The sequence below is a fragment of the Lepidochelys kempii genome, chromosome 24 (genome assembly GCF_965140265.1).
Source record: "Lepidochelys kempii isolate rLepKem1 chromosome 24, rLepKem1.hap2, whole genome shotgun sequence".
Lineage (NCBI taxonomy): Eukaryota > Metazoa > Chordata > Testudines > Cheloniidae > Lepidochelys > Lepidochelys kempii.
In genome coordinates, this window is record NC_133279.1 from 7,639,377 (window position 1) to 7,900,708 (window position 261,332).

General features: G+C 52.3%; 10 protein-coding genes and 2 long non-coding RNA genes across 16 annotated transcripts; 8 read left to right on the forward strand and 4 right to left on the reverse strand.

The window, feature by feature from the left end:
• Positions 1-2,061: 2,061 nt before the first annotated feature.
• On the forward strand, positions 2,062-24,631 carry PRUNE1 (prune exopolyphosphatase 1). 2 transcript variants are annotated; one of them, XM_073322481.1, is made up of 8 exons: positions 2,062-2,260; positions 12,538-12,642; positions 12,894-13,099; positions 14,947-15,125; positions 15,501-15,659; positions 15,942-16,036; positions 16,738-16,896; positions 19,909-24,631. In XM_073322481.1, exons 1-8 carry the CDS (start codon positions 2,222-2,224, stop codon positions 20,428-20,430), a joined length of 1,464 nt encoding a protein of 487 aa, XP_073178582.1. In that variant the 5' UTR covers positions 2,062-2,221; the 3' UTR covers positions 20,431-24,631. The 2 variants fall into 2 exon arrangements, with proteins under 2 accessions (XP_073178582.1, XP_073178581.1); XM_073322480.1 differs by lacking the exon at positions 16,738-16,896 and having other exon boundaries at positions 2,077-2,260.
• A 4,900-nt stretch (positions 24,632-29,531) lies between these two features.
• Positions 29,532-55,620, forward strand: BNIPL (BCL2 interacting protein like). Its single transcript, XM_073323115.1, has 10 exons — positions 29,532-29,578; positions 40,998-41,105; positions 42,845-42,906; positions 43,218-43,445; positions 45,524-45,706; positions 46,221-46,323; positions 47,672-47,803; positions 49,069-49,155; positions 51,705-51,803; positions 52,589-55,620. The coding sequence occupies exons 1-10, from the start codon at positions 29,538-29,540 to the stop codon at positions 52,629-52,631; spliced, it is 1,086 nt and encodes a 361-aa protein (XP_073179216.1). The 5' UTR covers positions 29,532-29,537; the 3' UTR covers positions 52,632-55,620.
• A 7,264-nt stretch (positions 55,621-62,884) lies between these two features.
• On the forward strand, positions 62,885-66,097 carry C24H1orf56 (chromosome 24 C1orf56 homolog). Its single transcript, XM_073323499.1, has 2 exons — positions 62,885-63,631; positions 65,974-66,097. The coding sequence occupies exons 1-2, from the start codon at positions 62,885-62,887 to the stop codon at positions 65,983-65,985; spliced, it is 759 nt and encodes a 252-aa protein (XP_073179600.1). The 3' UTR covers positions 65,986-66,097.
• Positions 66,098-68,554: 2,457 nt separating this feature from the next.
• Positions 68,555-123,472, reverse strand: CDC42SE1 (CDC42 small effector 1). The gene is made up of 5 exons (XM_073323415.1): positions 123,305-123,472; positions 93,688-94,025; positions 85,044-85,154; positions 76,106-76,205; positions 68,555-74,482 (listed from the first exon to the last, which is right to left on the reverse strand). The coding sequence occupies exons 2-4, from the start codon at positions 93,739-93,741 to the stop codon at positions 76,134-76,136; spliced, it is 237 nt and encodes a 78-aa protein (XP_073179516.1). The 5' UTR covers positions 93,742-94,025; positions 123,305-123,472; the 3' UTR covers positions 68,555-74,482; positions 76,106-76,133.
• A 13,439-nt stretch (positions 123,473-136,911) lies between these two features.
• MLLT11 (MLLT11 transcription factor 7 cofactor) lies at positions 136,912-145,914 on the forward strand. The gene is made up of 2 exons (XM_073323019.1): positions 136,912-137,148; positions 140,114-145,914. Exon 2 carries the CDS (start codon positions 140,120-140,122, stop codon positions 140,387-140,389), a length of 270 nt encoding a protein of 89 aa, XP_073179120.1. The 5' UTR covers positions 136,912-137,148; positions 140,114-140,119; the 3' UTR covers positions 140,390-145,914.
• Positions 145,915-153,303: 7,389 nt separating this feature from the next.
• Positions 153,304-160,830, forward strand: LOC140902761 (uncharacterized). The gene is made up of 3 exons (XR_012156111.1): positions 153,304-153,814; positions 155,997-156,254; positions 157,534-160,830. It is a non-coding gene; the product is annotated as an uncharacterized lncRNA (long non-coding RNA).
• On the reverse strand, positions 155,274-158,953 carry LOC140902760 (SLAM family member 9-like). Its single transcript, XM_073323201.1, has 4 exons — positions 158,869-158,953; positions 157,372-157,737; positions 155,932-156,198; positions 155,274-155,589 (listed from the first exon to the last, which is right to left on the reverse strand). Exons 1-4 carry the CDS (start codon positions 158,924-158,926, stop codon positions 155,453-155,455), a joined length of 828 nt encoding a protein of 275 aa, XP_073179302.1. The 5' UTR covers positions 158,927-158,953; the 3' UTR covers positions 155,274-155,452.
• Positions 160,831-178,819: 17,989 nt separating the features above from the next.
• Positions 178,820-196,000, forward strand: S100A10 (S100 calcium binding protein A10). Its single transcript, XM_073323453.1, has 3 exons — positions 178,820-178,968; positions 190,179-190,331; positions 195,535-196,000. The coding sequence occupies exons 2-3, from the start codon at positions 190,200-190,202 to the stop codon at positions 195,694-195,696; spliced, it is 294 nt and encodes a 97-aa protein (XP_073179554.1). The 5' UTR covers positions 178,820-178,968; positions 190,179-190,199; the 3' UTR covers positions 195,697-196,000.
• A 98-nt stretch (positions 196,001-196,098) lies between these two features.
• LOC140902867 (SLAM family member 9-like) lies at positions 196,099-213,167 on the forward strand. The gene is made up of 3 exons (XM_073323452.1): positions 196,099-200,676; positions 210,114-210,380; positions 210,724-213,167. Exons 1-3 carry the CDS (start codon positions 200,592-200,594, stop codon positions 210,858-210,860), a joined length of 489 nt encoding a protein of 162 aa, XP_073179553.1. The 5' UTR covers positions 196,099-200,591; the 3' UTR covers positions 210,861-213,167.
• On the reverse strand, positions 201,415-206,670 carry LOC140902865 (uncharacterized). 2 transcript variants are annotated; one of them, XM_073323448.1, is made up of 3 exons: positions 204,152-206,670; positions 203,569-203,685; positions 201,415-202,796 (listed from the first exon to the last, which is right to left on the reverse strand). In XM_073323448.1, the coding sequence occupies exons 1-3, from the start codon at positions 205,229-205,231 to the stop codon at positions 202,260-202,262; spliced, it is 1,734 nt and encodes a 577-aa protein (XP_073179549.1). In that variant the 5' UTR covers positions 205,232-206,670; the 3' UTR covers positions 201,415-202,259. The 2 variants fall into 2 exon arrangements, with proteins under 2 accessions (XP_073179549.1, XP_073179550.1); XM_073323449.1 differs by lacking the exon at positions 203,569-203,685 and having other exon boundaries at positions 204,152-206,667.
• Positions 213,168-221,307: 8,140 nt separating the features above from the next.
• Positions 221,308-241,770, reverse strand: LOC140902869 (uncharacterized). Of its 2 annotated transcripts, none has more exons than XR_012156133.1 (3): positions 241,511-241,770; positions 233,212-233,308; positions 221,308-221,532 (listed from the first exon to the last, which is right to left on the reverse strand). It is a non-coding gene; the product is annotated as an uncharacterized lncRNA (long non-coding RNA). The 2 variants fall into 2 exon arrangements; XR_012156134.1 differs by lacking the exon at positions 221,308-221,532 and adding an exon at positions 224,104-225,701.
• On the forward strand, positions 241,186-251,403 carry LOC140902866 (acyl-coenzyme A thioesterase THEM4-like). 2 transcript variants are annotated; one of them, XM_073323450.1, is made up of 7 exons: positions 241,186-241,272; positions 241,919-242,079; positions 244,546-244,705; positions 246,064-246,229; positions 246,366-246,476; positions 247,360-247,484; positions 248,382-251,403. In XM_073323450.1, the coding sequence occupies exons 2-7, from the start codon at positions 241,924-241,926 to the stop codon at positions 248,438-248,440; spliced, it is 777 nt and encodes a 258-aa protein (XP_073179551.1). In that variant the 5' UTR covers positions 241,186-241,272; positions 241,919-241,923; the 3' UTR covers positions 248,441-251,403. The 2 variants fall into 2 exon arrangements, with proteins under 2 accessions (XP_073179551.1, XP_073179552.1); XM_073323451.1 differs by having other exon boundaries at positions 241,205-241,272; positions 241,922-242,079.
• The last annotated feature ends 9,929 nt before the right edge of the window (positions 251,404-261,332 follow it).

Here is a 261,332-nt window from a genome sequence, read left to right on the forward strand (position 1 = left end):
TGATTCCCAGCATTCTGGTCACTTTTTTGGCTGCCGCTGCACACTGAGTAGATGTTTTCAGAGATCGATCCACAAGGACCCCAAGAGCTCTTTCTGGAGTGGTAATAGTGAATTTAGACCCCATCATTGTATATGTCGAGTTGGGATTAAGCTTTCCAAACCCCTCGGCACACAACCACCGCCTCACACGGCTCCCTGCAAACACGCTTATTCCTACATACAAACACATAACTACACACACACTCCCCCTCACAACCTCTAGACTACCATCCCTCTACTCATTACACACAAATACTCCCCATCACAATCCCTTACACTCACACCGCCCCATCACAATCCCTTACACTCACACCAAATTACACACTAACTACACACACGGTCTCCCGACTCAATTCCCTGTGTTCAGAACCCTCCTACACACACTCCACCATCAGAACCCATACACACTCACTCCCAACTACACATACACATCACAACCCCCTAAACTCACAACCCTCCTATGCACAAACTCACAACTACAGACCCTATCCTGCACACACAACCCTCCCACACATACACCATCGCAACCCTTACAAGCACACTCCTGATCAGAACCCCATGCACACTCATTTACAGCTACACACACACTCTCCATTACAACCCCCACAATCACAGAAAACTCCCAACATTCACAACCATACACACTGCCCAACCACACTCCCTCCTACACACTCCACCATCGCAACCCTTATACACTCACTATACACATACACTCCCCCATCACAATCCGCTACAATCACACCAACCCCATACACACTCACCACACAAACATACTCTCCCATTGGAACCCCTATCCACTACTCACAGCTACACACACACATCATAATCTCTGACATGCACAATCTTCCAACACATTTACAACCACATTCCCTCCCCATCACAACCCCCTACACTCAGACCAGATTCCTATACACTCTCCACACCCCCCCCCACACAACCCCCCACACTCCCTTCTAAATTCATAACCCTCCTATATACTCACAAGTTACCACACACACTCCTGATTACACACACACTCATAATTACTGTACAAACACATCCATCACAACCCCGCACAGTTTCTCCCATTAGACCCTCTCCTACACACAAAATCCTCCGACACACACAAACTCCCCCATCACAGCCCCCCGCAGTCATACCTTTCCCTACACAAACCCCACAGTCACACCCTCTGCTACAAACACAGACAACCCCACAGTCACACTCTCCCCTACACGCATAACCCCCGCAGTCACCCCTCCACTACACACACACAACCCTGCAGTCACACCTTCCCTTACACACCCACACACAACCTCAGCAGTCACACCCTTTCCTACACACCCACATACAACCCTGCAGTCACACCCTCCCCTACACATGCACTACCCTGCAGTCACACCCACACCAACACACACAACCCCGCAGTCACACCCTCCCCTACACACACACAACCCCGCAGTCACACCCTCCCCTACACACACACAACCCCGCAGTCACACCCTCCCCTTCACACACAACCCCGCAGTCACACCCTCCCCTACACACGCACTACCCTGCAGTCACACCCACACCAACACACACAACCCCGCAGTCACACCCTCCCCTACACACACACAACCCTGCAGTCACACCCTCCCCTACACACGCACTACCCTGCAGTCACACCCACACCAACACACACAACCCCGCAGTCACACCCTCCCCTACACACACACAACCCTGCAGTCACACCCTCCCCTACACACGCACTACCCTGCAGTCACACCCTCCCCTACACACACACAACCCTGCAGTCACACCCTCCCCTACACACGCACTACCCTGCAGTCACACCCACACCAACACACACAACCCCGAGGCCACACCCTCCCCTACACACACGCACTACCCCGCAGTCACACCCACACCAACACACACAACCCCGCAGTCACACCCTCCCCTACACACACACAACCCTGCAGTCACACCCTCCCCTACACACACACACACACACAACCCCGCGGTCACACCCACCCAGTGACACTCCCGCTCTCTCGCTCCCCGGGGCCGCCTCCATTTCCCGGCAGCCCCGCGTGTGGCTCGTACGGAGGGGCCGGGCCGGGCCGGGCCGGGCTCCCCAGCCCGGCGGGAGGAGCCGCCCGCTCGCTCCGGAGCCAGGGCCCGCTGCGGCCGCCGCCCCCTGCCCCGCTGCCCGCCCGCCATGGAGAGCTTCGTGCGGAGCCGCCGGGCCGCCCTGCAGGTAGCGGGCCGGGCGCTGGGGGGCAGGGGCCGGGGGGAGCCCTGGGGGTGAGGGGCTGGGGGAGCTATGGGGGGCAGAGTCTGGAGGGGGCACTGGGGGGTGAGGGGCTGTGGAAGGAGCGGGAGCTATGGGGGGCAGGGGGGAGCAGGAGGGGGCACTGGGGGGTGAGGGGCTGTGGAAGGAGCAGCAGCTATGGGGGGCAGGGGCAGGGGGGAGCAGGAGGGGGGCACTGGGGGGGTGAAGGGCTGTGGAAGGAGCGGGAGCTATGGGGGGCAGGGGCAGCAGGAGGGGGGGCATGGGGGGTTGAGGGCTTGTGGAAAGAGCGGGAACTATGGGGAGCAGGGGCTGGGCGGAGCAGGAGGGGACATGGGGGGTGAGGGGCTCTGGAGCTATGGGGGGCAGTGGAAGCAGGAGGGGGGCATGGGGGGATGAGGGGCTGTGGAAGCAGTGGGAGCTATGGGGGGCAGAGGCTGGAGGGGAGCAGGAGGCGGGCACTGGGGGGATGAGGGACTGTGGAAGGAACGGGCGCTATGGAGGGGCTGGAGGGAGGGCATGGGGGGCCCATGGGCTGGGGAGAGCACAGGGAGACCATAGAAGGAGCTTCATCTCTGGCTCCCACAAAGCTTCCCCTCCATCGCCCTCCTCACAAACCCCAGCTGTCCCTGCTGCTCCCCCAGCCTTGGTGCCCCCTGAACTTCCCCTTGCTGCTCCTCCCAGAACCACACAGCCTGGTCCTGTCTCTCCCGCGCCCCAACCCACCTCCCGCACTTGCTGCTCCCCAGCCTGACCTCCACTCCACAGCTCACCCCACTCTCACCCTGTCCATCGCTGCCCCCTGCTGCTCCCTGCTCCTTTAGTCCATGGTCCCCTTTGCCTCCCAGCACCCACCAACCGCTGCCCCCGATTCCTCCCCCATCCTTCCATGCCCGGTCCTCCAGCTTTCTCCATGCCCCTCCAAACCTCCCCATCCCCCCTTCAATCTCTGCTTCCCCTAACCCCATGGTCCCCCTCCATGCTGCCCCCATGACCTTCTATCTCCCCTCATCCTGGCTCTGGGACTGGCCTGGGATCTAGGCTAAGGTGCCAAGATGCTGCAGGGATGGGCACCAATGTAAGAGCCTAGTTTGATGTAGCCCATTTACACCTGCAGAACTAGGACAAAGTGTACCCGGGGACTGAATTATTCTCTCTTTGGTGGCGGGACTGAACCCAGCACTTAGCCAAACATATTGATCCTGGAACTGACCTTATACCTCGACCTAGAAAATCACGGTGCTCTGATTACTATCGTGCTTTCCCCCTGCCCCTGTAGCTTTTCGAAAATGACATTAGCAGCTGATCTCTCCTGATCCAGGAGAGTTAGAGACAGTTAGAGACTGAGGCTGGCATCTTCAAAGGATCCTTACAGGGAAGTTAGACTCCCATATCCCACTGACTTTCAGTGAAAGGTGGGTACCAAACTCCTTTCAAGTTCCGAGGAGAATCCCAGCCTAAGACTTTCTACTACTGGGGTGCTGGACTCTGAAGCACTGTCTGCTGTCTTAAGAACCCCTAGAACCAGTGACAGCTAAAATCATGGGTGAATTTATGTAGAGAACGAAATTTAAACAAGATACACCTTTAAAGTGACTTACCAGAGATTATAAGAAATATATATACCCCACTTCAAATCACAGGAGGGTCAATTTTCCAGGGGTGTCTAGTTCTGATGTTTCATGTGATGCTGGACTTAAATTCTACGATCAGGCTAGCGTTTTGTTTTGGTGCTAGTTCAAATTGGCTTTTGCATATCCTGGACCCATATAATTTCCTTTACCTGTGGGACCCGTTGACTGACAAATATTATGAAAACAGGCTGAAGTTGTGGAAACAAAGGGGCTGGTGTTTAATGTTAGTGTGTATGGGCAGGGAGAGGGAGTGTCAGAAGTGGATGCACAAAATGACTCAGTTTTTGCCCTTAGGGAGAAGCTGTTGTTTTCATGTCTTTAGCATTTTCAGTTCTGCTGTGATGGGCAGCTGTGCACAGTGCTAAAGTGAACAGGTTACAGTGTCAAAATAAGAAGCGCAGGAAATAGAGGTGGTAAAGACCTGTTAGAATTTAGTGTCGCCTTGTTTGTATTGGAGACGTCTCTCCAGGAATGAAGTAGACCTTGGCTGTAACACTGAACAGATACGTTTTAGAAATTAAGGTGCTCCACTAATTTGAAAATCAGCAAAGGTCTCGCTTGCTAGTATATATGTGATCTCTGCCCAGGCTATAAACTCATGGTAAGGGCGAAGTTGTGTGTCAGATCCGAGACTTTACTGCACTGTGAATCTGGAGAGAATTCTCTTTGCACTGGGCTAGGGCACCCTCACCAATGTGTAACTCTCCAACAGCAGTCACAGGCTGACAGCTCTGTATGATGTGGGGCATTCTGACATGTGAGCAAAGTGGCAAAAGAATGGACTTGTGGTTAAGACACGTGACTGCGAGTCAGGAAACATGGGTTCTGTTCCTGCCGCAGACGTCCAATGTCACATGAGACAAGTCTCTGGGCCTCAGTTTCCCCATCTGTACAACACCTCCCTATTGCACAGGGCTGTGGGAGCGGAACATCTGACATCATATATCTTTGGAGCAACCTTTTCATAGATTAGCATAGAGTGCTGTAAGCATGTTCAAAAGGACCCTATAGATGAAGACCTGTCAGTCAAATGAAATATGAGTAGGCCCTCCTTTAGGGATTCATTCTGGCCTCCGGGCCCTGCTTGTCTTTTCAAGGCCTAGTACTTTTTTGCTTTGCTTATGTGAAATAAATTAGTAAGGCTGGGATATGCAATTAAACAGTCATCGCTGGCCTCTGAAGTATTTGAGATGGTGATATACTTGAGAAGCTTGGGGATGTCGTGATTAGCATGAACCTATCAGAAACAGCGTAATCCATGTGGGGAAATGAAAATGGAAGATTCCCTGCCTCTTACAATAGAGTGTGTTTCTTCCCATCTCCCCAAGTGTGCCAAAATTCAAGTGAAGGCAACAGTTCTATGCAAGCAGGTTTGTGTGGGGTAAACAGCTGAGAATTGCTGAGTGTTTTTTTACAATGAGTTTTGACATCCCAATGCTGTTTGTGGCCATTCCACGAGTTTGCGTTTGGGCAGAAATTCTCATGCCACGAGCTCCTCTGTCTCTCTGCATCTGGAAAATGTCATTCATCTTATTTGATCAAGGGATACAAAAATATTAAAACCCCCAAAACCTTGATAACGTGATACAATGCTTTTTGCAGAGACATTCTAATGGATGCAATGGAGAATTAGGTCACTCAGCTAGCTACAGGCCGTGACAATATCAGTGTGCTTGAGGAGCAATGGAAGATATGAAAGAAGAGTCTTGTCTATTTTGATCCTGGTTACTTTGCAATTTAAATTACATTTCTAATAGCTTTAGATTTCCTAACCAGAGTGTAGCGCTGTCATGCTTCTCTACACTGATACCTTGTTATGATAAGGTAATTATAGATGAGTATTTTAATGCAGTTCTTTGAGGAGAGACATGAGCTAGTCAGCAGCAGGTAATATGTTTAATCTCTCTCTGCACAGAGGTGTAAAAATATCAGCTGAGATTTAAAAGGAATCTATTTGACATTTCAGTATACAGTAGAAACTCCCTATTTCTCGGCTAATCCCCGGCTTTGATCGTTCTTTCTGAAAACCCTCCCCAGTTCTCGGGGGGTGGGGGGAGGGAATAAATAGCAAAGCTAATGCAGTGATGTCTCCTGTTACTAATACTTACTGTTGTTATTCGTAGTAGGGTAACACTCAGAGGCTCCAGCTGAGATCAGGGCCCCATTGAGCCTTGTGCTGCACAGACACTGAATAACTGAGATGAGGGGCCCCGTCATACTGGCTGCTGCACGCACACAGAGAGACCGAGATCTGGGGCCCATTGTGCCAGCCGCTGCGCACGCACACAGAGTAAGAAACGGTCCCTGTCCTGAAGAGTTTACGATCTAAATAGACAAAAGGTGGAAGGAGAGGAAGAAGATTATCCCCTCTTTGCAGATGGGAAAACTGAGGTGCAGAGCAATTTCATTGACTTTCCTAGAACCCAGATCTCCTGGGTCCCAGTCTAGTGCCTTAGCTGCAAGACCAACCTTCCTCCCCACAGTTACAAAGTGCTATGAAGAATTATCCCCACTTTCCCTAGTGTTTCTTCCACGGTGAAATGGATAGGTTAGCAACATGGTGTCTTACCCATTCCGGGAGCGGCTCATCTTCCCCAGTGTTGAGTGTGTGTTTTGAATGCTAGGCCATGGACTGCATGCGTTTCACATGTCTGTCTCCAAGGGTGAGGCCATCAGCAGATGCCCAAAGGACTCTTGAATTAGTGCTAAAATTGCCTCATCGCGATCTGTTTGGGCCCCCTGCGTCTGTTCCTGGAGATGCTGCTTGCGGTGACCCTGGAGCTGCTGCTTTTTGGCTGGTGACACTTGTGGGAGAAGCACAGGGCCTCCATAAAGTGAGGCAGGCATTCCTGTCCTCCCATCCCATGGAGGTTATGCTGAAGGACAGTCCCCCACCTTTCCATGTTGCTAGAGTCTTGAAGGCAGGTGACACCCAATAAACCTACCTTCCAGTGCTGCAGTGAGGAGGGGAGGGCTGGGACACTGACTCCCAAAGAGTAGGACTTAGAATCATAGAATCATAGAATATCAGGGTTGGAAGGGACCCCAGAAGGTCATCTAGTCCAACCCCCTGCTCAAAGCAGGACCAATTCCCAGTTAAATCATCCCAGCCAGGGCTTTGTCAAGACTTCACTTCTCCTTTCTCCTTCCCCCCGTGCTGCCTGGTATCATTGCCCGTCTTGCTCACCGACCGGCCCGCTTCTCTGCGCTGGGTAGCAGAGAGGACCTAGCGGTGGGACTAAGGCCTTATTTAACACAAGGGTTTTTAGCCAGTGGTGTATCGCATTGTGTTCACTGCCTCGGGCCTGATTCTTCCTTGCTCTGCACCATGTGCAATCGCTGACACAGTGCAGGTTTCAAGATCGGGTATTTATTTTTCGGGGCTGTAAAAATGCAAGGGGTGGTTAAAAAGGAACAGTCTTCCCCAGTGCACAATTGACTTCCTGTATGCTGGGGTTATTTTTGCCTTCCTCTGAAGCATCAGCGATGGGCTCCAGCTGGAGACGGGAGACTGGACAGGGTGGGGCAGTGCTCTGAGCTGATACCGAGAATCCTTTTTTCTTAGATGCCTGGCTGGTGGGTCTTGCTCACATATTCAGGGTCTCGAAGGAATTTCCTCCCCTGGGCACGTTCCACCTAATCAGTTCCCTGCCGTTGGTGTAACCTTGGTCTCTCCTGTTCTCTGCCTGTGGCACACAGTTTAGTCTCCTGAGAGCTGAAATGTTTTGGTTTAGTCGATGGGCTTAATATTGGGGTGTCTGGGTGAAATGTGTGATACAGGAGGCCAGACTGGATGATCTAATCCAGGGGTCAGCAATTTTCGGCAGGTGGCCCATCAGGGTAATCCACTGGCAGACCGCGAGACATTTTGTTTACGTTGACCATCCGCAGGCACGGCCCCCCGCATCTCCCAGTGACCGCGGTTCGCCATTCCCGGCACCTGATCCAATCGGTCTCTTCCAACCTTAAACTTGCATGAAACTATAAAAAAGCAGCATATGTCTTTGATTCTAAGTGCTCCATGGTGCATGGTTTGCTCTAGGAAGCCCCCTTCGCCCCATTGTTAACGTAAATCATCACCCAGCTCTTAGAACCGTATTTCCCATCTTTATGGTCTCCACTGGAGTTGTCTGCAAATGGACCTGGCAGCGTGCCTCGGCAGGACTGTTTCAGACCAGGGCGGAAGGAACTAATTCAAAGCTAAAGGGCCCTCACAGAGAGAGCTCCAGCAGCTGCGCCATCTCTCTGATGGGAGCGGGGAGTGCCCTGCTCTGACTGCATCTGTGGCAGTAGGACCTGGGGAGAAGAACAGTTGTTGGTAAATAGGTCCCTGGCCATGTACTCAAATCTGCCTCGCTGCTGAATCAGTGTTGGGTTTATACAGACTTTGCACCGGGGTGAATGAGGCCCGTACGATACACACGCTGCATTGGTGTAAGGCTTCGTTTATATCTGCACTAGGGATCGGCCTCAGCATAACTACTCCGGTGGCTAAAAGCCAGGCCATAGACAAAGCCTGAGTGGTGGGGTGTAACCTAAATGCTGACCTGGTGAAGGGGTCCCCTTGTTCTGGAGATCAAACAGGACACAGAGAGGGGTGGAAGTGTGGAGAGCTGGGACAAAAAGCTGCTTTCTCCTGGCCTGACGGACTCTGCTGGCTGCTGAGAGGAGCTGGGAGGATGAATGCAGGGTGGGTGTTCTTCCATAATAACTGTTTGTTTGGGGCTGCACATAAACAAGCCTCTGTGTGCGGCTCACTGAGTGTGGCCTGTTTGCGCCAAGCGCATCAGTGACGTCGTCTGGCTGCTATTCGTGTGTGTCTTTGCCTGCCGCAAAAATAAGTCTGCTGCATTTGCTTGAGACTCGCGTGAAGTCATGCTTATGCTGGGCCTGCAAATTAATGCTGCCTGCCTGTGAGACAATGCGCGTTACCTTTGCAAGGCTAAAAAGAGAAAGAAAAGTTGGGCAGGAGAAAAGGTGATGTTAAAACCCTGAGTGGCAGTGTGGCTCAGTGGGACAGCACGTTGAACTGGGCCTCCTGGGTTCTAGACCTAGCTCTGCCAGTGACCGCAGGCAAATCATTTTCCCATTCTCTGCCTCAGTTTCCCCTCCCTTTGTTTTGTTTACTTAGGCTGTAAGCTCTTGGCAGCAGGAACTGTCCTGGGTACAGTGCCTGACATAGTGGGGTTCCACTCTCAGTGCAGACCTCTCTAGGCACTGCGGTAAATTGCTCTGAATACTGCCCTGGCCCAAGCAGAGTGGTGACCCAGGCACCCAAGTGATTTATTCAGAGTCGACGAGGTTTGGACTCTTCACCGTCTAGATTTTTTTTTGAAAATGGGAGTTAGGCTCCATTTTGAAAATGTTCCACTAAGTGAATTGTGTAAGGAAGTCTGAGGCAAAACAGGGACTTGAACCCACATCTCCTGAGCCCCAGGCTGGTATTTTAACCACTGCACCATCCCTCATCTCTAGATCCAGCTCACTATCCTGTCTCTCATAGAGGCCAGAACCAGCTGCTTCAGAGGAAGGTGCAAACCACCCTTACAGTGGGCCGCTACGGAATAACCTTCTTGTAAAGGAATTTTCTTCCTGTCACCTTCACTTAGAGTCAGTGTATGCCCTGAAGCAGGAAGATTTATTTCCCTTCTGATCTTTTCTTTAATTCCACCTAAAGTATCTTTGGAGGCCCTCATTACCAGTATAAAAGACCAATCCTTGTGAATCTGACTGAGCTGTTCGCCTTGCTGAAATCTTGTGATTTGTGAAATCAGTGAGTCCCACAGGCCAGGTGCATGCTGTATAGAAATAAAACCATTTCCTTTCCACAGTCTGTTACTGACTGCCTTCTGCTGAATAATATCCCCTTGTTCTAACCAGGCCCCTGGACTGAGCACGAGAGCATACTCCCTCCCGGAGCTGAGTCTTGTGTTCTGGGAAGATAACTCGAACTGTCCCAAGTTCTCTTCTCTCCATTGTCAGCTATTTTCATACTCAATCATATTCCCTCTCACACGTCGCTTCTGAAAACTAAACCGTCTCCGCCTTTTCAATCTGGATGTTTTCCCATAAGGTCCTCTCTGTTCTGGCAATCTCGTTCTGGAATAGCGGGGCCAGAATTGAATCCAGTATCCCAGGAAGAGAGCTACCATTGCTAGAGGTATTATTATTTTTTATTTGGATTGCAGTCCCAGGATCAAAAATCGAGATATGCCTGGTGTTATAGAAGTGAGTCAGTGCTGACTAGGATAAAGTAACTCTCCTATATGGTGGTGCAGTCATTGAGTCAAGGCGGGATGGCTTTGTACAATATACATGCCTGCCCACCCAGAAGGTATGGGCTCGATGCAGAAGTTACTGGGTGAGGTTCTGTGGCTGGTGGTATGTAGTAGATCAGACTACATGCTCAGAATGGTCCCATAAAAATCTAGGTCTCTATGAATATGCTGCTTGTATTATTTAGATGGAAAGACAATTTTAATTGCCTTTGCTCCCCTGAAAAAAATCCATTCTGATTCCAAAAGGTGCCAGGGTGTCTCTTACAATCCTAATGGATCAGACCTGTCATGTTGATTTAATGTGTTTGCAGGAATGGCTGGGACATCGCTGCCATTCCCAGATAGCGCAAAGGTAAATTAGCTTTGAAAAGGCTGCACACATCCCTCTCCGAGACCTTTGAGTGCCTTTTAGTGCAAATTGCTTGTGCATTTCTCGGTGAGGTTGTTTTCTTTCCTCCCCGGGGGCCATATGCTGCTGTTTTGCATGTTCGCTCGGTAACATGCAGCTCTTAACTCTGCTCCATAAATGCATTATCCCAGCCTTGCTTATCTAAAGTGCTTGGCCAGCCAGCGCCCAGCGCTTCGAACCCGGCACCGAGTGTGTCCGCCTGTTCTCTTGACAGTAACTGGGAAACGGATGCTGCCTCTTTGCACCTGGGAGGAATGGCAAATCGCTTTTAGGGAGCTGGTGCAAATCTGCCTTGTTTGCTGTCTGACAAGGAGGGCTTCTTTGCTGCTGCATCCGTTTGCTTTTGCAGGTACCAAAAGCTTCATTCATAAGTGGTCACCGAGACCTTGCTACCCATGTGTAGTTTCCAGGCTCACTTTTCATTGGCAAGTTTCAGCACCGGAGCAAAAGGGCCAGTGTAGAGATTGGAGCGTCGGAACCAGCTCAGAGGCTGTAAGAGTCTCAGTCAACCCTTCACCCCACATTCACATTGAACCTCAAATGTCTTGGGGCTGATTCTCCTTTTGCCCTGCACTTCGTGCAGTCACGTACGCTGTTGTAAACTGCTGGCAGGTCAGCATAGTTGTGCGGTTGTAAATGACTTCATGGCAAACAGAGAATCATGCCCCTCCATTTTAAACTCCCTCCTTCATCCCTTTCCGTTTTCCTTGCATCTGAATTTCTGGCTGCAGCCAGAGGAGTCTGCTTATCTTCCCACGTGCACTGACCTAATACTGGTCTAAACTGGAGTTACAGGAGTAAAATGGTGTGAAAGGAGAATCTGGCCCACAGCTTGTTCTTGCAGCTCTCTTTGCACATGCCTTCCCTTCCCCCCCCCCCCAGATGTTTTAGAACCAAAGAGAATCGATAGCAGCTGGCGTTTCGATTGCGTCTCTGACGAGCCGGTTATGGGCCTGCTGTGTTAGGAGCACAGCGTCCTGAGATCTGGCTGCCTGTGTTTTGTTATAGGCTGCCAGAAACCTTCTCTTTTGCTCCGTGAACCCCAGATGTTTATCTCCCCTTCAAAACACAGAGCAGCCTACTGACCCCCTGTGAGCACAGAGCAAAGCAATCGCCAGTGGTACTGACATTGCCTTCCTCCAAGGGCCGTTTGTACGCAGCAGGTCTCACACCCTCTCTGTGCTGTTGGACAATATTGGATTATTAACCTTATTTTACAGGCACAAAGTTTCAGAGCTAGGAATGGGCCCCAGGAGTCCTGATACCCAGGGCCCTGGTCTGAGTACGAGAGCGTGCTCCCTCCCAGAGCTGAGTCCTGGCTCCCAGTCCCCTGGTTTAGCCACTGAACGACGCTGGCGAGTGGAAAACATTGGTGCAGCTCCTTCTTGCTGTGTTCCCGAAGGGATTCCATTCCTTTGTCAGTTTCATGCTGGGTCAAGGTGGTCACTGCGGGGCTGACAGCCCGGTGTGCGTCTCTGAACACTGCCAGTCTGTGAACCTGGGGGAGTGGGAGGCGAATCTGGCACTACAGAGAGTGCTTGCGGGTGCGTCTCTAATCAGCTGAACGTCTCCCCCTATATTGGCTCCTCTAACCCAGAGGTGGCCGGTGACTGTTACCTTTGGAGCATCTTGGTGGCTGGGTCGGGCATATGCTCTGGGGGCCCGGGGATTGCTCAGCAGATGAACTTGGGAGCCTCAGGTCCTTAAGCCAGCAAAGGGTCTAGAATGACCAAGGCTTCCTGGGCCAGACAGAGAGGAGCCGGGCGGGAAGACCCTGTCATGTCAGCTCCCCAGCTCAGCCTGCCCACAGGGGAGACGGTGCGTGTTTTCCTTCTGCATCAGCTCATAGGAGTGAGTCTTTTTCCCGTGCAAGCGACATTGGGCCTGCTCTGCCTGGATTCAAAGCCTGCTGTCTCTTGGCAGGAGCATGTCCAGCACAGGCAGGAAGTCCACGTGGTGCTGGGGAATGAAGCCTGCGATCTGGACTCCATGGTGTCGGCGCTTGCCCTGGCTTATTACTTGGCAAAGGTGAGTGCTGCCCTGAGGCTTGGCTCCGCTTTGGAGCTCTGCTTCGGCTGGGGTGGAATTAACGGGGATGGGGAGGGAAGGGGCTCTCTCTGTGCAAGGGGGCACATGGGGCAATTGGGTTGGTGACCACATAGCACTGAGACCAATGCACACTAGGGCTGCTGTGTGATGCCTGGACCCCCCTGGGCTGGGCTTTCCATAGCCAAGGCCTGCTGCTAATTGTCCCTGAGGTTCACTGTGTTCTCCTGCAGACCTCTCTGGAGTCCAGGGCGGCATTCGTCCCTGTGCTGAACATCCCCCGCTCGGAGTTCCCCTTGCGCACAGAGAGCGCCTTCCTCCTGCAGGAGCAGCAGATCCCCGACAGCTGCCTGATCTTCCGGGATGAGATCGACCTGCATGCGCTGCACCGGGCTGGCCTCCTCTCCTTGACGCTGGTTGACCACCACATCCTGCCGAGGCAAGTGGAGAGGCGGTGCGGGGGACTTAGGAGATCTGGGGGGGCTAATCCTGGCTCTGCCACCGACCTACTGGGTGACCTTGGGCAAGTCACTTCCCCTCTTTGTGCCTCAGTTTCCCCATCTGTAAAATGAGGCCAAGGACACTGAGCCACCTTTATAAAGTTTTGAGATGTACGGATGGAACACGCGATACGGCAGCTCGGTGTTATCATTAAATCACTGGTGGGGGCTCCAGGCAGGACGGAGTGGGGAGTAAATGATGGGCAAATGAAGACATTATTACTTGTATTGTGGTACAATCCTGGCCCAGGACCCTGTTGTGCTAGGCACCATACGGATGCAGAACAGAAGGAGGGCCTCTGCCCCTACGAGCTTGCAATCGAAGTAGATGATATTGCTTAGCCTTATAAACAGAGGGACTGTCTTGTCCACGGCGTGGATGGCATCCTTGCTGGATTATGAAAGATGGGTGCACAAGGGCAGGTGGAAACCCCTAAAGCAGAGGTGGGCAAACTATGGCCCACGGGCACATCTGGCCCGCGGGCCCATCCTGCCCGGTCCCTGAGCTCCTGGCTGGAGAGGCTAACCCCCAGCCCCTCCCCCCACTGTCCCTCCTCCCCCGCAGCCTCAGCTCACAGCATCACTAGTGCTCTGCCCCGCTGCTCCTCCCGGGCAGCGTGGCTGGCTCTGGCCATGCGGCGGGGCTCCAAGCCCCTGCCACTCTGAGTGGCATGGTAAGGGGGCGGGGTGCCGGGGGGTTGGATAAGGGGCAGGGGGTCCCCAGTGGGCAGTCAGGGGACAGAGAGCAGAGGGCAGCTGGGGGGGGGTGGAGGTTCTGGGGGGGTGGTCAGGGGACAGCTCATGACTCATGGGCACTGGGGAAGAGACGGGTCTTTCCCAGGGACAGCTCCCTGCACACGGGGTCAGCATGGGACAAGGCACAGAGGGCTTGGGTCGGGTGGGTTGCTACCCACCACAGCAGATCTGATGTCCAGACAAGTTCATGAACCCTTCAGCTGCCTTGGGAGGAGCCGGGAGACCTCTTGTGGCTGGAAGGGACCTACAGACAGGAGCCACGGCGTCCCCACAGCTGCTCTGCATCCCTGGGTGCTCTGGGAGGGTTTTGCTAAAGGGGATGAGGTGTAAAATCTCTGATATGAGCAGGCAGGTGTGCGCAGCATCCCCCTGTGTCTCTGGGAACCCGAACACGATGGCATTCTCCCTTCGTCTTCTACATGCGTGTCTGCCGTCCTTTCCTGTGCCCGCCTTGCCGCCACCCCACCCCATTCCTACACCACCCTCACCCCTGCCCACGCTCCATGTATTGTCTCCCCCTCTACATGGCTACCCCAACCTCACCGCCCCTCCCCCCCTCCCCCGCAGTTGCCATATCATCCTTTCCCTGTTTAGGGGCTGAAAACCCCCTCCCCTCACTGCAGCACCGCCCTCAGCCCAGCACCTTTGCATGTGCATGTCAGTATATTTTCAGTGTAGAGGAAATAAGCCCCCATCGGTCTTTATTGGTGGGGGGCGGGGTAAGAAAAGAGCCCGAGAGGAGGAATTTTCAGTCCGTCCCCAGGGTGATGCTATAAATACACAATAACGCCCACCAGGGTGCACCATAACGCCCTTGGATGCTCTCGGGTGGATGGTGTAGCCAAAAGGACAGATTCCATCGCTGGGGTGACTCCATTGACCCTAAGTCCCTCATTTTGGCGTGGGGGTAGAAATTGCAGAGAGAAACGCCTGGGGACAAAACTGGGGTCTTTCTCGGCCTGCGCCCACCTCTCCAGAGGGGGGTGCTCTCACGGGCACCGCCGCTCACGTCCCCGTCTTGCCCGCCCAGCGGAGACGCAGCCCTGGAGGAGGCCGTGATCGAGGTGATCGACCATCGGCCCCTGGAGAGGGAGCCTCGGTGCAGAGTCACCGCGGAGCTGGTGGGCTCCTGCGCCACGCTGGTGACGGAGAGGATTGTGCAGGGCCCAGCGGAGCTGTTGGACAGACAGACGGCCGCCCTGCTACTCGGTGAGAGCGGTGCTAGCCTGTTTTGACGTTCAGGGAGGGGTGTAGAGTTCTGGGGCGGAGACCCACAGCTGCAAGTATCAGGCCCGTCTCCCAGGCTGTATCCTGCTGGCTGTAAAACCGACCCCTAAGCAGCAGCATGCTCAGCAGGGCTGCATCTGCACCAACCCAGGAAGCAGCAAATCCTGGACTCCTGCAAGGCCAGTCTATTGCAGCAGGGCTTTGCTTAGGGGAGATATAACAAGCACCTGTCTAGACCCCAAGGCTCTAACTCCCCAGCTCATGTCTAAGATCACAAAAACCGTGTATGGGTCTCTGTTTGCTCCTGGCTTGGCTCACACTATGTTTGTGTCAACTGCTGCTCCCTTTGCTTTAAAGGTACAATACTTCTGGATTGTGTTAATATGACTCCAGAAGCTGGGAAAGTGACTCCCAAAGACAGTCAGTACGTGGCCCTGTTGGAATCCAAGTTCCCAGACCTCCCAGCGAGGAGCATCCTGTTTGAGGCTCTGCAGACAGCCAAGTTCGATGTGTCAGGTACCAGCTTTTCGCGGATTGATCGGGGATCAAGTGGGACAGATGGGGAAGGCAGGGGCTGCGTGGAGCTTATATAGTTGGAGGCATTAAATCAGACGAGTATCCGAATTCATCTGAAAACAGTCCAAGAATTCACCTAGCAGAGTGGTCAGAGGGTTGTGTGTGCGAATGATGTCTGAGTCTTTTGGAGCGTCAAAACGCAAAGCTCCCTGGAAGTGATCCAAGCTCCCGCTGGGAATGAACATCCCTCTTCGCTCACGTTTGCCCCTCTCATTTTTCCAGGGCTCACTACGGACCAGATGCTGCGAAAGGACCTTAAGGCGCTGTCGAGCGACGGGCTCGTTCTGGCCATCAGTGCTGTGTACGTGACGCTGGAGGTAAGAATCAATAAAACATGGGGATACTGAGGCGCAGGGAAGTGAAGTGACTTGCCCCGGACCACAGAGGGAGTCAGTGGCGGAGCTGGGAATAGAGCCCAGGAGTGAAAGCACCTTTTGCCTGCTGGGTATCTGTGCATTTTGCTATTTAAATGTTATCCTGTGCAAGTGGAAAGAAGCCGATCCTACGGTTGGGAGCTAGGTTTTCTCCCTAGCCCTGCCAATGAAGTGGGGAATAATGCTGCCCATCTACCTCGCAGGGCAATGGAGGGTTTTCTATCTCTCCATGGTACTTATCAGTGTAGTATCTGAGCACCTTCCCTCACAACCCACCTCTGAGGCAGAGCAATGCTGTTATCTCCATCATACAGGTGGGGAACTGAGTCACAGAGAGGGAACTTGCCCAAGGTCACCCAGCAGGCCAGTGGCTGAGCTGGGAATAGAACCCAGGTCTCCTACATCCCAGTCTGTTGCTCTATCCATTAGATCACACTGCTGCCAAATAGGCATTCCTTCTCCAAGGAGCCTATAGTCTTAACTGTTCAGACATAACAGGTGCATGAGACAAGCGGGTGGTGCTGGGGGTGGGGGAGGACGACAGGGTAGTAAGACGGGCGGGAGCTGGAAGCGTTGCCTGCCGTCCTGTCCCGTCGCGTGCCTGTGCGTTCTGGACTCTGACGCTGCTCGCTGGTCTTGCCTAGGCCTTCCTGCAGCGGCCTGGCTTGCAGCAGGACCTGTGCGCCTTCTGCCAGCGGTATGGCTACGGCGGGTTGGTAGCCATGACAATATCCTTCAATGAGCGGAACGAGCCATTCCGGCAGCTCGCGGTGTACAGCCAGCACGCGGCGGTGCGCACAGCGGTGAGCATAGTTGGGGCATGCTGCCTACCTGCCCGGGGTCTGCCCTCAGATTCTCAAGGGATATTCCAGAGCCGCCCGCCCTTCCTCAGTGACCAGTCCCAGAAGCCCATGCATATAACAAACTGAGGGCAAGCACTAGATCCCCTGCTTGCGCCCTGATCCTGTACAGCATTTAAACAGGTGCTTTACTGCAGTCACATAGAATCATAGAACTGGAGGGGACCTCAAGAGGTCATCTAGTCCAGTCCCCTGCACTCATGGCAGGACTAAGTATTATCTAGACCATCCCTGACAGAGGTTTGTCCAACCTGCTCTTAAAAGTCTCCAATGATGGAGATTCCACAACCTCCCCGGGCAATTTATTCCAGTGCTTAACCACCCTGACAGTAAGGAAGTTTTTCCTAATGTCCAGCCTAAACCTCACTTGCTGCAATTTAAGCCCATTACTTCTTGTCCTGTCCTCAGAGGTTACGAGAACAATATTTCTCCCTCCTCCTTGTAACAACCGTTTATGTACATGGAAACTGCTATCCTGGCCCCCTTCAGTCTTCTCCAGACTAGACAAACTCATTTTTTTCAGCCTTCCCTCATAGGTCATGTTTTCTAGACATGTATGACTTAGATTCTGACCCAGCAAAGCACTTATCTGACTTGCTCTCATAGTGGCCCATTGCTCTAGTCTGGCCGTTGCTTGACCCCTGATAATCCCTGCCCCCAAAGCTGCCCCTCCCTGCCGCCCCCATCTTGGGAACCTCTAGAAATGGAGCAAGGGGAGGAACTGGACCTTGGTTGTTGCTTCTGCAAAGAGCCCAGAGCAGAAACGGATTTGCTCCTGCTGCAGATGGGGCAGAATGTGAAGGGGTTTGGGAGCCAAAGCTTGGGATCTGGGGGTTTTGTTTGTACAACGTAAAACACAAGGGAGCTGCCTGCAGGAAGAGCCCCCGCTGGGTATCTGACTCTCTGGGTGCCCCTGGACTTGTGAATTCCCAGATCAGCGTGCTGGGCTATAACCAGCACCTTCCTCTTTGCTGCAGTGGCGGGTGGCTGGCTGGGAGAGGATTTACAGGGTGGTGGCGCGTCCCCGGTGGGTTACCTCCTCCGGCCCCCGCCCTCCTGCGGACCTGGCCCCCAGCTCAGCAGAGCGCTGAAGTCCTGTGGGAATCAGTCCCTTATGAAACACCCACCCAAGTGCTTTGCTGAATTGGGGCCCAGGTGCACAAACTGTGCAGCACCTTCCACGGCTGTCTGGTTCCAATCACCGTCCACCCTGGAAACCGGCTCACCTGCCTGTTGTGCCGAGCTCCCAGCCGAGCCGCTCTCCACCCAAGTGGAAGCAAAACCGCTTGAGAGCCCTGTTCCCCTCCCCCCGCCACCTCGGTGGGTGTTTCTAGGTCCCCGCGAATCCCCCCTCCCTCAACCCCTCAAGGCTCAGCACTGCAGCCCCCCCATCCTCTGCCCATCAGAGCTTGTTCATGCCACGGTCGCTCCCGTAGCCGGTGGGGTAGCTGCTGAGCTGTGTAGGCTTCGGCGTTCACCCTTCGGCTCCAAGGCCACCCCCAGCGCAGCAGCCCACGTGCCTGCAGAGTTTGCTGCGGTGCTTTCCAGAGCCTGGCGAGAACCTACCACAAGAGTGGGGGCAGAGGGGGGAGGCCATGTTTACTCCCCCCATCCCCAGCCATGCAGCAACGGCTCCCCCCACCACCACCCCCTCCGATCCCTCGCCACCACTCGTCACTCATTAACCGTGGTCAAAGGTTTAGAGCCGTGGGAGGGATCCCGGGCTAATCGCCCGGGTGGGTCAGAGATCACAGCAGCCGAGGGGACCGAGCGGGAGACAGCAGCCTTAGAGATGAGAGGTAAGAGGCTCCTTTTTCCATCCCTGCAACCGGCTCTGCTCCAACGGGAAATGCCCTCCGTGTGATCCTGCCCCGACGTGCACCCTCGGCACCTCCCGCACCCAGTACTTTGCCTCTGGAGGCTGAATCCAGAGGCTGGACTGGGCAGATACAAGCTGAATGACGATCGTTAGAAACCAACCTGTCTCCCCCGGCTGCCGACACACACACATCTGCCCTGTCAGCCGCTGTCCACTCATTTTACTTGTTCCTTAACGCTCAGCTCTGAGCTCGCGGTCCCCTGGGGTTGTCTGTGGGGGGCGTGAAACCCTTCCCTGGGCTGTGGGGGACACGTACGTTTTCTCTCAGTTGACTGGCTGCCCAGGCACGGGAGACTTGGAGTCTGACACTCAGCTACCCTAATAAGGGTAGCTCCTTTGGAGTATGTGGGCCAGATCTCCGGCTGGTGTAAATCCGCCTTAGCTCCATTGGAGTCTGTGGGCCAGAGCCACAGCTGGTGTAAATCCATCGTAGCTCCATTGGAGTCTGTGGGCCAAATCCCTGATTGGAGCTCCAGCAGATTTACCCCATTGGAATCCATGGGCCAGATCCCCGGCTGGTGTAAATCAGTGTCGCTCTCTTGGGATGTGCCGACTGACACCAACTGAGGATCTGGCCCGCTCTCTGGCAGACTGAGCAACCTGGGAGCTGTATCCAAGCTTGTGGGGAGAGCGACCCTGGGATCAGAAGGGCCTGGCTGGGAGCACCGAGAGCAGAGACCCCAGCTCTGGGCTCTGCTCGCACCCTGGCATTGCAGACCTGCTACAGCAGCAATGGTGGGGTGCAGCAGAATGGGGCTCCCGCCCAGGATCCAATCAGTGTGAGGCAAGCTATGTATAATTCCCTCTCCCCTCAAATGGTGTAAATCCATGGAGCTGCACCAGTTTACAACCAGGGGGGGATCTGGCCCTGAGCATATCCGAATAACCTGGCTAGTGCCCCAAACAGCAGAAATGTAGGAGGGGAGTTGGGGGGTCAGCCCAGTACAGCTCCGGCTTTGCTGTACTATGCGTGTCATGATCCCATCCCTGCTGCATTGTGACAGCAGGTTCAGTCTTCGGGAGGGTCCTTGGCTCTCAGCTGGCTCCTCACCCCCTCATGTTTCTGTCCCCAATAGGTATGTGGCGTTCTGGAGCGTGCTAATAACCCGCCCCTGGACCTCTCCCCTCTGGGGAGCCTCTACCCCAACCTCTGTGCCTACCACCAAGGCAACACAGTTGCATCACGTAAGAAAGTCCTCCCGATCCTTAAAGACTTCCTAAGGGAGTGGGGCACAGCGGCTGGCACCATGCATCCTGCGGACAAAGATTCCTGTGGCATGACGAGACCAGAGCCAAAAGACTCCTCTGCCGGTTGCGATGAAAGCGACGAGAACCCGGAGGACTCGGATGTGGCTGGCGAAGCGGGTGCCCTGGAGTACGAGCCAAGGGGCAGGAGAGATCCAGGCAGGTGCCCGAGGCATGGGGATGCCTTGCTGGAGGACGATGCCCCGTTGCCTCCCACCCCCATGAACAGCCTGGTGGATGAGTGCCCTCTGGACAGGGGGCTGCCCAAGCTGTCGGTGGAGGCGATCTTCGAGAAGTTCAGCCACATCACGGTGGTGCGCCCCTCTGCCAGCAGCAGCCCCGAGAAGAAATGACACCGGGGCTGGTGCCCGCTCGGGTTTCAGGGAAGCGATTGCAATCCTGGTGCTCTGGGATTAGATGCGTGGCCTCTTTCTGTGTGTGGATGAAACACGTCCGTCTGTCTCACGGGGACGTGGACCCTGGCCTCTGCAATAAAAGCCAGACACAGGCACTTTTGTCAGCGATGCTCCAGAACCGACTTCCAGCCAGCTCCTCCTCCAGCGGGGAATTTCATGGGAAAGCCAAACCAAAACACCAGCAGCGTGGCACCCCCTCCCCCCCCCAGTGCAAAGTGCAGCTGCAGTTTAAAGGCACCGAGGGGTTTGATCCTGACTGGACTGTGCCCACAAGTACCACCTCCTTCTTCTCTGTTACAGTGATTTCTTTAAACCCTGCCCTGGCGCAGCCCCAGCTGCCTCTTGCGTCACCGTGCCCTAGGTCGTGAGCGGTTGTGCTGTGTTATGCGGAAGAATGCCCAGGTCCAGCAGCCCCTGAGACCCATTCCACGTTGTGTCCCCTTCCTGTGTGCACCGGCTTACCCCTCGCATCGTGGGAGGGGAGATCTCGGCCCCACTCTTGTTGAACCCTGTGTGGATTTGGCAGCGTCGTTTCCACCCAGAATCCCCCGTCGGGGAACAGCAATAAAGGAGAGGAACTTCTCTCCCGTCTCCTCTCCTCCTGGTCCATGTGACACAGTCGGCCGTCGTGCCTCCTGTGAGCCATTGGGTCTGCCATGTACCTGCCTGCCTGCGCAGCACCGTGCGTAAAGGAAAACTCTTCCTTCCCACCGTCCCCATTATCTGTGGTCATCATTGTCCAGTCCCTTTGAAACCCTGGCTGGGCAGCTTTGGAAAGTGACCCCCAGGGCAGTGAATTCTAGCCAGCTGTCCGGGGGTTGTGTGAAGGGGTTTCTAGTGATTGGTTCCTAAAGCTCTGCCCTGGAAAGCGACCGTGAGAGGGAGCTGAGCCCAGGGCCAGGACAAACTGCTTTGAGGTCCTGTTAGCAAACCAGGGCCAGCCCGGCTCTGTGGGGAGGGGGCTGGGGTCTCTCCTTGTTAACCCCATGGGAACAGCCCGGCTCTACAAGGAGGAGGCTGGGGTTTGTTCCTCCTTGTGCATCATGTATGGAATCATTACTAATTTCCAGTTACAGGTTTTATAGGGCATTTTTGTTGTCGTCCCCCTCCCGCCTGCCCGGTGCACAAGAAGGAAGGAGCCCGGCTTGACTTTTGGAGCCCTGGCTGAGTTTGCAGGGCTCGCAATGAGGAAAACCCTCCTCAGTGCTCGTGAACTGGGCGTGTTTGCTTCTGAGTCACTGAGGGAATAACCCCAAAATCCCAGCCTGCTGTCTTTACTGGCCTACTGGAGAGCTGAGCTACCTGTCCCATGGCACGGTCCAACCTGCGGGTGGGGAAATGGATGGTACAGAATGCCCCAATGCGTCCGTCCCTTCTCCCGAGGGGACTGGCAGGGTGTCCCTGTGACCCACAGCATAGTTCCCCTTTGAAAGTAGCCATTAATGAGGCACTTTTCAGGTGGCGACCATTCATTAAACTATCAAAGGGGCCACACTATCAGCTTGCCCTTAACTCAGCCTCTTTTGGTGTGGGCTCACTTGATTTCAGGCCCGGTTTCGTGTCTACAATTCTGTGGGCTGGCAATTCAGAGTGCTTGAGGCCTTGTCTACATGGGAAATTTGCACCAGTTCAAGTTAAATTGGCTTTTTAACCAATATTGTTAAATCAGGGCAAACCCCTGCGTGGGCTCTGAGGGGGGGGAAGGGGCTTATTTCAGTTTAATTTTAAGCCAGTTCCCAATTGGCTTCAGTTAAACAAAATCAGCCACTCGTAACGGAAATCAGTTTCCACACGGGTTATAGCCGTATATTGATTTAAATTCACACCATGGATTTATGCCAGTGCAAATGTCCCATGTAGCCACGACCTTAAATGATTTATGCTTGCCACCTAGAAGCTTCTGTTGTTCAGAGGAATGGGTGTGAGATTCCCCTTGTCCTCAGAGGGTAGGGGGTGGGAGATGAGCTCTTTAGATAATCTGGCCCCAAAGGAACATGTGATCCCATTTTATTTAGGTAGCTACATAGGAACGGAGCCCTCCGGCAAACTTGGCCCCATGGTCCTGACTCTTGTCTGCAAATCAGGAGTTCAAGCAGCAAATTGACCGAAATTGCAGGTTGGTACAATTGGGCCTGCAAAAACCGGAAACTCTGGCCTCGAAATCTTTTCCAGGCTCCGTTCCTTGGAAATGGCCCTAGTCCACCGCCCTGCTGGTGCTTTCGTTGTTAAGGACGGGCTTCCACCCTGTGGCAGTCGTTCTAATGCACCTGGCACCCAGGAACTGGCCTTCTCCAAAATTGTCATTCTGGGCTCTCACATGATAATTGTAATGGACCTGTGCCTCCTAGAGAGGCCTCAGGTACTGACACTGCAGGTTAGCAAGTAACCGCGTGTGCCCCCAAGCCGGGTCCACTCTGTGGGGCACTTGCATGAAGGGGAAAAACTCCCTGACCCCATAGTCCGACCCCCGTGTAACCCCATTGTCTGCGGTGGCTGTGAATAAGCCTCGGGTGCTAGAACCCCCAGGCGTGTTCCTCAGTGCGTCATGAATTCCCCTCCTCCCTTTGATCTTGTGAATCATCTAACCCTGGTACGTCTCTATGGTACGTACACCCTAGAGAGACCCCCTTGTGGCGGAGCCCTGAGCCTCCTACGCTACTGTCTGTGTCTGTCCATACGTCCCACAACCAAAGGCTCTAACAGGTGGGTCTGGGAGCTGCACTGATGGACGACGTCGATACCGGGAAATGAATGCTGTGTCTGAATCCCTCTCGATTTAGTAGCTATAATGCGGTCTGTCTACGAAAGCAACGTGCATCCTTATTCATGGAGGACACCTCGAGAGGTTCAGGCTCCGAGGCTGTCAGTCCTACACCGTGCACCAGAAGTAAGACAGAACCAGGTATGCAGGGTGTGATCTCCCTCTTTGTGTGTATTGTAGTGGTACGCAGGAGCCCCAGTCACAGACCAAGACCCCATGGTGCTAGGTGCCGTACAAACACAGAACAGACAATCTGTGTCCTAAAGAGCAGGGAAGCAGAAAGGCCCTGGAGGGTTTAATGAAAGCTTTAGTATCTGCCTGGTAGAGTTGGGGGTGACATTACATAGCCCTTTTCCAAGTTGTCTTTGCAACACCCCTCTGGGTGAGTGTGGTCATTATACCTGCTGTGCAGCTGGGGGAAACTGAGGCACAGCGGGGGATGTGTCCTACCATCAGCGAGTTGGTGTCCACTGGGGTATGATTTCAGGAGCTCCCAGCTCAGGCTGCCCCACATGGTAATCAAAGGAGCCAGGATGCGTTTGCGATCTGTGGGGCAAAGAAAATCTGCTTTGGGGTGAGGGGTGGGGGAAGGGAGATATTGAACTTGTGGGGAGTGGGGTAGGAAAACTCTCAGTTCTATCAGAGCTGGGGTTTAATTCACCCTTGTGCAGGGATAGGGGAGCAGCACAAAGCTTAATGCATCACATAAGCCAGCAAAATTGGCCTCCATGCCCTGATTTAGGAAAGCATCCCTATTCGGGAGAGGTGCTTAAAGTTAAACACGTGCTTAAGTGATTTCCTGAGTCTGGGTTGGATAGATCTTTGGAGGGGGGGTGTCAATTTCACTCTGGATGCAGGCTGCTGTTAAACTGGGTATCAGCTGAAGTAACATACAGTATGTAATAAAGGCAAAACAAGATGAGAAGCAGCTTTATTTCAATGGAAGGGACCGAGGCACAGTGAAGAGAATGCGGTTTGCTTTTTCATCCAGTGTAGCATTGTGTAAATCACATTTTAGCAAGAGAACCAATGAGCACCTCAGTTGTCACTGTGGGTCTGTAAGCCTTTCTGTTCCATTCCCAGCAAGCCCCTCCGCAGCGGAGTGAGCGGCTGTTCTCAGCTGGCAGGGTTTCCGATGGTAACGTTTTGTTAGTCTTTTTTTTTTTTTTTTAAATGATTTGATACGGTAATTTCCCTTCCAACACTTTTGGGGTGTTGTATTTTTATGTAGGCCGCAGGTCTACTAAAATGTGCTACGTTTCAAAATTTATTTCAAAATTGTTGTATGAAAAAAGAGAAATATTACGTAACCAAAGTTTTTTTTGTTTTTGTAATTCTGATGATCTTGCATTTTAAGGATTAAATTTGTGTGCTTTCCTGGCTGTGTTGTTGTTTGTGTGTGTGTGTACTTTAACACACACACGCTCTCCCCCTGCTCATGGTGGTGTATATTTTAGAACCACCACCCCTCATCCACCCCCCCATTCATGGTTAAGGATTCTGTGACTTTCCGTGACTTCTGCAGCGGCCAGTGTGGCTGGTTCCGGGGTTGCCCAAGCGGGGTTGCCGCTGCTGGGGCAGTTTGGGTGTGGGAGGGGGCTCAGGGTTGGGGTGAGGGGGGGCGCTTATTGGGGGGGGGCTTCCCGAAAGTGGCCAGCACGTCCCTCTAGCTCCTAGGCGGAGGGGCTGGGGGGCTCTGCATGCTGCCACTGCCTGGAGGCACCACCCCCACAGCTCCTATTGGCTGTGGTTCCCGGCCAATGGGAGCTGCCTGCCCCACCAGCACCAGCAGGGGTCCCGGGCTACCCCCCCCCCCCCGGCGCCCTCAGACCGCCTCCTCAGAGCACCCCTGGCCCAAGTTTTACTCATGGGTATAGTGCAAGTCATGGACAGGTCACAGGCCGTGAATTTTTGTTTACTGCCCGCGACCTGTCCATGACTTTTACTAAAAATACCCGTGACTAAAACGTAGCCTTATTCATGGTATTTGTTGTGTGGATCATAATCAAACACAAAAGACCGAACAACCCTTTTTGTGACAAATTCTGCTCTTGCTTAGATGCAGGTGGATTGACGACCTCTTCTGGATCTAAAAGCACCAGCCTCTCCATTTTGCGCTAAAAGAGCACGTGACTCATTGTTAGCTCTTAGGCAGTAGCAGACTTATCAGGCTCTGTGCTCTGTAGTCACTAGAGAGGGCTAAAGAACCACACTGGTATCCTCACACCCATTTCACAAATTTGAGGGGTGTGTCTGGAGGCCAGGGCTGCCTCCGTGATAAGACTGAAGAGTGGGGAGGACAGAGGGTGAAATTCACCCATGTGCAGAGGGAACGTGAGTGGTGCACAGAGCAGCCCCCCTCCTCAAAGCGGAGCAAGTTTCTCCAGGAGGCTTGATTTGCCATCTCCTTACACCAGTGCAGAGTGGGGCGTGAAACTCCGCTGCATCACAATGGTAGCATTGTTGCGCTTACTTTGCACTGGTGTAAAAGACAGCCCTGTGACAATCACGACATGAACACAAGAGACGTTAGATAAAAACATAAATTCTCTTGCTGGAAGGTCATAACAACACAACTGTATTTCTTAGCATTCAGAATGATAATACGTAAGAACCCCAAAACAGAAAGAGGCAAAACGGGCTGCTCCCTAAAACAGAGGCACAGCTCGATACACCTTCCTCTAGGCTGGCTCTCTGTAGAGACTGAACATTACTGCTAGATTCAGTCTTACGCTTCCCTACAGAGCTCTTGCAAGCAGAACCAGAAAAAAGCCCTGAAATTTAAAGTGACAGTTTACACTTTTAAACTGTTTTAAGACACTCCAAGCACAAAGGTGCAGTGCAATGCCAAAGGGGGCCTGTGATGACCACCATAAAAGCGCAAATGTCTAGGCGCCTATGCCAGTTAAGCACCCACATCTCTTTGAAATTTCAAAGGCTGCTTTGGAAATTTCGGTCTAAACACTCCTTTCCTTCTGCCAGAGCTGGATTAAAGGTCCCTTGTAAAGAGAAAAGTAAACTGGGGTCACACCCATATTTTTACTGCCTTGTTTTGTTTAAAGGCCTGAAAGCCTTTTAAAATTGGCCCTGCTTGGTTTTATACTTTTAGAAATATCAGGCATATCAATTCACTTTTCTGCTGCGTGGGCTCAGAGAACTAAATGGGGAGCAGCCTCCCGGGAGCTGGGAGGATCTTTAATGAAGAGAGCATTCTTCCCAACTGTTTGCCGAGCATTTGAGTTAAATGGGTGTTTGTTTTTTTAAAGGATGCCTAAAGTTAAGCATATGCTCAAGTGCTTAACTAAGACTAAAAAAAGATAGATAGTTTTTTGTTTTGTTTTTTTTTGGTCAGATCACTGTTTAAACACATTTATGAGTCACACTTTGCCCCGACTTGCTTTTTTCAGTCAAATGTGTAACCGAAGCTCCGGTATTTACCTAATAGTTCCTGGCAGTGGCAGCATCCCATTGTAATGAGGAAAATAAATGTTTGATTTTGCAGCTTGAAAGACAAAACACAATAGCTGAGGTGCTAAGCAGGGTTCTCTCTCCCCTACCTTTACCAGACACACACTTTGATTGCTTAGCTTTGAAAGGGAAGGGAGGGTTGGGGGGAACAGAAAAAGCTTTACAGGCCTGTTCCTGAACTAGTGGAGAATTGGCAAGATTGTGCCACAAGAAATAATTAAACCGGATTGAGATGGGGAGAGCCTTTTATCCAGGCTCAGTCAAACTTTTAGTTATTGTTAACGCCAATTTAAAACTCAAAGGCCTGACCGGGGAGAGGGGAGGGAGAAAAACTTTCTTTGTTAAAGATACAACAGTCTGACCCTATCCTTAAAGGCTGAAAAACACTCTCAGTCCATATCACTGGGCCCTGCAAAAGCAGGGATGGCTGGCTTTGAAAGCCTTATGGCTGTTCTTTTTTTTAAAAAACAAAACAAAACAACAACCCTGCTTTGATGACTCAATTCAACTACATGAGCAAGAGGTTTGGAGGCTCATCTAAGCGGAAAGACCAGTCTTCCCACAATTCCGCAGTGAGCATCAGTTCGTTCCACCCTGGAAACATGACATCATCAGAGCACGCTCTCATTGGCCGAGCAGTACCTCTGAGGGCAGATGCAGACACAGCTGACGGATCCCTGGTGCCAATGATCAGATCACGCCTGGGTTGGAAAAGTCACCCTTGTATGTAGACTGAAGAAGGCCTGTGCACACAAGCGTCTGTGCACAAGCGTACGCACAGGTCTATGTTCGATTGTAAGGCCAGAGGGGCCTATTAGCTCATCTAGTCTGACTTGTATAACAGGGGCTGGAGAATTGCACCCTATTACCTTGTATGAGTTTTGTTTATTTTAAAGGGCTGCTGGAAGATACGAACTGCGGACCATTTGTGATGAAGCTGGGGAAAATCCCCCCCTGAATTCTGAAACTCTGCTGCATGACGGAAACAGCATTTGTTGGACTTCTCTATATTACCAGAGCAATTTAAGGCCCAAACTGAGATCAGGGTCGCATTGTGCTGGCTGTTGCACAGACACAACCTGAGAGACTCTCTGCCCCAGAGAACTCCCAGTCTAGATAGGCAAAGACAGGCTGATAGTTGTCATTTTACAGATAGGAAAACTGAGGTCCAGAGCGATGGTGCGATGTGTCAAAGGTCACACAGGGAGTTAGTGGCAGAGCTGGGAACTGCATGCAGGGGTCTTAGTCCCCTCACTCATCCCCAAGAAAGTTCTACCACTTAATTAGAGCTTTTTTTTGAGCTGAGTTGCTCAAAGCCCTCCCGTCCGACAGCCTGGTGAGCGGCACGGACGGACAAGGGGGTTCCGTGACGAGCCCAAGGGTGAGTTCGTTCTGCACACCGTTCCTTTTCCTTTTCAGTACAGCATGTGTCCCCTTACGTACAGGGCAGGGACGCTGGGGAATCCCGAAAGCCAGGGCCAAGGCGTGACTGTGTTTCTGAGTGAAGTGTGTGGCAGAGAAAACAGGAAGCCGGTGAGGCAGTGGCTGGTCCTTGAAGCAGGGGAAGTGGCGGCGGGGGGGGGCATGTTGCTGTGGCAACCCACATGCCAAGTGTGGTTCCTGGCAGCTGCCCGTCGGCGTTTCGCAGCAACCCAGGCTGCTCTGAGTCAATGGAAAAGCTGAGCTGGGCCTGGAGGCCAGGGGAGGGTTTGTCGGTGTCGTTAACGGCCCTGGTCGCTTCCCCTGGATGCTGGCCCAGCACACTAGAGAGCAGGTCGGGGCTCAAATTCTTGCTGGGGCCTCATATTCCCCCATCCTGGGGTTCCTGCCCATGAGAGAGGCTGGGAGCCAGAGACTGCAAGCTCCTTCACGGTGGGGACCGTCTTTTTGCTCTCTTTTTCTGCAGCACCTAGCACATCTAGGTACAATTGTGATACAGAGGATGCCTTTGGATCCCTCAGTGCTGCCTCCCTAGTTGGCGAGGGGAGGTGGGAATTTTGACTATTGCCTGGCACTCCTTGTCCTTTTGCCCTTTTCCTGCTTCCCCTCCCCAACAAAAGGCTGAAGGAGCTGCTGCTGCAGCGTGCTCAGAATGAGCCAGTCAGGGGAATGAGGCCCCCAGGAATCTTGCCGGGAACAGAGGGGGGCATTGTTCCGTACTGGAGTGGGGAATCTGAGGCACAGAGACTCGCCGAAGGTCATCGAGTGAGTCAGCAGCAGAGCCAGGAATAGGACGCAGGAATCCCTCTGTCTCAGATAACTAGCCCCTGCGACCGGCGGGGGGGACCTTTTTCTCAGGTCCCTAGGACATGGCTGCTTGTCTCCTCCCACTGTGCCTAGGATCTAATACCAGGACGGGTAACCTTGCTGTAGAGTTACCTACAGCTGCAGCCCCCAGTTTTGCCCTGAGCTTGGGGGGCCAGTTGGGATCCAGGGGTTTTGCCGGAAGCTGATGCTGTCCTTGGAGGACGTTTCATTATGATGGAGCCCTGTGCCTGGGCCCACCTGCCTCAGCCCAGACACAGCAGCCGGCAAACTGGGGGTAACAGAGAGCAATCACCCCCATACACACACGGCCCCTTCTGCCACTCCAGAGCACTGTTTGCAGGGGTGGAACAATGGGCACTAGGACCCAGCGAATTCTCACCAGGTGGAGTCAGGAGGTGCGAATGCAGACAAACCAGTTTGGGATGAGCAGTACAGGGGCCATAACTGGTGTCCTAGAGCCACAGGAGGGAAAATCCATTGGGGATTTGGCTCCCCAAGAAGGGGGGAAAAACCCGGCTAACTTCAGTGTTTTCTGAGGGCTGGAACAATGGGTTCCTACGTCTATGATGAGAAACTCCAGCCTCAAAGGTGAGTAGCCCAGCTGGGTGTCTTTGACCCCACTCAGGCCGGATTCTGATCTCCGTTAATCCAGATCAGTCATTCTCGCGTATCCCTGCTGGGGGTACACACAGGTCGTCCAGGGGGTACATCAACTCATCTCAATATTTGCCTAGTCTTGCAACAGGCTGCACAAAAAGCAACTAGCAAAATCCGTACAAACTAAAATTTCATACAGTGACTTGTTTATCTTGCTCTGTATACTATACACTGACATGTAAGTGTGATATTTCTATTCCAATTGATTTATTTCATAAGTACATGGTAAAAACGAGAGTCAGTCGGCAATTTTGCAGTAACAGTGAGCTGTCACACTTCTGTGTTTCTATGTCCGCTGTTGCAAGCAAGTAGTTTTAAGTGAGGTGAAACTTATGGGTACGCAAGACAAATCAGACTCCTGAAAGGGGTACAATAGTCAGGAAAGGTTGAGAGCCACTGATCCAGAGCGACTCCACTCCAGTTTAAATGAGATCCGGAGTGTCCGACGCTGTTTGAATCTAGCTTGGGAGATTCAGGTTCCCAGTTCACTGCATTGGCTGGGCCAATGAGATAGGCAGCTTCAGGATTCTCTCCTGAGTGTACCTGGTGGTGCCCATCGGTGTGGTGTCTAAACACGGTGGAACCAGCAAACACTGTTTAGGATTGTTGCGGGAGGCATCTGGAGAATCAGGCATGTGTTGTCCTTGCGATTTTATTGACTGAATCATACTGTGCTGGGCCTTTCAGACAGGCTGATAAATCCAGCTCAGAAAGTGGACGGTTTCTGAAAGTGGGGCCCGATCCTGTAGTGATTCTGCCAAGCAGAGGGCCAGGTTTTTCAGTACTTAGCACCCACAATTGGGACAAGACTTTCTGAAGATCTCATGGGAGTTGAGCTGAAATTCCAGCCCATAATACAGTGGAATGTGTGCTGCAGTAAGCTACTACTCCCCTAGTGTTTTCAGAATCAGGCTCAGAGACTGTCATGTAAACCTTACAAGACAGGGTCGGCCTCAGTCTGTTCTTACAGTAGTGAGCAGGGATTCCAATCCGGATTGGGACCCCGTTGTACTGGATGCTGTCACTGGAAGACACAGTCCCTGCCCCAAGGTGCTTACAATCCAGCAGCATACAACCAGGCACGGGAGAAAGATACACAGCCTGGATTTTCAAAAGTGACTAGTGATTTTTGGCTGCCACAACTTTGGGCAAAATTTGTCAGTCAAAACTTTTTTTGTCCTGCTGTAAAATGCAGATTTGGCAGCCCCAAAATTTCAAAAAACAAATACTCCCTGAAAGTCAAAATGCAACTTTTTGATTTTCCAATTCAAAAAGACTTGTTGTTTTGACATTTTCTTTCAATTTACTTTAAAAAAAATGTAAAACGTTTTAAAAAATGCTCAAAATCCAAACAAAATGTTCCACTTGAGGTCGAATGAAACGTTTCATATGACCTGAAACTAGGTTTTTGTTTTTGTTTTTTTTACTTTTTGATTTGCCAAAAATTTTGGATTTGGGTTGAATGAAATTTTTTTTTGCTGCTTTTTTGGAATTGCCAGTTATATGAGATGCTTGTAAGGGATGTGGGTGAAATCACAGGCCCCACTGAAATCACAGGCAAAATTCCACTGACTTCCAGGGGCCCAGGATTTTGCCCGTGGTGTTCAGACCGAATAGGGGTTCAGCAATTTCTGGAAATTAGGGCTCCTTAGTGTCTGTGGTTTGCAGTGTTGCCAATCCAAAGAGTTTTTTTTGTTTTGTTTTTTTTAAACTGAGTCATGCCTCAAAAAAATCAGTAATAATGAATTTTGGGTTCTTTGTCTTCTGGAGTTTGAACCACAATCACAAGGGCTGCATACTTCCTTGTTTTCTTTAAATGAAAGTTGAGATTCTGACACGACTCCAGGAGCTGGGACTTTTAGGAGTGACCCCCCCCACCTCTCCAAATAGCATGAGAATCCTAATTTTATTGGCAGCCCAAAATCACTAGTTACTGTTGAAAATTGAGGCCCCATATATCCCTGGTTTCAATTCTACCCTTACTTAGATTGGGAACTCAGAGGGATTGGGAACTCAGAGGGATGACTGTCTCTTTGTTCTTTCAGAGAGGCGGCCGTGTTAGTCTGTATCAGCAAAAACAACAAGGAGTCCTTGTGGCACCTTAGAGACTAACACATTTATTTGGGCAAAAGCTTTCGTGGACTAGAACCCACTTCATCAGATGCATGGAGTGGAAAATACTTGATAAGGCAACTCCTATCTTTTCATGTGCTGTGTATTTATACCTGCTGCTGTATTTTCATTCCATGCATCTGATGAAATGGGTTCTAACCCGCGAAAGTTTATGCCCAGAAAAATTTGTTAGTCTCTAAGGTGCCACAAGGACTCCTTGTTGTTTGTTCTTTGTTTGTACAGTGCCTAGCACAATGACATTTTGGCTCATGACATTACCACTATATAAATAATAACAATAATACCCTGACTTTTATTAGCTGGCTAATTATTTTACACCTCTCAGAAGAAGTGGGTCTTGAGGAGGGATTTGAGGGGAGGGGGAGGCAGGCTGGTGGGTAAGATGGGGCTAGAGCTCTATGATGGGGAAAAGCTGCATGAAAGATGATTCCTAAGGAGAGAAATGATGTTTTGAAACACTGTCAGTTTCCAGCAGCCAGGGGTCAGATCTTGAGCTGATGTCACAGGGGTTGGCACCAATGGAATGATCAGGATTTAGACAGCTGTAAATTCTATTATTATTTGTGTTGCGGTCGCCCTGATCTTGACCAGGAGCCCAGTGCGCTAGGCGCTGTACAAACAGAACAGCAAGACAGTCCCTTCCCCAATATGCTTTATAACAACATGTGGATTTTGCTGAACGCTGCTTATACATCCCACTCAATGGTCACAAACGCTAAATGATCGTTGCCACTTAAAGATTTTGAATCCAATTAAATATTTCCCTTTGCCCTCCCTCTGGCTGGCTTGTCAGTTTAGACCGGACACTCTTCAGGGTGGGGATGGTGTGTCTCATTATTTAGAGGAAGGTCTCTGGCCTGTGCTATGCAGGATGATCATGGCGTCCCTTCTGGGCGTAGAATCGATGGATTCGGGTTAGCAGGGCATTCTGGAGCTGGAAAGGGCTCCGTTACTGCTCCTGGTGGGGCGAAACCAGTTGAGAGCCCGTGTTAAGGTTCAGAAGGCAGGTGAGGCATAATCACTGGAGAATTACACAGGGAGTCACTCCAGCTTGCCAGCCTGCTTCATGACTTGTTTGTTTTCTTTGGAGGAGGGTGGAGCAGAAAAAACACCCAAACTCTTGCTGTTGAACAGAGAGGGTGGATGTTTCATTGTCTCTGTGCCTCTGTCCGCTGAAGACAGGGCGAGGAGAAAGTGGTGGGACTTGATGCTCTGCCCACAACCCTGTGCTCCGCCCAAAATCCCCCTTTAAAATGAGCAGGAACGAAATAGCAAATGTTAACGACCACCATTAGGCTTCAGAGTCAGCATGTCACTCGGCAGTAAAGCGCTTTACTGAGGATTTCATAACTCGCCCTGCTGGAACTGCAGGTGCAGCTTTGCCAAGCGGGAGGTGATTTTGTGGGAGCTGGATTTTAAACCAGAATGCCGGAAATCACACCCGCCGGGGGATTTTATAGCCCATGTGAAAGATAGCGCCTCCATCAGGACCTAGCGCCAGCAGCTCACAAGGGGAGAGTACACCCTGTTGCATTGCGGACACCACTTCCTGTAACAGCCTGAGCAGGGAGGCAGTGTGGCCTAGTGGACAGAACAGCGGACTGGCACTCAGGAGACCAGCATTGCTTTGAGAACTACTGAGAAAAAAGGTAGGTAGGCATTACTATTAGGCTGCTTCTTAGGTCTCCCCTCCAAATATTGACCAGGTCTGACCCTGCATAGTTGCTCAGACACAACTTACAGGATGGGGGACTCTATCCTGGGAAGCAGCAAATCTGCAGGAGATTTGAGAGTCATGGTGGATAATCAGCTGCACATGAACTCCTAGTGCAACATCGTGGCCAAGAGGGCTTATGCGATCCTGCGATGCAGAAAGAGGGGAATCTTGAGGAGGAGCAGAGAGGTGATTTTGTATTTGGCACTGGTGAGATCCAGTTCTGGTGCCCACAATTCAAGGATGTTGATAAATTGGAGAGGGGTCAGTGAAGAGCCACGAGACTGATTAAAGGTTAGAAAACCTGCCTTACCGTGAGAGACGCAAGGAGCTCGATCTGTTTAGCTTAACAAAGAGAAGGTTAAGGGGTGCCTTATAGGTATAAGTAACTACATGAGGAACAAATATTTACTAGTGGTCTCTTCCATCTAGTAGAGAAAGGGGTAACAGGATCCAACGGCTGGAAGTTGACACTAGACAAATTCAGCCAGGAAATAAGGGGTGAGTTTTTAACAGTGAGCGCAATTAACCATTAGAACAACTTACTAAGGATCATGGTGGATTCTCCACTGACAAGTTTTTAAATCCAGTTTGGACGTTGTTCTCCAAGATCTGCTCCAGAAATGATTTGGCAGAGGTCTCTGGCCTGTGCGATCCAGGAGGTCAGACCAGATGGTCACAACGGTCCCTTGTGGCTTTGGAATCTCTGATGAGTGCACGTTTGATGGCAACACAATAGCAAAGAAGCCAGGAGAAACCGTGGGCAGCACCCCCTCCCCGCAGCCCCAGCCGTGTTTGAGACCATCCCGCTGCCTCACCCCATCTGTATGCACCACACACTTCTGGCCCCACGGGGTCCCGCTAACCGAGTCGTGTGCCAGCCTGTCTGGGAGCTCCCGGTCCAGGGCAGGTTGGAGCAGCAGGGCGTGTGCCTGGAAGCCACAGATCACCGGGAAGGAATGTGTTGGCAGCACGGAAGGTGTTGTTATGCTCATTAAGATGCTAATCACGTTGTCCTGATGAGAGAGGCCAGCTGGGCAGGGGAAAAAGAACAGGAGGACTTGTGGCCCCTTAGAGACTAACTAATTTATTAGAGCATAAGCTTTCGTGGGCTACAGCCCACCTCATCGGATGCATAGAATGGAACATATATATATATATATATATATATATATATACACATACAGATAAGTTGGAAGTTACCATACAAACTGTGAGAGGCTAATTAGTTAAGATGAGCTATTATCAGCAGGAGAAAAATACTTTTGTAGTGATGATGAAGATGGCCCATTTAGACAGTTGACAAGAAGGTGCGAGGACACTTAACATGGGGAAATAGATTCAATATGTGAATGACCCAGCCACTCCCAGGCTCTATTCAAACCCAAGTTAATGATATCTAGTTTGCATAAAGAAAAGGAGTACTTGTGGCACCTTAGAGACTAACCAATTTATTTGAGCATGAGCTTTCGTGAGCTACAGCTCACTTCATCAGATGCATGCCGTGGAAACTGCAGCAGACTTTATATATACACAGAGAATATGAAAAAATACCTCCTCCCACCCCATTGTCCAGCTGGTAATAGCTTATCTAAAGTGATCATCAGGTGGGCCATTTCCAGCACAAATCCAGGTTTTCTCACCCTCCACCCCCCCCACAAATTCACTCTCCTGCTGGTGATAGCCCATCCAAAGTGACAACTCTTTACACAATGTGCATGATAATAAAGTTGGGCCATTTCCTGCACAAATCCAGGTTCTCTCACCCCCTCACCCCCCTCCCAAAAACCACACACACAAACTCACTATCCTGCTGGTAATAGCTCATCCAAAGTGACCATTCTCCCTACAATGTGCATAATTAAGGTGGGCCATTTCCAGCACAAATCCAGGTTTTCTCACATCCCCCCCACCCCCATACACACACAAACTCACTTTATTATCCAATAAACCAACTTTATTATCATGCACATTGTGTAAAGAGTTGTCACTTTGGATGTGCCCATTTATTCTTTTACGTAGAGACTGTCTGGTTTGACCAATGTACATGGCAGAGGGGCATTGCTGGCACCGGATGGCATATATCACATTGGTAGATGTGCAGGTGACTAATGTGATTAGATCCTATGATGGTGTCACTTGAATAAATATGTGGACAGAGTTGGCATCGGGCTTTGTTGCAAGGATAGGTTCCTGGGTTAGTGTTTTTAGTGTGTGGTTTGTAGTTGCTGGTGAGTGTTTGCTTCGGGTTCGGGGGCTGTGTGTAAGCGACAGTGTGTGTGTGTGTGTATATATATACAATAGATATAGATCGATATATCTATCTTCTTACTATATGTTCCATTCTATGCATCCGATGAAGTGAGCTGTAGCTCACGAAAGCTTACGCTCTAATAAATTGGTTAGTCTCTAAGGTGCCACAAGTACTCCTGTTCTTTTTGCGGGTACAGACTAACTTGGCTGCTGCTCTGAAACCTGTCATTGGGCAGGGGAAGACACCCCAATCCCTGCACGAGGGTACCCCTGGTTCTTAGTGTCACGTCACTGCGTCCTCCTCTCCCTTCTGCTGACACCGATGTTTTTTTACCCATGCCCCTACACTGCTTATGTCCCCACAGGCCTGGTCTGCTGGCTTCATCCAGCCCAGCTGTTCTGTGCTTCAGGGCACAGGCACCAGGGTCCGGAGGGAACTGAATCCCTTTCCCGCTGCAACACGGCAGAAGTTATTGGAGACAGACTAGAGGGAGCAGGGTCTTAGCTGGTGCAGCCAGAGCTAAGGCCCTGTCTACGCTGTGGGTGTTAAAGCTTCACAGCTAGGGCCCTGTAGTGCGGCCACTTCCTACAGCAACAGAAGTGAGCATTTCATTCCTGTTGGATCTCCCCAAGCAGTCTGCCGTCAGACTAACCGCATCTACCGCAGGGGTTAGACTGGCACAGCAACAGCGCTTGGGGGTGTGGATGTGTCACCCCCCTCCGCCCTGTAGCTATGTAGAGCCGAATGTTAAGGGTAGTCCAGGGAGTCACCTGTGGGATGATCTGGGCGCCCGCAGGACCGGGATAGAACCCAGGAAGCTGGGGGGGGGGGCCCAACGAAATGAATAGGTGGCAGGTTTCCAACAAACGTAAGGAAGTTCTTCACACAACGCACGGTCAGCCTGTGACCCAGGCAGAGTGTGGATGAAAATCTGGTAAACTTTCAATTTCCGTTCTGCAGGAAATTCCTTTCAAAATTTTCTTCCATCGCAAATTGACAGGAAGAGTTGAAATTCCGAATGCTGCATTTTGACTTTTGTATTAATGGTGGAATTAATTTGCATCGCAGCCAATCACCGTACAATCTTGAGCTTTGGAAGAAGGCTATAAAAGTCGCCGGCCCGGAATAGAGAAGTGGCAAGACAGAAGAAGATATAATATCATCAATAGGATATAAAATAACATAAACGTCAGAATGATCGAGTGAAAACAAAGTGCTTTGACCTTATTGAAAGGAGACATTTGGATCATTATCCACGGATACATTCTCAGGAGCCATTTTGATTTTGTTCAGTCAGGATTTTCCGATCGGAAACGGTCAGAAAATTTTCAACCAGCGCTTGAGCGACGTATTAGCTCTACCGACCTCAACAAAGCTGCTCCCACTGATGCTCAAAGAGAATCCCCCTCCCTTTCCTCCTTCTGCCTGCAAAGAAGTTGTACGGCAGGCCCCTCTGAGGGTGATTGGAGCATCACCAGCCCCAGCTGTTCAAACATACGGAGTCAGGCCCTAAAAAAACCCATGAGATTCTATTAAAAAATGAATCTTGAGTTCTTTTTTCTTTGCTGTTTGGCTTCTGAGCCTTTAGGGTTGCGCTCGGGTCCTGTTCTCAAGTTTTTTTTTCTGCAACCACGAGGCTAGAAATGTACTTTTAGCTTGAAGAAGAATCGCAAGAGTTGTCGATGCTTGATTGTTTTCTATATGACCGTAATGCCTCGGCCAGGGCCCCGTTGTGCTGGGCGCTGCCCAGACACAGCCCCTGCACCAAAGAGCTTACAGCCTGAATACACAGGAGGGACAAAAGAGGAGCGGGAAGTGGTTTGCCCAAAGTCACACAACAGATCAGAGCTGGGATTAGAACCCAGACCTCCTGCCTCACTGCATCTGAACATACTGCATTGGACAGAAAATCAATCCCATGCTCTGTCTCAGAGGTGGGCAAACCACGGCCTGCCGGCCACATCCGGCCCGCAGGACCCTCCTGCCCAGCCCCTGAGCTCCTGGCCCGGGAGGCTCGCCCCCAGCCCCTCCCCTGCTGTTCCCCCTCCCCTGCAGCCTCAGCTCTCTGTGCTGCTGGCACAATGCTCTGGGCGGCGAGCTCTGGCCGGGCAGCGCAGCTGCAGAGCCGCGCCCTGAGCCGGTGCTCTGTGCTGTGCTGTCCTAGTCCCCGCTCCCAAAGTGGGCCCAAAGTGACACCTGTTTTCTAACCTCCCCTGCTTGCTGGATTTAAGTTTCCTTAGAGACGCAGAGTGGCTGGGTGCTGCGTTGGCTCTCCGGGCTTGTGTAAACAGGACCAGCCCTGCGCTGGACTACAGGGCTTGCTAGGGTGGCGCTGGGTTGATTTTCTTGGGCGTGCCAGCGAGTGCCGCCAGGTACAGGGCTGATATCCGCTGGCTCAAGAAAGGGAAAGCTGCCGGCTCTAAGCAGCTGCTCCGATGTTTTCCTTCTTTGCGACGGGCCCAAGTGGCAGTGGGGCCCGCTGGACGCGTTTGTAACTGAGCAGTGTTGAGAGGTAATTGCCAACTGCCTCAAGAGGCCGGGGGGGCAGTTACGGGATCCCCTACACGCCAGCGGAGGTGATTCTAGCCTGGCGCTAGCTGGAGATGGACGCTCAAACAGGTGGAGCTGTGATCACCCTGTATGTTTCAACACAGGGCTTCCGCCTTGGGGCAGGCTCGGGGCAAGGGGACGTGGGCCAGGCACAGCATGGACTCTGCCAGCCAGGCTGTCAGGGAAAGGGTGGGTGGGTGGCTGCCTCCTGCTGGCGTCTTGGTTCCTCCCCAGCTGCAGCGGGGGTGTAAGTCGGGCTTTGGGGGACAGCATGGGTGGGGGAGGGGGATGGTGGCCATGCCGCAGGCTCAGCGCTCTTGCATCCAGGAGAACTCAGCACCCTCTGGGGTTCAGGGGGGTGGGATCTGAATGTGAACCCGGGTTCCAGTCTCAGGGCTTGAGTCCATCTCCTGGGCGCCGTAGGCTGGGGAAGAGCAGAGCTGAGCTCTCTGCGCGGGCACTCTGCCATCCCGTTCCCACCTTGCCATGGTAGCAACGGGGTGGCGGGGATCTTAGATGATGGAGAATAGGAGGGGAATCATAGAATCATAGAATCATAGAATATCAGGGTTGGAAGGGACCCCAGAAGGTCATCTAGTCCAACCCCCTGCTCGAAGCAGGACCAATTCCCAGTTAAATCATCCCAGCCAGGGCTTTGTCAAGCCTGACCTTAAAAACCTCTAAGGAAGGAGATTCTACCACCTCCCTAGGTAACGCATTCCAGTGTTTCACCACCCTCTTAGTGAAAAAGTTTTTCCTAATATCCAATCTAAACCTCCCCCACTGCAACTTGAGACCATTACTCCTGGTTCTGTCATCTGCTACCATTGAGAACAGTCTAGAGCCATCCTCTTTGGAACCCCCTTTCAGGTAGTTGAAAGCAGCTATCAAATCCCCCCTCATTCTTCTCTTCTGCAGGCTAAACAATCCCAGCTCCCTCAGTCTCTCCTCATAACTCGTGTTCCAGACCCCTAATCATTTTTGTTGCCCTTCGCTGGACTCTCTCCAATTTATCCACATCCTTCTTGAAGTGTGGGGCCCAAAACTGGACACAGTACTCCAGATGAGGCCTCACCAATGTCGAATAGAGGGGAACGATCACGTCCCTCGATCTGCTCGCTATGCCCCTACTTATACATCCCAAAATGCCATTGGCCTTCTTGGCAACAAGGGCACACTGCTGACTCATATCCAGCTTCTCGTCCACTGTCACCCCTAGGTCCTTTTCCGCAGAACTGCTGCCTAGCCATTCGGTCCCTAGTCTGTAGCTGTGCATTGGGTTCTTCCGTCCTAAGTGCAGGACCCTGCACTTATCCTTATTGAACCTCATCAGATTTCTTTTGGCCCAATCCTCCAATTTGTCTAGGTCCTTCTGTATCCTATCCCTCCCCTCCAGCGTATCTACCACTCCTCCCAGTTTAGTATCATCCGCAAATTTGCTGAGAGTGCAATCCACACCATCCTCCAGATCATTTATGAAGATATTGAACAAAACCGGCCCCAGGACCGACCCTTGGGGCACTCCACTTGATACCGGCTGCCAACTAGACATGGAGCCATTGATCACTACCCGTTGAGCCCGACAATCTAGCCAGCTTTCTACCCACCTTATAGTGCAGGAGTCAGGAGGGGCTGGGTCATGGACGATGGATGTGGAGGCAGGACCTGAGTGACAGAAGGTGGGGGGGGCCGGCAATGGGGTTGGGTGGGGGGTGGGTGTTAGAGGGAAAAAGAGGAGGAGATGGAGACATGGGTGACGAGGGGAAGGGGGTATGGGAAGGGGGAAGGAGGTATGGGAAGGGTGGAGGTGAGGTGTGAGTCCGGTGGGGAGGCAGGGCCCAGGTGGCAGGAGGTGGGGGTCAGGTGACAGGCTTGGGGCAGGGAGGTGGGGCCTGGGTGCCCAGGTGGGGGGATGGGGCCTGGGTGCCCAGGCTGGGGGAGGTGGCCGCGGGACAATCTTCTCTCTTGCAGTGAGGTCCCTGCTCCAGAGGAGCTGGAAGAACGGGGGACCCCCCCTTGGTCTGGCACCAAGAATGCCCTCTGGGGTCCATATTGGGCCATGCCAGACCAAGCCTGGAGGGGAGCCGAGCGGTGGCAGAGGGTGCCCTCGCTGAGGGATGGGCATGCCCTGCCCACCTGCAGCAGGGTCAAAGCAGGGAGCAGCTGCCCTGTGGTCCTGGCGGTGCTGGGTTTGGTACTGGTCCCTCTGGGCAGGAGGCTGTGTGGGGGCATCCAGGGGCTCTGGGGAAAGACCCACAGCCCAGGGAAGGCCTCCCAGCAGCAGGGCCAGATACCTCAGCCCTGCCCTGTGGGGACCCGCCTCGAGGCGTAAGACAGGAGCCCCTTCCCTCCTGGGGCTCTGTGCCCAGGCTGCCAGTGAGGGACCCCTGATGTTAGTGCCAGCTGGGGCAGGGACATCTGGGACACAAGGCTGAGCCCCAGCAAACTCATTCCATGTGGGAGGTGGTAACAGCTCCTGGTTTCTAGGAGCCCGGCTGGGTCTGAGCCGTGGATGGGCTCCATTCACAGCCTGGGGGGCCTGGCCCTGGGAAGGCTGCAATCTGGGTTCAGGCCAAACCTCCTGCTGAGGACGGAACTGCCCTTGGGGTCGTCCCTGTTTAGATGCGTTCTCCTGGCCAATCATAGACTGGCCCGAACCCAGTTCCTCCAGCCCACGCTCTCCTCTGTTGGCATTGTAGCGACCAGAAGGATCCGGAGAAGCAGGCCGTGGCCAAGCAGCGGGAGGGAGCCGTATCCATCCAGGACATGGAGCTGAAGGAGGAGTGGCAAGACGAGGAGTTCCCGGGGTGAGAGATGCAGCGGGGAGGGGGGGGTTCTGGCTGGGATCCTCACCGCATCTCCTGTCGCCCCATCCCGGGGGCAATGGGAGGTGACACACATGGCCCCGGCCCCGCTCACATCACTGCCCCTGGGGGACCCCAAAGGGCTGGCGCCAGCATGGTGAATTTGAGCTGCACTGTCAGGAGGATGGGGGCGTCCTTGGTGATCAGTGGTTCAGTCTGCGGTGTGGGGAGGGACTAGAAAATCCAGAACGGGTGTCGGTCTGATGAGGCAGCTGGCGCCAGGGAGCTCAGGGCTCAGCCAAGGGGTTCGACGTATGGAAAGCCTGCTGCAGTTTCCACGATATGCATCTGAAGAAGTGAGCTGTAGCTCACGAAAGCTTATGCTCTAATAAATTGGTTAGTCTCTAAGGTGCCACAAGTCCTCCTTTTCTTCCAGCCAGTGTCTTTCAAGAAGCCACATGACTGGTAGAGGCAGCGTGGACCAGCAGATAGCCCCCTCGCCTGGCGGTCTCAGGACTTCTGGGTTCTGTGGCTGACTCAGGGCAAGGAATGCACTAATTTAGTGGATAGAATGGGGGACGGGCAACCAAGACTCCGGGCTTCTGTGCCCAGCTCTGCTAGTGACCCGGGGAGAGTTGCTTCCTGGCTCTGTGCCTCAGTTTCTCCTCCTGTAGAATAGGGATTGATGGACAAAATGACTAGCAAACAGTTGGCCATAAAGAGGAAGCAAAGTCTATATTTAACCCCCGCAGTGGAAAGCACCCGGCACAGACACTCTGAGCACACGCAAAGCACAATTGGTGTCTGTGACTGGATCCATCAGGCGGCAGGGGTTGTATTCCCATCTCCTTCCAACAGGCAGCTGTTGCTAGCGGTCACGTGCAGAACAGTGCACAGCTCTGCTGTTTACCCAGCGGGGAGTGTCGTGGGGGAGGAGGGAGGGAAGGGGAGAGGGCAGAAAAGGAACCGCGTTGTAAATGACAGGAGGTGGGGTTTGAGAGCCAGGACGAAGCCTTCTGGGGGACCTGGGTTCAAATCCTCAGGTGAAATGAGTTGGGTGGTCTCAGTTGGCCCACTACATTGTGCGGCTGTCTGGTCCGGCTCGTCCTAGAGGTGAGAGGTCAGAGGGCCATCGGCAGAGCTGTGTGTGTGAGGAGCCAAGGCCTGGACTAGCAAGTGGGGGGGCTGTGGGTTGGCCCTGAGGGGCACGGGCAGCCCAGGACTGGAATAGCGGGGACAGCAGGGCAGGGTTTCAGCAGCAGAGCCTCCTGTATGTGAAACTTGCTCCACAGCTGACTCTCCTGTAGGTAGCTCTGGCGCTAGGCCAGTGTCATTATTTCCATTTAACAGATGGGGAAACTGAGGCACAATGTGATGCCATAACATTCACTCGAGGGCACAATCCCCACCCTGGCTCTAGCCACTCGCCTCCCCTCCCAGAGCCAGGAATGGAACCCGTGAGCCCTGACTCCCCACCCCCCTCTTCTAACCATTAGATCACACTCCCTGCCCAGAGATGGGGATAGAACCCAGGACTCCTAGCCCCCTCCCTCACCGGAACATAGCAGTTCAGAGCTGGGAGAGATGCTCTAGCCCAGCGTTTCTCAACCTTTTTGATACCAGGGACCGGCTTGCGTCAGGGAGATCTCAGGGACTGGCGCCAGTCCACGGACCGGTCATTGAGAAACACTAGCCGTCCCTGCCCCGACCCCGTGAGTGTCTCATCCTCCCCTGTCTTGCAGGCCTCTCCCGGAGGAGGTCTCTGAGGAGGACCTTGAAGACTCCGGCGGGGAGCCCAGCCCAGGTAAGGCCATGCCCAGAGGGGGGCGGGTGAAGGTAGGAGGGCAAGACCCCAAGAACACCAGCCGGGAAGGCTCTGGGTGTGAGCACGCTGGGGGTGCGTCCCCCCGGATCTCCAGTCCCACAAACACCCCCGGGGCACAGCTGACCTAGGTGGGAAGGTTTTGTCCACTTGGCCCCAATCCAGCTATCGGTGCATAAGCAGCGGTGTTTTCTGGACCATACATTTTCCTTCCCTCCCCTCCCTATTTTCTGTTTCACATCCTTTCTCTCTTGCTCTTGTTTGCCTTGATCCTTCCACCCCCCCACCCCCAGTCGCCCCCAACACCCTGGAGCTTTGTGGGAAGCGGCATATGAAGAAGCGGCTGCCGGCGCCGGATCTCAGCCTGTCTTTGGACCGGGCCGAGGGCTCGGTGCTGTCGGGCGACTACCCGGACCGCACGCCGGACGGCAGCCTGGACATCAACGTGGACGAGCTGGAGACGCCGTCCGAGAGCGAGCTGCTGGATGGGCCTGAGGGCGGCCATGACTTCGACTGGGAAGGTGGGGCCGGAGAGAGGATGCGCCCGTGGCTGGGTTGGGCTGGGCTGAGCATCAGGGCAGGGGAGGGTTGAGTGGGGGGCAGGTCTGGTTGAGATGTGGGGGTGGGTGGGAAGCAGGCCTGGCTGGGGCTCGTAATGGCGGGGAGCATAGACAAAGCTGAGGTGGTGGGTTGGGATCGGCAGGGGGAGTTGAAGTGGTGGGTCAGGAAGGGCGAGTGAAAATGGGGGGCAGGCTTGGTGTGGGGCTGGGACTGGCTGGAGATTTGGAAGGGCGGTTCCAGGGAAGTTGAGTGTGATGGGTTCAGTCACAGGGACCCCCTTGGGACTATCACCTGATGTGCTGAACCTACCTCTGAGTCCATTTTCCCTGCCAGCTTGGGACTCCAGAACCCTGCCTTGTTGAGCCAGACACACTAGCCTGCTGCAACCCAGACCGAGGGTCTGGACCACGCCCCCAAGAACTGCAGGCTTTAAGTGAAAACAGATTAGCAGGTTACCTGCCTCCAGCACCCAGACACCCAGCTCCCCGTGGGATCCAAACCCCAAATAAATACGTTTTACTCTGTATAAAGCTTATCCAGGGTAAATTCATAAACTGTCTGCCCTCTATAACACTGATAGAGAGAGATGCACAACTGTTTTCTCCCCCATGTATTAATCACTTCCTCTGGGTTTATTAATAAACAAAAATGATTTTATTAAGTATAAAAAGTAGGATTTAAGTGGTTTCAAGTAATAACAGACAGAACAAAGAAAAGTTACCAAGCAATATAAAGCAAAAACATGCAAGTCTAAGCCTAATACATTAAGAAACTGAGTACAGGTAAATCCCACCCTCAGAGATGTTCCAATAAGCTTCTTTCACAGACTAGGCTCCTTCCTGGTCTGGGCCCAATCCTTTCCCCTGGTACAGTCCTTGTTAATTCCAGCAAACATCTTAGGTGGAAACTAGGGGTTTTCTCATGACTTGCCTCCCCCTTTTATAGCTTTGGCACAAGGCGGGAATCGTTTGCCTCTCTGGGTCCCCACCCCTCGTTCTAACTGGAAAAGTACCAGTTTTAAGATGGATTCCAATATCATGTGACCTGGTCACATGTCCTGTGAGACCTCATTCTTCATTACCCACACAGGTACACAGGAAGGTTTGCAACTAAACAGAGCCATTTACAACCAATTGTCCTAGTTAATGGGAGCCATCAAGATTCTAAACCACCATTAATGGCCCACACTTTGCATAATTACAGTAGGACCTCAGAGTTATACTTCATATTTCTAGCTTCAGATACAAGAATGACACATGCATACAAATAGGAGGAATATATTCAGTAGGTTATAACCTTTGTTATGATACCTTACAAGAGACCTTTTGCATAAAGCATATTCCAGTTACATCATATTCACTGTCATAAGCATATTTCCATATGGAGTGCAATGTCACTTTGAATTTGGTTAGAGGTTGGGGTGAAGGGAGGGGGGCCTGAGGGGTGGGGTTAAAGGAAGGTGTGGGGTTTGATTGGAGCTTTGATGGGGAGTATTGGGTAGGGGGTTGGGGTGGAGTGGTGAGGGATTGGTTGGTGAGTGAGGGGGTTGGGGGGGTCGAGAGGTTGGTTGGTTGTTGGAGTTGGGGGATGGTGGGGGGGTGAGGGGTTGGTAGTGGTGGGGGGTTGAAGGGTTGGGAGGTCGAGGGTTGGTTGTGGCAAGGGGTTGGTTGGTTGGGATGAGGGGTCGAGGGGTTGGTTGGGGTGAGGGGTTGGGGGGTCAGGGGTGGTTGGTTGTGGTGAGGGCTTGGGGGGTCAAGGATGGATGTTTGGCTGGAAGGTTCCAAGGGAGCTGGGTTTGGGGGGAAGGTTTGGGAGGGGACTGGGGTCACTTTCGGGGGGGTGATTCTCCTTTCCTTGGCCTCATTTCCTCACACCCACTGATACCCATCTCATGGGCACCCTAGTGCCCCAAGGGGGCCGTACATTGCAGAACACAAGGCAGGGCCCAGGTGCTTTCTGGTTATTGGTAAAAGTTCAGAAAAGAGCCCAGGAGCCTTTCCTAATACACCCGCCCCGCCCTTGTCCCTTCTCTCCACAGATGAACTGCCCAGGGCCCGGCGCCTGGACAGCAGCCTGCTTGAGGAGAAACTCAGTGAGGGGCGCATGGTGGACGTTGAGGACAAGGACGGACGGAAGTGGAGGATTTTCCTGACGGACGAGCAGGAGCAGAAAGTGGATCTGAGCATCGTCGAGCCCTACAAGAGGGTCATCTCCCATGGAGGTAACGGGAGAGCTCATAGCCCTGGGGTCTGGTGCTTAGAATGGGAGGCAGCAGGACTCCTGGGTTCTATTCCCGGCTCTGGGAGGGAAACTTGGTGCAAGGGGGCTGGGATTCAGGACTCCTGCGTTCTCCTGGGAGTGGGGTCCCAGAGTTATGATTTACATGGTGCCCGTCAGTACCCCAGGCACTTTACGGGGCATAGCAAGCACAGCCAATCGGAGGAAGCTCCTGCCCCAAGAAATCCACGACCCCAGCCCTACGGGACTCCGGCGTCTAAGCCTGCTGTAGTAAACCCAGTTCCACACAGCCTGCGTGCCCAGAGGACCATGGGACGCTGTTCACAATGGCAGCCCCGTCTGTGTGGGTCAGGGGCCAAGCAAAGCTGCCAAACTGACCTGGTCTGGGCCAGTCCCAGAGCTTCCCTGTGGGGGGAGGACAGGTGTGCCGAGGTGTAAGGTGGCGGGGCTAGGCGCCTGTTCCAGCTGGACCCACACGCTCTGCTCTGCCGCTCCAGGGTACTACGGGGAAGGCCTCAATGCCATCATCCTCTTTGCCTCCTGCTACCTGCCCCACAGCAGCATCCCTGACTATCCGTACGTGATGGAGCACCTGTTCAGGTGAGCATGCTGCCCCCTGCTGGCTAGTGAACGAGCTGCAGGGGTAACAGCCTGGGACGGGGAATGGGCAGTGGGCTGGGGATGGCTCTGGCCCCCCTTCTGGAAAGTGACTCCGACGTAAAGCTGTGGTCACTGGAGGGGCAGAAGGGATGTTGCCTCTTTAAGCCATCTGCATGGGGTACGTTCCCAGGCTGGGCTCGGCTTCCCCCCACCTCAGACTCAATTCCTCTGGGACGCAGCGCAGCACAGAGGGGCAGGGGAGCCAGCATCAGATGCTCATTATATTCGGTCTGCCCTGGCAGCATAAAGGAGCCTTAAAGTGGGTGCAAACAGCCCCCTGAAACAGCCCCCTTCTGTGGACCTGGTGTAGGGGCCCTGTACCCTGCCCTGGCATAGCGGGCAGATTGGGCCTGTGGCCGCATTGCAGTGTGCTCTGGCTATTCCCTGCTGCAGGTAGGATTCCCGCGGCTCCTGTAATTTACTCCATGGCACCAGAATATGGGGGAGCCCAAAGGTGGCATAAAACCACCCTAACCCTGAGGTCAGGGACCGAATACCTGGAAATCGGGACCCTACTGATGAGAGCAGCAGGAATGGATAAACCCCTGAATAGCCTTGAAGTCCATTGGGGAGGTAGGGGGCAGCCCTCCTTTGCCCTGGGATTCTTGGAATCTCCCCATAAACATCAGGAGGTATTGGGATGCCATCGCAGCTGTTTCTCTGGCCCTTTACTGTCCTGGTAAATTGACCCTTAAAGTGCCAAAACCCTCTTTTAAAATAAGCCTCTCTCTTATAACAGTCTCCTCCCCAGCCCTGCCTGGCTGCCTGCAGCGCTGCCAACGGGAACACGGGCTGTTCCCCTTCTGAACTCACTCAGTCTCTTCCGTTTCCAGACCATACATGAGGACCGTCAGTGCACTAGTCAGGACTGGGAAGCTGCTGGCACAGGAAGGGTTAAATGCTACAGCAATGGGCATGTTGTGAATGCCTAATATAGAATATGGGCCAGTAGTTAGTGCTGGTGACTGGGCATCAGGACTCCTAGGTTCTCTGCCCAGCTCTGGGTGGGGAATGTGGCCTATTGGTTAGTGCAAGCAACAGGAGGTCAGGACTCCTGTGTTCTATTCCCGACTCATTGTGTGACCTTGGGCTAGTCACAGCTCTGCTCTGTGCCTCTGTTTCCCCATCTGTGAAATAGGGGTGAGGGATAAGAAAATTTACCTCACTGTTGGGGGGCGTGGGTGTGATGTGAAGCTCAATCCACGACTGTAGCATGGAAGTGCTTTGTGCCTAGAGGAGGGCTGGTTCCAGGCTGCAACGCTGGACCTCCTTTCTGCTCTCCTGGCAGGTACATCATCGGGACCCTGGAGGTGATGGTGGCAGAAAGCTACATACTGGTGTGTCTGAATGGTGCCACGCTCCGCAGCCAGATCCCGTCCTTCGGCTGGATAAAGCAATGCTACCGGACCATTGACCGGCGGTAAGACGCAGCAGGGGACCGAACACCAGGGGGAACGCTGCTTCCCCAGCCCACAAAAGGGAAGGCACCCCTTCACTGTTAGCCCCATCCCTCTTCCGTTCCCCCCTTACTCTAGCTGCTGGTGAGCCAGGACTACATCAGGAACTTGCTGAAGAGCTGGGAACAGAACACACGAGTCCTAATTCCCAACCACCCTGCTCTCATCACTAGATGCCCCCCCTCCCTCCCCGGGTGGGGAATAGAACTCAGGAGTCCAGACCCCAGGAGTCCTAAATACCTTCGCTCCCGGAGCCGGGAATAGAACCCAGGAGTTTTCACACTGAGTCATCTGCATTAACTCACAGACTCCACTCCCCATCCAGAGCTGCTTTGTTGCCCATATGGAAGACTCAAGACTGGGTGGGTTCCCTGTTCAGTTCAGCGGTGGCTCTGGCTGGCTGCAATTTCAACTCCTTTCCCCCACACACACCCCCGATCCCAGCCAGAATCTGTACCCCTGAGTCACTGGCAACAGGGAAACAGCTGCTTCCTACCTGGCTTGCACGGCGCGAAGGCCAGTGAGGCTGACACTGTGATACAGACTGGGCCATAAAAAAAATCCCAGCCTGGGTGAGGATGGAAACTGCAGCCTCCCTCGGAGGGGCTGGGAGAAGGGACTGCGCTGGGCTGTGGTGAGTATAAAGGGAGGGTTCTCTCACGAGGCTGCTGGACAGAAGCAGACCCTATGGCTGTCTCTGGCACCCCAGCTCCCAGCCTCTGGGCTTTGTAAGCAGAGGATTTAATCTGGAATAAAGTGATTTTTTTATTCCAGAATGGAGTGTCCATATGCGGAGTTACCCTGGTCAGTTTCCCCACGTAGACAAGCCCTTCGCTACCTCTAAAAGAAAGAGCTCCTGGACTTCAGAGGCCCTGCCTTGGACCTGGGGCCCATCCAGAAACCTCCTACTGGCTCCTGATGGTTAGATGTTGGCTCATGCCTCGAATCAGGATGGTTTATAGCCCTTTCAAGCCCCGCTTTTTTTAAAGCTAGGATTTTCAAAGGCATGCAGCTCTGGTTGAACCCTAGCGGGATTCCTTGACTCCCATTAGCCTCCTTCAATGCCGGCCTCAGCACTGATGACTGTAACAAGGGAGTCTTGTTGGCCAGATCAACGTCGGGCCCTATTTTCAATCCTGCTGAACTCCTGGCTTCAGGGATATCTTGTGTCAGTGAGTTCCACCGGCTAATCGATACCTCGTGTCCTGTGTTCTTTGCATTGTTTCAGGCTCCGTAAGAACCTGAAGGCCATGATTATTGTCCATCCCACCTGGTACGTCAAGGCGCTGATGACCGTTATCCGCCCCTTCCTCAGGTAGTGTGGGCTGGACTCTTTACTTGGCCTGTGGGAGGCTACCAACAGAGGGGTGTGTGTGCGTCTACATGTGTGCGAGCAGGTTGGCGGCCACCCAGCCTGCAGTATCAGAACACCCCTGGAGATGGTGCCCAGACTGCTCATGGGCCCGGTGGGCTGCATGTTGTTAGCGTCAGACCATCCATGAGCCTCACCAGGCTCCAGCGTCTGCAAGGCCAACTGCTACCCTAAGGGGGCACCAGGAATAGCCAGTGTCTGGTGCGTCCCCTTGCTCTGCAGTACCTGAGCGCGTTAACCCCTCGCTGGCTGGAGAGGCTCGAGCCCGCCTCCCCCACAGACTGTTCCATGCGAAGAGCTTTTTACGCCTTCAGCAATATTTCCTCCCCGAGCCTCCTCGTGGCGGCTAGCAATGCAGGCCAGGGCTCTGCAGCCCAGAGAGCGGTGCTGTTAGCTACATGGGTGCATGGGGCAGGGCAGCATGGAGCAAGATTCTAGCCCAGGATTTCTTGGATGCCCTTCACCAGCATTCCCTAGGTGCCCAGATACCGTGACAATGGGCACCGTGTAAAGACCTGGATTTCGCCTGCCAGCTGCAGCCTTGTCATAGTGGTTCCCTCTCCCCACGAAACTCAGGAAGCAGCTCTGCAATCTGGGGAAGGGTTAAGCCCTTAAACCAGACTGGCCCATCGAGCAAAGTGGGGTGCCAAACACAAGCCAGCCTGACACATGCTGTTCAGCAGAGGGCAGTGTTGTACATTACAGGTACCAGTTCGTATTACAGTCCCTCCAGAACAGCAGCAGGATGGGGTGTGGCTGAGATTGCAGGACTAACAACTGGGAGTCAGATACAGGCCCCCTGCCATACAGCTGCGGGGGATGGATACATGCTAGCTGCAGAATTCAGGTCAATGATTTCATGATTCAGGGGCCCAATGTGAGGCATCTGAAAGGAGCCTGTGTTTTTTCAGAATGCACCAAGAACATGCCAACTCTCTCCATGTTTGATGTTTGTCTTAAAGCCCCAGCTCCCAGAGTTAGGTGATGACGGGAAAAATCTTGGCTTTTGTTGAAAAAAAGAAAGGCGTTTCCTGCCCTCGTGGCTGTAGAGGAAAGCTTGGCATGTGACCCAGTGCATAATAAAGGCTCGAAGACCAGACAACAAATAAAAGGGAACTTGTTTGGCTTAAAAATCATGAGATGTTTTTAAAAAAACCCCACAATCTCTTGATTTATTTGACATGTGACTCTGGAATGCTTGGAGTTGGCAACGCTGCCCCAACCCTCTGAAAATCAGGCCCCTTTCAGGTGTGTCAAGTGGGGTCCCCAGAGACAGACACCTCAAATTACTAGTCAGTTTCAAAAGTCCTGACCTTAACCTATCTGTGTGCGTGAGAGTCCTGACCGAAACCTGTTTGTGTGTGAGCGTGCGCCGTTTGCGTCAAGCGTGAAGAAAATACAAAAACCCATGTGCCTTCCCGCACAGAGCATTTTCGGTCAAGCTGGGGTGTCCGGCTTTTGAAGGCTTGATTAATTCACGGATCCGAATGCCCTTCTCAAAGGTCTTTGCAGGCTTTTGCTGCAGTCTCCTCACTCTCTCTCCCCCTGAAAGCTTTACTGAGTCTGTGGTGGGAGCAGTGCTGCGAGGGGGTATTTAACATTTCCTCCGAACGCCTAGCCGTAACGCACCGCACGGAGACCCTTCCCTTGTAGTGTGTGAAACGTTGAATGCGCCACATAAAAGTGCCGGCCTGGCTCACGAAGGCTTGGGGATGAGATAAGTGGGCCAGATTCTTGCCTGGTGTAAACTGGCATAGTTCCATGAGCTTACACCCATTTGCGCCACACCAGAGTGCCTTTTGCCCACAGATTGCTGGTTCCAATCCCGCTTGGGATCAACTGGCTGTTTGTTGGCCTGTGTGCAGTCAGCTGATAGGACTCAGCACTTGGGCTGTCTAACTGGTGCTAAAGTATCAGCCGTGGCAGCAGACAGGCCTGGGAGACTCCATAGACGAGCTACAGCGTATCTTCCCCCAAACCCACGGAGCTTCCCCCCAGCATGCATGGGGTTGTGCAAAGGGGGAATCTCATGTTTCAGGGCTTGAGCTGATGGCCTGCAGGGGTCATTCTGGCCAGATGCATTCTGGGCAATGTTCCCTCTAATTTTTGACAGGCTGTGTGTGCAAAAAATTTCTTCTGTGCAAATTTTTGTGCACGCGTTGTTTTGCCGTGTGCATGAGGTTTAGGATCTGTGTGCACACGCACAACTTAGAGGGAACAGTGATTTTTTTTTTTCTGCCACAGCAGAGATTGGCCACAGCTGGAGACAGGACACTGGACAGGCACTGTGCATGGGTGGGTCACTAGATGTAAATCACGTTGCTTAACACGTTCGTGGAAGGTGCCTCGGTGCTGGGGGCGGGCTAGGAACCTAGGTAGAACAGGCCAGACTAGAGGGCTGTCATCCTGGTGCCCTGCAAGACGCCCTGATGGGAAAACAACTGTTCATGTGATCTGAATGACCTATCCCCCCCTTCTGCCTCCTCTCCCAGCTCCAAGTTTGGCAGGAAAGTGCAGTTCGTGGACAGCCTGTGGGAGCTGTCGCAACAGATTCCTCTTGAGCAAGTGCACATCCCCGACTGCATCCGACAGTGAGTTGAGCATCCTTCCCTCCTCATCTCGATGGCTGGCGCCTCTCGTGCTGGTTGTGGGGTGCGGCAGGTTCGACTAGGCTGGGATCCATCCGCCTCCAGGGCAGTGAGGATTAAGTGGAAGCCTTTGAATTCCCCCCCCCCCCAGCCCCGTCACCTTCTTCCCCTTTTTATTTCTCCACACCCTAATTTTTGTCATCTCCTGCCCCCCCCCGGGAGGGGGGGCTATTAACCCTTCACACGTAGGCAGGTCAGTGTTATTGCCCCCTTATACAGGGAAGGGAAGGGAGTTAGGAATAGAACCCAGGTGTCCTGGCTCCCAGTGCTACACCGGGAGCGGGCTTGTGCTGGTGTAGCTGCCCCAGTTCAGACCAGTCGTGTTGATGCCTGCGCCGGCAACTTGCACTGGTGTACATCACCCCCGTGCAAAACCACGTTGGTGCAGACAAGGCCAGAGATTGCAAAGCAAAGTCGTCCCTGTTCCCCTTTTGAGCCAACCTCTCATCTCGGGTCCGGGTCCCATTTTGTGTTGCAGGCCCAAGAGACCTGGCATGGCTTTACCCCACCACTGCCCCTGCTGCATTCTGTGCCACTCCAAGAGCCAGAACACCCCCTTGGTGTAACACAGAGCGCCCTGGCCCATCCCAGCTGCCTACGTGGGGTCACTAGGGTACACTGTGCCTACCTTGGGGGGAATTCTCCCCTGGCCCAGGGGCTGAAGCAGAGGACAAAATCTGGGCCAATGGCCACATCAGTGCCTTTATTTCTTCTCTTTTCTCCCCTAGGCTGGATCACAGCTGGAACAGCTCCAGGGACACACAGTGGTGATGCCAGCGGGAGGCTGCACAGCAGCAGACCCCAGCGCTAATAGGGGCAGTCACGCTGCATAGCTCTGTTACTTCTTCCCACCAGTGTTCCTTTAAAGGAGAAACTGAAGCGACCGGGTTTGGGAAAGGCGCTTGCCGCCAGGGCTTTGTAAATAGGTCCAGCTTAAATGGATGCTTAAACATTGGGGGGGGCTTCTCAGGTTAGGCTGGCTTAAATGGAGGACTTGGCTTACACAGGTTTTTATGTGAGTGCTGTTAGCAGTTAGAAACGGAGCATATGCGTTCTTGGGCTCAGTCCAGGGGTTCTCTGGCCTGTGAGACAGGAGGTCAAACCACATGATCTAACCGCCCCTTGTGGTCTTGCAATCCCTCAACTACAAGGCACTTGGATAGTTCCGCAGCCTGAGCCCGCTGACCCAGACCAGCTGCAGGGTTTTTATCGCAATGTAGACGTACTCCTGTGGACCTAAAACCAGTGGCTGTTGGTCTCACTCGGACTGATCCCAGTTGGCTTTATGGATGGAAACAAGTTTTTTCACCTGCACACCTGCTACAGCTACAGGAGAGGGAGTCATTTCGCCGTAGCGCAGCGCTGGCCAAGGAAGCAGGAGTTCCTGTGAGCCCCAAAGAGCTGATCCAGCTCTTGAAGAAGGCACTGGGTTCCGTTCTGCCTCCTGCATCCTTGGCGGAACCAGCTCCAGCATTTTGTTCCCAAGAGGCAGAAAATGCCCAGGTCCTGACAGCTGGAAAAGTGATGCTCCGACCAGCTCCAGGTTAGCCTGGAAGGGAGAGGGGAGAACAGGGACCCGGTGGGGAAAGCAGAGCAGCAGCATTAGCTTTGTTAATTCCTGGCACCTTTCAAGGGAAGTGTCTCTGTTTGCAAAGGGCACCGAAGCAGCCGGGACCCAGGTGTCTAGAAATACCATGCCCAGGGTCAAAAGACTTCACTCTGCATCCTGCCAGAGCTCCCCCTAGGCAGTGATGGGACCCTGCAAGCTGGGGAGTGGGACAAGGGCAAATGTATTTCACAAAGAGTGTTTTTCTCCCAAGTGTTTATTGTCCGAAGTCTGACGCAGGAAACTAACCAGCTCTCCCAACACCCAGCCCCATTATAACCTTGCATTTAGCTTTCCCAGACTATGCTTCCATGCTGTTTGTCTCTCTCCACTGCCCAGGCATGCATCATTAGTCCTTGATTAGTGTGAGATCTCCTGGGTGTGTGTCCTCAGCCCCGCATATCATTGCCCTGGGGGCGAGGAAGCTGCCAGAGTTAACCCTGTGTTACTCAGACATTTTTAAGCAACAAATGGCCCACCACATTACCAACAAACCCCCAGGCTGTTAAAGCTGCAGGAAGTTTTCAGAGCTAAGAGGGAGATCTTCCAAGGCACAGCTGGCTATGCGCTCCCCAGGTGCCACTGACTTCCACTGGGTGCCCAACAGCCCTGGGTGGCTTTGGCACGTCATTCCCAAAGTCACTTTTCACCCCTTGGCTGTTCACTTTTGTTTTGCCTTTCACTTCGGTTGATGGTGCTGTGTTTGGGTTCCCAGTACTGCAAGGGGGTCGAATTTTCACAAGTACCTCAGGGACTTACATGCATTTTCAAGTCCAGAGCCTCAAAGGTGCTTAGGTGCCTAACTCCCACGCATGTCACTGGGAGTTGGGCACCTAAATATGTCTGAGATGCTGCGTCTTCGGAGCCTAGATCTCACTGAAAGGCTATGGGACTTGGGCACCTGTCGCCTAAATGCTTTTGAAAATTTTACCCCAAGTCCCATTTTCAAAAGCGACTTAGGCAAGATTTTCAAAAGGGTCTAGTGATTTGAGGGGTCTGATTTGAGGGGGCCTGACTTTCTGAGGGAGGGTGCTCAGCACTTTATGAAAAGGAGGGACCTTTAAGGTATCAAACGCTGTAGTTGCCCCTTCACCCCCCCCCCCCGCCCCAACAACGAGGCACCCAAAATCGCCACTCACATTTCAAAATCCCAGCCTAAGTCTCAGGTAAAGTCCATGAGATTTAGGCTCCTAAGTGCCTTAGTCTCTTTTGAAAATGGGATTTGAGGGCCAGATTTTTAAAAGGTACTTACGAGCCGAAAGGCGCACAGAGGTGCTATGGGGAGGTTCAAAAGTGCCTAATTCCCATTGGTGTGGAGTTGAGACACCTAGGTGCTTCTGAAACTCCCACGAGGTTCCCTGTCTGCACCTTTAGACACCTAAATACTTTTTAAAATGCATCCCTAGGCTCCTAAGTCACTTAGGGGCTTTTGAAAATGTTACCCTTGATCTAAACCCCAGCTGTGTTCTTTGATGTAAATATAGCAGCTGTGCCTTAGACTGGAAGCTCTTTGTCCAGCACCAGCATCATGGGGTCCCGAGCCATGACCGGGGCTGCCAGGCCCAACCACAGTCCACATCATACCACTAGCATCAAGGATGACATGAGGGGAGAAACGAGGGGCTCAGGGGGACCCCCAAAATATCTATAACTGAGGTGAAATGGGAGAGGATGGGGCCTCAGCGAACACAATGGGCCGGGGCCCCAAATTTCTCTCGATAGGCCTGACTGGAACCGCAGTGGGGGTCTCCGAGCCCAGGCTCCGGTCCAAGCTCGCACTGCAATTTTTAGCCTCCCGAGCCCGAATCAGCCAATCTGGGCCAGCCGTGGCCATGCTGCAGGTCTTCTATTGCAGTGTAGCTGTGCCTATTGTCTGGGGCAAGCTGGAGGGGGTTTCCTGAGAGCAGCAGATGGCACTCCCCTCCCCTGAGAGTCTGGGTACCATCACCCCCGAATCCTATCCCTCCCAGGGCATGGCAGATGCCGCACAGCTGGGCAGCACCCATGGCACCGTGGTAACTATTTTGAAAAGGCTCCTGCATGGTCTGGTGCTTGCACCTTTTGCACATTCACACGCCGATGCGGTTTACCGCTGACGCTATAGGCACTGTATTTATTGTACCACGTTTGGATGTTTACAAAAATGAAATAAAGTGACGGGACACACGTCTGGTTCCTTAGCTCAGTTTCTCTGGCCACACTGGTGGCCAGGAGGCATTTTCAAAGCTCTGGGCCACGGGCAAAAATGATCAACCACATGCATCCCAACTCCTTTGGGTCAGTGTCTGGGAAGAAGGCAGCAAAAGTGGAGCTTATTGTAGACAGTGGCCAAGCATCATACCTGTTCTGACCTCTGTGTTTCTCATGCAACAGTGGAGGACTTTGCTAACTCCTAAAAATCAAAACCGTGCAGACCCTGGCTCCCTTGCTCAGCTCACACAGCGAGGTGGACTTAAAACCCAGGCGTTCTCCCTGCAATCACAACAGCAACTGTTGACAACAGCAGTTGTTGCCAGAAGCTGGGAATGGGCAACAGGGGATGGGTCACTTGATGATTCCCTGTTCTGTTCATTCCCACTGGGGCACCTGGCACTGGCCGCTGTTGGAAGGCAGGATACTGGGCTCGATGGACCTTTGGTCTGACCCAGTAGGGCCGTTCTTATGTTAGATTAACTGTTTTCATTAGTGACAGGTTTCAGAGTAACAGCCGTGTTAGTCTGTATTCACAAAAAGAAAAGGAGTACTTGTGGCACCTTAGAGACTAACCAATTTATTTGAGCATAAGCTTTCGTGAGCTACAGCTCACTTCATCGGATGCATACTGTGGAAAGTTAGAAGATCTTTTTATATACACACAAAGCATGAAAAAATACCTCCTCCCACCCCACTTTCCTGCTGGTAATAGCTTATCTAAAGTGACCACTCTCCTTACAATGTGTATGATAATAAAGGTGGGCCATTTCCAGCACAAATCCAGGGTTTAACAAGAATGTGGGGGGAGGGGTAGGAAAAAACAAGGGGAAATAGGTTACCTTGCATAATGACTTAGCCACTCCCAGTCTCTATTCAAGCCTAAGTTAATTGTATCCAATTTGCAAATGAATTCCAATTCAACAGTTTCTCGCTGGAGTCTGGATTTGAAGTTTTTTTGTTTTAATATTGCGACCTTTAGGTCTGAGATCGAGTGATCAGAGAGATTGAAGTGTTCTCCGACTGGTTTATGAATGTTATAATTCTTGACATCTGATTTGTGTCCATTTATTCTTTTACGTAGAGACTGTCCAGTTTGACCAATGTACATGGCAGAGGGGCATTGCTGGCACATGAAGGCATATATCACATCGGTGGATGTGCAGGTGAACAAGCCTCTGATAGTGTGGCTGATGTTATTAGGCCCTGTGATGGTGTCCCCTGAATAGATATGAGGGCACAGTTGGCAATGGGCTTTGTTGCAAGGACAGGTTCCTGGGTTAGTGGTTCTGTTGTGTGGTATGTGGTTGCCGGTGAGTATTTGCTTCAGGTTGGGGGGCTGTCTGTAGGCAAGGACTGGCCTGTCTCCCAAGATTTGTGAGAGTGTTGAGTCATCCTTCAGGATAGGTTGTAGATCCCTAATAATGCATTGGAGGGGTTTTAGTTGGGGGCTGAAGGTGACGGCTAGTGGCGTTCTGTTATTTTCTTTGTTAGGCCTGTCCTGGAGTAGGTGACTTCTGGGTACTCTTCTGGCTCTGTCAATCTATTTCCTCACTTCCCAGGTGGGTATTGTAGTTGTAAGAATGCTTGACAGAGATCTTGTAGGTGTTTGTCTCTGTCTGAGGGGTTGGAGCAAATGCGGTTGTATCGCGGAGCTTGGCTGTAGACGATGGATCGTGTGGTGTGGTCAGGGTGAAAGCTGGAGGCATGTAGGTAGGAATAGCGGTCAGTAGGTTTCCGGTATAGGGCGGTGTTTATGTGATCATCGTTTATTAGCACTGTAGTGTCCAGGAAGTGGATCTCTTGTGTTGACTGGACCAGGCTGAGGTTGATGGTGGGATGGAAATTGTTGAAATCATGGTGGAATTCCTCAAGGGCTTCTTTTCCATGGGTCCAGATGATGAAGATGTCATCAATATAGCGCAAGTAGAGTAGGGGCATTAGGGGACGAATGGACACAAATCAGATGTCAAGAATTATAACATTCATAAACCAGTCGGAGAACACTTCAATCTCTCTGGTCACTCGATCTCAGACCTAAAGGTCGCAATATTAAAACAAAAAAACTTCAAATCCAGACTCCAGCAAGAAACTGTTGAATTGGAATTCATTTGCAAATTGGATACAATTAACTTAGGCTTGAATAGAGACTGGGAGTGGCTAAGTCATTATGCAAGGTAGCCTGTTTCCCCTTGTTTTTTCCTACCCCCCCCACATTCTTGTTAAACCCTGGATTTGTGCTGGAAATGGCCCACCTTGATTATCATACACATTGTAAGGAGAGGTTTCAGAGTAACAGCCGTGTTAGTCTGTATTCGCAAAAAGAAAAGGAGTACTTGTGGCACCTTAGAGACTAACCAATTTATTAGAGCATAAGCTTTCGTGAGCTACAGCTCACTTCCTCAGATGCTCACGAAAGCTTATGCTCTAATAAATTGGTTAGTCTCTAAGGTGCCACAAGTACTCCTTTTCTTATTGTAAGGAGAGTGGTCACTTTAGATAAGCTATTACCAGCAGGAGAGTTGGTTTGTGTGTGTGTGTGGGGGGGTGAGAAAACCTGAATTTGTGCTGGAAAGGGCCCAATTGATTACCATACACATTTTCAGGAGAGTGATCGCTAATGTCAGCTAATGTCAGGAGGGCAGAGGAAAAAACCACACCCCCAACTGCCATAGCTCTGGCAGCAAAAGCCCCAGTGTAAATGTAGATAGACCAAGTCCTTGTACCTGTATAGATTATTCCCTTCAGGAAACTGCTATAAACTATACCAGCAGAAGTATAAACTGCATCATTCCTCGGAGGGTTTGTGAGACAGCAATACCAAGAAACCCTTTCTAGTGTAGGCAACAACCTCAATGAGATGGTGGCACTCTTATCACAAGCAGACGGCACTGATGCTTGAATAGGCTGGTTTCTGTTTGAATGTCGTGTAGCATGCACATATGGTTTGGTCCATCTACATGCTCTGTGCAGAGCAGCTCAAATGCTGAGCATACTTTGCTGCATGCTAGGTGAAATCGGCCTGGATTTGAAACAGGCCTGAGCCCCAGTCCTTCGCTCTGCAAAAATACATGGCTGCAAAATGGCTTAATTTGGGTTAGAAAAGGAGGGGAGGCAGAGTAAATCACTGAGCATAGAGTTGACTAACCAATTTATTTGAGCATGAGCTTTCGTGAGCTACAGCATAAAAAAGAAGCTTACAAGAAGTGGAAGGTTGGACATATGACCAGGGAAGAGTATAAAAATATTGCTCGGGCATGTAGGAATGAAATTAGGAGGGCCAAATCGCACCTGGAGCTGCAGCTAGCGAGAGATGTTAAGAGTAACAAGAAGGGTTTCTTCAGGTATGTTGGCAACAAGAAGAAAGCCAAGGAAAGTGTGGTCCCCTTAATGAATGAGGGAGGCAACCTAGTGACAGAGGATGTGGAAAAAGCTAATGTACTCAATGCTTTTTTTGCCTCTGTCTTCATGAACAAGGTCAGCTCCCAGACTGCTGTGCTGGGCATCACAACATGGGGAATAGATGGCCAGCCCGCTGTGGAGAAAGAGGTGGTTAGGGACTATTTAGAAAAGCTGGACGTGCACAAGTCCATGGGGCCGGACAAGTTGCATCCGAGAGTGCTAAAGGAGTTGGCGGATGTGATTGCAGAGCCATTGGCCATTATCTAAACTCGTGGCGAATGGGGGAAGTCCCGGACGACTGGAAAAAGGCTAATGTAGTGCCAATCTTTAAAAAAGGGAAGAAGGAGGATCCTGGGAACTACAGGCCAGTGAGCCTCACCTCAGTCCCTGGAAAAATCATGGAGCAGGTCCTCAAAGAATCAATCCTGAAGCACTTACATGAGAGGAAAGTGATCAGGAACAGTCAGCATGGATTCACCAAAGGAAGGTCATGCCTGACTAATCTAATCGCCTTCTATGATGAGATTACTGGTTCTGTGGATGAAGGGAAAGCAGTGGATGTATTGTATCTTGACTTTAGCAAAGCTTTTGACACGGTCTCCCACAGTATTCTTGTCAGCAAGTTAAAGAAGTATGGGCTGGATGAATGCACTATAAGGTGGGTAGAAAGTTAGCTAGATTGTCGGGCTCAACGGGTAGTGATCAATGGCTCCATGTCTAGTTGGCAGCCGGTATCAAGTGGAGTGCCCCAAGGGTCGGTCCTGGGGCCGGTTTTGTTCAATATCTTCATAAATGATCTGGAGGATGGTGTGGACTGCACTCTCAGCAAATTTGCGGATGATACTAAACTGGGAGGAGTGGTAGATACGCTGGAGGGCAGGGATAGGATACAGAAGGACCTAGACAAATTGGAGGATTGGGCCAAAAGAAATCTGATGAGGTTCAATAAGGATAAGTGCAGGGTCCTGCACTTAGGATGGAAGAACCCAATGCACAGCTACAGACTAGGGACCGAATGGCTAGGCAGCAGTTCAGCGGAAAAGGACCTAGGGGTGACAGTGGACAAGAAGCTGGATATGAGTCAGCAGTGTGCGCTTGTTGCCAAGAAGGCCAATGGCATTTTGGGATGTATAAGTAGGGGCATAGCGAGCAGATCTAGGGACGTGATCGTTCCCCTCTATTCGACATTGGTGAGGCCTCATCTGGAGTACTGTGTCCAGTTTTGGGCCCCACACTACAAGAAGGATGTGGATAAATTGGAGAGAGTCCAGCGAAGGGCAACAAAAATGATTAGGGGTCTGGAACACATTAGTTATGAGGAGAGACTGAGGGAACTGGGATTGTTTAGTCTGCGGAAGAGAAGAATGAGGGGGGATTTGATAGCTGCTTTCAACTACCTGAGAGGTAGTTCCAGAGAGGATGGTTCTAGACTATTCTCAGTGGTGGAAGAGGACAGGACAAGGAGTAATGGTCTCAAGTTGCTGTGGGGGAGGTTTAGTTTGGATATTAGGAAAAACTTCTTCACTAGGAGGGTGGTGAAACACTGGAATGCGTTGCCTAGGGAGGTGGTGGAATCTCCTTCCTTAGAAGTTTTTAAGGTCAGGCTTGACAAAGCCCTGGCTGGGATGATTTAATTGGGGATGCGTCCTTCTTTTGAGCAGGGGGTTGGACTAGATGACCTCCTGAGGTCCCTTCCAACCCTGATATTCTATGATTCATCGGATGCATACTGTGGAAACTGCAGAAGACATTATATATATATATATATATATATATATATATATATATATGTAGCTCACGAAAGCTCATGCTCAAATAAATTGGTTAGTCTCTAAGGTGCCACAAGTACTCCTTTTCTTTTTGCGAATACAGACTAACACGGCTGTTACTCTGAAACCTGAGCATAGAGTTGTAAGGGGAGGGTCGCCCTCAAGGACCACTGAAACTGGGACCCTCGTGGGGGGTGGTTAGTTCCTGAGGGCTGGGCAATGGGCAAAGGCTGCAGCTATGTGGCCTTTGCAGGAGCTGAGCTTGGCCTCTGCCACTGTGGGAACCTGCAAAGGGCACAGATGCCTTTTGTGCGGTTTGGTTAGAAAAGGCCACGTTAGAGCACACGGAACAAAGCCAGCACCTGCTTCTCCCCCGCAGCACCCGGTACAGCGGCAGCTACATTGTCACACTCCCCCAGGACCCCTTGCAAATCTGCACCTCCACTTGCCGGGGCCCCCTGAAAAATCCACCACACCTCTCCCAGGCCCTCCTGAAAAGCCACAAATTCCCAGACCAGATGCCATCCTCCCTCCCCCGCCCCGGTCTGGTCCAGGCACCAAGCCAAACCTGCATCTGGGGCAATGCATACACCCTGCCGGTGCAGCAGGCTAAGGGTGTGTCACCTCTCCCCGCACCGCCCCGCGGGTGCTGCCCTGCAAAATGCAACCAGCCCCCAAACCCCATGCCGTGCAAAGCAGCAAATGCCTCCTCCTCCTCCTCGGTGCTGCCGGACTTAACAGGCGCCATGCAACCCGCTCGCATACAAAACACGTGCAACCGCCTCCTTCTCCCCGGCGCTCGGCCGGCGGGGGGGAAGGGTCTGTCCTCTGCACCAGGGCTTGCAATGGTACCCCCCCCCTCAAACACTTACCCCGCAGCTGGGTGGGGCTCTGCCGGCTGCACCAGCTCTTGCAATGCGACCCCCTCACCCCCTTATCCCGCAGCTGGGGGGGGGGCTCTGCCGGCTGCACCAGCTCTTGCAATGCGATCCCCCCCCACTTACCCCGCAGCTGGGTGGGGCTCTGCCGGCTACACCAGGGCTTGCAATGCGACCCCCCCCCCCCACTCCCACTTACCCCGCAGCTGGGTGGGGCTCTGCCGGCTGCACCAGGGCTTGCAATGGGACCCCCCCACACACTTACCCCGCAGCTGCGTGGGGCTCTGCCGGCTGCACCAGGGCTTGCAATGCGACCCCCCCACTTACCCCGCAGCTGCGTGGGGCTCTGCCGGCTGCACCAGGGCTTGCAATAGGACCCCCCACCCCCTTATCCCGCAGCTGCGTGGGGCTGTCAGCTGCACCAGGGCTTGCAATGCGACCCCCCCACCCCCTTAGCCCGCAGCTGCGTGGGGCTCTGTCGGCTGCACCAAGGCTCTGCCGGTGCAAAGCAGGCGCGTGCCTCCCCGAGGGGCAGGCTCGCGCCCCGCCCAGCCAACGACCCGCCGCCCCCCCCCCCCATTCGAACGACGCTCGGGAGCCTGGGGAAGGCAGCGGCCCCCCCTCCCCCCAGCAACAGCTTGTGGGAGTCTGCCCCCCCCCCCGAGAGAGACTCTTCTCCCCCCCTCCACAGGGTCTGGGGTCTCCCCTGAGCCCCCCCCCCCGAGACTCTGCCCTCCACAGGGTCTGGGGTTTCCCCTGAGCCCCCCAGTAATCTGAGCCCCCCCCCAAGAGAGTGACTGCCCCCCACAGGGACCTGGCCTCTCCCCTGCATCCCCCCAGCAACCTGAGACCCTCCCCGAGAGAGCAACTCTGCTCCGTGGGGTCTCACCTGTGCCCCCCGCCCCCGAGAGAGCCCAGCCCCCCAGGAATCTGGGGGATCCCTTGCATACCCCCCCACCTGTCTGAGCCCTTCTGAGTGATATTCTGCCCCCCCCCCATAAGCCACCCCCCAGAGGCTTGGGAGCCCCAACTGCCTGAGCCTTTGAGAGAGTCTCTCTCCACCCACACCCCCCCCCAACCCTCCTAGGAGCCTGGGGTCTCCCCATCCCCTGTGAGGTACCCTAGTCCCCTCCCAGAGGAGCCATCGGAAAGGGGGGGGGTCGCCCCCCCCCCATGAGGATGGGGCTGCTCCCTGGTGCCCTGGCCCTGCTCCTGGCCCTGCAGGCGGCCTCGGCCCTGGCTGTAGGCCCAGGGGGGCGCAACCAGCCCCAAGAAGCCACTGCCCACTCATCCTCCACGATGATCAGTGGCATGACAGCCCCGACCGCCATGGCGACACTCTCCGATGCCTTGGCTAGGGCCACCACGCCCGAGGTTGGTGGGCAGACCCTGGAGGCCTCAAGCAAGAAAGTGGTCACCCCGGGCAACGGTGTAGGCTATGAGTTTACCACGGCCAACGGTGAAGAGTATGAGGTCATCACCGGCAGCAACAGCGGGTATGAGGTCACCACGGGCAACGATATCCTGAGCAACACCATGGGCTCTGGGGGAGTGATCGGCGTGGGAGACACCCGCTACAAGTGGCTGGCGTGGAGCAAGTGGTATTGCAACTGTGAGATGGGTAGCATGTCCCGGGTGCGAGACATCGCCTACACGGTGCCCAGCCTGCAGCTAGATCCAGACGACTACAACGCCCTCCGCTTCCAGCGCGTAGCTTGCAGCTACAGCCACTGCAAGTGCAGCCACAAGCACCGTGAGTGCGAGCATGCGAAGGTGACCTGCGATGCCCCCAACCTCTACCTGTGCGCTGTCAGGGATGTCCGGCGGGCCCGGTACCGCCAGGCTCGGCACTTCTGGATACGAGTCCGCATGGAGCTCAAGGGGCTGTGGAAGAGCATCCGAGAGGCCTTCTCCCAGCTCAAGGAGGTGAGGATGGGCTGGTGCTGCCACCTGCCCATAGGAAGGGTGTGGAATGGAGGGTCGTGGACAAGGTATCCAGGCTGCATGGTCTGGGAGTGCAGGGAAGCACAGGCAGGATATCCAGGATTCATGTGCTGGGAGTTTGGGAGCACACAGCCACAGAGCCCAGGGATGCATGGGCTGGGATTCTGGGCGTCAGGATGCATATCTTACAAGGCATTTTATGGGAGCTAAAGGAAGCATCTTTTAATCAACCTACTAAAATATTTCCGCCTCTGGTTTCCCAGTGCATCCTGTCGTCCGTGAATCTTTCAGATTCTAAATGTAAATGACCCTGCCTCCACCCAGGGGTCATTAGCAGGGGTCAGCATCTCTGCATTGATCTCTCTGAGCTAACACATTAGCTAGTAGCAATAGTAGGCTGCTATGCTCTAGGGCAGTGGTTCCCAAACTTGTTCCACTGCTTGTGCAGGGAAAGCCCCTGGCGGGCCGGGCCGGTTTGTTTACCTGCCCCGTCCGCAGGTTCAGCCGATCGGGGCCGCTCCAGCAGCTCCCATCGGCCTAGAGCAGCGAACCGTGGCCACTGGGAGCCGCAATCAGCCGAACCTGCGGACGCAGCAGGTAAACAAAGCGGCCCAGCCCACCAGGGGCTTTCCCCGCACAAGCGGTGGAACAAGTTTGGGAACCACTGCTTTAGGGGATCCTACACTAGAGGGAGGTATCAGAGTAACAGCCGTGTTAGTGTGTATTCGCAAAAAGAAAAGGAGGACTTGTGGCACCTTAGAGACTAACCAATTTATTAGAGCATAAGCTTTCGTGAGCTTTAGATAAGCTATTACCAGCAGGACAGTGGGGTGGGAGGAGGTATTGTTTCATATTCTCTGTGTATATATAAAGTCTGCTGCAGTTTCCACGATATGCATCTGATGAAGTGAGCTGTAGCTCACGAAAGCTTATGCTCTAATAAATTGGTTAGTCTCTAAGGTGCCACAAGTACTCCTTTTCTTTTAGAGGGAGGTATGACACACTACTCTTGCCAGTGTGTTACCAAAGCACTTCGAGGTAAGGGGTGCCTGTGTGTACTGCATAGCCATGAGTACATCAGTGTGATGAACAAATGACACATAATTACAGTGATGCATTTAAAATCGAGGGAAAAAGACAGTTTGAAACAAGAATTTATACGCGGTCAAATGGTGGATTCAACCACTTCAATCGTTAACCAGCAAAATCACCAGGCATTAGCCTGCTTTGCTATAATGACTGTCAGTACATTCTGTACAGTACAGGCAATTGGTGGAATAAATTTTCTTTGAGCTGTTAATAGTAATGGGCCTGATTGTAGGCGGTTAATCAGTTTTCACTTTGGTGGGTGTCTGCAGGAATGAGGGCAGAGTAAAAGCAATCCAGCCTTATTACTCCTGATTCATTCCAGTTGTTGAAGCTACTTATAATGGGCATAAGTTTCTGCAAGTTTCTGCATTTCTGAGATGCTGCAGGCCTCACCGTAGAAACACTCTGCATTTGTTTAACGGGACACCCAGCATGAATGTTTGCAGGATCTGGGCCTATTTATTTTTAAATTTCTGAACATGGCCATTACATAATCTCTGGACAAAGCCTTTTTAAAATTAAAACTCACCAAAATTTGCTGACCCTAGTGATCATGTATTTCTGTGTTCCACCTCCTAGACTGTTGTAGGCATGCAAACTTTAAGCTGTTTAAGGAGGTTAGAATCTAATATTGTTATTGCGTAAAGTGAAAGAGGCACCAAATTAGCGCTTGATTTACATTTACACTGCAGCCTTGGCATTTACGACCCCTTTAAAGCCCATTTGCACTGCTAGAGGGATACAAATGGACCTTAGTCAAATGAGACTCAAGCCTTTCTGATTTTTTTTATATGAACATGCATCTGTGATGGGTAGAGATGATATTTATATGTGAATTAAATACTGGTGCCAGGCGGTGTTGTGAAGGCCAAAAGTACAACTGGGTTCAAAAAAGAATTAGCTATTGATGGATCTCTCCTCCATAGACTTAGCTATTAGTCAAGATGGTCAGGCGGACGCAACCCCATGCTCCAGGTGTCCCTAAATCTCTAACTGCCAGAACCTGGGACCCAGCGACAGGGGTGGATCAGTCGAACTTGCCCTGGTCTGTTCATTTCCTCTGAAGCATTTGGCACCAGCCACTGTTGGAAGACAGGATAGTGGGCTAGATGGCCCATTGGTCTGGTCCAGCATGGCTGTTCATATGTTATTATTGTATGGCAGTAAAACATACATAGTTTGGTCGATTAGCAAGCTAAGCTAATGCTGTTTAATTGATTTTCTTTCTTCTCTAGGAACACAGCTGAAGATGAACTCCGTGTTCAGGGTTAAGCAGCTGCAGTCTCTGTTGTCAGCAGCTGGCAGTAGCACTCAATCACGCTAGTGCCTCCAGTGAAATTTGTAGTAAATGCTCTTTACAAATCAGTATCTACTCCGGTGCTTTATTGGGAAAGTCCATTGTTTCTAAAGGTGAGTGTCATTTCAGCCCCTGTTCTGAGGCATGCTTTAACCAGAGAAGTCACGCTGACCTGGACAGAGAGTGGCTGGCAGTTCCACTGTACCCCAATTGCTTTCCTCACCTCCCAACAGAGAACACAGATGGGATAGTGCGTAGGGTGCTAGATTAGGATTTAGAAGACCTAGCTTCAAGTCCCTTCTTTGCTAGACATGGCCCTCAGCCTCTCTGTACCTCAGTTTCCCATTTGTACGTTGGGGACAACAGGGCCACCCTACCTCACAGGGTGGTGTGAGGATAAATACATTAAACAGTGTGAGGTGTTCAGATACGTAGCTAAGCTAAAACACAGGATAAGCTGGTCTTCCCCCTCACTTTGAAATAGCCAGTTGCTAAAGGTCAAAAGTTTTCAGCAGGTAGATCTGAAAAAGCCCTTGTAGACCATCTAAGTCTGTTCCCCTGCCTGAACGAAGTCGATTTTGCCTGTAGCGAACATAACAGCTAGTAATAGACTGATCTCGGCTTTTATAGCTTTAAAAAGAAAAGGGTTGTTACTTAAACACAGTGGAGTTACTGCCACTCGCACCAACACAGGGGTGGCTCTTCTGAAGTTAATATGCGGCTCCTTGTCTAGGCACCTACGCTGGGGCTGGAGCTACAGGCTCTAACTTTCCAATGTGCTGGGGGGTGCTCACTGCTCAAGCCCTGGCTCTGCCACAGGCCCTGCCTCCACTCCACCCCTTCCCACCCTCTCCCCTGAGCCTGCCATGCCCTCACTCTTTTACCTCCCCCAGCCTCCTGCAGCCACAAAACAGCTGATCTGGAGATGCAGGGATGGAGGGGGAGGCACTGATCGGCAGGGCTGCTGACGTATTACTGTGGCTCTTTGGTAATGTACATTGGTAAATTCTGGCTCCTTCTCAAGCTCAGGTTGGCCACCCCTGCACCAACACAATGCAGAACCACCAATGGAAGCATTATTGTAGGGCTGCGCATGAGTTCTTGGTGTCGACTTTAAGTACAGGGCAACAGGCCAAATTTTGGAGCTCCCCAACTTGAACATTGTCACTTTAAGTTGCAAGCATGCTGGTATCATTGTTGTTAGTAAAGTGTTAATAGTCCAGACCTATTTTCCACCAAAGTAAAGAGAAAGCACAGTTGAAATTGGCACAGGATTAAAATGTTTGTGATAACCCCTCTTAATAGATCAAGGGCCTAATTCTGACCTCACCTTGATTTTACTAAAATTTTAGCTGGTGTAAAGAGTTTAGGGAGTCCATTAACTGCACGCATTTAATCAGCTCCTGTAATTCACAGCCAATGGTACTAGACTTTTGGGCATATTTGTTTAAAAAACATTGCATGCAAATGTGTGTTGCTTGATAGATCAGATCTTTCAAAAATCCAACAGAGGAAATGGATGCTAGTATGATAAAGCAGGAAATGTTTACTGCCAGGAAGAGAACAAAATGGTTTGAAGGTCTAGATGTTATTTTGTGGCACTTATATTTATTAATCTGATTCCCTACCCACCTCCATAGCTGATGCAACTGCCTTAGGTAGAAAGTCAAGGGAATTAGCAACATGCTGCTCCATTTATCACCTAAAGAAATCCCATTCTGTATCAGACTAGAAATAAATTGCAAATTTCTAACACGGTGGGTATTTCACCATTGGAACAACTCACTTAGGAACTGTTGGGTTGTCGCTCAGCAACAGGCATTGAGCCTTCTTGTGGATAGAAATTCTGGTTTTATATTGTTAGCAGGGTTAATGGGTTCCACTACTAAACCAATAACAGGAAATGAGCAGGGGGAGGTCTTCAGGCTCGTTCTGCAGTAGAATCTCAGAGTTACAAACTGACCAGTCAATCACACCCCTCGTTTGGAATTGGAAGTATGCAATCAGGCAGCAGCAGAGACGAAAAAAGAAATAAATACAGTACAGTACTGTGTTAAATGTAAACTACTAAAAATAAATAAAGGGAAAGCAGCATTTTTCTTACCTCCATTCCCAAGGAGTTTGTAACTCTGAGGTTCTACTGTATTTGCTCTGGTCTAGAAGGCTACCCTGCCTAGCATAACTCCCTTTTACAGCTTTTATTCCTTGTAGAAAGCCTATGCCAGTCCTTGATTTAATTTAGATTTACCAGACCAATTAGTTTGTAGGTCAATCTGCAGTGGGGAGCAGGTAGGGGAAGCTGAGATGATGACTCTTTCATGAATGAGAATGTCACCTTTTTCATCCACCTGAGCATCTTATGTTCTGTATAAATATTTAATAGTAGGAACTGAAAATTATGGAACAGAAGTTAAAGTTTATTTGTAAAGGGGCGGGGGGGGGGAAGGACACAGAGGGACAGTCCAACCTTCCACTTCACAAAACAGGATAGTCTCTTTTCATACAAGCAGTCAGACAAAAATCTTTAACTTTTATTTTATTTTCAAACAAACACACACTGTGTAGGAAAAGTTAAGGTGTGTAAAAGAGAAAGAAGGCTATTTCTGTACAACTGTTCCACAAAATCCTTTTGCACAGAAGAATATAAAATTGTAAATTTTCTACAACAGTGTCTCAGTACAGCAGAGATTATGATAAATACATTTCAGTGTATTTGGATTTATTGTAAGAGGGATCCACCGAATAGCTATCGCTATGGCTTCCCAGTGCTCAGTTTCTTTAGCCGTGATACCTTTTCATACGCAATGCATTTCTTGCTTTAAAAAAAAAGTTTTTTTTTTAGGTAACATCAGAATAGCCCAGCTATTCTATCAGAGTGATTGTTTTCAACAGGCCAGCTGTGAAATCCATAGTTTGTGCAGGAGCTAGAATTTTACATCATCAACTTACTTATTTAAAAATCAAGTTATTGGAAAACTGAGCCAGATTCTTGTGATAAAGCCTGTGCTTTTTTTTTTTCTCCTCTTTGCCAACAGTTGATCTTTTCCAAATGTATGATAGCTGAGTAAGTTCATTCAGCAAAGCATCCCTCCTTCTTACCCATTCTGCCATTTTTTTGCTTGTGGCTTAAAAAAAAAAAATTAAAAAAAATATCCACAGATCCTCCATTTCTTGCACACCGCAAACTTCCATGGGAATTTGAGGCGCTCAAGTGATGGAGGTCCAGGACCTAGTTCTCCAAAACAGCCAGGAAGTAAAAGAGTTCTCCAGAACTCTTTCAGCAAAGAGAGGATTTAGCAGAGCAGAGAAAGCCATCAGGCTTCTGCAGCATTGAATGAGAGAGTTGTTTTTCAGGATTATTTTATCCACAGGGATTCTGGTCTCTGCCTAAGACTGTTCCAGATCTCTCTTTTCCATTTGATTTGCCCAATTGCTTCTGCTCATTGGGAAACTCTTGAGGATTTATAAATGCACAAGTACAGGTGCCTTGCTGCCTCCTACTCATGTGTGAAGAAATGTCCTTGTCATTCTCCATCATCCTGCACCATGTGCAGTTATTTAAAGCATGTAAAGTCACTGCTATTCTGGCAATATTTGCATTCATGTAAATGAGTGTACAATATGCAGGACAACAGAGAGTGAGGCCCCTCCTGCCTCTTGTGGCTTCAGGCTTTTAGTGCTAAAGCTTGTTCTCAGTGGCAAGACTCCCATTGACTTCAATGGGGCAGGATCAGGGCCTTAAAATGAGCATATCACACTTGGCCCTTGACTCCAGTAAGAGCGGAGTGCTTGTTAATGTCAATGGGAAGTTTGGTTCGCTTAAAGACTGCAGAATATTGGTCCTTACTTTGTTTCTCAACGCAAACAGACATGCGGAGCATGGTAAGAAAGGGTTTTGCCCGGATACCATGGACCAGAGAGGTTGGTAGGGAGGGGATGATTTTCATTTAATAGTGACTTGTCAGGTCAAATTGGGATCCAAAACTCAGGTTTTGTTTAAAAATAAGCTTTTAAAAACCAATATCCACCTGTAGATAGAAAATAAAATTTAAAAAATGGAAACAATTAAAAAACAAAAACCACCACACAAACGTTACATCCCCCTGCAGTAGTTGGGTTGCAGTACACTGCAGTGTTCCGCTAGTGGGGGTGAACATAAAACTGAAACGGACTAGAAACTAAAAGGGGAAAATGACCTATTTTCACTGTCAAAGCTGAGAGAAACATACAAAGTAATCAAAACTACATAAATAGTGAAACGTGAACTTGACTTTTAATTTTTTTTCCAGTTACAATCATCTAACAATACAGAAATTCATGTTGTGAGGTTTTAAAATATGATTTAACCCGACAGTGATTTTTTAAAAAGTCACAGGGCCAGATTTGATTTCTATCAGCGGGGTATACCTGGAGCAACTCTTCTAGAGTCAGATGCCAGATCTGCAGCTGTGTGAGTGATCGAGATTAGGTTGTAACTGGCAGTTAAAATCTTCTAAAAGCTTGCAAAAATAGATGTGCCTTTTGCAACAAACAAAATGGTGTGTTTCCTACTCCGTTGTGTGAAATGTCACCAATTCAAGGCCAGGTTCTGCCCTCATTTAAAGTAGTGTAAATCCAGTGTTGTCATCAGTATTATTCTGGATTTTACACCGAGTTAGATGGAGGCACTCTGCATTTCCACAAATCTAAAAGAAGAGTGCTTGTTCCTCTGACTGGAACCTGGCATGCTGACCAATAATGCCCCTTCACTTTGTAGGAACACTAGCAGGCAAACGAGATGCTTTTGCAACAGGCTTTCAGAGCCTCAGCTAAACAGTAGCTTTATGTAAGTTTCTAGCTTTCAATGTACAAACAGGACTAAAAAAAATAAAAAAAAAAATGCAGAGACTGTCAGGATCTTAACCGTACATCAGACAGACTCCAGTTCAGGGCAAACCATTTTAACCCCTCCCCACCTCGCCTCAGTATGTGCTCATAGAAAGGATGGCAGCATCTCCATTTCGACAATCTGTTCCATGTCAACAAATGCATTTGGCAGTTCTAAAGACACCCTCCCTCAGGATAGCACAAAAGTTTTAGTTTCAGGTTTTGGAAAAACTGAATCAGCATCTGCAGTTCATTTATAAAATACCAAGGAGAACAACACAGTACAGGAGGAAAATCAGTGGAAGAGCACGGACTAGCTTTCTGCAGAAGAACTGATTTATCTCCATAGGTCAGCTTTCAAAGCTTCATCCAGAATATCTTCTGCTGTCAATGCAAATCAGGCCTAAAACTTTTCAGAAACTGGTGAAAAAGAGCGTAGCACATGAAGCAAAAAAACAGAGAATGCAATACAGAGTTTCCTTCTCACCTTTGACCAGAGTGTGCATGTATATAGCTAAGCAACAATACACAAAGAGGTGTGGTTGCAATTTACTAACTCACAAGCATGTTGGGACATACAAATATGAAACAACTAGGAGCGCCTACAGTTCCCAACACAAACTTAGATTATTTTTCCTAATTTTGGGGTGAATTTAATGCTGATAAAAAGGCACCAGATTGGGACCTTTGGAGACCAACATCTTCCCTCCCACTGGGACAACAGCAAGGCAAGCTTCCCACAACACATAGCCCAGCTAGTGTCTTTCACTCTGCTCCAGAGGGGAATCCAGTTGCCGTAGCGCATCCAAACCTGCGCCTTGCCTTAGAGACTACCAGAAATCGTAATAGCAGTGTGTGTCACTGGGGCAGAGACTCACCAAACAGCTGTTAGATAGCTAACAATAGCTTTCCATGGCTACTGACATGGGCTGAATTTGTAGGAGCAGCCTAGAATTTAAGAAGCTCCGTATCCCACTACCAGGTCCCACAAGCCGTCTGGCCCTTCACAAAACAAGGCTGTTTAAAAGGGGAGGCTAGCAAGCTCTGCAGTCCTTGGCTACTTCTCAGTTATCGTGCTCTCAATCCAAGCCACTTGGTAAACCACGCTGATGTTTATACTCTGTACCAAACCATAGCAGCTCTCGTCCACTGTATCAATAACTTACTGCCACACTCATTGATAGGAATCCTGAAGCAGAGCTGTAGTGACAGTTAGCTGCATATCCAGTCAGGCCCCAATGATTCATTTGCTGTTCCAAGATTTAGTCCTTCCCCTTATGGCCAATGTCCTGCTTTGTACAGCTATTGACCAAATGCTCTGCCCGCTTACACCCTGGGCAGCTCCTGCTCTCACGTGTATGGTCATAAATCAAGGGTTATTGCACTGAGCTCAGTGGGAGTTACTCCAGTAAAGAGATGAATTGGGCCCATTGCCTGTAAGCCAGAGGTAATGGGGAGCAATGCCCCCCATAGATGAAAGACAAATCAGCTGCTTGCTCTTCTGGGGAATGTACCAGGGGACTAGTTTCAAAGGTGAATGTAGGGGAGAGATTCAGAGACGAACACTTTGAAGAGACTTTTCAATTCCCAGAGCATATTTCACTTAGAGCGAGTTGCTGTCAAAGCAGCCTTATTCCCCTTGGCTGTGGATGTGTTGGAATTGTTGCAGCAGGCGGTGTGTGCCTTATCCTTTGGGCCCCCACTTCTCATTATTGAAAACTTTATGGTCACATTATTAAAAGCCTGCTCCATAGCTCCTTGAAGCCAAGGTATTCTGTTCATCAACAGGCTTTGGACTGGGCCTTAAGAGAACAATTCTGACTGTATCCACAGTGACTTTGGATGGGATCAGTTCCTGCTGGCATGGGTACACTTTAGAGGAAACATATTGCAGGTAGAGTTTCGTGAAGACGGATGCTCTCTCCTGGAGGACAACTCAATCAGAAAGAGGTAGTAACCGTAATTCTTCAGACGTGTTTGCGGGGGGATACTGAATCATCGCTAGGCGATTCACCTTTAGGGGTTTGTCTCCGGGGCTATTGGCAGTACTGTTCTAATACTGTGGAAATAGACAAGATATAGCTGAGGACTTCTAAATTAGCTTTCCGTCTTAAAACGGAAACAAAAAACCCACGTATGTGTGTGTTTGTACCACACTGGCATCTCTAACAGAAATATGGAGGAAGATCCCCTTTCAACCATGACTGTAGTTTACACGCATCACCTCTTACAGGACTGGTCTCGTCACAGAAACCTGTTCCACACACTGCATGAGACAGGTCTTAAAGCCGCAGGCCAAAGTTGTTCAAAAGTGACTTGGGATTTTAAAGGGGCTGTTTTTCAGAGGCGCACCTCACTTTCTGAAAATCAAGCCACATTAAGGTGTCTCCAAACTGAGGCCCTGAAAATCACTATTCAGTTCTGAAGATATTGGCCATTAATATGTCCTCCTAAGTACGCCGTTGATTGCTGTGTTGGGCATTTCATTGTGCACCTGAAGAAGTATCGAGATCACTGGGTAAATCCATTCCTTCTAAAAGTCCTGTTATATAGCACAGACAGCTCTTTGCAGAATGCTAATCCTCACAACATCCCTGTGAGGTAGGCACGTTATTATGAGCTGGGGAAACTGAGGCAGGGAGGCCACCCTTTTGAAAATAGTCTACTAACTTTGGGTGTTCAACCTGCGACATCAAGAGCCTGATTTTCAGCTGGGTCACGTCCCCGAACTTCAGAAGCTTGGCACTTGTGAAAATCAGCCTCCAAGTTGGGCACCCAAAATTGGTGGAGACCTTTTAAAACGTAGGCCTAAGGCCTTGACTCGGGAAAGCACTTAAGACCAAGCTGCAAGAGGAATCTAAGTCAGAGGCAGGACTAGCACTCGGAAGTTCCGCTCTCGAACAGCTAGACCCTCTATTGCTCACGAATATTCCCATCTTAAAGCTCGGCTAATTAAGTTGTGTAGAGCCACGGACATGAATATTTTCTCGTTCTATTAAAAACCAGTTAAGCCGAACACATTGGTGTTAAACGAGTGTTTTGCTCTGACAGCGATCCTGATCATCAGCCCCTAAATTGGTTCAAATTCCAAAGAGGAAATCGTATAGCTTGAAGACCAGCACATGTTTTAGCAGTGTCCTTTCCCCTCCCACTGAAGGTGGGACCAAGCGATGCTTTGACAGTTTCATGGGCTGATTTTTGATTCTTCACGGCAGCGCTGAAAAACTGTTGAATAGACTGGTGTTTGGCTGTTATTTTTGTGCTTATAGTCATGAATAGAGTTAGAGGGCTCTGAAAAAAAACCAACAACCACAAAACACAAGCTTCTGGGATTCACACGGGGGGGGGGGGGGGGGGGGAAGCCATTAGGAGCGGAGCTTTCAGTATTAAAAAAAAAAAAGAAAAAACCCCACATTGCACTTTCAATGAAACTTATTAGATGCTGAGAAAACATGTAAAAAAAATCAAAGTTTGAGATCAGTTTGCATAAGTTATTGAGTGAATAAAGCGCTAAATATTTGTATTTCCGCCTGTCTGGCGGACAGGCAATTCAAGTGTGGGCTGTTGATGTAGCCTGGAACCTGCAAAGTGAAACAGATTAAAGCAAGAGTTAAAATGTGGTGGCAGAGAAGAAGAGTGAATTGCATCCCTGTGCAGAAGGTCAGCACAAGGGTTTATGCACCACTTAAACAATCTTGCCCAGAATCTGAGCTGCCCCTAGAGTCGGTGAAGACACAAAGGACTAGCCAGGGAGCATGGACAGGCTTATCAGTTACAGTGGCCGTCTCTAAAAATGAAAGCGGACATCTCTAGCGTTTATGCTTGAGAAGCAAACTTTCTAAAGGTGACCAAAGCATCTGTCTGCCTGAGTTTGCAGAGAGCTGGAAATGCTCTCTCAGATTTGTCTGTGCTGGTGCTAACTCGGACGCCAAGGAAGATACTCCAGATGGCAATGTCATTAACTATTTCACTGTTCAAAACATGTAAGAAAGGAGAAGGAGCACGGGACATGCCCGAGACTAGACTTGGGGAAACAGATGTCTGTATTAAGTTATATCTGCCTTTAACGCCAGCTGAGGGTGGGGTACAGATAGGGAAGAGTGTGTGTTTGATTCGGTTACTGAAGGGGCAAGATTTCAGCTTCCAAAAGTTTGGGAATTGCTGACTGGAGCGGTGCCTGGGGCCTTGTGCTGATTTTCAGCAGAGGGATGAATTTCACCCCCTATAAGAAAGGAACTTAGGAGGTGGCATATGGTTTGGTCTTTTATTTTCCCCCCAGCTTTATATTATGATCTAAGCAGTTTGTAGGGATGTGCTTTCTCTGTTCATCTGGAGATCGGACTGCTGGAGTAATCATATGAAATGATTAGGATGGAGCTGGGGGAGGATTATATTTTAAGGCCAAGCTTTTCAGAAGTACCCAGCCCAACTTGAGATACTACGAAGGTGCCCATTTTACTTTTAGAAGGTGAGGGTCCCGCAGATTCTGAACAGCCACACCCCCTTTAGGGTATATCTACACTGCACACTCAGCCTGGCCTCTGACTTGGGTTTGAGCCCAACCTGCCCTCCACGCAATCCACTCCCAAATTAGTCTGACTTGGGTCAGCCAGCACTCAGGATCCAGGTATTAGGACTCTGCCAAGGAAGGTGGGTTAGAGCCAGAGTCCCAATGTGACTCAGGTCAGCTCAAGCTGCAGACTCGAGTTAGAAGGTCTGCGTAGTGCAATATGGACACATTAAACACGGCTGTGAGACCTGGGTCCAGGAATTGTAAGCCCAGGTTTACAGTGCAGTGGGGACGCTCAATTACGGGCTTGGAAGCACCGAGTCTGCAAGCCCAGGTCCTGCAGACTTGGGCTAACTGTGCGATGTAGACATACCCTTAGAGTGCCTCAAGTTGGACAGCCAAAAATTAAGGCATCCAAGATCACTGGGCATTTGGAAAGCCTCAACCTACAGGTTCCAAGGCTGGGATTTCAGTGAGATTCAGGCCTCAAACCCCAGCCCTAATGTGAAACCTACCGGACCTCAGTGTGTAATGCCTACTAGCAGTAAACGGAAAAGTGATCAGTGCAGCGGCTGACTGATTTTACATCTGGACCTAATCAGATTAATTGATTGAGATAGTATGTTCTGTGCAGTCATCATGCAGAAGGGGACATTTCCTCTTCCAAAATTCACAGAGATAGCAAGGTACTTACACTCTGTTGCTACACTCCACTGCTAGAGCTACAAAACTCTGGAGCTACTCCATTGTCTCTCCCGTCCGCCTTTGGATCTCATCTCTTGAACAGCGCCTGTCTGCAGAGAGAGCACGCACGCTTAAAACATGGTCATTTAAAACTGCGCCTCTAGGATATTTTTGTGCAAAGGGGTAGAACATTTGTGTTAGTGACGGCCTAGCTAAGAACTGCTACCAAGCTGTACTGCGCATGGATTAGAAAGAGCTGCACTGAAATCAACCAGCATCTACTGAGAATGTGTTTTTGGTCGCCTGACAAAGCTGCCATAGAGTGGTTTGAGCAGAGTTCTGCAAGTTAGAACTCCTGAATTCCTTCCTTCAGGCTACAGCAGGGCATGTAGGCTAGTTGAGAGGCAGGAGCTTAGAGTTACAACTCCTGGGTTTCATACCAAACTCTGTGAGAGAAGTGTGGTCCCGTGGTTAGAGCAAGAGGCATTGTGAGTCCAGATTCCTGGGTTCTAGCCTCAGTTCTGCCACTGATTTGCTGTGTGATCTTGGCTAAGTGACTTTTGCTTGGCACAAAGATGGGGGATAGATAGTGCTGCCTTACCTGACAAGGTGGAAGATGGGCAGCACCAGAGAGTTTGCTTCCAAGCCCTTCATGGTGGAGAGGAGCATAAAGGGAAAAATCTGCATCCCTTCTCCCACTGGGAGTTTCCCTCATCTGGGCAAGAATGCAAAGGACACAGAGGAGCCCTACTCATGGAGCTCGGAGGTGGTGGGGTGTCTTTAGCAAGGCCATAGCTGGCTTTCCGCAGAGGGGTTCTCTGCCTCTGTGGGATCTCAGATATGCCCTCTCTGGTTCCTATCCTGCCCTACATGCCAGATGGCTTCTCTGCCCGGTTGCATGTGTCATTTTCCACCCTGCCACTGCATCAAGAGAACCCTGGATCTGGCAGCCACTCTAACACATGGCTCACTACAAGCACCGAGGCTGTCTGCTCAATCGGAGGATCTTTGCTACCTAGTTATGGGGGAGAAGAGACACTGGCTGTTTGTTTCCTGCCCCTTCTGTGCTCAGCGCCTGGTCCAGTTCCTGTCTGACTTTTCCCACCTGCCAGGGCAGGGCTGGCTGGGGCTCTTTTTTAGCACGCCACCTGGGTGCTGCTGGGACCGGAAAGCATTTCTGCAGATAGTGTCCACTTAAATCAGGTTTAAGGGTGGAAGGTGAGATGGTATATCAGGAGGATGCGATTTTAAAGCCCAATATCCCAACCCACCTGCACCCCTCTCTTGGGAGTCTGATGGGAGAAAGAGAGGGCACTCTAGTGAGGCAGTTTCTCCTTACCCTCCACCTAGCTTAATGTGGTGGTGTTGGATTCATCTCATCTCTTCTCCTCCTGCATCCTAGTTTTGTGTCTCCTGCCACTTCTCTCCCCTCAAAATTCAGGCAGCTGCTCATTAAGCTCAGCCAGCTGAGATGTTGCTTATGTTTTATGCTGGTGGATCTTAGAGAATAAGTGCTGAACAAGGAGATGCCATCCAACTTATTGCAGAGCCTGTGATATTCCTTTAATACCTTCAAGATGTACCTGCCTGGCTTTGTTTCTTCAGCTGCAAGGGAGCCATATAAGCACCATTAACCCTGGGTCATGGTCATAGACCCCAAAAGAGATTGTTAGCAGGCTAACCAACTTTGTTCAGCATTAACATTTCCGCACATTTCAGGAGAACCAATGACCACAGCAGACAGAACTAGCCATCAGGACTCCTGGGTTCCATTCCCAGGTCTGGGAGGGAGCAACATCTAGTGATCAGAGCAGCTGGGCCCGGGAATGGAACTCAGGAGTCCTGACTCCGAACTCTACAAATGTGTGAATGCGGCAAGTCACTTCCTCTCTGTAGCCCATCGATAAGGGGAGGCGGGAGGGAACTGGTCACCACAGACCCTCCTCGCAGCTGAGGGGATTGGAGACAGTCGTTCATTCCTGTTTGTAAAGCGCATTGAAATCATCAGCTAGGGAAGCACCACGTGAAGATAAATGATTAGCATCAGTGCAAAGCCATTGACCGAAAAAGCCCAAAAACTTTGGTTCCTCTAGAAGGAAACTCCAGCATGAAGGTCACTTGCAAAAAGACCCTAGGATTTTTAGTGCCGGCTGCACTACGTTCCGAGTGAGTTCACTGCCATCATTCACCACCCTTTTTCAGCGCACACTGTCTGCATGCCTGGCAAGGGCAGGCTGGATCCCAAGGAGACTTTCTCTCTCTATGCTTCCAGGCCCCACCCTTGGAGTTAAGCAGGTTTAATGAACTGGGCAGGAGCAACCTGGCAAAATACAACTCGTCCTCAGGCTGACCTGACACTTGCAAGAGGAAAAAGGAGTTATGTAACTGCTGCCCCCACCCTAGCTGCCCCCTCGGCTAGCTGCCGAGCACCTTCCCTTCTCATGGGAGGTGAGGGCACTCTGAGCCATAGGGGAAGCGCAGAGCGCCTGGCAGGATCAGATCCCAGCAGAACTCCAACTAAGAGAATGTAAGGCAGCACCTTATAAGCCTGGGCAGAGCATGTGCCAATCTGCTGAGTTAACTTTGACCACATTTGTGTTTGCAGCACGTCTCCGCCTTGCTGCAAAACAAGATTATACTGGCTCCAGCCGAATCCGTGGGTTAGCTGCCTCCTCCCAGTCCCAGCACGGCCTTAACTGTGGCCTTTCTTGCAGGTGGACCTATTCTATCACTTTCCCCAAGTGAAACCATTTGATCATAAAAACAAACATGCCCAGTTAATCCCCAGTCTTAGGGTTCATTAGTTACGCTCAGACCCTCCAAGCCCAGTTCCCACAACTCCACCACCCTCCCCACCACCGCATACCCGAGAATAAAGATCAGGCCCAGTTATCTTCTGGCCAGCACATCTGCCTTTGCACAGCCCATACCCAACGCTTCCCAAGCTTTGGCCTCTGGCTTCCCTGGGGCTGCTTCTGCAAGATGCTAAGGGACTTGGACAGCCCTGAGGGGGAAAGCGCTGCTTCTTTCCAGCTGCTGGCTGCACAGCTGCCCCTGCTTCTCCCGAGTCCTCCGGGCCACATTCTGAAAGGGGCTTTAGAGCTGCAGGCCAGGGCCCCGGGGAATCGCAGCTCCCACAATTGTGGCCATGGGGGTGGTGCTGCACTGCGCAGAGCCACCTGCACACCCCCTGCACCAAACAGGAGCTGCCCCAGGTAAGTACTCTGCACCTCCTGCCTGCCCCAGCCCTGAGCCTCCTCCCGCATCCCCACCCTGAGCGCCCTCCCAGACGCCGCACCCCACCCTGAGCACCCGCTGTATCACAAAGTGTTAAACCAAAGATTTTCAAAAATAATAAAGCATATTCAATCATATTGCTCTCACTAAAATTAATTGTTTTTTTTAGCGAGAGCAAAAAGGTTTTTTGCACCGTTAAATTTTTTTAAAAAAATTTTCATCTTTATAATTTCTATTTTGTGTGTATGTTTTTGTAATTTACACAGTATATTAGTACATGTATATAATTTTATATATTGGGGGTGCGTGCTCAAAAAATTTTTACTGATAGGGGTGCGCGATCAAAAAAGTTTGGATACCACTGATCTAGAGCATACCAACTGGGATGGGGGCTGTATGAAATCAGAGGATACCTTCTTTAACATTGTCTTTCAGTGAACTGAACCAAGAGGGAAGGTCCCCCACGGTCAGGAATGGAGACAGTTGAATAAGAGAGAGTTCCTGAAGAGGCTGCAAAAAGAGGATAGTTGTTTGGCCATAAAAATTCGTGAAGTGGCAAAGGAGAAATGGAATTAATCCAGGGCAGTCTCCTGCATGGTGCAGGTCAGGAGGTCAGACTAGATGATTGCGGTGGTCTCTTCTGACTTTAGAATCCAAGAACCTGTGAATGGTGCTGACGTCAGTCACTGGTGGAAAGAGCCACCTGGGAACCTCTGTAGTTGGATTCCTTATCCTTGCTCAGGTAGGACTGGCTTTTTTGTTTTACACGGGGTCCCATAAATCAGTAGAAGCTGGGTGATGGGCTGGAGTTGGTGCTGGGCAGCACCTTGTTAAAGTTCTCAGCAGATTGAAGGACAGTTTTCCTTGCTCTGAATGATCAAGGTCCCATTGAACCATCTCTGCTAGGTCTGATTGCCTTGAGGCCCAAGCTTCTTCTGAAGAGTAAATGTTATGCCCTTGGAATACACCAGCTTACGCGCACGCACACACACACACGCTCTCTCTCTCGGAGGATCCTCTAGATTGCCTACAGGGTCTTCACTTCACTGAGCCCTGCTTTTACCCCATTCCCATCTCAAACCACTCTGCTCTCTGTGCACTCAGTACGTTGATCATGGGAAAACCTAGGGGGGTTCCAGAGAAAAGCACTTCATACCTGTTTGTTGGCCCAGCCCTGTGGCTCTCTTCCTTGGCTGTGGTTCCCAGGAAGTGTTTTTGTTTAAGTGAGAAAACAAATGAGAAGAGTCAGTGGCAATGGTGCAAAGAAAATCCAGGAGTCCAGAATCCCAGTCCACACTCTGAATGGACTCAGGAATGTGGACAACTAGACCCAGAGCCACAAAAGGAGTAGTCAGCCATGCAGAAAGAGTTGCTCGGGCCCGCTCTGTCCAAGTGCATTTAGAGGAGAAAAAAAAAAAAAAAAACCTACAGCTGACCCATCACATTACCTTTGTTGTGAAACTCCCTCACCCTCTAGCCTGCCAAATTAAACACCCTGCTGCTAGGATTTGCAAGTCACAGTCAAGAGCGATTTCACCAAGGCTGCGAGCAACTTCCCGTCAGCTGCAGGAAGGACACCCAACATGTCACAACAAATATCTCCTGTGTCGCTCTTCAGAACATGACACTCTCCTCCTCCAGGAAGCTTGGTGGCAAAATGTTTACTGCTGGGGGAGCGTGGTGGGGAGGGAAATGCCCCCTTCTCCTCCTTTACAGGTCATGGCTTGAAACTACACAGCCATCACAGTAACAGCCATGACAATGATCAGCAGGAATCAATGCAGCATGGCAGCTGTCCCACAGAACCACTCCTCCAGCAGACAGTGCCCAATCTAAGAACACCATACTCGCAGCGTGGCTGAAGCCTATGTGTCCACCGAACAAGGGACACCAGCCTTGATGGCTTCCCCCTCCATCCTTGCTCAGTCCTGACCTGCGAGGCTGAGAATTTGGGGTCCATTCAGTCCGTGGCCTATGCTGCCATCAGCACTAGTGACACTAGGTTTTGTGATAGGGATGCCTGTGCTCCAAGACCTGACTAGAGCCACCAGCTCCATCCGCATTGGAGCTACCAGTCAGCTGCCTGCAGCCAGTTGCCACCACCCAGGACTGGATTTGAACCGATGATCCAGCGGGGATAAGCCTCATCACCTACATTTCCTTGAACCACCCAGTTCGGAAGGGAGACACCTCTGAAGTCACCCTGGTGCAGCTGTAGTGGCTGGTTCTACCCATGCAGAGTCAGTGCGACGTGCACAGGGTGTGGAGCACTGCGGCTGTTCTCGGTGCCGTTACCATTCTAAAGCAAACATGCGCTTGTGAGGATAGACCAGAAAAAGGACTTTTACGGGCCGCCTCTTTGGGAAAGCCCCTGTAGATTTTTCTGCTATGAGTGGATAGGTTGCTACCTGAGCGTTATCTCCGTCTTGCAGATAGGGAAAAGGAGGCTAGAAAGGTGAAGTGCTCAAGCCAGTGGCAGGGCAGAGATTCCCAGGACTCCCGACGCCCACTCCTGTGCTTACTCCATTCGAGGAGGCCGTATCTGTGCGGCGCAGGGACTTCTTGCCAAAGCAGAGAATCAGCGTCTAACCTGGTGCGTGGCTTTATGCCACAGAGAAGCCTGTGAAAGCTGAGAAGCCCCAAAGTCCAGAAGGATGTGAGAGAATCTGTCTTCCTGATGCAAATTGTACTCCAAATTCCAGAGCCACATCTTAGTTAAGTGCCGCTGCTTAGGTACGTGCGAGTTTTTGCCCTGGCGAAGGCACATGCCATGCTGCAGGGAGGCAACATTCCCTGATGCCGTGCTGTGGCGCTTGATGAATCCCAGGCTTTGGGAATTGCAGTGAGCACTTTAGAAGAGAGCACAGGGCACTTGGATGTAACAGCTGGGGCACAAGGAGGCTCTTACGTAAAGATTTCCACTGCTTAAATAACGCAGACCAGAATACTGCAAGAGGCGCAGACATACGGGCAGAGAGAATGCCAGGCCAAGAGGAACAGACTCAAGAGAGCAGCAAGGGTAAACACTCCTGGGCATTTACTCTCGTCAGTTTGGGAGTCTGGCTGCCATTAGAAGCTGCCTTTTTCCCCAGCAGCTGCAATCAGCTGGGGTGCTCAAGCTAACAGCCTCCCCAGTATAGATGGGACAGGGCTGGTAGAATGGTGCCTTCCGTGAAGGGTCTTAGACCCTGGATCTTCCTCTCCCTGTTGGCCCAATGGAGGATCCCGCTGGTGGATGGAGAGGCCGCGCAGGGTGCTCTAGAGATCAGGAGTGTCTTAGGCTTCCCCTGCAGAAGGCTGGATAAATGAGATGGCTTGAGAGGGAGAATATAACTTGTGGCAGGTCAGGTGCCCATCTAGCTGGATCTTTGTATTGCACACACAGGCACCGGACACATGGAAATAAACAAACTCGTTAGATCGGACTAAGCGCAAAATCCAGATCCTAATGGCAGAACTTCCACTGCCCTCCATGGGACCAGGGTTTCACTCTAAACCAGTAACTCAGAAGCCTGGGGTAGATGCTTCCCAGTCTGAAAAACAGCCAAACAGCCAGCGTTTTTCATTTGCATCTGATGAAGTTGTTATATCCCATGAAAGTTTATGCCCAAATAAATCTGTTAGTCTCTAAGGTGCCACAAAGACTCCTCGTTGTTTTTACCGATACAGACTAACACGGCTACCTCTCTTAAACCTGTTTTTCATTTGCAAGTCTCCCTGTGTCCCACCTCTTCCTCCTGCTGCTTGGCTCAGGCCGTTTAGCCTCATGGCCCAAATCACCCCCCCAGTAACCCTCAAGTCTCTCACCCTCCTCTAGGAACATTTACTCAGGACCAGATCTGCCTGCGGTCCCTTAGCCCACCTTCAGTGGAAGCCTCAGCCCCACAGGCTTTAAGAAATTGAGGGGGGATAGATCCGAGTCCCTCCCCATGAAAGGGCACAGTCTGTTGTGTTAGCTTTCACCCTGGCCTCCAAACACAGCTGCTGAGTCAAACAGATTCTGGTGCATGTGATTGATCTAGTGGAAGGCAGGCAGCAGCAAGCCTGGGTGTGTCGGGTCACAAGGAGGCATTTCCATACGCTTAACAGTGTCTTTAATGTTACATATGTAAATAGGCTGGTAAAAATCCACTTGGTGTGGTGTCAATTATTGTTTAATAGGTGGGTGTGTAGGCAGTCCTTAGAAGCATAAAGTTCACAGGCAGCCCACTAGAGGGGGCCTAAGAGCAGTAACAGCTACACCTTTCCATTAGTGAGGGAGGCCTCCTAGCAGCAGAATGCCAAGGAATTTTAGGGCTGGTCTACATGGGGACATGCAGGAATATTAATCTGAATTAACTGAAGGTGTGAATTTGAAGTAGATTTAAACAGCATTAAATCCCCATGAGGCCACTGTTATTCAGAACTAAGTGACCTTAATTCGGTTTAGTGTAATTCACTTCGAAAGTGAATTTAGCTAAACCAAATTCAGGCCACTTCAATTCACAGTGAGGATGTTCACACAGGGGTTTAATGCAGTTTAACTAATCCACTTCAAATTCACACCTTTAGTTAATTCAGATTAATATTCCTGGATGTCCCCATGTAGACCAGCCCTCAGACTAACCCGCCAGCCCAAGTGATTTACAAAAGTGAACCCATGGCAGAGGTAGGAATTGCCTCTAGGTGTCTGGACATCTAGACCTGTTCCTTAGGCACAAGGATCTCCTCCAGCTGCCCAGACTGTTATTAATTATCCCTATTACATAGACCCCAGTCAGTCAGGGCCCAGTTGTACTAGGTGCTCTACAAAACAGAGCCATCCCCCACTCCTCTAAACATGAACATGGTCTCCACCCTGGGAACCCCTGCCAGAACTCCCCTCTCCCCGATTCTGCAGCATTAGAAGGTCAGTCGTGACCCCCAAGTTAAGAACTCATGCACTAGACCACGTTCGCTTCCCATTTGTTCCACACGCGCCCCATAGCATTTTGCTTATCTGTCAAAGGCTCAGCACTGATCCAAGGGTGAAGTTCCTCTCCGCAGAGTTTTGAGTCACACAAGCAGGATGTTCATTTTAGACAAAAGCAGCACAACAGCAGCTTCTCAGCTCTGACTGAGAGTTCATTTACTGTTTCCCATCCTGGGCAATAAAATAATACCAATCAGCAGCATTTAAGTCGGTCTTACAAAAGAGTCATGAAAATTTACCGGCCCAGCAAGCAGGAGAGTGGAGTTTTGCATGGCTGATGTACGTGTAGCCAGAAGGGGCTGCTCTAGGCAGAATTAGAGAGCTCTGTTTTGACTCAGTGGCAACCTCTCTGCAGCTTGCTGGGGTAGCACAAGAGCTTGTCTACATGGGGACATGCAGGAAAGTTAATTCGAATTAACGAACAGTGTGAATTTGAAGTGGATTAGTTAAACCACATTAAACACCTGTGTGAACACCCTCATTTAGAATTAAAATGGCCTTAATTTGGTTTCTGAATAAACTGCAGTGAGAACACCTTCAATCAGAAACCAAATTAAGGCCATTTTAATTCTAATGGAGGGTGTTCACACAGGGGTTTAATGTAGTTTAACTAATCCACTGCAAATTTACAGTTAATTTGGATCAACTTTCCTTCATATCCCTGTGTAGACAAGCCCTCCGTTTCTTCCCTGAAGTTGCAGTGGGGTATTATTCTACAGATTTTCCTCTGCCCCAGATGAAGAAGTAAATGATACGGTACCATGGGAAGGCCCTCGTTAGCTGCCATATCACCTGATCCGATGTGCGTCAGGTGTACAAAATTCATCGGCTCCCCTATCATGGTACGGTCAATTCGCCTCCTCTTCTTTTTCTGCAGGGATAACAAAAAAGAAGACTTAACAGACACAGAAATTAACATTAGTTTCCTGTTGGCAAAGAGAGATGCATCAACAGGCATTTGGGGCATGGACTGTGCCCACTGGGCTTTGTGGCAAGGGCAGTTAGTGGGTTAAACAATACACGTTTTGCCCCTTTGTGTGTTTTTTAAGGGCTCTCAAAGTGCTTTATATAGGAGGGAGTGTTTCATCGTGCCCAAGTTACACATGGGGAAACTGAAGCACAGACAGGGGCAGGGACTTGGCCAAAGTTGCAGAGGAGTCGGTGGCAGCACCAGGAATAGAACTCCGATCCTAGCTGGCTGATTTCTAGAGCAATGCAGGCACCGATTCCGTGCTGTGTCTCTCGAGATGGGAAGGGGGCTATATGCTGCCTGAATTCTGACTCTCCTAGGTGCTGTTGGCCCCCCGTGGTAAGTTAGAGCAGCTCTGGGGCTCCGGCCTGCACTTCCAGAGCACACAGCACTATGGGTCCTCCCACCCAGGTCAGGGGACAACACAGAACAATGTACCCTGCCCTGTGCTGCTCCTGCTCTGGGGAAATTCTCCCCAGGCCTCTAGCCACCTTTTCACAGTCCCTTTCGCTGCTGGAGTGGCATTCAGGGGCCAGATGGGAGCCCAGAATCAGTCCCCTGTGGGCCAGATTCTGCTGTCAGGTCCACTGCTAGAGTCGGAGTAACTCCCCTAAGTCCATGGAGTGAGAGCGGAATCTATCCCAGAGCCCATGAAATGGAAGAAAGTTGGAGAGCGTGTGTGACAGATTCGTGTCAACCACCCCCTGCCTCCAGAGCTTGAGTCATTAAGGTACCCAGAAAGCGGAAGCTCAGCCAGCCCACATGAGTTTGTCCCCAGAGCGGCTGGGGAAGGAGGGCATCTCAGATGGGAAGGACCCCCAGAGACAGGGAATTCCTGGTAATCACATGAAATCAATCTCCTGCCTGATCCTCATGGCTGAATCTTGCTCCATAGAAGATAAACCTAGCCTGGCCAAAGGCCCGGCTGATGTTCCCTGGCCCGAACATTCCTTCCTGGCCCCCAGACCTGGTGCTGGGGTGAATGAGTGTAGTGAGGCAGAAGATCCTCATGTCAGCCCCCAAGTTACAGCCTTGTGCCTGCCGGCCAGGTGCATTCCAAGGGGTTTTGCTCGTGGCTACTACCAAAGGCAGGCCAGTTAGGCCATGAGTCTGATCTGGCTTGGGTACTTCCTACGGATTGCAGGCAAACACAAGGAGAGGGAAACACATCCCAGCTGTAGAGTCAGAGTCAGAACCCTATCTGAGAAGACATCAAAGGATTTTAGATACCCCAGGTCAGGAGCTAAGACAGCAGCAGTGAACAAACCTTCCTGCCCTACCGCCAGCCCAAGAGTGGTCGCTAAAGCTGAACTTCCCAACCCACAACATGGGGGTGGGTTTGAGATTACGTCTATTGTGGAATGAAGGAGGGGTGTGTGGGGGGGAAAAATACCCCCACCATTCAAATAGGGTAAGTAAACCTAATTGCTCTGGAGAGGGAGGGGGACTTCCAAGCACTAGACACTCCAGCAATGGGTGAGAGACAGATCTAACCACGACTTGTGAATGCGATGTGAATACCTCTATGCTTGCAGCTAACCGCACTCAGCTGCCAATGGGACCTGCAAGCCCTGCATGAGATCTCCTGCTGGCCTGCAGCCTTCACTTCTCTGCCTCTGTCAGGCAGCAAACAGTGACTTCACCTCCCTCCCCCCGCCCCCCGCCACGCTCAGGGTAAGTTTTGACAGGATGTCTGGCCACAATGCCCGCTAGCTGTAGAGACCGGTGCTTTGAAGCCAAGAACCCAGGCTGTAACTGTGAGGAAATGTTTCAAAATACGCTGTCCTTTCAACAGGAAGCGGAAGGATGGATGCAGAGCGCAGAAGGGCTGCAGCAGCAGCATAGGGATGCCCAGGTTGGAAGCAGCCCATTCCCTATCTAACCCTTTGGCCAGGCTCCCCTGGCAGCTTAGGGGATCCACATTGCATAATACAGGGCCAGGTTCTTTTCACAGTATCAGCATCGCTTGCATTGTGGACATTTTACATCATGCTGTGAAACATTCGGCATCAGCTACAGTCAGACAGGACTGGACGGACCATCACTCTGCTCTGGGCATGGGCTGGCTCCTCAGCTGGCATAAACTGCAGAGCTAGTCAAAAATGTTTCCAATCAAATGGTTTGCCACCAAAAAATGCTGATTCAGCAAAATCCAAACATTTAGTGGGAATGTATCGATTTAGTTGAAAATTGATGGGAAGTCATTGAAACATCTAATTTATAGGGGACATTACGGTTGAAATGAAAATGTAGAATAAAAAAGCCAGAATAGAACACGTCAGTAAGGTTGTTTTGATGTTTCTAAACATCTTCAAAATTTCATTGTGCAGCAAAGTTTGAAATTTGGATGCTTTGTTCTCATTTGGGACAAAAGGAGGTTTCTTGACCAGCTCTAATAAACAGACTTTCCTCCCCGACTTCAACAGAGCTACGCTACGATGGGACGCGCAGCCCGCATTAGCCATAAACGAGGGCCCACAAGGCCAATTAAATCATCTGGCCTCACCTGAGAGAAAAACAGGCCAGGGTTAACTGAGCTAGAAACCCAGCAGGGGAAGGGTTGGTCCAGTATTATAAAGCTAAGAAGCGGAGACCAGAAAGCGGCTGACTGTACAAACTAGGTGCAGTGGGGATAAAGGGAAGAATGCGTGAATGGATTAGAGAATTTTTGAGTAAACTGACCAGGCAGGTCAGAGTTGGGAAAGTTATGTCGAATATCATTTTAACAATGGTACACCACAGGGAAGTGCCATCAGCCCGTCATCATTTAATATTGGGATAGATCTTCAAAACAAATAAGTGCTGGTGTCCCTCTATTTTCAGAGGATTGTGCTGGATGAGTTAGGAGCAGGAATGCTGAGGTGGCCAGAAAGAGACTCAACAAAGCAGTATGAGAGACTTCGGCCTGGAGAAATGCATGTGGGTTTCAAGTTCTCCGTTGTAAAACAAAAGGATTGTTCTTCACAAAGAGGAAAGCTACAAAGGAATGTAAACTGTGTACGGAGCACAAATAGACTGAGTTAACAGGTTTTGATTTCTAGGGGTATATTTGATACTAGATTACTTTGGAAAGATCATACAGATTACTAAAGACAAATGCAAAGGAAGGATCAACCTGCTTAAAAAGTCTTGCGGGGACTAATTTGGGGGGTGGATAAGAAAACACAGCTGATGGATATGGAGCCTTAATTCAGACCAGACCAGTTATCTATCAGCTATGGCTGCCAAGCTCTTGGGTAAGCATCAAAAGCAGAACTTGATCAATTAGATTTAACTCATAGTGCCTGCGCTCGTATTGTGTGGGGTGCATTTATTACAACACCCACAGGAACGTTACAGCCAGCTGTTAGTGAAATGCCAGTTCCACCGCCAGAGAAGCTCCTAGATCTAACTTTCTGGGCCAAAGTTAATGGGGATTGCAGTGATGAAACATACCAAAACAAGTGTATGAGGATTGTTGGGATTTCAACAGGTGAACTAAAACACTCAACGTTAGAACTCCACATACTGTCCAATTAAAACATGGATGCAGGAGTTGAAAGACAAGGAAAAGCTAAACGAAGGGAAAACTTTTAGTCATGGGAAAATTAGTTATGGATGGAAAGCCACACGTCCAAATGTGGATTTAGATTTATTTGATAAACTTAAGGGTAAATAGGAGACAATAGGTATGAAAAAAGTAAGTGTACCCAGTATCTAGATGAAAAGTGGAGTCGTTTTTGTCAAATATATACAGATGGGTCCAAAAATGAAAAAAAACAGGAAGAGTAGGAAACAGCATATTGTGTACCAAAAGTCAGGAATTAGTGCATCTAAAAGAATAGCCGATTTTGTAGCCGTCATGCCAGCCAAACTAGTAGCAACAATGCTGGCATTAAACTGGACCTGTGATGTACAGCCAGCAGTGGCAGCCAGTCATCTTTTCTGACTCAATATCAAGCCTTATTTCAATAACAAAATGGGTGTCTCCCTATGTAGAAGTGATTTAAATCAATGAAATGGTATTTCGCATAACAAAACTAGAACAGCTGGGGATGAATGTAGCATTAACTTGGATTCCAGCCCATATCAAGCTAACAGGGAACGAAATGGCAGACAAAGCAGCTAATAAAAGCACTGTAAGAAATGGAAGGCTTGATACAGAAAAACCCTTCAGTGTGTTTGAGCAATGTCAATCCAGGTTATTAGAGAGACAAGGTAAGTGAAATAATATCTTTTATTGGAGAGAGAGACGAGCTTTTGAGCCACACAGAGCTCTTCAACAGAAGTTGCTCCAAAAAAAAAAAAAAAAAAAGATTACCTTGCCCTCACCTTGTCTCATGACTAGACAGAAATTCAAAAGCCTAGTACAGCAAAACTTAAGAGAAGAATGCAAAAAATATGGATCAATTAAAAAAAACCAAAACAAAACAAAGGAAGAAGATTTTTTGGATTCCGCCCTAGAGTTGCGGATAATGACGTACCTTAGGGCCTGGATGGGAAAAACGAAATGATTTTGTGTGGAGTATTAATTGGCCCCTGTGGTTTGAATGCAAATCTTTTTCAACTCAATAAACACAAAGGTGGACTATGTGTACATTAAAGAAACAATGGATTGCCTTTCCTGGATATGTAAGGGGTTTGATAAAGAAAGGGAAAAGCTCTGAGAAATTGAAATGGCTTAAAGTTACAAATGTTACATTAGGTTATTTATGGAAAATATTGTGGAAAGAGGGCACTATTAGAGTGGTGTGGTTCCATTACCTTTTAGACACAGGGCAGAACGAGAGAATATAAACTGCTGGGTACTTAAATAGGAGAGTTGGTGGTGACTATAGACTGACCAGTCAAGCCTGGTTTGCCGTGAAAGAAGAGCACGACAAGAAACCCAGAAGGAGGAAGGAGAAGATAGGGAAGCTGGTAGGAAGAAGCCCAGGGAAACATCAAAAGGGGCCGGAGGACCTGGATTGCTGGTTGGTAGGGTCCCTGGGTTGGTATCTGCTGTAGGGGTGGGCCTGGGTTCCCCGCCAACCACTGGTATAGTGGCACAGAGCTTCGAGCTGGGGCTGAGCACTGGCTGGGGATGGCACTGGGACAGTGGTCCTGTTGGAATTTGTAACCCCGGAAGGGGTGGCCTAAATGATGAGCTGGCCGAAGGGCCAAGCGCCATACGGGGCTTTACACCAGACCTCTCTTGGTACCTGGGAGGAAGGTGATTGGGGCAGAGGAATGGGGATCATGCGTCTGTGGAAGGAGGATGAACTTGATCGAATCAAACCCAAACTCCTCCTTGGAAGGGTTAATGCCGATACTCCAAGCAGCCCAGGGCCCCAGAGGGAATCAGCTCGCAAGTTTCTGTTCGCATTTCAGGGCAGAAGATTATTTTTAGATTTCTGTGAGAACTGCCTGTGTGTGGGGAGAGGGAAGATGGGGGGGGGGCACAGATGGCTGGCAGCAGAGCAGAAAGGGGAGGGTGGCGCAGAAGCAGGGAGCCGCACACAATAACTCTCTGCGGTCAGACCTTGGTGCAACCTCCAACTGCAGCCTAGGAGGCGTCCAGTTGGCACATCCCCCGCATACCTGCAGAGGAAGGAACACACCCAGCAGCGACCGTGCATTAGGGCTGCCCTGGGCCGGGCACGCCAAGGGTTAAGTACATTCCAGCCTAGGGAAAGAAAGGCCCAAACAAGCTAGCGAATTAATGAAGACTTTGGAAGTTGGCAGCAAGCGCCGGTGGATTCCTGCCTCCGCGCTCTGCTCCGCGAGAGGGGAACATGGCTCTTATCACCAAGGGGCCTTCGGTGCCAGGACCAATTCACAGACTGGTATTCGGCTGGCACCACTCACCCCCTCCGGTTCCCAGCTGACGGGGCTGCCTGTGTGTGCGTTCGTCTGGGCTGGAGGCTGGGGGAGGAGAGAAACAGCTAGAGACTGAGCAAAGCAGGCCAGACAAAAGAAGGACTGAGCAGATGGCAAAGAGCATTGTGTAATGAATAGTGCGCAGGATTGGGCATCCAGACTCCTGGGTTTGTTTGCCAGCTCTGCCACTGTTTCGCCACGTGACTCTGGGCAAGTTACTTCCCTTCCAACCCCTTAGAATTTGACACCCTGCTCTCCTCTTCCACTGGCCTCTCTATCCCTCAGCACCATCTTGCGCCTCTTGGTGCGAGAGCCTTCTTCTCTGCAGCCCTGGAACAGCCTCTCTGTATCTCTCTACCCAGTCTTAAATCCTAGGACATGTGCCAGGCTCCCCCAGGGGGCAAAACCTCTCCTGGAATCCCCCTCTGCATTAACACCCAAAGGCTTCCTCCCTCCAGGACGCAGCCTTGCTCCAGATACCTGCTCCTCTGGACTGGCCAGGATAAGAGCAGAGGGTAGCGGATTCCCAACAAGCTGCTCCTCTAGATGACGATTCAGCGCAGAAAAGGGGAGCCAGGAAAGAAGATGCATTAACCCCCTGAACAAACACTGCCAGGGCTGGAGCATGGGAGTGAGACAGCCCTGGACTCGGACGAGGTAGTAATGTTTCAGTGGGCAGAGTTAAACATTCTGGCTGGATTTCACCACGTCGTTCTAGTCTGAAAAGTGACTCAGAGAAAGGCTCCTTCCTAAGCAAATCATCCTGCCCCCTGCATGTGTATTCAGAGTCCTGGTTGCTTAGCCCTACAGACCCTACGCCCAGCTCTAGGAGGGTGAGCTAGGTTCTGTTCCAGCTCACCACAAGGCTAGTCCATTCCTGCTGCAGAAGCTTTAAGCACTGGTGATGCACCAGCTAGTGCCGAATCCAGATCACTTTCCCAGAACCGCGACTTAAAGCAGAGTACTACTTCTACACTGAGCAGATCTGAACTGGAGTTATTGAGAGAAAACAAACGGGGCGGGGAACTGCACGATGCCTCATTTGGGAAGCTGCTTCTCTGAACTGAGCCTTTCTTTACAAATGGGGCTGGGCAATGGGGTGGCCAGTAACGATTTTTTTTTAAACTTTGCTGCTTAAAATAAGAGCGATCAAGTCTCATGCTTCAGGGCTGACTGTAGCAGGGGCCAGGAAGGAATCTCTCTCCTGCAGAACTGCACCATTGGCCAAGCATAACTGGGGGCTTCTCCCTTGCCTCTTTCTGCAGAGGCAGCAGTTTTCAGTGTCAGCCAGCTCAATGGTCTGATCCAGAATGCAGGAGCCAGGTGATCTGGATTTGGAGCTGCTCTGGAATCGATGAATGCTGTGCGTTGACCTGATTGTTGAACCAATATATTCATACAATAACATCCCAATTCAATGGGAGGAGGGGGGACAGAAACAAGCAGGAAGGCAAAGAATGGCTCTAGATAGCCACCGCTCAGCAAACACTTAAGAGTTGTTAAGAGACAATGGCAGATCGGTTAGCTTGATGATTTCATCTCCGGCACAGACCAACCTACAACTACAACACTGTCGCAGTTCAATGTAAAGCACTGCCTACTCCAAGAAAAGGGGGTTCTCCTATCGCTGCAGTTAATCCACCTCCCCGAGAGGTCGTAGCTTGGAAGCGCTGTCTGCGCTGGCGGTTAGGTTGGGTTAACTATGTCACTTGGAGGGGTGGATTTTTCACACCCCTGAGCAACTTCTCTTTTCACTGTAGACCAACCCTTAGACACAGGCACCTGTGGGGAGCGACTAAAGAAGCTACGCCTGCCTCGTTTACCATTTGGGGATGCCTGTAGCCTCTTCCACAACCCTTTCCTCTCTTGTGCTTGGTTCCTACTGCTAAAGACAACCAGCGCTCTGGTCCCAGAATTCCAAAGGGAAGAACTGCAGCTGTCCAAGCTCGGTCAGCCCCACTGGCTAAGCACAGGATGTTGTAGCCTAGAGCCCAGTCTAAGCCCTCATTTACACGGGGACACTCAGGAAAGTGAATCTGAATTAAAAAAATTGATGCCCCCGAGCGCCGTAGCTAAGCCAACCTAATCCCCAGTGTATACGCAGCTAGGTGGATGAAAGAAGTACTCCATCTCTCCGAGAGGTGGATTTGCTACAGTGATGTCACTAGTTTGCGTCACTGTAGCTAGTCTTTCATTCAAATGCTACAGCTGCACTACTGTAGTGTTTCTAGCGCAGACAAAGCCTGAGCGTCCCCATGTAGACACGGGCGAAGGGTGGGGAGCTGCAGACTGCCAGCCCAGGAGAGCCCGGACACCGGGGCAGTGGGGTTTGTGCTCCAAGATGCGGCTAGCTCGGTAACCATGACAACGGGGTGGGTTGACAGATGTTCTCCTCCGGGGCTGGCAGATTAAGTGGAACAATGAACCGATCGGGTAGGGCAGGAGTTGGGATGAAGTCAGGGTACCAGACTACAGGGAGCAATAGACTGATCCGGTAGGGCAAACCCCACGTGCCCAGGTTGCACGATACCTCCCTCCCGCCCCGTCCCATGCGGCCGGCATCAAAAGGTGACAAGTTTACATGGAAACGACTTACTGGTTGTGGTTTCTCAACTACGCAGCAGCCCAGCTTGTGCCAAAAATCACTCATATTTGCAGAGGCTTCCAGTTTTTCTTCTTTTCCTTCTGGTCGCTCCGCTCCCAGATGTGGTCAAGGCTCTCCAGCCCCCGGCTTCACTCCCACTTGAACGGGGAGGGTCTACACCCAAGAGAAATGGCAGCCCAGGCCCTGCTTTGAGTCACTCCATGGAGCAGGTGTAGTTGGTCTCTGCTAGGAAATCTCAAGGGAAGCAGGGGAAGGTCACTTTCCCTTCAGTTCTCAGGGTCGTGGGTCACCGTTCAGGTCCCCCAGCTCAAAGCCTGCGCTGGTCACACCTACCAAGGAAGGAGAGGTTTGATTAGGACACTTATCAGGATGCATCGGAGTACGGGCAATCTGTGGGGCACATCTCCATTCCAGCTCCCCCCCCCCCACCCTGCAGACATCCCACAGAGCCACGGCTGAGGTACCATCATCTCCAGAGGGCTGGGTTACAGCGTCTCCTCCATCCAGGGCACCATGGCAGAGAAGAGAATGACTCATGAGTCAGCCCAAGCAGACATAAGCTGGAAATACCCCTGTGCACTGAGGACTCCAGCAGTCTCAGAGGAACACAAAGGGCCCTTGAGTTACTAGGCTGTGAGTCGTGGCTTCCCCCACACCAGCCAAGGTAGCCTTCCAGCAGCACACTTTCCCAAGTCCAGAGGTTGTGTTGTTGGTCAGTTAAACAATACATCTAATTAAAAGATCTCATGCTTTAGGGAACAAGCGGCAGGGGTCAGGAAGGAAGTCTCTTACCCCATGGGATAGCATTGCACAATTTTTTAGCTTTTGGAATTCCAGTAGGGATTGGTCACAGCAGGAGGCAGGACACCAGACTAGACAGACTTGTGACTGTATCTGGCTATGGCAAATGCTGTGTGCTGACCAGGTGAGTGGGGCAGGACTCCTGAATTCTGTTCCCACATCACTGGGAGAAAAGTGTGGTCTAATGGTTGGGGAAGGGGGATGCCTGAAAGTCTGGATTCCATTCCCAGTTCTGCCACTGACTCGCTGCATGACTTTGTGGTGAGTCACTTTCCCTGATCCTGGCCTCAGTTTCCCCATCTGTAAAATGGGTGCAACATGCACTTTGAGTTCCGTGCACAAAAAAAAGTCACCCTAGAAATGCAGCGTTAGTAGTCACTGAACTCTGCTCATTTCTTTTGTAGTCTGGGGATCATTTAAATATATTTCCTAAAAAACATGCTCTAGTTCAAATAAGAATGAAGTCCTATGGCCTCCCTGAGGGGTGGCCCAACTGCAGCTTGCGGGCCACTCTTTTACTGTTAAAGTGCGGCTCGCAGAACCCCCCTATTCTCCACCTACCGGGGTGTGTGTGGGGGGGGAAAACTCAGGGCTTCTGCCTTGCAGCAGGTGGTGGGGCTAGGGGTTTCTGCCCCTTAGTGGGGGAGAAGGAGCAGGAAGGTCTAGGGGACTTCTGAACCCCGGCAGTTGCCTCCTGTAGGGCTGGGCTTCAGTACCTCACTTGCTGAAGCCCCAAGCAGCGGCAGGCACTCCCTGGGGGGCTGAAACCTCAAGCCCCCACACCCTGCCGCAGGGCAGAAGCACCAAGCAGGTGTGCCCGGCTCTTGCACTTCTGAAGATGATCGTATGCGGCTCGGAGGATCAGTAAAGTTTGGCCACCCCTGGACTTGGAACACAGTGATCCCTTCTGGGCTTAGAATCTATTAATAATTTTCTACCCTTCTCGGTCACACGCCCACACTGCAACCCGCATCAGAAACAACATCCCAACAAATACCCTAGAAAAGTCTGCTGTGCCCGGGGTTGGGGTTCACGACCCCCGCAGGCTCCCAGACAGCCAGATCCTTAACGACCGACATCACCCAACGCCACTCAGCTCGGCTTCTTTCGGCTTGAGCGTCTTCCGGTTTGCTTTGAGAGGAGGTGCGAGGTCTGCTTCTCAGAGGCTCTGGGTGGGGTTGCAGCACTCTCCAGACATAGCCGCAACCACTTCCTGGGCGGCAGCTGCAACCCAAAGCTCTAAACACCATGTCAGCGAGTTCCCCTTGAACTTTCTCTTTGCTCCCAGTTTGTGCCAGCTTAAAGCCTCCTACAATGTGCCCAAAGGATCAGAAAGATCGGCAGATAGGTCGGTGGGAAGGGTGGCCTGTGCTGGTCTGGAATAGGCTGCCCTCCTCTTTCCCGGGGGTCAGGGCTGAGTGGAGACAGGGAAGGGGCCCCCGTTAAAGCTGTGAACCGGGAAGCTTTCGACTGTCTAGGGCACAGTTTGGCATCTCCTGCCATGTCAGGGCTCTGTCTAGCAGGGAAGGATGATTCTTCCCATGTCAGAGGAGGAAATTTGAGGCACAGAGGGGGAAGGGACTTGCTCAAGGTCCCAGTGGGAGAGCCAGGAATAGAACCCAGGAGTCCTGCTGCCAATGTCCTGGAAGGATTGCTTCCCCGCCCCTCCTCCTTAGAACAGCATGGGGAGGCAGTGGGTGATGCCCAGAGGGGCACATGAATGGAGAGAGGGCTCACAAATGCATTTACTTTATTGACAACATCTTTAAATATGATCTTTCGCTTCGCTGGAGGCACATGCTGTTCTCTGACAGGTCTGCAAAGCTGCCCTCTTCCGGGTGAGCTTGACACACCCTTCCCAGACCCCAGCACGGCGGGTAACACGGCCCTGGCCACCGAGCAAGTCGGACACCCCTGCACGAGCTGGTGCCGGGCAGCTGGGAACCCACCCTTTGTTAGTGGCAGTGGTTGCAGCCAACAGCCCAGCTCCTCTGTTCTGATATGCTGACCCCTTGTTCCTGAGCCACGCTGGCTCAGGAAGGGTCACGGCTTCCCATCCCTACAGCTCAGGAGAGACTCTGTCCCTGTTCAGATTCAGGGATCTTCCTCCCCCCAGCAGGGCGGGTCAGCGACGCTCCGCTGCAGCGCAAGCGAGGAGAAAAAAAAAAAAAAAAAAAAGAGTCGACAGCCGTTGCAAGCTCCCCGGCACGGAGTTATTCAGGGCAGGGCCTCTGGGAGCAGCGAGCATCATTGCTACGGCTGCAGAGCCTCCGCTTCCCAAGCGGGCGGTGCAGCGAGGCAGGGGGGAAGTGGTCCAGGTTAGAACCGCTGCCCAAGATCCTCACGCCTTCAGCGATGGCGGGCCACAAAACAAAATGCCCACGCTGCACCTGGCCAGCTGAGCGGGCCCACAGGATGCTACACAGGTGGCTCCATGCTTAAGAGCTCTGCATCCATCAGTTCACAGCGGCCTTTTCTCTCAAACCTTACAGTTTGCTGCTCGTGGGCAAAACCTCACACCCCCAAATCCGGTCTCATTAACGTTAAAGATCCCGGGGCGTTAAGAGTAGGGATCTGCCCTATTTTCCTAGGCCAGAATTCCTCCACTCCCTACAGTTGCACCTGTCAATTGCCACCCTCCACCCCAGAAGCGGCTGCATGTCTGTGGGGCTGCGTGTACACTTGATGAATGATGCTATAGAAATAGACAATATTATCGTTACAGGGGTAGACGAAGATCCCGTCTGACCCCTGCAGCAATCAGCTGACCCCAGGAAATGAGAGAGTGGCGAATAACTACCAGTGTTGTGGGACATCCAGCCTTTCACCACGTATCTGGAGAGCGGACGCACAACAGCGTGCAGCGCTGAGATGCCCCGGAGTGCCAAGCACTTTACAAAGAACCCCTCGCTCTCATTCAATGCTTTCTATCTCGAGAGCTCAAAGCACGTTGCAAGGGCAGGCAAATACCGCCAGGCCCATTTTGTAGATGAGGAAAGGGAGTCATGCAGACTGGAAGTGATTTGCTCAAGGTCACACAGCAGAGCCCAGGACAGAACCCAGGTCTCCTGTGCTCTAACCACTGGACAGCAATGCCTTTCCGCATGGCTCCAGCGACTCCTCTGAAAATCCACTGAATTTTTGCTTTGACTCAAACATTTGACTCAATAAAAGGAAAGGAAACACGATCAGCACTAGCTACTCAGTGTGGCTGACTCTAATCCTCAGCAGCGAGGGCAGGAACATGTCAGAACAGGAGTAGCCGCCACAGAAAACCAAATAGTGAAACTGAACTAACCAGGTACTGAATCCGATGCCCTAGATCCAGCAGCTTTTGAATCAAGACATCAAACAAAGGCCTGGCCACTCCCGGGTTATTAAAGATCCAACCCACGATGCTCCTCACAAGAGTTAACCAAATTGCAACCTAGTCAGTCTAACTATGGTTTGTTTCCCATCCCTTTGATTTCATCCAGAAAAGATCTGGTCCTAAGCTTGTGGTGAGAGGCTGCTAAAGAGATGCCACGCTGCTTTCAGCCCCAGAGGTGGCTGCATTTCAGGGACAGGTGAAGCAATGTCTGTATGGCTCATTCATAAACCACTCTGGGGTGAAAGGTACAATATCAAAGGGGATTTATTGTTTAATATATCACCCGAGACCCCATTTGCCTTCGTAGCCTGGGCTTGTCCACTGGTAGCGGCAGCATGTCCTATTCAGGACACACCTGGAGACATGCAGCTTAGAAGGTTGAATTTAAAGATAATCCGGATTAGATGTGGTCAGAAAGCAGGTATTTTCCCCCCACCTCTCATGGAAACTTTGGATCTCCTCCACCACACACCCAAATTTGTTTTCATCAAAATTTTCCACAGAAGCATTTGAATTTTTTGCTGAAAAACAGAATCTGTCAATTCTGAAATGCTGCCGCAGTGCCTCATAGGAGTCGTGGTGCAGTTAGCTTGGGCTCCCATTCTTCTCTAAAGGCCAGGCAGCCTGGTAGGACTACATCTGCATTTGTAGTGGTGCATCATGGGAGATGTAGTCTGGCTGGGAACCGCTGCCCGTAGATGCAAATGAGGACATAAGGAAACCCATCTGCAACTGTTTTAACACTGGAGGACCTGCAGAAGCGGATAGCTTCCCCAGCCCTTAAATGGAGGGGGTGTGGAGAGAGATTTTCATAGAATCATGGGGTTACAAGGGACCGCAAGGGCCATCTAGTCTAAGCCTCTGCCAAGATGCAGGATTTGTTGGGAATAAACCATCCAAGCCTCTTGAGAGCCTCCATGAAAGGAGCTTCCACACCTCCCTAGGCATCTGTTCAGTTGTCCTACTGTGCTTGCAGTTAAGAAGTTTTTCCTGAGATTTAATCTAAATCTGCCATGCTGTAGTTTGAACCCACTGCCTCTTGTCCTGCCCTCTGTGGCAATAGACAGCACTTTTCCTCCATCTTTTTTATGGCAGCCTTTCAAGTATTTGAAGGCTGCTATCGCGTCCCCCCCTTAATCTCCTCTTTTCCAAACTAAACATACCCAGTTCCTTCAGCCTTTGCAGCGCTTGCATTCCATCCCTTGGATCATCTTTGTCACTCGCCTCTGGATCCTTACCAGTTTCTCTACATCGATGACCAAAATTGGACACACTACTCCAGCTGAAGACCTAAGCACTGCTCTATTCAGCATTGGTGTCACCTCCCAGGACTTGCCTCTGTTAATGCAACTCAAAAAATGGCATTTGTTTTTTGGGTTTTTTTTTTGTAACAGCATCACACTGACGACTCGCGTGGAGGATGTGATCCACCACAACTCCCTGATCCTTCTCAGCAGTGCTAAGGGAAGAGAAACCAAATGCACAAATATAGACTGGGGGGATAACTGGCTTGGTAGCAGCACTGCTGAGAAGCAGGACCCTTACTTTGGTCATGGTTGAATTTCATTTTGTCGTCTATAGCCCAGTTCTCCAGTTTATCAAGATCCCTCTAAATTTTAGGTCTGTCCTCCAAAGTGTTTGCAACTCCCCCCGCCCCTGCAGCTTTGTTATCAAATTTGATCAGTCTGCTCTCTAGTCTTACATCCAGGTCATTAATAAAGATGTTAAACACCAGACCCAGAACAGATCCCCATGGAACCTCACCGGAGGCCTCCTTCCAATCTGACATCATTCCATTAATCGTTTCCAATTGTTTAACCAATAATGGTCTGCACTTCTCCAGCTTACTTACAAGAATGTCATGTGGAACTGTGTCTAAAGCCTTGCTGAAGTCCAGGTATATGATGTCCACCACGTTCCCCCTATCCATTAAACAAGTTAACTTGTCAGATAAGGAAATCAAGCTGGTTTGGCATGATTTGTTCTTGGTAAATCCATGCTGGCTGACCAGCGTAGACAAGGCCCAGAAGGATCCAAGTCCACTTCTCCCCACCCCTTGCACGTCACCTTTAAATTCATTAAGCAAGTACACAAACTGCCAGACAAAGCAGCTCCCCATCATAATAAGATTATTCTCAAAAGGCCTTTTTTTTTGGCGCTCCTTCCTTCACCAGTAAGGCAAGTGCTAGTTCCCCATAGAGAAAGATCGGGGCGAGAGACAAGGCCTCCCGGTTTGAAAACGGCTGTCTGTTCAGATAACAGGAAGCTGCTTTCAGTGGAGCTGAACGGGGCTGCATTTTATTCTCTCTCTCTCTCTCACCATCAACAAAAGTGTCTCCCGGGAGGTCTGCTCTGCAGGGGGAGGTTTTTCAGGCCATCGCCTCTCGTTATTGTCCCCGTGGCTCATTAACCTGGCGTGTCAGTTGACTGACTCCTGGTGTGTCCTGAAACCACTCCAGCCCCTAAGGCATCACGCTTCCTGCTACATAACCCAAACTGGGGCTGTTACTTTCCCTACCTTGTCTGAGATCTGGCTGGCTGAATCATTCCAAACCCAACCGTGCTACGCCTGATGCTGCTGCGTTATTTACCTCGCAGGAGCTCCAACAGACTCCAGGCGAGATTGAAGCCCCGTGGTGCAAGGTGCTGTACAAACACATGCGGCAAAGACTGCTTTTGTCCAAGGAGTTCACAACCTATAGAACAGTGGTGGGCAACCTGCGGCCCATCAGGGTAGTCCGCTGGCAGGCTGCGAGACAGTTTGTTTACACCGACCGTCCACAGGCACAGCTGCCCGCAGCTCCCAGCGGCTGTGGTTTGCCGTTCTCAGCCAATGGGATAGAAGGACCACCACCAACAGGTGGATACAGCAAACTCTCCTCCTCCCCATCTGGGAGCAGCGATACGGTTCTGCTGAGCAGTGGCTGGGCAGGTCAGCTAACCAGCGTGGTGTTTGTTTGCAGACCTCACAGCAGAGGGGGAATTTGCAGAACTAGGGCATAGCTTTGCCCAGGCAGAGGGGGTGGCATGAGACACAGCGGGAAGGCGCTGGTGGGAAAATTTGGCATATGGGCAGGAGAGGAAGAGTCAGGCGAGGAGAGGCCATGAAGGGCCTTAAAAAAGCAGAGACCAGGTTCTGAGCCTCTAACTCGTTCAACTTGGGGTCGCGTGCACGGCACACCTGGCGGGAGCTCGGCACATCTCAGGATCGGGCCCTGAGTCAGCCATCCTTGCAGGGTCACTCGCTCTGCCCGGACACAGCTGGGATGATGCTGAAGGGGAGGCTACTGGACATAGACCTTGTGGTTCTCTAGCTCCCGGCCAGGCTCGCTCAGCCTGTGCTAGCTACTATCCACACACAGGGTCTGACCAGCTCCTCTACCAGGGGAACAGATGGCAGGGTGTTGTTCGCACAGGGCTGTAGGGGTGCCCGGGACTTGATGGAGTACCAGGCCCAGTGTCCCAACAGGGTTACAACCCCAACAAGGCATATCACAGAGATCACACCACCAGAAGGGCCAGGCCACGGGGAGAACATGACACTCAGCAGCCAGAGAAGAGCTTGCGGTTAGAAAAGTGACTCAGCAGAGATGACAACAGCCTGGGTGTCCATAGTTATGCTTTGTTGGCAACTCAATACCTCCCCCCTGCCTCTCTCTAGCGCCTCCTGGCTTAAGGATATCAATGTGCAGAGTCTCTCACCATGCCCAGGAGACAGGCGTTATTCCCATCACCCCGTTTATAGATGGAGTAGAGGGAGGGGAAGCAACGGGTCCAAGATCAGAGGGGAAATCAGCAGCAGACCAAGGGTGCTTCACTTTAAATCTTCAAGGGTTTTTCGGGGTGGGGGGGTATGGGGGGTGTTAAGTTTGCCACACTGCAATCTCCACGAGGAGCTGGAAATCACAGCCATGTTCCTTCCACCTCCTACGTCCCACAGTGATGCTGCTATCGGAGGGTCCTTTAGACCAGTGCTGCTCAAGCTATCTGATGTGGGGGACCGGCAAATGTGCGTGCAGACTGGCAGCCGATGGCTCACGGACCGGCACTGGTCCGTGGACCACCACTTGGCGTAGCACTGCTTTAGACAATGCACGAGTCGGAATAGATTCCGGTTCACTCCCCCAGAGCTCTATCAGGGATAATAGGAATTAAAATGGGTTTGCCTCATTAAGGGAAACAGGTACAGCTCAGAGACGGGGGAACAGGAGCAGCAGAGTGAGGGGTAAGCCACAGCTGGGTATGAACAGCCCTCTTCCTGACCTGGCTCCCTTTGGAGCCAGTGGGAGTTTTGCTGATGGATTTCAATCGGAGGAAAGTCTAGCCCTGCAGAACGCTTCATCCTTCCTCCTGCTTAGGGGACCCTGCACTTCGCCTCTGGTTTCAAAGAGATTATATCTCCCTATAGCCACCAGCGACAGCCTCCAGCCACGTTGAAGTGTGTGATTCTGCTTAGAGGGCCGGTCCTTTTGCACAGCGTGCGTATTTGCACGCACCACCACATGTGCTCTGCCAGGCACCTCTTAACATCAGCGCAGTCCCGCCTGATTTACACCCGTGTAAGCGAGAGGAGACTCCAGCCCAGGGAGAGAACAGGACATTGCACCGGGAATCTGTCCAGGGAAGAAGGTTCACCCATGCAAAGACCAAAACAAACCCTGACAAATGGGGTTATAAATAGTCTGTCCCTTCCCGGCAGGTCTTAGAGGTTAAAAACCTTAAATTCTAAAAGGAGAAGGGGGAAAATAAATCTATTTTCAGCTGGGCTCTGGGCACTGACTCAAAGCCCAAACAACAAATAAGCAGAGGGCAGTTCAGCAGGCCAGACAGCCAGGGGGAGAAAAGGGTGGTTTTCATGTGGTTACTGGCTAGAACCCAACACTCCAATCCATAACTTTGCGGGCAGGGGATGGGAGAGTGCGCGGTAAGGGGGTTTTCATAACCTAGGAGATCTGGGAAAGACTTTCTGGATCACCCAGCTTAGCGCAGGACTGTTCCCACAGGCATGGGCTCCACTTCTCTTCTACAAGCGTGATGGCCAAATAACTCCTAGTTTCCAGTGCTCTGAGAAGAGGATTGGGCCCTGTTCCTGCAGCACGAACCCATCCTGGTTCAAGCTGCTTCCCACTCCCGTGCCCTGGGGATCGTCACCAACTGGGATTTTGGAACCACTGAAGGAGGACTGCCACGCCTCGGCAAATCCAAGGAAGCCTGGGATAACACCCCAAATCCCACTCAAACCTGGATTAGCTGGTGCTGGTGTCTGTAGCCTGGTGGCAGACAAATGGATATAGGCCTAGCCTGGAAATCTGGGTTCTATTCCTTGCCTTATGTGTCCATGCCTCAGTTTCCCCCCAACTGTAAAATATAGAGAACAATGCTTGAGCGCTGAAGGTATTATTTTGTGGGTGAACCTGAAGGAACTTGAGCCCTTAGGGCATACCAGCAATTCTGGGTCAGACTTTGCCTGCACACACAATGTGTAGTGCCTTAACTATACACAACACCCCCATCCAGCGGAGGAACAGTTAGAACTGTACAAGGAGTACTTATTCCATATAGCTTATTCCCATAAGGCCTAGTCCCATTATCCTGGGATTCAGCAGACCTGGGGTCTATTCTGGCTCTGGGTGACCTTGGGCAAGTCACATCCCTGCCCCAGTTTCCCCACATATAAAATAGGGACAATGATACCAACCTGCTTTGAAAAGCGCTTTGCGATCTAGGGGCTGATCTGCATTGGGAACTCACTTCGGCATAGACACATTGCACAGGGGTGTGACAGCCGCACCGGAGAGACGCAGCGATGCGGACCTAACCCCTGGTGTAGACAGCGCTGGGTCACCAGAAGAATTCTTCCGGCAACCTAGCTACTGCCTCAGGGAGGTGGATGACTTATGCCGATGGGAGACCACATCCCGTCTACATTGAGGTGCTGCAGCTTGGCAGCTGTAGTGGTTTAAGTGTAGATGGGATGGAAAAGCGGCTACATAAGAGGTAGGTGGTGGTGTTATTTTTACCAGTATAACCGAGCCCTCCCTAGGGATTGTAGCTGGATATTTATATCGGTAAAACAATCACACCCCAGCATAGTTCTACTGGGAAACACTGTCTGTCACCCAGGCCTTCATCAGCCAAAAGGAAAAACATTTCCCAGAGGTAGGGGAATGAGCGAGAGCCCTTTGCTGCGTCACGCCAGCCCTTGCCGCACGCAGGTCTAGAGGGGGGGATTGTTTTGATTACACATTGGAAAACAGGAAAGGTCACTTCCTCTGCCCCGGCAGCCCAGTGCAGCAGACTTGAAAGGGAACCTTTGGCACATTTGCCGGCAAGGCTGGGCCGTGTGCTTCCTGACTTGGGGGCAGGGGGAGAGAGAGAAGAGAGTCACCTCTCCTTTACAAAAAGAAAAGGAGTACTTGTGGCACCTTAGAGACTAACCAATTTATTTGAGCATGAGCTTTCGTGAGCTACAGCTCACTTCATCGGATTTCAGCTGTAGCTCACGAAAGCTCATGCTCAAATAAATTGGTTAGTCTCTAAGGTGCCACAAGTACTCCTTTTCTTTCTGCGAATACAGACTAACATGGCTGTTACTCTGAAACCTCTCCTGTACATTTGCCGCAGGCCCCTCCTGGCTGCCTGCTCCAGCCAAAGCAGCAGAGAGAGAGACAGCTGTTGATTTCAGCACCTCATTTACATCGAGGCCCCCTCTATGCCACCAGAGTGGCAGAACCCACTCCCCACACCCTGGGCACAGCTAGTGTGGGGCAGGCATAAGGGCTCTGTGTCAGCCCTGCTCCCAGCCCCCAGCACAGAGGGCAGATGAGGGGCGTTTGGCTGGAATTCACTGCACGGGGGCTGAGAACCTGCTCTGGCCCTAATTCAGGGCAGCCACTGAGGGCTGGGAAGGGCCCTGCGCGGCCCCAGAACAGGGGGAGGGCCAAGGTGGCTTGAAACTGTCTTAATTCCAGACTCCCCAAGTACAGGGACAGTTTCTTGTCCCCTAAGCCAGCCCTGCTACTGTACGCACGTTTGCAAGCTGGCTGCAGTTGGGTCTGCTTCCCGCAGAGAGCTGGGCTCCTTCACCGTGCTGAAGTCTTATTAGTGTTTCTATGGTGCCATTCATCCAGCGAGCTAAACACCCTTTACCACCAATTCATTAGCCCCCACACCCAGCCCCCACCCTGAGGTAGATCACGCTCATCAGCCCCCTTGGACAGATCTGGAAACTGAGGCACGGGGAAGTGAAGCGACTTGCCAAGGGTGCAAAGATATTTAGTGGCAGAGGCAGGAATAAGCCCTGGCGTCCTGACCCACCCCCCAGCGATTCACAGACATACCAGCACCCATTTTCTCCGGAGGCCTGGTCATGTTTCTCGTTAGCAAGTAACCACCAACACCACGTACAACGCAAATCAAGGGCGCGTGCTGAGCATCTCCACGGCCTGCCTTGCTCTCAGAGACCAGCGCACAAGGCTGGGCACAGTATGGAGTAGGCCTCGGGATTCGGACAGGGTCCCTTTAATTCTTCCTCTTCCCAGCCAGCGAGGGGAGGAATTTTTGCATTAGACCCAAGAGACAAAGTGACGACATCGCAACGCGGGCACGAGCCATTGCATCATCACGCCATGCTAGGGACAACATCAAGTCACAGACCCCAAATACACACGCCCGCTAGTACGAATACGATTACAGACGGTGCCTGCTAGTGGCTGGAGGTCCAAAGGCTTCGAATCAGTCTACTAGTGCTACTGAATGGAGCTTCTCCCTTGAGCTCAGCTTTGGAACAGGTGGATCTGTGGGGTGGAGTCCACGGTCAGGGTGCATGCATCTGCAAACGTGTGTGCAAACACCCAGGGCACTTGCACGGCCCAGGCGTAGCCAAGCACTTCCACAGGCAGGGAGAGGAGACGCCCTCGGCTGTTCTTTTCAACCGCTGATCTTTACGTGAGAAACTAACTTCTCTCTCGGATTTTACATACGCTGGGGGAGGGGAATTTGAAGTGTGGCAGGAAACTGGGCTTTCCATAAGAGCTAGCGCCGTGTGGGCTGGAGAAACTTGTGTCATGAGATCCTGGCCACAGACAATAGCTATGGAAAGTTTGTGGGGGTGGCTTTTATACCCCAGACTCCCCCCCCCCCCCCCCGCCCAGTCACATGTGCATTCAGGGGCAGGTTTTCAAGAACTCAGCACCCACCGTTGGGGCTGCGTTTTCAAAGGCCGTCACTCAAGGCCAGATTTCCCCGGCTAGCCCTGGGACCAGAGGTGCCGAGCTCTTGTGCGAATCCAGCCCTTGGAGCCCAGTTAAATGCCAGCCAGGCACATACGGCCAGGATCAGCCCTCAATCCCTGGCTGGCTGATCTTCCCCGTAGCCCCTTTCTCCCCAGGCTCTGCCTGACAGACCTGAGGATCCAGCCGTTCGGAGGAAGTGCTTTGAAAACCAGCTGCGGGGTGGAGGCAGTGGGCCAGATGGAGGCAGCAGGAGGGCGGCGTGTCTCTAAGTGTCTTCCTGCCAGCCAGCGAGCAGTGGCAGGACCAAAAGAGGCCCCATTTGGGATGGCGTAAGGAACACAAGCAGCGATGAGAGGCTGTGACAGACGTTGCAATCCCATGCAGTATCCCTGGGGACCACTATGTTACGAATGGTTTATGTACAATTGTGTTGTATTTCCTCCCAGAGCTCCTGTTGGAACAAACCAGCGTGTGTGTGTGTGGGGGGGGAATTACCTGCGATTATAGAGAACTCCAGAGAATTTCCATCCCATGGGGCGTTTGCATAGCCTGGTTCAAACTGGGCTTCCCAGAGACTCAAACAATGGAGCTTAAACTGTCACCGGGTTTCTTTTGGATGCAGCAAATGGACAGGAACTTCTGTCCCAGGGGGCCCCAATCCTTGTGGAAGAGTTTGAGGGACTTTGGCCAACAAGGCCCCCTAAGATTGAGGGGTGCCCCTGGGGCAGCCATTAACATGCGTATAGGAACATCTCTTGCTTTTCAGGTTTCTCCGGAATGCTTTTCCCTTAAGAATAAAGGTGCTGGCTTAGAAGGCGCTGGGTGGTAACTTATCACACCACCCTGTGCGTAGCCCTCGGAGAGAAGGAAATGCACAGCCGCTAGCAGAGTGGCTTGCTGGGGTATCTGTGACACTTGGAAAGTGAGGGGTGGGATAGGACGAAAGGATGGAACCAGTCAAGCCCAGTGCGAATGGCCACGTACCTTGGACCTAGAGGACGAGAGGTGGATGCATCTGGGATGTAGGTTCATTGCATAGATTAACTGGAAAGTTAGCACCTTCAGTGCCGGGTCTGTGCAGATGTGTCCTTAGACCCACCGAGGCCCGCCCTGGAATGCGGAGATGTCACCAGGACACGGGGCTGCCCTAAAGGGACTATTCCTCCACTCCCCTAAAGGTGGCATGCAGCAGCAGTCCAGGAGAGGGTGGATAGAGAACTTTGCTGTTACCACCACAGAGAACATGCCTGTTGGAGACATCCCCAAGGAACATTCCCTGGAGAACACAGCCCGCAGCCTCGATCCCTCTGACCCCCTTGGTATTCAACATCCCGAGAGCAGTCTGGGGCAGTACTTGGGCCAGCCTCAGAGAAAGCATTATCTAGCAGCTAGAAAAGCAGCCTGAAAGCCAGGACACCTGGATTCTAGCCCAACTTCAGAGGAAGTTGTGTCTAATGGCTAGAGAAGTGGGGGAAAGACTGTGAGCCAGGGACTTCTGCCATGGACTCGCTGCGTGATCACTAACAAATCACCTCTCCTCTCTGAGCCTCCATTTCCCCACCTGTACAACAGGGATAATGATACCAGCCCACTTCCCAGAGAGGTTGAGAGAGCTTGATTCACTGTTTGCCGAGAGCTTAGGGACCCTCCCCAGAGAGGGGGCAATAGCAGAACCTGGCTGAGAAGAGGAGGATTTGGGACAGAATCTAATAGAACCCTAAAGCTGAGTGAGAGCTGCTCCTTCTCCAAACAGAGCAGGCATATTTAAGACAGCGGGGGGTGGGGGTGGGGGGGGGGAGAAAGAGGAAAATTAGACACGTGACTTTAGCCCACGTGACTAGCCGAGGGCAAAGCTGGCCTTTTCCTCCCAGACCTCCTGGTCGTGCGGTAGAGTAATTATTAGGACCCCCCAGGTTTGTCTGATGCAAAACACACAAATTGGTGTTTATCGGCTGGCTTGTGGAGGCCAGGAAAGGTGACTCAGTAGAGAAGCGGCACTGGAAAGAGGTCGGGAGGGGACCTGGGGTTTATTTCCTGGAGTCACTCTGCTGAGTTTGCAGGTTACATGGAGATCTCCCCATCTGCCCACCACGGTCCCCACCCTGCAGTCAAACATCCAGCCAGCTCTGCCCACGTTGTGCCCATAGGCGGCCCTGGGTGCAGCTGTGCCCGCGCTGACAATCGTCTCAGTCTGAATGCCAGGCTGAGAGCAACCTGGCTCCGCCTGGGGGGATTCCTACTCGGTAGCCTCAGGAGATGCTGTCTGCCAAGACACGGGCATACACACAAAAGCATTGAGACATCTTCTGAGTAGAAGTGGGAGAAGTTTTCCAGTAGAAACTTTTTTTTTTTTTGGAGTGAGGGGAGGGGAGATTTGGGTCGACAAATGTGTGTCCAAATCACCAAATCATTTTGGTAAAAAAAAAAAAAAAAAAATTTCAGAGAAAAAAAAAAATCAAAATATGTTTTGTTTCTGAAAAACTTTTCCTTTCAAATTTGATCTCAATTTTATTCCAAAAAAAGGCTTTAAAAGCCTTGAACACAAAACTGAAACTTGAATTCAAATTTCAAGCACCCCAAAACTGTGAGTGTGTTTGAGGTTCGGCCAGAAAAGTGGAAAAACAATCCATTATCCACAGAATCTCTGGCCAGAATGGACCACTGTGGCCGACTCATCTGACCTGGTGTATAACACAAGCCATGGGACTGCCCCAAAACAATTCCTGCTTGAGCTAGAGCAGGTATTTTTGAAAGAACATGTTTTAGGTCTAGTTCTGAGCCTGGCGAGACACCCGAGCCCCATCTGCACTGCACCACCTGCCTTTGCTAGACCCTGATAGAGCTGCAGCCAGTGGGGAATTGATGGGCCCCATTTTTGCTGGAATTGGCAAAGCAAAAGGGCTTCGTAGCCAAAGACTTTCCCTGCCCCCAAACGAGCTGATGCCCAGATACTGCAGTGATGGGCACAGGCCAAAGGCCTAGAGTCGCTAGACACAAATGGGTTGGGCTGGAAGAAAATTGGTCACTTTTAGAGAGGCTCCGAGAGGGTTTAGGGGGATCCTTTATGGCACGGGAAAGCGTTAGAAGATCCTCCCAGACAGATCCCTGTATTCAGGGAGAACCCCTGCCCACCCTCGCCAAGGACAGCATCCTATAGGTAGAGGGGTGCCCTAGTGCGACCCAGTACAGGAGAAGGCAGGACACCAGGCTGATCTGATGTGCAGCCCCTGACACACGACACGCCGGACAGCACAAAGGCTCACTTCATCGCCACACCCAGCCGCAGTTCCCCATTCGGCACAAGGGAGCTTTGGGGTGACTTGTTTAGCGCTGATAAAAGGGCAGCAAGAGACGTGGGCAGCCCCTCCCCCAGCACGGGTGGCCGGCCCAGCATTGCCCCGCATCCGCTTGGCTGACATGCCTCTTCCACTCCCTCCAAATGTCTTGTCTGATCGCAGGGATGGCCCCAGAGCTTCCGTGGGGTGCTGCTTGAAGGGGGTGGGCAAGTGGGGAACTCGCGTTGCTAACGAGGGCAAGACAGGAGCAATCTTGTTCATCTGCCATCTCATTAACGTACGTTCAGTGTAGGCCACTTGGGGAAGAGTCTTAACCATGCCCTAAACGGCCGATAAAGCTCAAGGTTGGAGCCTTGGGAAGGGACGCTCCAGTCTCTTCGCCCCTAGGCTAGTGATGCTGCTGGGGCACGAGGGAAGAGAAGGAACAACGCCACCAGGCCTTTGCCACGCTCAGAGGAGAGAAGAGTCCACACATGGGGCATTCTGGGCTGTCAGAGAAGGGGCCACATGGGAGCAGGACCCTGTCAGACCAGGCCAACAGCCAGAGCTGCTTGTTTGGGTCAGACCCGGACATATGTAGACACGCACGTATGTCTTATGTACTTATATACTCCCCATATTTATCCTTACAACCCTGTGAGGCAAGGCAGGGCTATTTTCCTTTTTGTACAGATGGGAAACTGAGGCACAGAGCAGCTAAGTGACACAAGGAGTCTGTGGGAGGGCAGGCACCCAGGTCTCCCAAGTTCTGGGCTAGTGCCCCAAGCACTGGGCCATGCTACTGTGCCAAAGAGCCATTACATACATAGACATGTTAATAGACATGACCTGCACATGCATGAAGCCCACTTGGTTTGCACAAGCACCCAGAACATCCGTGTCAAGGCATGCCAACATGGGCATGTGTGCACAGACAGACGTGCCTGCAGACATGCATGTGCAAACACAAGCATCCACATGTACTGACACTCCCAGGCTGCAATGCACACACGCAGGGAGATGCTTGCACGCAAACTCCACAAAGCTGGGAACCTCACGCTCGCCTCGGACTTGGGAACAAACACACTCCTGATACGTTCACATGGCACCAGGAGCCAGTAAAATAGGGCCCACCAACTCGCAACCTGCAGAGCATCAAGGATCCAGAGGCCAGGGGAGAACACGTCCAAAGAACTCTTAAAAGTTTATCAGCCCCTAGCACAGATCCTTTGACCAGCCAGGGCCCCTATCAGAGGGAGACGCGTGGCTGTTTATAGGCACGCAAGTGCCAGGCGCTCAAGGAATCCGGCGGCCAGAGGCTTTATCTGGGAGTTGGGCCCTGTGCCAAGGCCTGAAACAACAGTCGTTCCAAGGAGTTGCCTGGCTCTGACAGGGGTTGTGGGGGATGAGACACCAGAAAAGTACCAGATGGACCTGCTGCCACCTCTGTCACTGCAGACCCAGCTCAGGAGCAACCTGCTGCCCAGGCCAGAGATGATGCTGATGGGGCCAGGCCCCATGGTGCTGTCGGGGAGGTTGGTTTCCATCCAGTGGCTCCCCGACAGGCCCCGCAGAGCGCCCACCCCGCCTCCCTGATGGGCCAACAGCCGCATGCCTGGACAGGCACCATCCACCAGGAGCCTGCTTCCCTGCAGGTGCCCACAAGGCTAAACTTCCCACTGGGCATGCTAAACAGGAGTGGGGGAGGCAGGAAAGGGACACGCACATTAGCAGGGTGCTTTCAGCCACGGCACTTGTAATGCAGCCATCACTGTGGTATTGGGGCACGAAGAGCAGTGCGTTGGGAGGCAGAGTGCCACATGAGCGTACGGCTTTGTCTACACAGGGGCACTGAATTCACACCCTGCCTTAATCTGAATTAAAGTGGAATAGCTACTCTGGCATAACTGTGGACACTTTTATTCTAGAGTAAGAGCCCCTTATTCTGAATTAGGCCTGGGCTACATAGTCACACTCAGGAACATTAAACTGAATTAACTAAAAGATGTGAATTTAAAGAGTGGATTCGTTAAACTGCATGAAACCCCTGTGTGGATCCTCCCGTTCAGAATTACAGTGGCCTTAATTTGAATGAATTGAAGATGTCAGTGGAAGCAGGGGGAGGTGTGGGGTGCAGATGGGAGCAGGGGCGGTCCAGAGGTGCATTGCTGGAAATGGGGGGGGGGGGCAGATGGGCAGGAGTGAGCATGTGTCTGTTAATCGCTTTTCCAGGCAGACCCTGCACTAACCCAGCCGGCTTTGCTTGTCTGTGCAGAGAAAATCCCCCTACAATCTCTTTTCCTTCCCATCAGCTGGCGCCGACGGCCGGCCCCGACCTGCCTGAGTGCAGGCTGGAACCCGCGGCCATGGCTGCCGCACAGGAACGCGCCTTGGGCCGGGCCTGATCGGAATTGCCCGTCCTGCCCCGACCTGCTCGGCTCGGATGAATCTTCCACCTGGAGCAGGGAGGAATCCACCACTTGCCAGAGCAGGGAACGTCCCTGCCAGGGCCCGTCTCTCTGGTGCTATGAAGGCGGGACAGGGACGAGGGGGAGAACAGGAAAATTGCTCCAACCTGCTGCCCACCCCACCTCAGTCACGTCGGAGGTTCCCAGCTCCAGGTGCGCATGGGAATCTCCACACCAGGCCTCGGGGAAGAGCCACTGGATCCATCCAAAACCAGACCCAACCCACCCATCTGCGAAGTATTACAGTAGTGCTGAGAGGTCCCAACTGACATCAAGGCTCCACTGGGCCGGGTGCTGCCCAGACACAGCGAGAGACAGTCCCTGCCCCAAAGAGCTCACAGGCTGAAGAGACGCGGGGTAGGAGGGGAAACTGAGGCACAGAGGGGGAAGGGAGTTACCTAAGACAGTTCTAGCCCCACCTCTGATGCGGTCTCTGGAACCCCCTCACCGTAGTACTGAGCGCCTCACAGTCTGCAATATATTTATTCTCATGTAAGGCAGGGCAAGGCTACTATCCCCATTGGGGAAACCGAGGCACAGAGAGACTGAGTGACTTGCCCAAGATCACGGAGGGAGTCTGTGGCAGAGTCCCTGGGCCATCCTGCCTCTCTGACCACTCTTCTGCTTCCCAATCCAGTGTTCTAGCCACTGGACAACACTTCCACCACGTGTTGGGCTGACTTCTCTCTCCCTTTGTGCCCTTTCTTGTGGTATCTAGCCAACAGCTTTGGGATCCCACCTCACACAACAATCCTAGAGCTGGCTCCTGGTTCGAGGCCGGGCTTCGAGCACATGGCTTGACACCTGGTCTGGGGCAGGTGGGGGAAAGGCAGAACTGTGCCTTCTCCACGGCTCCAAGCACTAGGGAGTGAAGTGGGAGGATAGGCAGCTCCCACTGGGGGCCCGGAGGGTACCTTGGCCCGCCCAGAGGGACTGGGATAGAGCGATCCACATGCCAAGGCCTCGCTCCGCAGCCCGCTTGCCTCCGGCCAGGGGCATACACGGCCACAGGGACTTGCCTTAATGGAAGACTTGCATTGGCTGCCCCCCTTTCTCCAACCCCGTCCGCCCCCAGCCCTCGGGGAGAGTCAGACTGGCCCGAGTCGCCCTGCGCATGCCAGGGGAGCTCTGGATTTGGCCCAGATGCTCGTTGTAAGCCCCACACCGAGAACTCTGGCCAACTGACCCCTCCTCCCCCCATCTGCCCCAGACCCCAGCCCCTGCTCCACGCTCAGAGTACCCCGTCCCCACCCACGTCGGCCCACAGACAGAGGCTATCCTGGCACAACAGCGGAGCAGAGAGGCGCCCTGGCTGAGCGCCATTTCCTTGAAGGAACACTGTGGGCGGCGGGGAGGAGAAGGAGGAGAGCCGATGACTCAGGTCCCTTGAGCCTAGACTCATGGGGCTCATTTCTCCTTTCACTTACCCGGGTGTAAACCCGGCTGCTATTTCAGCTGGCCAAAGGGATCAGCACCCAGGGGTTAGGTAGCAGAGGGGAAAAGAGACTGTGCAGCGAGATCCTAGCTCGTGGACCAGAGCAGGCTGGCTGGGGGGTTATATAGCACTCGGGGAAAGGCCGGGGGACATGTCACTGCTGGGAATTCTACCTGCTGGGCCTATTCCTCTCCCATCTGTGCAGCTTTGGTGCCGGTATAAATCTGTCTGTTTCAGTGGAGTGGCTCCCAATTTACCCCACTGAGAGCAGGATCAGGCCTGGGGCTGTTTGACTCCATTGAATGCCAGGCACTGATGGTTCAGAAAGGGGCCAAATTCTCTCCCTTGACATCAGCGCATTGGTGCTGGCAGAGTCTGGCTCTGTAACATTATGTGCAGAATGTCACTAATTCAGATGCAATTCAATGTCCTGGCAGAATGCACTGGGCCCAGCTAGTCTGTTTTGCAGGAAGGGGGTCAATACGAAGACGTTCGCACTGGCCTCTGGTTGCAACCCAGTGCGTTAGAGCGGGGGCTTCGGCGCCAGGACTCCTGGGTTTTATCCCTGGCTCTGGGAGGGGAGTAGGGTCTAGTGGTTAGAGCACACAAAGAGGAGTCTTGACCCCTGGCCCTGGGAGGGGAGTGTCACTTTGGGTCTGTCTACACTGCACGCTAAGCCTGGTCTCTGATTCAGGTCTGAGCCTAAGGCCCCTGCTTCTGTCCACCAACAAACCAGCCTGTCTCGGGTCAGCACTCAGGATTTGGGTCCTAGGCCCTGCTGAGGGGGTGGGTCAGCACCAGAGTCGTGCTGTGACTTGGGTCCAATCCCTCTGTCGCGTGGATGCGGCTCAATCCACAGCCCCCATCAGAAGGTCTGCGCAGAGCAGCATGGACACCACAAGCCCGGGTCCTGCAGATCTGGGCTTAGGGTGCTGAGTGGTCAGAGCAGGGCAGTGGGAATCAGGCCTCTGGGGTTCGGTCCCTGGCTCTGCTGCTGGCTTCCCAGCAGACCCTTTCCCTGCAAAGCGGCGAGGATACTGACCTGCATCGGAGAGTTTGGGACACGTGCTCCGTGGAGCATGGAGACCAGAACAGGCTAGAGCGGCCCTTAGACTCTGTTACCCCGTCTCCCTGCCTAACCAGGAACGTCTGCATCACAGTTTGCCTGCTCACCCCCTTTTGCCAGCATTGAATTCACTTTGCAAGCAACAGGGTGCACGGCCCACGGGTAAAAAACCAGCTCGGGGCCTGATTTGCCTCTTGTTCCCGCTGGGGTCAGTGGGGCGTAACTCTGCGGCCTGCGATGGCATTAGAGCCCTGTAGGTGAGAGGAGACAGGGCCCTGGATCCAACTCTGAAGTGGCCCAGTGGATTGGGTGGTCTGGGCCCGCTGCAGTGCGGGGGGTCAGTTGCAGCAGAGCGTGTCTGAGGGAACTGCCGCCCTCCCTTCCACGCACATCCCCAGGCTGGGGGGTCAGATACCCAGCCAGGGCCGCTGTGACTCATGCTCCTTTGTCAGCGGTTCAGGATTTCGCCCCAGTTCTCCATTCACAAACCAAAAAGGGGAAAGACACCGACCAGCGAGACTGACCACCCGCATGACTCTGCAGAATCCTGCCTCCCCCGCACCCTGGTGCCAATCCTGCCCCATGTGCAACTGGGCGGGGGGGGGAGAAGAGGTGCATTCTGATCTGGGCTGGTCCTCTGCTGACTCCCAGTTCACACCAGAGAAAGGCAGAGGAGAACTAGGCCCAGGGTCAATAATTAAATGGCTCCTTCCTACACCGCATATCTGCCCTGGGCCAAGTGTGAGTTTGGCATGGCCACTCAGCGTCTGTCTACACTGCAATGCAAGCCCAAGGTGAGTAGAACCCGAGTTAGCAGCCCCTGGGTTTGAACGTCTACACTCATCTGTAACCCCAGGTTAGGAATTGTTGAACCCTGGATCCCAACCTGAGTCTCCGCTGCATTACGCGGGCCCGAGTCCAAACCCCCAGACCCCAGCCTGCCAGCATCGCTTCAAAAAAAAGGAAAAGAGCCCATGCCATGCACTCATTCCAGGGCCTTTCCCTACAGCCCAGCGCTGCCGAATGCGAAGCCTGATGCGAGCCCAACCCACTGACCCAGTAACCCTGGTGCCATCCCATCGGGCAGCCCGGCGAGTAGAGAACAGGGGCAGGGCGGGGTGTGGCGCAGCAAGCATGCCCTCGACTTGCGCAATGCACTATTTTATTTAGCCGCTGCTGTCGTCTAGCAACTGCAGGGCTGGTCCGACACGAACAGCAGGAGGTGGGTGAGGGCAGTGCCAATGGGTGTGACTGCCCTGGGGCCAACTGTGCCAAGACAGCTGGGCTACTAGATCCGTGTGCCAGGGATACTTCAAGTGGCCTCCTGGACTAGCGTCTGTGGGGGTTTGGTGCTCACTGGTGAGAGTCTCTGTTCGCGAGATTCAAACGTGCACAAGGCATGTTAGTTTCATACTAATTTAGGGCTTGTCTACACATGGATTTATTCCTGATTAACTCCCTGTGTGGACGCACTTTGTTCTGGAATAAGGGCTTGTTTACACAGGGACATTCAGGAAAGTTAACCCTAATTAACTGAAGGTGGGAATTTGAAGCGGATTAGTTAAATATCACATTCGGTCCCTCTGCAGATGCTGTGATTCAGAATTAAAGCTGTCTTAATGCAGTTTAGTTGAATTCATTTTGGAAGTGAATTAAGATCAACTGAATTAAGGCCACTCTTAATTTTTGAGGGTGTTCATACAGGGGTTTAATGTGGCATAGTTAATCCTCTTTAAATTTACACCCCTCCTTAATCCAAATTAATTTCCCCATGTAGACAAACCCTTAGTCCTAATTTTCCTTCCAGGTGGGACTAAGGCAGAGAATTTGGATCGATTCACTCTCTTCAGCTCACCCTACTGTAGCGCTCATGGCTGTTGTAGTAATCCAGGCTCGTTGTGCAGACTGGACCTGCAGCACGACCAGATCCACACTACAAACCGGAACGCTGCCTGGCATCGGCAGAAAGCACAGCCACATAGCTACTCCATCCCCGACAACACGGCTGTGTGTGTAACACAGACTTGGGTCTCGGCATGGAGCTAGACGGGCCTGGCAACAACACATTGATTTATGACAGTAGCCCGAGAAACGCCAGCCCTGATCTGGGCCAGGCACTGCACATTGGGGCAGGGACTGTCCCTGCCCCAAAGAGCTTACAGTCTAAATAGACCAGTCAGCTAAAGGATGGGAGGGGAAACTGAGGCACAGAGAGGGGTAGTGGCTAGGTCACACAGCAGGTCAGAGCCAGGAACAGAACCCAGGACTCCTGAGACCACCCCCCAAGCCTAACCACTAGGCAACATTGCCTCTGCAACACCATCCTGAAGGTCAACAAACTCAGGCTGTCAGGCCCAGGGGAAAGGCAGGAGAAGCAAAGCCACATGGCAGGGCTGAAAGGACTTTTCCCCCAGACATACTAGTCCAGGAACTCCAAGCTTTGGCCCCCCACCGGATCTCCGCTGCACAAAGAGCTATCCAGACGAGGCCTCCCACTGTAGCTCCAGGCCATTCCTCCTTGTTCCCCCCTCATCTCATCGGAGACTGAGCAATTCCTATCCGTATTGTTCTGTGTAGATATTTATAGCCTCTGTTCACCTCCCCCGACCCCAGCCCAGCCTTCTCTTTCCGGGGCCAGTATAAATTTAGTTCCCTGCTTTCACTACCGCAGCCTAGTGAAAAATCGCAAGCGTCTCCTCTGTACCTAGATCAGCTGGCGGGGAGGAGGGGAAAAGGAGATGTTCTGTGGTTTCACTGAGACATGGGGTCCCTGTACCAGGTTGTCTACAGACCAGATAAGGAGGAGGTGGAAGAGGAGACATGTGACAAGACAGACAATAATACCGTGAACTTCTGTAGCGCCTTCGACCTGCACTTCAAACCCACAGTGGAGGAGTGATTTTCACCTCTCCACTTTACAGAGAGGGAAACTGAGGCACCACAGGGCGCATCACTAGTCAGCAGCAGAACCCAGGAGTCCTGTCCCGTGGTCACTAGACCATGTCGATTTCCACCCCACTGGCATAGCAGCAAGAGATGTGCCATGGCCCATGGGATGATCCACAGCGGTAAGAGCAAGCTCGGTTTGCAACGCCAGGGTCCTCAGCGCTGGGCTGATGGGGAGGCACCTCTCAAAGGACAAAGAGCCATGAAGGAGGTGAACGGTTCTTCCACCCCCTGCAGAACCGCTCACAGAGGCTACCCTACTGGGGAGCAACTCCACCCAGCTAACCCTGCTGTACAGCCGCTGAACTGATCGAGAAGCCGCCCAGCCACAGCCCCGGGCCAAACCTCGTAGCCCAAAATTCCTACGTGCCAGGAAGTCACCACGGGCAGACCCCTCTGCTCGGCTCCCAGCGTGAGTGGGTGAGAGGGGGAGGGGAAGAGAGGCATCCGCAGAAGCAGTTTTTATGTTAGTTGGTCACGGAACCAGAACAAAAATGAATAGAAAGAAAAAAAAATATCCCCCTTCCCCCCCGAAACACACAAACTGGTTTAGAACGTAGCTGCGTGCCAGCCGCCTGCCCCCGGGGCGACCAGTCTGTGCACGGAGCTGCCACATGGACCCGGCCAGCCCCATCACAAATGGCTGCTCTGTTTCCCCCCCCCGGCAGGACCGCGGCTACGCTCAGACCCAGGGAACTCTTCAACTGGGCGGCCGCTGACAAGGATGCTCACAAATTCCATCTGCCTTGGAAACGCCGGCTCCAAACCGCCAACACAATTCACGATTCAGCTCCGCCGGGCCAGACCCCCAGCTGGTGCAAATCAGGGCCACTCTGCTGACGTCAATGGAGGAACACGGATTCACATCCGCTAGGGAATCGGAGGTGGAGAGAGACTGGGGCTGCTCCAAACAGCAGGTGCTGCGAAGCAGAAGGTCCTTGCTCCCACAGCAGAGGGATGGTGGAAAGGGATAAAGAAGAGGGCAAAGAGGGAAGCGAGCAGGGGATGGGAGCAAAGCAGGATACAGGGCAGCAGGTGCAGAGGAGAAAGCTCTGCTGAAGGGCAGAAGGAGCAGAGAGGGGGTTAGCTGCAGTGAGACACATGGGAGGGTTTGAGACGCACGGGAGGCGATTCTGAACCACGGGTAGCAGCGGCAGGAGTTCTGAGGGGACATCTGAGCTGCGGCAGCAGGGCCCGGCTCACCCTGTGTTCAGGGCGAGATCAGAGGCTACAATGGAGGAGAATGAGGTTGCCCATTACCAAGGGCTTTAGCTTTCCTGGACCGGATCCTCAGCTGGTGGAAATCAGCACAGCTCTGCTCTTTGCTGTATCTCGTGATAGAGCGATGCTGATTTCCACCAGCCGAGGAGCCAGCCCCCCCGTTTGTCACGCATTAGTGTGTGTTCCAGCTTTGTGTGTATTTTCTTTGCACCTCATCTTCCTCTTTGGGAGCCTGATTCGGATCTCACATCACTGGAGTCACCCCTGGTTGACGCAGGGGTGAAAGAGAATCGGGCCTCTGGGGTCTGTGCTGTGTCAGGCAGCATGGAGACAGATGTCACGTCCAGCAAAGTACACCCAGATAATCCATGTTGAGTTTGCAGGGACTGTCTCTTTGCTTGGTCTCTGTACAGTGCCTAGCACAATGGGGGCTGGACCATTGACTGAGGCTTCCTACTGCAATGCTGTCTGTCGTCCCCGGATCCCCCACAGCCTGGGAGAAGGGGGTGCAAATGCTTCTCTGAAACCCACCCATGGTGCTCCCCACCCGCTCTGCTAAATGACTGAGACTGTTCCTCCAGCAACTGCTGAATGAGAAGAAATCAACAGTCCACAGAGAAGATTTCCCCCCCTCCCTGGCCCGCTCTTGCGAGCGGAAAATCTGCTCAGCCCCAAAGACAGAGCATTCCTCAGCCTGCCAAAGGCTCATTGTGCCCTGGCCCAGCCGCTGGCATTTGCAGAGCTCGGCTAAATTCCATTAACCCTCTGCGGGGCGCATTGGACTAGCCAGGCAGTACCGCTTCCGGTCGGGCTCCCTCTGACCCGTCACCATCCCACGCTTTGGCCCCAGACTAAGTGCTGAGCAGAGCTGGGCCTCTTTTCTGCCCTCAGCATCAGAGCGAGCCCTCCCGGCCTTGATGCCTTGTGCATTAGTCCAGTTTTGAGTGGCTACTCCGGGGCAGCAGCATTCCAGCAGCACGGCCTGGCGGTGAGCCACACCTGGGACGTCCCCGTGCCGCTGGCAGGAAAGACGATGAGATGGGACGCGCCACCCTTTCCCCTGATCGCCTCAGAGTCTAAGCACCCTTCACAAGAAAGCCAGCCAGCTGCATGCAGGCCTTGTGGTCATATTCAGGTCACCTCTGCTCCGGGTCAATCATTCCCCTTCATGCCCCTTTTTTGGGCTTTATAATCCTGGCCTAATGGCTTTGGGACTCAAGAGATCTGGGTTCTGCGATCGGGCTGCTCCACTGCCCTATCATTATCCAGTACAAAGCTCTCTGGGCACGTCTCCACCGCAATGAAAAACCCGCGGCACCAAGCCTTGGGGCCCGAGTCGGCTCAGGCTGCGGGGCCAAAAACGGCAGTGGAGACATTTGGGCTTGGGCAGGAGCCTGGTTTCTGACAAACTCCCCCTCACAGGGTCTCAGAGCTCAACCTGAGCATCTACACTGCAATTATTGGCCCCCTGAGCCAGCGGACCCGAGCCAGCCGCTGCTGGGCTGCGGATCTTTGATTGTGGTGTGAACATACCCTCTGCAACCGTTTTCCCTCCCGTCCTTCGTCTATTTAGACCAGGCACTCTTCAGGGTAAGGACTCTCTCTCTCTCTGTGCAGCGCCGAGCACAAGGGGAGCCCAGAGACCATCTTTTTGTTCTGTATTTGTACTGCCCCGGCACCAGGGGGTCCTGATCCGTGACCAGGGCTCCTAGGTACTATGGGAACACAAATCAAATATTATTTAGTACCACAATGGAGGCAAACTTGTCCCAAATCAGGGGTGATTGGATTATCTGTTTTGGCTTAGTTCACCATAGTGATCACAGCCAGATAGGAAATTCATACCCAGGTGCCCTTAAAAGTCAAGTGGTGCCTGGATCCCACGGCTAGGTCTGGGCTCACCGCTAAAGCAAACACATGTGGCCTCTCTCTCCAGAAGCCAATGAGCCAAATCCTCAGCTGGTGTAAATTAATTTTGCCTCACTAAAGTCAACGGAGCAATGAGGGTTTATTCCAGTCAGGGATCTAGCCCTGGCTTTTAAAGAGATGGGCCAACCATAAGATATTCAGCTAAGTACTGAAGGACCAAGTTCGGCTCAGATACCTGCCTATCCTCTTTAGCCCAGCTGGGATAAATCGACCTTGCTCTACCGACGCAGCTTTACCCCAGCTGCGGATCTAGCCCTTTGACATTGGAGCTTTGCATAACCACAGCTGAGAACTGAAGCTGCACCCATGTGGGTCTGAAAAACCAGGCTAGGGATGGCAAGATTTCAAACACGCATCCATCCCCAGCCAAGAATACTGTGAGAACGAGCCTTTTGCGTAGCATTTCAGCGCTTCTCCTGCTGGGAACAGCAGAGGCAACAAGAGATGTTGGGCATTTAATCAAGATCCTTCTTTGCTACTGTGTGGAACAATGGGTGCCCAACAGGCCACACAGGGGTAGCAAAATTAAACCCTGCTCCTGAAAAATGCAACACAGTTTAATTTCCCCGTTAAGTCCTTGGGAGGCTGTGAGAGTCTCAAACATGCCCAAAGGCAGTGAGTCACGGTGTTTATTCTGCAGGGCTGTAACCATGCTGACCAGAGGAGTTTCTTCATAGATCCACAATTGTAAAATCAGATAGGACGCACGGTGATCACCTCATCTCATCTCCTGCAAAGCACAGTCCAGAGAACCTATGCAAAATCATTCCTGTTTCAGCTAGAGCATCTCTTTCAGAAGAGGCGGCTTGAAGAGGTCTAGGTTGGATATTAGGAAAAACTATTTCACTAGGAGGGTGGTGAAGCACTGGAATGGGTTACCTAGGGAGGTGGTAGAATCTCCTTCCTTAGAAGTTCTTAAGGCCTGGCTTGACAAAGCCCTGGCTGGGATGATTTAGCTGGTGTTGGTCCTGCTTTGAGCAGGGGGTTGGACTAGGTGACCTCCTGAGGTCCCTTCCAACTGTAATCTTTTAGGATTTCAAAATCGCCAGTGATGATGGAGAACCCACCACGACCCCTGGGGAACTGTTCCCATGATCTCAAGCGTCTCATTCAAACACACCAAAAATCTATCAGTCAATCCTTCATCACAAGAGAGACTGTTTAAGAAAAGCAAAGGCTTTACAATTAATCCACACTAAGGGAGTTTTCCCTCCAAGGGACGGAGACTGGACAGGTCTGACTCTTCCCACGGGCTAGATTCTGTCCTCGTTACCAGCAGTGCATCCCCACCGAACGAGGCCAGAATCGGGCACAGCTTCTGCTGAGATGGGGGCTGGGGCGGTAGGTTTCCCCCGTGGGGGATTTGCAAACCATGCTTTGCTCACAAGAAAAGGTTCTGGGGACCCAATCTTGCTTCCACAGACAGCATGACTGGGCCCACTTGTTCCTAAAGCCCTTTGGATGGCAAGGGAACCATCCGGTTCTCAGCTTAGCAGGCCAGACAGCCTCACACACACACACACACACACACACACACACACACACACACACACACTCTTGCAGCCCCCAGTCTGGCCGCTTTCATGTTGAGAAATCCTGCAGCGGCAGGCAGCACGTCACAGGCGTGGGATCCTGCCAGGGCCGGAGTGCCCCACTGTCCTGGACTCTGTGGGGGGTTCCACGTGAAGCAATTGTCTAGATATAATCAGGGCTCTGATGCGGTCTCAGTGGGTCTCCGGTTTCTTACTCACCACTGAATCAGCACAGCAAAGGGATCACTGGGGCAGGAAGGTTCCCCAGAAGGCTTGACATTATTGACATTTCGGCCCCTGCCACAGAGGTCCTGGGCTTGAGCCTGACCTCATGTCAGGGTCACACTATTGGGGGGAACAAACTGCTCCAGCTCCATGTTCTCATAACAGGGCCAATTGCTGCATAACCAGCAAAGACCCAAAGGCACACCAAGGTGAGAGGGAAAGGTGCAGTCCCCGTCCCCTACCCGTTCGGATCGAAGTCACCAGTTTCACCATCAGGAACACGCCGCCCAGAGCCAGGGCACGACCCTGCGAACCCCTCACTCTCTCCAGGAGTAAGGGCTGGCTCGAGGAGAAAGGGTTAAACCTTCCCCTTTCATCAGCAAAGGAGACACGCTACACCACCAGGCCCTCCACCCTGCCAGCCAGTCGCTCAGGGGTTTGCAAGTCAGAGCCTGCAGTTCTTTGCTCCTCGTCACCCTGCCCCATTATTCACTGGGAGAGGAGACAGAGTTATTTGAACTCCCGGCCTCTCCGGCTTAAATTCAAACACATGTATGAAAAGAGAGGAAACTTCCGGCCCCATCCCCCCCGCCCCCCTTCCCGTTGCAGGTTTTCAATATTTTAAGCCCTGGAAAAGCATTTCACCTACCTGCTTAAAAACACCCCCCCACACACAGTTACAGGAAAGGGCGGGGGGCTTTCCCACAAGTCCCGGTTCGACTCTGAATCAATGGGACGCTTTCAAGCCAGACTCTGGAATTTTTTGTAAGAGCTCCTGAAGGTGCAATCGGGTTTCACTTCAGAGAAAGTAACAGGCGGGAGGGGGGAGAACTGCCTGTGAACTGAGCGAAGCGTGGCAGAGCCATGTTGCTTTCAAACACTCTCTCCTTCCCCACCCCTGGGGAAAGGGATCAAGCCAGGCTGTTGCCTTAGCGAAGGCGAAGAAGCCCCTTGTCTGAGCCACTAAACACCCCCCGCCGCCTTGTGCCTTGTCTCCCACGCACGGGGCTGCCGCTGCCAGGACACAGCGTGAAATTGACCAGGGTGAAATTAACCAGGGCGTAGATTCTATTGAAATAAAAAAAAAAATCAAGTCATCTCCTTACCTTCCCCCCCTCGCAGCTCGATCCCAGCGGTGCTTTCTCCAGGGCTTTCCACCCCGGCCCGGCTCGGCTCGGCTCGGCTCTCTGTACCCGCTAAGGAGGAGGAAACTTTCCTTGGGAACTTCAACCCTTGCCCGAGGTGTGGTTTGGCTAGAGAGGAGCAAGGAAATGCTCGGGTTTCAACACACTGGTTCTTAAATAGGCGCTCTCCGGAGGCGCAGCACCGACCCTGGCCACCGGCAGGCATTGCACAAGCCTGGAAAGGATGTCAGAACAGCCCGGCCGCTTTTCCCTTCGTGCTGGCCACATTAACTCTCAGCTGTCCGAGCTCCTGGCCAGATGAGAGGAACACACTGGATCTAGCCAGTTTAAAGCCCTGGCTGGGATGATTTCATTGGGGATCGGTCCTGCTTTGAGCAGGGGGTTGGACTAGATGACCTCCTGAGGTCCCTTCCAACCCTGATAGTCTATGATTCTATCAGGCCCGGAGAGTTGTTGGCTTTTGGGTTTTTTTTTTTTTAAAGCTGATTTTAGGTGCCTGGCTCAAAATAAAAGTCTCTCCCCTACCCCCATTGGCCTCATTTCCTTGAAGTGAACTTGGGCGATTGACGCCAGTTGCCCAGAATAAAAAGCCATGGTTTGCAAATGAGGGGAGAGGTATTTCCCAGGAGAAGTGGTTGGCAGCAGCTGCAGAGGTGTCATGGGGACATGCCCAGGCAGAGGCAGGGAAAGGGGACTTGGGTTTAGGGTACAGGGTTCCATAGCTGAGTGTTCTTAGACAGGTCACTGCCTCAGTTTCCCCCAGTGGGAGACAGGCTCTATGAACACTTATGCAGGTGCTTAATTAATGGTCTGCTCGCTTGAGGGAAGTTAAGTGTACCTGTAATTGTTGGAAAGAGCAGGCCTTCATCTATTTCACAGTTCAGTTCTGAGGATAAATTCTTTAATGTGTCTATAGGGTGAGGCGATCATCAGTGATGCATGGCCTGGAAGAGTCAAGCGGGAACAAGACTCATGTCTACACTACAGCTGCGAACAGGCCTCTCTGTCCTGGCCGAGAGACACACGCTCACTCTGCTGGAGTTAGCATGCTATAAATCGTGGTGTAGGTGTTGTGGCTTGGGAGGTGGCCGACACAGGGTCGGCCGGGCATGTGCTCTGGTGGTGAGCTGTGCTGCAATGTCCACTTGGCTGTTTTTAGCACGCTAGCTTGAGCAGGGCCAGCATGTCCGTCTACTCAGCCGGGAAGGCATGCTTCCCCCTGCAGTGTAGACATAGCCCATGTCATGCCACTTGCATTTGGCATGTGGCTGAACTTTTCTGCACCTCAGTTTCCCCATCTGCAAAATGGGTGTAAAAATAAATCTGGTTTAATATGGACAGAAATATTGTTGTGATTTTTCTGGGCCTGATTTTGTCTTGCACCTCATAGAGTCATTCGTACCAGTGCAAAATGAGCATAAAGCCCTATTATTCTTATTGCACTGGCGTAAATCAGCATCAGCACCATCCCTAGCTCTTCATTAGCAGATCTCAAAGCACTTTATAAAGGCTATCAGTAGCATTATCCTCATTTTACAGCTGGGGAAACTGAGGCACAGACAGGGGCTGTAGTTAAGAGACGGGATAGCGCCTCTGGAGATCTGAGTTCAGTTCCCAGCTGAGATTAAACTTGCCTCTGATTCCAAACGTGGGCTTGCTAGGATGGAGCTTGCATGGTCACTATGCATCCTGTGCCTGTGCTGTGGAGATCCGTGGGGCTGCCTATAGGTGCTGCTGAACGCCTGGCTTGAAGTGATTTTCATCCTATATAGGTCTCAATGTCTCTCGGCACCCCCCCTGTAAAATTGTTCCAGCACCATTCTTTTCCTTCCTGAAATGGTGCTGGCTGGCCCACAAGAGATGAATCAGGGGATGGTGGGAGAGGAACCATGGGAATTGCAGAGTTTGACCCCCAGGATTCCAGACCCTTTTGCTTTGTGACCCACAATGCACAGCGAGAGATGTCCCAGAATGCAGAGAGCCCAGCGGTGAAGCAAAGCACGGTGAACATTGTGTGCCTCTCTCCCGTTGAACTGAAGGTTGGGCCCCTCTGTGGATCTGGGCCACTGGTCTGTCATGAATCAGAAAAGACTTGGCTGTGTGTATGCAATTATTGCATAGCGTCTAATGCCCATCACTTAGCACTGTTATTATCCAGCCAGGTCTCCTTAAGAACTAGCTAGGGATCGGGCCAGATGGCACTTGATTTACAAGGAGGCTAGAACACTTTGGGATTTTTCATGATCATGCCAGTGCTCAAAAACTCAGTGTGAATTAATGACCCCCCCCCCATCCTGGGTGGACAAGGCTGCTCAAACCAACCAACCCACCCATCCTTGCTCATCAAATGGGGAAAAGGTGTTTTGCAAAAGGAGACAAAGGGAAACCATGCACAAGCTCCACGAGATGGGAGAGTCAGGGTGACGGAGGCAGACCCATGTGCCAAGCCAGCGTGAGGCATCAAAGAGCCCAGATTGGAGAAGAAAGTGGCTGTGGTGAGAAGGGGGTGTGGCATGAGTGTCAGTCTTCCGGGTAGGGCACAGCCGATGCCTTGTAGGACAAGAACCCCCGTAAGGGGGCATCGAGGGAGAACAGACCCACTTGTTTCAAAGGGACCCTGTCCAAGCACCTTGTGGAATTTAAAAGTACTGAGCCAGATCCTCAGCTGGTGTAACAGAACGTTTCTCCACTCCATTGCAAAGGAGCTACAATGATTTCCCCCTGCGGAAGATCTGGCCCACTGGTTTTCGTTCATGCTGGTTGTAATAACAACCCAGCTGGGGTTTCCTCCTGGGGCCTGCACCGAGATTTATTATTGTAGGGTGGCTTCAGTCACACGGTTAAAACCAAACATAAACTCCTGGACACAGCAGGTCTGAATTCCTGCTGCGGCTGCCGCTCATTAGCTCTGCCCAGTAGAGAGAGGGGCGTGTGGACCAGACTGTGAGACGGTGAGGCCAGGATTTTCAGAAGTGCCCGCTGATTTCTGCATGCAATTCGTGGTGCTCCTCACTACTGCCGGTGAGGCTCAACTCGCCCAGCGGCAAGGAATTGTTTTGTATCATGTGAGTAAAACATCATTTGTTTCAAGAAAAGGAGGACTTGTGGCACCTTAGAGACTAACCAATTTATTTGAGCATGAGCTTTCGTGAGCTACAGCTCACTTGAAATGAGCTGTAGCTCACGAAAGCTTATGCTCAAATAAATTGGTTAGTCTCTAAGGTGCCACAAGTCCTCCTTTTCTTTTTGCAAATACAGACTAACATGGCTGTTACTCTGAAACCTATCATTTGTTTTGTCACTATCCCTGTGGCAGTGATGGGGCAGGGGAATCGGAGCCTGGCTTTTTGCAAGGCACAGCAGGTCTCACACATCCCTCACGTCCAGATGGCTCTCGGTTTAGTTCCAAACACAGATCGTCAAGTCAATGGGAATGAGGTGCCTAAACGCCTTTGAGGATCTGGGCCAAAGTCCCCTATGGCCCATGCAAACAGCCTCACTTTTACAGCTGAAAATGATTCGTGTCACCAATGCCTGGTCCTGAAGCTGCGGTTAAAGAGACCTTCAGGCCCAGCTCTGCAAAGTTACTTAGGTTCCTAACTTCCATTGATTTCAGCTGACGTTCGGAGCTGCAAGTCTGAGGATCAGGGCCGAGGGCTTGTGTCACAGGGTTGCTGGCCTTTTCAGGAGAGTTGGGCCCAGCCTCAGATTGACCTGGCAGCTGGGACTGATCAAGTGAGTATACAAGCCAGCAAGCAGCTCTATTGAGGAGGAGAGCTACAGGAAGGAAGGTGGGTGAGGGGATGGAAAAGGTCTGTGGGTGCCCACAGCCTGCTTTGTGTTACTTTGTGAGTTTTGTGTTTGAAGATGCCAGAGATGCCCTGATGGAAGGTGACAGTTTTTGTGCTGGGAGAACAGGCTGGCACCTCTACCGCATTGTGATGCTATCATCATACTGCTCTAGCTCAGTTCCCCCTGGAGACAAGCCCTGCTTGACCCCAGGGAAGGAATGCCAGGGCATTTCAGGTTTCCTGCATGAATAATCTCGAGGCTCTGTCTCCTACACGGCATCCCCCCGTTTGGGCCTTGGCAGCTTAGTCGGCATGTTGCAAAGCAGAACGTATCATTGGCTCTTTGGACAGCTGCAGACCTTGGGCACCCGCTGTCCCTGGGCGTGAGAAACCCAGCCTTGCTCAATGAATGGAACTTTGTGGCAATGTAACCGTTACACCAGGAACTGTCCTGAGCCTTTCAGAGCCGCGCTTGCACCCCCAGGTTGTGCTCAGAGTGTGTTCACAGCCCAGGGGCTGGTACGGATCCTCTGGCTTCCTGGGAACTGCGGGCTATCGCTCCGCACTTGTGTAAGGATGGTGCTAAGTGGGCCTACAAGACATCACTGGGCAGGCCTCACAGCAATCTCCCCCTCTGTTTTTTTTTTCCGACCTGGAAGCTCAGCTTCCACTCCTCGTTAATTTAATTAATTTTTCAATGGCAAAATGCTTTTTGGGAATGAATTATAGAGCAGCCCTGGGTTCAGCTTCCATAATGCGCTGCAAACTTTCTTTCTTGGCCTCGTCTCCCTCTCGCCCTCCCCCACTGGATTTATTTTCTCAAGGTGAGTTAAAGGCACAGACTCCACAGGCTGCAGTCCTCCTATGGGAGCAGCAGTGTAGGAGATTCAGGAGTGGGGGTCAGTGAGGGGGGAATGGAGAGGACGGCCTGTAGTAGCTCCCCATAAATCTGTGGGGGCTGGATCCCTTTATTGTGCCAGGCTGTCGCTCCAGAGAGAACAAACCATGGAATCTCCCTCATCTACATCCTCTGCAGCAAGTGACATCACCCCCTCCACAGAAATCAGAGCTGGGATAACCTAGGACAGGTGCTGTCTCGCCCACCCTCCTGGGCAGTACAGGATCGCTCCCTAGGGCCTTGCCTTCGCGCTGCGCCCAGGCTCGCTGTCAGGGTCTCCAGGGATGGCTCTTCACAGAATCATAGAAGATTAGGATTGGAAGAGACTTCAGGAGGTCATCTAGACCAACCTCCTGCTCAAAGCAGGACCAAACCCAACTAAAACATCCCAGCCAGGGCTGTCAAGCCGGGCCTTAAAAACCTCTAAGGATGGAGATTCCACCCCCCCCCGCCCCCCTGAGGAAACACATTCCAGTGCTTCACCACCCTCCTAGTGAAAGAGTTTCTCCTAATATCCAACCTCGCTCTTCCCCACTGCAACTTGAGACCATTACTCTGTGGCCTGCATTGTGCAGGAGGTCAGACTAGATGATCATAATGGTCCCTTCTGACCTAAATATCTATGAATCTATGAATCCTTGTTCTGTCATCTGCCAACACTGAGACTGGACGAGTTCCGTCCTCTTTGGAAGCCCCCTTCAGGTAGTTGAAGGCTGCTATCAAATCCCCCCTCACTCTTCTCTTCTGCAGACTAAACAAGCCCAGTTCCCGCAGCCTCTCCTCATAAATCATGTGCCCCAGCCCCCTACTCATTTTCGTTGCCCTCCGCTGAACTTTCTCCAATTTGTCCACATCCTTTCTGTAGTGGGGGGCCCAAATCTGGACGCAGTACTCCAGCTGTGGCCTCACCAGTGCCGAATAGAGGGGAATAACCACTTCCCTCCATCTGCTGGCAACGCTCCTACTAATGCAGCCCAATATGCCTTGAGAAACTCCTCCACAGTCTCATAGGGATGAGGATGAAACAGAGGGAAGTGCCCATAGCGGCACCGGATCCCACTATCCAGCTCTCTGCTCACCAAGCCCTCGGTTAGGGCTGGCTGGGAAACGGCTTTTGGGTTTGTTTCTGGGGAAAAGAAATTCAACAGAATAGTTTTCATTGGGGGGCGGGGAGAGAATCCAAAGATTTTCAGGGTTTGTTGAAAAACTGAAAACCTCCCCAACTTAAAAACTGTCAGACAAAAGGAGGTGGGTTTTTTAATGAGAACCTGAAACATTTCATCCAAAACGGACGTGTCTGGTGGAAATTTCTGTGTTGATGGAAAAGTGTTTTTTTGTCGGAAAAAACATTTCAACTGATAAATTTCTATCAATTCTCCCTCCCCTGCCCTCCTTCTCCCTCCCTGGCCCTGCCCAGGAGCGTTTGTGCTGTAACCTGTGACAAATTATCCCCCAGCCACACCTTGGCCTTTTAAAATCTCTCTCTATATATATCCATATATTCATTACTGGCCTTAGGAAAATGAAAATCTTTCAAGTGTCTCAGGTTTCCCCCAGTGCTCAGGAGAATAGGAAGTTCTCACTGTCCCCCCCCTCAAAGAAAGGCCAACTCCAAAGATTTGTATGGAAAAGAGCATCGTGTTCTCCCCACGAGGTAATTCTGGTTTTACACTGATGTAATTCCACAGATTTCAATTAGGGTTGCCAACTTTCTAACTGCTGAAAGACGAACACCCTTCTCCCGCCCCCTGCCCTGCCTCTTCCCCCCCAGGCCCCACGCCCTGCTCACTCCTCTCCCCGCTCCCCCCTCTCCCAGGACTCACCTCCTGCCTGCAGAGCCAGGCTGGGAGGAGTTGATGCGGAGCCTGCCCAACTGGGGCACCACAGGGTGGAGGGAGGCTGGGGCACAGTGGTACACGGCAGGGATCGGTCCCCGGAGCAAGGAGGTGGGGAGGGGCCAGGGCAATCGGAGCACCGCGGGGCAGAAGGGTGGGGGGGGGCGGACAGGATTCCCTCCCCTGGGTGGTGGCACCTCTCTCTTGCAAGCCAGCCAATGCTCTCTTGTCAGGCTTCAGCTGAGAGCAGCTCCTCCATGTGGCTCCAGAAGCAGCTGCTGCTCTTCCCGCCTGCCAGTGGCAGAGGCTGGTTACTGTGGCCAACTGGACTTTTAGCGTCCGGTCAGCTATGCTGACTGGACGCTGCCAGGTTCCCTTTTTGACCAAACTTTCCGGTCAAAAACTGGACACCTGGCAAGCCTAATTTCAGTGGAGTCCTGCTGGGGTCAAAATGGAGAAACTGAGGCTAGGTCCATACTACAATCTATGCTGTGACTGCTACTCAGGTAGGCACCCCAGAGCTAGCTTCATCCGCAGTGGCATGGCTAAATATAGCAGTGTAGACAAGTGGTGGTGAGATGGTACGCAGCACCCCGGCCTGCTTGCATTGACCATGCTGAGAGCCACCCCACCACATTTGCATTGCCATTTTTAGCCAAGATAGTGTGGGGACCTGTACCTGAGCTGTACCCTCAGGTTGCAGGGCAGACACACCTGGGATAGGGAATCAGATCCAGCATTTCTTTATCTTAGCTTCACCATGGGCACTTTCCATCCCAATCCACACCGCTGCCAGGTCAGCTGGAACTGGGACAAAAATCATGGCACTGAAATAGAAAAGTTCTGATGGGAGCACTTAGCGGCTCCACACAAGACTCGGCAGGCAGGGTACTGCACGGACACTGAGCAAGAGACAGTCCCTGCCCCAAAGAGCCTCCAGTCTAAATAGACAAAGAGTGGGAGGGGAAACTGAGGTACAGAGTGGGGAAGTGACTGACCCAGGGTTACCCAGCAGGTCTGTGGTAGAGTTGGGAAGAGACCCAAGGTCTCCTGAATCTATGTTCGGTTTTCTAGCTACTACACTACGTTGCCTCTCTCTAAGTTGAATTTGGATTCCTCATCAGGGAGTACATGTGGCACAGGAAGGAGTGGAAGGGTTACAGCTCCCTGATCCTCGGAGCCAGCCCCAATGAACAGACAGGCCGCTTTAGCTTATGCCCCAAGCACAGGGGCCCAGCTCCTCGGAGGTATTTAGGTACCTGAGCCTCACCACAGCTGGCCTGCCCTGTGTCTCCTCTGCTCTGTGCCTGGCACAGTGCTTGATACCAGTGCCAAGTGACCCCAAAGCAAGGAGGCAGTGCGGCCTCGGGGCCTGGGATTCTGTTCTTGGCTCTGCCGCTGCTTAGTGGGGGGCTTTGGGTAAGTGACCCCGTGCCTCAGTTTTCCCTTTTGTAAAATGGGGGTAATGATACTGCCCTCCTGTGTGAAGAGCTTTGAGACCGATGGATGAAAAGCACTATAGGAGAGTGTGACGTTGCACCCTAAAATGCTTTATAGAAATATGCTTATGAGCGTAAATTTGACATAACTGGAATATGTTTTATGCTAGATATGCCATGTAACATATCTTTGCAAAGGTTATTATCTACTGAATATATTCACTCTGTCTGTATGCATGTATCATTTTTATATCTGAAGTTATGAGCGCTGGCTCTATACTTGTATTTGAAGTGTTTGCTATAGGAAGCACATAAGACCAATTTGGTCAACATAGTGTGAAAGGGTTATTCAAGTAATTGGGAGTACTTAACTAACAATGGACTTTGGGAGACGCCAATCCACATCTGAGCTTTCCTGGGACCATTCAGACTAATATATAAACAATGGCGTCGGCCTGCAAAAAGCTGAATCATTCATAGACATGGGTCTTGCCCAGGTAGCTAGAGACCCCATCTTGTGGCTGTGGTGTTGCACAAGAGAGAATATAAAAGGCCCTGGAAACCCCTCCATTTGGTCTTCAGCTGGCTCAAAATGATAGCCTCTCCACCCCAAAGAGATGCCTGAAAGAAACTGGAACGAAGGACAGTAACTACGGGGGGCGGGGGGTGAGTGATTGCTGGACCCAGACAAGGAAGGAATCTAGTCTGTCAAGGAAGCTTATTGGAACATCTCTGAGGGTGAGATTTACCTGAATTTAGTTTCCCAATGTATTACGCTTAGACTTGCATGTTTTATTTTATTTTGCTTGGTAACTTACTTCATTCTGTCTGTTATTACTTGGAACCACTTAAATCCTACTATTTAATAAAATCACTTTTTACTTATTAATTAACCCAGAGCAAGTAATTACTTCCTGGGGGAGAAAACAGCAGTGCATATCTCTCTATCAGTGTTATAGAGGGAGAACAATTTATGAGTTTACTGTGTATAAGCTTTATACAGAGTCAAACGGATTTATTTGGGGTTTGGATCCCATTGGGAACTGGGTATCTGGGTGCTAGAGACAGAAGCAATTCTTAAGCTGTTTTCAGTTAAGCCTGCAGCTTTTGGGGGATGTGATTCAGACCTGGGTCTGTGTTTGTAGCAAACTAGCATGTCTGGCTCAACAAGGCAGGATACTGAAGTCCCAAGCTGCCAGGGAAAATGGGCTCAGAGGTAGTCCCAGCATATCAGCTGGCAGACCCAAGGGGATCTCTGTAACCCAGCCCCTCACAGAGAGCTGGGGGTATTGTCACCCACTTTACACCCTGTGTGAATGCACAAGGCACGGAACCACCCAAAGTCCCCGCCACACGGAGAAGCTGTCCTGGATCAGTAACTACCTTTGTGAGTGTCACACGTTTACCATGCATCTAAAGCATGTGGGGTGCAGCAGAAGGGTTCTCAGTGGGAATAGAAGCCTCTTCTTCTTGCCAGCCACATGGGGAAATAATTCACTGCTTGGGGCTGGGCTTTGCTGTGAGTGGACAGAGGGCATCAGGCGATGTTGGGTAACATTTTCAAAAGCCCGTAATGTAAGAGCCTCTGTCCCATTTTCAGCAGCCACCGAGGCACTCGGGAGCCTACAGCAGTAATTAAGCCTTGCTGCACTCAGCAGTCCAATGCCAAATGGATTTAGGAGCCTAGATACCTTTTTGAAGGCCTTTTGCAAATGAAATTACCCATCTTACCAGAGAGCTGTCCCACAGCAAAACCACCGCCTTGTGTGTCTGCGGTTATATTAATATACAGGTGCTTTATATTGGTACAACCATTTCCATGCAGAAAGGGGAATAAGCTATAGCCGCACCTGTAAACCAGTATAACAATGCCCACAGCAGGGGTTGTACTGGTCTTACTAAATATCAGTTAAAAAAGAAAATCACACCTTGTGGGTGTGTCTGATCTGAAGCTAGAAGGTGGAAGTCCCGGCTCCAAGAGGCACACCTGATGGAGCAAGCACCTATTGCCATGGCAGTGCTAGCAGTGGGAGGGGGCTCTCCACCTGGAGTACGTTCCTAGTATCCCAGACAGGATCATACTCGGGCTAGCCCCGCCTGCTGCTTACCCCACCCCGGCTACACACTACCTGGTTATACCTAGGCAGGAGTACTGCAGAAAGGGAGCGGGGGTGGGGGGGGGGGAGATCAGAGTGATTCACAAGCTAAATGTGAGTCAACAGTGTCACACTGTTGCAAAAAAAGCAAACAACATTCTGGGCTGTATTTGCAGGAGTGTTGTAAGCAGGACACGAGGACTAATTTTTCTGCTCTACTCCACGCTGATTCAGCCTCAGCTGGAGTATTGTGTCCAGTTCTGGGCGCCACACTTCTGGAAGGATGTGAACAAATTGGAGCAAGTCCAGAGAAGAGCAACAAAAAATGACTAAAGGTCTAGAAAACATGACCTAGGAGGAAAGATTGAAAAAACTGGGTTTGTTTAGTCTGGAGAAGAGAAGACTGAGAGGGGACATGAGAACAGTTTTCAAGTACATAAAAGGTTGTTACAAGGAGGAGGGAGAACAATTGTTCTTGTTAACCTCTGAGGACGGGACAAGAAGCAATGGGCTTAAATTGCAGCAAGGGCAGTTTAGGCTGGACATTAGGAAAAGCTTCTGAACTGTCAGGGTGGTTAGGCACTGGAATAAATTGCCCAGGGAGGTGGTGGAATCTCCATCATTGGAGATTTTTAAGAGCAGGTTGGACAAACGCCTGTCAGGACGTTTTGTCCTGCCTAGAACACTTTGTCCTGCCTTGAGTGCAGAGGACTAGACTAGATGACCTCTCAAGGTCCCTTCTAGTTCTGTGATTCTATACCAGGACAGACGCTGTGTGCGGACAAGGCCTTAGGCTGCTAAGTCTCTTAAGTGCTTTCAAAAATGTCACCCCATGCAGATGTCATTCTGATGGGCGTGGGGAAAGTTTTGTCCAGGAGGAAGGTTTTGCAGTGATTCCTAGAGGTAGCTAGACTCTGGATTCTCCTGATCTCCAGACAGTCATCCTCATCAGTTTGGCAAACCAAGCAAATGGTGCCTATCATTGATCGTGCCATGAGAACTCCCTTCTGAGCTCAGCGGAGAGGCCGGCTTACAAGCCCATTGCATTACGTGAGGCCATGTCATTTATAGACAAGGGGAGATGCAACCCTGTTTCAGACAACAGAGGTGTAAGGATTGGATGTTGTTCCAGGCTCGATCTTGACTTCAGTCTGTTGCAACGTGCCTCGTCTGATGAGACCTGCACGGATTCAGCTTTCTGAGCAGAAGCCATGGTGACGCCTGTCCTGCTGATGAATAAAGACGTGCTCATGGAGAGGGATGCTCCCGAGGGAAGCAGAGGTGACTGCTGGCCAGCGGGCTGCGTTAGATGGAGAGCTCCCAAAGGAGTTGTGACACTTGTCAAAAGGCATCACCTCATGTGTCCGAACGCATCAAGTCCCTCCAAGAAGCTAATCGGGCCGTGTGTGTGTACTTGTGCAGCATACTAGCAAAGAGAGACCTAGTACACTGGGATTGGGGAGACTCTATCTGCAGTGACAATAATCCCTAGCGCTTATCTAGCACTTCCCATCAGTCAAGTTCCAAGTGCTTTACAAGGGAGGTTAGAATAATCCCCATTTTACAGATGGGGAAACTGAGGCACTGGGCAGCATAGTGACTTGCCAAAGGTCACCCAGCAGGCCAGTTGCAGGGACAGGAATAGCACCCTGTGTCCTTTGTACTGGGGAACACTGCCTCCATAGCATGGCACCTCCACGGTGTGCAGACACAGAGCATTGAGCGACCACCACGGGGAGCCAGGTCGAGGGATGCTGTTTCCTGTTATGCAGTGGCAGGGTCCATATCCCTCTGAGAGCAGGAAGCAGGGGGTGTCTCCTGCTCAGCCCAGGGATATGGACCCTGCCACTGGGATGGAGGCAACCGTCATTCCATGGCAACATCCAAGTGATGTGCTGGAGGAGCAGCAGAAAAGCTCCCTAAAAGTAGGCGGGGGGCCACCGGTGCCTGAACCCTGGCCCCACCCCCTGCCCCGTGCTGCCTCAAGGCCCCGCTCCTTTTCCAGAGGCCCCGCCCCCAGGTCATCCTTCTCCCCAAGCCCCTGCCCTCACTCCGCCCACTCCATGCAAGGCCCTGCCCCTGCACTGCCTCTGCCCCCCAAGTGATGGGGCCGTGGTCCCCTGGGCCCACGCCCCTGGTTGGAGGGGTAACTTCGTGACATTTAATGGCCTGTGATATGCAGGAGGTCAGAGTAGATGATTTAATGGTCCCTTCTGGCTATGGATCCACGAGGGATCTCCCGACAACCCTAGCTGCTCCTGCTCACTTGGCCCCTAGCTAAGTGTCTGCTTGGAAGGACTAGATGCAGCTCTGGGTGTTCTTCCTCCTTGGTTTCTCCCATCAAACCTGTGTGCTCCTGATCAGTTTCCCACAGGGTCTGGCCTTCAGCATTCATCAGCAGAAAAGCAAAGGAAAACAAAACTACTTGACCTCTTCAGAAAACACCAGACAGAAAAATTTTTCTGGTTCCCGCAGCAGAGTTTGCACACCTGCTAGGTTGTGCAGCCCCTCCTCCACCGCAACCCCAGCTGGGCGAACATGACTGAACAAAACTTATGTCTATTTAGGGAGAGATAGCCTATCTTCGCAGCTGCACTAATTGCCCAGGCTCTAAGATAAGTGGATCTGAAAGCAAAAACATGGAGGCAGAAATAGACCGTCTGAAAACCTAACGCAGAGGGGGCTTGGCTTTGATGGGAATTATGTGCACACAGCAACAGGAAAACCATTCCTGTGGATGACCCAGAAGATCATTCTAATCCTATGCCAGTTGTAGAGTTGGATTTTATATCCTCGGTAATTTGATAGGAAGCAGGAACAATACAGCCTTATTTGGTATGGGGTCTTTTCAACAGGTGTCTTGAAAACATCTTGAGTTAATTAATTCCTCCCTTGTTGAGCAGGATTTAAGGGATTTACAGGTCAGTTTCCCCTCTGGAGCAGAACTCAGTGGTGCAGAGTCAAGTATCTGCTTAGCGTCACTTATTTATTTGCAAAATGTCCTCAGCTCCTCTATGAGACCTGCCCCGAAACCATTCCCAGAGCAGAGCTTTTACCAAAACATCCAGTCTTGATTTAAAAATGGTCAGTGATGGAGCATCCACCATGACCCTCGGGAAATTGTTCCGATGGTTAAATGCTCTCCCTTTACAAATGCACACCTGATTTCCAGTCTGAATGTGTCTAGCTTCAACTTCCAGCCATTGGCGCGTGTTCGACCTTTCTCTGCAAGACTGAAGAGCCCCTATTAAATATTTGTTCCCCATGTAGGTACTTACAGAACCTGCAGCTAAGATCAAGTGTGTGGATGAAGTCAAATCACTTCTGCTTTCAAGGCCCCCCCCCCCCGCTATAATAAAGCCTGGGTGAGGAAGTGAGCTGTAGCTCACGAAAGCTCATGCTCTAATAAATTGGTTAGTCTCTAAGGTGCCACAAGTCCTCCTTTTCTTTTTGCGAATACAGACTAACACGGCTGTTACTCTGAAACCTGTCATTAAACAGCAGAGCATTCGTACAGCTGCATCATCGGCCCACCAGCCCCGGGAGGAGGGGTAATAAATCTGCCTATTTAGGAGGGGCTGCATTGCGGAGACAGACAGACACACGCGCAAACTCACACTCAGACAAAAGCAAGGCAGAAAATTCTGCAAGCCTGACGTCCAGCTGCCTCTGAAGACAAGTACGGCACAACGAAAACCCTGTCAGCTGGGTTAGCAGCCAGCAGATCCAACCCTTCCTTAAAACAGGTAACAAAATCAGCATTATTCTTTCAAAGGAAAGCTGAGCCACTTGGGCGGGGGGTGGGGGGGGTCTTCCTGAGGCTTGGATTGCTGGTGTGTCAGCCCTCAGAGGCTTTCCAGGCATCTGAAGAAGTGGGGTTTTTTACCCACTACAGCGGATGCCCAAATAAATCTGTTAGTCTTTAAGGTGCCACCAGACTCCTCGTTGTTTTTGTGGATACAGACTAACATGGCTACCCCTCGGATACAGGGAAGGAGACGAAAGGGAGCATATCTGATCAGTTTAGCACCGGGCTTTCACTGCAGTTGAATAAAGGCTCCATTCCCCCCTCTAACCTGGCTGCCTGAGCGTGAACATGATTCCGTTAATAAAGGGGACGCGCTTCTCTTTAGATCTGAGGACGGTAGGCGACGCAGAGGACGTGTAAATTGCCTTTTTTAATATCTGCCGCTTTTTAAATATATATAATTATCCTCCCTCCTCGTGGCTTTGAGGCTGGCGTTGCTGAGTGCATTTCTAAATCAAGCAGATTGCCCGGTGCTAAATGCACGATGGGTCTAATTTTAATAATCTGCTGTCCTCTTGCAAAAAGAAAGCCCGAAATATACCCGTGAGCAGAGTGCTATTTAAAAAACACAGTTGTTTGTTTTGTGGAAGGGGATGACATACAGTCTTCCCAGTACATTTTGATTTTTTTTAAATTTAGAAGCAAACTGGTCCCTGTGTAATTTGATGGGAATGTGAGTGCCCTGTTGCAGAGGATGTTGGAAACCCATTGGAATTAAGCCTCGTAAGAAACAAGCAGTCAGTGGAAAGCGAGGGATATATAGATAGATTGACTAAAATCAAAGACAGCGAGGACCAAAGGACACAGTCCTGCCAGGAAAATGCACATTAAGGGTTGGATTCACTTGGACCAGGGTAGGCCAGGCCTTTGGGGAGTGGGGAGAATTGTATATTAAGGTGGTATCAAAGTGAAGAGCAAGGGCGGGGGAGGGGCTCTGCAGCAAATTCGCCTGGGTGGGGCCACTGCAGGAACCGTTTGGCTCGACACACAATGGATCTCGTAGTTTGGGATGTGCCGAGCAGCTGGAGCTGGGAGAGGCGTTTCAGGTGGGCAAGGAGGTGTGCGATGGGGGGGGGGGGGGCCTAGAAACCCGAAGCAGAGCTTCGTTACAGCTGATTGGACACGATTTGGTCCTGATTCTGCTCTCACATCTGGCGGGGAGGGGTTGGACTGATGTCAGTGGAGTGACTCCTGACTTGAGCAGGGGTGTGCTGGAAAGAGGATGAAGTCCTTTGTCTTTGTGGGCATGGGCGGGGTTTGGGTATGCATACACACCCCCTCCCCACAGATATACATGCATGCCCACACAGTTATACGCACGCATACAATCGTAATGCCTCTTAGACTTCTTCTCATCAGAGGCACTCAAAGTGCTTTACAATGGAGGTCAATATACCTTTGAGGAAATGGGCCATTATCCCATTATATAGATGGGGAAACTGAGGCACAGAGCTGTGAAGTGAGCTACCCAGCAGACCAGTGGCCAAGACAGGAACAGAGCCCAGATCTTCTGAGTCCCACTAGGCAACACTGTCCCCCACAGGCGTAGGTGTACGTGTACACACAAACACACACACACACACACTATTCTATCCAGAGAGTTATAGTCAAAGGACAGCAAGAATTTGTGGTGCGTCCTTATGATGAATCCTACAAATCCTAATAATATTTCTGTTCCTGTTTTATTCCCATGTCCGCACTTAGTTCTGTTCGCAGTCCCAGTCACCCGCAAATTCTCAACACTACAAACAAACCACAGGGGATATTATTTCCACATCCCTCATGATTAGTTTCCTACCATGCAAACGTTAGGGTGGCGCCTTCCGAGACCATTTGTATCTACATATCCAAGGGAAATGCTATAGAGAAGCCAATCATAAGCCCTAGGACCCAGATCCTGAAAGGGAGTTAGGCATAAATACCTTTGAGTATCTAGGCCCTAGCTCGTACCTAGCGCTTTTCATCAGCAGCTCTTAAGGCACTTTACAAAGGACGTCAGTAGCATCGCTGCCATTTTATAGATGGGGAAACTGAGGCACAGAGTGGTTAAGTGACTTGCCTGAGGTCACCAGTGGCAGAACGCAGACTAGAACCCACCTCTGCTGAGTCCCAAGCCAGTGCACTAGCCACTAGGCAGCAGCTGCTTTGGATCCTTTATCAAAATCGGACAAACCAGCTGCTGAGGACCAACGTGTGGCTGCTGGAATAGAAGGCGGCTGTAAAACCAGCTCTTCGCAGCCTGGGGAGGGGAAGCTCCTGAAGGACTCGGGGGCCGGGACCTGTCCCAGGATTTGTGGGATGTTCCCATCCCATAATTTCTTCATTAGGAGGTGTATGGCGGTACCACCTAGGGGTCCCATTGTGCTGCACGGACACAGAGTAAGAGACAATCCCTGCCCCAGAGACCTTACAATCTCCCTAGATCAGACAGAGGAAGGAGCGTTAGTACTAATTTACAGATGGGGCGCTGAGACCCACATCTTCAAAGGTACTGAGGTGCCCGACAGCCACGATGTCAGTGGGCCTGGGCCGAAGTGACCTGCCCTAGAGTACAGAGAAGGGTGCTGGGGAACCCAGCGCTCCCGAGCCCTAGCCTGCTGCCTTATCCACCCACCCACAGAGCAATATTCTTCGCCGCCAGCATTGATTGGGGAAGGGACCATTGTACCAGGGCCCTGACCCCCAAAACGTCCGTAACTGTGGTGAAATGGGATGAGGTGGGGCCCCAGCAGCCGATGTATTGGGGCCCCAAATTTCTCTCCACAGGCCTGTTCACAGGGTTGGGGCCTGGGCCCTGTGGTAATCATGAAGCAGTGACGTTTTCGATCATTCCGTAGCCCGAGTGGCTAGGACTGCGTGGTAGCCCGCGGCTTCAGAAGACTTTCCTGTCTTCTTCCTTGTAGGCGGAGATGCTGGACACGGCGAACAGCCAGTACGACTCCTTCCTGTACTGGAGAATGCCCATCCCAGAGCTCGACCTGGCGGAGCTGGAGGGGCTGGGGTTGGCCGACGCGGCACTCTACAAAGCCAAGGGCGGTGTGGGCAAGCGGCCTGGGGACTGGAAGCAGCTCAGGCAGGACATCGCCGAGGAAGAGGACACTCTCCTGCCGTTCAACAGCTTCAATTTCTGGCGCGCGCCGATAGCCAGCATTAGCGCGTTAGATTTTGAGCTGGTCTGATGCCAGCGGCCCGAGCACGCGGCCGGGTCTCTTTGGTTAGGTCTCTGTGTTGTCCTTTACGTTGAAAGTGGTCGCTGACGATGCTGATTAACGAATCGCCCAGTGATGACACCTCCAAGACTCATCGTCCGTGTCCCCCCCCCCGCCCACCTTCTCTCTTCTCAAGGGTATGTCTACACGGTACATGCGGGTGTCGGCACACCTGAGCTAGCATTACTCTAGCCAGCGCGGGTAACCATCGCAGGGTAGTTGCGGCAGGCCGGCCATTTGTCCGGTTTTAAGCCGGGCCGTCCTTTTTTTCTGTGGGTGGGCCCCTGTCCAGCACCGGGATAACGCCGGTCACGGGTTTGTCCGGTATCAGGCATGGAGGACATCAGGGGCAGAGTGGCGCATTCTTCAACATGCTGGTGTGACTGGAGTCGGGGCGGGGGAGCTTCCCCAAAAGTGGGGGGGGGCAGGGACCCCCACCCTCTCCCTGGCACTGCCCCTGCCCCTCCTCTTACCACCGAGACCCCACCCCTGGCCAAGCCAGAAGTGGGGCTGGGGAGCCCGGGCCCCATCACCTGCCTGGGGTACAGGGGGCTTGAGAGTAGCCCCTGGCCTGTGTTCCCACCCCACCCCCCAAGCCCTCCGCCCAGGGCAGGTGGAGGGTCCGCAGCTCCCCACCGCTGCCCAGGCTCCCCTGGGCTCCTGTTGCCGGTCTGGCCAGGGGGTGGGACCTTGGGGGAAGAGAAGGGGCAGGGACAGGGCCCGTGGCAAAAAGTGGCCCCTGGCCCCCCCTGTTCCAGCACCCCTGACTGGGGTGCTCTCCAACATGCCATCCATCCGGTCACGCCAAAGGGCAGTGTCACACAGCTGGGGTCAGCCCCACGCCATTCCCAGAAGTACTGGAATGTCTGGTAATTCTGGGGTGCATCAGTGGCCCCCTTAACATCTGGTGGCCCAGGCTAGCCACCCCAATACTAGCCTGCCAGAGTCCCGGGGTGCCTATTTGGGTTGCCAGCCCATGCCAAAGTCCGTCTCACCCTTTTCTACCCTGCTATTGTTACTCATGCTGGCTAGACCAAAACAAACCGGGGCGTGCCAAGCCATGCGGCAGTCACACCGTCACGTGCCCGTGGTTAGCTCACAAGTGTTGGAAGCCATATTCAGTTTGTCTTGGTGTGAGCAGGCATTGTGCCATAGCCCTGACCGTACCTGTGCGAGAACGTGCTAGAGAACCACGAAGTAGCGGTCGGATTTGAGCTCATTCCTATTGTGTTTTATTAAGAAACGTGCGTGCAAACAGAAGACCACCTCACCTGTCCAAATTCCCCTCTTAGCTGAAGTCCGATCACATTGCCCTGGGGTGGCGGACATCCCTGCTTCTCTAAACGCTCCCATTTTTCCAACCTGCGCTCAGTTTCCCCACCCTTTCCATTTGGATATTCAAGGTTTCTCTGCCAGACAAATGCCAGCGGGCCCTTTCTTCTGCTCAATAGGGGCTAATCAGGCGCAAGCCTCGTTCCTGAAAAGGAGTCCCAGGCTCTCCACCTTGTCCAAAACTGCAGAGCAAAGAGAAAACCATCAGTGTGAGAATTTTGCTAGGAACGTGGATACATTTTCATTAGGATGCAGGGAAATTTTGGGGACAGAGCCTCAGGAGGTATCGATGGAGCCTGTTTCCACCAGCCGCAGATCTGGCCCATGCTGCCTGACCCACTAAAACCAAATACAGCCACCACATCAGTTTTGCCTTAAAGACTTGGGGTTAAATATTGCTCGGGCTCCCATCTCCTGGGATTACTGCCACATTGAACATGGGTCGCATGTGGGCTCTGAGGGCCCGATTCTGATTGCCTTGTAGTGCCTCGCGCCACGAGCCAGGCATTGGCCTTCTAAAGCCAGGGAGCAAGGTGCTACTCCGTGTGAGGATGGCTATCGGAACCGGACCCTTACAGCTGGCTCTTGCTGCCCGTATCACAGGAGGGCCACGCTGCTAATCCTCTCGCTGGTGATCATCCGATTCACCCCCGCTGAAATATTTTGGGGCTGCGTCTGAGTAGCTACTCGTCAGTGGGACGAAGGCCTGGGCAGCCTGCTTACTGAGCAGTAGCTGGCTCTGCACGTTGCTCTAGTTAGGGCGGCTTTGAGCAGTAAGGACCAGAGCCACAAGAATCATAGGACTGGAAGGGACCTTGAGAGGTCATCTAGTCCAGTCCCCTACTCTCATGAAGTATTCGGATGCTCATGGAGTATCAAGAGTATTAGGCATTGTGCTTTACCAACCCCACTGGCTTCACGGGCGGCTGTGGGCTCCGTCAGCCCCGGCCTGCTTCACCTGGCTGGCGTCAGGCTTGGAGCGAGGGGAGAGCCCGGCTCAGATGAAGGCTGATTGGGGAGGAGAGCAGATCTCCAGCTGTGAGAGAGCAGCTGAGCCTTCCAGAGCCTCCCTAGGGAGAGGTAGGAGAGTTGTGGGACTATGGCTGGGTCTATGTCAGCCGTGAATGACCTGACCCTGCCGCTGAGTTAGTCTGCTGCAAATGGTGCCCTGCCTGAAGGGGGCGACTGCTTGGGAATAGACCTTTTGTTTCCTTACGCCTGACTGCGGACCTAGTGCTGACTTGTCCGGAGCCGAGCAGCAAACTGACCGCAGCTGCCTAGCTCCCATTGATTTCAATGGGGGTTAGGCACCTAAATACCTATGAGGATCTGGGCCTTAGCGGCTACTTGGAGTGAGTAGTCCTCAGGGGAAGGGGTTAAACAAACAAAACAAAAAAACAGTTTTTCTTCCCCCCAAGTGCAAAAGAAGTGTCTGGAAACAAGTGGTGGAAAATCTGGGAGGTTTTTTTAATGTCCACTTAAATAAAAAAAGGCCCGTTGGCTGGATTGTTCACACCTGTGCTGACGCCAGCTATGAGACACGTTAGCCCAAAAGGCAACAGGACAAAAGAGATGAAAAAGACTGAAGAGGAGGGTTTGTGCTTAAGGGTAGCATTGCTCCAGTGTACCTGCTGTTTATGGTTCTCAGTGCTGCAAGGGAGGCTAGGAACGTCTATACGGAGATTAATTGTAACAGATCTATGGCAACCTTGGACTTCACAGAGGTCACCATGCTGCATCAGGTGGTTGTTTGGAATTTCAGAGTGATAGAACCCAGAGCCACTGCTCCAGGCCTCTACAGTGTGAGCTCAGAGTGAATTTCCTTGAGCAGCTACCAGTATAGGGTCTATGACCCACAGTGGAGCAGTTCTGATTCCACCCACCAGAGGACAGGGGTGCGGCTGCAAACTAGCCGGTTCTTGATATTATGATGCTAGTCAGGAAAGCCACAATGTGCAGCAACTCAAAGCCTTCCAGGGAGCTTGCAGAGTATGTAACGTGTAGAAGGGAACGAGGCAGCCCGAACTAGTAAACGGCTATGAAAAATGTAAATTCCACATACAGAGCATGGCTATTTCACCTTCCAAAAATACCCAGGCTGTGGACTTTAAGATTTTTAAACTGGAGGTGAAGAATGTAAACTTTCCTTCGCAGGCCTATATGGTTTTGTGTCCCAAGCCAAAAAGCCATGGAAACCAGGGGAGAGGTACTTATAATGAAACTTTAAATAAAATTAGTTTTTAAAAAAGTACATATTCCTGTGGACACTTGAAATCCATACAGACTGGAACAAAACACTCTTTATAGCTGCTATTCCTCAGCTGCCTTCAAACCGTTTAAAGGTCTTTTGACTATCTATGGTAAACGGACATGCCAAACAGTGGGTGTGCCTGGTCTGAAACGCCTGCCTTCTTGCCTGGGGGAGTGAAAAATCAAGAGGCTCCTAAAATAAAGGGTCTGCTTCTCCTTTACCCTGCACCAGTGCCAACTCAGTGTAAGAGACACTTGTATGGGAAGTGCTTTCTGTTTCAGGAGAAATCCTGCAATTTTGAAAAAAAATTTCCCATTCCAGAACAAAAAACAAAACAATTCAAAAATTTCCTGTGAAACAAAATTGCAGGTGCGGGGGGACTATTTTAGGTGGATCACAATGGTTCACTCTGATTTCAGCTTTTTCAAAATTGTATATTCTATTGTCTAAAGTCAAACTATTGACCAATCAATCATTTTGAAATGGAACATCAGCAAGTTTGGTTCCCGAAAGAGTGAAATGGAACTTTCCGACTTTACCGGAACGCGCCATTACGACTTTGTTTCTGAAATGAAAGGGTCAAAATTGACACATTCCCGACAAACACTTTGATTGGGATGAACCAGTATTTTCCAAAGGAAAAACGTGCAACTCGAAACCTTCCCAGCAGCTCTAGTGACAGACACAGCCATTCTGAGCAGATAGCACTGGATATCCACTTGGCGTTGGGGTAAATTCTATCCAAAGGTGCAGGGTACCAGAGAACTGGGCCCAAGTCTCCAAGACCGACGTGTTTAATGTTCAGTGTGCCTTACAAAGAGTAAGAAAGCAGGTCAGTGAATGGGAGAAATCTACTAAATTAAACTGAAACAAAAACCATTGAATTCTCCATCCACACTTCATTGCTGGTTTGGAGTCAGTGCTGATACAAGAGGCCTAGGAATGGATTACAGAAACCTGCCTTCATCTTGGTTTCTGTGTGAAATCTGAGGCTATGTCTTCACCCTTCATGAGATCTTTCTACATCCTGAATTTAGAACCGGCATGCTTCCAGGGTCTATATATTCCTCAGATCTCACAGAGAAACAAAGGTGTCCTGATCAAGCCAATATGGTCAAGGGGAGTTGTGCGTGTTTGGTCAATAGGTACCGGGGCCCTTAGGTTCATGCACACAATCTAATGGACTGAAGCAACTGCTGAGAACTAGAAATCTCAATATCTGGGTAGGTTAAGTATCATACACTGTACGCAGAATGTAATGCTACTGTACTTTCTCCTAGACCATGCACAGCTGATTACAGGGCTGTATAGGTGTCCAGTAGTCCTCTTACATACAGAATCTGCAGCGTATACACACCAGTTCTGTGTATGGCTCTCTCGTACATTGCAAGTTGCAAAAGGCTCCTGAGTAAGTTGTGTTAGTCCCCCCTTTTATAAGGACAGATGCCTTGTTTGCCTTCACAAATCGTTCAGTCTTCCACTTGCCCAGCTGTCTAGCACTTCCACTGCTTCTTTGTGTTCTCCAGGACGGAATGAGCGAAACCGATGCCAGAGGTGTTTTCCAAAATCTTCAAGTGTAACGGTCCCAAACTCTAACCGATGGCTTCACCTGGCAGTCCGGCACTGTGCTGCCTCCGAACAAACATTAATAAAGTGTTTCACCCCTGAACCACACTAAATCTTCTCTGCGTGAATATTATGCCACGATTCGTATTCTTTGAACTAAAATGTTTATTGCAGCAACAGATTCACCAAACTGTCACTCTGCTGCTTTTGCTGTCTATTGCTTTTGCCGGGCATTTAGAAGTCTGGCATTTCCGCTAAGATTTCAGCTTCCTCACCACTTTGTACTCCATAATATCATCTTTCACCTCTCTTGCCATTTCATAATAATAAAAGAGTATGAAACTAAGAGGCTTTATCTGTATTTTCTGGGGAACACTCTCCCCTTGCTGGGTGTAACTATGGAATTCAAGTGTGTGGATACATCAAAACAAAGATCTACTGGTTTTCCTTATGGCTATTTTCTAGTTTTCTGCTTTCCCATCTGAGAGGGCCCAATTGCGGAGACTGTTGTAGGTTTATTTCCATCATTTCTGATATCGCTATAACTAGCCTGGGCTGCAAAAAAGGAATTTTCATCCTGCCGAAGATGCCAAGATTTAGGGAAAATTTTCATTCTAAATTGGAGTAAATATCGCAACATTTTTCATGGGACAGAAAGTAAAAAAAAACAAGATGGAAATTTGTTTTGGCTTGCTGTGTGCCTTCCTTGTCAATTTTATCTTCTGCCTGCAGGGAAAAGGTGAAATTGACAAGATCCTTCTCCATGAGCCTTCAGGGTTCCAGCATTTGGATTTTTTCCCCCAATAGAAAAACTGAATTTTTTCAACCAAATTGAAATTTTCCCACAGACAATTTTCATTTTTGCACAAAGGGCCTATTCAGTTGGAAAACTGAAGCCCAGACCTAGCCGTAACATCACATTCTCACAGATCCTTTGACTTCGCTACATTCCCACAGAATGGGCAGCAAGTCAGATGCCAGCAGCCAGTCTTTAAGAACATAAGAATGGCCACACAAGGTCAGACCAATAGCCCATCTAGCCCAGTGTCCTGTCTTCCCACAGAGGCCAATGCCAGATGATTCAGAACAGGGTAATTAAATCAAGTGATCCATCCCCTGTTGTCCAGTCCCAGCTTCTGGGAGTCAGAGATTTAGGAACACCTGGAGCATGGGGTTGCATCCTTGACCATTTTGGCTAATAGCCATTGATGGGTCTGTCCTCCAGGAACTTCATTCTTTTTTGAACCCAGTTATACTTTTGGCCTTCACAACATCCCCTGGCAATGAGTTCCACTGACTGTATGTTGTGTGCAGAAGTACTAACTTTGGTTCGTTTTAAACCAGCTGCCTATTACTATCATTGGGTGAGCCCTAGTTCTTGTGTTATGTGAAGGAGTAAATAACACTTCCTAATTCACTCTATCCACACTGTTTATAATTTTATAGACCTCTATGATATCCCACCCCCCTTTAGTCATCTCTTTTCTAAGCTAAACAGTCCCAGTGCTTTTAATCTCTCCTCCTAGGGAAGCAGTTCCCAGCTCCTAATTATTTTTGTTGCCCTTCTCTGTACTTTTTCCAATTCTAATCTACCTTTTTTGAGATGGGGTGACCTCAACTGCCTGCAGCATTCAAGACGTGGGCGTACCATGGTTTTAGATAGCGGCATGGTGATATTTTCTGCCTTTGCATTTGAAGGATAATTAACGACGGCAGGGAAAGCGTTTGGAAGATGTAAACTCTCTACACCGTGCGCTTGATTCTGCATCTCCCTGCACCGTCTGCAGTAATCAACACAAGCACAAAGTGAAGGAGAAATACTGCCAGATCAGGATGATAGCATTTTGCACTGTGCTCTGGAGTAAATGGCTGTATAAGGTGCAAAATAATGGGGAGCCAGGGCCACAAAACATTAAGTATTATTATTAATAATAATAATAGTGTATCTGCTTGGTCTAGATTGAGCTCTTAGCGGTACGGTGTCTGCCCTTTGTTTTTCACTAGGTCTGTTGTCTGCTTCCAGTGGTCCATTGCACTGGGTTCTCAGCTGGTGTAGACCAGCATAGCTCCACTGAAACCAACCAAGCTCCCAGCCTAGAACCTGTCCCATCATGCCATCTTCTCTTCCGATTGTGGTGACAGGGTCTGTTACAGGCTTCACTCACTGCAAGAGCGCCTCTTTCCCCGCCTGGCCTTGCGAAGCAGCTTTCTTTCCATATGGCTCCCCCCGCCCATGGTCACTCCGTCAGCGCGGGGCTCTCTCTCAGCCCTCTGGCTAGGTCGCTGTGTGATCCCCCCTTCCAGGGAATCAGAGTCTCACCAGGCATCTCCAACAATCCAGCACCACTTCCCAATGGCTGGTAGGGGAACCCAGGCCCTCCCTCTACACTGGGTTCCAACCCAGGGACCCCATAACCAGCAGCCACGGTCCGCACTGTCCCCCTTCTTGCTGCTGTTACCTGGGTTTCTTCCTACCCTGCCTTCTTAGGCTCTCTTTCCCCACAACTCCTGTGGGGTTGACTCTCCCTCCAGGGCTTATTCTCCCCCTGGCTTTCCTCCTCCCCACTTCCCAGCTCCCAGAGAGCAACTTGCAGATTCCCTCCCTGCTCCTACAAAACTCTTCCCTTTCTATTCCTTACCCAGGTTCTCCCCCTGCTGGCCTCCCTCAGCAATTACTATTTATAAATCCCTGGACCTCCCTTCAGGTGCCACTGAGAAGGTGAAGTGGCCTCTTCGGGGCCACCTTAACCCTTTCAGGACTGGTGCGGGGTGATCGCCTTTGGCATTAATGCAGTGGTGGATTAGCCACTGGGCCAATGGGGCCCGTGCCAAAAAGCCCCGGCCAATTGGGGGGCCCCAGCGAAATAGGCGCCCCCATGCCCTGACCCCCCTCCCTGGCAGGAGCGCTGGGACCCCAGCTGCAGCCCTGGGACTGGAGCAGCTCTACCTCCCTGCCATGGCCTCTGGGCTGGAGGGCTCTCACCCCTCACTGCGGCCCCGGAGCTGGGGCCACAGTGGGAGGCAGAATGGGGCAGAGCCGCAAGCAGAAGGGGCAAAATGGGAGTGGGACTGCAGACAGAGGGGATTGGGAGGGCCCCCCCACTTACTCTGGCCCAGGGCCCCACGAAACCTTAAACCGCCTCTGCTAGTCAGTGTCACAAATAAAGTTGTTTTTTAAACAAGAGGTCAGCTGACTCAAAAAAACCCAAACCACTGTTGTTTTTTTTTTAAAAAAGCTCTCTTTTCCCAATCCCTTGTCTTTTGAGACAGGCTCCCCATCATACAAGCTGCCAGGCCATGGAAAACGGAGAGAATTTTCCTTGAGACTGGTAGGCACAGACACACCTTTATGCATCAGTTCACAGAGCTTTGGCAGGGTGACACGCCGCAGCCAATGGGTAAACAGTCTGGAGAAGAGACGGAATTTCATTTACGCTCATTAAAAAGAAAAATCCAGAGGCTATTACACACATGTGCTTTTGACACTTGATCCTATTTGCAGCCCAAATGTAACTTTATTCAGATCTCCGAACCTCTCAATCTAACCATGTCACATTTTCATGCTTCTTCCCGAGAAGTTTCCTTTGCAAAGCTGGAAAGCCCATATATCTTGTCTCAATTCTCAGTCCGTCTACGCCTATGTGTTCCCTCTGCTTTCTGCAGAGGTTCCCACTGGAAGTTTTACCCTGTGTCCAAAATTTCTGGTTTAAAAAGGCTCTAAAATCCACATGCAGACTTCGATTTTTCTGTTGCAGTACAGTCAAGGAAATTAGCTCTGATTCAATAGAGGGAAAATGAAAGACTCCAGTAAGCAGCTAGGGGTATGTAATCATGACTCACTCCTCAACCATTTCCTGAACAATGGGACTGAGCGTAATCAAAGGAAAGCCAGCGACTGGGTCATTTCGACAAGCGGTTCTGGACACACAGCTCCCCTACCATGAGCAGACGGCACATAGAATGTTACTTTGACTCACTCCATTACTATGGGGACTCAATGGTCTCAAGTTGCAGTGGGGGAGGTTTAGGTTGGATATTAGGAAAAACTTTTTCACTAGGAGGGTGGTGAAACACTAGAATGCGTTACCTAGGGAGGTGGTAGAATCTCCTTCCTTAGAAGTTTTTAAGGTCAGGCTTGACAAAGCCCTGGCTGGGATGATTTAATTGGGGATTGGTCCTGCTTTTGAGCAGGGGGTTGGACTAGATGACCTCCTGAGGTCCCTACCAACCCTGATAGTCTATGATTCTATGACTCTGCTGAAAGGACAGCCCTGCTGCCCAACTCCAGCTCTGGCCCAGGCTCCCGGCAGCTCCGGCACCTGCACTCCTGATCCCGGAGCTCCTCAAAAAACAGATGCTGCAGTCCTGCCCACCAGGTTGATACTCAGCATCAGAGGGCTTGGGCACCTGTTACAGCATCCTTGGGAGCTGAGCACCACTGCTGAAGGGGCTGGCAAAGGGCGAGTGCAGGGGAGTTACTATGTAAGCATGAACGGCGAGCGAGCTCATGAAGTTGCCAAAATGCCAGTTAGATTCTAACAACCTAGATTTGCCAGTTGGATAAGTGTTGTAGCCAATATTGTGATGGAATGTAATTAGGATCACACCTTTTTATTGAGTGCAGGGGAGGGTTAGGTTACTGTGGTGGGTTTAGTACCTCGTCGGCCCCTTAAGTCAGGAGGGTGGGAGGTAATCCCGCCTCTCTAAGCCTACGTCCATTTTCTAACACCTCCCCGGTTGTCAGCACAGTGTTGCCCAATGGCCAGAGTCCATCTACTGCCTCTTCCTGAGTGGGGTAGCGCGGCCTAGCAGCCAGAGTCCATTCAGTGTGACTCTAGAGGAGTGTGGCCCAATGGCCAGAGTCCACCTAATTCTCCTCCCCTAGCTGCCAGTGTCAATACAGCCACCTTTGGAAGCAGGGTAGGATGGCCTAGTGGCCGGTGCCTGGGGGCCATCACAAGGGGGTGGCAGCCCCCGGTAGGGGGGCCCGGACCCACCTGACTCTACCGGACTCCAAACCAGGGCTCTGCCAGGGGCAGAGCGGTCTGCCACAGGGTCAGCGGGGAATGCCACCGAAACAGGCTGCCCTCATAAGGGTGGGAGGTACAACTCCCTCACCGGGTCACTGCCTGCCGGCTCTCCTGCAGCAGTGGTCCATGTGGTATCGGGGTCTCCAGGCTCCTCAGCACCAGCCGCTCCCTGGGCTTCCGGTAGCGGCAGGCCTCTGGTCCAGGCTTCTGGCTCTTCAGCTCTCGCAGGTAAAGGCTGTAACAGCTCCTGGGCTGGAGCCCCTGCCAAGTGTCCTTCCTCCACCACAGTCAGCCTGAGCAGCTTTACAGGCTTTTATATCTGACTTCCAGGTGGAGCATGCCTAGCAGAGCCTCGGGCGGGTCTTCCTCTGCTAGGAGGGAAGTATTAACCCCCTCCTTACCAGTGCGGGGTCGATCCGCCCCGTCACCGTTACTGATTGTAATGATGAGTTCTTTTCAGGTCAGCTTTTATCTGCAATCTATAGCTTATTAATTTACCCACAAACACATATGTATGTATTCAACAGTTTATAGATCAAGGTCAGGGACACCAAACTTGTACTGAACATGCCAACACTCTCTTGCAAGCAATTGTCATAGACTAGGGTCGAGGCTCAGCTGTTAGACCATACAACAATGCAAATCACTATGATATTCTTATTACATTTACTTACGATCCTCAGTTCATTAGGACCTCTAACACTTATCACACTTCCAGTCCTTCTCCCAGGAGTAAGGAAGTATTTGTGTTAAAGACACCATTAAGAGCATGTTCCCTGCTATTTGCATGACTTGGTCTGAAAGGGACAGGTTTAAAATATCAAAAGCAACTAAAGTTATTGCTTAAAATCACTCTTAGGCCAATTTGCTTGGGCTTACAAAGGAGAGCATGCGTACAGCACCAGTTAGCTAAAAACTAATACAAGGTGTTACTGAGAAGCGTAGAGTCAGCCAAAGAACCTTCCGTTATGTAATATTCAAGAACAGAGAGAGAAATGCAATTCCTGAAAGGAAATTTCTTCTCCTTAGCTGTGTAACAGGGGAAGGCTGGTCACCATCCCGGCCTGAGTGTGCAGGACTCAGAACTTCTGGACTTGTGCAGCTCGTTCGTGGGTTCCATCACCTCCGAGGTCCACACGGTGACCCCAGGTTTATAGACTCTTGTTTCTGGATGTGCTGGAGGAGGCCAAACCTCTGATTTCTATTGGGCACTGGGCAGCTCCGGTATATTCAGATTTCAGTTCCCTTAGTTTCTCTGCTGCTTCCGTCGGTATCCAGTAGATGGCATTGGTGTAAGACAAACTTCTTTTTCCTCATAGGGTTTAATATTTGATTCATTTCACAGACAGTACGTCAGTATTAGTCCTGGCTGTTAATGGGAATCTCCCCGTTTTAAGCAATTTCTCTCAATATTCCAAAGTTATACTCCGATTAGGTGTTCAGGTCTTTCAATCCTCAATGGCCCAGGAAAATCTTGGTGGATTTTGTTTAGACTTTTTAAAGGTTTGTATTTTTGTTCAGAAGATTTGGGTAAATGATCCCTTCTTGGAGTTATTTGCCAGCCCTTAGAACACACAGGCCCCTTGTCCCTGCTGGATTTGAACATGCCACCAATCTAAATCATCGCAGACTTATCACGCCCCTGGTCAGTGACCCCCGTAGGAGAATTTCTTCCTTCTTCAAGTTTCTTTGATCGGGGCAGGGCAGGGTCACTCACAGGCTTGGCTGGTTCCACCGAGAGTGCATAGAGGGCTAAGAGGATAAATACATTACTGATTGGGCAGTGCCTGGTTACTGTGGGAATGAAAGCCAGAGAAAGACCACAGACAGTCACAGCAAACACACACACACACCCTGCTCAAAGCGGAGGCAGGAGCCCAGCCTAGCCATAAAGATCAACTGACTTCTCTTTGCTTTTGCCCTCTGACAGCAGCCCAGAAATCAATGGGCCCATAGAGCCGAAGGCTATTGGTTATTGGTGATGTCACAGAACAGTGCATCCTGGGACAGCTGCAGTGTGAACCAGAGAGTCCCAAGGGGATTTCGGATGGAAACAAAGGAATGAGATAAAAAAATGAGTTAAGCTTTAAAACAGTCCCCATGCTAGCCTGGCACAGAAACCTGCGCTCGCCCTCTTTCTTTGGTGCTTATAGAGTATTATCTGAGCACCTCACAGACCTTCTGTGGGGGAGGGCAGTGCTGTTATCCCCATTGTATGGATGCAGAACAGAAGCATAGAGAGGCTAAGTGACTTGCCCAGGGTCACACAGGAAGCCAGTAGCAGGGCAGAGGTTTGATGATGTCCTGAAGAGGCCCAGGCCAACACTGGCTTCTCCTTCCTTCCTAATTTTGTTCGTATTTTACAGATGGGAAAACTGAGGTACCGAACTTGGCCAGAGGCCACCCAGCACCAGCAGAGTCAAGGCTAAAAGTCAGGTTTGCTGAACACAGGCTGGCTCCGGACCCCGCTCCACTGGACCATGTGGCCTCCGTACTCACTGCTCACCTCTGCTTTACACTTCGTCTGTAACAAGCAGCTTGTGCACCCTGCTTCCCTGGGTCTGCGGTGCCAGGTGTCTGCAGCAATTAACCACACGCCCCGAGAAAGCCGACTCAGCAGCAAGATGGTCAGTCATTAATTCTGGTTCCCAGAAGCGCTTTAATGAGAAAACCTTGAGCAGCAAATCCAGACAAGACCATGTGAAAGAGCTAGTTCAGCATTGTGCAGAACAGCAGGGCAGCCGGCCCCTGAGTGCAAACACTCCCTGAGCCAGGATTTAAAAGCCCAGTGCCCGCCCAGCGCCTGCAGGCGGTGAAAGCTGACTGAAGAGTTCATTAGCACTTAGAGAGGCTGGGCCCAAGCAGCACAAAAACCTGCCCTGCCCTCCAGTTTCACTTTGCTTTGCAAGTCACAGTGGGCCAGATTCACACAGGCCTTTAAAAGTCCAGCCGGCAGTGCAGCAGGCCAGGCTCCCTACCCTGCCCGGCTCCGCGCGGCTCCTGGGAAGCTGCCAGCATCTTCCTCTGGCTCCTAGGCGTAGGGGCGGCCATGGGGGCTCCGCACGCTGCCCCTGCCCAGACCACCAGCTCCGCCAGGAACCAATGGGAGCTGCGGGAGCGGTACCTGTGGATGGGGGCAACACGCAGACCCACCTGGTAGCGCCTCCGCCTAGGAGCCGGAGAGAGATGCTGGCAGCTTCCCTGGAGCTGCCTGAGGTAAGTACCAACCGGAGCCTGCACCCCAAACCCCCTCCCAAGTCCCAACCCCTTTTTCCAGCTTGGAACCCCCTCCCACACCCAAACTCCCTCCAAGAGCCTGCACCCCCTCCTGCACCCCAACCCCCTGCCCCAGCCCTGAGCCCCCTCCTGCAGCCACACTCCTTCCCTGAGACTGCACCCTGCACTCCCTCCCATGCCCCAACCCCCTGCCCCAGCCCTGAGCCCCCTCCTGCAGCCACACTCCTTCCCTGAGACTGCACCCTGCACTCCCTCCCACTCCCCAACCCCCTGCCCCAGCCCTGAGCCCCCTCCTGCACCCAAATTCCCTCCTGGAGCCTGCACTCCCTTCTGCACCCCAACCCCCTACCCCAACCCAGACCCCTCTCCCACACTATGAACCCCTTGGCCCCAGCCTGGAGCCCCCTCCTGCACCCCAAACCCCTCATCCCCGGCGCCACTCCAGAGCCCGCATCCCCAGCTGGAGTCCTCACCCCCTCCTGCACCCCAACCCCCTGCCCCAGCCAGAGCCCCCTTCCACACCCTGAACCCCTCATATCTGGCTCTACTCCGGAGCCTGCACTCCCCAGCCCACAGCCTGTACCCCTCCCACACCCCAACCCCCTGCCCCAGCCTGGAGCCCCCTCCCACACTCTGAACCCCTCGGCCTCAACCCCCAGCCTGGAGGCCCCTCCTCCACCCCAAACCCCTCATCTCCAGCCCCACCCCAGAGCCCGCACCCGCTCTCACACCCCAACTCCTTGCTCCAGCCTGGTGAAATTGAGTGAGTGAGCGAGGGTGGGGGAGAGTGAGCAACAGAGGGAGGGAGGGAGTGGGGGTGGGGCCTCAGGGAAGGGGCGGGGCAAGGGTGTTCTATTTTCTGCAAATAGAAATTCAGCAGTCCTACACATGGGTAGAGCTCAGCACCCAAGGAAGGGATTTTCAGAGGCCCCCACGCTGAGCAGGCCAGGAGTGAAATGCAGAGGAAAGGGGTGGGGTTTAGGGCCCAGATTCACAGCTCCTATTGATCTGGGCCTTCCACCCCACAGGGACGGCTGGCACTAGGTGCCTCTCTCCAGCCGGGACCCTCAGCCACGAACCCTCGCCTGGAGATGGGGACCTGAGCCAGCTCAGCCATTTCTCAGATAAAACCAAAGTGAGAGCAGGAGTCCCTAGTCCCCGTCACCTAGAGGTCAGGGCACTCAGCTGGGATGTGGAAGACATGGGGTCAAATCCCAGTGGTCTCTGATTCAGAGCAGGACGTGAACCCAGATCTCCCACGTCCCCGTGGAAGGCCCTGTGCACCAGGCTGTTTGGGAGGGTGTCTCTCAGTCACTCCTATCCCAGCTGTTCCACTTTCTATACATAACTCCATGGTCGCTGGGCCAGAGAGAGACTCCGATCCTGGAGATGCCCCCCGCCCTGTGCCCCAGAACAGCCGGGCGGAGGATCCGGGATTGCTACACGTTTGGCCGAGTCTAGCGCAATAGAGTCGCTGTGCTCCTGTTTCCTGAGGGGAAGGGAAACTGAGGCTTTTGCAGTGGGCGATGGGGCATTCTCATTCATTAGCTGGCTTGCGTGGGAAACTCCAGCCCGGAGGCAGGGGGATGAACCGCCACAGTGGAAGCTCCTCTCCTCTCACGGCCGTCTCTGCTCCCTCGCGGGGAGGACGTGCACCATGAGGATCCCGGCCAGCAGGGCTCCCAGCACCCCCAGCACAAGGATCCCCTTGGCGCGGCAGTAGGACAGCGGTGGGGTCTGGGGCAGAACGGGACCTGAAGGAATAAATCAATGTTTAGGGGCTTCGCGCCGTCTGGAAACCCAAATCTATACCGAGTGCCGGGAGCTCTGACTCCGAAGACCCCAGTGAGCTGGCATGCAAACACCCAGCTGTTCCCTTTGGGCCAGACCCTCGGTGCCCCCCAGCGACAGACCTTCCTGCCCAGTGCCAGGGTGGGGTGTAGGAATTGGGGAGTAGCCCCTTAAAAAGCCTGTGAGCCCACTAGTGGTGCTCACTGTGCCCCAGAACCCAGCCAGAGCAGCAGGGGGTGTGTACGAGCCAGGCCCGCATGGGCCCTGCTGCGTGCGCTCGAGGGGGGGGATGGAGCGAGCGTCACCTTCACAGGCCACCTTGGGGGAGGCGCTGGCCGAGCTGTTGCTGACGGGGTTTGTGGCCGTGCAGGTGATGGGCGAGTCCTCGTCCCCCAGTCTGTGCTGGAGCAGCAGGGATTCCTCGGTGGCGAGAACGGCGCCTCCTGCTGGACGTGTCCAGGCGTAATTGAGGTGCCTGGCTCTCTCCCCGGCACTGCAGGTGAAGGTCACGTTGCAAGTGCCGTTCCCAGTCATCACAGGATGGACCCTGATCTCCGGCTCCGACAGTCGCTCTGTGGCCCAGATGGGGGCAGGAAATACAAAATAACTCTGTACAGAGGCTGCCGAGGTGAGAACCTGCTGCAGGCTCCCCCCGCTGACGGCCTGAGACTACAGGCCGGGGGGCTGACACACAGGGATCTCTCCCCCTAGCGACTTTCCCCCACGTTTGAGAGCATCACCCAACCTCACTGCGCCATGTGGCTGGGACAGGAGAGGTCACCTTCCGTAAGATAGCAAGTGTGAAAAATCGGGACACTTCGGTTTTTTTTGGGGGGGGGGGTTGTAATGTTGCCTATATAAGACAATGCCCCTAATCAGGACATCTGGTCACCCTATACTTCTAGCCAGGGGCCAGATCCTGTTCAGGGGAGGGGTTTAGCTGCCCCCCACTCTCCCCAAGGGACAGATTCAGGGTCTGCAGGAGCCATGTTTGTAGACATTGTGCTTATGGCAGGACTCTGTGAATAGGCTGCATCTTTACCTTTGTGTCTCCCCTACCCTGTCCTCCCCTGTCTCTGTCTATCTCTCGCCTTTCCCCAATAGCCTTCTGCTTATTTTCTTTAAGCTGTGAGCCCAAGCCCAAACCCTAGACTTGGGCTATCAACTATCCATCTCAATACACACCTATCATCTAGTCTATCTCTCTATCTCTCTATCCCCATACACCCCATCTATCTATCTATCTATCTATCTATCTATCTATCTATCTATCTATCTATCTATCTATCTATCTATCTATCCCCATACACCCCATCTATCTATCTATCTATCTATCTATCCCCATACACCCCATCTATCTATCTATCTATCTATCTATCTATCTATCTATCTATCTATCTATCTATCTATCTATCTATCCCCATACACCCCATACACCCCATCTATCTATCTATCTATCTATCTATCTATCTATCTATCTATCTATCTATCTATCTATCTATCTATCCCCTTACACACCAATCCATCTATCTATCCATCCTTCTCCTTTGTTCATTCAGAGAGCTTTAAGTACTGTAATAGCTTGGTCCCAGAGGGAAGTCCTGGCTCACCCCAAGGTGCCCCTCCAGATATCAAACGGTCTGCTAAAAGCTTCTTGTGAAGCCGGCATCTCATTGGAAGTCCACATTACCACCTCCCGCTCCCAGCGCCTGCACCTCCCCCCACGCACACGCACAGACACTCACTGTAGATGAGCAATGGATAGTCACAGTAGTACATATTGTGTGCGACTGTGTTTTCCGCTACTCCATATTCACCCTCATCTGCCATCGTCAGGTTGCTGATCTCCAGCGAATAGCTCTGGCCGTGGAGTCTCACTCGCCCTCTGTATCTCTCGTCCTCCACAGTGAGACGGGGCAGGGCTCCGGGGCCCCCCGGGGTGACAACAGCAAGACGCACCCTACTGCCTGAGGGTGCGTCCTGGCGCGGGCTGGGTGCGGACCAGGTGATGCTCTTGAACATCTCCCCGGAATCAAGCGGGAGGACGACTGATTCTCCCAGAATACCGTTCATCAGTTTGGGGAGACAAACTGATTGAGCAGGACTTGTGTCTGACAACACAGAATAAAAGGGTCCAGGAAACAGACCAAGCCCAGCCATCCCCGACCCGGCACTGCAACTCCCTCCAGTCACAGAGTGTGAATTACGAAAGCTCTTTGACCTTTGTTAGCACCTCACTGGTTTGAGCCCCTGGGCCCCTTACGCCCATCAGTGAATTCTTGGGCCTGTCTTAGATGGGAGGTCAGACTAGATGACCCCAAGGGTCTCTTCTGGCCTTGGAATCCCTGAATTAAGCCACATGATATGCCGTGTGTAGGAGGGAAATACAGTCCTGTCCCTTTAAAATTTCTCCTCTCCTGTGGGTAGGTGGGGAAATCTCCTTTCACACAGGAACTCAGTGTTACCCAATGGCATTCATCATGCAGGACTGGAGGAATTTTTAAAGGGCCAGTAATAAATGATCTCCAAATGGAGAAACTGAGGCACAGAGTGGTGCAGTGACCTGCACCGGGTCACTGGCAGAGTCGGGAACAGGAGGGGAGGGTTCTGGGGCCATGACGCCAGGCTGCGGGTTTCATCCCCTAGCCACCTGTTTCTTGCTCTCCCTGCTGCCTCTTCCAGAGGGTGCTGAGGTTACAGCAATGCTGGAGTTGTAAAGGGAGAGAACCCAGCTCTCCTGTCGGCCAGCTCTGGGCTCTCACTGCTGGGCCTTCCTGCCTCTCCCTGGGGGTCATTGTCTTGTTTAACAATGTGCCCATGACCCCCCAAACCCTCAGTTCTTTTCATGGAGGCAGCAGCCCCGGTGAGTACCCAGGGTGGCTGAGGGTCACTGCCTGGCAAACTACCCTCCTGCGAACAAACACCCCACAGGGCGAAGGAGAGAACCTCCATCGTGGACGGCACGGGACGGTGTGGGGAGGGGGGGAGCGGAGAAGAGGCCAGCCAGGAACAGAGGCCGAGAGTCGGCGCCATGTCTCTCCAACTTTCCCTCTGCCTGGGCAACATGTGGGTCAGGGACGCAGGATCAGGCCCTCGTGCTGGCTGGGCTCAGACTGCACTGGATCCCTGAGGGGAGTGAGACCCCCCCAGCCTGGCCCAGCTCCTGCTTCCATCCCCTCCCAAGATTCACCCTTTCATTTCCAGCCCCCCCGCTGGGGTGGATCCAGCCCCGCGTAACTTACCCCTGGGCTGGGAAACCAGCAGGAGGAAAAGAAGGAAGGGACGGGGAGCTCCTGCCATCCTGGTGGGCTACAGAACAGGGAGCAGTCAGTGTCCGTGGAGTGATCCGTCAGAGACTGGGACAGTCGGGCCAGCCAGGTCTGGGTGCCGGGGGGATTCTGGCATCACTCCACTGAGCAGCGAGGGCTCTGGGAGGCTAAACCCAGTGCCCGCAGCTTTGAAGCCTCCTTTTCATCAGCTGATCTACCCTGTGGCAGGCACAGGATGAGATAACCCCCCCACTGCCCCGCCCTGATCTCCCCTGCCCTTCCCCCTCGTGGGGCCTTCTGCCACCCAGTCGCTCGCACACAGGTTCAGCCCGACTCTGACACCCCCACGCCATGGGGCGCCCAGCCCTTCCCTTGGGAGACAGTGACAGGGAACCGGGATGCCTCTGGGGAGATGCTGCCTAAGAGGTCCTTTCCTAGGCCCTTCCCAGTTACACCTTGCTGGGATGATTGGTCTTGTGCATTGCAGCCGTGCCCGGGAGCCCGAATCACTGAGCAGCCCAGGAACTGACACAGCAAGATACAGGAAAGGAGATAAGTGACTCTAGATAGACAGTGCCTGACGCTGTATGCCCCTGCAGCCCACACTGTAACAGTGGCAAAAGGAATTGATCCCCAGCAGATTCTCCAGCAATTGACACACGCAGGCCAGTGTCCTCACCGGTGGGCTGGGGCCTTTCCAAATGCTCCATCCACAGATTCAGTTTGGTGGGTGGCTCCGGCTCTTAATTCCTGTCTTGGCCTTCCCCCAAGTGCAGCAGTTTCACGTGGTGCCCGGGTCACAGCGTGGCTAGATAATCTCTGGTTCTGATAGGTGCTCAGACTGTGGGGGATGCAACGAACAGGGACAGAGACACTGCTGTAAAAGGAAACTGCCACAGGTTCTCACACCTGACACTGCCAGCGTGTCTGAGATGGGATACTGATCTAGACACAAAACTTTGTTCAGGACGCCTTGCAGCTCACCAGCTGTGAGACCCTGGAGCGAGCGAAAAACCCCAAGAAGCCATTATAGAGACAGGTCATTTAGAGTTCTGGTGAAACTTACAAGAAACCCCAAAGCTTGAAAGTCTGGAAATTCCCAGTTAAGCCCCCAATGCCCTTAACTCTGCCCTTCTCAGCCTTCCATCTTCCCTTGCAGGTAGGGTATCAGAAATGTGCTCCATAGCCCATCCAGTTGTTCCCACAACTATGAGTTGCTCTGCCCCCGCACTGATCACAACTATTGCCACAGAATCATGTGATGACTTGATCTGGGCCTGGTAAGTTTGTACAAGGAGATTGTCATAGATTCAGATTGTGAGGCCAGAAGGGACCATTAGATCATCTAATGTGACCTCCCGTATAACACAGGCCATAAAAGTGATGTGCCAGCTCTGGATCTAATGGTCCTTGGAGAACTAGCTGACACATGGGACTATAAGGCCAGTCCTGCCAAATGCAGAGAATTGTGAAAGACATCAGCCCAATTAAGGAAAACTGAGCTAAACCCAAATTCTCTTAGGGCTAGTCTACACTACAGATGTTTTGCTGCTCTAGCTCTACAGGCAAAGTCCCCTCGTGGACATGTACCTTCTACCAGCTAAAGGAGTTCTCTTGGCAGTACAGTTAAATGACATAAGCTGTATCAGAGTGGGTATAAGCTGTGTCTACACTGGCAGAGCATTTCAGTGTGATTTTTCTCCTTTTCCTAGCCACCCTCGTTATGTCAGCAAAATTCTGTAGCATAGACTTGGCCTTAACCCTGCCATGAGAGATAGAGCAGGGGTCGCAATCTTAATTTCCCTTAGGGCCAGGGCCAGTCCTCAAATCCTCCCAGCGGGCCAGTAAAGTCGCTGAAGATGGTGTTCAGACAAGAAAATGTGTATATTGTATTTTTTATTTTGAATTTCTTAGCACTAATAAAACTGTCATACAACTGGATACAATTCTTCCCCTGCCAGAGAGTTCATAGAATCATAGACTATCAGGGTTGGAAGGGACCTCAGGAGGTCATCTAGTCCAACCCCCTGCTCAAAGCAGGACCAATCCCCGAGTTTCTAGTGTTTGCCAGACACCCGGCAACGCTTCCGTTCTGTCAGTTTGTTGATGTTTGGCCTCAGAGACGGAGCAGTTTGAAACCTTCAGGATGCAGCAAGGTGGGCATCAGACAGTTGTGTTCAGAATTTTGACTTGTTTATATTCATTGTGGAGAAAAGTGACGCGGCTCCATGGCTGACTCTGCCCGGCGACTAGTGATGGTATCTCTGTCCCTCTCCCCCAGCCAATGGGAGCTGCGGGGGACGGTGCCTGCAGCAGACAGAGCTGGCAGCGTGGCTTCCTGCGTTTCTCCTCCACGGGCCACAGTGGGGAGGTTCTCAGGCTGCGGATGGCCCACGGGCTGGAAGTTTGAGACCCCAGAGATAGAGCCACATCACCCCATCAAATGCCTTTTCAGCATCTGCGTCTGTTGACAGGCAACCTGACAGCTCATGAGTCTAACAGGATGACTCGCTGGAGTAAAAGTACATAGGTGTGTCACTGTCTTCAGGATCAGGGCCATAGAATGGTTTTAGACCAGTGTAACTCTATAGGCTTCCACAGAATCACTCCTGATTTACACCAGTGTGAGGGAGAGGAGACATATATAGACCCCTGTACAGTGCGTGAGTCGTTTACATTTTCCCCTCCAATGTGCCTTACTTTGCATGTGTTGACGCTGAATTTGCCCTTGTGTTCAGACCTGCTGGACCATGAGCCACAGGCCCCGCTCTACTAGTGGGGGTTCTTTAACTGCAGTGTTGGGGGGGGGCTGTGCTTTGGAGCTGGAAGACCTGGGCTGGAGCCCTGCTGTCTGCGAGTGGGGAGAGCCGGGAAGGACTGGGTGGCTCCAGGTTTGTTACTGTGCTATTATCCCGCAGCACCTGCACTGGACTTACCAGGACAGAGCCTGTGAATCCCGTCACATAGAACCCGGGCACTTTCCAGAGAGCTCAGCACCTGGTCCCCCTGCCTGGGAGAGATGGGACGTCCAGCATGCGGGCTAGAGAGGGTTTAAAGAGAACAGGAGGAAAGAGGCAGGGCTGCTCCCTGGAGGAACAGCTCCACTTCCTGAGGCACAGCAGAGAGACAGGGACGTTTAAGACACGGGTCCTGATGCTGACTACAGATTAAGGTACAAAAACCCGGGACATCTGGGATGATGCTGAGCCCACAAAACTGGCCAACTGGCCATGGGCACTGAACACCTGGGCAGATACGTCAGAAAAGGGACGATCCTGGGAGAGCCTGGACAGGTGGCAGCCCTGTCGCAGGCACTGGTGTCAATCCAGAGACAGCCTTTGGCTTCAGTGGAGTGACTCCAGATTGAAACCAGTGTTCCTGTGAGCAGCAGCTCAGCTCTTGCCCTTCACACATGATGTTCTAGCTACTTAATCCTCCTGACCCACAGCTCTCCCCGACCCTGCTCTCCCAGCCCTGGGCCGTCCCACAGCTCTGCTGACCTCTCTCAATCCTGCCTGCAGCAGCTGCTGCTATCCTTCATTCAAACCTCCTATTCAAACCTGTTCGCACCCCACACCCACATTGCACAGGTGTAAGGGACGACCCAAGCTGTGGGGGAAGGGAGACATCTGGCCCTGTACAGCTCTGAGGGTGGATGAGTTGACCGTCTTTCCAGAACTACACACCAGATGGTGAAAAGAGGCAAAAAGCAACTAGCTTGTGTCACTACTGCACCCCAGGAGAGGTGAATGCACAGATGATGATCAGAATACCGAGCTCTGTTCTTTTTCCTTTTTTTTTAGTTAGGTTCTTATCAGAGTTTGCTTTTTGGTACAAACGTCAGAATACCAAATGGAAACAAAATCCATGAACGTTATAAACGTATAACGCCCTCCTGTAACACAGTATAACGTTAACATACATATGCAAAAACCATTTTAACCTCATTAATATCAAACAATGCAATGAAATAGATCCATACTTTACAGCTAACCGGGGAGGGGGACAACCCAGACAAGGCTCAATCCATTAGGCAACACTGCCTTTCTCTGGGTTTCCAGCTAGTTAAGTTCCTAACCCTAACCCTAAGCTAGTTCCAACCCTAGTTAAGCAGTGGGTGTGCTGTGGCAGCTGCTTGCCACACTTATCTTGCTGTTACCCATTACTTGGGACCCCCCCTTTGTCTCTTGTCTCAGCCCTAGATCAATGAGTCTCTAGCTTCTCCATTCGGGGATCCCACCTGGCAGCCCCCTCCCATTCAGCATTACAGGAAGGGCAGGTAGGTCACAACCCCCTGGCACCGGTGTGTGACCCCCCTGGGGGTTCAAACTCCTGACTTCGATTTTAAGCACTTTGGGGCAGGGACTGTGTGTGTGTCCAGCACCTGGCACAAGGGACCTTGGTCAGGATCTCTAGGTGTTACCGCAATTCCAGACCTGCTAAGTGCCATGCAGCCCACACGGCACTCCTGCGTTGTGCTGCTCCAGTGTGTGTCCCACCAGGGGTGCCATTTCAGATTTTGGTGGGCAGGGGGGCAACTTTAACCGTGATTCCTGGGGCTACTTAGGCACTTGAAAACTCTAGTTTTTTGACAGGAGCCCAGTATCTATTTCCTTTATAAAAGAAAGAAAATTAAATCAATATTAGACCCACTCAGCTCTAATAACATGTTCTGACATCTTGTGGCAAGTCACTTAAGGGACAATTTTAGGTTTAAAATTTTAATGTCTATTCTTACTTTATTACTAACTCTGTGGAGAGAGAGACCCCATTAGGACTCCTGTGTTCTATCCTAGCTCTGGGAGGAGAGCAGGGTCTAGTGGGCTATAGCGAGGAGCAAATACATCTGGGTTCTATATAATAACATCAGAATGGTCATACTGGGTAGGACCAATGGTCCATCTAGCCCAGTATCCTGTCTTCCTACAGTGGAAAATGCCAGATGCCCCAAAGGGAATGAACAGAACAGGTAATCACCAAGTGTCCATCCCCTGTCACCCATTCCACCTTCTGGCAAACAGAGGCGAGAGTCATACAGAACATGGTGTTGGATCCCTGTCCACCCTGGCTAATAGCCATTGCTGGACCTATCCTCCATGAATGTATCTAGTTCTTATTGGAACCCTGTTCTAGTTTTGGCCTTCACAACATCCCCTGGCAAAGAGTTCCACAGGTTCACTGTGAAGAAATTCTTTTTTTGTTTGTTTTAAATCATAGAAGATTAGGGTTGCAGAGACCTCAGGAGGTCGTCTAATCCAATCCCCTGCTCAAAGCTGGACCAACACCAACTAAATCATCCCAGCCAAGGCTTTATCAAGCTGGGCCTTAAAAACCTCTAAGGATGGAGATTCTACCACCTCCCTAGGGAACCCGTTCCAGTGCTTCACCACCCTCCTAGTGAAGTAGTGTTTCCTAATGTCCAACTTGAGACCATTGCTCCTTGTTCTGTCATCTTCCACCACTGAGAACAGCCGAGCTCCATCCTCTTTGGAACCCCCCTTCAGGTAGTTGAAGGCTGCTATCAAATCCACCCTCATTCTTCTCTTCTGCAGACTAAATAAGCCCAGTTCCCTCAGCCTCTCCTCGTAAGTCATGTGCCCCAGCCCCCTACTCATTTTCATTGCCCTCTGCTGGACTCTCTCCAATTTGTCCACATCCCTTTTGTAGCGGGGGGCCCAAAACTGGATGCAGTACTCCAGCTGTGGCCTCACCAGTGCCGAATAGAGGGGAATAACCACTTCCCCCGATCTGCTGGCAACGCTCCTACTAATACAACCCAATATGCCATTGGCCTTCTTGGCAACGAGGGCCCACTGCTGACTCCTATCCAGCTTCTCGGCCACAATCTGCTGCCTATTAATTTCATTGGGTGACCCTTAGCGCTTGTGTTATGGGAGGGAGTAAATAACACTTCCCTATTCACTTTCTCCACACCAGTCATAATTTTATAGACCTCTCTCATATCCCCCCTTCGTCGTCTTTTTTACAAGCTGAAAAGTCCCAGACTTTTTAATGTCTCCTCATACAGAAGGTGCTCTATACCCGGAATCATTTCTGTCACCCTTCTCTGTACCTTTTCTAAATCCAATATATCCTTTTTGAGATGGGGTGAGCAAATTTGCACGCACTATTCAATATGTGGGCATACTGTGGATTTATAGAGAGGCAATATGATATTTTTCTCTGATTATCTACCCCTTTCCTAATGATTCCCAATATTCTGTTCACTTTTTTAATCGCTGCTGCACACTGAGCAGATGTTTTCAGAGAACTATCCACAGTGACTCCAAGATCTCTTTCTTGACAGGTTCAGCTAATTTAGACCCCATCATGTGGTATGTAGAGTTGGGATTATATGTTGCCAAGTGCATTATTTTGCATTTATCAACACAGAATTTCTTCTGCCATTGTTTTAGAGTAGCAGCCGTGTTAGTCTGTATCCACAAAAAGAAAAGGACGACTTGTGGCACCTTAGAGACTAACAAATTTATTTGCGTATAAGCTTTTGTGAGCTACAGCTCACTTCATCGGGATGTATCCGATGAAGTGAGCTGTAGCTTACGAAAGCTTATGCTCAGATAAATTTGTTAGTCTCTAAGGTGCCACAAGTCCTCCTTTTCTTTCTGCCATTGTGTTGCCCAGTCACCCAGTTTTGGGAGATCCCTTTGTAACTCTTCCCAGTCTGCTTCAGACTTAACTATCTTGAGTAATTTTGTATCATCTGCAAATTTTACCATGGCAGTGTGTACCCCTTTTCCCAGATCATTTATGAATATGTTGAATAGGACTGGTCCCAGTACAGACCCCTGAGGGACACCACTATTTACCTCTCTCCAATCTCTCCTCTTATTCCTACCCTATGTTTCCTATCTTTTAACTGAAGTGCCTGGGGATCCTTAATTTACTTTAATGACAAGCCTTTTATTATCTTAATCACCCTGCCTCTGTTTATAAAGAAACTCCCTGCCCCAAAGCCCGTGATGCTCCCAGCTTCTGAACTCATCACATACCACACTCAAGCTGTTGCAGTTTAGAGCTCCGTCTGGGGCTAGGGTGAGTAGACTTCCCCTAGGAATCTCGGGAGGGGGGCAAACTAGACCCTCCCCTGTGCCCCCCAAATGGCACCCCTGGTTCCCACACACTACAATAGCTCACACATTTGTGACACAACAATGCCTCTGCCATGCCCCAGGCCCTGCAGCCAAGGTGATGGCGCACTGTGCTGTAAACCAAGAGCCCGTGGGGTCTAAACCCAGCTGATCTCCTGATCCCTCAGCCCATTTCTCTGCCCCGCACAACCCAGGCCTGACAGGAGGCAACTATGACCCCCAATTCCAGGGTGAAGGTCACGGCAGGCAGAGCTGGGAATAGAACCCAGGGCTCATCCGTGGAGCCAACCTGCCTTTTCGAAGAAACGGGCCACATTCCGTGCTTGTGTTAGGGGCTGTCCATGAATTCCGTAACACGTTTGCGGGTGATTTTCAAGACCCACCCACTCCTTGTGACACTGAGACCAACACACAGAACTAAGGACCCCTCCACCCCTGAATGCGGTATGTAATTTCTGGATGGCCCTTTACCCAGGCTAACAGCCTGGCGCTTTGTCGAGGGATAGCAAGTAGACCACGTGCAATGGTTTCTGAGCCTGCTGCAGCCTCTAGGCTAACATGCCTGGCCGTTTAGCTCGAATGGGAGAGGCTTTTAGACAGCACTTAATTTGTACTGAAAGAAGTGCCAGGCCTCATGCAAAGAGGTGCCAGGGCTCAAGCAATGACGTAACTGATGTGCCAAGCCCGGAGGTGCCGGGGCTCTGAACTGCCAGGCCCGGAGGTGCCGGGGCTCTGATCTGCCAGGCCCGGAGGTGCCGGGGCTCTGATCTGCCAGGCCCGGAGGTGCCGGGGCTCTGATCTGCCAGGCCCGGAGGTGCCGGGGCTCTGAACTGCCAGGCCCGGAGGTGCCGGGGCTCTGAATTGCCAGGCCCGGAGGTGCCGGGGCTCTGAACTGCCAGGCCCGGAGGTGCCGGGGCTCTGAACTGCCAGGCCCGGAGGTGCCGGGGCTCTGAACTGCCAGGCCCGGAGGTGCCGGGGCTCTGATCTGCCAGGCCCGGAGGTGCCGGGGCTCTGATCTGCCAGGCCCGGAGGTGCCGGGGCTCTGAACTGCCAGGCCCGGAGGTGCCGGGGCTCTGATCTGCCAGGCCCGGAGGTGCCGGGGCTCTGATCTGCCAGGCCCGGAGGTGCCGGGGCTCTGAACTGCCAGGCCTGGAGGTGCCGGGGCTCTGATCTGCCAGGCCCGGAGGTGCCGGGGCTCTGAACTGCCAGGCCCGGAGGTGCCGGGGCTCTGAATTGCCAGGCCCGGAGGTGCTGGGGCTCTGAACTGCCAGGCCCGGAGGTGCCGGGGCTCTGAACTGCCAGGCCCGGAGGTGCCGGGGCTCTGAACTGCCAGGCCCGGAGGTGCCGGGGCTCTGAACTGCCAGGCCCGGAGGTGCCAGGGCTCAGTCCAGGCACAAATCTAAGCCCGGCTCTTAGCTCCAGAGAGCCGGGCTGGGTCGCTGCAGACGACCCAAGCAGCAGTGTCACTACGCTTGGATGCACTGGCTCTAACCACAAGTTGGTGTGCTGGTCTCAGACCCTGGTCACCTCACATTGCAGTCCTGGGGCTGTATCCCCCGGGGCTGCTCCGGCGGAGAGCAGCAGGTTTTCTTCTGGCTGCTCTGGGAACTGATGTAGGAGCAGCCTGGGCTGAAGGCTGTAGGGTCAGACCTGGCTGATGAGCCATTCAGGGGAGGAGGGAGTAATGCGAGACCCCTGGAATAATGACTGGAGGGGGGGTTACGCTGCCAAACAGAGGGGAATTTGGATGCTGAGTTGACAGGGGTTTAGCGCTGGGTTTGGAGGGTTTGTAGTTGGCTAGTGGGAGCTGTCCCTTTAAGAGCAGTGTCTGGCGAGCTGAGAGTGGGTTTGAGACTCTGGGCAGTGCAGGACAGTGGGAGTTTCCTGGGGGCAGCGTGGGGGGGCCTGGCCTGGGTGAGAACCTTTCCAGGAAGCAAACCTCCCACTGGCCTGGCCGTGCACATGTGGACCGGTGCCTTGGGGCATTGCTCATGCCTGGCAGGGCTGGCACTGCAGGTCCCTGGTTTGAATCGAGCCCAGCACAGCGGGGACTGGTCGCTGCCCCTGACTGAGATGACTTTGGTGGCTCTCTACTCTGGCCCCCATGTCACAAACTCCACAGGCCGACAGCACAGAGGCTGAGAACAGCCTGGGCCACGGGGACTGAGTCTCCCCAGCACCCCTCGAAGAAGGTCCCCCCAGATCAGGGCGGTGGGAGCTGACCTGACAGATACACTGAGAGCTCCATCACCAGAGCTGTCTTCCCCCGCCACAAAACCTGCCCACACAGCTTAAGCCCGAGTGCTACGCAGATTAGCCTGTGGAATAATTGGCCTTCAAAAGTCACCCCTTGAGCCACACAAAGCTCAGCAGGAGGCGATGCCCTTCAGTGAACATAGAGACCCACCTGCCCACTCGGGCACCCCGGGGTTAATAACTGTAATTAGCATCGTTAGCTAATTAGGTGCCCTAACCACCTGCTGGAAGCCTCCCAAAGGGGGCGGCTGGTGTCCTGCCATGATCAGAAAGGAGGATGCACCACCGAGCCAGGCCCAGCCCCTGCGCCCAGGAGGAGATGATGGCGCAGAGGGACCCGGCAGCTCCGAACCAGGAACCAGCTCCGTGGACCGGGCGTTGCATATTAAATACTTTGGCCCAGACCCTCAAAGGTATTTAGGTGCCTACCTCACGGGAGTCAGGTGCCTTTGAGGATCTGGCCTGTGGCCCAAATCCAGGGGTAGGCTGGCAAGATGCAGCTGCTTACTCTAGGCTGCCGGCTGGCCCACAGTCGGCAGGTCAGGCTGGGCCTGCTCTGGGAACTGATGTAAGAGCAAGCGAGCAGGACTCAGCAGCGGCGTGGCTGGATCCCTCACATGCATCCCCATCCATGACCCTGCCCCAGGGGCAAATGATCCCTTTCAGCACCGCCCAGGGCACCCGTGCAGCCTCAGCACCACAGAGGCCAGCATGAGAAAGGCAAAGACAGAGTCCAGCGCTGTCCATGCGGTGGGGACGGTTCTGAACCTCCCTACATGGCCCTCAGCTTCTAAGAGCTGCCGGGTGGGGTGACAGGACCCTCTGCCCATCAACGCTTGGGGAAGCCCAGGGGAAACGCCCCAGTTTGCTTCTGCCCCTCAGTGCCACTGGGATACACCTGGGCAAAGCAGCAGGTCAGGGATGCAAAGCACAGACCCGGTCTCCGTCCTGTGACAAGCAAAACAAGCCACCCGAACAAGGGGAAACAGGAAACACCTGCAGCAAGCGATGGGAGCAAAGTATTGACTGGGAGGGGGGAAGCAATGCAGTGTGGAAAAGGAAAGTCCTTCCCTGGGGGGAACATGAGCAGGGCTGAGAGCCTGGCTGAGCTTCCGGCACATTGCGCTGTTCAAGAATTATTGTTAGTTATTATTACAGCCCCTAAAAGTGAGCAGGGCTCTGAAAAGGACAGACAGAGTGAGGCTGGCAGACAGGGGGCCAGCTCGTGCCCAGGTCCCCATGGCCCAGCTGAACCCCTGACAAATACACAGCTAGAATCAGTCTGGCTGACCTGGGTTCGTATTGTTAAAATAGCTATTAGGATGATAGGAATGTGTTCAGCCGTTAGACATTATTGAATGCTTGCGAGTTGCTGCCCAGGTTAATCTCACTTTATAACATCTGTGTCCCCTATTGTAAAGTAATATTTGAGCGGTCCTATTATGAGCCTCTGTGACTATGTAAATCCCTGGACAGGAGAGAGAATTTACTTAGTGTGAGGCGCTGATCGGTAGCAGAAGGTGTTACCCCCTCCCCAACAAAAGAAGGTCAATCGACACCTGCTGGACTATTGTGGGGTGTCCGTGCTGATTAGGCCTCAATTGGAGTATTGTGTCCAGGTCTGGGCTCCACATTTCAGGAAAGAGGTGGACAAACTGGAGATAGTCCAGAGAAGAGCAACAAAAATGATGAAAGGTCGAGAAAACATGACCTGGGAGGTTTGTTTAGTTTGGGTTTACTTCCCTGACTTTGTTCTCAGAAATGACTGAACCATTTTAGTTAAAACTTCCCAGCAGAATTCAGCCGGAGGCAGACCCTGATCACAGAAAGTTTCAGCCCAAACAGTTGAAGTCTGGCAAAGTTATAAGCACCTGAAAACATGGTCTTCCAATGGGCAACTTTGTGCAGCCCTGCCCGCCCCCACAGCGTAAGTCAGAGCAGCTTCGGGTTGGCTCTAACTTATGCTCTGTTCCCGATGTGCCTTGGGGAGCAGAGAACAGCCACGGTGCAGTGTACTCTGGCCACACCCCCAATCCGCCCCACGTGGGTTCAGGGCCCTTACGCCGGATCTGTGCAGAGGGGATTCTCGGGGGCCATTTCCACCCACCCTAAGGCCCCTTTACGCTGTGGCGTAAACGAGGTCTCGGTGCCAGTGGGCATCGCCTCAGGCCTGTAAGATTCTAATCCGGGGCTGATTCTGAGTGTCCCAAAGCTTTGGGCTGGGCTTCAGGGTTTGGCCCCAGACGCACCTGGGCTCTGAAGGTTCCCGTGGAACAAGCCTGAACTGTTTCTCCCGTGCCCGGGCAGTGGGTGCTGAAACCACCCATTGCGACGGCAATCAGGGGAAGGCTTAGCATGGAGACACGAAACTCTGCCAAGCAAGGACTCTACCCGCAGGGAAACTATTTCCCACCCTTGGTGGGGCTGAGCTTTCCCTGCCCAGCCTGGAAGGGAAGTCCCAGCTCAGCTCCCGGGGAAGGATGCGCTCACTGGCTGGTTCTTAGCCCAGGCATAACTCAGCTGTCCCAGGGGTCCTCTGTGCACAGCAGGGAAGTGGCTGGGCTGGCAGTAGCCTGGTGCTGTTTCCATTTGGGCGAAGAGATGCCCTTGGTTCTCTGCTGTGGCAGGTTAGCCTCTTGGCATCTCCTGAGCCTTATGGGAAGCTACCACATTGGTGCCCTGGCCGAAAGGGCCATGGGACTTGCCCTCTGTGACAGCTATGTCAACCCACAGCCACGCCTTGGGCCTTGTGTGAGCTCCCCGAGATCTCCCCGGGGTGCGTGAGACAGCTCAGTCTCATCAGTGCGGCGCCGGACCAGCTGCGAAGGGCAGAGGGGTTTCCCAGGCTGCCCAGAGGTGAGAGAGGATGGCCCATGCTGGCCGGATTCTCAGTCGCCCTGGGCTGCAGAAAGGGGTTGCAATATGGGCCAAAACGGCTCCTGAGAATCTCCCTTGTGCTGAGGCCTCTCCGGCCCGGGCAGGGCTGGTGTAAGGGCTCCCCCGGGGCCCCGCTCCCAGCCCCTGGCGTGGGGGGCGAATTTGGGGAGTACCCAGAGCACCCTGCACTCTGCCTGTTCTCTGCTTCCATGGGTCCAGATAGGTCTGGTAGGACAGTCCACGGGTTGCCCCAACTCACATCTAGTGGGAGGCAGGCAAGGCCCTGTCTGCACCCAGAACATGGGAAGCCCAACGGTGACTACCTAGATTGCAACCTCTTTGGGGCAGAGAGCGTCTCTTTGTTCTGTGTTTGTACAGCACCAAACACCATGGGGTCCTGGTCCACCACTGGGGCTCCCAGGTGCTACCGCAAGACACGTGATCATAAGAATTAAAGCCATTTTCAGCCCCCATGCGCCCTGGCCTTCCCCAAGCACAGGGATGGGGCATGTGGGGATCAGGGCCCCATCAATCATTTCATTGGCATTGCTACGTGCTCAGCGACCACTGGAGACCATTGCTCAGAAGACCCAGACTCCAGAACGGCTCTGGCCACGTCAATTGCCGGCTTCCTCCCTTGCCTGCACGGCCATTAAAAGCAATTGCCGTATTTTCCCCACAGCTGCCCCACAGAGCGAGGAGCTTCAGCATCTAGACAGCCTGGGACTTCAAGCAGAGAAGGTTCCAGTTCAAACTCAGGGGACTCGGGGTGAGATAGTGGGGCCGCACGTCTCCGGGTCCCCAGTGCAAATCCAGCCTCGCTTGGCAGAGGCTGTTTGGTGCGCACCCAGGGAGATGAGTTCGGGGCGGGGGACTCAGCCCAGCTCCCCCACGGCTGAGTGACGGTGTCGCAGTAAAGTGCCAGTCGGCGCTGAGGTGCATCGGCAGCCGCAGCTACGGACTGAGCGGGGCATGAAGATCCAACCACCCAGCTGCACGAGATGGAGCCTGCCTGAGGCCCGGCGCCAGGGGTGCAGGAGGGGAGTTTACCCGGGCCCTGCCCGCACTGTATGTGTCCAGGCAATAAATAGAACCGGAGCGGCAAGGCCGTCATTCCCGCAGCAAGTTCCCAACAGGGGCCTGGAAGCGCCAGGCCCTGAAAGGGCCGCGCCCAGGGCAGGGCTGGGAGCAGGCCAAGAATAACACCTTGGAGCAGCGGTCCTGCCCTGCCCAAGGAATGACTGAGAGCGAAGGGGAGGGGGAAAGGTGGGGACGGGCTGCTCTGAAACCCCAGGGAATGGGGCCAGCTGGTTACCGAGGTTAAAGAGAGAGGGCGTGTATGGGGCTAGATAGGGTGGGCAGGACTGCTGATCTGAGGTGTTATTTTTGGCCCTGCCCTGGGTGTGGTCCCTTCAGGTCCTGGTGCTTCTTCCTTTCTTTCCCTCCCCAAACACCTCATACACCTACCTATCTAGCCCCATACACCGTCCCCCCCCTTTCTCTTTAACCTCCGTACCCAGCTGGCCCCATTCCCTGGGGTTTCTGAACATCCTGTCCCCATCCTTCGCCCTCCCCTTAACTCTAAATAATTCCTGGGGCCGGGCAGGATAGATAGATAGATAGATAGATTAGATTAGATGTGGTGTAGGGGATGGCTGGACAGATAGACAGGAGTGGTGTATGGAGATGGCTGGACAGACAGGAGCGGTGTATCCGGGTGGCTGGACAGACAGACAGGAGCGGCGTATCCGGGTGGCTGGACGGACAGACAGACAGGAGCGGTGTTGGGGGTGGCTGGACGGACAGACAGGAGCAGTGTATCCGGGTGGCTGGACGGACAGACAGGAGCAGTGTATCCGGGTGGCTGGACGGACAGACAGGAGCAGTGTATCCGGGTGGCTGGACGGACAGACAGGAGTGGCGTTTGGGTCTGGCTGGACGGTCAGACAGGAGCGGTGTATCCGGGGGGCTGGACAGACAGACAGGAGCGGTGTTTGGGTCTGGCTGGACGGACAGACAGGAGCGGTGTATCCGGGGGGCTGGACGGACAGACAGGAGCGGTGTATCCGGGTGGCTGGACGGACAGACAGGAGCGGTGTATCCGGGTGGCTGGACGGACAGACAGGAGCGGTGTATCCGGGTGGCTGGACGGACAGACAGGAGTGGCGTTTGGGTCTGGCTGGACGGACAGACAGGAGCGGTGTATCCGGGTGGCTGGACAGACAGACAGGAGCGGTGTATCCGGGGGGCTGGACAGACAGACAGGAGCGGTGTATCCGGGGGGGCTGGACAGACAGACAGGAGCGGTGTTTGGGTCTGGCTGGACGGACAGACAGGAGCGGTGTATCCGGGTGGCTGGACAGACAGACAGGAGCGGTGTATCCGGGTGGCTGGACGGACAGACAGGAGCGGTGTTTGGGTCTGGCTGGACGGACAGACAGGAGCAGTGTATCCGGGTGGCTGGACAGACAGACAGGAGCGGTGTATCCGGGTAGCTGGACAGACAGACAGGAGCGGTGTATTCGGGTGGCTGGACAGACAGACAGGAGCGGTGTATTCGGGTGGCTGGACAGACAGACAGGAGCGGTGTATTCGGGTGGCTGGACAGACAGACAGGAGCGGTGTATCCGGGGGGCTGGACAGACAGACAGGAGCGGTGTCTCCGTGTGGCTGGACAGACAGACAGGAGCGGTGTTTGGGTCTGGCTGGACGGACAGACAGGAGCGGTGTATCCGGGTGGCTGGACAGACAGACAGGAGCGGTGTCTCCGGGTGGCTGGACGGACAGACAGGAGCGGTGTTTGGGTCTGGCTGGACGGACAGACAGGAGCAGTGTATCCGGGTGGCTGGACAGACAGACAGGAGCGGTGTATCCGGGTAGCTGGACAGACAGACAGGAGCGGTGTATTCGGGTGGCTGGACAGACAGACAGGAGCGGTGTATTCGGGTGGCTGGACAGACAGACAGGAGCGGTGTATTCGGGTGGCTGGACAGACAGACAGGAGCGGTGTATCCGGGGGGCTGGACAGACAGACAGGAGCGGTGTCTCCGTGTGGCTGGACAGACAGACAGGAGCGGTGTTTGGGTCTGGCTGGACGGACAGACAGGAGCGGTGTATCCGGGTGGCTGGACAGACAGACAGGAGCGGTGTCTCCGGGTGGCTGGACGGACAGACAGGAGCGGTGTTTGGGTCTGGCTGGACGGACAGACAGGAGCAGTGTATCCGGGTGGCTGGACAGACAGACAGGAGCGGTGTATCCGGGTAGCTGGACAGACAGACAGGAGCGGTGTATTCGGGTGGCTGGACAGACAGACAGGAGCGGTGTATTCGGGTGGCTGGACAGACAGACAGGAGCGGTGTATCCGGGGGGCTGGACAGACAGACAGGAGCGGTGTCTCCGTGTGGCTGGACAGACAGACAGGAGCGGTGTTTGGGTCTGGCTGGACGGACAGACAGGAGCGGTGTATCCGGGTGGCTGGACAGACAGACAGGAGCGGTGTCTCCGGGTGGCTGGACAGACAGACAGGAGCGGTGTTTGGGTCTGGCTGGACGGACAGACAGGAGCGGTGTATCCGGGGGGCTGGACGGACAGACAGGAGCGGTGTATCCGGGGGGCTGGACGGACAGACAGGAGCGGTGTTTGGGTCTGGCTGGACGGACAGACAGGAGCGGTGTTTGGGTCTGGCTGGACGGACAGACAGGAGCAGTGTATCCGGGTGGCTGGACGGACAGACAGGAGTGGCGTTTGGGTCTGGCTGGACGGTCAGACAGGAGCGGTGTATCCGGGGGGCTGGACAGACAGACAGGAGCGGTGTTTGGGTCTGGCTGGACGGACAGACAGGAGCGGTGTATCCAGGGGGCTGGACGGACAGACAGGAGCGGTGTATCCGGGTGGCTGGACGGACAGACAGGAGTGGCGTTTGGGTCTGGCTGGACGGACAGACAGGAGCGGTGTATCCGGGTGGCTGGACAGACAGACAGGAGCGGTGTATCCGGGGGGCTGGACAGACAGACAGGAGCGGTGTTTGGGTCTGGCTGGACGGACAGACAGGAGCAGTGTATCCGGGTGGCTGGACAGACAGACAGGAGCAGTGTATCCGGGTGGCTGGACAGACAGACAGGAGCAGTGTATCCGGGTAGCTGGACAGACAGACAGGAGCGGTGTATTCGGGTGGCTGGACAGACAGACAGGAGCGGTGTATTCGGGTGGCTGGACAGACAGACAGGAGCGGTGTTGGGGGTGGCTGGACGGACAGACAGGAGCGGTGTATCCGGGGGGCTGGACAGACAGACAGGAGCGGTGTCTCCGTGTGGCTGGACAGACAGACAGGAGCGGTGTTTGGGTCTGGCTGGACGGACAGACAGGAGCGGTGTATCCGGGTGGCTGGACAGACAGACAGGAGCGGTGTCTCCGGGTGGCTGGACAGACAGACAGGAGCGGTGTTTGGGTCTGGCTGGACGGACAGACAGGAGCGGTGTATCCGGGGGGGCTGGACAGACAGACAGGAGCGGTGTATCCGGGTAGCTGGACGGACAGACAGGAGCGGTGTATCCGGGTAGCTGGACGGACAGACAGGAGCGGTGTATCCGGGGGGGCTGGACAGACACACAGGAGCGGTGTCTCCGGGGGGGCTGGACAGACAGACAGGAGCGGTGTCTCCGGGTAGCTGGACGGACAGACAGGAGCGGTGTATCCGGGTAGCTGGACGGACAGACAGGAGCGGTGTATCCGGGTAGCTGGACGGACAGACAGGAGCGGTGTTTGGGTGTGGCTGGACGGACAGACAGGAGCGGTGTATCCGGGTGGCTGGACAGACAGACAGGAGCGGTGTCTCCGGGTAGCTGGACGGACAGACAGGAGCGGTGTTTGGGTCTGGCTGGACGGACAGACAGGAGCGGTGTATCCGGGTGGCTGGACGGACAGACAGGAGCGGTGTTTGGGTCTGGCTGGACGGACAGACAGGAGCGGTGTATCCGGGTGGCTGCACGGACAGACAGGAGCGGTGTTTGGGTCTGGCTGGACGGACAGACAGGAGCGGTGTATCCGGGTGACTGGACGGACAGACAGGAGCGGTGTTTGGGTCTGGCTGGACGGACAGACAGGAGCGGTGTATCCGGGTGGCTGGACGGACAGACAGGAGCGGTGTTTGGGTCTGGCTGGACGGACAGACAGGAGCGGTGTATCCGGGTGGCTGGACGGACAGACAGGAGCGGTGTTTGGGTCTGGCTGGACGGACAGACAGGAGCGGTGTATCCGGGTGGCTGGACGGACAGACAGGAGCGGTGTATCCGGGTGGCTGGACGGACAGACAGGAGTGGCGTTTGGGTCTGGCTGGACGGACAGACAGGAGCGGTGTATCCGGGTGGCTGGACAGACAGACAGGAGCGGTGTATCCGGGGGGCTGGACAGACAGACAGGAGCGGTGTTTGGGTCTGGCTGGACGGACAGACAGGAGCAGTGTATCCGGGTGGCTGGACAGACAGACAGGAGCGGTGTATCCGGGTAGCTGGACAGACAGACAGGAGCGGTGTATTCGGGTGGCTGGACAGACAGACAGGAGCGGTGTATTCGGGTGGCTGGACAGACAGACAGGAGCGGTGTTGGGGGTGGCTGGACGGACAGACAGGAGCGGTGTATCCGGGGGGCTGGACAGACAGACAGGAGCGGTGTCTCCGGGTGGCTGGACAGACAGACAGGAGCGGTGTTTGGGTCTGGCTGGACGGACAGACAGGAGCGGTGTATCCGGGGGGCTGGACAGACAGACAGGAGCGGTGTATCCGGGGGGGCTGGACAGACAGACAGGAGCGGTGTATCCGGGTAGCTGGACGGACAGACAGGAGCGGTGTATCCGGGTAGCTGGACGGACAGACAGGAGCGGTGTCTCCGGGGGGGCTGGACGGACAGACAGGAGCGGTGTCTCCGGGGGGGCTGGACAGACAGACAGGAGCGGTGTCTCCGGGTAGCTGGACGGACAGACAGGAGCGGTGTATCCGGGTAGCTGGACAGACAGACAGGAGCGGTGTATCCGGGTAGCTGGACGGACAGACAGGAGCGGTGTTTGGGTGTGGCTGGACGGACAGACAGGAGCGGTGTCTCCGGGTAGCTGGACGGACAGACAGGAGCGGTGTTTGGGTCTGGCTGGACGGACAGACAGGAGCGGTGTATCCGGGTGGCTGGACGGACAGACAGGAGCGGTGTTTGGGTCTGGCTGGACGGACAGACAGGAGCGGTGTATCCGGGTGGCTGCACGGACAGACAGGAGCGGTGTTTGGGTCTGGCTGGACGGACAGACAGGAGCGGTGTATCCGGGTGGCTGGACGGACAGACAGGAGCGGTGTTTGGGTCTGGCTGGACGGACAGACAGGAGCGGTGTATCCGGGTGGCTGGACGGACAGACAGGAGCGGTGTTTGGGTCTGGCTGGACGGACAGACAGGAGCGGTGTATCCGGGTGGCTGGACGGACAGACAGGAGCGGTGTTTGGGTCTGGCTGGACGGACAGACAGGAGCGGTGTATCCGGGTGGCTGGACGGACAGACAGGAGCGGTGTTTGGGTCTGGCTGGACGGACAGACAGGAGCGGTGTATCCGGGTGGCTGGACGGACAGACAGGAGCGGTGTTTGGGTCTGGCTGGACGGACAGACAGGAGCGGTGTATTCGGGTGGCTGGACGGACAGACAGGAGCGGTGTTTGGGTCTGGCTGGACAGACAGACAGGAGCGGTGTCTCCGGGTAGCTGGACGGACAGACAGGAGCGGTGTATCCGGGTAGCTGGACGGACAGACAGGAGCGGTGTTTGGGTCTGGCTGGACGGACAGACAGGAGCGGTGTTGGGGGTGGCTGGACGGACAGACAGGAGCGGTGTTTGGGTCTGGCTGGACGGACAGACAGGAGCGGTGTATCCGGGTAGCTGGACGGACAGACAGGAGCGGTGTTTGGGTCTGGCTGGACGGACAGACAGGAGCGGTGTTTGGGTCTGGCTGGACGGACAGACAGGAGCGGTGTTGGGGGTGGCTGGACGGACAGACAGGAGCGGTGTATCCGGGTAGCTGGGCGGACAGACAGGAGCGGTGTTTGGGTCTGGCTGGACGGACAGACAGGAACGGTGTTTGGGTCTGGCTGGACAGACAGACAGGAGCGGTGTCTCCGGGTAGCTGGACGGACAGACAGGAGCGGTGTATCCGGGTGGCTGGACGGACAGACAGGAGCGGTGTTTGGGTCTGGCTGGACAGACAGACAGGAGCGGTGTCTCCGGGTAGCTGGACGGACAGACAGGAGCGGTGTTTGGGTCTGGCTGGACGGACAGACAGGAGCGGTGTTGGGGGTGGCTGGACGGACAGACAGGAGCGGTGTCTCCGGGTAGCTGGACGGACAGACAGGAGCGGTGTTTGGGTCTGGCTGGACGGACAGACAGGAGCGGGCTGCGGGGACAGACGCACACAGCTGGCCTGGAAGGCTGGTCGGTGTCTCTCAGGCGCGGGGCCAGACCAGCTGTTCCCTCGCCCACCTGGTGCCTCCAACCCCCGGCCGGCCCGGCTCCGCCCGCCCTGCCCCAGGCGGCCGGGGCGGGGCAGGGGGCAGACGGGCTCTCGCCGCCCGGCGGCTGGGCGCAGGCCGGCCCGGAGCGCGGTGCCAAAGGCAGGGGGCACCAGCGAGCCGGGCTCGGGGCTGCAGGGAACCGCGCGTGGCTCCGCCCGGGCCGGCCTCAGGTTTCCCCCGCCCCGGATCTCCTCCCTCCCCCGGCAGAGTCTATAGGGCCGGCGGCTCCGGTCCCACCCACAGTCCTGAGCCTCGGTCCCCGCACGCCTGCTGCGCTCCTGCGTCCCAGCCAAGGTGAGTCGGGATCCCCCAGCCCCTCCTGCAAAGAACTGACCGGGGGGGGGGCAAAGCCCCCACCTGCGGACACCCCCTGCGGGGGCTCTGGGCTGCCTTCCTGCCCCCCAGTCCCTCCTGCAGCGAACTGACCTGGGGGGACAAAGCCCCCACCTCCGGACACCCCCTGGGGGGCTTTGGGCTGCCTTCCTGCCCCCCCAGCTCCTCCTGCAGGGCACTAACCCCGGGGAGGGGTAAAGCCCCCATCTGTGGACATGCCCCAGCGTGGGGGGCTCTGAGCTTTCTTCTTGCCCCCCAGCCTGGATGCCTCAGCTGGACGGGGGCGGGGGAGGTGCCGCAGCTCTGCTCTCCCCCCCACCACCCCCCAGCCAGGAGTCGGAGCGCTGGGGTACCCCAGAGCCTGCTGCTGCAGGAATTGGGGGAGGCTGCAGAAGATGGATTTAGGAGAGGGGAGCCCTAGCCCTGCTGCCCCTGGGGATGGGGGGAGCATAATCCCAGCCGGGGCGCCCCAATCCAGCCCCTGTGGGGGTGGCACAATGCTGTGGTCACTCCCAGCACTGTAGCTGCTGCTGTTGTCCAGGAGCCCAGAGCGCCCAGGGCAGGGACACACACCCCGAGGAGCAGCAGCCTGGGGCGTCACTCATTCGGCAGGGAGGGCAGCCGCGGCGAGAGGGTCTGTCGGTCCGTCATGGGGGCAGAATTATCCGGGGCAGGCTTGTTACTATTATCTGCTGGTGCCACTTGTGGGGGCATCATCGATGTTCCCCCCCCCCAACACAGAAAGGGCTCTGGGACGTGTCCCCTCCCTGGGGTCCCGCTCGGGTGTGAATGTTGCCGTGGGACGGAGTGAAGTCTGCACTGGGATGGGATTCTGGGAGCTGCCGCTGGACCCCAGCTTTCTTTGGGAGGCTCAGGTGGATTAGACTTTTAGCATCTAGTGGGGCCCTGTCCTTGTGCCGAAGAGCCGGGCTTGTCGGTTTGTTCTGCACCCCTTTGCATGTGTTGCGTGGGGTGGGGTCTCTCCAGCCCCCTCTTCTTTCCATGCTCCCCTCTGCCCCACAGATCTTGGGTGTGTCTAACCAATGGCAAAGTGCGAAGGTTGCTTTGCTCTTCGGAGCACTCGGACCACGCCCCCTTTGCTAGTGCTCAGGATGGAGCCAAACCCACGCCTGGGGGAGCCCCGCTGCACGCAGGGGAGTCACCCCAAAGGGGGAATGTGCCCTGTGTGTGCATGAGTGTAGGTGAGGAACAGCTACTCACGCTACACAGTCCCATTCACGTCAGCCGCCAGTCGGAGCAAGGCCTTCGCGAGCTCATCGACTTTAAGATCAGAAGGGACCATCATGATCTGGTGTGGTCTGACCTCCTGGCACACTGCAGGCCACAGAACCTCTGACAGTCAGGACCAAATTACTCCCTGCTGCAGCGGGATGTGGGGTTCCACTGGTAACTCGCTGCCTGGGGTCTGCCGTGTCCGGAGCAGAACTGGTGCGAGCGTCCCACGGTCTGGGAAGCCTGGGCATGGCCCCTGCTCTCAGACACTGGGCAACCGGGAAGCGAGGGGACAGGCCCTTTCTGAGCTTTACAAGGGGATGCAAACAGCTTGAACACTTTCAATGGCTGCTGTGGGGCCAAGGGAGAGGCGCAAGAGAGCCAGATCGGTGCTCCCGCAAGGTACCCCAATGCGGTGCTTGCTATAGATAGTACAGCTGCCATAGAGCGAGCGAGCAAGACGGATCGATGGAGAAGAGAGAGAGGTGGTTACGTGCAGGGACGTGTAATCACAGCGTCGAAAGCCAGCCAGTTTTTACCACATGGGGCAGGTTCTGAGGACACGCTGTTCTTTTCCAGGTTTCAGAGCAGCAGCCGTGTCAGTCTGTATCTGCAAAAAGAAAAGGAGGATTTGTGGCACCTTAGAGACTAACAAATTTATTTGAGCTTAAGCTTTCATGAGCTACAGCTCACTTCATCGGATGCATTCATGTTCTTTTCCAAGCGCTGCTCAGACACTCCAAGGATCCAGGCTTCCAGCCGGAGTTGCTTTTCTTGCTGGGAGCCTGGTTTGATTCATAGATACCAAGGCCACTTCTCCTTTTGAACTAGAACAGATCTTTCTTTAAAAAAAAAACCCACCCAATCTTGAGATAAAAGTGGCTGGTGATGGAGAATCCACCCTGACTCCTGGTCAATTGTTCCAATGGTTAATTGTACTCACTTGTTAAAAATGTATGACGTATTTCAAATATTTGTTTGCCACCTCCCTGCTTGCTGCTCTCTCTCTGCACAGCGCCGGTTTCCTTGTTGGGGCTGGGCTGGGGTTGCCCTGCAGAGGGAGATGCCCTTTGGGAATGCTCCAGATGCTCCCCTGACTCATCCCAGTGGAATTGAGTTCCACCCATTTTGTGCCGGTGTGTGTGGGTAGGCTCCCATTCCTAAGAACCCAGACTTTGTCACTGGGCATGTCCCGGGCAGGGAGGGACGGAGAGCTGGGTCCGTGACTTGGCTGAATAACCCTTTGGGAAGAAGGCTCCCTCCCGCTTCACTCACAGTCTGGATTCCAGTCCAGTGCCTGCTCTGGGAAGGCTCCTTTCAATAGGATCTCTCTGATCTGCTCCTCAGAACCTGCCCTTGGGCTGGAGGCTGCCTCAGGCAGGATCTTAGGGGTGGTGTTGTTCTCAGACTGAGAATGGTGCACGCCCTGCCAGACTCTAGCGGACAGAACAATGCAGCGGAGCTGGCATGAGCCCCAGCTGACGATCCAGGAACAGAGGTCCTTTGAGGAGACTTGCATTCCAGCCCCCCTTCTTTCCTGGATCTGGAGGGATGGGCCTGCCACTCTGTTCCCGGGGCTTTTTCCAAGTGAAGTTCGAATGTGGAGCTGATGAGGGGCTCTGGCCAATTTTCCAGGCAAGCAGCCCCGAGCACAGTGGGCACAACTGCCAAGCTGGGCTGGGCTTCCTGTTTTTCCCATGGAGGTTTTCAGACACCAGCTGCAGATCTCAGGGCAAAGCAAATGCAGAACTAAGGAGGGCCAAGGGCCAGATCCTCAGCTGGTGCCAGTTGGCATTGACCTCAGTGGCACTATACTGATTCACACCAGCTGGGGATCTGGCCCACTGGCTTCAGTAGTGCTACAGGACAGTCCCCAGGCCTGGCAAGGAGCAGGCTGCAATCCTGCTGAGACAGACGCTGCTCTGAAAGGGAATACAAAAACCGCTCCGCTCTAAGGCAGCCCTGCTGTGTTTGGATAATTCAGTCCGAATGCTGTGTCCTTATTTATCATGTTGCATCCGAAGACCTCACAGGAGAGGCAGCATTTAACAGATGGGGAAATCGAGGCACGGAGCCTCACTCCGTGGTCGCATGGGCGGAGTCAGAAATAGAACCTGGAGTCCTGCCCCCCAGCCATGTGCTGTAACCAGTAACCATCCCAGAGCCAGGAATAGAACCCAGAAGCCCTGTCTCTGCACTTCTCTAACCACTCCCACCAGGAAAGAGAACCCAGGAGTTCTGGCTCTCAGTCCATTGCTCTAATTACTAGGCCACACAGCTATTACTAGACATCCTTGTGTCCACTCTTGACATTTTATGGCCAGTTTTACAATATTTGGTGTTTTACTCAAAGCCCCAGTTTCTGGAGCCATGGCCCAGAGCCTCAAAGGTATTTAGGCCCCTAACTCCCATTGATTGGTTGATTTCAGGATCTGGGACCATGAGAACCTGAGCTTTCTTTTTTTTAAAAAAAGATGCTTTCTGGACAACAACTAGAGCGTCCCTGAGGTAGGGCCTCTGCTTTGGAAAATGTGGGCCTTCCCCCCTCTGGGCCTCGGTCATGTGGGCTAATGACACTAACCCTCCTCTGCAAAGTGCTTTGAGATCTGCAGATGCAAGCCGTATAGAAGAGCTCAGTGTTGTTATGATCCGTGCTTCCCAAATGGGATTTAACTGGGAGATTCGTCTTTTTCTTCCAGTGATTTGCAACAGACTATCCAGGGGCTGTCTCTTTGCTATGTATTTGTACAACACCTAGCATGGCTGGGCCCTTGCCGACAACTGGGCTACTAGATGCTACTGCTATACAAACGGATCATCCTAGTGCAACTCACTAGAAGGGGACATTTTGCTATCGTGCTTACCTGACCCCCATGGCTGTAGTATCTGAGCATCTCCCAATCTTTGGTGTATTTATCCTCACAGCGCCCATTTTACAGATGGGAAACTGAGGCAACGAGGAGCTAAGTGACCCACACAGGAAGCCTGTGGTGAGGCAGGGACTTGAACCCAGGGCTTTCAAGTGCCAGGCTAGCGTCTGACCGAGAATGGGTGGTGTCAGGGTTCCCTCCCCACTCTGAACTCTGGGGTACAGATGTGGGGACCCGCATTAAAGACCCCCCCTAGCTTATATTTCACCAGCTTAGGTTAAAAACTTCCCCAAGGCACAAATTCCTTTCCTTGTCCTTGGATGGTATTGCTGCCACCACCAAGTGATTTAAACAAACATTCAGGGAGGGGCCACTTGGAGCCATATCCCCCAAGCCCCTTCACCCCCTTTCCTGGGGAGGCTTGAGAATAATATACCAACCAATAGGTTAACAAGGTGAGCACAGATGCTTGGGTTTTCAGGGAGGGGCCACTTGGAGCCATATCCCCCAAGCCCCTTCACCCCCTTTCCTGGGGAGGCTTGAGAATAATATACCAACCAATAGGTTAACAAGGTGAGCACAGATGCTTGGGTTTTTAGGACACTAAAAACCAATCAGGTTCTTAAAAGAAGAACTTGATTATAAAGAAAAAAGTCAACAAAGCACCTCTGTAAAATCAGGATGGAAGGTCATTTTACAGGGTAATAAAAAGATTTAAAACGCAGAGGATTCCCCTCTAGGCTCAACTTCAAAGTTACAAAACAGGAATAAATCTCCCTCTTAGCATAGGGAAAATTCACAAGCTAAAACAAAAGATAATCTAATGCATTTCCTTGCTATTGCTTACAATTTCTGGAATTTTAGCTGTATCATTTCCGTAGGAGCTGGGTTACCTGCTTGGTCTCTCTCTTTGTCCTGAGAGGGAACAAAAAAAGAGCACAAACAAAATCTTCCCCCAGCTTTGAAAGTATCTTCTTTCCCCATTGGTCCTTCTGGTCAGGAGTCAACTAGGTTAATTGAACTGATTAACCCCTTACATGTAAGTGATTCTGTACCTCTGGCCAGGAGGGGCTTGATGTTACTGCATACATAAAGGTGGTTACCTTTCCCTTTATATTTATGACAGGTGGGAAGGGGTCTCCGTGAAGAGCTTTGTCCCTGGCGTTCCCCTCCCCGTCCCCAGGCTGGTTGGGTGTCATCCTGCGCAGTTCCTCTGCTATCTGTCCCCAGCTTTGGTGGCTGTGCTGACTGTTTGAGGCAGCAGAAAACCCACCAGCCCAGGACAGGTTGATCCTGCTCCTGGATGGAGATGGAACAACCTGAGTCATTTCCTCAGAGGCTCTGCTGGCTACTTTTCAGCAGGGCTGGAAAATACTAGCTCAGGCCTGGCAGGGGCAGGGAGGACACCCTGGGATGGGGGGTGGGTGGGGTGTGGTGACCTGCAGTGCTCCAGTGTGGACTGCAGTTTCAGGGGGAGAGGAGAACCTGGCCAGAAACAACAGAGTCCTGTTTATCACACATCAGGATTATTTTTCCATCCTGCCCTGGGTTTATTTTTCCATCCCGCCCTGTCAGCAAACAAACCCTGCCTGCGTGGGGCCCCAGCAAACTCCCACCGCTGGGATGGGGCTGGAGCTTTAGATGCTGTTTCATTGTATTTGCTCAGACGCTCTCATTGTAGGCTTTGCCCTGCCCTGGGTTGGACAGGCAGGGGCCAAACACAGCTCCCAAGGAATACTGGCTTGGCTGCATCCCTCCTGTCTTGCTGATTGTCACCCACCTGTTACACAACTGGAATTGGGGAGTTTTTCCCTTGCTACGGGCCTCTCACTTCCCACCCCAGCCTCTATTCTAAAGGATGGCATGAGCACCGCATCCATGGGAAATGGACCAGAGAGAACAATATGGCCTGAGGGAATAGATGAGTTGGGGCCCTCATTGGAGACGGGTCTGCATCAGGACCTCAAGCCACGCTTCTCTCCCAGTTTCAGAGTCGTATCACTTCCAAGTGCCCCGTTCGACTGGCCACGGTACCAGGATCTCCACAGCTAGAAGCATGAGATGCGACAGCCCAACCTAAACCTCTCTAGCTGGCCGTGTAACATGCTCTCGCACCCACTCCACAGTGGGTCACACAGGGATAACACAGGAACAGCGGAGAATGGCAGGTCGGTCCCCACGCCAGATGGTGGCCATGTGGTCAGAGGAGCTGAACTCGGCGGCTGGAATCTCATCACAGCAGCTGGTAGGATTCTGCAACCATCAAGCTCGACCCCAGACGGGACGCCCGGCCTGAACTCCAACCCCCTCAGTTCATCTCTGGCCTGACGCTGCCAGACATTCACCTACGAAGGGGGTCAAGGACCCAATTGCTTTGATTTCGGAGCCTGCCCGATCCCCTCTGCCTGCCCTTCGGGGTTTTCCTCTTTCTCCCAAGGCCGAATGGCAAAACAACTTCCCGGAAAGACTGCAGTAGCTCGGATCGGCAGAGATAGAGGAGAGGCGGCTGGTGCTCGCTCCCATCTCCTCGCGAGGAGTCTGCGCGAGGCGAAGTGGCCCAGGAGGGGCCGAGATTACGGCCCCCAAAAGATAATATTGAGCTCTTAGGCGCGGCCTGTTGGCCAGGTTTTGCGCCCTGAGCTTGGAGTGATGGCAGGGCTCTGCTAATTCACCCCAAGGGGCGAGAGGACAGGGGAGAACTGCCGAATGCCGTGGGCAATAGCATGACCAGTGTCGCAGGCGGGCGCCAGGCAGAAGTCGCCCCTAGGAAGGAGCAAGTGTCCGCCATGAAGCGGGCTGTTAACTCCTGCATCCGTGCCCTAGAACTCGTGCAACTCGTGCATCCGCCTTTGCAATGGAACAGCAGAGGACGGGGACCACGGGGACCATGTCTTCCGAAGGGGGCCAAAATAACGGTCCTCGGGGAGGAGGAAAAATGGCAGCTGTGAGCGTGGTGAGATTTTTTTGGTGGCTGTCCTTAAAAGCCGAGAACAGGCTGAGGGCCTCTTTGGTGCAGCTCCAAAGCCATCACAAATGCCCAGCTGGGCCAACAACTGCCTGGCAAAGGAACGAGGCCTGGGCAGAGCAGGCGGCATGCCCCGTGCACTGGCTGCCGGCTCCCTTCATTTATCCCACTGTACCCTGGGGGAGGCCGGAAACGTTTCCCCCAACGCTGAGCACTTGGAACTAACATCCCTCAGACTTCAGAGTCTTCCAGAGAAATCCCTGCTCGCCGGATGGGAGCAGGCTGGGTGCCAGGTCCGTACCCCGCCCCCACAGACCCCTTGGCGCGTCTCAATGCTCAGGGATGACGCGGTTCGCTCCTGATCCCTTCCAAGGGGCTCAGAGCAGCGCGTGGCGCAGGGAGGGGATGTGCGTGTGGGGGACTCGCTGTGCACTAGTGGAATCGCTTGTACCTCATGTTTGTTGGCACACGGATGCGCTGAGTGTCTGCGGGGCTCCTTTCCCTAGGGTCCCCGATGGAGGGCAGCAGCTGTTAACACCCCTGGGGGCATGTAGCCCAGAAGGCAGTCCTTCCCCTCCCTTTGCATTCCTCTGGGTGGGGTGGGGAGCGCACACGCCTTGTGATCAGCTCTCTGAGGCCTGCCGAGCATGTGGTTGACGTTGGGGGGTGATTTTGCTCTCTGGGAGGCGTTCTTGGCCAAAGTCCCTTGGCTCCCCAGAGGAGGAAGCTGCTGCTCAGCTTGCAGCAATCTGCTGCCCACTCTGGAACGGATTCCCTTGAGCAAACTTTTTAACCCTTACCCTGCCAGCGGAGCCTTCATGCTGGCGAATTCTCCATGGCGCTGTCCATCCCGAGGTGCTGCGGGTTGGCTCATCCGTTATCCCAGCCCATCAAGCGTCCCCGTCGCTCTCCCACCAACACGCCCCGCCCACATACTCAGGGGACCCCCTCTGGAGGTTGGAGAGGGAGTTCTCTGCTGGGACAGGAGGACACATTATAAGGATGCTCTCCGTGCCGGGAATGTTTGGCCACTAAGAAAGGGACTGAGACCCAGCAAACACGTTGCACGTGAGACACACCCAGCATCAGTGAGATGTTGTTACTGATGTATTTGCACCAGATGACCAGGGAAAGAGAGGTTCCATGTCCCATTCACACTTCCTCAAGCCAGCTGGTTCCCTCTGTCTGTCGTCTTTCATCTATCTCTACTTTTTAAAGGAAGGAGCATCCCAAGGCATGTTACCATGTACACCATCGAGACAGGGCTATATTCTTGTAAAACACCAACAAGGGATCCCGGCAGAAAAGCTGCTTTCACCCACAGCAAAGATGGCTCGAGGAGGACTTTTTTAAAGAGCTTTGGAAGCGATTACTCTTCCCCCACCCCTGGAGGCCCTACTCATGGGATTGCAGCATTTGCTCCACGCCCCTGTTCTCACTTCTCTTCGCTACCCAGCAGTGTACGAGGCAGTTGGATTTGGCAATGGATCAAAGTCTCCCGTTCCTGGTGGGGGGCAGAGAAAGGAATCTTCCCTTGAAAGACTTTGCTTTGACAATTCATAAAAAAAATCCACAGCGTTTACCAACCAGCCTTGCTTTCCCTACTGACTCTGGTCAAGTCTTTCTGTTAAGCTTGCTCTCCAGACATCCGCTGCTCCGTATGGCTGTGTAGTGTACAGGGTAACCAGTTTGGGGACACACATGCTGCTAGGCATGGCTCCTGGGTATTTTAAGACCTGTCAGGTTTCTCCTTAGCCTGGACATGCATCTCAGCTATACACCCACTCCACTAGTTGCATCCTGCTCACCCCCAAATTACCCCAGGAAATAGAAATCGTCTTTACTTCCTGTCCCAAGCTGCTGTGAATCACATATTCATAGATGCTAGAGAGGGGGAGGGGGCGAGAAGCCCTCTTACATCACCCACTCCATCCCCTCTCAGGGGGATTGATCGCTGTGGGACATTCTCTAATGTCTTGCTGCATAGCGTTACCATGAGTTGATAAACAGCTGCCATGTTCCACCCCAGAGGTGATTGCATTTTAGTGGTGGGAGAAGTGTTCCTGGAATATACAGGCTGGAAATCTGCCCTAGGATACGTGCGCTGGCAGCTTTTGGCTCATAATTTTATTAAGTAGTTTGCAGAGATTGTTGAGCTCCTAAGGATCTTGCTACGAAAGGCATAAGATAGGAAAATCAGCTGTTAGCCGTGTCTTTTGCTTTTATATTAAGCTTGTCTCAGGTGAGTTTCATGGGGATTTATATTTTGAACAATTAACTGTGGCTCAAAGCACAAGTTCTTGACCTTGACTCAGGAATAAGGGGATAAAATTCCATGTCCTGGTCCTGTGCTAGGTCAGATTAGATGATCATAATGGACCTTTCTGGCTCTGAAATCTACGAATCTCTCCGCAGTACGTTATGAGTCAGTTTTTAACCCAGGGGCAGGCAAACTTTTTGGCCTGAGGGCTGCATCGGGTTTCGGAAATTGTATGGAGGGCCGGTTAGGGGAGGCTGTGCCTCCCCAAACAGCCAGGCGTGGCCTGGCCCCCGCCCCCTACATTTGCCCCCTGATGCCCCCCCCACCCCAGGACCCCTGCCCCATCCAACCCCTGACCGCCCCTGGGACCCCCGCCCCGACTGCCCCCCCCGAGACCCCTGCCCCCATTCAACCCCCCCATTCCCCGCCCTCTGACCGCCCTGACCCTTATCCACACCCCCGCCCCCTGACCATCCCCTTGAACTTCCCTGCCCTCTATCCAAACCCCCTGCTCCCTGCCCCCTTACCGCGCTGCCTGGAGCCAGCCACACACTGCGCTGCACAGATCACCGAGCTGCGCTGCCCCAGGACCTCACAGCCCCCCGCCCAGAGGATTGTGCCAGAGGCACAGAGAGCTGAGGCTGTGGGGAGGGGTACAACAGGGGAGGGGCCGGGGGCGAGCCTCCCGGGCCAGGAGCTCAGGGGCCGGGCAGGAGGGTCCCGCGGGCTGAATATGGCCCACGGGCCGTAGTTTGCTCACCTCTGTTCTAACCATTTCTCACCAGTGCTTTAACCCAGGGTTTCCCTTGAAAATACCTAAACCATCTCTAAAGTTTCAAGGCATCAGGCGACCTGGACAGAAATAGCTGGGAGACGTAGTCGTTTCCCTAGTGCTGGAACACGAAAGAAAAATCACAGCGATTGTCCAGTCACTCCCCCATTTTCTAATTTAAACCAAACTCTCCACGCTGCCCCCATCCAAAGCAGGTTTTTGTCCCATAAACTGTATTGTGAGTTAGGAGAGTATAGTTCCCCTGGTACATTTTGTTCTCCTTTTGGTGTTCTAGAATGTCCTGCCTTTGGGGTGAGACTGTGTATTGTATCAGTTTGATCGGGGGTTAACTGCTGAGGCGGGAAGGAATTTATTGTGCAATGAAATCCTTCGCTCCAGCTGCACAAGCCAGCGACTGTGAGCATCGTGCCGAGCAGAGCTAAAATGGGAAGGAAGTCCAGAGGTTTGGACGTTGATCCGACCTTTATCCCAACTCTCCTGGCCTCTCCAGCGTCTGCCTCTCTGTATCCCAGCAGTTCTCCACCCCCTCTAAAAACTAGGCAGATGTAGAAATACGACAACGTTGGCAACAGGTTTTTGAACCCACGGAAAGTTTCCATTCGGGTCTGAGCGCTCAGAACCCACAGGGATGGCTGCCTGCGGGAGTAAGAACCTAACTAGCTAGCAGCTTTGGCAGATGTGTTAGAAACGAGGCACCGGTTTTTAATCATAAGGGTGCAAACTACTGAGGGGAACAGTGGATTCTCCATGTCGTGATGTCTTCAGATCCAGCCTGGAGGCCGTTCTGGAAGATGCGTTAGTCAAACGTTATTGGGCTCAATACAGGGGTAGAAGGGTAAAGCTCTGTGGCCTGCAATATTCAGGAGGTGAGAACAGATGATCTAATGGGGACCCTTCTGACCTCGAAAGCTACGAATCCGAACGGCACAGCCCACGTCCCTCATAGTAATTAGCATGGGGGGGTCCTGCTCCTTGGGATAAAACTGAGTTCAGCTATTGAGACAAAACAAAGCTAACTGTTGTCTGTGCTATTTCTCTCCGCTTGGGCAGGCTCAAAAGACCCGCGCAAAGATGCCATCTCAGATGGAACATGCCATGGAGACGCTGATGTTCACCTTCCACAAATTCGCCGGTGACAAGAACTACCTGACGAAAGAAGATCTCCGGGTGCTGATGGACAAGGAGTTCCCTGGGTTTTTGGATGTGAGTCAGAAATGCCGATAAGCTCATTTGCTGATTAATCCCTTCTGTCACGGTCCATTGAGGGACTTGGCTCGTCCCAGTGGCTGGTGATTTGGGGGCGGGGGGGCGACGCTCATCCCTCCAGGCCAGGACTGAGCAGTGATGCTCCAGGGTGGTGCTAGGGGGCGCTGTGCAGCTGGAAGCACCTTCAGAGGCAAAATTAAGGTCCCAACCGGTTTATACTTTAGCTGGTTTTTACAAGTCAGGGTAAGGTGTTCAGGTACCATATCAGAGAAGTCAGACAGAGCAGGGAGGACGGGCAAATGGACTAGATGGGACAGGACAGACAAGGGTCAAAAAAGAAAGAGCATAGGATCCAGACAGACAGAGTCCCGGTCAAATTCCAGGTTGAGTGATTATAATTTTTCCAGCTAAACTCTCACTGCAAATGAAGAAACTATTCTGCCCTCAAAATGAGGGCACGACCCAGCTGGCCTCTCGGTGCTGCCGCAGTAGCCATGTAAAATAATGCTCGGACGATTTCCCCTCCGAAAAATTCTTCTTTGACTCGCTCAATCAAAGCCAGCTATGGAATTTAGCCCTTCAGCTTGCTGTTTGTTCACGTCAAAGGAAGCCACGTGGCAAAGGCAGCTGACTGGCTTTGAAAACCTCAGCCTGGGTGCATGGCTGTTGGCGTAAGCTGGCTGCCAGGCTTCTCCCCAGAGGTGGCTGCATTTCCCCAGTATGGGATAGGCTTTAGGGGGGAGGTGTGGTGGGCTCCTTCCTGCTTCACTGCTGCCTTTGAAGCGGAGGGAGGGGAGGGGCCAGGATGAATGAGGAGGAGCTGTCTCTGGGCTGAGATCTGCCCTGTTACCCCAGGGCAACTCCACCTCGAGTCCCTACGGGTTGCACTGGAGAATTTGGCCCTCCGGCTTCTAGCCCCAAGATGCTCTCACTCTTGTCTCTCGAAAAGGCCTGATCATATTGAAGCCAGTGGCCACGTTCCCATGGCTTTGGATTGGCCCCGGCATTGGGTTTGAAAACTCCCAGCTGCGGCACGGAGAGGCAAGTGGCCCCTTCGCCCCCTCCCAGCCCCTGTGGCATTCATGCACCGCGGAAGCCAGGACTCACAACCGCCTCCAGCAGAGGAGGCTCTGCAGGGGTGGGGTCACTGCTGCACTCGATTCCCTGCCATTTATCAGCTCGCGGGTGACACAGACAATGTGGAGAGACTCTGGGCAGTGTGTTCCCTTCCTGATAAATGATGCATCGTCCAAGACAATAGCATTTTGGTAACAGCCTGCTATGTGCTGGGCTATTAATAACCCTGCAGCCTGGTGCACTGCGTTCTCCCTGCTCCTTGGCTGTCCAAAGCAAGAAGACGGCTGCAGGACAGACCTGTGAGAATGGCAGGTGGGCAACACTCCCCCCTCCTGCCCCCCAGTAAATCTCCCGAGCACCCAGCTGCGATCCTGTAACTGAGGAATGACACAATGTCTGAGCAGTGACTGGAGTCGCCTCTCAGGAGGTGTAATACAGCATGAATAACATGGAGCAGTTAAGTGACTTGCCCAGGATCAGACAGTTAGTCAGTGGCAGAATTGGAAATACGACCCAGGAGCCCAGGCTCCCAAACCCCCGCTCTCACCATTAGGCAATACTCCCTCCCGGGGCTAGGCATCCCAAGGTTCTTGTAGATAACTGTCTTCCCTGCCTGTGCGTCTAGCGTTCACAGAGGCCAGGTTATTGTGCAAGCTGGTGTGGGTGGCACAGGCTGATATAATCAGAGATTGGTATTTAATGCTCCAGCCCCCGGGTATCCATCCCACTATGTGGATGCATATTGAGATCATCGGCAATTAACCAGTGCTCTGTAGTCCTCCCGTTACCCCCTGCCCCAGGGATACAGTCACCTCCATGGCAGGGCCTCACCTGCAGCTGGCATAAGCAGGTGCCATCCAGTGGCATTGCTCCTGCGAACCCCCAAGGCTGGATGTGGCCCATCCCCTGTAACTGATCTAGTCTGGGTTTTCAGAGGCACCTAAATCCCATGGGCTGTCAAGGACAGCTGTGTGCCTAACTCCCTTCAAAGCCCCAGCCTTGCTTTTACCGCCACGAGAGCAATCAGAGACATGGGGCCAGCTTCTGATCCCAGCGGCACCGGCGTAGATCCAGAATGAATGCAGGGACAGGACTGAGGTTGCTGTAGGGGATGTATTCTGATCTCAGGTACCCCGGTGTAATTCTCGAATGACGCCCTCGAGGTCCACGTTGACACCAATATTTGGGAGATCTGAACCTGTGCTTGGTCCTCTCACCTAATTCAGTGCTTGGCTCCTTGCTGAGGCGCATCACACCCTGTCAGTCCAGGTGTATGGGGTAGAGAGCAGAGCTAAGAGGTCCTCGGCTGGAGTGGCAACAGCCTGGAGCATCTGGAACACACACGCTGCTGCTTATCACGCACAGCCGGGCTCACGGCTTGGGGTTCTGTTTCCTCAGTCTGTAAAGCAAACACTGTGGTTGCTTGCAGATGGTGGGCCGGGCGCAGAGCTCACCAGCCATTGCTTTGTGTGAACCCACTGGATAAGCTTGGCGGGTGGCCTGGATGCACAGAGTTTATTTGTCTATTTGTTTATTGCAAGCCATGGGGCAAAAGGTTCCTCCCACCTGCATCCTCCAGACCCCTTGTGCTTGGACTCAGGGGGCCCAGGCCTCGGTACAGGGTGAAATTTCACTGCCAGAGCACAGAAATCGATGTCCTCCAGGATCACATCCAGAATGTCTCATTAGAAGAGATCCTAGAAACCAGAGCGAAAAGCCCATGTCCCCAGCCCTGGGCGCGCGCACTCCTTGCAATGCATGTGCCAGCTTTAAATGTCTCCTTCCTCTGCCTGGGAGACCGTCCCATTGCAACAGATCCTGCAGGAAACAGTACCTGCCATTCATTCTAAGTGCTGCGCGCCTACATCACAGTTAGCATTCACACTACATTGGAGCAATGCCACTGTGGATTTACCACCCCCACCCCCCAATCGAAAGACAAAATATACAGGAACTTACCTATCAAGACACTGGAAATCTGAGGAGTGGGGACTAGGGCTCAGGACTCCTGGCATCTGTTTCCTTCTCTAGGAAAGGAATGTTTGGACAGTGGTTCGAGCAGGGGTTCTAGTTCCAGGTCTGCTACTGACTCACTGTATGACCCTGCCCAAGTCACTTAACTGCCCTGTCATTCAGTTTCCCACTCATAAAGTTCACCTGCCTCCCAGAGATGTGCAGTGAGCCTTGGTGAAAGGTTGTGATGCGCTCTGAGATCCTTCAGCAGCCCAGAAGTGTAAAATGGTGCTATTGATTTCCCTGGAAACTTTCTTCAAGACTCATTTTAAATACTCAAACACTGAGCATTGCCGCTGTCCCTACCTGAGATCTGAACCCTCAAGAGCACACTGAGAAGCTATTAGCACTTGTGCCCCTTCACGGACCAGGACCCCGTTGTGCTGGGCACGACAGGATGATTTTGGATGGTAGAGCTGAGAATAATGAGAGGACATTAAGAAAAAGGAAACTTAGGTGAAGGCAGGACAAGTTTCCAGACACTGAACCAGATCCTCAATTGGTGTAAATCTGCCTAGATTCATTGACTTTAACAGAGCAACACTGATTGACATCAACAGAGAGTCTGGCCCGGTGAGAGCTGCCTAGGAGGTGATCCATCTAAACTCTTGTGGTTCAGGCCATGAGCTAACCTCTAAGTGATGGGGTTTGGAGGAGATTTTCCCTGGTAGCAGGTTATCCCATCATCAGTTCAGGCTCTCTTGCATCTGCCTGTGAAGCAGCTGGTGCTGGAGACAGAATACCGGGCTCGGTGGGCCCTGATCTGCTCTCTTCTGACAGTCCTCATGTTCCCACGGGATGTAGTGAAAGCTACATGACTTCAGACATTTAAAAGCACTAAGAAATGTACCACTGGGTCCGGTCGTGGGTGGGGAAGAGACTAAATGATCTACTAGGTGCTTGATCACATGCCTAACGGAAACCGGCAGCTGTGGGTTCCAAGCCTCCCCAGGGCAAGGAGCCCGCAGGAACCACAGCTTCATCAGTACGTCGTGCACGCAGCCCGCAGCGCTCAGAGGGCTGGGCCCATTGGCGTCCTTAGCTCCGGCCGCGGGGGGTGAAAGGAGAAGCATTTTTGAAAGCTAGTTTACATTCGCTGCTCAGCGTTTGTATCTCGCTCAGGACGGGAGCGTTGCCTGATGTGTGCTACGCAAGGAAGAGACTCACGCCAGCACAGGGTCTGAAATCCACATGTGCACCCCTTGAGCTTCTGTACAGGGCGGGGGGAGTTTTACTGCTAGTCACCGTGGTTCAGCATGGGATATAGGCCAGTCAGTTTCGGGGGAATGCACCGGCCTGTCTGAGTTATGAACACTGCAGGGAGTGGAGGGAGAAAGAGTTTGAAGCTAAATTAAGATTGTTGTTAGTTATTACCGGGGCTTGGGGGTGTTCAATGCACCAATAAGGAGACTGCCCACGACCCAAGGAACTTGCAGGGTTTTAGGGCCCCAATTCCAAGCTGATTCATGAAGGCAGCCCCTCCCATCCACTCAGATTGGAGCCTGAAAGACCGGCACAGGGAAACTAGGATGTATGGGGAATGTCAGAGCAGGGAGAAAGTGGAAAGACTGGGCAGCATGTGTCTTTTTAAAGAGATGCCCAGATGCCACAATGATGGGCACTATACAAAGCCCCACACAGATAAGCTATGGAAACACTGAGATGGATGGAAGGATGAACAGATAGATGATGGGATGTGGAGCCACTGGGATGGACAGAGGGATGGATGGATATGGAGCCAGTGGGATGGAGGGATGAACAGATAGATGAAGGGATATGGAGTCAGAGGGATGGATGGATGGATGGATATGGAGCCCCTGGGATGGACAGAAGGATGGATGGATGGATATGGAGCCAGTGGGACAGAGGGATGAACAGATAGATGATGGGATAGGGAGCCACTGGGATGGACAGAGGGAGGGATGGATATGGAGCCAGTGGGACGGGGGGATGAACAGATAGATGAAGATCTATGGAGCCACCAGCATGGATGGACACACAAACAGGCTCCCACGCTCTTGCTACGAAGCAGATTCAGCCAGGAGAAAATTCAGCTCCATTTACTCACAGCCCCCCTCTGCTTTTTCTTTCATGTATTTTCCCTTCCCAGAACCAGAAAGACCCCATGGCTGTGGATAAAATCATGAAGGACCTAGACCAGTGCCGGGACGGCAGAGTCGGCTTCCAGAGCTTCTTCTCGCTAGTGGCTGGGCTGACCATCGCGTGCAACGACTACTTTGTGGTACACATGAAGCAGAAGGGGAGAAAATGAAGAGGTGACAGGAGACACCCCCCTCCCCCCGCCTAACTCCTAAACCCCGAGCCATATAAAGAGGGCCATATTGAGGCCTGGATCTGAGCTCCCAGCTGGCCACTGACACCAATGGAAAGTTGGGCATGTGGATCAAGGACGCAATGTGACCCTCTGAATGTGCAAACAGACTCACGAGTTGCCATATAACAGGCAAGAGAGAGCCTGCTATCCCCGCCCCAGAGCAGCTTATGATTTCTATATTGTATCCATGCCTTGCCTTACAATAAAGAATCCCTCCCTTTGTTTTTTTTTTAAATCCCAACAGCATATAGTTTTTTTTCTCTGCACCGGCCTTGTCTGATCTGCGTCACTCTAGAGCGAGTCCTGAAGGGTGCAGGAACCACAGCTCTGGCACGATAAATCGGAGACGATGGAGTTTGCAAACTTCCAGAGCAGCTGCATAGAGCATTCTGGAGACACACACAAAGCTGGCACAGGGGCACCTGAGCTTTGAGACACTGAGGGTCACGGGGGGGAGGGGCTTGCCTAATTTGCATATATTTGCATGGCTTTAAATAAAAAGAGCGCTTTTTAAAGAGCCTGCAAAAAAGTGTATGCAGCATACAGTGCTTGCTGCCCTAATACAGTCTCCAGGAAGTGCATACCATGCCCCCTCCCTCGCACACTCCAAAACACGTATGTGCTCCCAGAAACACCCACTGACATCCACGCCAAGTCCAGTGAAGTGGGATTTGCACTGGCCGAGTTCAGACGCGTTCAAAGTGCACCAACCCCATCGTTTCAAGCTGATACAAATACAGCTTCAGATTTGGAAATCTGGCTGTGCAAAAGAGCCAGCTTGCACGCTCCCTGGCCCACATCGGGGCCTGCGTTTGAATCAGCTTGAGACAATGAGGCTGATGCATTGTCTCTTTTTGTTTTGGCATGATCCAGATGAACCGCGAGCCAGCTCTCGAGCCGCCCATCCCTCGGCCCCAATCCAAAAGAGAAATCTCTGCCATGAGCCTGAGCAGAACAGATGTGGAAACAGCGCTGGGATTTCAGACCAAGCAAACGGCCAAGTGCCGGCTCAGAAACCCAGTGCAAAGGGCATGACTGTGGAAAGAGGCAACTGCTTCCCACCACGCGCCATTGTCTGAGTGCGGCACCCGGAGCATGGTGCCCCTCTTGTATCTTTAACGGCAAGAGACGCTCTGGCCCTTGCCTGCCAATCAGTTTTAACAGAGCCTACCCACTGAGGCCAGGACAGGATTTTCCAGCAGGTTCGTTCGTGTGACTGCTACGCAGTACATGGCTTCCATGCAGCAGGACAACTCTGGGACAGCCCTAGGGTGGCCAATTGTGGTCGGACATATTCCTGGAAGTTTCATCACATGACATAATCTCGAATGAAAGATTAATCTTTAATTCCTGGAGACTCCAGTGCAATCCTGGAGGGCTGGCAGCCCTGAGCGTCCAAACTAGATAAGCAAGACTCAGTGCAAATTACCATGCAGCAGGAAAGGCAGCTGGGTGTATATCAGCCCCTAACTTTCACATAGCCCTTATCCCAGGCCCTAAGTGACGCCTCCTTTGCTTCCCCTACTGACATGGAATTTCTGGGCATCCCTCCATATGTCAGTGCTGCTTGGGGAGCAGATTCCAAGCCAGCCAGAATATTGCTGGAAGCATTCTTCACATTTGCCTGCCAGATCGCTGGCTTGGGTCACCCAGGAAAACACATCTGTAGGGCCTTTTTGGAGGAATCAGTTATGGGGCTGACTCATCACAGATCAGCAGCTGAAGTGGAACCTGGCACCAGAGTGGGGATTGGGTCCACGGGGAGCTGGGAGCCAGGATTCCCGGGTTCAATTTCTGGATCAGGGAGGGGAATAGAGTCTAGTGGTCAGAGTAGGGTTTCAGGACTCCCGGAAGGGAAATGGGGTGTTAAATCAAGGAGGCTCGGAGTCAGGACTCCTGGGTTCAGTTCCTGGCTCAGGGAGGGGAATGGAGTCTAGGGGTGGGGGCTGGTATTATGCTGGAAGACTCCTTTGGGTCAGGTTTCAGAGTGATAGCCATGTTAGTCTTCAGAGTAACAGCCGTGTTAGTCTGTATTCACAAAAAGAAAAGGAGTACTTGTGGCACCTTAGAGACTAACCAATTTATTTGAGCATGAGCTTTCGTGGGCTAAAGCTCACTTCATCGGATGCATGGAGTGGAAAATACAGTAGGAAGATCTATATATACACAGAGACCATGAAAATATGGGGGTTGCCAAGATTGGTCTTTTTAGAGTTGGTATATATAGAGAGAGATCTTCCTACTGTATTTTCCACTCCATGCATCTGATGAAGTGGGCTTTAGCCCACAAAAGCTTATGCTCATATAGATTTGTTAGTCTCTAAGGTGCCACGAGTCTTCCTTGTTCTTCCTTTGAGTCAGGCTTCCTTTGAATAGCCTCTTGAGCTGCAGGAAGGCAGCCCTCCCCCCCCCCCCCGGCCCTCCTTAGCTCTCCGTTTCACACCCTTGTCCCTCACTTGCTCTCAGCCTTGCAGGTGATTCCTGTGGAGGGGCTAGGAAGCAGTGGCAACAAGCTGTTCCTGCTCCAGGACTGGATCCCATGAGTGGATTTGGCCCCTTTCCCTGCCCTGCTGTTTGTTTGTTTTTCTCCCACCTAGCTATTTTCAGGGAGGGAGAGGTGTCCTGTAACCCATTAATTTTCCTAAGGATTTTCAGCAGGGCCTGCCTACTCTGCCTGGGGCCACTCACTGCAGCAGCCTCAGAGGGAAGGAGCCGCCTGCTTGTTTTCACTGGCAGCGGGGATCCGGGCAGTCAGCACAGCCTCCAGGGAAGAGCCCTCCAGCCCCCCTTGCTCTAACCACTAGCCCACACTCACATTTAGAGCCTGGAATAGAACCCAGGAGTCCTGGCTCAAAGCTCTCTCCCTGGGGCCACTAGACCCCACTCCCTTCCCAGAGCCTGGAACAGAGCTGAGGCATCCTGGCTCCCAACCTCCCTGCTCTAACCCTGAGACAAGTCTTCCCCCATCACAGGCATGTGAGAGCCAGAGAACTGCTGCAGCTCCACCTGACCACAAATACCAGGAGCTCAAGAGCATATGAGTATTTGGGTGGGGCTTCCCCACGGTCTCCCACGGGAGTGGGTGTGGGATCTTAACCGTTTAATTACACAACCGCATTCTAATGAGCCTTCCTCAGCCCCTATTTCACCTCAGGGCATGTGGGTTTCACTTCCCCAGCCCTGGATGTGCGGTAAAGAAGCCGAGCGCCCTGCAAGTGCTGAAGATCTAGCCCTGGCGCCAATTCCTTTTACTCTCCCTGCCCCTGGGGGTGTCACAAGCATCTCCCAGCATGGGAGGCTGCTGCATTCTTGCACTCTTGCTTGGAAAATACCCCTGGATGCATCCGACGAAGTGGGCTGTAGCTCATGAAAGCTTATGCTCAAATAAATTGGTTAGTCTCTAAGGTGCCACAAGTCCTCCTTTGCTTTTAATAAAGAGAGGCCGATTGGTGCTGGTGATTTTTGCCTCTTGCTCACTAGGCACTGGACAGAGACCTACCAAACTCGTTGCACGCAGAGGCCAGCTGCCTGTGGGTCCGTCTGTACTGCAGTGACAGGCAGCTTGTGCAGATATATCCGAGCTGGGGAGCTCGGGTTACCAGAGCAGGAACCCCGGGTAATTACTCACGGGCCACAGGCACGGGCCGCAGCTTCACTGCTCCAGTGCCCGAGATAGCTAGATTAAAGCCAGCTTGGGTAAGTCGACACACATTAGCCACTGTGACTTTTAGACACTCCAGGCTGGGTCCGATCTGAACCAGCAAGCAGGCCAGCTCAGCACCTCGCTCCCTAGAACTAGCCAGCCTGCTCACCCGGCCAGCTGTTAGAATGGGATCCTTACACAATAGGGAGGCGCTGCTGAGGGGGAAGGCAGCCCCTGCCAAATATGTGTCTGAAGCACATTCCTCTGCCAGCTCAGGACTGGAGCTTGCTGCTTCCTTGTCCTGCCCTAGGAGGATTCGGTGCCAGGGAACAGCAAACCTCACACAATGGAGGCATTAATCACACAGGGTTATAAATCCCTTGGGGCCTGGCTTTCCAAAGGGCTCAGCCGATCGGGTGCACGGTGCTTGGAAATGTGGAACAACGTGGAGAACCGATTCCCGGCTGCTCCACTGAAGCCATGTGGGGCTGGAAGCGCTCAGTACCTCGGAGATCAGGCCTTTGGACCATGTGACTTGCATGTGACCCACAGCTGAATAAATCGCCCCCACCCAGACCCTCAGCTCATGCCCGGGAATCCCATTCACACTTGTGGTGCAAGGAAGGGGTGAAAGCCAGACCGGCAGCCCGCTCCTTAGACTGCATTTCACTGCAGTGTCCCCCAGCAAACTGGCAGACTCCAGAGCGCCATCAGAATTCCCTTCCAAAACAGCTAAATACAAGCCAGAATTAAGGGCAAGCCTGTTGGATGACACTAAGCACCAGAGGCTGGGAAGTCTAAGGAACCAGAGAGACTCACAGGATCTGAATCCGGCAGCCTCAACACAGAATCCCCCTTATGTTTGCTCCAGCCAAACCGCCTCCTTTCTCCCGAGGGACACCAGACACACTCTCTGTAGGAGTGGCACCCGGCCGCTGGGCTGTGCCTGGCGATCAGAGAAGGGGGGAGAAAAGAGGCCGTGAGGGGCTGCAACAGCTTCATACACAGCTGGGCTATTGATGCGACTGTCCCATGACCAAGGCACTAACAAGCAGGGAGGTGCGAGCACCGTGCTGCTGTGGGGTGATGCTGCAAGAGCCCGGTCCTGTTTCTGGTTAGGAGGCCCTTCCACACATCAGCTGAATGGAATGCACTGTGCCTGTCCTCTAGCCACACCACCGAGGGCTGTATGTGGCGTGGTTCGCGACCAGGACTGCCAACCAATGTTCCCTCTCGAGGGCGGAATGAATTTTGTTCGGTGCACCAATATGGAGGTGAGGTGGGGTGAGGGTGGGGCCGAGGGGTTCGGAGTCGGGGAATGGGCTCAGGGCGGTGCGTGTGGATGGGGGGAGGTGCAGGCACAGGGAGCGGGAGGCGATAATGCGGACTTCAAACCAGTTGCTGGCTTCACAGGAAGTTTTTAATGATGCAACCAGATCATCTGGTGTCAGGGGCGGGGAGGGGAGGCGCTCAGGAGGGGCCGGGGCCAGGGCTTCCCACTGGCACCAAGATATTACAGTACTTGGAATTCTCTAAATAAACAAAAGAGAAGGATAGATAGATAGATAGATTAGATAGAGGGGGTGTATGGGGATAGATTAGATTAGATAGATGGGGTGTATGGGGATAGATCATAGAATCATATAATATCAGGGTTGGAAGGGACCTCAGGAGGTCATCTAGTCCAACCCCCTGCTCAAAGCAGGACCAATCCCCAACTAAATCATCCCAGCCAGGGCTTTGTCAAGCCTGACCTTAAAAACTTCTAAGGAAGGAGATTCCACCACCTCCCTAGGTAACGCATTCCAGTGTTTCACCACCCTCCTAGTGAAAAAGTTTTTCCTAATATCCAACCTAAACCTCCCCCACTGCAACTTGAGACCATTACTCCTTGTTCTGTCATCAGCTACCACTGAGAACAGTCTAGATCCCTCCTCTTTGGAACCCCCTTTCAGGTAGTTGAAAGCAGCTATCAAGTCCTGTTGCGGTTCAGTGATGAGACAGAACACAGCTTTATGCAAGCAAACAGGCTGGTCAGCGGAGATGGGCTGTTCTGCCCACCCTGCCTTCCACCTTCTCCTTTTATTATATTTCTCCCCCTAAGCATTACACACTGCTACACAAAGGAATGTATGACGTTGATTCATATGCTTAGTTACCATCCTCTATCTACTACAATCCTGGTTCTCAGGCCTTGAGCCCAGGCTAAAGAAACCTCCCACAGTTGCTGTCCAAACAATCAAGTTCTCAGGGTTCATATCTAGCCCTTGTCCTTGGATAGAGCAATGTGTGCATTGCTCCTAGGAAACAGTCAGGGTGTGCCCCGCCTGCTTCCAGGTGGAATAGCTAGACATTAACCCTTCATCTCCCCTTTTTTTGTTTATTGAAGTTGGCCATCTCATGGTAGCCGCCAATTTGTTTTGTCATGCTATTTAACTCCCAGACAGACAAGGACATAACCTGGGGAGCTTTCCAGGGCAAAATTTTACAAAGTCTTAACAAGGAAGGAATACATTGTACACAGCAACAACAAAAAATAAGCCCAATGATTACAAACACAAAATAACCAAAAGCTTAACATCTGCAATATAATCATCTAAAAGGGGTACACTTCTTTTACTACAATTGTGACCAGCAAAAGGCAATATAAGTATCATTCTACTAAGACAGCAAAGGGTGCCATCACTTAAATTTGCAGGAATATTATTAAAGGTACATGAACCACAAGTAAAAACCCATCCTGATGGTAGGATGATATGGCCATAATTATATGAAACATTAACAGCATGGGAACAATTTAAAAGGGATTGAGAAATTTTTTGACAGCCCAATGGCACCTTTGTACTAGTGCAGTTAACTACACGCGCACAGGTGACATTGTGAGCCCCGGCCGGGTACGGTGTGTGAAGGAATATAGCCGTGCGAGGCAGAATATAGTTGGCCGGGCCCCAATTAGCCATGCTAGAGTACTGGGAGGAAAGATTAGCATAAGCAAAGAGCAGTATCTTATTCTCCTTCGGACTTGTAACGGGGGAGGCGCTTCCGAGCCAACCCCTACAGAAAATAACAGGCACAAAAGGCACACAATCATCACAGAATTAGCAGTGATTTGGGTGAGAATCGCCACAAACAAAGTCTTAGGAGTTTCTGGCTGCTGATCTGCTGCCAGTTTTCGTTGAGCCGTGGCGACCAATGCTTTTACTGCTCCCCATGTCACGGGCTGGCTTGGGACGCTACGCCTCCTCCGTTTCCGTCCCGCCATTGTCGACTCGGGGGGCAACGCGGTCTCCTCCAAGGTCAGCTGAAACTCTGGTATGGGATTCGACAGCCCCTGGTGCCATGCCATGTTGTTTAAGTGCTGGTCGCACGCACCGGGCTGGAACCCACAACGGTCCTGCAGGGAGAGACACAGCAGCATATCCCCGACCCCAAGTGATTAGAGGTGCTGGGCCCAGCCACTGTGGATCGGGCAGCTGACGGTAAAAGACACGCGGTCTTTCCAGTACCTCAGATTTGTGAAAATGCCGATCCGCAGGGGTCTGCTGATCTGCATTCAGTGTTAAATTATTTAAAGTAAACAAGAGGATATACATTTGTTGTTGAATGTCTCCTAAGGTTCGGAGACGCAGCTCCCCTTGTTTTAATTGTTTATCTAGCAAGGTTTTGAGTGTGCGATTGGCACGTTCAACAATGGCTTGGCCCGTGGAATTATAAGGGATTCCGTGTTTAAGACGGACGTCCCAGCGGGCACAAAAGGTGGAGAGGGCTGCAGAGCAGTAGGCTGGGGCATTATCTGTTTTAATTTGGCAAGGGCGACCCATAACAGAAAAGCAGGCCAGCAAATGGTGAATAACTTTGTTAGTGGCTTCCCCACGTTGTGGGGTTGCCCAAAGGAAGCCTGAATAAGTATCAACGGAAACATGTAAAAATGAATAGGGGCGGAATTGTGGTACATGAGTAACATCCATTTGCCACAGCTGATTTGCTGCGGTACCTCGGGGGTTAACGGCATAAGAAAAAGTAGGAGCAGCAGCAGCACAGTGGGGGCAGGAACGAACAATGGAACGTGCATGATCAGCAGGAATGTGAAACTGCCGGGCCAAAACAGAGGCAGACTGATGAAAAAAGGCATGGCTTTCAATGGGGTCAGAAAAAAGGGAATTTACCTGACCACGCAACGCGCAATCGGTGCGTGCATTGCCCTCAGTGAGTGGCCCAGGCAGAGGGGTATGACTGCAAATATGAGCAACAAAGTAAGGGAAATGACGAGTGGCAAGAAGATGCTGTAAAGACAAAAACAGGTGAAGGAGGTCTGCATCAACCTGAGGGGTAATGAGGGCAAGGGGTAAATGATCAATTACCTGATAAGCATAATGGGTATCCACAATTAAATTAAAGGGACAATCAGCAAAAGATTGAAAGGCCAAAATAACAGCAGCTAATTCTGAACGCTGTGCCGAACGCTGAGGCAGTGTAAAACGAGAATGCCAACGAGGGGGGTCACCCAACTGATAAGTGACTACACCTCGGTGGGGAGAGCCATCAGATGTTAATATCGAGGGTGGTGTCTAACTTTGTAAGTAAATCACGGCCCCAAATATTGAGGTGGACAGGGAGCACAAAAGGGCGGATTGTAGCAAGGGCACGGCCTCCTGGTTTAGAGACCGTGACCCAAGACAAACTTTGGCGCCCGGGTTTGCTACCCCCAATCCCCCACAACTCTTTAGAAGGAACCGTAGGCCAACTAACCGGCCACTCCAGATCACGAATCACTGTAACGTCAGCTCCAGTGTCCACCAGCCCTGTAAAAGGAACATCATTTAAAAGAAGTGTTAACTGAGGTTTCGAGGGGCGGACTGACATTGTCAGAGCAACAAGTGGAGAAGACGCGCTGTGAGACGGCGAGTGAGACAACGTCGATCCAAAGCCTCCTCCACCCCGAGTTCGATCCTCGGCAGCTGGCACCTGATAGGGGACTAAAATCAATTGTGCAATTGACCGTCCACGCGGGAGCGACTGTGGAAGATGAGTCCACACCTGAACCTTAATAATGCCAGTATAATCAGCATCAATGACCCCTGGAATGACAAAAAAGCCCTGTTTCCCAGCATGTGAGCGAGGGAGAACAAGACCTACAAAGCCGGCAGGGAGAGGTCCCATTACCTGTGTAGGTATGGCACAGACCTCCCCTGGCAGCCGAAAGTCAGTGTCCTCCTGCAATCTGTTGGTAAAATCCAAAAAGGACTCTAAGGCACCCTGACGGATACTGACAAAGCTTTTAGTAGGCTTGCCTGAATCCGGGACCTTCTTGAAAGCATGCTGGGCACAGGTGGAAATAATGGGGAAGACGGCCTGAGGGAGCTGAGACTGCATCTCAATAGTAGCAAACTGGCCCTCCCCTGCCAAATGCTCATAAATGATACCTTGCTCTCTATATACCTGGGCTTGGCGTTCTGCCATCTGCCGATACTCACTAAGCCAAATAACATACTGACTGGGTGACAACATCATGCGCAGCAGCGTTTTCCAATCCTCAGGGATTAGGGAGTACCCAGCACCCATCCCTTCAATGAGACCACGCACAAAGGTGCTAGTCAGGCCAAATTCACGAATTGCTTTCTTTACCTCTCTAACCACCGAGCATGGCAGAGTGGTCCAGGTGCCCACAGGGTTGCCATGGTCATCATTCTGCCAGGTCACCGGGCAAGCGGAGACCAGATCAGCCAGCTCCTCTGCTGTAAGATCTGATCGAGCTTTCGCTGCGTGAACCATTTGTTGCACCAGCGAAAGCTTCTGAGCAGATGCAGATGACTCTCCGGGGGGCCCCATGGGGGGAGGGTGATCACACACCGGCTCGGCTCCGGTGGGGAAGGCCAGGGAGGCGGTGGTAATAGAGGCACTGGGGGCGAAGCAGGGGGAGGGATGGCTGCAGGAGCGGACGGGGGTGGCAGGATCGGCAGCTCCTCTGTTGGTGCTGAAGAGGGCCTTTCCGAGGCGACACGCTGTGTCGCATCGCCAGGAGGGGGGATGGCTGCAGGGGCGGACGGGGGCGGCGAGAACACCAGCCTCGCGAGGGAGGGTCTGTCCGAGGCGACACGCTGTACCACGTCGCGGCAGAGGTGCCAGGCATGTAAAGCCTGCACGGGTGCCTGAGGCTCTTTGTGCAATGTCTGGCCCAATCGCTCCCAGTCCGCTAGCTTAAAGCTTCCAGCTTCAGGATACCACGGGCACTTGGCACGCACCTCCTGTAGCAGGAGAGTGAGTTCTCGAGCCGGGCAGTCATGCTGAGCCTTACGCAGCAAATACTGCAGCTCATTGCGGTGTTGCACTTGCAAAGCAGAGAGGGAGCTTCCCATACTTACCACAATGAAAAATACTCACCGGGATCCACGAAGTGGATGAGTGACGCGTCTGAAACCCTTGCTGGGCGAGGTGAGTGCTGAGGGCCCCACGTTTGGGCGCCAGTTGTTGCGGTTCAGTGATGAGACAGAACACAGCTTTATGCAAGCAAACAGGCTGGTCAGCGGAGATGGGCTGTTCTGCCCACCCTGCCTTCCACCTTCTCCTTTTATTATATTTCTCCCCCTAAGCATTACACACTGCTACACAAAGGAATGTATGACGTTGATTCATATGCTTAGTTACCATCCTCTATCTACTACAATCCTGGTTCTCAGGCCTTGAGCCCAGGCTAAAGAAACCTCCCACAGTTGCTGTCCAAACAATCAAGTTCTCAGGGTTCATATCTAGCCCTTGTCCTTGGATAGAGCAATGTGTGCATTGCTCCTAGGAAACAGTCAGGGTGTGCCCCGCCTGCTTCCAGGTGGAATAGCTAGACATTAACCCTTCAAAGTCCCCCCTCATTCTTCTCTTCCTCAGACTAAACAATCCCAGTTCCCTCAGCCTCTCCTCATAAGTCATGTGTTCCAGTCCCCTAATCATTTTTGTTGCCCTCCACTGGACTCTTTCCAATTTTTCCACATCCTTCTTGTAGTGTGGGGTCCAAAACTGGACACAGTACTCCAGATGAGGTCTCACCAATGTTGAATAGAGGGGAACGATCACGTCCCTCGATCTGCTGGCAGTGCCCCTACTTATACATCCCAAAATGCCATTGGCCTTCTTGGCAACAAGGGCACACTGCTGACTCATATCCAGCTTCTCGTCCACTGTCACCCCTAGGTCCTTTTCCGCAGAACTGCTGCCGAGCCATTCGGTCCCTAGTCTGTAGCGGTGCATGGGATTCTTCCATCCTAAGTGCAGAACTCTGCACTTGTCTTTGTTGAACGTCATCAGATTTCTTTTGGCCCAATCCTCCAATTTGTCTAGGGCCCTCTGTATCCTATCCCTACCCTCCAGCGTATCTACCTCTCCTCCCAGTTTAGTGTCATCTGCAAACTTGCTGAGGGTGCAATCCACACCATTCTCCAGATCATTTATGAAGATATTGAACAAAACCGGCCCCAGGACCGACCCTTAGGGCACTCCACTTGATACCGGCTGCCTACTAGACATGGAGCCATTGATCACTACCCGTTGAGCCCGACAATCTAGCCAACTTTCTATCCACCTTATAGTCCATTCATCCAGCCCATACTTCTGTAACTTGCTGGGAAGAATACTGTGGGAGACCGTGTCAAAAGCTTTGCTAAAGTCAAGGAATAACACTTCCACTGCTTTCCCCTCATCCACAGAGCCAGTTATCTCATCATAGAAGGCAATTAGATTAGTCAGGCATGACTTGCCCTTGGTGAATCCATGCTGACTGTTCCTGATCACTTTCCTCTCCTCTAAGTACTTCAGAATTGATTCCTTGAGGGCCTGCTCCATGATTTTTCCAGGGACTGAGGTGAGGCTGACTGGCCTGCAGTTCCCAGGATCCTCCTTCTTCCCTTTTTTAAAGATGGGCACTACATTAGCCTTTTTCCAGTCGTCCGGGACCTCCCCCGATCGCCATGAGTTTTCAAAGATAATGGCCAATGGCTCTGCAATCACATCCGCCAACTCCTTTAGCACTCTCGGATGCAGCGCATCCGGCCCCATGGACTTGTACTCATCCAGCTTTTCTAAATAGTCCCAAACCACTTCTTTCTCCACAGAGGGCTGGCCATGTATTCCCCATGTTGTGATACCCAGTACAGCAGTCTGGGAGCTGACCTTGTTCGTGAAGACAGAGGCAAAAAAAGCATTGAGTACATTACCTTTTTCCACATCCTCTGTCACTAGGTTGCCTCCCTCATTCAATAAGGGGCCCACACTTTCCTTGACTTTCTTCTTGTTGCTAACATACCTGAAGAAACCCTTCTTGTTACTCTTAACATCTCTTGCTAGCTGCAACTCCAGGTGTGATTTGGCCTTCCTGATTTCATTCCTGCATGCCCGAGCAATATTTTTATACTCTTCCCTGGTCAGTTGTCCAATCTTCCACTTCTTGTAAGCTTCTTTTTTGTATTTAAGAGCAGCAAGGATTTCACTGTTAAGCCAAGCTGGTCGCCTGCCATATTTACTATTCTTTCTACACATCGGGATGGGTCGTCCCTGTAACCTCAATAAGGATTCTTTACAATACAGCCAGCTCTCCTGGACTCCTTTCCTCCTCATGTTATTCTCCCAGGGGATCCTGCCCATCAGTTCCCTGAGGGAGTCAAAGTCTGCTTTTCTGAAGTCCAGGGTCCGTATTCTGCTGCTCTCCTTTCTTCCCTGTGTCAGGATCCTGAACTCGACCATCTCATGGTCACTGCCTCCCAGGTTCCCATCCACTTTAGCTTCCCCTTCTAATTCTTCCTGGTTTGTGAGCAGCAGGTCAAGAAGAGCTCTGCCCGTAGTTGGTTTCTCCAGCACTTGAACCAGGAAATTGTCCCCTACACTTTCCAAAAACTCCCTGGATTGTCTGTGCACCGCTGTATTGCTCTCCCAGCAGATATCAGGGTGATTGAAGTCTCCCATGAGAACCAGCATGCAATCTAGTAGCTTCCGTGAGTTGCCGGAAGAAAGCCTCGTCCACCTCATCCCCCTGGTCCGGTGGTCTATAGCAGACTCCTACCACAACATCACCCTTGTTGCTCACGCTTCTAAACTTAATCCAGACACTCTCAGGTTTTTCTGCAGTTTCATACCGGAGCTCTGAGCAGTCATACTGCTCCCTTACATACAGTGCAACTCCCCCATCTTTTCTGCCCTGCTTGTCCTTCCTGGACAGTTTATATCCATCCATGACAGTACTCCAGTCATGGGAGTTATCCCACAAGTCTCTGTTATTCCAATCACATCATAATTCCTTGACTGTGCCAGGACTTCCAGTTCTCCCTGCTTGTTTCCCAGGCTTCTTGCATTTGTGTATAGGCACTTAAGATAACTCGCTGATCGTCCCTCTTTCTCAGTATGAGGCAGGAGCCCTCCCCTCTCACGCGCTCCTGCTCGTGCTTCCTCCCGGTTTCCCACTTCCCCACTTACCTCAGGGCTTTGGTCTCCTTCCCCCAGTGAACCTAGTTTAAAGCCCTCCTCACTAGGTTAGCCAGCCTGCTTGCGACGATGCTCTTCCCTCTCTTTGTTAGGTGGAGCCCGTCTCTGCCTAGCACTCCTTCCTCTTGGAACACATCCCCTGGTCAAAGAATCCAAAGCCTTCTCTCCGACACCACCTGCGTAGTCATTCGTTGACTTCCACAATTCAATGGTCTCTACCCCGGCCTTTTCCTTCCACGGGGAGGATGGACGAGAAGACCACTTGCACCTCAAACTCCTTTATCCTTCTTCCCAGAGCCACGTAGTCCGCAGTGATCCGCTCAAGGTCATTCTTAGCAGTATCATTGGTGCCCACGTGGAGAAGCAGGAAGGGGTAGCGATCCGAGGGCTTGATGAGTCTCGGCAGTCTCTCCGTCACATCGTGAATCTTGGCTCCTGGCAAGCAGCAGACTTCTCGGTTTTCCCGGTCGGGGCGGCAGATAGATGACTCAGTCCCCCTGAGGAGAGAGTCCCTGACCACCACCACCCGCCTCCTTCTCTTGGGAGCGGTGGTCGTGGAACCCCCAACCCTAGGACAGTGCATCTCATGCCTTCCAATCTGCGGAGTGTGTATGGGGATAGATAGATAGATAGATAGGTGTGTATTGAGATGGATAGTTGATAGCTGAAGTCTAGGGTTTGGGCTTGGGCTCACAGCTTAAAGAAAATAAGCAGGAGGCTATTGGGGAAAGGCGAGAGATAGACAGAGACAGGGGAGGACAGGGTAGGGGAGACACAAAGGGAAAGATGCAGCCTATTCACAGAGTCCTGCCATAAGCCTACAATGTCTACAAACATGGCTCCTGCAGACCCTGAATCTGTCCCTTGGGGAGAGTGGGGGGCAGCTAAACCCCTCCGCTGAACAGGATCTGGCCCCTGGCTGGAAGTATAGGGTGACCAGATGTCCTGATTAGGGGCATTGTCTTATATAGGCAACATTACAACCCCCCCCAAAAAAAACCGAAGTGTCCCGATTTTTCACACTTGCTATCTTACGGAAGGTGACCTCTCCTGTCCCAGCCACATGGCGCAGTGAGGTTGGGTGATGCTCTCACACGTGGGGGAAAGTCGCTAGGGGGAGAGATCCCTGTGTGTCAGCCCCCCGGCCTGTAGTCTCAGGCCGTCAGCGGGGGGAGCCTGCAGCAGGTTCTCACCTCGGCAGCCTCTGTACAGAGTTATTTTGTATTTCCTGCCCCCATCTGGGCCACAGAGCGACTGTCGAAGCCGGAGATCAGGGTCCATCCTGTAATGACTGGGAACGGCACTTGCAACGTGACCTTCACCTGCAGCGCCGGGGAGAGAGCCAGGCACCTCAATTACGCCTGGACACGTCCAGCAGGAGGCGCCGTTCTCGCCACCGAGGAATCCCTGCTGCTCCAGCACAGACTGGGGGACGAGGACTCGCCCATCACCTGCACGGCCACAAACCCCGTCAGCAACAGCTCGGCCAGCGTCTCCCCCAAGGTGGCCTGTGAAGGTGACGCTCGCTCCATCCCCCCCACTCGAGCGCACGCAGCAGGGCCCATGCGGGCCTGGCTCGTACACACCCCCTGCTGCTCTGGCTGGGTTCTGGGGCACAGTGAGCACCACTAGTGGGCTCACAGGCTTTTTAAGGGGCTACTCCCCAATTCCTACACCCCACCCTGGCACTGGGCAGGAAGGTCTGTCGCTGGGGGGCACCGAGGGTCTGGCCCAAAGGGAACAGCTGGGTGTTTGCATGCCAGCTCACTGGGGTCTTCGGAGTCAGAGCTCCCGGCACTCGGTATAGATTTGGGTTTCCAGACGGCGCGAAGCCCCTAAACATTGATTTATTCCTTCAGGTCCCGTTCTGCCCCAGACCCCAGCGCTGTCCTACTGCCACGCCAAGGGGATCCTTGTGCTGGGGGTGCTGGGAGCCCTGCTGGCCGGGATCCTCATGGTGCACGTCCTCCCCGCGAGGGAGCAGAGACGGCCGTGAGAGGAGAGGAGCTTCCACTGTGGCGGTTCATCCCCCTGCCTCCGGGCTGGAGTTTCCCACGCAAGCCAGCTAATGAATGAGAATGCCCCATCGCCCACTGCAAAAGCCTCAGTTTCCCTTCCCCTCAGGAAACAGGAGCACAGCGACTCTATTGCGCTAGACTCGGCCAAACGAGTAGCAATCCCGGATCCTCCGCCCGGCTGTTCTGGGGCACAGGGCGGGGGGCATCTCCAGGATCGGAGTCTCTCTCTGGCCCAGCGACCATGGAGTTATGTATAGAAAGTGGAACAGCTGGGATAGGAGTGACTGAGAGACACCCTCCCAAACAGCCTGGTGCACAGGGCCTTCCACGGGGACGTGGGAGATCTGGATTCACGTCCTGCTCTGAATCAGGCAGCACTGGGATTTGACCCCATGTCTTCCACATCCCAGCTGAGTGCCCTGATCTCTAGGTGAGGGGGACTAGGGACTCCTGCTCTCACTCTGGTTTTATCTGAGAAATGGCTGAGCTGGCTCAGGTCCCGATCTCCAGGCGAGGGTTCGTGGCTGAGGGGCCCAGCTGGAGAGAGGCACCTAGTGCCAGCCGTCCCTGTGGGGTGGAAGGCCCAGATCAATAGGAGCTGTGAATCTGGGCCCTAAACCCCACCCCTTTCCTCTGCATTTCACTCCTGGCCTGCTCAGCGTGCGGGCCTCTGAAAATCCCCTCCTTGGGTGCAGAGCTCTGCCCATGTGTTGTATGCAGAGCTCTGGGCGCCCAGCTTAGGATGGAGAATTCCAGTAGGTGACAGGGCACCCAGCGTTATATGTAGCCGTGCTAAACATTGCAGCCCTGTGTGAATCTGGCCCACACTGACCTGCAAAGCAAAGTGAAACTGGAGGGCAGGTCAGATTTCTCTGCTGCTGGGACCCAGGCTCTCTAAGCGTTCATGAATTCTTCAGTCAGCTTTCACTGCCTGCACGCGCTGTGCAGGGATTGGGCTTTTAAATCCAAGCGCGCTCAGGGAGTGTTTGCACTCAGGGTGAGTTCATGTGTAGCACTCTCCTTCCTGGAGGGAGTTAGGAACGAAATCAACAAAGTCCTTTGATGCTACACAATATGTCATTAATAGCGCAAAGTCGTGCACTTAGGGACTAAGAACACAATGTTTGTTATAAGCTGGGGATTTATCTGTTGGAAGTGACAAGGAAGAGAAAGACCTGGGTGTATTGGTCGATCACAGGATGACTAGGAGCCGCGAATGTGATGTGGCTGTGAAAAAAGGCTAATGCAGACCTAGGGTGCATCGGGCGAGGTATTTCCAGGACAGAGAGGGAAGTGTTAATATCATTATACAAGGCGCTGGTCATAGGCGCCACCTTCCCCTCGGCCTGGTGGGTGCTCCACCCCCCCAACCCCCTGGCCCTGCCTCTTCCCGCCCCTGCACCACCCTCGCCCCATCCCCATTCCACCCCTTCCCGCCTTTTCCCATCCCCTTCCAGCCCCTATTCCACACCCTTCTCCCAAGTCCCCGCCCCTGCCCTGCCGCTTCTCTGCCTCCTCCCCTGAGCGTGCCATGTCCCTGCTCCTCCCCCTCCCTCCCCGAAAGTCCTAAGTGCCGCCAAACAGCTGTTAGGCAGCGGCGGGGCGGGGGCAGTAAACTCTGGGAGGGAGGGAGAGGAGCGGGGATGCAGCACACTTTGTGTGCGGGGAAGCGTGGCTGCTGGTGGGTGTGGAGCACCCTCTAATTTTTTCCCGTGGGTGCTCCAGTCCTGGCGCACCCATGGAGTCAGTGCTATGGCGCTGGTGAGACCTCACCTGGAATGCTGTGCGCAGTTCTGGTCTCCCGTGTTTAAGAAAGATAAATGCAAACTGGAACAGGGGCAGAGAAGGGCTACTAGGATGGTCCGAGGAATGGAAAACATCGCCTTAAGAGAGGAGACTCAAAGAGCTTTGCTTGTTTACCCTAATCACAAGAAGGCTGAGGGGAGATATGATTGCTCTCTATAAATACATCAGAGCGACAAATGCCAGGGAGAGAGAGAGGAGCTATTTAAGTGAAGCACCAATATGGACACAAGGACAAATGGACATAAACTGGCCATCAACAAGTTTAGGCTTGAAATTAGACGAAGGTTTCTCAGCATCAGAGGCGTGACATTCTGGCACAGCCTTCCAAGGGGAGCAGTATGGGTCTATTACAGGAGTGGGTGAGGCTCTGTGGCCTACGATGTGCAGGAGGTCAGACTAGATGATCAGGATGATCCCTTCTGGCCTTATAGTCTATGAATCTATTTGCTTTCACAAAAAGTAAAGGAGTACTTGTGGCACCTTAGAGACTAACCAATTTATTTGAGCATAAGCTTTCGTGAGCTACAGCTCACTTCATCGAATGCTCACGAAAGCTCATGCTCAAATAAATTGGTTAGTCTCTAAGGTGCCACAAGTCCTCCTTTTCTTTTTGCGAATACAGACTAACATGGCTGTTACTCTGAAACCTGTTATTTGCTTTCAGTGAGCCTTTTACCTTAATCAATGCTGCTTTTCCTGTTTGACAAGTTACACATTTACAGAGCTTTACAACACAAACACTCATGATAACTTTATACCATGGAGGATAGAGATTATAAGTGAGATCAATACATGCAGCATCCTACAAGCATTTTATAAAGTCTAAACACTAAACACATTCTTATCAACTTACCATCTAATATCTATTTTGATGATGGTAAAACACAGGTAAGCAAGTATGGGTTCCAGCTATGCATTTGTAAGTGTTCAGTGAGGCCTGGGGCCTTGGCATGACCTGGCACCCAGTCTGCCAGCAACACCGGCCGTAGGCTCAGGGTGAATTTTGCAAGCTTTGCAGGGTGGGGACTCTTCAGGTACTTGGATAGGAGACGTCCAAGAAACGCACAGGAAGTGGCATGCCTCCTTCTGAGTAACTACTGAACTGATGACCTTGGTGGTACAAGGTACTGTGCTGTCAGAGGGGATGTAAAACAAAGGTATCAGCCACTTGTGTGGCCTAGTGGCTAGAGCCGTGGACTGGGACTCTTGAGATGAAGAGTCTAGTCCTAGCTCAGCCTACTGGGTGACCCTGAGTTAGTCATGTCACTGTTCTGTGCCTCAGTTTCTCCATCTGTAAAGTGGAGATAATGATTCTGACATCTTTAGTGAAGTGCTTTGAGATCTATGGATGAAAAAGGTCATGCGTAGAGCTAAATATCATTGTTCTGGTCATTAAAACTAACTAAAGATTCCCGTGAAGATGGGGTGTTCACTCAGCGCCCTGGACAAATTCTAGTATTCTATGATAGTATGATTCTATGATAGTATGGGATATAATTCCATTCTGCCTTCCGTAAACCTTCACTTCCATTTCAAGTATGTTAATGATGCCGGATTTTTCTTTACTATTGTATTGTGTAGCTGTGCATTGTTAAAACAGCTGCTGTCTTTCACTGCAGAGGTGGCCACATTTCAATGGTGGGTCAAGTGACCCCTTTACAATAGTTTAATATGATGTGTAAGAGTCTGATCCTTCCTCATGTGGCTTCATAGAATCATAGAATCATAGAATATCAGGGTTGGAAGGGACCTCAGGAGGTCATCTAGTCCAACCCCCTGCACAAAGCAGATCCAATCCAACTAAATCATCCCAGCCAGGGCTTTGTCAAGCCTGACCTTAAAAACTTCTAAGGAAGGAGATTCCACCACCTCCCTAGGTAACACATTCCAGTGTTTCACCACCCTCCTAGTGATAAAGTTTTTCCTAATATCCAACCTAAACCTCCCCCACTGCAATTTGAGACCATTACTCCTTGTTCTGTCATCAGCTACCACTGAGAACAGTCTAGATCCCTCCTCTTTGGAACCCCCTTTCAGGTAGTTGAAAGCAGCTATCAAATCCCACCTCATCCTTCTCTTCCGCAGACTAAACAATCCCAGTTCCCTCAGCCTCTCCTCATAAGTCATGTGCTCCAGTCCCCTAATCATTTTTGTTGCCCTCCACTGGATGTTTTCCAGGGGTGGCAGCATAAGGCCCTAAGCTTGTAACGTGGATCAAGGCTCTCTACATGGAATGGAACAGCATAGTCACGCTTGAGCCATGGCACAAAACTGATACTGAGCTCAGTCCTGTCGGATTATCATAGGGACTTTGAAACCGGTTCCCACATGGTCGCTCTACTACCTCGTGGGGACTGCATCAGCATCAGTGAGGCCAGATGCCTCCAGTAAACAGGAGAGACAACAGGTGTATGATCCAAGGTCCCCGCTGCATGGACGCATTCCGCCACCCGAGGGGCTGATGTCCAGAAAGAGCTTTGCCTTTGAAAATCCTTTACCCCACAGTACCACAAAGCAATAAACTGGCGGGAAACGTCGATGATCCTGGAGACCCTGGCTGCCTCAGAACAACTCCCTCCAAGAATCATAGAATCATAGAATATCAGGGTTGGAAGGGACCCCTGAAGGTCATCTAGTCCAACCCCCTGCTCGAAGCAGGACCAATTCCCAGTTAAATCATCCCAGCCAGGGCTTTGTCAAGCCTGACCTTAAAAACCTCTAAGGAAGGAGATTCTACCACCTCCCTAGGTAACGCATTCCAGTGTTTCACCACCCTCTTAGTGAAAAAGTTTTTCCTAATATCCAATCTAAACCTCCCCCATTGCAACTTGAGACCATTACTCTTCGTTCTGTCATCTGCTACCATTGAGAACAGTCTAGAGCCATCCTCTTTGGAACCCCCTTTCAGGTAGTTGAAAGCAGCTATCAAATCCCCCCTCATTCTTCTCTTCTGCAGTCTAAACAATCCCAGCTCCCTCAGCCTCTCCTCATAAGTCATGTGTTCTAGACCCCTAATCATTTTTGTTGCCCTTCGCAAGCACTAGCCTCAAACAAAAACAGGTGCACTCCAGCTCGAGCGAGAGATGGGCAAAGTCTTGTGACAATAGGACCAAGTGGAAGCTGAGAAATGAGCCCAAATGTGAACGTGGAGAGCGTGGACACACATTTGAACACTACCTGATGAACACTAGCCCCTGTCAGTGTCCTGTACCTCGGAGGAATTATTGAGATAAGTGAAAACACCATGCTTTGGCTGCGGTTTTGGAGCAACAAGCTATTATGATGATCTACATGGAATGTAAGATATTAGGATGATTTCAGCAGAGATGTTGGGCAGGGACTGTCTTTTTGTTCTGTGTTTGTATGGCACTTAGCACGATGGGGCCCGGGTCTGACTGGGGCACCTATGCACGATGAGGATGCAAATAATCATCATTATCGGAACGGCTAATGCACCTGGGGCCTGATTTGCAGAGGTGCTGGTCATATACACATTGACTTCTACTGCGGGTACTTAGCACATTTCAAATCTGGCCCATACACACAGACGCTGCATCGTGTTTCCCCGCTCCCTGCAAATCCATCTACCTGGCTTGTTGTGTTTTGTCACCCATTTTCAGTTTATAACACAGCAACAGAGACCCTGGCACAGGGCATTGCCTGGGCATTAATAAACACCTGGGATTCCTCAGCGGCACCTTCCGATGAGCCCCACAGCTAACTATCCCGATCACCTATTGTGAGCACGGCTGAAAGCATTCCCTCTTACCTCAGCCAGGAGGAATTTTATCAGCTAACATTCCTGAAACTGTTGGGGGGGGGAGGGTTGTGGAAACAACTCCAAAAAATACCCAAAGTACTGAGCAACAGACAACGCCTTAGAAAGGGGCAGGTGAGGGCCACTATTTTTCTTCATCACCACCAATATTCATAAGCTCTAATTGCCTGTTTCTTTTCTGCACCAGTTCACGCTGGGCCTGAACTCTGAGGTGAAATCCACTGGAAACATGAAGGTGCCACCAGCAGGTCAGTATCTCTGGAAATGCCACCAACACCCGGGGGAAGGCCTGGGCAGCAGCTGTTGCTCGTGTTTGAAGGGAAGGTTTAACCATCAGTCTTCTGTCCTGATGGGCTTGAACTGATACCAAGGGCTCATCTACATGGAGTGGTAACTTGAGGCAAGCTGGGTGCAAATCTACAGCGCTCTGGCGTGCGGATTAGCCTTGTGGACCCTGCACTAAAATTTCCGCTAGCTACAGTAGATGGAATATGCCTGCAAAGTAAACTTGCTTGGCTTGAGGGTTTAGTGAGCCAGAGTTAAGCCTCACAGCTTCCTCTCCCCTCATTAAGTTGGTACGTGTGATTAATTCCCATTTTACAGATGGGGAAACTGAGGCACGGAGCAGGGATGGGACATAGAATCATAGAATATCAAGGTAGGAAGGAACCTCAGGAGGTCATCTAGTCCAACCCCCTGCTCAAAGCAGGACCAATATCCAATTTTTGCCCCAGATCCCTAAATGGCCCCCTCAAGGATTGAACTCACAACCCTGGGTTTAGCAGGCCAATGCTCAAACCACTGAGCTATCCCTCCCCCCCAGATGCTCAAAGCTGCATAGGGGCATGACTCTCAGTCACACTCAGGCCACTCTGGCAGCATAAAAGGGCATTACAACAGGTGGGATGGGCCTCTGAGAATCCCTCCTGTGCAGAGAGCTCCCCAGTTGGGATGGAGCTGGGGTAAAAAGTCTGCACCAGCCCTGCTCCCAAACCCTGGAGTAGGGAGCGGATTGGGAGGTGTGACCAGAATGCATTGCATTGTGGCTCTTCTCTGTTTCTCAGGGTCCATGAGAAGCAGAGACAAGATAGAGCAGCCCTGAGGCTGCTTTAACTGACACTGAGGACGGGGTCCCAGAATATGGGGAACCTAAGGATGGTCCAAAGGCAGGAACGAAGGACCTGTTACCCAGACCCTATGAGTCTGTGGGGGGTGTCTTCCCTGCATAGCTCCCCGAGTGATCAGCACTCAGCTATGACCACTCGAGTTGGCCTAGCTTGGGTGAGAGCCGACATCTGCAAAACCATCCTCGCATGACTGCATCCAGTGCTCAGAGGTGCTAGGCCTTCTGGGGGTATATCCGTGGCTCTTCACGCTGCGTTAAGCAGCAGCGCTCTACGAGTTCTTTGGCAGTTCTTTGTGGGAGGAGGTCTCCCTCCTTTCTGGCCACATGTCCAGAAGTGGTCTTCACCCAGTAACGTAAACCACTTCCGGCTTGGCATTGCTCCAGATTTCTGTCCGTGGCCTTCGTTCCAACTGGCAACAGCATGGATCCTACGCTGAGCCAAACGCTGGCATTAATGTCACTCTCGTTTTGAGAGGGGGAGGCAGATGGAGGGCACGGGGCATAGTGGAGGGCATTATGGCAGCAGCTTGCCCTGAGAAAACAGCAGCGCGCTTTGCTAAGAAGATTGCGCAGGCTGCATGCAGACATGGAGCAGTGGTGATAGCTCATGCAGGTTTACTCCTGCGCTGACCAGGACCATGAGCACAGAGTGATGGGATTCCAACATCAGGCAAACCTGGCCTGGCCAGCCGTGGGCCCAGAACATCTGCACAAGGAAGGACGCCTTCCTGGAGCCAAGTGATGACCCTGACCCAAACTTTCAAAGCAGGAGACGCAGATGACAGGGGCCAAACCAGTCCAGAAGCAGGTTGTGATCACCATCTGGAAGCTGCAATCGGGGTTTCGCCTAGACCCCCTGATGGACTAGCCAGCTTGGGTGTAAACCACCACCTCGAATAAGAGGTTCTTGTGTGTGGATGAGATCTGGGACAGGGCTAAGAGTAAACACCCGAGTTAACTGGGCAGTGAAGACAAGGCCCCTGTGACAGAAGCCATGTCACTGAGAGCAGGGCTTGGGCCCTTAGGGTTCGCCTGCAGGATCCTGAACACCTACGCTGCAATTTTATAGCCCCGCAGGTTCCCTTGAGGGCTCAGCCAAGGAAAGGATTGTCCTCCCCACAGCCACTGCTTGACAGCAGCCCTGTCACCTGGCCTGTGTGTCATACAAGACGACAGCTGTTCTCCACCTTCCCAGCTCACGCAGCCGCAGAGTGCAAAGAGATGACAGCCCCGCAGCCAGACCTTAGCTGGAGGGGAAAGAGCAGGCGAATGGGAGGTTACCAGGTCTCCGGTGAGCTCGATCCGCTGGCTCCAAGCCTTTAAAACAATAAGAGTAGGCTGCCTTCGCAGCAAGCACGAGGGTGTAAGGAATGCTGTGCCTTGGCAGACTGGCAGCCGCATGCACGTGCCCGCTGTGGGGAGAGGCTGGTGCCTTTGAGCTATTCACCGAGACTAGGGGAATAGGTAAAGAAGATGTTTTTCCAGAAAAAAACAACAACTGAATTACTGGGCTGGATTTAACACCATGAGCTCCAGCGCTAAAGCCCCAATCCCTGGCTCCACACATGGGGCTGAAGCCCTGAGTCCCCTCCCCCCAGAGCCCCCTCCGCCCCAAGCCCCCAGCCCTGCAGGTCTAAAGCCCCAAGCTCACCCCACCCCCTGGGGGCAGATGTCCAGAGCCCCGAGCATCCACGCCCACCGCCCAGCTGGGCCCTGGAGCTTTAATAGCATGTTGCAGAGGCCTCAGAAAGAAAAACGTTGAGACCCCCTGCCATAAATGCATATGAGAATGGCTGTGGTCCCGGTGTGGGGTGTGCCCTCCTAGGGGGGCACAGAGGAATGTTGGGGGGGCACATCACGGCCCGGGCCAGCCCCACAGGGGGAGTGGAGAGGGAGTGCCAGCCACCTCCGCTCCAATCCTAGCTCTGCTCTGGCCCCGCCACCAGTCTTGGGTCCCTGGCCGCAGCCCAGCCGAGGCTCTGCTCCCAACCCACCCCCAGCTGTGGCCCCAGCCTCAGCCCCCTTGTCCCTGTCCCCCCCACCTCCCCGGAGCTGTGGCCTCACTCCCAGCCCTGGCTCCTGGGGTGCACAGACAGCGGTAAGGAGGGGCATGACCCTGAAAAGCCTGGGGACCACTGGTGTAAGGGATGGGGAGAATGAGTGTGTTTTCGTGTGAGACAGGATACGAGAGAGGCAATGGCTGTGGTGCATCCTACAGAACGGATATGCGAGGTGCGTGGCAGAGAGAACGGAGTGTGTGTGTGTAGGTGTGTCTCTGCACAGATCTTTGTGGCGAGAGGCAGCTGGTGCATGCAGGGACACAGGAAACGCATCACTTCCTCGTGCGGCGCATTGCCTGCTGCCTGACAAACCCACTCAGCCCTTTTCATCCCTCTCGCTGGGGCACCAGGCCCACTCGGCCTGAGGGCTTCACACTAACACCCCCCACTTCCCAGCCATCCATAAAGGAGCCGGCCAGATGCGGAGGGGAGGGAGGGGGGACACAATGGCAGAGGCAGCAGCTCCTGCAAACCGCTGTGGTCCACATAGCAAGGATCATCACCGACCCTAGAGCGAATCAGGATATGTAGATAGATAGGTAGACTACATACACTGCATGCCCCCTAGGCCGGTACAAATCGCAGTGTAGACAGGGAGGCACTGCTTAAGTGCATAAAGACACGCCTGACCCCATAGGGTATGTACCCTACACAGCTCTCTGTACACCCAAGCCAGTGGCATAGTGGTAAAAACAGGGGGGAGCGGAGATTTAAAAGGACAGTCGGGTCCTTCACTCGCTCCGGTCTTCAGCACTGAAGGACCTCCCCCCCACCGCAATGCCGCCGAAGACCAGAGCGAGTGACGTGCTGCTGACGCCAAAGTGCTGCTGAAGACCCGGAGCGCCGCCGGGTGAGGACCAGGGGGGTGGTGCCTTTTTTTATCTCCGCTCCCCCCTGACCCGCCGCCAGAGACCCGGGTGAGTAAAAACTGAAAAGGCGCCAAGGAAAAGGAAAAGGCTGCCCCCGCTCGCGCCGCTCCTGACCCAAGCAGTCCCTCCCCATCAGCGTCCCTGTTGCCAGAGCTTGTCCCCACTGCAGGGAAGGGCTCTGGACGTGGGGAAAGGCTCTGGCAGAGGAAGGCAGCGGGAAAGACTCCAGGGAAGCTCCCTGCAGCTGGAGGCTTTCCCCGCTGCCAGCGCTTTTCACGGCTGTGCAGAGCTACAGCATGGTGCAGTCACAGCCTGCTTTGCACTGCGGCGTGTAGCTGCCCGTACCCCACAAGCTGCCGCCAGTGGTGTGCAGTATGGACCTGCCGTCTCACGGCTGATCCTTGACCATTCTCTGCCCTGCACCCACTGGGTGAATAGAGGTGTGACGTTCCCCTCTGGTGTTGTCTGGACCAGTGATCTGCTAGGCCACTCCAATCCTTGACTCTGGGAGCCAGCCTTACCCTGCTCTGCTGTGAGAACCCCCACTCCTGGGCCGTTCACACGCAGCCTCTGGCATGTAAGCTGCTCCCAGCGAATGACATTAGCCAATATCTCCAGTCCCAGAAATAACGCGAGGAACCTCCGTCTTGCAGTGTCCAGTTATGCCCGCTGGATGCTGCAAGTTTATATAAGTTCGTCAAGTTAACAAAGAAATTGATATGTGTCAGGCGTGTTCTCCCAAGGGAAGTCTCTGACACACTGCAAACCAAATGCACTGCTTCAGGTAGAATAAACAAACAGATTTATTAACTATAAAGGTAGATTTAAGTGATTATAAGTCAAAGCATAACAAGTCAGATTTGGTCAAATGAAATAAAAGCAAAACGCAGTCTAAGCTGATCTGAACACTTTCACTGTCCTTACAAATGTAGATGCTTCTCACCATAGGCTGGCTCTTCAGCCAGGCTCTCCCCTTTGATCAGTGGTTCAGTCGCTTGGTGGTGGTGGTGGCTGCATATGTAGGCAGAAGAGAGCGAGCATGGTAAAATGTCTCTCCCTTTTATCATGTCCTTTCCTTTCTCTTGGCTTTGCCCTCTCCACCCCCTGCAGATCAGGGGAGCATTACCTCACTGCAGTCCCAAACTGCCCAAAGGAAGGGGGTGACTCCCTCCAGCGTCTTACAGATTCTTTTGTTGCTGCCTAAGCCAATGTCCATTGTTCCTGGGAGGCTGGGCTGGGTTTGTCCCATCCCTGCCCTGATGAGGTGTGAACTGCCTCTCTGTTCTTGGAGAGTTTTTCCCTGGGCTTGCTTTAAGCCATGAGGATACATTTTCAGTCTCATAACTATATACATGAAATTATAATCTACAATCTTACTATAACATTACTGTAACAATTACTATAACATCACTATAACCACCATGCTCAGTGCATCACGAGCCTTCCGAAGACATCCAACGTGACAAACTTTGCATTGGATACCACACAATCATTTTATAAAGATGAACATGGGGGGTGTAGGGTGTCCCCCTGAGGTACAGAGCATCACACCTCCCCTCTTAGTTTACTGCAAGAGGGTTAGTCACTGACTAGCTTGAAGGCAGTTTGTTGTTATAGTTCTCTTGGCATCCAGCTGTTAAGGCCATGAGTCACCATGCCTCAGTTTCCCCATTCACACACAGCAAACCAGGTTTTTTATGGTTTCTCTGTTGTGATAAGATTAAAACCTGTTTATAGGTATTAATTGAAAAGTAGCATTATCATAAGGTTTAACATCAGAAACAAAATTCTTATCCCAAAACTTAACATGAATACCAAAAATTTTATCTCAGATAGGTATTTACAAGTATCTTTATGATACCACACCCTCTGTTCAGATATTTTAGTTTGAGGTTAATTTGTTCATTACCCATGGTGTCCTTTGACTTTCTCCCATGTAATTCGTCACTGGCTTTTCCTTCTTTCCAGTGTTTCACTCTGTGTGGGCTCTTAATTTAATCATGTTTCTGGAATTTTGGTGTCTCAGGATCTGGCAAGATTGGTGTTCAGGGGGATCCTGCACATTGGCTGGCCCTTTGGGAAGCAGTCTCCCAACCCCAGGACTGTACATATGTAGAAAATCCAGCTCCCCTTTTGGGGTTACCCTGTGTTTCCCCCTCCCAGCACTGAGTCCTTCCCTGCCCCCGAGAGGGCTGTGATCTGTGCTCTCTGGGCTAGGTGTATTTACCCTTTGATCAGATTCACCCTTTCCCAGCAGCTTTCCCGTAACTGCTCTCTGTGTCTCACCAGCCTGGGGGGAAGCCCCCCCGCCCTGGTGACCACCTGGCAATTTCCTGGTCTCAACTGTTAACAGGCATTGGAGCTGCATCTTGATGTAAGGAGACAGAGTTACTTTCCAAAAACATATCAGGAATAGCATCCTGAAAAAATTGAGACCTGGATTGGGGTACCCTCCACCACCCCTTTCTCTGTCCCTGAGAAGTCAGCTGTGTGACTGCTCCCCTCCAGGAGGTCAGTGACACAGTTCCTTCTCAAAGCCTGGGTCACAGGCTGAGTGCCTGCGTGCACAGATGCTGACCCAGCCATCCTCCTAGTGTCCTGGGCATCCTGCCCCAAGTGACTAGTGAAGAGACATTCCTGTACCCCCACTATTCCTTCCCCAGTTTCCTCTTCTGGGCCCCCTCCTAAGACACATTCCTTTGTGCTGCGGAAGAAGGATTCTGTCTTTTGTTCAGCTGCAGAACTCTGCCAGCTAACAACGGGGACAGTTTCCTTAATCACTGACAGCACCTCTCCTGCCCCTGTGCCTGAGGACATGTTGCCTTCTGCTGGAAAGGAGCTAGTCTCAGCCCCTCCCATACTTGGAAGCACCCTGCTTCCCTGTGTTACAGAGTCACAGGACTCCTCAGCCACCTCAGTGGCAGATTCCCTGCCTCTTCTCTGGGCTCTCCTATGGGACACATTGCTCTCTGCTCCCTGGAGCCGGTTTTGTCTCTGGTTCAGCTGCGACCTGCTGGCAGCTAACAACCTGGACGATTCTCTCCCTGGCAGGTATTACACCCCCATCCCTTCCTGATGTGGTGTTGCCTCCAGCTGCAGTGTAGGAGTTGGTCTCAACCACCCTCCCACCTGGAAGCACACTGCTTCCCCCAGCTGCAAAAGAATCAAGAGACTCTCTCCCATTCTCTCAGCTGTTCCTGAGACTTTACCCTTTCCCTTGGGGGTCCCAGCATAAAACTCCCTCCTGCTGCACGCAAATACTTTAACCTGAGCTACATGGAAAAAATCATTACCAAGGAGCAGGTCGACTAGGAGGTGTTCCATTACCCCCACAGTCAAAACACTTTCCAAACCTTCCCAAACCACATGGATTTTAGCTAGTGGTATGAGGAATCTGCTTTCGCCCACTCCCACAATCTCTGCCATTTGGCCAGACAACATACTGGCCTTCGGGACCACACTCTGCTTAACCAGAGAGATCTGAGCCCCTGTATCCCTCAGCCCCAAGTATTCCCTGCCATCAATTTGGACAGCCTTAACATGCTCCATATCTGGTTCTGCAGAGGCTAACCTCACAGAGCCAATATGGTAAGTTTCTGTTGCTTGGGGGGTTTCTGTGTTGAGGACAGCAGAACTAACATGAGCTATTGGTTGCCTGCTTCCTCCTAGCACAGGGCATCTATTCCTCAGGTGATCAGTGGAATTGCACTGATAGCACCTTTTGGGCTCTTCTGCTTTTATAAAAAGAAAAGGAGGTCTCGTGGCACCTTAGAGACGAACAAATTTATTTGAGCATAAGCTTTCGTGGGCTACAGCTCACTTCATCGGATACATGCAGTGGAAAATACAGTGGGGAGATTTATATACACAGAAAACATGAAACAATGGGTGTTACCATACACACTGTAACGAGAGTGATCAGGTAAGGTGAGCTATTACGAGCAGGAGAGTGGGGGGGGGGACCTTTTGTAGTGATAATCAAGGTGGGCCATTTCCAGCAGTTGACAAGAACGTCTGAGGAATGGGGGGGGGGGGTAGGGGGAAAATAAACATGGGGAAATAGTTTTACTTTGTGTAATGATCCATCCACTCCCAGTCTCTATTCAAGCCTAAGTTAATTGTATCCAGTTTCCAAATTAATTCCAATTCAGCAGTCTCTCGTTGGAGTCTGTTTTTGAAGTTTTTTTGTTGAAGAATTGCCACTTTTAGGTCTGTAATCGAGTGTCCAAAGAGATTGAAGTGTTCTCCGACTGGTTTTTGAAAGTTATAATTCTTGACGTCTGATTTGTGTCCATGTTTTTGGGTAAGAGAAGGTTTAGGCTCCCAACCCACTTCTCTCTTCCCAGGGGCAAAATGGGATCCTCCCTTCCCACCAGTTTTAAACCCCTCTTTCTGGGGCCTGCCCTCAATAGATGCCTGATTCTGTTCAAAGGCATCAGCTAAAAAAGCCATCTCATCCAGAGACTTTACATCTGTGTCCCATAGACACTGCTTCACATCAGCCTTACACATGCTTAGGAAATGCTCTTGAGCAACAAGATCCAACATTCCCACAAGACTTGCCACCTCTCTACCCCTCACCCATTTTCCGAACAAATCTTCCATTTTGTTCACATACTCCCCATTACTCATACCAATAGCCCCCTTAAGATTCCTAAATTTAACTCTATATGTTTCAGGGGTAATCTGAAAACTTCGCAAAACAGTATCTTTAATTTTACAATAGTCTAAAGCATCTTCGATGGGCATTCCATTGAAAACATTTCAAGCTTTACCAGTTAATTTTGCAATCAGGGTAGGAACTCTCTTATCATCAGGGATTTCATGTATCACACACAGCCTGTCGAAGGTAGTCAGATATTCAGCAGTATCATCATCTTCACTGTATGCAGGACATAAGTGTTCCCATTTGTGGATTTTTGGAGTCATTGGGGTCGGGGGGTTCTGGTTCTGCTTCTCTAGCAGGTCCAGTTGGTGTTTTCGCTCTCTTTCTTCCCTCTCTTTCTTTTTTTCTTCCATGGCCCTTCAGTGTGCAGACTCCTCTTCTTTGTGCCTCATTTCTGCCTGCCACATTTGAAACTCACGGTCCTTTGCCTTCTCTTCCACTTCTAGTGTGGCCAGCTCTAGTTTTGTAGCTGCCTCACTGGTAGTCATTTTTCTGCTTTTCTCTTCCTACTTCCCTTTCCCAAAATAAGCAAATAGAAAATAAAACTGTGACCTCCTCCTGACTGTTCTTAGCCACTGCACTTAAGACTCACTTAAAATCACAAATAACAGTGCTTAAAGTGTGAATTTCACTTGGAGTAACAAGCCGTACATACACCCTGCTCGCTGTGCCACTGTGACATTCCCCTCTGGTGTTGTCTGGACCAGTGATCTGCTAGGCCACTCCAATCCTTGACTCTGGGAGGTGTACATGGGGGTGTAGGGTGTCCCCCCAAGGTATAGAGCGTCACAAGAGGATCCCTGGGGTTGTCTGCTGGTGCCTCAGCAATGCTAGGCTGACCAGACTCTCCTAGTGCTTTTCAATGGCTCCATGTCCTGTAGTCTCGAGGCTGGGAAATTCAGCTCCCGACCTGCCATAAACAGTCCAGCAGCTGGGAATAGGCAAGAGGGGATGGATCATTGCTGATTACCTGCTCTGTTCATTCCCTCTTGGGCACTGGCATTGGCCACTGCCAGAAGACAGGATACTGGACTAGATGGACCTTTGGTCTGACCCAGTCTGGCCATTCTTATGTCCAACCAATACTGCATCTCATACACCTGCAGGGATCACGTCCCCTGGATTTTACATACATGCACACTCAACACGTGCACACTGGGTGCCACTGTGATTCTTCTGGATAGAAAGTTTGCTTACTAAAGATGAAATGTGACCCATCCCTTCTGAGAACAGAACCCAGGAGTCCTGACACCCCGTCGTCTGCTCTAACCACAGCACCCCAAACACGTTCCCAGAGCAAGGCACAGAACCCAGGAGTTCTAACGCCCAGGCCCCTGCTCCAACCTCTAGACCACATTCCCCTCCCAGAGCTGGGGACAGAACCCTGCAGTCGCAACTCTTCTTGTTCTAACACAGTGGGTTTCAGCACACAGCTGCGGCCCATGTGACATCCTCAGAGCCATACAGGTAGTATTTATATATATATATTGCGTGGATGTGGCCCACATAACACAGAGAGCTGCATGTGCAGCCCTCAATGGTAAGAACCATTGCTCTAACAGCATTGCCACTACAGAAGTTTTTTTTCTCCTGCTGGGAACAGTCCACCTTAATCGATTGGTCTCGTTAGAGTTGGTATGGCAACCTCCATTTTTTCATGGTCTCTGTGTATATATATATATCTTCCTCCTGTATTTTCCACTGTACACATCTAATGAAGTGGGCTTTAGCCCACAAAAGCTTATGCTCACATAAATGTGTTAGCCTCTAAGGTGCCACCAAGTCCTCCTCGTTCTTTCTGCTGATACAGACTAACACGCCTACCACTCTGAAGCATTGCCTCTGCGTCTTTTAATAGTAACACTTTGCATTTATACGGCACTTCAGGTCAAAGGAGCTCAGCGCACCCCCAGAATGGTGTGGCGACTTCCAGCTAGTTCGTAAATGCCACGGGGATTATCTTTCTTCCCTTGTTTCTGCGTCCAGTTCCAAATAAAACCAGGATCCCCGTGAGAAAATTAAAATAAGATACTAAAAAGATTTCCCATTTTTTTGTATTGAATCTTGAAAAAGAAAATTGGGGGGGGGTCTGGTTGAAGATTTTGGGGAAAAAAGCTGGATTGGTTCTTTTATGAGCCAAACCTTTACCCATCCCTGCTCTTGACGGGGGTAAGTGGGTGATTAGGTATACCCCTGTCCTTCTGGGCCCCGAAGCCTGGTGCGGGTTGTCATGGGAGCCCTACACTACACAACAAGAATTTATGCATCCTGTGTTTATTTCTCCTGACTCATTGATTTGTGCCTGCTTGAATCCATTTCATATCTCAAATATTCCCTAGTGGCTGGTTGAGTTAGTATAAAATAAGCTCTTTTCTGTGTAATTGAAAACAGTGGCTAACAAACCATGCTACACACACATTCCACAAACTCCCCTTGCTGTTATGATTCACCCACCATCTCCATGCCAAGTGTTTTGCCAAAATACTTGACGTTGCTGCGGCAACAGGGCTGAAAATCCTGAGGCCGGGGCTTGGCGTGGTGGAAGCTTTCTGGCATTGTTTCACTGGTTGGATCTCATTTCAAACCGTGAATCACTTCACACAGAGGAAGTGACTCCCCCGTATGTGGCATTTACCGAGCCAGGCACCAGGGTGATGGCAAACAAAGCGCACTTGCTTCCTGCCAGCATCTTGTAAAGAGTGGAAGTTGCTTGGAAGATAATGGAGAAAGTAGTTCTCTCTCTTTTAACCAAGGTAACATTTCTTACTGGGTTCAGAGGCGAACACATTTTTGCAGATATTAACAAGGATATTGCAGCTCTCTCTGATGATGCACAGGACAAAGTTCTCTTTCAGAAAGACAGATGTTCACTGTGCCCTTATCTCAATTTAAAATATACTTGAGATTACACAGGAAGTCGGTGACAAAGCTAGAAATAGAACCCAGGAGTCCTGGTTCGCTGTTCCCCTATTTTTACCACAACCTTTTGGGTGTGTTTCTAGCCTCTGCATATTATTATTTATTATCTGAGTCATGGTAGTGTTTGGCACCCTGGCTCCATTGTGCAAGATGCTGTACAAACACATAAGCGAAAGGTGGTCCTTGCCCAGAAAAGATTGGAATCTAAGATAAGATGAGACCCAACATGTGGATGCAACAAACAATTGTGAGGAGAGCACAAGGTAAGGATGAGCGGATTGAGCTACATGATAAGCAGCAATGATGGCAGACCAGCTGACTACCAGCTGGGACAATAGGGTCTGCAGGATTCTGAGCACTTTTGCAAATCTTGCCACTTCATTGCGGTGCCTAAATGAGAGCAGAGCTCACTGGAAAATCTGGTCCCAATTGTGAAGGCATTTGAAAGTCAAGCTTGAAGCACTATTCACTATATTCACTAACCAGGGGTGAAGGGTTTTTACTTGTGTGGTCTAGGGTGCTGCAAAATAAAACACTGTGTACCTTCCTGGCAAGATCAGTTTTCTCCAACCAACCAGCTGCTTGCAACACTCAGGATGGTCTTGTGGCTGAACTACAGGATGAGAAATCAGGAGATCCAGGTTCAATTCCCAGCTCTACCACCAAGATGCAAGACAGCTGAGGATTCAGCCCTGCAAACTAACTGGATTTATTTTGTCTGAGCATGTGCTAAGGAATCCCACAGAGCCAGCAGGACAGATCTGAAACTTATTTGAATAAAATACAGGTCTTTGAAATAATTTATTTTACACTGGATTTGAATTACTGGTCTTGTTTTACAACATTTGTCAATACAGGAAAGTTGTGAGAGAGGCCAGGAGCTTGGGGGAAAATTTGCCAGCCCCGCAGGTGAGCTACTCTGGCTGAGATGGGTGTACTGTATGTGCATCTGTAATATGGGCTACTAGCTGAGACATGTCTGTGTTTGTGCATAAAATATAAAATATAGTCAACTCACTGAGGTATGTACCGTACCAGTGTCATCTGGGCTACAAAATGAAGTGTGTGTGTCTGTATATAATAGGCGCTACAAGATTAAGAGAGTGTGTGTAATACAAACTGAGGTTTGCATGTGTATGTTGGGTGGGCTACTGGCTGATGGGTGTGGCTACTGGTTGAGTTTTGGGTGTGTGCATGTGTTGCCAGGATAGTCATCAGAGGCAGCTGTTACTGTCTAATAAACCACTCTCTGTAGTTTGCTGAACAACGGTAACCTAGTTACTGATTGCATTTGGCTGAAAAGCAAAGGGGGGAAAAAAAAAAACCTCTCTTATGAATAAGCCCCTGATTCATTCCTGCCAAACAATAAACCGCAAAGGGCTGCAGAGATGAAATCATGGCTCCATGCAGACAGCCAAGCTCTGAAGCAGGAGGGGAACTGGGTTTGCTCCAGAAGAGTGGGTGGGGTTTTCTCAGCCCGGCAGAACAGGGTTCCCTCTCTGATCCCCATCAGTGTTGCTAGCCTGCAGGAAATGTGGCCAGATGGACTCTGAAGTGGTGGGCCAAATCCATCCCTAGGGTAAACTAGTGCAGTGGAGTTGCGTCAGTGATTAATCTGGCCCAGAGAACAGCCTTTGGGTGTGGTTGAAATAATTCTACAGCCTCTGCCTTCTCTTCCTCTTAAAGGGCAGAAAGAAAAGGAGTACTTGTGGCACCTTAGAGACTAACCAATTTATTTGAGCGTGAGCTACAGCTCACTTCATCAGATGCATACTGTGGAAACTGCAGAAGACATTATATACACAGAGACCATGAAACAATACCTCCTCCCACCCCACTCTCCTGCTGGTAATAGCTTATCTAAAGTGATCACTCTCCTTACAATGAGTATGATAATCAAGTAGGGCCATTTGCAGCACAAATCCAGGTTTTCTCACCCTCCCCCCCCCCCACACACACACAAACTCACTCTCCTGCTTGATTATCATACACATTGTAAAGAGAGTGGTCACTTTGGATGGGCTATCACCAGCAGGGGAGTGAGTTTGTGGGGGGGAGGGCAGAGGGTGAGAAAACCTGGATTTGTGCTGGAAATGGCCCAACTTGATTATCATACTCATTGTAAGGAGAGTGATCACTTTAGATAAGCTATTACCAGCAGGAGAGTGGGGTGGGAGGAGGTATTGTTTCATGGTCTCTGTGTATATAATGTCTTCTGCAGTTTCCACAGCATGCATCCGATGAAGTGAGCTGTAGCTCACGAAAGCTTATGCTCAAATAAATTGGTTAGTCTCTAAGGTGCCACAAGTACTCCTTTTCTTTTTGCGAATACAGACTAACACGGCTGTTACTCTGAAACCTGTTAAAGGGCAGAGTCAGTCTGGGGCCAAGCAGGGAAGTCCAAAGGTAGATCCTGAGAAGATACCTCTGATGGACCAAGGCCAAGATGGGCCTCCCTAGCTCTGGGAGTTGAATTCCAGCCCTGGGTAGGGTAAGTACACTGAAAACAAATGATCCAGCAGGCATGTTCCACTCAAGTAGCTTCATGTTCAACCTTTGGAGCAAACTCCCTTTCCACTACCTCCCCAAGAGAATCCAGTCTGTCCATACCCCCACTCTCCCTCACCCAGTTTATTTTAGCCTAGTGCCGCACTGGCAGATTAAACAAGGTGTACACTGAAAATTCCAAGCACATTCCTAGATGCAACAGGCAACACCCTCTACCAACATGCCAGAGGATTTGCTAGGGAATCATACCCTCTATTTTGGTATCCCACCTCTGCAAATGGCCAATCCCTGATGCGCCTGAAGAAGGCTACCCTCCTCCCACATACTCCTCAGGGTCTTTGCGATTAATTGTACTGTTTTATCTCTGACAGGGAAAATTTCTTTCCTACCTCCTGCAGACAGAGATCAGTTTGTAGTTCTCTGCAGCATATGATTATATTTAATAATTTAGGGCCTGACCCTGCTGCCGTGGAAGCCAATGGGAGTTTTGCAACTGACTTCCAAGGGAGATTTATCAGGCCCTTGTCCTGAGTAGCATTAGCTGCAAATGCAGTTAACATAACAAATTTCATTAGTAGTCCATGTATCCAACGCAGTATTAAAGCTACAAATGTAATGAGCATCCATGTTCACTAAGTGCATTGCTTCCAATTTCACTTCCCTGTCCTGAGGGAGGAGCATGGCCTAGCCCTAGTGATTAAGGCACAGGAGAGTCAGAAGATCTGGCATCTATTTCTGGCTCTGCAGCTCCTTGTGATAGGGTAATTATCTTTTTATGTGGCAATCAGTAAAACTATCATTCTCCTTGCTTTGGCTTCACTTAAATGTCTTTCAGGGAGAGCAGCATATCAGGGAAAGGCGGTTTAGAGACAATGAGTACACAGTCGGGAGGCCACAACATTTACAGGCTGCAGAGGAAACTGATAATATACAGAGTAATGGCCAGCTAGGAAGGCACTGAAATAAATTCACTGAAAGGGTCGCTGGAATTGATTACTTTTTTCTTGTTCACAGATATGTAAACACAGAACTGCAAGTAAATGCCAATAGCAGGGTTTTTAATTATTCATCATTGCTGCAATACTGTCTATGTCTGCAGTGTTCAGTCATATTTTTAAGCAATGGACAGAGTATATTCTTGCCATCAGCAGAGGTAATGTTAACAGGCCTCCTGCCAGAATCTGGGGATGCAGAATATCCAGTCAACCTGTCTCCGTTTACTGGAATGCTGCAGTCTTTTCAGAAACCAAGACAGGGATGCTACTCTGAAACCTGTCATTTTGCCCTGGGACTCCCTCTTGTGTTAAAAAGGCTTAATAACCAGAGATACTACCAGCTCCTCTGTATTTCTATAGGTTTCAGAGTAACAGCCGTGTTAGTCTGTATTCGCAAAAAGAAAAGGAGGACTTGTGGCACCTTAGAGACTAACCAATTTATTAGAGCATAAGCTTTCGTGAGCTACATACAGCTCACTTCATCAGATGCATATTGTGGAAACTGCAGCAGACTTTATATATACACAGAGAATATGAAACAATACCTCCTCCCACCCCACTGTCCTGCTGGTAATAGCTTATCTAAAGTGATCATCAGGTGGGCCATTTCCAGCACAAATCCAGGTTTTCTCACCCTCCACCCCCCCACACAAATTCACTCTCCTGCTGGTGATAGCCCATCCAAAGTGACAACTCTTTACACAATGTGCATGACAATCAAGTTGGGCTATTTCCTGCACAAATCCAGGTTTTCTCACAATCCCCCCACCCCCATACACACACAAACTCACTCTCCTGCTGGTAATAGCTCATCCAAACTGACCACTCTTCAAGTTTAAATCCAAGTTAAACCAGAACATCTGGGGGGGGGGGTAGGAAAAAACAAGAGGAAACAGGCTACCTTGCATAATGACTTAGCCACTCCCAGTCTCTATTTAAGCCTAAATTAATAGTATCCAATTTGCAAATGAATTCCAATTCAGCAGTTTCTCGCTGGAGTCTGGATTTGAAGTTTTTTTGTTTTAAGATAGCGACCTTCATGTCTGTGATTGCGTGACCAGAGAGATTGAAGTGTTCTCCGACTGGTTTATGAATGTTATAATTCTTGACATCTGATTTGTGTCCATTTATTCTTTTACGTAGAGACTGTCCAGTTTGACCAATGTACATGGCAGAGGGGCATTGCTGGCACATTCTCCTCCGGAAGCACTTGATAAAGTTAAACTGCTGTAAAATAAGACACAGGGAGCATTTTGCCTATTACTGAGTTGCTTCGAGAGTAGGATATGCCAGCTGTCCAACAGCACAATGCTATATCACATTAATATACCAAAAAAAAAGCTGTACGTTGTGGTGCATCACTTTGAGCTTTTAAACAGCTGCCGAGTTCCACCCTAGAGGTGGCTGCACTTCAGAGCCGTCAATTTGCCTGATGTGGAAATCTTAAATGGGACTTGATGTCAGTCAAATTCAGAGACTCATATGCTATATTTAGCCCAAGTTTCTTCCTTTTTTTTTGCACTGATTTTAAGGCAGTTTTAAAAATCCCTGACTCTTGTGAAAGAGGATATTTATAGTATACATTTCAAGGGGGTTTCTTACCTTTCAGAATCCATCCTGCAAAGCCATGGGGAGGCCATTTCACAGCAGTTACGGGATGTTAAAATCATCCTGCCAAGCAGTTTTCTGTGACGTGGCACTGGGTAAAAAGTGAGGGCAGTCCTGTACAATTTTAAAACCTCCATCCTTCTATTTGCTTTTTATCGTGTCGATTTAAATTGGTCAGAGTAATTACCAGAGCCCACTTTCCCCCAGACATTTATAAAGCTGAAATCTTCTGCTGGGAAATATTGGCTGCATGACCAAAACGTGGCTTTCAAATCAATCCTCTCCCCTCAAAGGAATTCAATAAAAATGCATATCCTACCGATAAAGAAAGCTTTGGCAGTGGGTACTTACTAGGGTCTCATATTTTTCACTGCCCACCCTATGGCCACTTTTATGTGCTATTAGGTGGACAGAGGTTTCCTGTATACAGTATATAGGACTTCATAGTGTTGCGGACACTTGGGCATGGCCACTAGGTAACTCGAGGGGATGGAAGACCACGAGTGTCAATGAAGCCCCCTCGCACTAGGCCCAAGTGTCCTTGGCCCCCCCGCCTGGAGGCACACACAGCAGTTATGCTGAGAATCTGCAACAATATGCTGCGGAGTCAGATTGCCTGAAACTAAGCAAGGCCACAAAGGGCAATATGGAAGAACAATGCTGAATAAAGCAGCTTTATGTATAGTTTAATAAATGATACAGAGAACCAGGGAACTAGCTGGGAACTGGATTGGCTGGCTATATGGATACTTGGGGCAGCTTGCTATTGGATAAGAATGCTGGGAAAAAGGATGTATAAAAGCCTGTGTAGCTTCCCGATCTGGGTACAGGATTTGAGATTCAAATCTCCCCGTACCTATTTGAAGCTTCAAATAAACTTTTCTGCTTCTCCACCCCGTTGTGATTATTGGGTGTAACACACCGGGTAACGAACCAACTTCAGCTGTTGTTTAGCCTTTTGGCACTGGATGCCGGCAACAATAGGCTATATGGTCCCCCTACTCATTGACATATTTCCCAAAGAGAAAATGGAACACCCACAGCTATTCACCTGAGGATACCCCCCCCCATGCTGTTGCTTGCTGGAACCCCACCTCACAGCGAGGTTGTTGCCCGGTCACTGGAACTCTGCTCCTCCCCCCAGCCCTGCTTCCCCCTACGGGGGGCTGGCGCCTCCACACCACACTTTTTTTTTTTTTTTTTTTGAACAAAAGGGGGCATTTGTCCCTTTTGCTCTTGCCAACTGATCAAGGAACAGGGCTTAAAAAAAGAACTGTCCAGGCCAAAATGGGATGTATGGTCACCTTAACAATGAGAGCTATATGGCATAGAGGTGTATGGGGCTATGTGGCTGCTGGGGACTATAGGGGACAATAGACAGGCCAAGAGACTATATAAGAACTATATGGACCCGAGAAGGGTTGTGTAGGGTTCTATAGGGCCTATATGGGACCTGGAGAACTATACAGGCTTGATGGGCCTGGGGGGACTATATGGGAGTTGAGGATAATTATATGGGGCTATATAGACTCTGGGATAGGCTATAAGGGATTTGCGGGGGCTCCATGCTCCTTGAGCAGAGATATAGATGGGACTTGAAGACCCCATGGGAGTGGGGAGAGTTCTATGGGTGCTAGGGAGCTGGATTAAAGATTGGACCTGAGGAGGGAGGGCTCTGTGGGCGTTAGGGAGCTATATGGGACTTGTGGATGGAGGGCTCTATGGGCACTATATGGGACTTGGGGAGGAATGGCTCTGTGAGTGCTATATGTGACCCGGGGAGGAAGGGCTCTGTGCGCGCTAGGGCGCTATATGGACCTGGGGAGAGAGGGCTCTATGGACGCTGTATGGGACTCGGGGAGGAAGGGCTCTGTGGGCGCTAGGGCGCTATATGGACCTGGGGAGAGAGGGCTCTATGGGTGCTGTATGGGATTCGGGGAGGAAGGGCTCTATGGGCGCTAAGGCGCTATATGGATCTGGGGAAGGAGGGCTCTGTGGGCGCTAGGAGCTATATGGACCAGGGGGGGAGGGAGGGCTCTGTGGGCGCTTTATGGACCGGGGGGGAGGGAGGGCTCTGTGGACGCTATATGGACCTGGGGAGGGAGGGAGGGCTCTGTGGGCGCTATATGGACCTGGGGAGGGAGGGCTCTGTGGGCGCTAGGAGCTATTTGGACCTGGGGAGGGAGGGAGGGCTCTATGGGCGCTATATGGACCCAGGGAGGGAGGGCTCTGTGGGCACTAGGAGCTATATGGACCCGGGGAGGGAGGGCTCTGTGGCCGCTATATAGACCCGGGGAGGGAGGGAGGGAGGGCTCTATGGGCGCTATATGGACCCGGGGAGGGAGGGCTCTGTGGCCGCTAGGAGCTATATGGACCCGGGGAGGGAGGGAGGGCTCTGTGGGCGCTATATGGACCCGGGGGGAGGGCTCTGTGGCCGCTAGGAGCTATATGGACCCGGGGAGGGAGGGAGGGAGGGCTCTATGGGCACTATATGGACCCGGGGAGGGAGGGCTCTGTGGCCGCTAGGAGCTATATGGACCCGGGGAGGGAGGGAGGGCACTGTGGGCGCTATATGGACCCGGGGGGGAGGACTCTGTGGCCGCTAGGAGCTATATGGACCCGGGAGGGAGGGAGGGAGGGCTCTATGGGCGCTATATGGACCCGGGGAGGGAGGGCTCTGTGGGCGCTAGGAGCTATATGGACCCGGGGAGGGAGGGAGGGAGGGCTCTGTGGGCGCTATATGGACCCGGGGGGGGAGGGCTCTGTGGGCACTAGGAGCTATATGGACCCGGAGAGGGAGGGAGGGAGGGCTCTGTGGGCGCTATATGGACCCGGGGAGGGGAGGGCTCTGTGGGCACTAGGAGCTATATGGACCCGGGGAGGGAGGGAGGGAGGGCTCTGTGGGCGCTATATGGACCCGGGGAGGGAGGGCTCTATGGGCGCTATATGGACCCGGGGAGGGAGGGCTCTGTGGCCGCTAGGAGCTATATGGACCCGGGGAGGGAGGGAGGCAGGGCTCTGTGGGCGCTATATGGACCCGGGGGGAGGGCTCTGTGGCCGCTAGGAGCTATATGGACCCGGGGAGGGAGGGAGGGCTCTATGGGCGCTATATGGACCCAGGCAGGGAGGGAGGGAGGGCTCTATGGGCGCTATATGGACCCGGGGGGGGAGGGCTCTGTGGGCACTAGGAGCTATATGGACCCGGGGAGGGAGGGAGGGCTCTGTGGGCGCTATATGGACCCGGGGAGGGAGGGCTCTGTGGCCGCTAGGAGCTATATGGACCCGGGGAGGGAGGGAGGGCTCTATGGGCGCTATATGGACCCAGGGAGGGAGGGAGGGAGGGCTCTATGGGCGCTATATGGACCCGGGGGGGGGGAGGGCTCTGTGGGCACTAGGAGCTATATGGACCCGGGGAGGGAGGGAGGGCTCTGTGGGCGCTATATGGACCCGGGGAGGGAGGGCTCTATGGGCGCTATATGGACCCGGGGGGGGAGGGCTCTGTGGCCGCTATATGGACCCGGGGAGGGAGGGAGGGAGGGCTCTATGGGAGCTATATGGACCCGGGGAGGGAGGGCTCTGTGGCCGCTAGGAGCTATATGGACCCGGGGAGGGCTCTGTGGTCGCTAGGAGCTATATGGACCCGGGGAGGGAGGGGGGAGGGCTCTATGGGCGCTATATGGACCCGGGGGGGGAGGGCTCTGTGGCCGCTATATGGACCCGGGGAGGGAGGGAGGGAGGGCTCTGTGGGCGCTATATGGACCCGGGGGGGGAGGGCTCTGTGGGCACTAGGAGCTATATGGACCCGGGGAGGGAGGGAGGGCTCTGTGGGCGCTATATGGACCCGGGGAGGGAGGGGGGAGGGCTCTGTGGGCGCTATATGGACCCGGGGGGGGAGGGCTCTGTGGCCGCTAGGAGCTATATGGACCCGGGGAGGGAGGGAGGGCTCTGTGGGTGCTATATGGACCCAGAGAGGGAGGGCTCTGTGGCCGCTAGGAGCTATATGGACCCGGGGAGGGAGGGAGGGCTCTGTGGGCGCTATATGGACCCGGGGGGGAGGGCTCTGTGGCCGCTAGGAGCTATATGGACCCGGGGAGGGAGGGAGGGAGGGCTCTATGGGCGCTATATGGACCCGGGGAGGGAGGGCTCTGTGGCCGCTAGGAGCTATATGGACCCGGGGAGGGAGGGAGGGCTCTGTGGGCGCTATATGGACCCGGGGGGGAGGGCTCTGTGGCCGCTAGGAGCTATATGGACCTGGGAGGGAGGGAGGGAGGGCTCTATGGGCGCTATATGGACCCGGGGAGGGAGGGCTCTGTGGGCGCTAGGGCGCTATATGGACCTGGGGAGAGAGGGCTCTATGGGTGCTGTATGGGATTCGGGGAGGAAGGGCTCTATGGGCGCTAAGGCGCTATATGGATCTGGGGAAGGAGGGCTCTGTGGGCGCTAGGAGCTATATGGACCAGGGGGGGAGGGAGGGCTCTGTGGGCGCTTTATGGACCGGGGGGAGGGAGGGCTCTGTGGACGCTATATGGACCTGGGGAGGGAGGGAGGGCTCTGTGGGCGCTATATGGACCTGGGGAGGGAGGGCTCTGTGGGCGCTAGGAGCTATTTGGACCTGGGGAGGGAGGGAGGGCTCTATGGGCGCTATATGGACCCGGGGAGGGAGGGCTCTGTGGGCACTAGGAGCTATATGGACCCGGGGAGGGAGGGCTCTGTGGCCGCTATATGGACCCGGGGAGGGAGGGAGGGCTCTATGGGCGCTATATGGACCCGGGGAGGGAGGGCTCTGTGGCCGCTAGGAGCTATATGGACCCGGGGAGGGAGGGAGGGCTCTGTGGGCGCTATATGGACCCGGGGAGGGAGGGCTCTATGGGCGCTATATGGACCCGGGGAGGGAGGGCTCTGTGGCCGCTAGGAGCTATATGGACCCGGGGAGGGAGGGAGGCAGGGCTCTGTGGGCGCTATATGGACCCGGGGGGAGGGCTCTGTGGCCGCTAGGAGCTATATGGACCCGGGGAGGGAGGGAGGGCTCTATGGGCGCTATATGGACCCAGGCAGGGAGGGAGGGAGGGCTCTATGGGCGCTATATGGACCCAGGGGGGGGAGGGCTCTGTGGGCACTAGGAGCTATATGGACCCGGGGAGGGAGGGAGGGCTCTGTGGGCGCTATATGGACCCGGGGAGGGAGGGGGGAGGGCTCTATGGGCGCTATATGGACCCGGGGGGGAGGGCTCTGTGGCCGCTATATGGACCCGGGGAGGGAGGGAGGGAGGGCTCTATGGGCGCTATATGGACCTGGGGAGGGAGGGCTCTGTGGCCGCTAGGAGCTATATGGACCCGGGGAGGGAGGGAGGGCTCTGTGGGCGCTATATGGACCCGGAGAGGGAGGGCTCTGTGGCCGCTAGGAGCTATATGGACCCGGGGAGGGAGGGAGGGCTCTGTGGGCGCTATATGGACCCGGGGGGAGGGCTCTGTGGCCGCTAGGAGCTATATGGACCCGGGGAGGGAGGGAGGGAGGGCTCTATGGGCGCTATATGGACCCGGGGAGGGAGGGCTCTGTGGCCGCTAGGAGCTATATGGACCCGGGGAGGGAGGGAGGGCTCTGTGGGCGCTATATGGACCCGGGGGGGGAGGGCTCTGTGGCCGCTAGGAGCTATATGGACCAGGGAGGGAGGGAGGGCTCTATGGGCGCTATATGGACCCGGGGAGGGAGGGCTCTGTGGGCGCTAGGAGCTATATGGACCCGGGGAGGGAGGGAGGGAGGGCTCTGTGGGCGCTATATGGACCCGGGGGGGGAGGGCTCTGTGGGCACTAGGAGCTATATGGACCCGGGGAGGGAGGGAGGGAGGGCTCTGTGGGCGCTATATGGACCCGGGGGGGGGAGGGCTCTGTGGGCACTAGGAGCTATATGGACCCGGGGAGGGAGGGCTCTGTGGGCGCTATATGGACCCGGGGAGGGAGGGCTCTATGGGCGCTATATGGACCCGGGGAGGGAGGGCTCTGTGGCCGCTAGGAGCTATATGGACCCGGGGAGGGAGGGAGGGCACTATGGGCGCTATATGGACCCGGGGAGGGAGGGCTCTGTGGCCGCTAGGAGCTATATGGACCCGGGGAGGGAGGGAGGGCTCTATGGGCGCTATATGGACCCAGGGAGGGAGGGAGGGAGGGCTCTATGGGCGCTATATGGACCCGGGGGGGGGAGGGCTCTGTGGGCACTAGGAGCTATATGGACCCGGGGAGGGAGGGAGGGCTCTGTGGGCGCTATATGGACCCGGGGAGGGAGGGCTCTATGGGCGCTATATGGACCCGGGGAGGGAGGGCTCTGTGGCCGCTATATGGACCCGGGGAGGGAGGGAGGGCTCTATGGGAGCTATATGGACCCGGGGAGGGAGGGCTCTGTGGCCGCTAGGAGCTATATGGACTTGGGGAGGGAGGGAGGGCTCTGTGGGCGCTATATGGACCCGGAGAGGGAGGGCTCTGTGGCCGCTAGGAGCTATATGGACCCGGGGAGGGCTCTGTGGTCGCTAGGAGCTATATGGACCCGGGGAGGGAGGGGGGAGGGCTCTATGGGCGCTATATGGACCCGGGGGGGAGGGCTCTGTGGCCGCTATATGGACCCGGGGAGGGAGGGAGGGAGGGCTCTGTGGGCGCTATATGGACCCGGGGGGGGAGGGCTCTGTGGCCGCTAGGAGCTATATGGACCCGGGGAGGGAGGGAGGGCTCTGTGGGCGCTATATGGACCCGGAGAGGGAGGGCTCTGTGGCCGCTAGGAGCTATATGGACCCGGGGAGGGAGGGAGGGCTCTGTGGGCGCTATATGGACCCGGGGGGGAGGGCTCTGTGGCCGCTAGGAGCTATATGGACCCGGGGAGGGAGGGAGGGCTCTATGGGCGCTATATGGACCCGGGGAGGGAGGGCTCTGTGGCCGCTAGGAGCTATATGGACCCGGGGAGGGAGGGAGGGCTCTGTGGGCGCTATATGGACCCGGGGGGGAGGGCTCTGTGGCCGCTAGGAGCTATATGGACCCGGGAGGGAGGGAGGGCTCTATGGGCGCTATATGGACCCGGGGAGGGAGGGCTCTGTGGGCGCTAGGGCGCTATATGGACCTGGGGAGAGAGGGCTCTATGGGTGCTGTATGGGATTCGGGGAGGAAGGGCTCTATGGGCGCTAAGGCGCTATATGGATCTGGGGAAGGAGGGCTCTGTGGGCGCTAGGAGCTATATGGACCAGGGGGGGAGGGAGGGCTCTGTGGGCGCTTTATGGACCGGGGGGGAGGGAGGGCTCTGTGGACGCTATATGGACCTGGGGAGGGAGGGAGGGCTCTGTGGACGCTATATGGACCCGGGGAGGGAGGGAGGGAGGGCTCTGTGGGCGCTATATGGACCCGGGGGGGGAGGGCTCTGTGGGCACTAGGAGCTATATGGACCCGGGGAGGGAGGGAGGGCTCTGTGGGCGCTATATGGACCCGGGGAGGGAGGGCTCTGTGGCCGCTAGGAGCTATATGGACCCGGGGAGGGAGGGGGGAGGGCTCTGGGGGCGCTATATGGACCCGGGGAGGGAGGGCTCTGTGGCCGCTAGGAGCTATATGGACCCGGGGAGGGAGGGGGGAGGGCTCTGTGGGCGCTATATGGACCCGGGGAGGGAGGGCTCTGTGGCCGCTAGGAGCTATATGGACCCGGGGAGGGAGGGGGGAGGGCTCTGGGGGCGCTATATGGACCCGGGGGGGGAGGGCTCTGTGGCCGCTTTGTGGGATCTGGGGAAGGAAGGCGGCTGCTGCTCTGCGCCCGTTCTCCCCCAGTTCCCATGGCAACAGGGAAGAAGGCGCTGGAAGGGGCGGAGCTGCGTCCTGCCGGGGCGCGTGACGTCACGCCGTTTGAACGTCCTAGCCGGCAGCCTCTCGTGAGGTGACGTTGGGTCGCTGGGGAAGCTCGCTGGCGGGAGGCGGGGACCTGAGGGGCGAGCGGAACCGACCCGAACCCGCAGCTCGCCTCAGAGGGCGGGGTCAGGGGTCAGTAGAAGAAGCCGCCGCCGCCGCCGCCGCCTCCTGCACGGGGTCAAAGGTCGGTGGAAAGCCCCCCCCCCGCTGGGGTCAGAGGTCATCCTAGAGCCACCCTGGGTCAAAGATCAGTGGGGGGAGCCCGCCCTCCATCGCTGCTGGGCCAGGAGGTCACTCCAGGGTCAGAGGTCACTCCGGTGCCCTGGGGCGAAGGTCACCGTGAAGGTCGGGTGGGTGTCCCTCCGCCCCTGTCCCCCCAGTCCCTTAGGACACCCCCCAGTTGTGGGCTTCCCCTTCCTCACCGGTTGCTGCTGCAGCCTGGCCGGGGGGGGGCCTGAGCCGCAAGGCAGGCCCCCTCCAGCCCCCCTTTCAGACCAGTGGTGCCGCTCCGAGCCAGAAAGCCCCGTGCTGGCGAGTTAGAGCCTGGCTGGGACTAGTCCGGCCCGCAGCTCCTGGTGGAAGGGACGGGATTGCCCCCGAATCCCCATCCTGCCTCCACCGAGCGCCGTGGAATTACCCAAGTTGCTGCTAGCGAGCAGTTGTGAAAGCAGCTTCTGGTGGGTCAGCCCCTTCTGATGCCGCTAAAAGCCTGAGGCGAGCGAGTCCTGCTCATTGGACCCGGCTGCATCACCAGCCTGTGTTACGACAGAGATGACATTCGAGGGCTGCGTTGGCAGAGCAAGGCTCAGTGTTTGCTATCTCTGCCCCAGAAGCCATGTGGAGGAATTGTGTTAGGTTGGCAAAGGGGCTTGGTCGCAGTGCAGTCCTCCGTCCGGATCCAAAGGTGTCACGCTGCGGTGTCGTTCGAGGGTTAAGTCCAACAGCCCCATGCAGTCCAACAGCCCCATGCAGTCTGCTCTGGAACTCTGTGGTGAGTATCGCTTCCCAGTTTGAGAGATGCATGAACTGAGCAGGGGACAGGGAGCCAGAAGCCAAGAGGTTTTTAATCTCAACTCTGACCCGGACTCTGTTGGTGGCCTTGGACATATCACTTAAGCCGGTCAAAAGGGGCCACTCATCCACGATGATTCAATTTCTGGGTGCCCAACTTGAGGTCTGCTTTTCAGGGGCACTGAACATCTCCCAGTGACTCTGCAGTTGTAGGTGCTCAGGATTATGCAAATTAGGCCACAGTGTGTCAGCTTGTACTCACAGATGTTGAGGAGCCTAAAATCAGTGGCTAGTCTTAATTTCTCAACCTGTCTGCCTCCCAGTTCCCTATCATTTGAAGAGGAAGAGAAATGTCTTGGAAAAAAGCTTTCCTACCCTTTGACGAAAGGCATTATATAATCGCCAGGTAGTATTAGTGGTCGTAAATTTTGAAAACCATTGAGTTAGATGGTTCAGCTTCCTCCTGTCTAAATCATTTTGTACAGCATGGAACTGCAGTGCAGATATAGGCTTTTAAAGTGAATCTTCTCTTGCCTACCCATCTAATGGTTCAGTTGGCTGAAAACACCTCTGATGCAACAGAGAAGACAAAACGGAAAGAAATGGCTTTTAGTCATTCCCTTATTATCTTGGTGAAAGCTAAGTATGTTTGTTTAAAATGTGTTCTGTGCTAAGAAGATGAATGAGTGACCCTGTTTGCCAGGCTACTGTGAGGAAATGATAGGAATCTGCAGGCAGATGGCTAGCAATTGCAATTATCTGAAAACAATCAGAGGAAGAATTCTTGTCTGGAGTATGAAGCGTTATGAACACCATGTTATAACAAAGCTGCTTTTGCCTTTCTTAAATATAACAAATCAGTATAATCAGAATTTCATTTGCTACATTAAACCTTTTCTTGAGTATCTCATAGGTTGCTCTATGTGATGAATTATGTACCACCTTCACTTCTGTTCCTTAGAACAGTCACAGAAGACTTTATGCCAATAAAATCACATGAGGGCATTTTTAATCCAATTCCTACCTTGGAAATATTTCTATCAGATAATGTGATTAACACATTAGTACTACCTTTGTTACAGGCAGCAGTCTCCTGAATAATAACACACTATAGTATTTGGGCCAAAACTTGAGGTTTGAAGACTAAAGAGCAATAGAAAAGTTTCCACAGGCTTTGATTGTTTTTCTTCAAATGAAGAGTTAATTTTTAAAACCAAACTTTGATCTGCTAGGGTTTGTAACCTGGCAGCAGAGGTGCTAAAATTTAAAGTGATTGTAATCAAAATACGACCACTATTGATCTGAGATGCATTCAGTCAGCAAAGCATCCATAATGACTGTAAATTGGATTTGGAAACTTGTAAGTAAGTTAAGTTTAAAAAAAAAAGGGGGGCATTTCACTGTGAGTCTGTGTTTATACTGCTATATCTTGCCTCCCCATTAAAGTATCCTCTGCTTACTTGGGGACAAAAATTATATACTTATATATTAGCCATTTGCTAATTGCATCCCAGTGCAGGAGGAACTACTGCTTTTCTACCCTGGAAAGAGTGTTCAGAATATTTGGCTCGTTGTGTCTAACTAGAACTAATTTCGCTAGCTAACCGCTGGACAAGGTGGGGGTCTGAAGACTGAGTGTGGACCACACCAGTCTTCAAATATGTGAAAGACTGTTAGAGTACAATGACCAGTTGTTCTCCATGTCCCCTGAAAGTAGGATAAGATGTAATTGGCTTAATCTGTAGCAAAGGAGACTGAAGTTAGATGTTAGCAATCCCTATAGTCAGCAGGTTTTTCTAAGCATTAGAATAAGTTGCCTGGGGAGGTTTTGGAATCCCTATCATTGGAGGTTTTTAAGAACCAGTTAGACAAACTAATACTTAATCCTGTCATGAGTGCAGGGACTGGACTAGATGACCTTTCGAGGTCCCTTCCAGTCCTATGATTCTATGAAACACCTGTCAGGGATGGTTTAGGTGTACTTAGTGCTGCCTCAGTGTGAGGGAGCTGGACTAGAGGACCTGTCAAGGTCCCTTCGAACCTTAGATATCTATAATGACTTATGTGACTCTGGATTTGTGTCGGTTTATTCCGTCTTGTGACTGCTTCTGAAAACCTGTTCAGTGTTCACTAGATAAATAACAGTATCCCATTGTGTGTCATGGCATGGAAACCTTCTCACAGGAAGTAAATGAAGAATGATGTTTTTCAAAAGGGGATGCAGTCAGTGCACCTTTCAAAATGGTCCTGTTAGACCCTATGCAAAAAGGAAACCCAGCACAAAGCAGGCAGATTGCATTTACGACTGTCTGGATCTCTGCCTTGTCAAATGGCATGGATTAAAGTTTTCATGGTGCTTTGAAGGCTCAAAGTGCTAGATGAATGTTTATCAGGATTATTAGGAGATGGTCACCAGCTTCACGGTATCTCAACAATTTCTTTTCAGACCTGGCTCTCTCAGGCCAGACAGTCGAAGGATTATGCCCTCCCCAACTCCAGCTGGAGCCAGGGCATGATGGATTTGTATAACAGGTTCCTGGAGATGTGTAAAGATGGGACATGGAAAAGGATTCCTTCCTACGGCAATAGTGTTGATCATATACCAGGCAAGGCTTTCTTGTGTGTGTCTTCCTCTGCAATTCTGGATCAAGTATTCACCCTACTCCCTTTATCTTGTCTGGTATGTGTTGGGGTTGCTACTAAAGCCATGAAGAAATGCACTGGTTCACAGGCTTGAGTTTTCCTCCACCAATGCTGGTGTAAATTCAGAATAGTGCTAGCGGGTACTGTTGTAACTGAGGGGAAAATCAGACCCCCTATCTTTACCCTGAGATCCTTTTTTTGTTTTGTTACCACTAACCATCTCACATTTCTGTTGCCACCTCCTGGGTAGAGTGTAAATATCAACCCCAGCTCTGGCAAACAATGTCTGTTCACTCTCCTGTTTGTAAGTGCCTGTTCTGGATCAGACCAATGAGCCATCCTGTCTCTGACAGTGACTAATAATACACCCTCTTTCTCCTATAGCGAATAACTATGCAAAGATGGTAGTTTCATCCCAACCCCAAGCAGCTGACCGCTCAGTTTAGATCCTGAACCCTGAGGGTTGATATCTGTTATTATGCCTCTATCCAGCTAGTGTAACTCCGGAGAATAGTTTCTTTATTTCTGTCCATGACTAATCTTTTTGAATCCTGCCCCTATAATATCTTGTGTCCAGCATTTCCAGAAGTCAGTTACCAAATGTAACATCATAAAATTCCCTTCCCCTTAAATTTCCTTGTGTATTTTGGTTTGGATCTAAACATTCCCCTTCCCTCTGTGCAGTCCAAACTGCAAATGTTGTGGTTATCTGTTTCTCCTGCAACCGTCTCTGTGTTTCTTTCCACACCGCCCTTTAGGCATGGAATATGCTTCCAGTCTGCCAAACCACTGTCCCCTCCTGCAGACTCATGTCCTTGGAGGCGCCCATAGGAAATGAGTCAATAATGGTACATTAAAAATAAAAAAACCTCTTTCTTCCTTGTCTCCCTTCCTCTGAGCTTCCCATTGCATCCCGTGAACTCTGGGCCTGTCTGTGTTTTGTGGCTGGCTCAGCAGTAAGCGCATTGTCCCAGCTTGTCAAAGGGCAAATGTAAACATTTCACCTGGGTTCTAGTGCAGGAGAACTAGAAAGTGAAACTGACTAGCCGGGCTTTACAGTTCAACCCAATTAAATCTGAAAACCATCCGTAGTGGAAATGTTAGCCTTGTAACATTCTGACTCGTAATAATCCATGGGGTCATTAGCCACACGCGTAAGGTATTTAGGCCCAGATCCACAAAGGTATTCAGGCTCCTAACGTCATCCGCTGAAATTTTCGTGCATCTGGGCCTTCGTTTTTAGCCTAGTGCTGTGTCTTTAACGCCTAACAGCTCTGCACCTTGCCACTCACTTGTTGTCACTTTTCTTCCACCCAACTAGAATCGCTGAAGCTAGCGCCTGAAAAGGAGCAGAAGGAAACCCGCCTCTTCTCCAGAAACATGGATACAGAAGGACTGGGCTTCGAATATGCCATGTTCCTTAACCCATCTGAGAAAAGGATGGTGTGTCTGTTCCAGCCGGGCCCCTATCTGGAAGGGCATACGGGGTGAGGAGGTCCCGTTAATTGTCCTACCGGAGAGTGGTGATCCGCTTAACTGCAATTGACTGGGGTGGGAGAGCAGCAGCACATGGGAGATCATGTTCAACCCTTTCTTAGGTCACCTTCCCAATCTGCCTTTCAGGTTTGCCCATGGGGGCTCCACGGCAACGATCATTGACAGCACTATTGGGGGCTGCGCTATATTTGTTGCTGGCAGGGTGATGACTGCTAACCTCAGTATAAACTACAGGAAGTAAGTAAATTAAGGCTTCTGTCTAGCCTCAGGACTTACCCATAAAATTAGGGGGCCTACGACAGTGCAAAGAGACTGTAAGTGCTTCGGGGCAGGGCCCATCTCCTGGGTCAGTGTTTGGGCAGCGCCTAGCGCCGTGGGTCCACGACTAGAGGTCAGATAATGATAACGTCAATTGCGTCCTGCTCTGGAATGGTTTGACAACTTAGGTACTCTTACGTTTATAGCCCTGTTCATTCAGAAAGATCTAAGTATGCTTCCAGCTCAATCAATGTACTACTGATCGGGCACTCGGGAATCACTCGCCCCTCTACCACATCCAGACAAGCCTTCCTGAGGAACAATGGGCTTGCAGTTAAGGCACTGGATCGGGATCTGGGTTCAGACTCCCTTTAAGACCCTGGGAAGCCACTAGATCTCTCTGTGCCTCTGCTCCCCATCTGTAAAATGGGGACATCACCTTTCTACCTCACTGGGGTGTTGTGAGGATAGTCACATCCTCCTAGGAACTCCTCAGAACAAGAGCTGGTTAGCTTCTATGCTCAGTAGAGCGGTGTGCTATCTAGGATGGCTCTGCAGGCACTGAAGTGACTGCGTGGGTGAGGATGTGATGTCAGAGTAAAAGCTGATGTTAAGAACCACTGCTTAGACTGTCTATGCTCGCTGCGTGATAGAGCTTACGTGTTAAGACTGTGTTCTCAACTTTAACCCGAGCTTAATGAAATTCTCTTCTAGGAAATTTTGGATTGCTTCCCCCACCACTAAAGTGCTGCCACCTCTGGGGTGGAACACGGTGGCTGTTTAACAGCTCGTAGGTGTGCTACTCTATGGCATAGGACAGGAAGTGGAATCTCACTAACAATCAGCTGTTTTCTTCTCGCAGCCCCATTCCGCTGGGCTCGGTGGTCTTGGTGGACAGCAAAGTGGACCAAGTCGAGGGAAGGAAAGTGTTTCTGTCCTGTCAAGTCAGGAGTATCGATGGCCAAACGCTTCATGCAGAGGCAACCGGTAAGGATCATGTGGCTGGCTTTAATAGATGAAGCAGAACCTGTGGACACTTGGCCCCTGGGCAGTCAGGTAGGGGGGCCTCAGACTTTCTGTTCCAGTGGAGATAGCTTTGTGTGGGGAACAGAAACGGTATCTGGTATAACGTGTGCCTTCCCACTCTGGTACCTGGACATGACCACAATGAATAAACTCCTTGTGACGTGGAGTCCTGTTTGCTTCCCCTCCTCCCCCATCTCCAAGAACCATCTGTCTCTAGGTGACCCAGTCTAGATGCTCTGGATGGGTCATCATTGAGGGGTGAGCCAGGGCCTTGTACTCTAAAAGCACCAGCCTCAGCAGCAGCAGGCTCAAAAGTCTGTGAACCAACCACTAGAGGGCAGCAAAGACCTATCAAAGTGCAGTGCTCAGTGCAACCTGCTAGCCAGCCCTGTCTCATTGAAGTCAGAGCAGCTTCTCTGGTGCAGGGCTCCTTGCTAGCAGATCATGCTGTAGGGTTGAGGCCTTGACCTGGTCTCATCACTGCGTAAGGTGCAGGCTGGCTGAAGCAGTAAGGAAATACCCAGCACTGGCCCTTGCTGCTTGCTTTGCAGGGACCGACTGCAGCTCCAAGCCTCTGTCCCTTTCACAACCTGGGTGGAAGCTGCAGGGTCCCCCTACATGTACTGCCCTGGAGAGCTGTCAAAGGACAAACCACTTGGCAAAGCGGAGCGAGGTGGGTGTCTCCAGAAGAGCAGTTGTGCTCTTCCTGTCTGAGAACAGTCCTGTGCCATAGATTGCAGAGCACAGGGCAGACACTTCCTCTCCCTTTGAAGTCCCGGGCCCTGCACACACATGGCTCTCCGGTTGCCATGGCTGTTCTGAGCTGACGCTTCCATCCTTTCTTCCGTCCTGTTTTAGCCCTGTTTATCCAGCTGAATTCCACAAAGTCCCTGCAGCAGCAGATGAGCTCCCAGTGAGTCGTCTTGGCCTGTCGGATGACCAGGCTGCAGCCGAGCTCACTACGGCTTCTCCGGTCGCTAATTCTCTGCTCTTATCTCTTCTGTTCTGAAGAGAGAGCTCTGCCCTGGACTTCTCCTGAGTAACAGTGATATGGTACAGATTCTTCTGCATTCATCGACTTTGGGGGGGCCTCTCTTAAGGCCACCTCTGCCCATTGGGCTCCACTACAGCTGTTGTGTCGTCCCACCCTCAGCTGGCCAGTCAGTTTCTGATTAACCTCCGAACATGAAGGTCCCATTCTTTGCCTGCTGTACCGGGAACTGCTGATGGGAGTTGGTGCTGTCTATGGACTTCAGAGACAGTGAGCTTTGCATGTTATTGTGTGTTATCAGGTGTTTTATCAAAGGACAAATGTGCTAAACCCTTGGTCAGCCATTTCCTGCACTGCAAGCATGTAGATTCTCTCAGGTCCTACACATATTTCTTAATGTTATTTCCATTTTGTCAGCCAGCCCTCTTGTCTGCTGAGGAAACTTGCGTGCTATCTTGTGATCCAGCGTGCTGTCTATCCTTCACAGCATACGTGATCTACATGCCTCGGGATGGGTAATGGGTTTTGAAACCTTATGCGCCAGTTCACCAGTACAGGTCTAGTTCTACTAGACAGGGTGATCCAGACCCAAGTTGTATCTTATCCTCTTGGCTGTGACCCATTCTCCTTTAGCATGGAGAAGTGTGGGGGGGAATTTGGCTTCCATGCCTAAAAGGAGGTAACGTGGAACATAAGTCCCTGTCATTGGAACTTAGTGGACAGATCTGTTTAGTGACGTGCGAGCCAGAAGAGAAACCGGCTCCTGCTCTCGTAAGCTCTGCAGAGCCAACTCAGGAATTAAAAAGTAGATCTGAGTCCGATTATGGGATAGATCTATGGCATTGGAAGGCACTATCATGGAAGAGTCACCGCGAAGTTTTGCAGAGACATTTTTAGGGCTGATTGAAAGTTTTCAGTCAAAACCTTTTTCTTTTTCTTGGAAAATCGGGCCTTTGATCAAACAAAACGTTTGCAGAATGCCTCTGCTTTCCACAGCAGCCTTAAGTGTTTTCCATCAGAAAATGGAAGGCTGGAATGGAAATGATTTTGATGCCGAAATGCCGTTCTGTATGGGCCAGGATCCCCAGCCAGATTACGTCTTCCATAATGCAGCGCAGCCATGCAGCTGCCCTGAAGTGGGGCCTGCCTCACAAGGAGACTAGAAGCGTGAGGCATCACAGTAGCATTTCACAATCGCTCTATTTTGTTAGCAACAGATCTTAGTCAGGCCAAATCTCTTTCCTCTTTAGCAGCTTCCTTCTCCAGGGCCCCAATCCTACAATGAGCAGATCTTGGAGCACCAAGTTTGCTGCTGATGTGTGACCTTAACAATCAGTAGCCAGTGCACGGCCTTCTTTCCTTTGGGAGTGAGCTGTCATGGAGGGGTGGGAGGGAGAGGAGAACAGGATGGGGGAAGGCAAACTCCTGGATTCCCTTCTGAACTCTGCCACTGCCTCAAGTGATCATGGGCAAGTCACTTACCTTCTGTGCCTTGGTTTCCCTACCTGTAAAATAAGGGTTGATTAAACTCTTCTGTCCTGGGAGAACAGTGAGGGTTAATTTATCTCTGTCAAGCACTAGAAGTGCTAATTATTTATAGTAGATCTTTAGTTGCGTCTGGGATATCAGGCAAAGAAAACATTAATGGAGGCAGAGGAAGTAATATATACAATCTTATTTATTTTTGAAGTTAACTCACTGCAGTCTTGCTACAGTAGTGAGAGAACAGAAGGTGTTTTGCAGAAGCCTCCTGAGGAGTTTGCTTGTAGCTACCCTTAAAGCTAATCTTGAATGGGATTTGAATTTGCTCACTAAAGAGTAGCAGTGATTTTTGCCTGTGCCCGCCACTGAAAGTTTGTGTTTGTGAGACCCAGGGATTTACACTCCTTGCTATGAAGGGGAAGGCTTTCAGGACAACTTTAAATCCTGAGGGGAAAGGGTTTGTTTGTCTTTTAAACATCTCACCTTGTGGGAAATCTAACCTCAACAGTGTTGTCCTGATAGTGTTGCTTCTCCAATCCTGCAGCTGCTCCACTTCTGCAACTAGATGGAGCTAATCAGCTGTAGGAGCTTATCCCGGAACCAAGTGAAGGAGCACTTTCTGTTCTCAGTCCAGGCAGATCAAAGAACTCCCATATGTTTGGATGGGGGGCGTATGTATTTATTTTAAGTTCTGTAAATGAGCATTCACTGCCAGTAACTCACATACTCTGTGGAGTCACAATGTGAACCAACAGTGGGAGAACTGCCCACAGCTGGCACCATGGAAGTATTAGGGTAGATTGGGCTCTGGCATCTCTGCCATGGTGCTGTTTATCCCTGCTCGGTCTAGACACCAGCATGGTTTAAAACTGCCTGAACCTGAGCTGTGTCCACACTCCTCCAATTACTATACTAATGGTGGGAGAATGCTTCTAAAAATTGTCACCTTAGACACAGCCTAGTGCAGAGTCCTCCATAGGAGAAGCAGAGCATGAAAGTGACCAGGCTAGGTCCACCTTCAGAACTGCTTGAAGAACAAAAGAAAACACAGGGCAGCAACACAGCAAATCGGATCAGGTTGTGAAACTGGAATAATTGTTAGGCTCTCAGCCAGTGCCGAGAATGCTGGTAAGGAAATCTCTCAACAACTGATTGAGGCTCAAACAGAAGGACTCAATCGGGCTGTGACATGAATTGATTTATTGTTCTTCACCCAGTGCGCAGGGTTTAAAAACTTGAAATTTGCTCTCTCAAATATCCCGGTGCCTGGGTGGGGAGTTCATCTTGGTTTTGAGTTGGATTGTTATCTTGTTTGTCACTGTTTGGAGCATCTCCATTTGAAGGGATGGTTTCTGCAATCTAAAAGGGGCATGACCAATAAAGAATAAAGATGTTTATTTTAGAACAGATATGTGCTGGTCCTTTTTATTTTTCTTTCCCCTCTTGCATGGAACTGTGGCCTGGTGAACCTTCTGAACAGCATTGCTTTCGGGTTGTGCTGTTCTGCAGTAAGCTGCCTGGAGAGGGGTGGGTTTGTTTTTAATAATAATTAGGGGTTTCCTGGTCTCTGTTGCTCTCTGTTGTTATTGCAGAAGCACCTAGAGGCACCAGTCAGGTGCTGTGCAGACACACAACATGAAGATGGTCCCCGCCCTAATGAATGGGCGTAAAGTATAAGACGAGAAAGCAGTAGCTACCTGGCTTTCTTATGTGTACTGCCAGCAGTGCCCTCCCTCCTGCCAAACGCTCCGGGATGTCTTCTCTAGGTAATACATCACAACCCTAGGACTCATCCTAGGGTAGAGGTGGGCAAACTACGGCCTGCGGGCCGTATGCGGCCCGCGGGGCTGTCCTGCCTGGCCCCTGAGCTCCTGGCCGGGGAGGCTCGCCCCTGGCCCCTCCCCTGCAGCCACGCCACCACATGGGCAGTGCTCTGGGCGGCAGGGCTGCGAGCTCCTGCAGGGCAGCATGGCGGTGGGGCTGGCTCCGGCCAGGCAGTGTGGCTGCCAGTCTTGCTGCTCTGAGCAGCATGGTAAGGGGGCTGTGGGCGGATGGGGGGGGGGGGTGTTCAAAAGGCGTGGGAGTCCCAGGGGGCCTGTCAGAGGGTGGGGAGTTTGGATAGGGGTCAGGGAGCGGGGGGGTGGGGTGGGGTCCTGGGCGGGTGGTTAGGGTCAGGGGGTCTCAGGAGGGAGCAGTCAGGGGACAAGGGTTGGGGAGGGTTGGATGGGTCGGGGAGTCTGAGGGGGAGCAATCGGGGGAGGGAAGTGGGAGGGGGTCGGATAGGGGGCGAGGCCAGGCTGTTTGGGGAGGCACAGCCTTCCCCACCTGGCCCTCCATACAGTTTTGCAACCCCAATGTGGCCCTCTGGCCAAAAAGCTTGCCCACCCCTGGATTGCCAGGCTGTAGTGGACCCAATGTCCAGCTAGCCCAGTATTCTATTTCTGACAGTGGCCAGCATGACATCTGAAGACAGCATCCGAACCCCCCAGTAGCAGATGTGGGATAATCTGCCTCCCCCGTCGGCTCTCATTCTGATCCCTAACAAATAGATTCATGAATCCTGAAGCACAAGGCTTAACCTCCCTCCTAAAGTGGTTGATCCTGTGAACTATACTAGCTCTGGCCAGTCCTGTTAGCCATGTCGGTGGCCAGTCCCTCTTAGAATCTACGCGATTCAAAGTGTGATCATCTCTGGCCTATGCTATGCAGACTAGACCTGGCCTGACTGACACACAGGGCTGTCTGTGCTGTACCGGGTGCCCCCTCACTGCCAGTAACTGGAGGCACTTAACACAGTTGTAAAAGCTGGAGTAAGCGCATCCCCACCTTTGTTCTTCTTTCTCAGAGGCTGATCCTGAGGGGAAAAAACAAACATTTGTAGCCTTGATCAAACATGGGGGAGGGTCCGGTCTGCACCAGCCTTTCCACCAGCGTTGAATTACTTTGTGTTAATTGGGTCTCTCTTAACTCAAGGTACGAAGGAAGTATAGTGACGATAAGTCCATGCCCAATTGTTTCCCCGCACACAGCACGACGAGGAAGGTAGTGCTGCCTAGGGGATAGAGCACCCAAGTATGACAAAAAGTGCTGGGGATTATTATTACTACATCATTATTACATGCAATAAAGGCCTTGTCTACGCTTAAAAGTTTTGCCGCATCAGCTGTGCTGGTAGAATTAAAGCAGCAGCCCTGCCTTGTGTGGACACTAGGACATCTGTCTAAGTGCCTATGCTGCTGGAGTGTGATCCGACTTGGGGACGGGAGGTAAGCCAGGCTGCTCTCAAGTGCCCTATAATGGTATTACTGTGTCCACACTGAGGCTTTTATCAGTATAGCTACAGTGGTACAATAGCAGAGCCCATCCCAATGTAATGTAGAACAGGCTTAAGCCTTTTGTATAAGCCTGCGTCCACACTAGGAAAAAGGATACTCCCTTTCCCACGTGTTAACATGCTAAACCCTAGCGAAGACAAGGCTGCTTGTAGTTTTCACCTGTGTTAGCAGATCCTGGTAAACAACCGGGGAGCGTAGGGTTTATTCTCGACCGGTTAATGCGTGGCAGAACGCCAGCCACCCGGGCGTTGCTAGGATTTTGGGGAGAATGAGGAAATATCTGTATTATTTGCTATGAACACGGTGTACAGCTCTGTGTGCGGTAGGGTGGGGTAGGACAGATTACTTGCTATGGCCTTAGATCAAAAGCAGCTGGTAGGGGAGCCAAGCAGGAAAGATTAAACAATGGCCCCAAGACGGGACCATCCCTATGGACTCTGGAACACAATAGCCAGGATTAGAGCCATGAAGAGGTGACTCCAGCTGATGTGGCTGCACCTCCAGAAGTCCCAGCGACACACCCAGGGGAGCGTGGCACCATTGAGAACGTAGTAACCTAGGCAGGGCTTTGCCGTGTGGCTGTTCCCGCCCAGGCTAGGCCAAGCCAGGTACCAATCGCTGGCGATAACCCCGCAGTGAAGACGTACCGTTGTCGATGTCAGCAGCATTCTTGGTGCTGTGCAATACACCCAACTAAAGACACTTCTGGCACCAGAGCCAGAGAACGGAGGGTGCAATGGGGAAGCAGGAGGGAGGAAAACAGGACGCTGGGAGGATTTTATTTTAATATATTAAGCCGCAACAGCGTGTTTTTTAGGCCAGAGCTGAAGTGGGAGAGGGTGGTGGCTGGTAAACAGGGGTTGGATGGCGCTCAGCATGGAAAAGATGTTCTCTCCTTGTCAGGCGCTTTCTGGTACTGCTCCATGGTCTCCCAGGGGAGCAGTGGACTTGTTTTGACCAAACTGGGGAAAGGAAGTTGGAAAGCAGGGATTGGGTTTGCCTTTAAACCTCTGGGGCTTGAGGCAAGGGGCTGCTGGGAACAGCGGATCCCTTTCTGGAGCAGGCCAGCGGATGGGAAGCTGGATGGGCGTGACGATGATCGCGTCGGAAGCCGGAGGTTGGGAGTTAGAGGCTATTGGCTGTAGGTGGCGGGTTCAAAGCCGGCTCGGGTGCATATGGACTCTCATTAAACTCCCTTCTACTATGCTGCCTATTTAAAAAAACCCTCACCAGTGGCTAGGCAGCTGCCGTGCTGTGAGTGCGGCTTTCTATGCAGGCTAATATTGTCTCATTGTCTAATTTCCAAGAGTAGTGGGGCACCTCTGAACATGGGTCAGGCTTCCCCATCTGCTGGACTTTATTCACCTGCTGTCCTACACATCGAGTGTAAGCCTTTTGGCGCAGGGGCTGGCTCTGTTCTGGGCTTGTGCGGCACCTAGCAACGGGCCACTCTGGTCTACCACTGAGGGGAACCACACATTTAGAGAGCAGTGCCTGGTGGGTTTTCAAAGAGTGCCTAACTCCCATGGAAAACAGCCCAAAGGTTTTGTACACAGATGACCTGTTTCACCAGGGCATCTTTCCTGTGTACCTGGCAGCAGCTTAAATGCTTGGGCCAATGTTCAGGGCATGTGAAGCCAAAGCTGAGGAGGTTCGCGCTTATCCTGGGAGTGTTTTGGATGAGGACAGAGGTTCGGTGCTTTGGGAAATCCCATTAGGTGCTTCTCTGCATCTTTAGGCACATAAATACCTTTGTAACCTGGCCTTGGGGCGCAGCTGTGATACAAATAATAGCAACTGAAGATTAGAAGCATAGCAATATCCGGCTGGAAGGGACCTCGGGAGGCCAGCTAGTCAAACTCCCTGCACTGAGCCAGGGCCAAGTAAACCTAGAGCATCCCTGACGGGCGTTTGTCCAACCTGTTCTTAAAAACCTCCAGTGACAGGGATCCACAACTTCCCTTGGATGCCTGTTCCAGAGCTGAACTACCCTGAGAGTTAGAAACGTTTTCATAATCTCAGTCTAACCTAAATTTCCCTGGCTGCAAAGTAAGCCCGTTGCTTCTTGTCCTACCTCCAGTGGACCTGGAGAACAACGGATGGTTCTCCTCTTCACATATTTGAAGACTGTTATCAGGTCCCCCGCATCTGTCTTCTTTTCTCGACACTAAACCTGCCCGTTTTTTTTTTATAACCTTCCCTCACAAGTCAGGGTTTCTAAACCTTTGATCATTTTTGTTTCTCTCTTCTGGACTCTCTCCAGTTTGCCCACATCCTTCCGAAAGGGTGGCACCCAGACCTGGACACAGGTCTCCTGTTGAGACCTCACCAGTGCTGAGTAGACTGGGGAAATGACCGCCCATGTCTTACGTGCGACACTCCTGTTGATACACCCCAGGATGATATTAGTCTTTTTTACACCTGCATCACACTGTTGACTCGTTGTCTACCCCGACTGTGGGCAGCTGTTCAGAGGTGAAATGAGCCTGTTCTCTTAAGCTGGAGCTCATCAGATGGGCGTCACCCTCCCAAAACTTCCCCCAGTGACCGATCCCTTTGTTGGTTGCTGCAGCAGAGATGCCTTGGACTGAATGAGTTAACCCCCCCGCCCACTCAGTGTGCCGCAGCAGGGGCTCGATTTGGGGAGCACGGGGTCAGCTTGCCCTGCTCCCGCTTGCAGATGAACAGGGCGAGCTTGAATGCTCTCACTCCAGCACTTCACTATGGGAAATCGGTGTTGCTCTGTTGAGATCAGCGGCGCTGTGCCGTCTACTTCCCTGGTGCATTTGCCATGGAGTTACCCGACTAGTGCACAGTCTTAACGAGGCAAGCCCTCCTTGCTGAGAGGCCTGTGCTGAATGATCGCTGGAGCGTTCGGCCCAGCAGGTGCTGCGGAGATTCCTTGAAGACATTCGTTTGGGTCTCAGTTCTCAAACTGAGCTCAGCGCCCTCCCCTCCCCCCGTCTTCCTTGTTGCGTGTGCTGTTTGGCTTGTGCGCCTTTCCTGTTACACGTAGAGCAAACACATCCCTCGGAGAAGGGATTAAGGGCTGCGTTAACAACAAAACCAGCTGCTGCTGCTCAGAACAGTGCAGCTTAGAGAAGAACTTCTGGGGCTGGGAGTTTCCAAGGGATATTAGCACTCCAATTCCCGCTGATCTGGGCCCTTGTTTGCCCCGGGCACTGTCTGCGCAATAGGAGAAGGGGAGTTCAGTGGGGCAGCATTTCCAGGGTTTATTTAACCAGACCTCCTCCGTTCCCTGCTGCCAGCCTGTTCCCAACACACACAGCGTCAGCGACGTTGGGAAGAATTTGACCTGTATCAGTGAGGTGGTGACTTAAAAATGGCCCGAAGCCACAGTCTAGGCCAGGGGTCTCAAACTCAATTTCCCTTAGGGCCAGGGCCAGTCCTCAAATCCTCCCAGCGGGCCAGTAAGGTCGCTGAAGATGGTGTTCAGACAAGAAAATGGTTATATTGTATTTTTTTATTTTGAATTTCTTAGCACTAATAAAACTGTCATACAACTGGATACAATTCTTCCCCTGCCAGAGAGGTTTCTAGCGTTTGCCAGACACCCGGCAACGCTTCCGTTCTGTCAGTTTGTTGATGTTTGGCCTCAGAGATGGAGCAGTTGAAACCTGCAAGATTGCAGCAAGGTGGGCATCAGATAGTTGTGTTCGGGATTTTGATGCTGCTGCCATGGCTGACTCTGCCTGGCGACTAGTGATGGTATCGCTGTCCCTCTCCCCCAGCCAATGGGAGCTGTGGGGGGGGGGCGGTGCCTGCAGCAGACAGAGCCAGCAGGTGTCTGCCTACGTCTCTCCTCCACGGACTGCAGTGGGGAGGTTCTCGGGCCGCAGATGGCCTGCGGGCTGGGACTTTGACACCCTGATTTAGGCGTTCCTCCTCCTAAAGGTCATGATTTTCTGAGCCCCTGCCCGCCACATGGTGCTGCAATCCTTGCTTCAGGACTGAAAGGGGACACAGGGATGGCTCATTTAGCCTCGTTCATTGACAAGGTTGAAGTCTCGGACAAAAGGCCGCTTGTCTGGCCTCATCTTAACCTCCCTCCTGTTTCAAAAGCATCTTTCCGCCCAGCCGGGGCCGGGGTCCTGCCTCCTGAATGGGAGGCATGAAACTGAGTCACCGCACAGCGGCACGGGAGGGTAGAGCCTAGCAGTAACTTTGCTCGAAACTCATGCGGTCAAAGGAGTAAGTGTGTGCCGATCTGGCTCAGGCTAGGCCAGATGGGAGCCTACGCTGGTATGTCCAGCTACTGTGCCTATGGTACCCGGCTGATCTCTAGAGCCGGTCCTCCCTTGGCCAGGGAGTTTAGGGGTCTCCTAATATATCAGGCTCTTCAGGCAATCTCCTCTCCCTGCCATAGGCCGAGATCCAGACTACCTGCCTGGGTGGGTGTTGAAAGGGCCACTGTTAGGGCAGTGAAGCCAGGTCAAAGCACATCGTTCCTATGAAGTTCAGCGGCTGCAAAGAGACGCCTATGACGTTCCCTGCTGCCATTAAAGACTCAGAGGATGTCACCTCCAGGTGAGCCCGTGAGCTGGTTGGCAGCCAGAAAGCAGATGCCAATCGCTTGGCAAAGAGAGCAGAGAAGCCAAGCCCAATCTTTCCTTCCCGCAATGGCATCACACCGGCGACTGACCTGGTCGTGTCCCCCGAGCGCTTGGTGTGTTGGGTTTCACTTGCTGCGTTCATCGGCAGGAACACATTAGCGTGTCCCAGTTGGCATTGTGTCCGAATATCATCCCGAACAGACCCCCATTGTACGGAGCCGGTACGATGCTGCTTGACGCTGCTTCCTTCTCTCACAGTGGACAGAAGTGCCCACGCAATATCTGCGCTGAGCAGCTCCTCAGCTTGACTTCGGTGCCCACCAAGCCCCAGGGCCTGTGTGTATCTATGGAAATGACACAGACATCAGCCTACAGAGCACCTTAAAGCACAGAACGTGCCTCTTCCATCCCAGCTCTGCCAAGGACCTTGGCTGCTACCAGGAAAACTCCAGGGCCTGCTGGAAGAAGACTTTTTCCTCTGGTCTGCATTGGTAGGACGTAGCCTAAGAATGGCCCCACTGGATCAGACCAATGCTCCATCTAGCCCAGTACCCTGTCTTCCGACAGTGGCCAGTGCCAGGTGCCCCAGAGGGAATGAACAGAACAGGAAATCATCAAGTGATCCATCCCCTGTCGCCCATTCCCAGCTTCTGGCAAACAGAGGCAAGGGACACCATCCCTACCCATCCTGGCTAATATCCATTGAAGGACCTCTCCTCCATGAATTTATCTAGTTCTTTTTTGAACCCTGTTATGGTCTTGGCCTTCACAACATCCTCTGGCAAGGAGTTCCACAGATTGACTGTGTGTTGTGTGAAGAAATACTTCCTTTTGTTCATTTTAAACCTGCTGCCTATTAATTTCATTTGGTGACCCCCTTGTTCTTGTGTTCTGAGAAGGAGTAAATAACACTTCCTTATTTACTTTCTCCACACCAGTCATGATTTTATAGACCTCTATCATATCCCCCATCTTTTCCAAGCTGAAAAGTCCCAGTCTTATTAATCTCTCCTCATATGAAAGCTGTTCCACACCCCTAATAATTTTTGTTGGCCTTTTCTGAACCTTTCTAGATCTTTTTTGTGATGGGATGACCACATCTGCACGCTGTATTCAAGATGTGGGCATACCATGGATTTATAGAGAGGCAATATGATATTTTCTGTCTTCTTATCTCTCCCTTTCTGAATTATGCCCAACATTCACCGTCTCAGTGATGTCTGATTTAGTTGGATGATTTAGTTGGGGATTGGTCCTGCTTTGAGCAGGGAGTTGGACTATATGACCTGCTGAAGTCCCTTCCAAACTTGATATTCCATTCTATGATTCTGCAAAACACTGGGGGCTCGGAGGGGAGGGAAATGAGAGATGAACTATTTTGTTTCTATTTCTGTGGATGTTCTTATACCGCACTCATCACCGCAGTATCTGAGCGAGCAGCATGACTAATATCTGTCTCGTGTGGCTTGGTTGCTCATCCTGTCCCCCAGGGAAGATGTGTGTGCAGTGGAGTGTCTGGTTTTGGTAGCACACAGGTGGCTCTGTGGTAGAGAAGGCAGGTCAGAGAAATGTCCCTTGCCCTTGATGGGCCTTAGTTCCTGAGGGAGTCGTTCCACAATCTGGGATTGGCCACCGGAGAAAGTTCTGCTCCTGCTCAGACGAGTACACCATCTGTACGGCACCCCGTGTGTCAGGGGAGCGAAGTTATCGCCCACAGTCTTCATCCTGCGGAGTCAGGCTCTTTCAGCCTCCCCAGGCCCAGGTCATGGAGTGCCTTGAAGAGGAGGAGCGAGACCTTGACTGGGATTTGCTAGTCAGTGGGGAGCCGGCGCCGCAAGCGGAGGATGGGTGCGATGAGCTTGCGACAGCCTGTGTTGCTGAGGAGATGCTCAATGCTCCGGGGTGCTGAAGTCTTCGTTCCCAGGTCTGCCCGATGCTGCAGCAGAGCTGAGGGGTGACCAAAGCAGGACTAAGTGAGGCCAGGTCATCATCCATCAGGGTGGGATGGTGTCTCCTAGTGGAGCAGAAATGGCAGAAAGTGTCACTTGCATGATCCAGCCTCATTCCCCTCCCATAATCACTCCCTTCCACCCCAGGCCAAAATTTTGACAAGGAGGCTTTCGGGGAGGCCTCCATTTCTGGGTCCAGATTCTCAGTGAGCATCTGCAAAGCAAGTTAGAGTCAGAGTCTAAAATCAGCAGGGACCCCCCACAACACTGCATCTGACCTGGGCATCACAGGCCACCAAACCCCACCCACGTCACCCTCGTATGGAGCCCAGCCACCTGGATTAGATGCAAGTCTCACAGCCCTTCAGAGACTAAGCTCATGTGGGCCACAGGAGGCAGAGCCTGAGGTCCCTGCCATGGCAGGGGGTGATGAGGTGAGATGTGCCCTGTGACCCGTGCCACATGCTGGCAGGGAAGGCGAACTTCCTCCCCCTGCACCCAGTCCTTGCCAGTCAGACCCCGGGGAAGATTCTGAAAGTGACAATCCATATGAGACGCTTAACGTGTTCATCGAAGGCCAGCCCGGATCATCATGATCAGCTGCTCTCACCTCCTGCCTGGCCGAGGCCCAAGATTCCTGCTCCAAATCTAGGACATCTGGTTGAGCCAGAAGCCGATCTTTCAGAAGCCATCCCGTCTTGCTCTACTGGCTCCCAAAGATGGTGAATCCTCCCTGTCTATCAGTTAGTGCCCCTCCCTCTGTCAATGCTGGACTGCCTGAAAATCTCCTTTCTTTGTCACCCATTTGCAACACTGAGCCAACTTCAGGCACTCTAAGCAGGTCTGTCTATGGTTTTTATACAGCCCCGATCACCCTCCTCTTGAAGCACCTCCCGGTCTTTAATGTAGTTATTTTCATAGCCTCCGCTGTAAAGCAGGGCAGTGCTCTTAGCTTCATGGGACACATGGGGAAACTGAGGCACGGTGCAACTCTGGGATTTGCCTTGTGTCATGCTGGGAGTCTGTGGCAGAGCGGGGAATTGAGCCCAGGTTTCCCACAAGGCAGATGAGCACCCTAAGCCCTGTTAGCCTTCCCATACCCAGCTAGCTCAGCCAAGAATCTCAGGGAAGGTGCTGCTGTGATCTACCAAGAGGCACAAAGGTTCTGTGCATGTCCCAAACGCAGCGGCGAAATCCAGCCACAAAAGCCTCTTTGTCCTGTGTTATTGGATGTGACCCAGTGCAACCTTGGGCAGCGCGAGGGGAACAAAGCCCTAAGAAGAAGTGGCATCAAATTAGTCAAAGTCTGTCAAGCGTTCGATAAGGGGAGGCAGGAAAGATGCAAACATAGGGTATCCTGGCGCTGCAGGGGCTAGTGAGATGGGCCTGGACCAGGAAAGGGCTAGCATGGGCACTGGAAGGGCAAACTGTCCCCACGCTGATCAGCGGGGACAGCTCTTAGGAGAGGTCAGTCTTCA

Coding starts and splice junctions, on each gene's coding strand:
- MLLT11 (XM_073323019.1), top strand. CDS start 140,120: ATGCTGGACACGGCGAACAGCCAGTACGACTCCTTCCTGTACTGGAGA.
- LOC140902760 (XM_073323201.1), bottom strand. CDS start 158,926: ATGGCAGGAGCTCCCCGTCCCTTCCTTCTTTTCCTCCTGCTGGTTTCC. Junction 157,738..158,868: donor GCTGGTTTCCCAGCCCAGGG/GTAAGTTACGCG, acceptor CTGTGTTGTCAG/ACACAAGTCCTGCTCAATCA. Junction 156,199..157,371: donor CTATCCATTGCTCATCTACA/GTGAGTGTCTGT, acceptor TCTGGGCCACAG/AGCGACTGTCGGAGCCGGAG.
- LOC140902867 (XM_073323452.1), top strand. CDS start 200,592: ATGTGGCGTGGTTCGCGACCAGGACTGCCAACCAATGTTCCCTCTCGA. Junction 200,677..210,113: donor TTCGGTGCACCAATATGGAG/GTGAGGTGGGGT, acceptor TCTGGGCCACAG/AGCGACTGTCGAAGCCGGAG. Junction 210,381..210,723: donor CCCCAAGGTGGCCTGTGAAG/GTGACGCTCGCT, acceptor TTATTCCTTCAG/GTCCCGTTCTGCCCCAGACC.
- LOC140902866 (XM_073323450.1), top strand. CDS start 241,924: ATGTGGAGGAATTGTGTTAGGTTGGCAAAGGGGCTTGGTCGCAGTGCA. Junction 242,080..244,545: donor GTCTGCTCTGGAACTCTGTG/GTGAGTATCGCT, acceptor ATTTCTTTTCAG/ACCTGGCTCTCTCAGGCCAG. Junction 247,485..248,381: donor GCTTCATGCAGAGGCAACCG/GTAAGGATCATG, acceptor GTCCTGTTTTAG/CCCTGTTTATCCAGCTGAAT.
- PRUNE1 (XM_073322481.1), top strand. CDS start 2,222: ATGGAGAGCTTCGTGCGGAGCCGCCGGGCCGCCCTGCAG. Junction 16,037..16,737: donor CTGTGTACGTGACGCTGGAG/GTAAGAATCAAT, acceptor GGTCTTGCCTAG/GCCTTCCTGCAGCGGCCTGG. Junction 16,897..19,908: donor ACGCGGCGGTGCGCACAGCG/GTGAGCATAGTT, acceptor TGTCCCCAATAG/GTATGTGGCGTTCTGGAGCG.
- CDC42SE1 (XM_073323415.1), bottom strand. CDS start 93,741: ATGAGTGATTTTTGGCACAAGCTGGGCTGCTGCGTAGTTGAGAAACCA. Junction 85,155..93,687: donor TAGTTGAGAAACCACAACCA/GTAAGTCGTTTC, acceptor TTATCCCTGCAG/AAAAAGAAGAGGAGGCGAAT. Junction 76,206..85,043: donor CTAACGAGGGCCTTCCCATG/GTACCGTATCAT, acceptor CTCTCTCTGCAG/ACAGGCGCTGTTCAAGAGAT.
- C24H1orf56 (XM_073323499.1), top strand. CDS start 62,885: ATGGGGCTGCTCCCTGGTGCCCTGGCCCTGCTCCTGGCCCTGCAGGCG.
- BNIPL (XM_073323115.1), top strand. CDS start 29,538: ATGGGTTCCTACGTCTATGATGAGAAACTCCAGCCTCAAAG. Junction 29,579..40,997: donor GAGAAACTCCAGCCTCAAAG/GTGAGTAGCCCA, acceptor TTGGCATTGTAG/CGACCAGAAGGATCCGGAGA. Junction 47,804..49,068: donor TACCGGACCATTGACCGGCG/GTAAGACGCAGC, acceptor GCATTGTTTCAG/GCTCCGTAAGAACCTGAAGG.
- LOC140902865 (XM_073323448.1), bottom strand. CDS start 205,231: ATGGGGCCCCCCGGAGAGTCATCTGCATCTGCTCAGAAGCTTTCGCTG. Junction 203,686..204,151: donor TTCGTGATCTGGAGTGGCCG/GTTAGTTGGCCT, acceptor TTGTCTTTACAG/CATCTTCTTGCCACTCGTCA. Junction 202,797..203,568: donor ATTGCGCGTTGCGTGGTCAG/GTAAATTCCCTT, acceptor CTCTCCCTGCAG/GACCGTTGTGGGTTCCAGCC.
- S100A10 (XM_073323453.1), top strand. CDS start 190,200: ATGCCATCTCAGATGGAACATGCCATGGAGACGCTGATGTTCACCTTC. Junction 190,332..195,534: donor AGTTCCCTGGGTTTTTGGAT/GTGAGTCAGAAA, acceptor TTCCCTTCCCAG/AACCAGAAAGACCCCATGGC.